Genomic DNA, 247,530 nt, shown 5'->3' with positions numbered 1-247,530 from the left:
AAATGTGATATACTCTATCACACCAGAATTGTGAATATTCTAGTTGAAATAATGAGCGGTATATAACATTCAAACCCGTAACCTCCTGTCAGATCGATTTTTGATATCAACTCAATTAAAAATTTAAACCAATCAGTAACAAAAACCTTGAACAAGGAGCATAGAGGAATAAGGAAGAAATATATGACTTTTTTTCCCTCTCTCTTTATATATATGTTAAATAATTAAGAATACTCAATCAAGTTTAAGATAAATAAAGAGAAAAATAAAGGGTTAGTAGTGGAGGATGAGAGTGGTTGAAAAGTCTTAATCTTTAATTAACTTTTTATTTTAAAATGTAATTAATTAAAATTGTTTGATTAATGCTCTTTCATAACCTAAAAATATGCACACGCAGGGGATGATGAAAGCAAATATTTGCATAATATTATTCCATTTCAAGCTTTTTCTCACTCTCATAATGTTCTAATTATTATCTTTAATAATATAACAACAATAATATAATTTGATATTTTTTATTAATAAATACTAATTCTTGTCTTAACAGCTAATATTTAGGAGTATTACCTTTTAAATTCTGATTATTGGGTGATTAGTATTAAGGTGAGAATCTATGCAACCTGGTTTCAAGGCAGTTTGCACTGATCTGAGAATATTCAAACCTAATGATATATAGCTTTTTAACATGTAAAGTTGGATAATCATTTGATTATATGCTTGCTTTTTTTAATGATTACTTGTTAAAATGCCAATTATTATTATTTATATGTGAGTTGTCTTATATAAAAAAAAAAAAAAAAAAAGTGATATGTCACATTATAAATTTAAGGATTATTATTTAACTCCTATTATCAATTTGTTTTAATTGTGAAACTTCTTTAAGTTTGTACGTGGTCGGATTCTTAGGGAAAGCTAAATTAGAATCAAATTCATGACTTTTCTTGCAAAAAAGTTATTTGCTCCGACTACACGAGGAAACAAAATTTATCCATTTTGTTGGTATATTGTTTATCAAACATCAGTCACAAGAATAAAAGGAAAAGTCTTTAATCATTAGAATATATACATGGAAAATTCTACACTAATTTTTTGTTGAGGTCATCTCACCGTAAGACAACCTCAATTGGGTCATCCCAAATCTTTAAAAAAAAATAAAAAAAATCATCGCTTTTTACTGTTTTTTTACTAATAAGTTATTTGTATGAGCTCGTTTCATGGTGAGACGGTCTCATACATACTTGCTGAAAGTTCTAATACTACATTTGTTCTATGAAATTTTGTCTGACTTTTCTTTATAATCATTCCAACAAATTTATCATATTTCTATTTTGACCATAATCCATACTTTTTCTTTAATTCTTATTCACACATTTAACTTATAATTTTATTTGATCAGCTTTTCTTTTACTTTTTCATAAATTATTATTTAATTATCTATGTTTTAAAAATTTTCTCATTAATTGTCAATGAAGCAATTTTAATTGTATAGATATTTCTATAAAGATTTGATTATCTCGATGTTGTTTGGTCTACCTGCCCTAGTCTGATAGTAGTGGACATTTTGACTGAAATATAATATCATGGCATATATGCTAAGAATTGTCTTAATTTCTTCAATTAACACTGATCGAGCAAACCTAATCTAGTAATATTGTCCTGAAGAAAATACAAGGTAATAATTTAATTTATTGTTTGATTTGTAAAAAATAAATTTATTAGATAAATTTATTTTTTATTTAAATATTCTCAATTATTGCATGTTCACTGAAAGAATACTTAATTTGAATAAGATATATTTAATTTGACGTCATTTCAGTCGTTAAAGCACCTTAAAACTTTTTTTTTCTAGTTTGTTCATCCTTTATAAAATATAATTCGAAGCAATTTTTTATGGTTTTCATTTATCGCAGTTACATTTTGAAGGGAAACAAGCAATAAGTGGGAGAGGAGTATTATTTAAGAATAACATAACGATAAATTTATTTTTAGCAGATTTGTAATGAGTTCAACTATAAGTCATTGTTTGCGTAATTATCTCTCAATTTGTAGTTGCCAGAACACAAGATCATGGGTCGATTATTGATATTACCACAGCGAAAGTAGGAGAAGCTCTCAAAAAAATGGGGGATCAAAGGCAGTTGGACCTGATAACATTCCGATTGAGGTGTGGAGGGGTTTAGGAGAGGAAGGAATTCATTGGCTTACTAACCTCTTTAATGTCATCTTGAGGTCTAGTAAGATGCCAGAAGAATGGAGGGTTAGCAGTGTTAGCATGCTTATCCCACTGTTTAAAAACAAGGGTGATGCATAAGTATGCGGGAACTATAGAGGGATCAAACTTCTAAGACACACTATGAAACTATGAGAATGAGTGATTGAGAAAAGAATTAGACGAGAGACGGTAATTAGAGAGAACCAATTCGGATTTATGCCAGGAAGATCAACCACCGAGGCAATTCCTATTTTGATGAGACTGATGGAAAAGTATAGGGAGCGAAAAAAGGATTTGCATCTGGTGTTCGTTGACCTGGAGAAAGCGTACGATAGCATACCACAAAGCATCATTTGGGATAGCCTCAAGAGTAGAGGTATTTCATGAAGGTACATTGAGGTAATACAAGACATGTATGACAGAGTATCGACTAACATACATACACCGGTGGGTATGACAGAGTTTTGGTCGCAGAAACCAAGAAGGAGGCTAATAGTAAATTTCCATGGGATGAGGGTAAGGGGTTGCGCATAAGTCATACAAAGACAGAATACTTGCGATGCAATTTCCGTGGGACAGAATCGATAGGGGAACCAGAAGTGACCATAAGGGAAGAAGTTGTTGCATGTACGTCCAAGTTCAACTATTTGAGATCGGTGATTCAGAGTAATGGGGAGATTGTTGGAGACGTTACTAATCGTGTAACACCCCAATATTTTCCCGATTTTTTTTTCCCCGATATATTTAATAATTTACTAGTAATATTATATATATATATATATATATATATATATATATATATATATATATATATATATATATATATATATATATATATATATATATATATATATATTATTTATTATTAGGCTTGGTCATGAGATTTACAATCCTTTTTGGCAATTAGAATTATTTGGGCCCAAATTTTTCCTTAACCCATCTTTTATTTTCAAAAAAAAAAAAAAATAGGAGGGACTCTTGATGGAGCTTGTAACTCTCTTAGGGTAATGAAGGATCAAGACATTAATCCCATATAATTAACCCTTCTTAATTCCTTAATTATTTTCATTTTGACATCCTTTCATTTCTAAAGTTTCCAAGGACAAAAAAAAACATATCCTTTCAAAATTCCTCCTAATCCACATTCCTAACTCCATTACACTTGATCATTAGGTGTTTTCCTTTACAATTGTAAGTGTAATTCTTAATCTATGTTGATTCTTAAGTTTTAATTTAAAATTCTATGATTATTATATGTTTTATCTTATAATTCATGTTTAATTTAAGAATTTAAAATTTCGTGTATGATTTTGGGATGTATTTTTCTATCTAAATTGATGAAGAATGTTTCTTTTTAGAGTTTTTAGATATGCATATATGTGAAGAATAGGATTGGTTTGTGTGATGGGTGATTTTGAAATTTATATATAAAAATGAATGTTCATGTAAAAAAAATGTGTGTGGTTAAAGAAATTATTGTTGAACAATGAATTTAATCTCAAAGATGGTTCATAAGAATTATATAAATTTGGTCATTGATATTTAATAGGCAATGTACCATTTGGAATTCATTTGTTGATGAAATTTTGGTGAATCCCGTAGGGTTAGAAAAATGTTTAAAAAATCTGTTTTTGGGACACTTTTTGGCTTGAAAATAGGTTAAAAATACTTAGAGTACATTATGAATTATGAAAATTAGTACCCGGGGGTTTTGACGCCTTCCGGACGCAAAGGTGAAGTCGGATTTTCAGTTTGACAGTTTTAAATTGAGTTTCTGGACAGATTATGTATGCTGTCCTGTTTTGTGCGTTTACCATGTTATAGTATGTGATGGATGTTCATGATGTGTGTAGTATTCTAGGTGTAGTTGTAATTGTATGTGTGTGTTATGGTTGATTTGAGGAAAGTGTGTATGTGTGCTTATTTCCCGAATACGATTGAACCTTGTAGGAAGTCGATTCGTGACCGGGAATTGAATAGGACGCTTGAGAGTTGGTTATCTTACTTAAGGTATGTACACGCAGTGAAGTTCGCATTTAGTCCGATGTATCATATAATAATGGTAAACAAAAGTAAAGTATGGATATATAGTATGAATATTGTTATCTTTCCGAATAAATAATTTTGATACATTGTTTTGATAAGCAGAGGTAGTATGACCTCACTAACCTTAAAGTAGACGTAGTATGACGTCAATTGGTGGAAATGAATTACTCGCGGTATATGGGGGCATTATGAGCCACCGCGGGGTATGCATACTTAACCATAGGCACCGAAGTAAGGCGAGTGTCTATGGTAGAGACTTGCTTAGGGGTTAGCTTCCCCTAATGTAATGTCTCACTTATGGAGATTGGAGTTGTACCGGCAGTATGGCTGGATAGTACAGCAGTATGGCTGACTAACCTTTACATGAAATTGATTATTCTTAGTTAGCGTGATCGAAGCGTATTTTCTGAAATCGACAGCTATTAAATCTTTCTCTTGTTGTATTTAATCAATTGGTATGCGACGTTTGCTGACGTGTAATTTTGGTCTTAACGACCCTGCGATGATGTTGTTTCCTTTCTGGGCAATGACTAGCAGTAAGTTAAGTTGCAGGTTTGGGGAGTGAGGATTGTCCCTTGGAGAAATAAATCGTTAAGGATACAGAAGTCTTGATAAGATGAGGCGATTTCGTTCTCAAGTTGTAATAAGTAGATTTAATTTTTTTCGTTATTGTCCGCTGCTAAGAATTTCTTATATCTAGTAGTTTATAATAACACTAATAGAACTCGATCCGCAAGCTTTCCTTGATTTCAAATCCGTTTTATAACTGCCTTCTAACATCCTGGTTTGACTCGGACTATATTTACCTTTCTTTAAAAAGGCCGTCTTCTCTTTTCAAACGATCCGAGTTATTCTGAGATGTTACAAATCGTATACAAGCGGGTTTGCTTAAGTGGCGAGCAGATGCCCGAGTGATTTGTGATAAAAAGTTCCCAAGGACCTAACCAGCGATAGGGGCAGTTGGCGATGCCTTATCCACTTCCTAGATTACTAAACTTGTCCCTTTTACCCATCGTCTATTATTGCTCATTGCCTTTAATTATCGCTCTTTACTTCCTTCTTTACTTTTATCTTTATATTTAGTTATTTGTACGTATTCTATTTATATTATTTGTAAGTTGCAGGTTTCTCTCTCTTTGAAGACCTTTCTCGAGCCGAGGGACTCTTTGACCGCATTCTCATCTATGGGTATGAGCTGCCGTCTTTCTTCCTTCCCCAAATCCTAACCATAATTTCCTATGAGTGGAATACACTGGATATGATGATGATGATGTTGATGATGACGTTAGTTGTGACGTTAAAATATTGCAAATACACGAAGCAGTACTCCGTTCTTTTGAGTTTGCCTTATTTAATAATTTTATGTCAGATTTCTTTTTTTATTAAATAGAACAAACTCTAAAAGACGGATGGAATGAATATCTGAAAAAATGATAATTAAGCTTTAATTAAAAATTTAGAAAGTTTAAGTTGGATATGTTCCAAGTTGCCAACTAATCCTGCCAACTACCAATAGTCAATTGATATAGTAGACCACTAAGCTATACTCCCATTTTGATGGTAGTTACCTCGTGTACTACATGTACTACCATCATAATTGCATTATTACCTAATCATCAAATATTGATTATTAATAGTTAATTAGTTATACCTAATTAGCTTATACCAATTACTATTATATATATCATAGTGATACTCCATTTGTCAATCTCATTTTGCAACATTTTTTAAAATTTATCCTATTAATTTTTCCAACCTTTTCTTTGTATTGGCCGGTGTCACTCTTTCTCCATCTTAACATCTTATTTTTATCATCGATTTGTTTTTTTTTTATTTTTCAACTCAATTTCACTTTCAACTAAATTTAACTAATTTTACAACTTTGCAAAATGAGAGAAATAGAGGGATAGCCATTACCGGTTCTTAGCCCATTTCGAATAGCTGACCGCCTAGATCTCTCAAAAATAAGGGGCCTTAAATATGGTGTTATCCAAACTCGATTCTGAGCAACACTTTTTATATTATTTGTTTTAAGTTTTTTTTATATTTGAAGTAATTTAAGAATATAATATTACAATATATTTTATTTTTTAATAATTTTTCTTGAAATAGAAAAGAATCTAACTTTTAATATAATAAAGAATCTAATTTTAAAAAATATTGTAAAAATGAATAGACCTTTTAAAATCTTTCCCTGTGCCTATTAGTTAGGTTAAATGACTGGTAGAATAATTATTGGCAAAGCTAGTATTCGAATATTCTTTTTTGATCCTAACACGTATGGATGTTGTCCCTTAGTATTCACTTGTTTCTTTTTGTTTTTCTCAATTTTTTTTTCCTTTACTACATATGTATTTATTGGAAAATAAAAAAAGACAAAAATAAATACCGTAGGATAGTAAGAGATATGCATTGACGAGATAAAAAAGATAAGTTAAATTTATAAAAATTTAAAAAAATTATAAGCATTGCTAAAAATAAAAATAACGTAAATTTAATTGGCCGAACTAAATAGAAAACAAGAGTAAACTTTTCGAGACTATAGGAGTACTTTGTTAAATATTTCAATGCAAACCTAAAACATAAATAATCGTACAACTCATATCTTTGAATTAGCATCAAATAGTCTCTTTAAATTAGCATCAAATAGTCTCTTTGAGTTATCATTAGAGAGAAAATTAATAAGTATTCCGCCCATAAAACTAAGATCATGGTCTGGGGATAGATAAAAGACGATAAATTATACCCATAAGGAAGGATGTGGAGTCCTCCAACAAATTATAAATGATGAGAGAGATTGAATTGTGTGGATTAAATCAAAATAGAACATAATATATCATTACAACATAATTTTCTTTTAGTGGGATATATTTAGCGACATTTAATTTAAATGTCACTACTTTAAATTTCTAATAGTATATAGTAGATTCAGTGACATTTATTAAACTCTTTAGCAGCAAAATAAAAAAGCATACAAAAATTTTTCGCAACATAGAATCTAATGACATTTCTCATAAATGCCACTATAGACTATAGTAACAATTACTTATGCCACTAAAGGCCAAATAAAGTTTTACTAAATCACTTTATAGTGAAACTTAAAATAAAAACCAATAATTATTATACTAAAAATATAAATCAGTGGTATATTTTTAATGCCACTAATTCAATGTCGCGAAAAGTATTGTATGGATGAAGGTAAAAGAAGATGATAGGCCAATTTTCGACTATGGAAAGGATTTAAAGTGAATAAAACAACCCAAAATAGTAAATGATGCAAATTGAGAGGAGAGGAGGAAGTATGTATGTAAAAACTATAAATAGTTGATATATATTTGAAAAATATATATTGAGATTTGAGACCGATGTATCAACTTCACACATGTTATTCTATGTAGATTGAGGATGATTCAAAGTTAAAATTTGGCTATTATCTAAAAATTTTAAATAAGAAAAACAGTATATACTTATCAATTTATTTGAAATTACTACATAATATTTTAAAAGCTACTACTTTGATTTACATACGTTGTGTAGTAAAATCAAAAAAAAAGTTAATATTTTTGTATTAGTAAATCAATGTATTAATTTCAAGAAATTTAAGAATGAAGGTGAAGTAGCTTAGTTATGAAAGTTATGTGGATTACTAATATCTTTAAATTACGAACTAATATCCACAATTAAAAGTAGATTATAATTGTGTTGAATATAAGATATTAAAGTTGTTTCGTATGAAATTAATAAATTAAAATTTATAACAAGGAAAAAAAATTATCTAAGTTGATTGATGGGTGTGGAAAAATCTATTTTAATGAGTTGTAAGAGTCGTTGCGGTAATTTTAGCTGCAAGTATAATTTGTGCACGGCAAAAAAAATAATACTTTTTGAAAAAGTTAAGAGAAATATATGGATGAAATTAAATTTATATGATGGATCGAGACCCATTAAAAATCCTAACTCTTAAGTATGTAGGTTTTAAATAGATAGGATATTGACGAACCCTCTATTTACATAATGGAACCGGTCCAAAATAAGCCCTAAAAGGACTTTGTCCCCATTAAAATTGTGCATATATACTTATTGAGGCTTTAAGCTAAAAAGAAAAAGTTACTCTTGTAAGAGATTGTTTCACGATGAGACGACCTCAAAACAAATAGTTGATATGCTAATATTTTACACCAAAACTTGGCCGAGACCGTCTCAAAATTGAGACCAAGAGTGAGCCGGCACAATTCGCGCGTGTAACAATATTACACGTTTTCCCTTGTATTTTTCATTTTCTGGGCATTTATCAATTTTGATCTTCAAGGTATCAATTTTGACCTTAAAGATATCAATTTCAACGTAAAGTAATACTTAAACATATCAATTAAAGTAAAAAATTTCATTTTGAACCTATAAGTGATCAATTTTGATGTTAAACTAATCAATTTATATGGTTCTGTTTCACAATTTTAGAACGAAGTTATATAAAATGGTATTAATCTATCATTTTATGAATGAATTTCAAACAACAAATGAATGGTAAATTTAACTATCAATAATAGTGTTAAAACTATTAATTTATTAAATTTGAATTAAATGCTATACAATATAACTATATAATTTGAATACTTATTTTTAAAACGATAATTGAAGATTAGAAGTTCAAAATTTAGTTAGATTATAAAACATCATTGTCAAATTATATGTCATAATTTAACTATTAACATATTCAATTTGAACTAAAACTTGTACAATATATTTATAGATTTTGAAAACGATAATTAAAGCTTATACGTTTAAAATTTAGTTAGATCATAAAATATCAATTATCAATTTATGTGTCATAATTTAACTATTAGCATATTCAATTTGAACTATTTACAAATATATATAAACATGTTGAGGAAAGAGTAATATCACTATTATTGATCGATGATTAAAGTGTACAAGTACTCTTATGTTCCATTAGAACCATATGTTGCATTGGATAAAAGTACTTGTATTGTACAATGTTTTAACATTATTATTGATAGGTTATTGATCATTCAATTGTTGTTTAAAATTCATCCATAGAATGATAAAATAATACCATTTTATTAACTTTGTACTCAAATTGTGAAACAGAACTACATTTAGGTTGAAATTAATCAGTTTAACGTCAAAACTGATAAAAAATAGGTCAAAATTGAAATTTTTTATGTTAATTGATCTGTTTAAAGTTTACTTTAAGTTGAAATTGATACCTTCAAAGTCAAAATTGATACATTTAAGATTAAAATTGAAAAATGCCCAGAAAATGGAAAAAACGAGAGAAAGCATGTGAAGTTGATACACGCGCGAATTGGGCCGGTCTAAATTGACAGTCTTATTATGAGGTCATCTCGTTCAAGACCAGTTAAATATTTTATATTAGTTAGGCTATTCAATCCTTATATAAAATACATCTCACGGTAAGACAATTTCATACAAAAATTAATAAATTCTTTTCCACCCACTTAAAATACACCTAACTCCTACATTGGTTAACTCAAAATACATGTGATTATTCTCCATCTATTCAAAATAATTTATTATTATTATTATTATTATTATTATTATTGTTGTTGTTAATTGTAAATGTGGTTTGCACAAAATTAAAAACATATTAAACTCCTAAATTTTAGAGAAAGACAATTCTAGAGAAAGTTGACAACTTATAAGACTTGAGGTGGTGTATTACTCTTTTGTTAATTTAATATTTTTTTCATTTACAATGTTTCATTTTAATAAGATTTTTGATAGATACTTAATTAATATAAAATCTTGTTAAATTATAAAACATCTTTTATAATTTTCAAAGATGTATTGATAAAAATAATTAGAGAAAAAATTGCCTAGAAAATTATGCAAAACTAAATAAAAGGATAAAAAACGAGAAAAAGTATCATACTTGTGATAGTAGTAGTTTGTCAACAAGGTTGGTGGTGAATCATACTCCCTCCAAATCAAAGTAATTGTCCCATTTAATTTTTTAATACTATTAATCATTCACTCTTTATTATACTTTTATAATTAATCAAGATATTTAGGATAGTCAAGTGGAATCTTTTTTATTCGACTTAATGTAAATTTTACAAACATTAATTTTTTATGATATAATAATTTACAATTACATATAATTATAGTTATTTAGAATTAAATTTGTGCATTTGATAGTGTAAAAACCAAATAAAACAATTAGCGTAAATTGAAAGGAGTAATTCATAATCCAATCAAGTGATGGGGTTTTACTATTAGGGCTCCAACTTCATCTTAAAAAAACCTATTAAATACTTTTTATATAATACTAAGAACCAAACGAACCACGTTGGCAACACCATCATAAACTTTTGTTTTATTATATTTGCTATTAACAGTGATATTTTCTCATACAACATATTACATCAAGGTGCAAATATTTTTTTTGATAATAACATCAAATGTATTGTGAAATGTGAATTATTGCCACCATTTAAGAATCAAACAATTTAAATTTGCTCAAAAATTTATTAGAGGACAAACTCAAAGTGACAGAGTAGATGAGTTTTCCTTCATCATATTTCACCATTAATAAAAGAAGCCAAGTTCCTCCTCAACTCCATAGCCTCATCACAATCAGGATCAAATATATGAAAAACATGCCCTTTTCTCTTTGATTCAAACAACTCTACCTTACCTTTCCATCCACTCTTTACTATTCCATCATAATAATACTTCCCTCTTTCTTTAAGAACATCTTCCTCAGCAACAAGAACAATCATCCTCTTTCCTGCAACAGATTCAATTTCTGGAGCTCCATCACTAAACGGGTTTATAAACGGATCATCACACCCTTTATCAGATCTACACACATAATTCCACCACCCATCAACTACCCCTTTTCTCGGGTCATTAATCTCGGATCCAATCGGATCTTTTCCTCTGAAAAACGGGTGGATAAGAATCACCCCTTCAACGGATATTTGTTTACCCAAACCCGAATCGGTTAACTTACAAGCTATATGATGGGTCATTGTTGCACCAGCACTGTCCCCTGCTATGAACAATCGGTGATAGTCAATACCGTCGTGGATCCATTTATCAGGTTTATGGGCAGCGATCCATTCGATCGCCGCCCATGAATCATGGAAGGCGGCGGGAAGTGGGTTTTCGGGGGCCCGTCTGTAATCTAGAGAGATTATTATGATATCAGTAGATTGTACTAATTGGTTGCAGAAATTGTGGTAGTAAGGGAGACCAGGGGAGGCTATTACGAAAGCTCCGCCGTGTAGGTAAAGGAGGATAGGGCGGTTGTGAATGGTGGTTGAAGGGCGGTATATTCTGGCGGAGACGCCGGATTCAGGGATGATGATGATGTCTTCGGAGGTGACGTTGGTTTGTGGGTCGAACCCTGGTGGGACCCACTCGGTTCCGGCGAGTCTTTGAATGGTTCCATCTTTGTATTCGATTAGGTATGGGGAGATGTCATAGGCTATTTCTGAAGTTTTGAATGTTGGTTCCATGACTCAAAAGAGTGAGAGATTTGAGAAATAAAGTGGGAAATACTGAAGCGAGACCTTTTACTTATATTGTTGGCCTAGAATTAAAAACAAACTGATTTTATAATTGAATTCGACCTGACCCGACTTCACATTAAATTTAAAATTATGTACAAATTAATGTGGATATAAGATTTGATTTTGATCCGTCATGAATATGCAATTCAAAATCGACCCGATTACCTAAATGAACACTTCTTGTTGTTTATAAGTAAAAGGCATGAATGGGCCTAGAGCCCTAGACTGTACTTTTCGTTGAGATAATTTTTTGACATGGTATTGGAAATATAAGTGAGAGAATGTTAATAGATTACGAAATACTATTTTTGTTTTTATTTGTTCTTTTAATTTACTTTTAATCAGATCTTAATTCAAACTTAAAATTCAAAAAATTTTAATTGTGAGGTTTTAAAAATTTTTAAAAGTTTATATTTAGAAAATATATATTAAGATGAATTTATCACATTAATATGTTTTTTCATATAAAAATGGATCAGAAATCATTTTCAAAATTCAACATCGGGTCAAGTATGTTTATACTCTATTAGTTGCGAAGTCGGACTCTATGTTTATGACTTAAGTGCCACTCTTAAGAATTACTTAGCGTATAATTACTATACGATTCCTTTTGAAGTGAGCATGTAACTATAATCTAATGTTTCTTTAGTTTGTTGTTTGGTTGGAAGTGGTAATTAGATAAAATATTTAAATGTGCGGACATAATAAAAGAAGATTAAATTTGTTGATGAAAGTTTTTAAGAGTATGAGGTTATTTTTAATAATAAAAATCTAATAAATAGAAAAAGGAATTAAAATGAAAGTTATAGCAATCTTCAGGGAATAGATAATACTCCTTGTATTCACTATTATAACCTATTTGGTTTTTGCTCGTTCGTCAATACACATATTTAATTATAATATTTCAAATTGTATTTAATTAAGAATTATAAAATATTGGTTTTAATAAAAATTACATTTCGAAACGAATAAAAAAATTTTATTTGATTATATTTTAACTTAATAAAATACACTGATAGAATAAAAAATCAAATTGAACAATAATGTTAAATGAGGTACTAGTTTGCAGTGGTTGGTAACTTGGTATCAATCAATTTTTAGTAGTTGTTGGTCAACACAGGTAGAGTCAGCTGTGTCTTTAATTATATCGGTCGTTTTTTTTGTTAAGGGAAATTTCACATGGTAGCATCAAATTTACATGAAATGTCAGTGGTAGCATTTTTATAAGATTTTTCTACATTGTAGCATCCAATTTATGTTTTATCTAACTGCCGTAGCATTTTTCGTTAAATTCTTGTCAATTTCCGTTTAATTCATCATTTTGACGTTTCTACCCTTATTAAATGTTGGTTCTTATCTTTTATAATTTGCCTTAAACATTTGAGAGCGTTGATGAATTAAACGGTGAATTAAACATTTGAGAGCATAAAAATGGTTTACGGCAAATTATAGAGACAACAACCAAAACTTAGTAAGGGTAGAAACGTCAAAATGGTGAATTAAACGGAAATTGACGAAAAAATTTAACGGAAAATGCTACGGCAGTTAGATAAGACATAAACTAGATGCTATCATGTGAAAAAATCTTACAAAAGTGTTATCATTGGTGTTTCATGAAAGTTCAATGCTACCATGTGGAATTTCACTTTTCTTAATGATGATAAATCACTCGATATTGATTTGATCTTATAATCGAATTGAATTTTAATCTGGTTTTAAAATGAATTTATTATATATTATATATGTTCCTGTTTGCTTTTGTGGAACAATTAATTACAAATTTAATCTCTTGATTTTGACTAACCAAAGATTAATGCTGGTGATTTGAAGGTCTATCTTTGCTATCTTGCCAAGTTATTATGCGGTAAGACCACTTCTGAATACACCTGTTCCTATAAGAAGCAACAAAGGGTTAGCAGAGCCCAAAATGTTTTTTCGGGGACCCACTCTGACGCCCAAGTCAGTATCAGTCCAATACAATTTGCCTAATAAGTCCTTTCAGGAGCACAATAGCTACAAGGTGGATTACTACTTAGAACTTATTTTGACGTGAGGTCTTTATGAAAAGATGATTGTTGAACATATTCTAATTTGTATTTGACAAATGTACATGTAGAATGTTTCTTGAGGAGTATTTATAGTCCATCATTGTACATGTAGAATGTTTCTTCTAATTTTTCATCGATCCCGAAAATTCTCTTGCATGTCCTATAGTTGTCTTTTGATGTGTGATTTCCTCTTCATCTTAGTGATTTTTCTTCTGTTTATGGCTCTCCTTACTTCTTCACACGTGTCCCACTATCTTGTATCAACTTCAATAGTGGACAATTCTCCTCATAACCCTACGTGATCATTTCATGCACTAATATTCTTGATGTACGTTCATGTCCTCTTCAATCTTTCCAGATTCCTTATTATTAAGCTCCTAGATTTTCTGATTTAATCCTCCTAGATGATTTTCTGCCTGAATTACTAATGGCTAATATTTTACACATACAATATAAAAATTCACTATAGACGTAAGACTTAATTTTGAACCGACTCGAAACCAACTGGCCAATGTTCCAATGAACACCTTACCTGTAGCTTAGTTCAACCATACCATTTTTCTTTCAACTACTCTTTGGATAAAATATTGAATAATTTATTTATGTATAATATGTTATGACCCTTTAATGTATATTTTTTGTTCTTGTCCATAAATATTGATAAATATTGGAATTTTGGGTTATGACTTATGACAAGTGAAGATAGTGGCTATTTTGATTTAAAATGGTGTTTAAAGGCCATTATGCTATTACAAAACCAACTTTAAGTAATAAACGTACTTCCTTGGGTTTTCTAGTTGCTTCAAAATCAACTTTGGCATTATTCAATCCTCGTGCAATGTTATTTTATTTATTGTCGTTAATATAATATAAGAATAAACGATCATGTAGAATTTTATTTTATACTTCAAAAATTACATATAGGAACATATGTTTTGATATAGGACTCATTTGGTTGACATTGGAATTTAATCGATCAATACAAGTTGTATTTTTCTAGGTTATCACTTACTTTATACAATTCATAAAAAATTGTGTTGGATTAGCACCTTAAAATTTACAATGAATACATAAATCTATACTATATACTAAAGCAAAACACTACTGACATAAGCAACTTAAAAAATTGATGAATTATAATCTTCTCATGAGACTGTTTTCCTCATTTAAGCAAAGATAATGTCATTGAATAAGGATGATTATAGGAATCTTAAATGTTAAGGATGATTATAAAATGATTAATTTGACCATCATTAAAAACTTTAGTTGGGACTATAACATATAATATTAAAATTTGAAAAACAATATAATAAATAGTAGTATGTAATAAAGATGCACAAATTATTATCTTCGATTTTTGATTTACAAAGCACCATTGATCTATATTATTTTAAAAAACATTCATTCATTTACAAATTAATTATATTATTTTTAAATATACTTCTAAAAAAAGTTCACTATAGTGCTAATTATATCATAGATACAATTTATAATGACGCACTGCTTTATCATTATTATGATAACTGTAAAAAAACGTTTGAATTCTAATTTTCATGAATGTAGTAAAATGTGTATTAAGAAATAATTAAAATTAATGTAATATTATACTAGACCTATTCAATTCATTTGTTTTTGACATCAAAATGAAAAAAAACTATGCATCGCACGGAGATTATCTAATTTTCAATAACTAAGGAGAAAGCATGATGATTTAACTCCTTGTAGGTATCAACTCTCCTTGGAAATTTAAACTCCTATGTGGTTGATTTTTTTCAACCAAACATAACTCCTTTTTTTTAAGGCCTTTTAAGTTATCTTTCACATGATATCACGTCTTTTTATCTTCCTTGAGCCAGGGGACTCCTTTGGTCGCGCTCTCTTTATGGGTATGAGTTACCGCCGTCTTTTCCTCCCTAAACCCGGACCTTAGTTTTCCATGATCGGGATATACTGGGTAGGATGATGATGATCAACCAGTTGACTAAATGGTTTCTCTCTACAATTTTTTAATATAGTACGATTTTAATCCTCAACACTTGTAGAAATAATTAATTCAGCTTCTCTCCGGCTCTTACATGTTGAGGATACACATCTCTCCAAAATAAACAAATATTGTAATATGGTACGATTTTAATTCACCGTGAATATGGTTTTTATTGTGCGACTGCGAAAGCAACAATCGATACACAATAATAAAAAAAAATTCAATGCAAACAATAAGAAATGACACCAGATATTTAACGTGGTTCACTACCAATGTGATATCTACATCCACCAGCATCGAGAACGAATAATTTCACTATGAACCTACAAAGAATTACAAGATGAATTTACAATTGCTCTCTTGTGATATCTCTTAATTTTAATGTGTGACTTCAAATTCTAACCCTAAAAGAAAGGGTATTTGTACTAAACTCCCAAAAAGAAGAGGCTTGGACTTCAAAGAACAAAATAACCATCAAAAATCCCGAGCAAAAATAACTTCCCACAAAACCCGCAAGAAGCGATGAGTTATCGCCCATGAGCAGCGACTCGTTGCAAGTCTCTGACCCAAACTTTTCCAAAACTATTTATTGCGACGACTCGTCGTTTTCCATATAAGCCCGAGCGACGACTAATTGCTACTTGCTAGAAATCGACCCCTGCGTATTTAATTTCCAGTCAACGCACCTCTTGGACCTATTCTTGATACTTTATCTTCTTCATATAATGGAAAGACTCAATTTGAGTCACCCATTATCAACAGTTTTAATATGGTGCGGTTCTAATTCGCCACGAGTACGGTTTTAATATGGTACGATTTTAATTCACCATGGGTGCTATAAAAAATAATATTAGAAATAATAATGCGGAACCTTTGCATATGACAATGGACTCCTTACTTTGAATGAACCATGAAATGAACAACACCGTAAAGAAGATTAGTTTGCGACGATGAACGTCACCAGATTTCTTGATATAGATTGAAGGAGACTACGATACTTTCCTTTTGTGATATTTCCCCCACAAAGGTAATTGGGTTATAAGACCGGAAATTCACAACGAGATATAATCAATCATATCAACCGATTAGTACGAACCGATTGAACTAAATAATTATGTGTTTTTGTAAAGATTAAAATCAGAAAACAATAAAAGAGTTAATTACTCTCTTCTATGTTTCAAGAGATTGAGAGAAAGATGATAGAATTAATTTTCAAAGATGTAAATGATTTTCATGCATTCATTCTTATTTATAGAGTTGAAGTGACATATGGATTCATCCAAAACCATACATCAATGATAACTGATGATTATCAGTTTGTTATGATGTAAAACATTCATTTATAACAACACTTTACTCCAAGAAATAAAGTTTCGTTTCACAAATAGAAGCACTGTTCTGAGGTGCTCGAACGAGCACGACCCAAATAACTTTTCAGAAACTTTTTGACGCGAAAATTCCTAAGTGCTCGAATAAGCACCCAAAGTGCTCGAACGAGCAAACGCAAAAACATCAAACAGAAGGTTTTCAAGCAAACTTCCAGGCCAGAGCAGCAATGCTCGAACTAGCAGCATGGGTCAACTTCGCTATTTGGTTTTCGTTGTTACATTTTTGCTTAGTTTTATAGTTTAAGCCTTTGGATAAAGTCCTATGTGCTCTAAATACTCAACAAACAATACATAACATGCAGAAGTTTAACGTGGTAAACTAATAATGTATTAGCTACATCACCAATTAAAGAAAAATCATATTTTTATTAATATGTAAGGAGTGAGAGGAATACATAATAGAATTAGAAGGTTAAGGGAGCTATAGAGCCCCTATAGAAACCTTAATCAGAATAATATAAACCAGGTTTAAACTGATTCTAGACTCAATAACAGAATCAATTCAAACAGATGTTATGATTGTTGGATTCTTTTATGTTCCCTTGTAAAAATGGTTGTTGGATCCATGTATGTTCGTTGATTATATTAATGAGGAACATAAATATGCATTTGCTTAAGAATGTGTTCGAAATTATCAGTAGACTTCTCAATTGGGTGAGTATGCACACCTTCATACGTAGTCACAACCACCTCTTCATCTTTTGTTAGTCTTTGAACTTGCTTCTTTACGTTACATCCTCCATGTGTGCATCTATAGTAGCTTCTGCTAATTATAGTACACATTAATACTCATCAAATCACTTAACATATAAAGTTTGTTTGGTTGTTAGAGTTTATAACACAATTTGGGTCCTTAACCATCAGCTTAAACTTTTAGTTGAATTGAAGCTTTGATATAGTATCAAATGCCAACATGATAAGAGATGACATGTTTGAATCTTAATCACCCATCACTAATACTCATTGCCATGTATGAAAAGGGTATGTGTTGCATCCTAGCTTAAAGGACTCTCATGTGAGGGGTGTGTTACAACATTTAACATATCATGGGTCCTCAATCATCAGATTAAATTTTAAATTGAGTTAGTTCCTTGACAAGACATCAGAACTCAGCGTGACAAGAGGTCATGGGTTTGAATTTCAACCACCTCTTACTTAAATTGGATTATTCAAGGCTCTAGTGTGAGGGATATATTAGAGTATATAATATATTCTGAGTTCTTAACCATCACTAAGTTGTGGTTGACTTTGTTCCTTGATGCCAATATTAAATGATTCGAGTGTAATAAAAAGTTAGTGTGATTTTAGTAGAAAATTTCTTGACAAGTTTAATGATCATGTTATTTGGTCATTCAATTATCTCATTTCTTCACAACATTCTTTTAAATACATTATCATTTGAAATCACGATTTCAAATGTTAAGGTTTTTATTACCTTGAAAATAACATGTTAAATTGTATAAAAATTTATACTACTAATCATTTTATAAATTACCATTGATTTAATACTGACAATCAAATAGGCCAATAACGAAAAGCGCTTGTGATTCAATGGATAGAACATCTGCACGTGGAGCAAAAGGTTTAGAGTTCAACTCCTACTATGCGCAGGTATCAGTTAGGGAAGTTTCTTAACTGCGCGCATTTCTCTTTACTCCTTTTTAAGAAAATAGGTAAAATTTTTTAGAAAAAAAGAAAAACCCCACCCGAACTCTATAGGCGGATAGTGTTCTAAATTCTAATGCATGGGTGACCTAACCAGGCGACTATCATTATTCAAATATAAATTGAGTAGTCTTAATTAATTAGTTCTTGCATTGAATAATTAGGGCATGCATAATAATGAATACGAAGACGTAGCTAATTAATATTACTGTACGTCTTCCTAATCAAACCCATCAGTTATATATGATCACATCACGTGGGATGACTTTGTTGATTATAACAAGTGCTTTGGCGTGCTGCAAACTGCAACAAGCCAACAATATGATTCGAGTTATTAGATTAAAAATCATAATATAATACGAAATTATATAACATAAAATAAAAAATTGTAGCCAAATAAAATTAGTTTGAGCTTTACACTATATTCACAAGTCTTACTTTGATCTTTATTTTCAAATTATTTTTAATATATAATTTCAATACATTCAATTTTTAGAATTTTTACTTATAAATAACCAAAGATATTAAAATTAGAAAATGTGCATTAGCATTCGTTTTTTGAAAAGTGTATGCATTACATAAAATAAAAATCAAATGATTTTGTCTCAGTTAGAGAATAAATACTATTTTTTAGAAAAAAATATAAGTTTTATTCTCACCCAACTCTATCATTTCTTCAGATAATAATGATAAAAAAAAAAGTTTTATAAATATGTAAATTTGAAACAAAAAATAGTAAGATTTAAAACCTTTGTCTTGGGAAAAATCTACTTATTAGATTGGTACAAATAAACACAACTCTTTATAATGCTATGTTGATTTTTTTTGTATAACATATTACATAAGAAAAGTGCATCTATAAAAATATTTAACACCAAAATGTATAAAATGAAATAGATCCTGCTTGTATATTTGTTCACAAACAGCAAGAAAAACATAAAATTCATTTCATATCCAATGATTCTATTAAGAGCAAACAATAAATTATAAACCGCAAAACATAATTATACAAAAAATGCATTTTAAAATTAATTTGGGGCCCTTAGCGGTCGAGCATTCATAATGTGCCTAGAACTAACTACGATGAAGATTATAGTCACGCAATATGTTATATACCTTGTCACACCTCTCACATGCAACATGTAATCTCCTGCTATTTCATTTGAAACTACGAAAAATAAAATTATAACCTGCAATCTTTTATCGTGTTTACTTTTATAACTACTTAATTTGTCATCTAATCAAGTAAATAAAAAATATTAAACAAATATATATTATCCACATAAAATCGTAAATCTTTATGAATAATAATAATAATAATAATAATAATAATAATAATTACCTAGGGAACTTATTGTTCTTGACAGCTTTTTGGCCATATTTCCTCCAACGATAACCATCATCAAGGATATCAACTTGTGTTCTTGTATGAAATGCATATCTATGCCTTTTTATTTTCTTCTCTTTATTATCCTTTTTAATTTCTTTAATGCCACCATTAGAAGGTCCCACTTGAGGAACTAAATCTTTCCCATGAAAGTCATGCAAGAAATGATCCATTTGCATCTCATTATTCATCCCAATAAGCTCATTTTGGTAAACATCAAACAAACATGAAGAGATGGGATTTTGAGGAATATTCATGTTTGATAATGAGAAAGTTTAGTTGTCTAAGGGTGTTGATGAAAATGGAAAATTCATAGATGGGTAATAAATATAGTGTGCTTGAGAGAAAGAGAGAAAATGGAAAGGTACTTGTAGATGGAATAATTTTCTAAGATGTGGAAGAATAATACTTTTTGTTATAGTCATTTAGTTTTATTGGCTTTTGGCATAAAGTTTAAGAGATTGACTATAATGGGTGAAAATAGTTATAGTAAGCAATTTAGTACAGCGCACAAGTCATATTCATTGCCCTTCTTTTTCCGTACCTTGACTTGTGCGAGATATTAAATTGCTGACTATGATTGTTTTCATCTATTATAGTCAAATCAGTGAAATATTTTAAAATTTTAAAAATATAGAGTAAAAATAATATAGTCATATTCCTTACAAAATATAAAGTGAATTTATTTAAATAGATTAAAATAAGATAGAAGCAAATTAAGTGAAAGATAACAATTGACAATACATAGGTAACAAAAGTAGTAGAAGTCAAGAAGTACTGTCATTCATAGTGTCGTAAAAGATGGAATTTGTGGAAAGAGAATTGGCGGCTTGTGAAGGTTCCTACATCATCTGATCTCTTTTCTCTAATTTTTTTTTAAGTTTGATTTTTGGTACTAAATGATATATAATTGAATGAATGGCAATAAAAATGAGTATAAATTTAGTAGAAAAAATACCGACAAATTTAATGGTCATATTGTGTTATTTTAATGATTACCTTTATAAAATTTATTTCAATGCATTTACATTTGCTGATTAGGTAGTAATGCATTGTGTACAAATAAAACTTTATGATTTAAGTTTTATTTATGATTTAAGTTTTATCACCATGAAGATAATATGTCACATTTCTTTGGAAATTTACATCACACTTCATTTTGATTATCGTCATTTGGTACCAATAATCAAATGTGTTGTTAATGTATAAAATGATGGTAATGATAATGAGTTTTATTGCTAATTTTTTTTATAAAGTGTGTTATGTCATTCTCATGAGATTATGAAACTAAAATTTTCCATTCCACATAATACTCAGTGCCACTATCAAGAATCTTTCCTCGCCCACTATTTTGTTTGTGTATAGTCTTATTACTTTAATAATTTGCGAACTACAACTTTCAAGTTAAGTCTTTGGAAAAAATACATTATTGAAGTTTATTTTTTGTAATTTTTTGCCTTTGAGTTATGAAATCCAACATCAACACAACACAAAGGCTATATTGACGTGTCAATGGTCCTAACTGAGTCCTATATGAATCTTGATTTAATTAATCAAATTAAAATTTCATTAGTACTAAAATGAGTCTATATGTGTGTATAAGGCTAAATTAAGTACAAATAAATATAAAAATAGGTTTAGAAAAAATTTAAAATTGATTTTAGATTGAGTAATAGGTCGAGTCTATAGCGAGTCTAGCAGATCTAATAGGCATGGCCATATAGGTCTGAAATGCCTCTGATATAGGATTTGGGTCAAGTTTGAGCATGAACACTCTAACCCAAACCCAATCCCATTTATTTTTTAGATTCAAATTCAATAATTTTTTTTTAAATAATCCAGATCCTCAAAGTAAAAGAAGATATAAAGAGAGTCTAATAAAATCTTAAACTCATGATTATTCAGGTCATCAGCTTGATAGAGTAAGGTGTTTTGAGTCGGTTTAAAATCGAATTTTTGGTGCATATTTTTTTATAATTGTAAATCAACTTTAAAGTTGGGTTAAATCGGGTTCGATTACAATGTTGGGTAAATTTTAAAACTTCAAATATATTTTCAACACATCGACACTTTAGCCGATCTCCTGAGAGACCGTATTTCAGGCCCAACCCATTAAAGCTTAATGCTTACATACTGAGTTCTTCATGTCTATTTACATTATCTTTAATGTCTACTTACCATATCCTTAATACCTAACCTACTTATAATACCCTTAATGCCTACTTCCAAATTCCAATATCTTAAAATGCCTAATTACAATACCAATGCCTATTTATATCATCCTTAATACCTAATTACCGTATTGGCGTATCCTTAATGCCCACCGAGTAAGCGTGGCATTTGCGAGCAAAATGGTGGGAAATTGGGAATAGAAAAGTATATGCCATTCAATAATTCTTAATTAATAACCGTATTTGTAAATCACCACAAAAGGACAAAAATAATAATAATAAAATAAATAAAATTATAAAAGATAAATTAAAATTATAAAATTCTCATCCTGTTAAATCATACCATATAAAAATGATTACATAAAAGTTAATAACTTCACAAATTACCCTATTTACTAAAACCTATGTGATTTGAGCAAAATTTAGAGTACCCAAATTCCAATACCCGCGGAGTGATTTATACGAAATATTTTGACATGAAAATTTGAACCCGCAAATGCAAAAACACAGCCCGCCCTTAGCCAAAAAATTGAGCTCCTAAAAATACCGTTCCCCCCTCAATTCTCACATCGATCCATTCATTTCCCTCTCCAATTTCCCCACCATTTATATATCTTCTCCCAATTTCCTTTCCCCCTAAGATTTCCCACCAAATCACATATCCCTTCTCTCACTTTCCGATCTTTACTGTCACTTTCGCTGATTCTAGGGTTTCATTCTTGCTAAGCTAGGGTTTTGATTAACCTCCATTAATTCAGCTTCATTTTCTTGTGAAATTCGTTCATGGCTACCGAAGTTCAAGACGACAAAAAACCGGATAACGAGGCGGAGAGTGGAGGAGGAAAAGAGGTTGAAGAAAAGGTTGATGACGAAGGGAATGATGAAAAAATGGAAGAGAAGAATGAGGATGAAGAAGGTGGTGAGAAGAATGATGAAGTGAAGGAGGAAGAAGAAGATGAGAAGATGGTTGAGAAAGGGAAGGGAGATCATGAACAAGTAATGAAGGAAGCAGAGGAGAAGGATGATGAGGAGAAACAGGAAGAGGTTGATGAACAAGAAGAGGAGGATGAAGAAGAAGAGGTTGAGAAGAAGGCGAAGGAAAGTCCTCCGTCGAGTCCAAAGGATGTTGCTACTCCGAAATCGGAGAGACCTACTAGAGAGAGAAAAGCTGTTGAGAGGTACTCTATTGCTTCTCCTCCTAGTCGCGCTTCTGGTGGGAAACCATTGTCCATTGCTAAGGTTATTACTTTTTCTTTTTTGATTTTGTAATTTGTAATTTGATTTTAGATTTGTTTTTTTATGGAAGGAGCTATATTTCATTTGTGTAATTTCTGAAACAAATTGTAGGGTAGTGGAATGCGGCTCAAGGATATTCCAAATGGTTTGTACTAATTTGTTCTTTGTAATGATTTTTATTATTTTAATTTTGCCTATTTGTTCATGATTCTTGCAAACAAGAAGTTCTTTTTATTGTTATATGAATTTAGTGATGTGATTATTGATGTTTTGTCTTTAGAAGAGAGCTTACTTTTTAATCTTTCATGTTCAAGTATTTGAATAAAAATGTAGATTGTAGATGTTTATTTTAAAAGGGGGATGTGAAAGAGGCCATGAATCATGATAATGAAGGAAAGCAATCAGGAGTAGCTATTGTGATGAATTTTTAGTTTCAAAGAAGCAATGTATGAGGATGGTGATATGGAATAAATTTACTATGACTCTATTAGTGCTCTTAGGATTGTTAAATCCAACTTTTGTTCTTAAATAATAGGATTAGCTAGTAGAACTTGCTATGCTTGTGTGCTAAGTTAGTTGTATACCTGTCGTTTTGGGTTTTTTTTGGTTTCTTCATTGTTGGGTCGTATGGAATGAATGAATTCAATGCTGTCAAGCTTTTTTTTTTTTTTTTTTTTTTTTTTCTTTTTATTGAATCTAGATATTTTTAGGAAATGCCTTAAGATTCTGTTTTATCGATAGGGTCTAGGATCTATTCACCTGATACATTGTAGTATGTCTTAGTAGTTCTTAATGTCATCAGATCAAACTTTAACTTAATAATTAACTTGTTTATCGGTGATGTTCTGAACCTTTTCAGTGGCTTATAAGCTGTCAAAGAGAAAACCTGATGATAATTTGCAATTACTGCATATGGTTCTTTTTGGAAAGAAAGCAAAGGTGTGGTGGCATTTAATTTACATTTCTTTGATATTTTGCATTGAAACTTTTTAAATGTTAAGTTTCATGTCGTAGAAAGTTAATTAAATGGTTATCTCATTGTGAACCATTTAATAAGCACTTAGAGTTGAGCATTTGCCTATTATTTTTCAGGTACATAATTTGAAGAAAGATATCGGCCAATTTTCTGGCTTTGTGTGGGTTGACAATGAGGTAGGTTCTTTGCTAGATCATATTCATCATTTGTTTGTTTGTTAGGAACTGATAGTGTCATGTACTTGTTTGAGAAGCAACAAGATTGGAAATGTATAGCTCTAAGCACACTCATGATCTTTCGCATTGTCTTAGGTTGAAGTTATACTGTTTTAATAAATTTTAGTGTCATTACGTTCTAGGAATACTAATTTTCATAGTAAAGCAAGCGTTCAAAGTGGATTCTAGAAAAAGTTTTCTTTTATAACTATTATATTTTAGAAAACAATAGTCTTGTTGAACTTGTCTCCACAACATTTTAGTTCAGGCTAGGCTTCACTTTTTCATTTTTTACAAAATAAGTATTAATAATCTTAGTTTTATTGAGTCCAAATAGTTTATTATGCCCTTGTAAGTTTAGATGAATGAGCCTTTAAGCATTGTTGCTATAGTGTCATCATTAATTTGTGAGCGCGGTCAAAAAAGGTGTTATTGTATGTGAATTAATTGTTGAGAGCTTGTTGGTTTAAATTGCTTTCCTTCAACACTTGTGACTCCTTCCAATCGTCTCAATTTATCCCAAGTGTCAAAAGGTGGGTTAATTTGAGTTGCCTCTTTTATTATAATAAGTATAGGAAAGAGAAGACCATTATTCATTCTTCATCTAGAATCATTTTTCTAACTCCAACTCATTCTCCTAATAGGGTAAAATTTAAATAGGGGCATATTCAAGGGGTATGTGAAAGCAATGATGTATTATTTGTCAGGTTTTGTTTAAGTAGGTAAAAGATCTGGTAGTGTATCTTTGATTTTTCTAGATTTACTACCACATATCCAAGTTTCCAAAAGATGTCTTCTTTACAACTATGGGCTTGTGGAAAAATCATTTAATGTCAATATATATGTGCCTTTTTATTTTATGAAGATGAATGAGGCATTAGGCCTTTGGTATGACACTAAACATCTTTCTTGGTTGATAAATGCCATATGTTTTCCATAAATGATTAGGATATCTCTTTATTTCTTGTTTAATCAATGTATCAATTACATAATTTCTTTCTATATAAAATTTTGGTACGTGCATGTGGCAAGAAAGAGCAACCCAAAACTTGTTGCTTACACTTATGTTGTTTTTGTAGTTTTAGTTTGTACAAAGAAGTCCTCATAAATCATTATTTATGATGCTCCTTATCTTGACTCCATTTGTTTGTAAATTTTTTATACCTTTTTTGTCCAATGTTTATTAATTATATTTCTATTGGCAGGAAAAGCAACGTGCCAAAACAAAGGAGAAGCTTGATAAATGTGTAAAAGAAAAACTATTGGACTTTTGTGATGTGCTCAATATTCCTATAAATAGAGCTGCTGTTAGAAAGGTGAATATTAGTACTATCGAACATTTTTGTTTACTTGCTCAAGTTTTCCAATTTATCTTTTTTATCTTTACCAAATTTTAGGAGGACCTCTCTGTGAAACTGTTAGAGTTTTTGGAGTCACCACAAGCTACCACCGATGTTTTGCTTGCCAATAAGGAGCAGGTCTCTATAAGTTTTTCTAATCTTGTTACTTAAGAACTGAGATAATTTTGTGTTTGGCTTTGGTGAGACATACTTGAAATATATTTCCATGGTTTACAGAAAACAAAAAAGCAAAAAGGAAAGGCAAAACCTTTGAAGAGCCGAAGTTCTAAAGCTTCATCTTCTGCTAAGGTTGGCTATGAATTTTTTTGGCTATCTTGTTTTTTTAAGCTTTCTTTGTGGATGTGCACAAAATTCTAGTATTGCTGTAGGATGTTTCATGATTGATTGTTGTAAAATAGAAGGATACGTGTTGTGCTGTTGACATATGGTGTATAATAATAACACTAATATGCTTATGGGCCAAAGTTATCTACTTATACATAAAAGAAACTATGCTTTAGAAATAGATTTTGGTGACAATAAGTCCCACTCCTTCCCACTTACCGAAGTCATTATTTGAAGCTGAGACATAGCATGGGAGAGATAGGGGTCTTTTACTTTTTAGTTTGTCACCATTGGACTAGGAATGGATAAGAAGATTGGATATGAACGATTTTAAGAACCAATAACTTAGAAATAAGCATAGAAAAAGTCAGGGGTATCGTCGTGATTGCAACAATGGTCGTGATGTTGCGGTTGCAGCACCTTAAGGTGTCACGACATGTTTTTTGGACATTGTTATGTGAATTGTAAAGTTGAAAAAGTCTTTTTTATCATGCTAATTTAAGTTTTCTAGAACGTATAATTGAATTAAAGCTTATAATAGACTTGTTAACACCTAATACACTTTAAAAAAAGATAATAATGGCTATTATGTTAGAATAACAATTTATAAGGGTTGTCCATCATGTTTCAAATCACATGTTATGAATGGTTTCGCGGTGCAGTAAGTTCAAAATCTATTATAAAGTGGATGTTATGTAACGTATTGGCCTCATTTTTATGTCATTGAAATACGAGATAGTAGATGCTTAATAGAATTTGTTGGGTTGTGTTGGTTATCGTGTCTGGTTGCCTATTTAAGTAACTCTCCCTATGATTTTTGCAAGATGGCTTAAAGTATGTGATGGAACGGATTTGAGGCCATTACAAGGTTATGAGAATGAGACTTTGTCCCCTATGGGTTGTATGGGCAACTAATGTGGTTTATATGATAGATGAGTTTTCTCACCTATTAGACTAGTTTTTGGGGTGAATTCTCTTGTTTATCCTATAACAATTGCATTAAACCCGACTCGGAGGGGTGGCTTGGGTTAAGCCAGTCGCGACCAAAATAACCTTCATCAATGAGGATCCAAGTTGGAGTGGTGGTCTGAGTTAAGCTAACTGTGACCAACGAGGATGTTGGAACTTATGGGGGTTCGAATGTAATGGAATAGATTTGAGGCCATTACAAGGTTATGCAACTTTGTCCCACACTGATTGTATGGGCAACTAATGTGGGGTTTTTAGAGTAAAGGAGCTCTCTCACCTACTAGGCTAATCTTTTGGGTGAGATTTTTTGTTTATTCTAAAACAAAGTATCACCAAGAAAACAACATATTCATATAAGCAATGTTAGCTGATCAGAAGAATATGCTATTTATTATCGATGAATGTAATCTACTATCCGCTTTTAACTATCAACTTATTACTAAACTAAACACGCTTGTACTTTGTAAGTTAAAACATCTATTTTGGCCTTAAAATCTCTGTTGGAGGAGTTTATATATTGGGAAATGTTAAGGAGCGCACCGCCTTAAATCTATTTTTTTATTTCTATTTTGGCCTTAAATTCTCTTCTCTAGCCACCTTCATAACTCTGTATTTCGATTATGTGCTTGCATGCCGATTTACCATAGTGATCAATGCACAAGTTGTAATGACAAAAATTGGATGCGTATGGTGATGCCTTGTAACCACAATTGACAATTTGCAAGGAGAAAAGCAACAAATATGTGGATATGCCAATTGGAGATAATTATGGCCGGTTCTTAGCATATTTGGGGTAGCCAACTGCCTAAGGCTTCCAAAACTAAGGGGCCTCAAATATTAAATGGTGCTATTCAAGTCCGGTTACAGAGCAACACTTTTCTAGTGATTTGTTTGTTAACTTTTTTTTTAAATTTTTTTTTTATATTTGAAGTAATATTAGAATATAATGTTACTATATATTTTGTCTTGAATTATATTTTCTTGAAGTGGAAATTTTTTTATCTTTTGACATAGTGAATTGCCGCATTTTAAATGATATCGTAAAATTAAAGAGAGTTTCCAAAATCTTCTTGTTTTATATTAATAAAATTCTATGCAACTGTAATGTGTATTTATATACGTCCTTTAATTCTGATGGTGTGTACTGTGTATTAGTTCCTTTGGTCCCATTGCAACTACACTCTAACCTTCTCCAATATTTTTAATAAATACAATGAATTGGTTTCTCAGTTGCAGACTACTATATTTTCTTTCCAGTTTTTTTTATGTAGTTTTAAGATTTAATATGTGGTTATTTCTGTGTCACTCTAACAAATATTTATTTCCATGTGCAAATGCAGAAAACTCAAACCGGGGAAAAACGAAAAAGGTCAGAAAAAGCAGATGAAGAGATTGATGCTGATGACAAGGATGATATTGGGGATACCCAATCTCACTCTTCAGATGAAGAGGAATCTATGCAGAAAGAAGAGAGTGATCAGGACACTGATTCAGAGCAAGAGGAAGAAGGGGCTAGTGAAAAAATGACAACCCCAAAGAGTTCGTCCAAGGATCACTCTGAAGCTAAAAATGGGAAGAAGCCTACACTTAAGAAGTGTAGCTCTGAGAAATCTGCTAAAAGCCCTGCAAAATCTGCCAAGAAAGCCACGGGTACACCTAAAAAGTCTTCGGCTGCTGTGGAAATCTCTGTTTCATCCTCCAAAGCAAAGGGGTCTTCGAGCAAGAGGAAACAAGTAGATAAAGAAACTCAAAAAGAGAAGCCTATTCCTGTCGAACAGAAGCCCCCAAGCAAGAAACAAAGAAGCAAGCCAGCGGCTAAATCTGCTACCAAAGATCAGGGTAAATTACGACCTTCTTATCTTGAATGTTTGCACTTGTGTGTTTTTTGAGCTTTTAGAATGGCGATGGTTAATGCTTATCATGTGTCATAACTTCCGACTTGAATTTTTTTGTTAAATGTTCTTATGTAAGACGAGCATATAATTTCAACTGACCTGATCTAACCTGATCCTTGCTTAAATTGAAATTGACTGATTTGCAAATGATCTGAGTTCTTAGTGCTATCTTTGGATTCAATGGTCAAATAATTACTTAAACATTTTTAATGCCAATTTGAAACAAACATGAGATCAATTAAGACCCAATATGAGAGCTGGAGCTGGTGCCTTAAAATAAAGCTCATTCACATCATGTCATGCTAATTTTTGTTTCAATGTTGATTGGGTTGCTTAAGCTACCATGGGCTTGTTAAAACATTTTAAACTATAGTGGGCATGTGAGTCATGTCAATACTTTTGGTGTTATTGCTCATCAATGTGTTTATCAATCTACTGTGGCAATTTAATGACAATTGTTTTTTGCTTATGCTTTCTACCTACTAGATAAAGGAAAGGCGAAGAAAGAAGAAAAACCAGAGCCAACAAATGATGAATTGCGTGCTCAGGCTGTTAATATTCTGAAAGAAGTGGACTTCAATACTGTATGATATCCTGATTCCTGTGATGCTTTTAGTTTGTTTTCTGGTGGTTTCATTATCACCTTTCTTTTCTATGTGCAGGCAACTCTATCAGATATCCTTCGATTGCTTGGTAAGCTATATTTACTCCTTGCCTTCCTCTCATCTCGTTTCACTTGTTATGCATTATTGTACCCTTGAAGTACTTGGGGTCTAGCTTATGAAGAATGTGCTTGCTATTGCAAATGTCTTTGGATTTAGATAAGTTGCTATGGGAATGATATGAATGAAAAACAATAATTATCATTAGATGCATGATTTAGCAATCTGTAATAGGGCTTCCTATTAAGCTATAACCCATCAATCTTCAATAAATACATACAAGTACAACTTCTTAAAGGACCAAGTTCACATAGGACCAATTTTGCCTTATTTTATAACATGACTTGAGTTTATTTGCTACTAAACCCAAAACTGCAAAATATTCATTTTCTCCTTCTGTTTAGTGGTCTTTCCATTATTGAATCTTTGGAAAAATACAAGGGGAATTTTTTTTAACAGTGTAATTGGGATAGTGAGTATATTATTTAAATGAATGATAAAGTTGGTGGAAAAGATGTGGTGACAAGAAGTATTTATGAAATCTTCAAATAAAGTTGGTGGAAAACATGTGAAAGACCATAAGCATTTAAAAATGGTAAATTGAAGCTTGTGAGAAATATTTGGGAACTATACGCTAAAAAATTTATTTTGGAATGAAAAATATAAATTTTAAAGCTTAGTCTTCAAATATTTCTCACTAATTTCAATGTAGCATTTTTAAATGTTTATGGCACACTTGATTCTCACTAACTATATTTTTAGAATTTAATAAGCACTTGTCCCATATTTTTTCATATAGGAAGAACATTTGAATTGCTAGTTTAAATAATTAGAAAGATCAAAATGGTATGAAGGGACTACAAAGCAACAATAATAAGAGAAATAAAATCAATGTTGCTATGCAAAATAGGTTAGTTCATATACTTTGTGGTCATCCATGATAGGCCATGGTCCTTTCCTTAGCCTTTTATGATAGACGAGTTTAAGAGGAAAAGAAGTGAGTTACAATGAGGTATTGTTTTGACTATGAGGACATGTCTTAATAGTATATACTTTTCTGTCTTGATAGAATTGCATCAAAGAGAAAGAGATTTTTAAGTAAAAAGTTGATATTGGTAATAAAAGGAGAATGAATTATGTGGATGAAATTTAAAGAGTTAAAATGTATGAATTAGATTAAAAAAATGGTGGGCCATTGTCCAAATGAGGATTAATGCGAAATGAGTGAGACGAACTAAAATGATAATGCAAAATTAGTGAAACGAAGAGAGTAAGCCTGTAGTTTCGTTGAGTTTGTTATCACTTGTTGAGGGAAATAAGTCTAATAATCTAAGAAAGGACAACTTAAGAAAGAACATAAGAAATGGATTATTTATTTTTGAGCTTTGTAGCTTTATTCTAAATATTCCTATTTCCTAGTTTGGTGAGATTTGACATAAATGTCATGGGACGTACCCCTTTGATAAGGCATCACAATTATTTGAATGTGGTTTTGATTGTTATCACAATGGTAACAGTTATGGTGATATGGTACAAGAGTGATGTATGTGTCATTTTGGCAAATATCAGTTGAAACCATGAAATATCCTTTGTACAAACCTTTGAATGTTTTTTAAATCGTTACAACTTTGGTATTCATTACTATGGTTGGTAAAATTAAGCATAGACTTCGGCTGTTTTAATTAGAGGAAAAGTGGGCCAACAAGCTGTTAGTCATTACTGACATGTTTTTGGCTTTTTGAGCAATTAGCAAGCTAAAAATCAAAAGCAAACCCTAAAAGCCATTTATGATTTGCCAAACAAGGTCATATCTTGCCACATACATCATCGTTAGTTTCAAAACCTTTTCTTTTTAATTAACATTGGTGCTTGCTAATGCTTTTCGTGGTATGATACAACTAATTTAAAAAGGCTTTATGAGTTGGCTTGGATTATTACATGGTTTGTCTGTGTGATTCAGTCATTTTGTGTTGGAACTTGGCTTGATTAGTACTATAATATAAGCTTGATTTAAACATGAGCTTGGCTCTATAATGGTTTTTATATAATAGGAATAATAATCATGAATGTTGTCAAAACACTATTTTCTAGTAGGAAGTGTTTAATTTGACCAACCATGTCCCTTATTTTGATGGGACCAAAGATTTATAGTTTTTTAGTTTTGGATTATAATAAACTAAAATAAAATGACTACTCAAGTCATGTGTAATTTTATTAATGTGAAGTTACTCATAACATTTGCTACCAATGATCAATTGAAAACAATCTCTTCGTTAGCCTTATTACTAATAAGGGTAAGATTGTGTACACTCGACCCTTGAAACCGTACTCTAATGGGAGACATTTAATAACATTGGGTAATGGAATGTTGTATTTAATTTTACCAATCCATGTTAAGGAATGCTCTCCCTTACTAATGCATGGAAGTATTGGCTAGTGTAGAAAAGAACAATCTCCAAAAAAGGTATTGTTTTCTTAATTGATAAGCTCACTAAGCCTGTGAGTCAAGTTATAGAATTCAGTTAATTTAGCATTCGGTCTTTAATTATGGAGGGGAATAAGTTTATGCCAATAAGAAATAGGTTTAAGGGAGGGAAAAGTTGTAGGTTGTTACAAGGTTGATTGAAGATAGACAACAGGTGGCAGGTGATCTGCATTTTGTCCACCACAAATTAGGCTGCTTCATACTTTGTAGATACTCTCGGTAATCTTAGAGCCCAAATATTTATGTGTAATTCTATCAGAACATAGATGCTCTGCAGATTCATGCCATATTGTACAGGCCTACAGGGGATTGGCGAAGAGTGGTGATCAGGTGTGTTACGAAAGTGTTTAGGATGATAGGTGTAAGAAACTGTTCCGATGAATAGATCTATGCCCCATAAAACTCTTGGAGACAATGTTTTAAAAGGGTAAAACTTCTGAAATACATTTGTTGCAAGATGATTTGATGTATATGCGAACTAATAACGAAGCTATACCCTCAATCAGAAAATAAATCAACATGAGAGATTGTTGTATCACTGCATATAAATAAGGTCGTGATATTTAAGGATATATATATAAACTGACTCCAGGCATTTGATTTACTTCATTACTAGCTGATCGGTGCATGTACAGTCCTTTTTTAGCTAGTACCATTGTATTAGTTATCATCATGGTTTGTAAGATAATATTACCTCCCTCTGTGAGAACTCCAGTATAGTATTTGAGTTGATGCTTTTTATACGAACAAATATGATCTTAGTACTTGGGCTTGAAGTAAGAGGGGTTCAAAATAGACTTGATGGTTCGAAATTTATCCGATCTTGTAACCAAACCCGATTTGACCTAACTTAAAAAATGATCTACAATTATGTAAAAAACCATAGGGATACAAAACTTGGTTTCAAAGCTACCCGAAACAGCCAATCCGAAACAACCCGATGACCCGAATGATCACTTTAAGGGTTGATCCTTCATTAGTGTGCTTTTCTTTTGATGTGAATCAGAACTTGTGCCCTGATTTCTTTGTGATTGTATGCTTGACAACCACCTGTTTGGAAGGTTGTGCAACTAAACATCGAATGTGCTTTGTCGACAGCTGACCTCTGATGTATTTCGTCTTCTATGCTGCTGTTGTGTTTTCAGGTTCTCACTTCGGCGTGGACTTGATGCATAGGAAAGCAGAGGTTAAAGCTATAATCACAGAAGTAATCGAAAACATGTCCAACGATGAAGATGAGGAAGAGGACGATGACGATGATGAGGATACAGACTCGGGGAAGGAATAAAATGTGCTCAGTCGATGTGTAAGTGATGAATCTTTGGCACAATTCTGTTCGTCTGATTGATTAAAAGCATTTTAATTGTGAAGTTCTTGATACCATAGAGGCTTGTAGACTTGTAGATTATAGAGCCTGCAGCTGGGATTATCTGGTCTGTTTAGTATGTACCATAAATTATTTTCTTTTACGTAAAAAAATTGTTAATTAGGTTGGTTTAGATGTTTTTAACTTTTGTATTTCTTATTATATTGAGGAACTTTTAATTTTTCTTGTTGAAAAATCTTGATGGATAAGAGTTTTGTAGGATATATATGCCAATTATCAAGTGACTTATATTTCATGTTGTATTCATGTTAACTACAAAACAACATTTTCTTTATTTCATCTCAAGGTTTTTTTGTCTTGTGATGTATTTTTATTGCTTTTGCTTGGGCATGGTTCTTAATTGGCTTTTTGGTGCCCATTTAAGGATTCGAAAAATATTATAAATATAAGGGATGAAATTTTAGAATTGACAAAATAGTTACTCTACATGTTTATATTGAAAAATATAGATTTTACTAAGCTCCAAATAACTTGATCCTTTCTATACTTTTATATACAAGTTTCATCTTTGTTGTAGGCTTGTAGCTAAGGGTGTGCATTGGTGGGTTATTAGAATTATGTAAATTAAATGAGATGGTCTAATAGAAAGACTATTTTTATTAAATTGATTGCATATATATTTATAGTTTTAAAGTGGTTATCAAGGTTAACGCCCCCCCTTTATTGCATGTCCAATATGGTTATTCATTTGTCTCACATCAACTTTATCATTTCTATGTTTTGCTCGTTTTGTTTTGAGATTTTGACTCTTAATAGTTTTTGCTCTTTTGTTTTTTAGACGAATGTTGGAATCATTATTGAGACATTTTAATACCTAGAAATTCACTTTCATAAATGATTTATTTTTATTTGGAAATTCTCAATGGTACTCCTGAGTTTTTGCACTTTATTGATAGTACTTTTAAGTTTTTTTTTATTATCAATGATACCCTTGTATTATTGAGTGTTTTATAATCGTAACCTTTTTAACTTTTTCCGTTTTAAATCGTTAACTTTCTTTTATGTTTTGAATTGAAAAATAAAAGAAAAATAAAAAAATTAATGGTTTTGGACGATTTTTGACGAAAAATATTTAAAAAAATTACTGTCGTAAAGTTGGTATTATTAATAATTTTCCTTTCTATTCTCATGATGTATGAATGATGTATTAAATCATTTTTAAGAAGTTATTTTTTGTTATGACAACATGGAATGTAGTTTTCCATAAAAAATTGTAAGTTATCGTATTAATTAGTCAAATAAATAAGTAGTTTTCTCTAGAGTTTTCGACTACAAAATTTGCACATAATCCAAAAAATGGATTAAATAAATCCGATTCTTATTTGTCGCCACCATTTTCATTTTATCGTCACCCCCCTCCTAATGAAATTACGAATTTGCCCCTGATCTTTAAAAATTTACAAATTTGCCATTGAGTTAATAACTTTTTCATTTTCATTTTTTTTAATTTTTTTTAATGATTCTTATTTATATTATTATTGTTATTATTATTATCATAGTTATTATTATTATTATTATTATTATTATTATTATTATTATTATTATTATTACGGTTATTATTATTATTATAACGGTTATTATTATTACGATTATTATTAATAATAATAATAATAATACTAATAATAATAATAATAATAATACTAATAATAATAATAATAATACTAATAATAATAATAATAATAAAATTAATAATAAAAATAATAATAATAAAAAAAATTAAAAAAAAAATACCAGTCGCACAAAACGTGCGACTGACAGTCGCACAAAGTAGTCGCACGTTTTGTGCGACTGGTATTTTTTTAAAAAAATTTTTTTTTTATTATTATTATTAATTTTATTATTATTATTATTATTACTATTATTATTATTATTATTATTACGATTATTATTATTATGGTTATTATTATTATTATAACGGTTATTATTATTATTATAACGGTTATTATTATTACGGTTATTAATAATAATAATAATAATAATAAAAATAATAATAATAAAAAAAATTAAAAAAAAAATACCAGTCGCACATTTTGTGCGACTTGTATTTTTTTTTTAAATTTTTTTTTTATTATTATTAATTTTATTATTATTATTAATATTGTGGTTGTTATTATTATTATTATTAAATTATTATTTTTTTTTAATTATTATTGTTATAACTGATGTAAGAAAGAAAGCGTAAAATTTTATTACTAGAGGAAACCCAAAATACAAATATTGGCTAGATTATAGAAATTAGGAGTTTATAAATTACTCCAATACAGAAAAACTTAGCCAAAACAAATTTTTTTGGGATGATGCAAAACTAATGCCCAAGACTCCTTTTATAAGGAGAAGAATAACAAGCCTTTGTTATTCTTCCGATGTGGGATAATGAAAAACATTAATCTTCCAAGGTGGGATAATGAAAAACATTAATATTTCAATGTGGGATAATGACAAACATCAATCTTCCAATGTGGGATTCAAGACATAACCTTACATTGGAAGATTGATGTTTGTCATTATCCCACATTGGAAGATTAATGTTTTTCATTATCACACATTGGAAGATTAATGTTTATCATTATCCCACATCGGAAGAATAACAAAGGCTTGTTATTCTTCCCCTTATAAAAGGAGTCTTGGGCATTAGTTTTGCATCATTCCAAAAAAATCTGTTTTGGCTAAGGTTTTATGTATTAGAGTAATTCATAAACTCTTATTTTTTATAATCTAGCCAATATTTGTATTTTGGGTTTCCTCTAGTAATAAAATTTTTTTCTCTTCTACATGTGGACTTAGTCAACACATTGTTGGTGAACCACGTAAATTCTGTGTGTTTTGTGTTTGTCAATTTTTATGCTTTCTTTCTTACATCAATTATAACAATAATAATTAAAACAAAAATAATAATTTAATAATAATAATAATAACAACAACAATATTAATAATAATAATAATAATAATAATAATAAAATTAATAATAATAACCGTAATAATAATAATAATAATAATAAAATTAATAATAAAAAAAAAAAATACCAGTCGCACAAAACGTGCGACTGCTTTGTGCGACTGTCAGTCGCACGTTTTGTGCAACTGATATTTTTTTAAAATTTTTTTTTTTTTATTATTATTTTTATTATTAATTTTATTATTATTATTATTATTATTAGTATTATTATTATTATTATTATTATTAATAACCGTAATAATAATAACCGTTATAATAATAATAATAACCGTAATAATAATAATAATAATAATAATAATAATAATAATAATAACTATGATAATAATAATAACAATAATAATATAAATAAAAATAATTAAAAAAATTAAAAAAAAATGAAAATGAAAAGTTATTAACTCAATGGCAAATTTGTAAATTTTTAAAAATCAGGGGCAAATTCGTAATTTTACCCCTATTTGTTTGGAAGTAGGTAAGGTTATAAATTTAATTTAAATCTAAAAAACAGAAATAAATTGTACTTTCTTTATTTTATATTTTTGTCATATATTTTAAGTGTAATCATGACTAAATAAGGAAGATAACAATCACATTTTAATATACTAAAATAGATAAAAATATTAGAGGGAGATATGATTTTTTTTATAATTGGAATAAAGTTGAAGAATACCCTACACAAATATTTTGTACTTCTATAACAAACAGCTATATACTTCCTTCGTTCTAATTTACTTGCAATGTTTATTTAAATTTTACTTTTTCATATTGGTTAATGCACTAATCCAATCTTTAATATTTATGTATAATTGAAAATTATAAAAACTTGATATTAGTAATCTTTATAATGAGACGAATCAAATAAGATCTCACTTAACTACGTTTTAACCTATAGACGAAAAACTAATTACAAATTAAGAATGATGAATGAATAATAATACTATTTTGTCTAATATTATAACTAATTTGGAACAGAGAAAATAGTATTAATATTTAAATAAAACTCTCATTATATAAAATTGAAAAGCACTACTATAAAAATAATACTCCTCTTATTTATCTTTAGTGTCTCATTTCCTTATTTGGTCAAGTCACATTAAATGTCTTATTTCTACTTTGGGTATGCTAATTTTACCAATTTATCCTTACTAAACTTAACTTTTTCACATTTTTACACCTACTAACCCCATTTTACCCCTATTAAAACTTAAAAACACTATACTTTTTTCTTTTAAATGTGGTTCCATTTAACCATCAAAAAATAATAAAAAGTCAAATAAAATACATTAGGTGAATAGGAACGAGTACAAGATTACTCCACGTGCAACATTTAATTAATACTCTCTCCTATTCACCTTAGGTGTCCCATTTACTTTTGGGACACTATTTATTTATCACTTTTAAATTGCATTTTATTATTAATCTATAAGTTAAAACATAGTCATATGGAATCTTATTTGATTCGTTTTGATATAAAGATTATTAATATCAACTTTTTATAATTTTTAATTATACATAACTTGATATATTAAGAATTGAATAAGTGCATTGGATAGAGTGTATAAAGTAAATGTACACTTAAACTGAATAGAAGGAGTATGATGAAAATGGAGGGCTAAGGCAAAATGGCGCAATCAACAATCATATCATTTCAGAATCTATCTATTTACCCGATTCTTTCGTTCTTCCGATACTCGTCAATCCGTTTTATATTAGTTGCAGTATTTGACAAAATGACACTATTTATTTAACACTTTAAATTTATAATTAATTTTTAATCTATAAGTTAAAACATGGTCAAGTTAAAACATTTGCAGTATTTGACAAAATGACACTATTTATTTAACACTTTAAATTTATAATTAATTTTTAATCTATAAGTTAAAACATGGTCAAGTTAAAACATAGTCAAGTGAGATCTTGTTTGATTCGTTTCATACAAAGATTATTAATATCAAATTTTCATGATTTTTTATTATATATAATTAGAGATATTAAAAATTGAATTAGTACATTGAACTGTGTGAAAAAGCAAACGTTGCAATTAAATTGAAATGAATGAAGTACTTCCTTTTGTCCCTATTATACAGTACTACATATAATAGAAAATTATGCTATCTAAAACTATATTATATAATTCTTACACCGAAATGAGTTAAACAAAGTTTATATAAATATAATTTAATTTATTTATAAATTAGAAATAACATATAAATTAGACCAATTGATCAAAGCTGTCAAAAAATAAGTGTTGCAAAATATTAGAGAAAGATGTACTTATTATATTTGATATTTTATGCAATTTATAGTGGTATTTTTGTTTTGATCCTTTGAATACTTTATTGAATTAGGCATGATTAAATATTATAAAAATTTAATGTGTAAATTTAATAATATGAAAATATGAGATTAGACAATTTAAAGATCTCAAATGACTATATTTTTTCTTAAATATTAGCCGCTGATCGATATATCTTTTCTTACATACTCCCTCTTTTTCCTAATGTTTTTCCCGTTTAAAATATTCTACTTTGGAGAAAGAAATTTAATTAGGACTTTTAAGACATATAGATGATAAAATATATCCATGTGAGATCTCGTTAGATTCGTTTTAATGTATACTTTTTTATTATATATTTTTTATAATTTTTTATGATGCGAATTTAAAGATATTAAGGTTCAAAATATACTTTGAAAACTGTACAAAAAGTAAATAAGAATAACATTAGAAAATAAACGGTGCATTATTCATATACTATTGATAATCATAATATAGAAATATTCCAAGACGGAGGAAATTCTGTTAGAGTTTTAACAAGAAAAATATAAGATGGGATAAAAATTAAAATTAAATTCAAGACTTTGTATATGCTCTGAATAATCTTAACTATTGATTATTTTAAAATATTCTCACCTTTGTATATTCTTGCTAACAACACATTTTGCCATATTTTAACCGAATATTATAGGCATCAACCATCAAAGATAAGTAACGTACACCAACGAAGAAGCATAAGGAAGAAGAAAAAATAAGTGTAACGGTAGTAGGTATTTATAGTAGCCAGGGTAAAATATGGCAAGAAATAATATTAAATAAATACTTCCTTCGTTCCATAATACTCTCTACATTTTCTATTTTTGGCAATTTCATATTACTTGCTACATTTCCGTTTTTAGTAATAAAACAATCATTTAAAATTCTACCTACCCCTATTTTTATCGTACTCTATACTCTATAAAGTAATCTAATTTTCCTTTTTTTTTTCAATTAACAATAATAAAATACTATACTCTATAAAGTAAACAATCAGCTACAGTCTAGGTCAATCACTTTTCTTAATTTCCATGCCCATACAAATGTAACGACTAAAACGGAACGGAAGAAGTATATTAAAATATATTTAAGAACAATCAATGATAAATATCACTATTATTAATAGAAGATTGATAATAAATTAAATTATTCAGAATAATCTTTCCAAAATTGCTTTCACTACTTAATAATGCAAATTTAGTTAAAGGCGTTTTCATTAATCATTCTGACTCACCCGTGCCACAAATAACATTCCCTCCTTTTCTCTCACTATATATATTTATAAACCCATAAACATACATAACCTCCCTTCATCTCTTCCCACTTTCTATCTCTAAAACAAGCATTAATGGCTTCCTAGAAATTTCTTTCTCAAAAACAAGTGACGAAAAAGAAGAAGAAATCATAGTGCAAAATCAAATTTCTTCCAAGTTTGTCTCTCTCTCTCTCTGCAACACTCTCACCTTTTGCCTTGGATTGTCGCCTGTCGACTGTCGACTGTCGACTGTCGAGTGTGGCTGTGTGGGTATACCTTCTCTTTCTTCTTCTTCGAGCTTTTTCTGATTTAAGCGCGGCAGAATCAAATTACTGTAGCCTAAAATGCTCTTTTTTCCTTTTTTTACTTGTGTTTAAGGACTACTCTCATTTCACTGTTTTTGACTCTTCAATATCTTCATCAAATCCCTTTTTTCTCTCGTCTAGGGGTTCGTGATCTTTCTGTTTTCGTTGATTTGTTGCTGTTTTCTATGCGCTTTAAAACTTGTCTATTACCAAAAATACGCCGGCGATTTTAGATTATTCAGTAAGTCAATTCCTATTCTTCTACAGTAAATTTTACTATTGATGTGATTTCTGAGCTATTTTCTGTACAATTTATTATTATCATTGAAAGTACTTCACTCCTTCTGCTACATTGCTTTTGTTTTCATTTTTTCGAGGTTATATATATGTTTTCATTAATCTCTCTTTTTCGTTGTTTCCTTATTCATCAAGCTTATCTACATTTTTTTGAAGGGTTTTAATGGCGATTTGTACGACGACGACGACGACTACTGTTACGTTTACAGTGTTTTCGGTGCTGGTTCTCATCGTTATTGTTCTACCTCGTATTGGTATTCCCTATGATTTTTAATATATAATTTCACTTCTGAAATTAGTTGCACTTTGTTTAACCACATACGAAATTTCATTTCTGATTATCTTTGGTTTATATGAATTCTACACGATTTATTTCTGCAACATAAAAATGGCAATCCGTTATAAGCATTTTTTATCGTTTTGCAACTTAATTTTTGTCGTTACCTTTTGTTTTTAAGGTTTGCAAACCAAAATTTGTGGTTTTCATTTGGAGAGGTTAATGTCGTCCAACGTTAACGGCGTCCTTCCGTCACCCCATCGCAAGCTTTTAGGTAATTTTCTCCCTTTGTTTGTACCTCTTATGTGACAGTAGTTGTTTTTGATGGTTTAAGGCCTGAAAATGGGGGGTAATGGTGATAGGTAGTGGGAACGCATTTGAGCAGTGGTGTTCAGACCGGGTAAAATGTTTGTCTCTGTTGAATTTTTGTGTGTTTACTACACGTTATGGATTGGGATGGCTATTTCTTAAATTTTTGCTTTTGTAATATAATGTACTAGAGGACTTCATTTCGTAGTAGTATTTTTGAAATGATTTATGAATAAACCACAAAATGAAAAAGAGAATAGGATAATTCTTGACTTACCTTTTAAAAAACGTTTTCCTTTTTAATAATTGTGTAGTTATTTTTTTATTATGGTTAGCAAAAAATTTCTGATTTTAAGTTTTCAAAAAGTTTTCCTTATTTGCGTTTTTAAAAACTGTTTTCAATTATTTTACCATTATGTGTATCAAGTTAAATTAAATTCTTTTTGGGTATTGTTTTAAAAATAAACTTTGAGAAGGGGACCACATGATCTGGCTTTTTTGGGTACTCATTCTGTCATTTGTAGAATCTGTGCTTGTTGTTGCTCAACTACATTTTTCGTGTTTGTTATTGCTTGTTTTCCCATCTATTCACGATTGGTGATTGTGAAAAATGTCTATATACTTGTGAATTGTCTATAGGAATAATGGTTAATTAATGGAGTCGTGGGTAGGAGACTAAGAGTACTTTATTATCTGCTTTTTGGCATCCATCCATCTGTTCTAAAAACTAATGGTGCACTTTTGACTTTGATTAGAATACTATCATAAGAATTTTGTGATAAGCTACGTAAATTCTTGATTATAGCTTTTTTTTTTTTTTTTAATGTTTTCATGTGAAATGATCTCATCATAATAGTCGTGTTTAATAGTAGTATTGATTTTAATATAAGTAAATAGGGATATTTTAAGGGTAAAACTAGGATTTTAAATTAAAGAGATCAAATTGTTATTTAACTAACAAATTATTTATATGAAAACTAGTTGAACTATGAAAAATTTAATAAGATCATGTAGACTGAAATTTGAAATGAACTTATATCAATTATAACAAAAATTATAGTATTATTTAACAATTGGAGTTGAAGCTTCCCCATAATTGTCCATTTTGAAAAAACTAAGTGTTTTTGACTCTACATATATGTCTTATAAATCTAAAAAAACAATATTAAAATCAAGATTGAAATAAACATGCACAATAAAAAAGATAAATATGAAAATATGAAGGATAAAGAGTGATGACATTTTAATATAAATTTATTAGCCTAAAAAAAATAATAGTTTAAATTAGGGTTTGATCCCTAATTTTAATTACAAATGTGTTACTCTATCTCTAACCATTGACCTATATTAATTTTTTATATTTTACACTCTAAGTTATACATCATATTAAAACGGGGAGCCAAAGCCCAAAATACAAAGGATTGCATTTTCGGCAAGGAGGCCGGTCCACTAAGCCCCCAATGTAGCTTCGCCCATGGGTGTACTTGTTACACGTTGTTTGCACAAAACTCTTGATGTGTTGGTGTAATTTGCTTTCACACCTATACATGGTTCTTGAGTAAGCAATTCTATCAGCTCTTGCACCGTTTGCTCGTGCATGAATCAGTTGTTTAAATAATTGCGAAATGCATAAGCATTGTATATGTTGTGAAAGTGAACTTGCTACTTGATGTATGGCCTCACCAATACTCCTATTATTTGATCTTGCTTAAATCACTTAATTATCTACGTGAACAATAATAAAGCATATTACATATCTTAAGGCTTCAATCAGAACAATAAGCTAATGGTTAAAGAGCAAAATATAATATATTCTATTAGTTATAGAGTTGATTTCGTATAATAATTTGTTAACAAGCTGTTATTGAAGCTAGGCTTCAATCACATTGAGTTAGCCTTCGCTCTTTGATATAGGTGAAATTTTTTGTTATAATGGTGATGTAATATATATATATATATATATATATATATATATATATATATATATATATATATATATATATATATATATACACGTTATACTTAATTTGCATCATTTCTATTTTAGGACAATGACCTATCACTTTCTTTTAATCTCATTTATACATTTTAATTCTCTTTTAATTTCATCCGCACAATTTGTTTCCTCTTTTTATTTTTTACTATTTTCTTAAAAATCCACATTTTTTCTTTGATGCAATTTTATCATGATAGATGGGTAAGAATTATGAAGTTACTTTTTCATTTTTCGTTTGAAATCTTGGTTCATGGAATAGCGTTCTTTGCAGTTTTAGGTAGTCTTACTAATTAGCTTAGGGATTTGACCTGAGTTTTCACATCATAGAATTAAACCACGAGAGAACGACTGTAGGTCAAGCAGTGTCTAGATATTGGAGGGAGGGACCTCGTCTTCATGGGACCTTAATGAATCCACGTGGAGTTTTTATCCCCACATTTCGGGGTATTTCCCACCGCTGTATCACGGAATAACGTTATTTTTGTCACCAAATGCCTTTTGTCAACTTGTGATATTATTTGATTTTGTTGTGTAGTAGTACCATTAAGTATTAACTATAAAATATGTAATAAAATTGTTTTTTAAGACAATTTTAACTATTTTGGTGGTATAAATTGATGATTCAATAGTTAAAAAATTTAATATTAAATTAATATTTGGTAAATGAGATGATTGGAACACTTATTATGAATCAATTATATTTGAATCAAATGCTTAATTAGCTATATAAAAGATTTATTAAAATCAACAAGTTAAATCATCATCTTTTCGAAACTTATTTATACACTTAATATTGACGGAGTATTTTCATTTAAGTTTTCTTAATTTTTCCAATAACTTAAAGAATGTAGACTATCAAATCATGCATATATTAAATTTATTGAGACATGAAGTTGTTGTTTGTTAAGAGTGTTTGAATAATGATTGTTATTGGCAATTGAGTATTAGATTTTTAGTTCGCTTATTTGATTAGCTGAAATTATCAATTGTTATTGACTTTTAAGCAAGCTAGTTAAGGGAGATGTTTTGCTAAATTAAATATTAGTTTTTGGTTGTTTATTAGAGAAAAAAATAGACTAACTTTTTTAATTTTAATTTATAAGCCATTTATCAAACTTTTTTATTTTTTTTTATTTTTAAAGTTATATAATTTCATTTGATGAATAACTAGAGGTGTTTATTCGGTTGATCGGGTCGGTTTCGGACGGGTGTCATTCGGTCTCGGGTTGTCATCGATTACTAATTGGTTCGGTTTTTCGGGTACAGATCAGGTTCGGGTTTTCTTTTAAAAAAAAAACAGAATTCGGCTACGTATTACTAATTACTATCGATCGAATTAATATCAGATTAAGTTGTTAGTCATTTTTTAATTGATGACAAGATTCCCTTTAATTAAAGCAAAATAGTTAAAATGCAAATCAATTAGTAATCATTATTACTTTGTTACTTTTACTTAGCAAAATAGTTAAAATGCAAATCAATTAGTAATCATTATTACTTTATTACTTTTACTTGTTTGATCGGAAATTAAAATTATAAAGTTCTATCAATTTTCATCTAATTCGATCAAAAGTAGTTAAATAAATATTGACTATTGATTATTAACTCTAAATATATGAAACCATGTATTTATAAAATTTAATTTATTAAAATATCTTACACTTTATTAGATTAGCTAATAAGATGATTGAATTTGAGTCTATCATACTTCTATGTTAAAAATTAGTTCAGGTTTACAGCAGTTTGATATAAAATTCGTTGGGGTTAAGTCGGTTTTAGTCGGATTGAATTCGTTTTCGAGCATGATTCTGGTCGGATATGACTTAACGGTTATGTGTTGGTTATAAAAATCGGTTACAGCTCGGGTTCAGCTTTCCCATTTTCGGTTGTCATCTGATTCGGGTACTGTCGGTTCGATAAACCTAAAAAAGGAATTTTCGAGTCGGTTTAATTTCGGTTTCGGTTCGAGTTTTTGAGCCGGGTCACTTTTATGTATTAGAAACATGATAATTTTTTTAATTTTTTTTTTAATTTTCTAAATTTGGTTCTTAGGTAAAAAATAAAACTAAAAACTGAAACAAAAATTTAATAATGAACATCCCTTAACTTTCATCGACGGTGTTTATTTACTATGATCTCCTTTATGCAAGTACAGACAGAAGACAATACAGTACGCATATTTGATTCATTCATCTCTTTTCCAGTTTTCCTGTTGTAATGAAACCATTGGATTTAATTAGTTTCTACTTTGAGCAGCACCAAAGAGAATAGACAAACCCACAAGATTCTGGGATGACACCAACCAATGCAGTGAATCGGACATTGAAATAAACCAAGGACCAGGTGCACCTTTAGCTTCGGGTATACCCACCTACACAGTTGAGATCGTGAATGCCTGTATGTCAGGTTGTGACATCACTGGGATTCACCTCCGTTGCGGGTGGTTCAGCTCTGCACACACTGTCGACCCTTTCATCTTCAGGCGTCTCCGTTATGATAACTGCCTTTTCAATAATGGTGGAACTCTGCAGCATGGCAAGTCTATTTCATTCCAGTATGCCAATTCCTACAGTTACCCTCTTTCTGTTTTGTCCATGAGATGTTTATAGAGTTTTTGGTACATAATTAGTGTTGGAATTTTGTGGTCTCATTAGTCTTGAGACTGTCCAATATTTTGGGCTTTTTGCTATTTTTGAGGGGAAATATATTCATATTTCATACGGATGTATATATAGTAATAGTAACACTGGTCACTGGTCACTTCTCAATTGGTAATGGATTTTTTTCGAGCACATACCAAATAAACAAAATGTGCGGTGTTTTTGAGGCAATTCACTTTCTACTATTGAGGAACAATTTGCACATTTTTTTTCATTCAATTAATTTCTTAAATTGATAAGTAAATATTGATAAAAACATATAGATATTGTCATTAGATTGAACATATGATAATAAATAGAAATAAATAGAACATGAGACAGTTTTATGTTGAAATACACACCATACATTAACTAAATAAACTAATTAATACAAATAATGAAGTTGTCTCACAAGAGTAGTTGCAAAAAGGTATGAATTATATCCAAAAGCCTAAAAAAATTTATACTCCTATGATTTTTAAAGAAGAAAGATCTCATTTTTTTTCATTTCTTTTTGTTTGCGCACCCTGTCATTCCAATTTAAAGATGTTATCCATTAGATGAGAATCTTGGGTTAGCCTAGTGTTCAATGTCTTTTCCTTTCACCATTGTGACAGAAATTCGATTCTCATTGCCTACAAAACGAATAACCTCCTCTTCCTCTTTGCACGTAGAGGATCTCTAGACTACCTTAAAAAAAATTGGGATGAAAGATTCTCAAAAAGATGAGGAACTTATTAACCTCATTAAGAGGTAGTTGTTACTCAATTAAGAACTAAGAAGGGCAATACCATGAGTCCATGACTAGCAAGTAGATCGCTTTCATCTCATCTCCTTTGTTCTGACATATTGCCCAGATGCATTACTACTATCTCTGTTATAATCACAATAAAAATGATTCAAGACGAATGATAAAAAATAGAAGGAATTACGAGACCATGATAAACGACAAATCTCAACATACTAACTCATAGCCTTGACGTGAAAGAAATCACTGAAGGTACACCAAAAGCAATGACATACAGAGTGACCATACAAAGAACATGATCACCGATAAATTTAAAACATCACCACAATTATTAGGACTAAAATACAGGCTATAAACTACACGGAGCTACAAAACTCGATAACTTACAGCTGATGATTGTCCATCCTATATCTCCCGCAAAACCTTCTCAGCTGCCGCTATTGTTCGTTGAATGTCTTCGGTAGTATGTGCTAAACCAGTAAATCCAGCTTCAAACTGTGAAGGAGCTAAGTATACACCTTCCTCTAACATTCCCCTATAGAAGCGGCCAAACTTAGCCGTGTCGCTCTTTTTTGCATCCCCAAAGTTGTGCACAGGCCCATCCGTGAAGAAAAAACCGAACATTCCACTGATATAGCCACCACAGATTGCATGCCCAGTCTTCTTTCCGGCAGCAATTATACCTTGAGTAAGTTCGCTTGTAATCTTGTCCAAGTATTCGTAACTTCCTGGCTGCATCAACCGTTTTAGAGTATGTATCCCAGCAGTCATTGCCAATGGGTTTCCACTCAGCGTACCCGCCTGATACATAGGTCCTGCGGGTGCAACCATTTCCATGATATCCCTTCTCCCTCCATAAGCACCGACGGGAAGGCCTCCACCGATGACTTTCCCTAGCGTTGTAAGATCCGGAGTAATCTTGAAATACTCTTGTGCACCACCATAAGCTAAACGGAATCCGGTCATTACTTCATCAAAGATCAAGAGCGTGTCGTTTTCTTTTGTGATTTCACGAAGGAATTCAAGGAAGCCGGGATTCGGAGGAATGAAGCCAGAGTTTCCAACAACTGGTTCAAGAATAACAGCAGCAATTTCCCCTTTGTTGGCCTCAAAAAGACCTTTTATAGTTTCCAAGTCATTGTATGGAGAAGTTAGGGTGTCGGAGGTGGCAGACTTTGGAACACCCGGGGAGTCTGGAAGCCCTAGAGTCGCAACCCCGCTTCCCGCCTTCACGAGAAACGGATCAGCATGGCCATGGTAGCAGCCCTCGAACTTGATAATCTTCTGCTTGCCAGTGAATGCACGGGCAAGACGGAGGACTCCCATACATGCTTCGGTGCCAGAGTTTACAAATCGAACCATTTCAATGCTAGGGACAGCTGATATAACCATCTCAGCAAGAGTGTTTTCAAGAAGACAAGGAGCACCAAAACTTGTCCCTTTCTTCATTGTTTCGGCCAATGCTGCAAGTACCTGCAAGCGATGAGAGGTTAAAGACGACAAAGATTTTTTTTATTCCGGTTTATACATTTTCCTCGAGATTTAGAACTATGGTGCTCGATACCAAACATTAGAATTACAATACAGTTATTTCTGTATGGTTAATGGTATTAAATGGTGATAATAGAAATGATTTTTAGTATTTATTTTGATGTCATTCCCATGGTAATTACAACACGTTTGGTTAGTGGTACTAAATAGTAGTAATAGGAATGACTTATAGTGTAAAATTTCATCAAAAGCTCCATGTCATTCCCATGGTGATGAAACTTTGATCACAAAAAAGTTTTTTGTTTACAAATTTTCATTACCACCTAATACCACCTCTCTCAATGGTGATGCATTGGGATGAATTTTATGAAGAAAATGAGATGTTTAAAGTTGTACAAGTATAGCCAAGGGGTTTTTCAACTAAAATTACACGAGTTTTGATTCCCATTACCACTATTGACTATTTATTACCACCTACCAAACAGGTAGTTAAGATATATCCTCAAATGTGTTTTTTCTTCACAATTTTACACAACTACATGAAATGAATCTCAAACAGGATTGGGAAATGAAAGTACAGAGATAGAAGAAAACCTCGTCGTCAGCATGACCAATAATAGCGGGTCCCCATGAGCCAACATAATCAATATACTCATTTCCATCTATATCCCACATATGAGAACCCTTGACAGAGTCTATCACGATAGGCTGTCCGCCAACTGATTTGAAGGCACGGACAGGAGAGTTTACACCTCCAGGCATCAACTCCTACAAAGTTAACAGAACAATCATCAGCACAGAATACGTGTTAGCATTTGGCTGCAGCTGGACTATCGGGATTTTGTCATGCTAACATCCACAACAACATACAAATTAACAAAATATACACTGAGGGTGTTTGGCAAAATGGTTTATTGAGCAATTTTAGCTTATTTTGAAACAAATAAAGGGTTGAATGTCAAACCAGTCAATGGAAATGTTTGATAAACTAGCTGTTGAAACAGCTTATTAATATGAATAAGTTATTTTTGAACAAGTGAGAACGTTCAAAATCAATTGGTCAAACCAGTTTTGGTCAAATCAGCCACTGTAATCTGCTATCAGCTACCAGCTACCAGCTATGCCTATCAGGTGTTTGCCGAACACCCCCATTAATTATGAGCTGAAATTTAACAACCAACCTAGATTTCCCATCAAGAATAACATTAAATGACAAATTGTTCACATCATAGGTAGAGTTGACAGCTAGTAGTTCGTAACATTTTCGGAACACTTTTTCCGATAGAAAGGACCAGAAGTGTAGTGGGCATAAGTATCCAATACCAAATAGGAGTATCACATTCCTCAAGAGAGTTATTCACATCCAAAATTCAATATAAGGATTCTGATATTAACATTCAGTGGCACAGATGAACAACATGCCAAAACTACAAGAACACTTTAACATGTTCAGATTTTCACATATTCCAGTTTAAAAAACATTTTAGTGTACTGCTATTTCGATTCTTTATATGACAACGAACTAGGAACTTATTTTTGTTTTGATAGGGCACCAAATAAAAGAGACTTGGGTACTTGGTAAGAAGAAAATCGTCAACATAGTTATAGATCCAAAAGAAAAATGCATGGCATGCCTTTGAAGAAGAACCCCCTTGAGAATTTCAAGTGTACTTCTGGAGAAGTATTCAAAATATTAGAACACATATAACCCAGCTGTTGTTCCCCAATACACCAAATCTTTCAAATGAGTTACAATCACATGAACAATGCCAAACTTTTATACCAGCAATATAGGGTCAGCCACGTAAACCAAAATAATTAAAATTTTTCAAGTACAACAACATTCCATTACCCCAACGTCATTAAATAACTCCTAACTTGGCGGTGTTTGGGGGTCGGATATACACAACGTTAGTCTTGTTAGTGTCTTAGTAATAACAACGAAGTTGTTTTCGATTGACCCTTGGTAGCAAACCTCATCCCCAACAGTATAGTACTATACTAACATCAATGCCGTAGCACCTATATTCCTCGGCCAATGGTCCAACATTAGCCTAGGCAATGAAGGTGGTATAAATGATACACCAACTATGACAACAAGGGAGTTTTAGTTAAACCATCAATGAAAATGCACATCCTTGTGAGATAATTAGTGTAGTCTCAATGAGAGCACATTTCAGTTCATGATATGTGTGTCCAAATAGCACCTCAAGGCTGATTGCCCAGGGAATTCACTAGAATTAGAGGATGCCCAAGTACTAAACAAAACCTAAACTTATCTATAATATCACCCAGACCCTACTTTCGAGCGGGATATTGGATATGATGATGATCTATCATTATCAATCATATCATCCCACCTTCAACTTTCCTAATCCAAATGCCAGCTTAACTTCAAGAAGAAAATGTGCATAACCAATCAACTTACACATTGCCAAAATATGCTTCTTTTATAGCATCATCATCATTATACCCATTGTATCCCGCTCATAGAAACCCGCTCATCAGATCAAACTCAAACAGTTAGCAGACTTATATCTAAAACACTTAGAATTCATTGCTCCTTTAATCGAATAACTGAATATATTAATAGCGTAAGTAATTAAACAATGCAATTATGCAGAAAGAATTGGAGTTTTTTTTCACAGAACTGTATGCATTCTAAAACATTTTAATTGTCAAAACAAAGAACACATGAGCTCAACATAGTTCAGAATCATCTAGCCAATCAATACTAACCATCAAAATTTCAAATCAGAAAAGACCCATAAATAAACAAGAATTAATCACAGAAATTCCTAATTGAATATTACAAAAAGAAAGAGAAAGATGGAATTAGAGGACCTTTGCTTTAGTGAAAGCTTCTTCAGATTTTTGAAGGGTGTAAGTTTTATTCTCATCAAAAGAAACAGCCATTTTAACAACAAAAGGGGAATGGGAGCGAGGAAGGTTTTTGTGAGATTTGGAAGAAGGTTTAGGAGAGTAGAGCTTAGATGGGCAAGTAATTCCAACCCCTGCTATGGCTGCCATGGCTGAATCTTCTTTTCTCTTTCTCTCTCTTCGCAATTGCTGGTTAGGGAGAAAGTCAAGATAAGGAAAAGAGATGAGCCACCACCAAATGTATATAGTAAACAAAAAAAATGAGTAACATGTTAAACGACCAAATTTATTGTTTAAGAAATATAAAATTAATTTAATGGATAATAATTTTATTTGAAAATTTAAAATTAATTAAATTTAATGTCATAAATAAAATAATTTAAATTTAGATTTAAGTTAATATTATTATAGTTAAAGTTGAGAATTTTTAAATTTTGTCATTTTCAAATTTAATATTAATGATTTTATGATTAAAATTCACAATTTAAAATGAAAAATTTGTTTATAAACACTCACTACAAATTTTATTAAATACTTCAATGTCAATTTATCGACTACGATTATTTACTTTCCGAAATCAATGTAAGATTGTGATTTATATTATTTTTAATTATTATAATTCATATTTTACATGTAAGATTTTTTCCCAAATTCCATGGTCAAAATGGATTACTGCACAAATAATGATAATACATTCATAATGTGTATAAAGATGGTAATTGTGCATTCATAGCAATTTCGTAATTACGCTAAAAAAGAAGAACTAGATAACTTGAGGGAGTATAAATTTGGTAAATGAAAATATATAAAAATCTGTTCGGCTCATCTTGTACGAAACCGTTTTACTATAAGAGGGGTCATATAATAACACTTTTTTTTTAATTGGTTACTATAAAAATGTAAATAATTATTTAAAGGTTATAAATTATCACTTTAGACAATGAAAAACAATTATTTTAAATTTGTAATTGATAATTTTAAGTTTATAAGTAGTCATAATCTGACATGTAAAGAAAAGTTGATTTTTAAATTCAATTCTATTTTTGTTCTCAGTACTCCCATGTCAAATTATCATTAAATGGAATAGAAGATGTTAGATAGTTTGGTGTAGATGATCCAATTTCCTGTTTTGTTTGCAATAAAAGAAAACAACAAGATTTCAGCCCTCAAATGTAAACATACAATTTTTAGTTTCAAAGCCCTGCAAATCATCTTCATCTTCATCTTCTATACGAACGCTCTATAGATCGAACGAATCCATAAACAATGATTTTCTACTCCCCCGCCCCTGCTCACAATACCCGCAAATCATCTTCTATGCAACACTCTAGATCGAACGAATCCATAAACTATGAATTTTTACGCCCCCACCCCCCGCTCATAATACCCGCAAATCATCTCCATCTTCATCTTCATCTTCATCTTCTATACAACGCTTATAGATCAAATGAATCCACAAACTATGATTTTTTACGCCCCCGGCCCGCTCAAAATAAAAATACAAAGATCACACTGTTTCTATTGGCATCAGTCACACAAAGTGGTTATATATTTTTCACAATTGATTGTGGTTTTCCATTACAGAAAATAGCTCTATACAGCTTCATTTTAATTATACATCCAAAAAAAAGCTTTCAAGAAAATCAGGAAGCCAGCCCAGCAGCCTGTCAATGAGGTACTACAAAACTTGCTGTGACAAAGCTCAATCGGGATTCCAACACAACAGTAGGCAAAACAACGGACGGCTTTTTCGTAAGCTTCAACAACCTCCTGCGTCCAGCTTTAGACGCGAGATATTCGCCTACTTGACGGGACTGGGTTTCCTTCTCCTACATGATGCAGCACGAGCAAGCGAATTTCTTCGACTCTTCAATCTTCTTTTCTGCTCATCACAATGATAGATAAAAAAAATGCATGTGAAAAACATCATTCGGATTACGAGCTCAAAAGATTGATCCAAAGGCCATCCACAAATCGAACAAAGTTCATTAGATAATTACGGCTTGTTTGGTTGTCGGTATCTTATGGAACGATAATGTAAAGTTAATGCAGTTATAGTAAAAAAATTTCTAGAAATTTTAATGGCAATGCTTATTCTACTTCAATCATTTCAATTTCTATAAAAAATTCATTCTTACCCATTATCAGTTGAAAATGTGGTACAAGGTGGTAATGAAAGATTGTGATCTAATATGATCAAAATTGTAATCACCATAGGAAATGTTGTACATTTCATAAAAATTTATGAGATGTGTGGATGGTACCAAAACAAGTACGAAATGTATGGATGCGAATTATACAGGCCCGTCAATTCACCTGTGCAGCCTGGGCTACTGCACAGGGCCTCAACATTTGTTATAGATTAAGGGGTCCATGTATACAATAACATTAGTATGCAAATAGATATAAACGCTAAACACGCTGGCTCGTGGTAATAAAGTGGATTTTGAGCTAAAATGGTTGTGTTCAACTCCTAACACATACAAATAATAGTGTTGAGTTTTATTTGTACAATTTATTTTATTTTACTTTAATTTATATTTTATTTTGAGATAATTTTTTTAAGATCATTCTCACTCTCTTCAATATTAACGTCCCATTTACATATTCATATTTGCCAAGACAATATTTCAATCCTGCGGGATGTATCTAATTGTGCATAATTATAAATTATAAAAAATTAATATTAATAATACTATTTATATTACGACGAATTAAACAAGATCCCACTAAAATATGTTCTAACTAATAGATTGAAAATAAAAATACAAATTAAGAGGAAATATATAAAGTATTCAAATTTAAATGGGACATTAATACAAAATCAGTTGAAGTATTAATTTATATGTCGTTGAATTTAAGAATTCGGTGATCTTAACATACTTTTGATACTAATTTGTGATTTAAATCAATTTATATACATCTTATTATACTATATTTTTGTTATTAATAATTTAATTACCCTAAAATTATGATCTTATATTACAATTTAGTTCTATAGCACATATATATGGACTGAATAATGTAATTTACAAATTTATTGAAATTAATAGGTACTAAAAATTCCATAAATATAAGCTTAAGGGCCCATTTTATATATTTTGTACAGGGCCTTTATTTTCTTCCAGACGGCCCTGGAATTATATAAAAGTTGGTGGTAACATTTCCATAAAAAGAAATGTAGCAGATTAAATAGGACAGAAAATATAGCAAACTCAAGGGGGGCGGAATAAATTTTTCAACACAATTCGCATTCCCTACATTTCCCAAACATGGTTATGCTTGCGTTAGAAATCAAATCATTACAAGAGATAACAAGACATGTCAATAAATATGGAAGTGTAATCCTCTCATTAGAGACCTCAATAGCACAATTTTGGCAGACATATACTCCACTAGAGCACCACAGTAAAACACATAACCACAGAACCACCATCGTTTAACAATGCAGTTAACTAAAGAAAGGGATTCCAGAATACACATCGGAATCCCAAAAACTTAAAGGGAGATTCTATATGGTAGCAACTAGGTTTGGCAAAACGCGAGTAGTTGCACATTTTTATGATTTTTCCACATGATAGCAACAAGATTTCAAGTTTATAAAACCGTCGCAAATTCACTTTAAACTTGAATAATCAGTTAATTTTTTATTAGTTTTGAGATCATTCATTTTTTGTTTTTGTGATTTAAGTTCTTTTTTTTTTTTTTTTTTTTTTTTAAACCCAAGCCTCACCTAACTTCACCTGCCCACTGATGATCACCACCACTATTACCACCCTCACCACAACTGCCACCTACTCACTGGAATCCACCAACCCGCGCCCCACCTTCAACATCACCCTAACCTGGCCAGAATTACAGTTTCTTGCTAATCGTGGGTCATGGTAAGTGCCTGGCAGACTGAAGTCTTGGAACTTCATGGGAAGGAAAGAACTGATACATAAAACCCACTGGCAAGCCTCTAAACCATAAATTCTTCATGCTTATGCATCTTTAGTTCTAGTACTGATCTTTCTGACTGCTATCACACGTATATTAAGGTAGCAAACCTAATTCAATGGCTTTTATTCCAGTGCGTAGGTTGCGATTGTAATGGTGGTGGTCAGTGGGTAGGTGAAGTTAGGGTGAGGTTTGGGGGTTTTTATTTTTATATAAAAAATACTTAAATCACAAAAACCAAAAAATAAAGGAATAATCTAAAAAATAATAAAAGTTAACGGATTATTCAAGTTTTAAACGGAATTTTCTACGGTTTTAATAAACTTGAAACTACGTTGCCACCATGTGAAAGAATCATAAAAAAGTGCTACCACTCACGTTTCTCCAAACTTCGTTGCTACCATATAGAATTTCCCAAATTTAAAATGCAGTCTACATAACAGTCGTATATATGGCAAACAGAGAATAACCATTAGTTGAGAAAATTGTACAAACCTCAACCATGTAGCTGTAAAAAACAATCAATCTCAGGATTACCTATAAAGACTATGAAAGAACATCTATTTTCCATTTCAATAGACTAAAGGAAATTATCTTATATTTCAGATTTTAAAGTATTCTGCAACATCTAAGATTCAAACAATAAGGACTCCAGGAAGTAAGAAAAAGATTCATCATCGGCAAATTGAACTCAACTAAGATTGGAATGAACTTCAACTTATTTCTATGAATCAAACTCGAAAACAAAAAACGAAATTACCTGCTTTAGTTTTTGCTTGAGATGGTTGTACAACAACATGCATAACCATGGCCCCTCCAGCAAGCTCACCGAAAGGTGCTCGACACTGGCCAACAGTTTTATTGTTCTCCAATATCTTACCAAAGTTTATCAATTTGATTTCATTTGCAACTTTTGGTACAACAGTTTTTCCTAAGTAATATTGTAATAGAATCAGAAATATTGCAAGGTTACGCAAAGAAACAGCTACTAGATACACCAACAAAAGAAGAAATTTAATATACACAAACCATAGCCGTACAAGGCTATGGCATATGGCGCTCAACTACATCTAAAGAAGGGACCGAAAAGGAAATGAAAATGTAAATGTACATTGGAATTAATGCCTCTTCGATCCTACAAAATTCCAAATGGAGATAGAAACTTAATTTTAGACAGAAAAGGATGCTTTTCATTTTACAAATATGTCAGATTTTAACAAGGTGCACAAAGAAGGGAAGACTAAAATCTCAAAAGTGCTTACAAACTATAAAACTGGCTGCATTTAGGTCCAACAATGTGAAGTATGAACTACTCTTCCTAGCTGAACTTAAATAAATGCATGTATCCTTCTTTTCACTATCACATCCTATTTGTGCATAGATGACAGAATATATGAATGGAAACTTAGAAAAATTATCAATCAACAATGGACATTTTTGAATTCGTTCGCTCACATATACATGTAAATGAGTTTCTAACTACTGGAATTCTGCTTCTATTCGATGCAAAGCCAACATACAAATGCTAATATAAATAACCAAACAATCAACATTGAGTCACTGACACTATATCTATGATTCTAGAAAGGCACACAAAAGAGGAAGGATAAGAAGCTCAAAAGTGCTAAAGATTTTAAAAACGCCCTGTTTAGTCCCAAACTTTCACCCCCACTTCCTAAGTCCTAACTAAGCTCAAAACGTCGACCCAAAAAATGTGCACCCCTCTTCCTAACTACGTTCAAGATGTCCGAGTTTAGTCCCAAACAGATGTGCACCCCTCTTCCTAACTACGCTCAATAAGTCCGCGTTTAGTCCCAAACAAATGCACACCTCTCTTTCTAACTAAGCTCAAAAAGTCCACGTTTAGTCCGAAAACAAATGAGCACCCTTCTTCCAAACTAAGCTCAAATGTCTGTGTTTAGTCCCAAACAAATATGCACCCCTCTTCCTAACTAAGCTCAAAATGTCTGCATTTAGTCTCGAACAAATATGCACCTCCTCCTAAGTCCTAACTAAGCCCAAAATGTCCTCGATTAGTCCCAAGCAAATGTGCTCCCCCCTTCCTAATTAAGCTCAAAATGTATGCATTTAGTCCCAAACAAATGTGTAACCCCTTTCCGACCTAAGCTCAAAATCTCCGCGTATAGTCCCACAAAAAAATTTGAATGAAAGCTTCTAAGAACAATCATCAATCTAAAATGAAGATTTTCGCAATCGTTTGCTCCCTTATACCCATACACGGGTTGCTAGCTATCAAAATTCTGCTTCTATTCAATACAAATCCACACTATATCTATGATTCTGAAACATAGTTATACAGTTTACAAGCAAAAACAGGCAAACCCAAATACAGTCCACTTTCCCTCATAAACCGGATCAATACAATTTATACTTCTATATAGTAAACAAATCATTCTCTACATCTATAATTCTGAAACATAAACTACTCGAAAGAAATCTTTATATTCAAAATTATGATTAAAATCAGAAAATGAAACAGAAGACAAACCTTTGGGCCATTCAGATACAATTCTCTCTTTCAACATCTCAATAGTGGAGGCAGAGGAGTAACGGAAGGGACCAATATCTGATCCATCATACAACCGGAACTTTATATCCACCAGATCTTCTTCCGGCATTTGAATTGAGATTGACTTCACTCTTAACAATTCTCAAGAATCAATAATTGATGGGTCAAAATTGATTGGACCTAGAATTTACCTAAAATGATAGATGATTTAAACAAATATTTTCATCAAAATTAAAGTGAAAAAATTACAGAAGAAATAAACCTGAATTTGAATTCCCTGGATCTGGGTAAGTGAGCTTCCAAGGAGGTTTGAATTTCTAGAAGGATTAAGGAATTGGGTATTGATATGAAGTAGGGAAATTGATGGCAAGAAGGTTTACAGCAAGAATTGTGGAAGATCTAGGAAGAATTTAGGGGGAAGGAAAAGAGAGATGATTGAAAGAGGAAAGTTTCCAAGTTTGTTCTTGGAGTTAGGGAAAGAAGGGGGATGTGCGGGTGAGTGTAACAGCGTGGTGATGTTATCATCACTGTTTGTTGTTAATCATGGAAAGAATTGTGGGGTCTTGAGTGGGTCATGGTTTTTGGTGGTTTGGTTGCTAGTTGCTCGAGAAAATAGTGTGGAAGCTCTCTTTCAAAGACTATTTTTAGAAAGTTCGGCAAATAACTGATTGGTGATCGATGATAACAGTGTCGTTTTTGACAATTTTTTGGCCCTAGACGAAAAATAAAAATAGGGTCCTTATAAAAGTAAAGTTTTATTTTTTTTCTCTAATTATGTAGTTTAATAGTCATATGTTTAATTGAGAAATCTAATGTTGCAAGTTCGATACATGCTAAATGCTACTTAATTTTTAATTATAAGGATTACATCAATTTAATTTAGGCCTCTTTATGAGCTGAGCCCTGGGCCATGAATGACAGGTTAGTAGATAATTGAAGCGATTGATTTAACCGACTAACATTATTAACTAATTTAACTACTTGATTTTGAACATGTTAGGAACAATTTGATCAAAAATAGTTTATTTAGAACAACAAACTACTATAACTATAATTACCTTAGCATTAAGTGGTTTGATCACCCACTTATCTATTTGTGTGAAAATAAGCAACATAAATGAATAAAGTTTTGATAATGAATAAAATTTTGGATTTAAGTACCATAAAATAAAGTTATAAAGGTAAATGTTAACGAATGCTCTAAGAACGTTTGTTAATAAGAATAATAATATAACTGAAAGAGTAAATTAGAAAAGAAAATAAAAGATTAAAACAAAATAATATGTTTTAATGTGTTCACATTATTAGGATGGTCAAGTTGGAGGGATAAGTGTATTTTTAGTTGATTTTAGATGGTTGATTGCATTAAGCAAGAATAAGAACTAACAAGCAAATGACTAAAATTTAAGGCTTGGTGGTGAACACAATAACAATCTAGAGAGTTCATTGAGCAAATTATACGAAAACTTAAAAAGGGCAATGACTAGCTAAGTGGGAGGCTACTTTCATTTTCTCCGTCTTAAGCTCTTACCATGAACACAAACTCAAAATCAAAAAATTTACAATCAAACATGAACGTGAAGAACATAGCAAAATATAGCTTCAAATTCATCTTCTACGCTTTACAAAAGGCTTCCTAGCTTCCTACGTTGTTTATAGGCTTCTAGGCCTCCAAACAAGTAGTATAGACAATGATTCGGAAACACCGACACATTCAAAAAAGATCAACCAAAGATAGTCAATGGGCTGAATCAAGTCAAAATTTAAATGGGCTGGTTCGAGACGGGTCATGTCAAATGTTAAACGCGCCAGGGTGACTTTGACCTGTTTTTTAAAAGTTCATAAAATAGTTTTTTTTATTATACTTTATGGCCCGTTAGGTCAATTAAACTATGAATATAACAATATCATATAAAAATATTTTAAAAGTGGTTAAAATGTGACCCGATCTTTGACCCGTTAAGTCAACCCGCCCCGTTAAACCCCTGTTCAATACCAAGCTTCTAGGCTCTTAAGTCTTGAAAGTGTTGATCACTATCCGAGGGTCACATATAAGCCACAACATCACTAGTAAGCCCTTAATCCTTTTGACAAGTTAATGGGCCATTAAACCCCTAATGTTAGGAACTAACCACTCATAAAACATGGAGTAAAACAATAAAAAAGCATGAAACTAATAGCTTAATAACACTAAACATGATTAATCAACAACTAATTAAGATTGTTACTAATCAAGTAATTAGATTAACACTAATCAACAAATCAACAAACAAAACATGAAAACTTTTACTAAACAAACAAAAAGATTACAAAAATCATAAAAATCAAGCAAATAAAGTAGTCATAAAAATTGCAAGAAAAATAAACTAAGAAAATACTACCATTCTATTCTGTTGTGGGTGAAGATATCTACTAAGAATATCAACTACCAACATGAAAGTAAAACCAAATCTTGAAGAGCCAATTGCTTGCTTTAATCATTATTATATTCAACTTTAATAATGGAAAAGAACTATAATAGCTAGGTTAGAAATGAGTTAAACATATAAAATGGAAAAGCCATTAGGGCAAATTAAAGAAGAAAAGAGAAAAATTAGAAAGAAGAATAGGACATTTCAGAGGCCCGCCCGATCAAGCTGCACCCTGCCAAACCATTTTGTACATTTCACCATTACACATTTTTAATTTTTTTTTTTTTTTGTTTGTTTGTATTTTAGAGTATATAACACATTCAAAGCCTCAACCATCAACTTAAATTTTTAGTTGAGTTGATTCCTTAAAATGGTATTAGAGCTATGTGACGGAAGGTAACGGGATTGAATCTCATCCACCCCCGGTAAACAGAGCATGTTCTTCGTCTACACTTCTAGCCCAAAGGACTTTTGTGTGACGGGGTGTGTTAGAGCATATAACATGTCCTGGAATCTTAATCATCAACTAGAGCTGTTCATGGCCGGCTACCCGCCAGGCCCGGTCCGCCCGGCTCGAAAAACGGGCGGGCATGGACAGCGGTTTTTAAAAAAAAATTTAAGTTTAGACGGGTAGTACCCGCCCGCCAAGATAAATGGGCGGGTAGCGACACTAAAAAAATACCCGCGGGTATACCCGCCCGCCCGCTTAGTTTAATATATATTAAATTTTTAATAATCAATTATATTAAGTTACCATTGACCAAGTTTTTTGAAACTTTTTATGTATTTTTATATACATGTAATTCGAGTATTTTGAGACTTTTTATGTATTTGGAGTATTTTGGACAATGTATTGTATTTTAATTATTATCAAAACCCAACTTTATATTTTGTGTTATATTTTTGATATTTATGTAATAAATACCCGCCTACCCGCGGGTCCCGCCCGTTTTAAAAATGGGCGGGTAGCGACAAAAAATTATGCCCTCAAATGCGGGCGCGGTTTTGTATATTTGTGCCTGCGGGTAGATTTTATAGCAAATACCCGGTCCGCTACCCGTCCAAGCCCGCCCATGAACAACTCTACCATCAACTTAAACTTTTAATTAAGTTGGTTCCTTTACGATATATCATAGGTTAATTCTAAAATTAAATATTTGTTAAATCTAAGCTAAACTTATTGGGAAATAGTGGGGCTGACCGATTAACTGTTCCTGATTAATCTTTTCTAGTAGAATCAGATCCAGAAAAATAGTGTTAGTTGTTTTAAGAAAAAAGGAAGATAAAAAGTGTAAGATTAGCTAAGCAAAATAGATATGTTTCATGCATGTCTACTAATCAATTTGCATCATTTTTTTTTACAATGACCTACCACTTTTTTTAATCTGATCTATACATTTTAACTCTTTTTTAATTAATTTCATCCATATAATTCATTCTCTCTCTTTATTTATTATCATTATTTACCTCTCTCTTAATAAAAATAATTTTTCTCCTTAAATCAAACTATACAGTACAAATGAGTAATAAAGGCTAACGAGCCTACCTTTGGAATTTAATTGAATTAAATTCAAGATTTCCAAATAAGAAATAATTTTGTAATTTGTTGTTTAAATTAAAGTGGTTTTACACTTGAAAAATAAATTATTAATTACTTGTTCCACATAACCTCTTTATTTTAATCAATTGTCAAAATTTAAGCATATTCACACACTACAACCTAATATATTTTTAGTGTGATATATTAATTAACATTTAATATAAATTTTACTATTTTAAATTTTTAATGACATATATAGTAGGTATAGTGATATTTATAATATTCTTTAGCAGCATAATAAAAAATCATACTAAAACTTTTCGTGATATAGGATTTATTGACATTTCTCATAAATGCCACTTAGACTATATAGTAACAGTTACATATGTCACCAAAGGCCAATAAAGTGTCACTTAATCACTTTAGTGAGGAACGTAAAATAAAAATCAACAGTAATTTCACTAAAAATATATAAATCAGTGACATTTTTAAAATGTAACTAAATCTTATATCGCAAAAAGTTAATTCTACTGTAGTGACAATAATTGTTCAATTTCCTTACCCCGTAACATTTTTTTCTTATTTCTGTCTGAAATTCAATATATTATTAACACAATTTTCGTTGATCTATCATTAAATTTTTTTTTTTCCTTTATTCCTTCTTTTTTTAATTTTAAATTGGTGCCAAATCAAATAAGACATTGATCGATTACAATATGTTAGTGGTTTAATATGGTTAAAACACAACTTTTAAAAATTATTATTATTTGATAAAATAGCATTATAAGGAATGTTTATTGATAAGAGTAAATAGTTGTTTTCATTACATTAGAACATTAATGTTCTAAAATTAAAAGTCATGGCTTAAAATTTTCTCTAAATTTTTAGGAAGAATTATTTCAAAATATTGTTACCATTTATCAATTTTATTAACGCAAAAATTTAAAAATTTGATCCAAATATGTATTAGATTGACATATCTTTAAGACATTATAATTACTATTTTTTAAAGAATTGCAAATATTTATTTTAATCTATTGATTTTTCCACAAAAATAACAAAAGATTTGCTTTATTTATAGACTGAATTCTTGGCTGATTTTTATTGTACCCCGCGTCACCGCCTATAATCTTGTGTTGCAAAATAATGTCAAATTTCAAAATTACACCACATAATCTCATCATCATCTCATCATGCATCTCGCCCATAAGAATTATGATTAGAGTCGAATTTAAGGAGAAAGAAAGACAACAACTCATACCTATAAAGGAGAGTGCAGCCAAAGAGTCCTTCAACACGTACTCTCTTTGTCCTAAATTAATTCTCCCTCCGTTTCGTTCCAAACGTCCCATTTGATTTTTGGACACTATTCATCATTCACTCTTAATTTTTATTTTATTCTTAACCTATAAGTTAACTCATAGTCAAACGAGATCTTATTTGATTCGTCCCAACATATGATTTATTAATATCTAGTTTTTATAAGATTAAGGGTAGTATATATTAATGCGTTGGTAAATATTTATCAAATGGGACAATTGAAAAGAAACGGAGGCAATACTATATTTTTTTCAAATTAAATACAACAATTCCTTTAATAATATAGATTCACTTGTTAAAATTCAACATCTAAGTGATTTAAAAAATAAAAGAAGAAATTCAACATCTAAGCATATAACCAAATATAATCCATATCATCTCACTTAATACATTCACTCATGCATAAATTGCTTAAGTTTCTTTTTTTCATTTTTATAATCCAAAAAAGAAATTGGCCTAAACCCTTAGTAGGAACTAATTTATAATCCAAAAATATAAGAAAATTCAGTTTACCTTAAAATGGAGGAATTGGTTTCAAATATCTGTTTTTTTTTTTTGGATTACAAGGTAGGTTAAGGGAGAGTTTGATAACTTTTGCATTAATTTTTTTTTTTAAAAAATATACTTATTTCAATTGAAATAAGACTTGATTTTCTACGAAAATATCTTAGTTGATACGAGTGAAATAATGTATATTATATTTATATATACAAATATACGTAAGAATGTAATTAAACAACTCCCACCCCATACAAAGAAGTTACTGAAAATAGGCAAAAGAATCTACTCCTTTTAGAACAATGAGGAGGCCCTTGGTAAGCAAGGACAAAGGATGTCCGGCTATATTCTCCAAATTTGCCTCATATATATTCTGTATAAGAATTTAAGAAAAATGGATGAAATAAAACTCTATTTTGTAGGGAAATAAATAAATGTATAAGTAAGATAAAATGTGAATATAAAAAAAAACCTGTAATAATTTATGACAAAAGTAAAAATAAGATAAATTTAATACTCCCTCCGATTTATTTGAGTTGTCCCATTTAGTTTTTTGACACTATTTATCGATCACTCTTAATTTGTATTTTATTCTTGATCTAGACGTCAAAATATAGTCATGTGGGATCATGTTTGATTCGTCTCAATGTAAATTTTATAATATCAAATTTTTATAATTTTTAATTATGTACAATTAGAAATATTTAGAACTAAATTAGTACATTAGATAGTGTGCTAAAACTAAATCCAACAATTCAATTGAAGGGAGTATTAGAATTAAAATTTGAAGTGGAGCAAATAGTTGAAACCTTAAAAGAATTTGGTAGATTCTGTGTGTCTACCCTTATTTCTTAGTGTCATGTGACTAGAAAGTTTGTAGCTGGCTAGCAATTAGCATCCATTTCCTCTCTATACTGGCATTCTCTAAGTAGTACTGCAGTCATTTTTTCTTTGTTACTCCGTACAATTATTCTTTACTAATTATAGATTTATAATGTCCCAAAGAATAGTTTCAATATTATGTTTTCCTCAACAAGTGGATATATTAAATTCAAATTAATTTGCTTGCATAAATGTATTATTATCATCGTATTTAATATATCTTGCTTATAGAAACTGTGATCAGGATTTGGTGAGGATCGAAAGACGGAAACAATGCTTATACTTATATTTAGGTTACTCTATGAATACTTAAATTTATTATTACTTATGAATCAATTTAGTTCATTTTATTATTACTTAAATTTGATATAAGTTATATGAATACTTATACTCATATTTTGTTCGCTCTATGAATTTCCCATTTAGGAAACAATGCTTTAAAACTCCATTCTCATATTAGAGGTAAAGCTATAAAAAGGTGAAAGTATTACTTTGTAAATAATGGTAAAAGAGTCAAGAGAGGATAAAACAGGGTCAAAGTAATATCGGTTAGCTTGGTTGTTGGTATTAAATGGCGGTAATGAGAAAGATTTACATTGCAAATTTTCATATGATGTATCATACTACCATGTCATTTCCATAGTAATGAAAAGTTGATCATGAAAAAGTTTTGTTCACAATTTTTCTTTACCACCTTATTCAACATCTTTAAATGGCCGGTAACGCATTGGAATGAAATTTATGAAAGAAAATATTATATGGATTATATGGTAGGCTGAGAGAATAGAAAGCTTAAGTGAAAATCAATTTTGAAATTTTATATATCTGGAGAAAGTGATCATACTCACTCCAATTGAGATAAAATTTAATTCTCATGAAATGATAATATTAATGACAAGCATCATCATCATCGTATTCAGTGTATTCCGCCTATAGGAAACTATGATTAGGATCTGAGGAAGGAAGGAAAGTGGCAATACATACCAATAAATAAGAATGCAGCCAAAGAGTCAATTGGCTCAAGAAAGATCCTCAAAAACAGAGGTTTTTGCAATGAAAAGAACCAAGTGAAACTGAATCTCTTACCATATAAACTTGACCCTTAATCATAAAATTAAAAATAAATAAAATACATATAAATAAAATAATAATAATAACTAGGTAAAAACAAGTAAAAGAATGATGCGCAAAGGCAAAGGCAAAGAACAAGAACGCCAACACGTAAGCGAGAGAGTATTAGTAATCTAAGACATGGATAACGCGCCTCCAACTACCCCTATCCCAGGTCAGGTTCTCAAAGAGGTGTAAGTATGTAAGTTATTTTTAATTTGTTCCTCTCATGTTTTCCTAGGTTTTTCTCAGCTTTTCATACCTTCCACTATGATGCTTTCGATCCTCTTTACGAGGACATTAAAAGTCTTTATCTATAGATGCCCTAACCATCTCAATTTATTTTCACCCATCTTTACAGAGATAGGGGCAACCCTAATTTCACTCTAAACTCCTTATTTCTGATTCAATAACAATATTAATTAATGACAAGCAATTAGCATAATCTTTAATACACTTTTTTCATCATGGTCTATCTTCATTCATAAGCATTACTTTGCTACAATAAAAAGAGGCGTAGCTTTTTCTCTTTGTTAACTTATCACAACTTATCTTTCTTTAAAGCAAATTTGGGACTCATGCCAAGTTGCCCATTTTTGAGATTAGTATGCCGAAGATGGATCATGGTAGTGTGCCTTAATAGTCTATTTCAGTCATTTTCAATGTGTACGTAATACACCATGCAAACATTTTGCATGTCTAATGATTTGCCATATCATCATCCCAATAAATTAATTATCGATCTAAAGGATATAATTGATATATTAGTTCGTGAAATTTACAATAATCCTTAGAAATTAAAAGATTGACATTGTTTGTTTAACGATCCCGATGAACACGTAAGCAAAATATCGAGTAATTCTACACTCGTTTTTAAAGGCAACCGCCACTATAAGCATAGAAAACATAAATTTTCTAATATGAAAACCGAGCCATTGAAACTTTTTAGTTAATAGATAATTATCTGAAAATAGCAACTAACTTCTACAAATATGTATACTCTAAGGAAAATTTAAAAATAATCTCAAATATGACTTATTCGATTTAAAAGTTCCTTAAATATTGGTTAATTACTTAGAAAAATCTATATTATTGGAGTAACCTTTCTATAATTAATGATTTGAAGTTTTTTTTTCTAAAACATTAGGAGTATTTTGAGAAGATTAACTAAATTTTCTAAAACTTTGAATTATTATGAGAATATTATTCCAATAGTATTAGATATTATTTTCAGCGAATGAATCATAATTGATATTATTTTTTAACAAATAGTCGTTTAACTAAATTTATTCATCGTAATTGACTTTGAGAGCTAACTACTATGTATAGAATTGCTCCAAAAAAGGAAATTAAAACAATCAATTTAACAATAATACAATTGCATTATATTTAATATACTCCAATGATAAGGAAATTACTAAAATTTTATTGACATTTTCCATTTTTCCTTATATGATTGCAACAATTACAAAGATTAAATTATGCTCTAAAAAGTGGAAAATAAAAAAAGAAAAACTTATGGGTAAAAATATTCAAAAAGAAAGGTGATGAGAAATAGTGAATGGGATGAAATACTACACAAGAAGCATAAACTTCATGACAATTACATACAATTACAAACACCCATGTATTGGTTATTTGAAATACGAGATGGAAAAAGTTAGGTGAGCTGCTTAGCCAGCAACTGATATTTGAGGAGTGTGGTCATTATGAGCAATGTTTTTCATTAATTGATCATCATTAAGCATGTTTAGGTTAGGAATTTGAATAGCAAAAACGTTGTCGTTTTGTGTATTCTTTGGTTGAAGCTTGATTGGTTCTTCTATGATGATTTGGTCACATGAAGGTTCCTTAGTTTTGCCCACTTCAATGTCCTTCTCAATTGGCTTTGAGTTACGGTACATCATGTATAGTACCATTTGGACTATCCCAAAGCTGAATCCGAGCACATTTGGCACCTATTATCATTTTTAAAAATTAAATCAAAAATAAATTAATATTATTATTAGGGTTTTAAATTTTCTTTGAAAATGAAATTTTACCGATAAATTAAATGATATTAAAGTAATGAAATGTTTAGAATGATACGTACTGCGATGTAGTAGTCATGCTTGAGGAGACCATAGAAGAACCATACAACAGCACTTATGGTAAGGAAAAATGAGAGGAAGAATGGCATGTACTCCACACTTTTTGTACGTATTACTTTCCTCTGCAATGGTTTTATAATTTCATTAGTCACAAATTTTATATTCCGTGGGACACAGATTTTATAGATTTGTTTTTTTACAGTTAATTATTAATTACAAAAATTTAAATATATTTTGATGAAGATATATTCTACCGTCATCTAACCATGATCCATAGCTTTTATGAGCAGATTACAGATATACTGAGCATGAAAATAATTGATGATGGTGACAAATTAAAAAACTCAAAAATAACAAATGACTTCTCAAAATATTTATGTTGTGACTCAAATAAATAAATATTATAAAAATTTTATAAAAGTATTTTCATTAAGTTTATTATACTATAGAATTATCCTTTTACGAGTATCATTAGGAGAAAATAAAAAAATATGAATTTATTAAGTAATTACCATGACACCAAGAGGCGCGACAAAAACACACAAAGAGAAAACGAGGCAAATCCATCCAAGGATCAACAAGCGAGTACGAGTCGAGTGTGCAATGACCATTGTTATGAAGACAATAACTCCAAACCCGAATACATTAAATAGAGCTAAGTTCTTCACAGTTGACATCTGCAATTTAATATATATTAATTAGTTTCTAATGCCATATTATTGCATGTAAAATATAAGATTATTATTATTAACCAAAATATTATTTAAATATTATATAATATTTTGTCTAATAATTACTAATATGAATTAATTTAAAGATTATTAATTAAGGAATTATATTACCCTAGCTTTCTTGTTGGCATAGATGAGGAAAATAGAGATATAAATGGTTTCAATGAAGACACCAAAAGAGTTAATTGTAACGAGAAAGATAACATCTTTCTTGATGTATGCATAAAATAGCCAAAGGATGGCACTGAAGAATGCCACCACATAAGGAATGCTCTGAAATTCTTCCGTTGATTTCTTCTTATAAATTCGATAAAATGTTGGACTGCAATCACAAATTACATATTTATTAATTTATCTGAGTTGCAGATTATATTTACTGCTAAGAATTAACAAAAATAACTTATTTATTATCATTAATAAAGATAAGATTGTGTACATTCAACTCTAAATTCTATTAATGTTAGGATAATGAAATGTTATTATTGTTTTTATATGTATTTTTTATTTTATTTTAATTAAATCATTAATATTTTAAGATTAAAAAGAGTACTTACATTGGAGAAAGGAAGACCATGAAGGAAATTGTGTTACCTATGAGAGGGCAAAAGTATATAAAAGCAATTCATTAGTGAATGAATTTTAAAACATGTTTTTCATCCAAAGGTGCTTTCTATGTTGTTATCATGTAAACAATGATTGCAAAAGTGTGAGTAAATTATTATGATCATTATTATTGTTATTGTTTAGTGTTAGTGCATGCTATACTTTTTTCCATGCACTAATGTATTGTAATATGAAAGTTCTAAATAGTAAGTATATAACAAAGAATTGCAAAATTCAATAAGTTGAAAAAATAAACTTTTAGTATTATTTTGAAAATTACAATTGAAATTTTTTGAATTTTAAGTTAGAGTTAAAATTTGCGAATTAGTATTCAAATAAAAAGCTAAGAAAAAAAATAATAAAAACAGTATTACATAGATAAAATATGACAAGCGAAAATATTTTATTATTAAAGAGATATATACCTAGGAGACCAAAGATGGTTATCCATGGGAGATGCTCAAAGAAATGGGCAAAAGACATTTTTTTTTGTGGGTTTTGGGTTTTCTTGTTTCACTCTTTTTATTTCTTTTACTTTGTGAGTAAGGATGAAGAGATATATTTTCTTTTAGTGTTTTTCTAAATGCAATTGCTTGTTCTTTGACGAATTTGTAAGGGGCGCAAAGAGTCTCTTTATATAGTGGAGAAAAAGTGTAGAAAAAAAAAGAAAAAACATTTTAAAAACCACAACTTTTGGATGCAATAATGAACATTATGTGAATTAGATGTGATTTGTGGTGATCAATTATCTTTCTATCTTCATCCCTTCTTTTTATTTTAATTTATTTCATTTTTATTTTTCCATTATTATTTCCTCTTACAAGTTGTTTCTCTCTCATTTGCTATTTTTACATTATCCCCTATCTAAAAATTTGTCATCAACAGTAAATTTAAGATACTAGTATAGAGTAGGTCAAACACTATATATGTATCTGTGTATAACTAACTAACTAACTCGAGTCTTATTCCTCTACATTTTGTGTTACACAAGTAAAAATTTGTAGATATTTTAATTAAATGACCTCTGTCATATCTAAACAATAGAAGTAGCGGAAAGCATCGTATCTGTGATTTAGACTTTTAATAGTTTTTGTTATCATGGCTCATTTACTACAGTTTTAATGCGTGTTATAAGTTGCAAGTGTCTTCCCAAGCACGTTATATGTTACTCATCTTTCTCTTTACGAGAAGCTATTTATTTGGAGTAAATTAAATGTGAGCATTTCTCCTTACCCAGAGTGCATATGTATGATTTGTCCGTTACCCTTCAGATTCTTACCTGCCTGGCATGCACCCGGAATTCTTGGTTATTCCTGATCTACTCTTGCTTTTCAATTAGTTCACTTTTTCTTCATGTTTTTATGGTCTTAATTCTACAAATATAATCTATTTTTGGTCATATAACCCATAAACCTTCTAATCTTAATGTCCTAGTTGTTATTACCTATTACTGATTAAGGTAATAAGACTCAAGTATAGAGGGACCCACAGATTAATCTTTCTGATGTGTCACCCACCAAGTGGTTTAAGGCTTACAACTCATACTTTTCAGTTTTTGTAAGGGGTTTCAATCCCCTCACTCTATCTAACTAATATGTCTTTAATTGGTAAACACCCATCCTCAATTTGATGAAGTTGTTGCATAATATATGTTTATTGTTTATCTTACTTCAAACGGTTTTAGTAACGGTGTCTAAGATTTGAGATCCATTTTCTGATACAAGTTCAATTCTCGTTGCCTATACAAAATATTAAAAGAACTAACTATATTAACTAGAGTTTTAGTTAGTAGGGATTTTCATCCCATATATAACAAATTTTGAAGCGTTAACTATTTCATATCCATATTTTCTATATGATAATTAGTTATAGGAAATATTTTCTAGAATGATTCAACTTTTTCATGATTTTCTTTTAATAATTCCACCTATCGATTAATCATGAATAATCATAACTTTAGATGGTATTTGCCTAGAATAATTTGGATAACCCGATGACCTGCTATAGTAGATAATTCACCAAAAAATTAAATTGAAAATTAATATAAAATTAGAGAAAAATTTACATAAAAAATTCTGAATAATAAAAATAATAAGAAAACTTTTTTAGCATTTTTTTTTTGACATTTATTTTAATTTATTTTTTTTTAAATTTAAGTTGCTATAGTAAGTTATTTTGGTTACCAAGTTTACTTTAGGAAAATGCCCCCAAAATTGTGATTATTCATAGTTAATCAATATGTGAGATTATTGTGGAAAAATCATAAAAATGTTAGATTATTCTAGGTAATTTTTCCTTAGTTATATTTATTACTTAATGTTTCGCTATGAAAATCATTGTCCTAAATTGTACTTTCATTTATTTTTTTCGGAGATTCTAAATGCAAACTCAAAATGTCAAAAAATTTTAATTGTGAGCTTTAAAAAATTACAAAAGGTTGATATTTAAAAAATATACATTAAACCGATTCTATTAATTAAGATCACACGTGAATATGATTTTTGGTACAGATTAGAAATTTATAATAAAAAAATATCATTAAAATTCAAAGATTTTACTTCAGAAAAACATGCGAAAACGAAGAAAGTATAGATCTTATTGGATTCTTGTATTTCATAGGTATAAATTTTTACAAAATAGTAGAATGTTATGCGAGAGGGCAAAACCGATAAGTTATTAGTCGTACGAAAACTTTTAAGTGATCATATAGATTGTTGTCGACATTTTATGTTAAATTTCAATATATTGCTAATTTATTTGGTGCAAAATGAAAATTTTCGTTATCTATCAAAATTTTTAAATACCAAATGTAGCAAAAGTAATTTAGGCAAGGATAAATGTTCGTCTAGGTCTTAAAAAAAGGAACTTTATGTCAATCAAGTATTTTCAGCCTTTCAATTAAAAAAAAAGGGTATTTGTTAAATTAGGCTGGACTTATTGTGAATGCCAGCATATTAACGGGGGAACACAAGTGCACACACTTCATAAGCCAAGGAGATATATACCATCCCAAAACCATATGGCAATGGGAAGAAGGTCTCTAATAGCTTATAAAACGTGCACACCATTATCAATTTATCGATGTGGGATAACTCATCCCAACAGTATTTTTAGGCTTTTATAAATATATATATATATATATATATATATATATATATATATATATATATATATATATATATATATATATATATATATATTTGTGCTTCAATTTATGTTACATGAGTTGTTTATTATTTTGTAATTTGCGTTGTTTGTTTTCATTTATTGATCTTTTATAATTATTTTTTAATGGTCTTCGATCTCTGGACTAAGTTATGACATTTATGAAGATGATATATAAAATATGATATAGATATGTTATTGTGATTAATTATTAATTTTACTAAAATATATTGAAAGTACCATACATAGACATGGCGATGATGGCCTTAGAGGTGATAAATGTTTTTAAGAGTTTTTTATAGCGATATTTTTTGTTGAATTTTTTGGGTGAATTTAATCTAAAAAAATTAAGCATACGAATGGTGTAAAAAAATCATGCGCACTTAGTTTTCTTTTATTAAACTATGAGAATGAGAGGAGTAGAGGACCCATATATTAGCATAAGTTTTAAATTTAAAATAAATAACAAATTAATATTAATAATTGCAATATCTATTTTTTTTCTCTATTATTGTAATGTTTATAGAAAATTATATAGATAAAAATATAAAGAAAAATAGTAAATGGTGATAATTTTAAAAAGAGTGGGAAAAGAATATAAAAAGTAAAATTTTACTTATGATACTTAGGAATAAAAAGTGCTATAAATAGGAACAAAGGGCAAGGAAAAGAAATAGTAGGAAAATATTAATTATTGTAATTTTTCAGAACTAAATAAAGTGTGGGTGGTGAATTATTTTGGTCATGTGCAAGGTATTTAATTGCATAGACCTCTATAAATTAAAGATCTCAAATATTAATCGACATTAGCTTATGCTTTATTTAAAATAGAACCAAAATTATGAAAATATTTAAAATAGAGAGGGCTTTAAATTAGAAAATAAAATGCAGATTATGTTGAATCAAATTGAGTCATAATCAATTTTATCAATCAGCTCAATATATATAAGATAGCTTTCATGACAAGAAAGAAAGAACAAAGGAAAGAAAATGTAGCTTCTTAGGAATGTACTCATGAATATGAGTTCCGTTTATTTGTACAATTTTTAAGAAAAAGGATTAATATTTGAGACCGCTTAAATAGAAGAGATATTGATTTTTAATGGAATTTTTTATGAAACATTAATTTAAGTTGATTTAATCAAAATATAACACTTTAAAAAAATAAAAAAAGATTAAAAGTTTTTTTAATCCAAAATAAAATTGAATTATTTAAGGTGAGTATAGATGATAAAAAAGAAAATGAATGAAAATTTGGTCAAAAATTCCTTAACTTTAGTAGTATGCTTGAATAATAAAAGGTGCCTTTAGGATACTTCCTTCAAAGTTCAAACAACTAGAGATACTATTAAGAATTAAGATACTCCCTAGTCTTTTCAAACCATAAATCTATGTTCATTATATATATATATATATATATATATATATATATATATATATATATATATATATATAAGGAGAAGTTCAAGTGAAAACCATCCTTATATGAGAACCGTGAGAACCATAAAAAGGTGTTACTTTTTCCAGAAAAACGTGTTATTTTGGATTTGTATTTTTTTCTGACAGTTACTGTTTTTTGGTAAAAAGTACCAGATTTTTTTGAAAACAAAAGTAGCACAGTTTTTATACAAAACTAGCACCTTTTCTGGAAAAAAGTAACACATTTTTTGGTTCTCACGGTTCGCATAGAACTGTGGTTTGCATCTGAACGCGACCCTATATATATATATATATATGTATATATATATATATGTATATATGTATATGTATATATATATATATATGTATATATATATATGTATATATATATAAATATATATATATATATATATATATATATATATATATATATATATATATATATATATATATATATTCCCCGTACTCTTTTGATAGTTGCTACATATTCTTAATTTTTAAACCAAATTTTGTCTAGAACTAATGATCTTAAAAAGGTTTATTACATCAGAAATTATACTAAAATCCATATTTGTGTTAATCTTTAAAATTACCAAAATAATCATACCTTTAATTTATTTTCCTACAATAATTTCAACTTTTAATTAACTTTATAAATAATCCCAATTTTAGATTGAATTATTTTGGGTAATATTTTCAATCTTGAATGTCAAAAAATACAAATAATAAAACTATTCTAGCATAAATATATAATTTTTTTTAGTGGTAGATGAAATTATGGGCTACTATATATGTTCCAGATTTCCAGCACTAATTTCTTAGCTTGTTATTTAATATAGATAAAATTAGAAAAGTTGTTATTTGAATATAGAACATTTTTAACGTATTTATCGTATATGACGTAAAAAGTAAATTTAATGACATGATTATTTGAAATCTAGTTATATACCTTAAAATACTAATTATCATATATAAATATATTCAAACGTCATGTTTTTATACAAATTAAATATGAACAATTATAAAAATTACTTAATTTAATTTGAAATTAGATGAACATAACTGTAAAAATTACTTAAACACAAAATTTATCAGACACAAAAATTTAAAGTGTAATTTTACTTTGCTCATCTGATTTCACTTAAGCACTTTATAGAATATTTAAAATTAATTCATATAGTCATTAAACTTTTTAATAACCATACATAACACGAATATATATATCTAATCTAGCAAAAAAAAATTAAGGAAAATTCCATGTGGTGACCCTCAATTTTCGACTTTTTCACGTGGTACTCAAATTTTTTTTAATTCACATATAGTAACTTTAAGCTTTCAATTTTTTCCACACGACAGACAAAAAAGAAGTTTTTTGTTAATTTTACTCTACTTTTTCGCAACGTAATGACATTTTTTTTCAAGAAACAAACGTCTTGATCACCTTAATTGACCATATATTAAAATTCAGTCGAAATAAATACTTAATTTACCAAAAACTTAACATTTTGTTTATCACATGAAAAAGTTAAAAACTCAAGACCACCATGTAGATTTCAAAAAACATTTATAAAAAGCCAAAAACTCACGATTAGTACATAAAATTTTCCAAAAATTAAAAAATAAACAACAAGTTGAGGGAGTTCAATCATAGTTAATAATTTCACCATAGTTAAAAATATTTATAGTAAGTTTGGTGAAGGGTGATCATTGATATCCAAGTTGCATCACTATATTATTAGCAATAACCACTCTAAGAAGTTAGTCCTCAACAAATATTCTCCAATATTTATAGAAAGCAAAGCCAACCATTGCAAGATATTCTTGAATCTTGAGTTATGAGTTTTGACCATTTAGTATTAGTTTGGTTACTTTATATATGATCAAGTATAAGCTTAGGATCCATGACGTGTAATCGCAATTAGATGACAATTTAGGCATTTAGTATACTTAGAATCATAAATTTTAGTTCCATCCAAGGGTCAACAAGTAAAGAATAAAGATATTTCCTCTCAAAGAAAGAAATCAATCTATGTATAAATCGAGCGAAAATCAAGAAAAATAAGTAAATATGGCAAAAACATATAGTGTATTTTATGAAAAAGTAAAAGAAATGTATGAAATTGTAGATGAGATGAAAATTAAATAAATTAACCACATTTCTTTTTATGCAGGGCTTTTATTTTTTTGGGGTTAAATTGATAACATTGCTCTGACCTTCCCTTTAAGAGGTGCAAGTATGAATTATTCGTTATTTTTTCTCACTCAAACCCTGTTTTTGAGTGGGATATTAATTAATAATAATGATAATGAAAATTAAAGTTACTGCAAGAATGAAGATTAAAAAAAAAATACAATATGAGGTACTAAAATAAAAATAGTTAATTTCTAGATAGAGGGAGTAAGAAGGCTTTCCCTAATTAGAAAAACACCTAGTGAAATTAAAATTCTTTAGCCGCCAAAATTTGTTAACTTGAAAACGCTCTTTTGGATTCCTTAATTTAACGGCTACCGGTCATATAACACTTTATCCTTATTCTAACTTTAAAAGTAAAAGTTTGAAAATGAAATACTATCAATTTTATTCTTCTTTGTTTACATAAATGTCTCCCTCACACACAATAAATCATAAATGTATTATTTGTGTATGCTAAATGTTTGTTTAATTTATAAATTATGTTTTTTTTTTGGATATCAGAGTCCAACTTAATGACTTTATTACATTTAGTTTAGGTGTGCTAAATGTTTGTTGTCTTATTTGTAGTAAAATTAATGTTCTGTTAAAATTATAACCAAATTAAAATTAGTATAACACTATTAGTTATGCAAAATTATTGTTTTTAAGGGATATTGAAATTCAAATTAAGGTCAGTATTATATACGAAGGTTTAAAGATTAATGATCTTTAATATATTAAGTTTTAAATTTTAATAATGAGAAAATTATAAGAAACTACCTAATTTATACCACATTTTGTAAAAAACTACCTTATGTAAAATTTTTTGCAAAAAACTACCTTATATAACACAATTCTTTGCAAAACACTACCTTTTAATGGATTTTAACAGTTGACCGTTAATTTTAACCTTTGACCGTCACGTGACCCTTAAAAGACACCTCCTTTCTCATTTGATGAAGCTTCCATGGCTGCTATCGATAAACCGCTCACTACCTTCAACAAATTCAATCAATGGAAGATCTATAAACCGGCATACTACTTCATCTTCAACAAATTATGCCTACATTCTCTCAACCCCTCTCCACCAGATCAACATTGAAACCATTACCCATAGTAGGGGTCAATTCAACAACATCACCTTTCTTCAACCCACAAAGAAGTTCAGCAGTGGACCCCGCAGCGGTCTTCACAAGGAATTGTAACTCGCCATGAGCAGCAGCAAGGGACGGAGGCGAAGCAATAGCAAGGAAAGAAGGCTTAGGAGAATCCGGTACTTTAAGTTGCAAGTATTGTCCGGCGCGTGTATGAGAGGATGCAATTTCAGGCGCATCGGAGACGTCGATGGAAACGTGGAAGAGAGATTTAGCAGAAGATTCGATGGGAGAGATAGGAGTTGGAGTTTAAACGGTGGTGTCTTGACTGAATTTGTTGAAGGTAGTGAGCGGATTATCGATGGCAGCCATGGAAGCTTCATCAAATGAGGAAGGAGGTGTCTTTTAAGGGTCACGTGACTGTCACATGACGGTCAAAGGTTATCTTAAACGGTCAAACGGTGAAAACCGTTATAAGGTAGTGTTTTGCAAAAAAATGTATTATATAAGGTATTTTTTTGCAAAAATTTTAGATAAGGTAATTTTTTGCAAAAAGATATAGAATAGGTAGTTTATTATAATTTTCTCTTTAATAATTATTGTATATTGTATATCTCAATGATAGGTAGTTAGTGTTTATTTTTTCAGATGTTGTAAGATATACTTCTATATGTATAATGAGTGTATCTATGCCTTTGTAAAATATAACATTTTCGTAAATTTATTTTTAGTTATCGTTTATGATTTTGATATTAAGACATATGTGGTCTTGTGAGTATTTTTGATTTAAAGTTTATATTTGTTTTAACAAAATTCGCAATTTTAGAAGCGCATCATTTCTATCTATTATTAAAGTATTTTCAATTAGTATGCAAAAATTGTTCTAGTATGTAAATTTCTATTTGTTGCTGTAGTGTAAAAAACCGCTCTTTTCGTTTCGTTTAACTGTACACCGTTACTCGACTTTACTCGTAATTGAACCGACTGAATCCAATTCTTATAACAACTAGTCTCTTGAGAGATCGTCTCTTTAAGAGACGTATTTAAAATCCAGCCTATTAAAGATTAATATCTACTTATCGTATTCTTAATGCCTACTTACATTATCTTTAATGCTTAATTACATTATCCATAATGCCTACTTTCAATATTTTAAATGTCTACTTACATTATTAAATTCTTAATATGTACTTATAATATTTTTAAAAATATATAATGAATCGGCCCACTCATATTTGGTCTCTCAAAAAAACCGTTTCTCATAGGAATTTGTGTTCTTATAATATTAGACATAAGTCAAGCCCTATAAAAATTCTACCCAATAAAACCCGACTGAGTAACCCAAATTATGACCCACTTACAAATTTTATAGTCGGATTTTTTTTTTTTTTGGTCTGAAAAATATAAAAGTGCTCTCTTTATTGATTATAGATTGGATAAACTACAGTCGTGAAGTGGATTGTAGGGTTCGTTGCTCTTGTATTCTAGTAGCCAATATATATATTTGCGAAAACAAGAACATAGCTAGTGTTGTGCTTAATTTTGGGCTAAATATCTATATTATTAACATTTGAATAAATATCTAATTAATAAAACATTAATTTTTATATGAGTTTGTCTTATGGTGAAATATGTTCATAGTGATTCTTTTAAACGCGTGAAGTAGGTTTTTTAATATCCAAACCGATTTTTTTATTTTTTAAATTTGTTTTGAATTACAAGGAAGATTGAGAGACATAAAAAGTTTGATGAGAATTAATCTCGAGACCTTGTCTGAAATAAAATTCAATTTTCAATAATTTGAAAAAATTGTTCTGAATAATTCCACCTATTTGTCATCTGTTGTGTAAATAATCTTTACTATTGATTATTTCTAAATGATCCAACGTCTGTATATTTTTTGTTGACAACACCCATTTTCACATTTTAATTGGCTACTGTAGGTACCTACTAGCCATTAAACTCGCTTCTTATTTCTCCTTATGCTTCTTTAGGTTGAACCGTACTCCTCTTTGGTGGTAGGTATCTATAATAGCCGATTAAAATGTGGCAAGGGGTGCTGTGAGCAAAAAATATGAAATACAAAGGTTGAATTATTTAGAAATAATCAATAATTAGGATTATTCACAACATATAGACAATAAATAGAATTATTCAGGATAATTTTTCCTTATTGATTTAACTCTATTTTGGCGATATTACAATAACCAGACTCCAAAACCGTCTTAAAAGAGAATTTATTTATGGTTATAAATTTGCAAAGTTTATGAAATCTTTATAGTAGGGTCCAAAGTCTAATTGAGAAAATCAAATGATCGGATCGATACTGGCTAAAAAGCCATGCCCATTTAAATCTAGATAACGTTTTCAAAAGTAAATTAAAATTGTCTCTGCTCTATTTCTTTAGTGCTGTTTCAATTTTGTGGGAGTCATTTAAGTACACAAGATTATCACTATGTGTTAATTAAGTATATTGGTTTCACTTATTTTACATTATTTTTATATTATATTATAAATTATGTAAAATAGTTAAATATTTATTAACATAAATTATTATATAAAATGGTCTTAATGAAAAATGCGCTATTTCATATTAAATATTATAATAATATAAATTTATTATTTAAAATCTGTATCACCAAAAAATAATCACTTACAAGAGCAGTTCATTTATTAAAAGAGATTCTTATATCTAATTATAATAATATGATTACTACCCATTAATTTGAGAAAAGTTTGGGTAGTCTATGCGATTATTTGTTAATCACCTATTAATTTGTTTTGTTTTGAAGAGTTAGGTGGGCAATGGAAGAAACCCTATCCTTATCTATTACATCATCTTATTAATAAAGGAAAAGGAAATTGTCCAATCAAATTTCTAATAGTTATTTTAATTGACTCCTAATCAATATATGAATAATAGTATATATTGTCCTTGTTTGTAAGTGTGTGTATAAAGAAAAAAGAGTAAGATTATCTTAAGTTGCTTACATCGTAATTACGATAATTTTGAAAGATTATCTTAAGTTGCTTACTTCGTAATTACGATAATTTTGAAAGATTATCTTAAGTTGCTTACCTCGTAATTACGATAATTTCCTAATCAAAATTAGAAAATTATCATTCAAAAATATGCGTTAGCGAAAGAATTAATTCTCTCTTCCTTCTGTCTATAGAGATACTCCAATCTATCCTCAAATTTAAGAAAAAAAATAGTAAATATATTTCAAGGATCCATTCACTCTAAATTATAAAGGTACTCCTTATCTAATGCAATTTCTATCTATTTATCTATCTATCTACACAATATACTAATAAAGAATTAAAAAATTCGTAACAAATGACGACACAACAATAAAAAAAATTTTGCTCTTTTTATTTTCTAATTAACCAATATTTATTAGCCTAAAATAAAATATCTTTTTAATATTTGTTACCCTATGATAAAAATTCTCCCTGTATAATATTAATTTGATTGATTTATGAAGTATTATAAAATTATACCTTACTTAATTCTCTACCATATGAAATTAAAATACCATTAAATTTTAAGTATTGGATGATAGTACTTTAATCATTTAGGTAAAAAAAAATATTTTCATTTATGTATCATTCATAAACTATCAAAAAATATATTATTCTAATGAATTAAGACTAGAAAGTATTATTGAAACAATATTTTTCATAAATAGTTGATTACTTACATGACTATACATTCAACAAATTACTTACAAGAAAGTATGATTGAAACAACATTAGTAGGATTTAGTGATGATACCAACAACATAAGAAATATGATTGATAATGATATATACATATATATATATATATGAAAGAGAATAGTTCGGACCCAATAAGGCAATAATGATAGAACTATGAGTAGAAGATGAGTAGAAAAAATAGAGAATAAACAAGAGACAACAACAACAATCAACACAATGTGTTTATGAGATATCTAATGATACCTCCCTCTCAAATAAAGTATCATATTATTAATATAATCACAATTACACTAATGACTCAACTTACAATATTCAAGAGCTCACTCTTAACCCATAAAGGTTTCACCTTTAATGGTGAAACTCTACAAATGGCATTAATACAAAGAAAACACTCTAATGGCCAATGCCCTAGCTTCTCTAATGTATTTCCCTCTCCTCTTGCTTGTAGTAATATTCTAAAACTCTCTTATATAGCCTAGCACATATTAGAAGCCCTAGGACCAAACCCTTGAAGCCCAAGGAAATCCCGTAACAAAACACAATAGGCGTTAGTTTTGGGGCTTAATGTTTGCTCGACCGAGCGCCCTTTGCTCGACCAGTCGAGCGTCAAATCAGAATCTGATGGACTTCACTGATGCACCCCTCAACTCATTGTTCAACCTATCCATACTCGTTCGACCAGTCGAGCGCCTTTTCAGTAGCTTTTGGTTGCTGCTTTGTGTTGAGTCCATCAAGCCAACATCTTCACTTAAGGTTGATTTGACACTTGCTCTAACAATGTATGTCAACTCTTTATTATTCTAACTCCACAATTTTCCCTTATTTTATTGTTGTATATTATTATATGATAAAAATATGAAGTGATCTTTCTCAATTAAGTTGTGGCAACTCTTATGTCCACACTATATCAATATATAAACTCGAAGGGTAAATTTGTCTACAATTTATAAGCAAATGATCTATAGTGTTGTCCAAATGTATATATTTTAAACAAAATAAATAATTTTTTATATATATGATAGGACAAACAAATAAAAATTGGGACGAACAAATAAAAATTGGACGAAATTCTCATGAACTTTGAAATTTATGAGTTGCTCTTCTGTGGTGAGACCTCTTAATATGGAGCTTATATACTCATAATTCTATTAGTTGAGTTATTTAACTTATGTGTCACTAGTACAAAAAAGCTTATATGCTGCGGTTTTATCCCCATAATATGTTGTGGTTTTGACCCGCAACACTTGTGATAGCAACAGATGACACAATATCATATATTGCGGTTCCGTAGGTTGAAGGTGAAATGAAAATGGAAATTTTAGAGGGATTTTTTGCTTTACATAAGGGCGAAATTTAAAAAAAATATATAATGGTATATGCTGTGATTCTTGAAGAACCGCAACATATACTATATATTTTTGTTTTTCCAACTACTTATATGCTGCGTCTTTAAAAAACTGCAACATATATGATGCAACATATAAGCTTTTTTCCAGTATTTCATAGTGGTAGCACCACTCCATGCAACAATTTGTAGACATTTAAAATTTGTATATATGCCCATGAAGCCATGATGTCCTTTGCATTTGCAAAATCTCACTTTCAGCAGCAAATTAAAGTAAAAGTCTAATATAAACTTGGTCCACACAGTTTTTATTATGTATTCTTTCTTAATCTTCAATTCACAAGCGCATATTGGTTTTTCAGTCTCTACTTTATTTAGTCATACTCCATAATTTACGCTCACCAAACCTAATTTAATATATACCATATAGATTAAGTTCATATAAAACCTATTCGAAATACAAAAGGACAAAGGGAATAGTGAGTAGTATCACTCATTGTATAGATAGTGCCCCAAATCCTTAAAGCATAACGCCAAAACAGAGGAAAATTATTAGAGCAAGTGTACATGTTTTAATTCACTTTGTTTTATACACCAAATATTGTATTTGTGGTTTCTTTTTCTTTATCTTTTTCTCTTTTCAGTGTGACAACTATTAGTGGCATGCAAAATACCCAATACCTGTAGACGAAGTCTCTCAACTATCTGCTTTTCTTCCAAATTTCTATATTTTTATTTATTTGGATTTCGTTTAGTTTATTTTATTTTACTTATTAAATTGATTTTTATTGATTAAAATTAATTTTTACTGTTTTAAATTGAATTTTATTGATTGAAATCAATTTTTTATCAAATATATTTTTTTATAAGTGAATTTCACTAATCGTTCATTGATTATAGTTGAATGAAGCTAATTTTTGATATTTTTTTCGAATACAACTACTATAATAATTCACAACTACAACCACAACCATCACCGCAACTACAACCACAATCACAATATTTTATATTCCTGAAATATTTATTTTTTATTTTTTTAAAATAAACAACTATAACAAGAAAGGAGATCGGTATGTCTTTTAGATAAAAATAGCATTTTATATTCTTGAGATATTTATTTCTTCTATCTTTGTTTTTTTTTTTTTAAATTTTAGTTTAATTATCTACCAATAGTTTTACCTCTAGATTATATAATTTAATCTTAATTTTTTTTTCATGATGTTAGTTGTTTTCATGTTGATTATCAGTTTTTTTTATCATGCTTAATGAGTAAATTCTTTTGGCTTAGCTAATCACATGGAAGTTTCTTATTAAATGTTAATTTTTATAGTTCGATTGATAGAGGTTATAATAATAAAAATTTTAATGTGTAACTAAATTTCTAGATTATAGATTAATAGTGTCGAACAACGTTAAAGATTTAGTATTGTTTTTAAATATTAAGTTGCCTTTATTTATAATATTAAATTAAATATTATTTTATCTTTAAAATTGTAATAAAAAGTGTGCTACATAATTAATTTGATTAGATAACTTATCCTTAATTGTTCAAAGTTTGATTGTGTTGAAACTTTGATACATGTTCAGCTTTTAACCATAAATTTTTATAGAAAAATCATATGGAGCGAAAAATGACGACTGTTTAAAGTTTGCAGTGTTGAACCGCAGTATAGTCGCGTAAAACAAGCGATCGGACCGCAGTATAGTCGCGTAAAACACGCAATTGGACCCGATATAATCGCATAAAACACGCGACCGGACTGAGGTTGAGTCGCATAAAACACGCGACCGGATCGCGGTGAATCTCAAAATCCCTACTTTGGTTAAAACCCATATTTTGTATATTAAAACACTTTTTTAAAAATGTTAAAACCTCTACTTTGAATCTTAAAATATCTACTTTAGATATTAAAACATTTATAATTTGTAACTTAAAATGTCTATTTTGTATCCAAAAAACACCAATGTTAAACTTAAAACTCCTACTCGGATCTCAAAATCCCACAATTGGGTTTTAGATCTCCTACATATGAAGAATTTTCCTCCAAGATTCATCTCCTAGAATGCAGCAAAAACTACCCAACTCAAATTGCAACAACCTAACCTCTTTGAAAGAATTACTGACCTTCTTGCTTCAAAGGAGGTTAATCATAAAAAAAACTATCTCCAATTATGCATTACTACTTACTAATTACTATAATCCTATATATTAATCCTATAATGAAAATGCACATTAGAAGGAGTATACATTAATAATATATTAATGATGAAAGTGAAATGAAAATAAAAATATTGGTCACTTTTAGAAAAAATTATTTTTAACCAAACAAATGGTTGAAAATTTTGAAAAGAGCTAAAATTCAATTAATATAATGAAAAGGGACAGAAAATAGTACAATATATACATAATTAAGGGTTGGAACAAATATAAGAGAGTACATACTTCTAAGTTCTATATCATACGATCATATCATATCATATATTTCTTCAAAACTTATCAGCAAAATGAACTTTCAAAAAAAAAAAACCATTCCAAATTTACATCAATTGTATAACAAATCTACAAGAAAAATTACCCTTTTTTATTGTGAAGCAAATAACAAAAAATATAATTAATTAATTAAATAAAATGATAAACAAACCCAAAACTATTGGGCTACACGAATCCCCCACGTGTAACATGATTTGTCAACTAATTCGCATCATGAATTCACAATTTGTTCAAAATAACCTGAAAACAACGAAAATCGTTCATAATAGTATTTTCCCGACTCACATTCACAAGCAAATTAGCAAATCATATGACACAGTAATCACCCAGTTCAAACTTCACACTGAACTAATTGTACAGAAGTTGGGCCAGTAGGTCCACCAACAATGTTCTCAGCATCCACATCACATCTCAATGGGCCTTGGGGAGGCCCATATAACTTATCATCATGGCCCATATTACCATTTTCTTCATCATCCAAATTATCATTTGTAGCAATAACAACCTCAATTTCCTTATTTTCTTCTTCAAGTGGTTGTGGAATAATACTATCCACATCCTGCTTTTGTTTGACAGGACTTACTATTTCTGGTAACTTCTGTTTTTGGGCTGCTCTATCATATTTCCTGTAAATTGCGTAGAGTACCATTTGTGCTACACCAAACATGAACCCCACAACATTTGGAAGCTGCCAATTTATATTATTGCCAAATATATTAATTTATATGTTTATAATAAAAATGCATTAATTATAATAAATAAAATATGATTGGATGTTTACCGTAATATAGAGATCTTTCTGGACGAATCCATATAAGAACCATATTGTAGCTGTTAATGTGAGACATAGGGACAAGTTTATTGGCATGTATTCCACGCTCTTTGTTTGGATCACCGTTCTCTGCAACGTGGAAGGATTAGGTGAGATTCGATTTCAAAATTTTATTTGATAAAAACGGTAGTTGTTTTAACTGAGATTAGACCCGATACTATTTCTTATAATAATATTGAACATAAATGTTTGAGGTTTTTAAAAAAATTTCAAGTGATTTTAAAGTTAAGAATTATAAAAACATACTCCCTCTATTTTATTGAAAATGTCTCCTTTACTTTTTGACACTATTTACTTATTACTCTTAATTTGTATTTTATTTTTAATCTATAAATTAAAACATAGTCCAATAAAATCTTTTTTTATTCATCTCAATGCAAAGATTATTAACATCTACTTTTTATAATATTTCTTTATGTATAATACTCTCTCTAATTCGTTAGTAATGTCTCATTTGCTTTTTAGACACTATTTATCTCTTAAGCGTTGAATAAAGGCATTGAATAGCGTAAAAAATTAAATGAAACATTTTTAGTGGAATGGAGGTAGTATTAATCAAAAGATCTTCTCCTTTGTTACTGAAATTGCAATGTTACCCAAATCTCTGTAAAAACATTTAAAAGAAAATGTTGTAATCTCAATGAATTTGGGACTGCCCATGACCATACCTCTCCATTGTTTTTTCCGTTAGGTTATGTCTAATTATTATAATTAATTATGAACTATAAGGATTAGTCATAGTTAAAATTTTCATATAAATTAATTTTCAAGCTATTTTATTAATTGATATTCCATATACGTATACGAAATATTTTTTTAATTCAATAAGTATTATTTAGATGGATTTAATATAAGTTGCAAAAGACTTACCATTACACTCAAGGGTGCTGCAAAGACACTAATAGAGAAGGCGACGCATATCCACCCAAAAACTTGAACTCTTGCGTCGGCTTTGATTAAGTAATGGCAAAATAAAACAATCGAACAAAACCCGCAAAAGTTCATCGCTATTAGTAGTTTCAGAGTCGAAATCTGCCAATATAAATTATCACACATAAATTAAAAAACATTTACAATAAAATTAAACAAGATTTACGTAATGCGAAAATATTTACAATAAAATTAGCTTTATTTAAATATTTTTATTTAGTTTCAAAAAATTATTCATTATTAAAAATAAGGATTAAAAATCTACTCATTTTTACTCAACATGACTATCCTTAAAAAAAAAAAAAGGACTCAACATGACTATAATTATAAGGGTAAATTTATAATAATTTGCTTTTAATTTATCCATAATTAATCGTTGATTATTATATTATAAATTATAAGCCAATAATTTTGTTTATCAATTAAGAAATAATTGAAAATAATATAAAATCTAAATATTAGCATAATCTTGGACCACAACCAGCCATTAGCTTAAGCTTTTATTTTAGTTAGATTTCTTATCAAGATATCAGAAGCCAGAGATACAAGATCAAATCATGTATTCGAATCTCAATCACCTTTCATTTAAAGTAGACTATTCAGCGTCAGGTATGATAGAGCTTAAAAAGGACTTTTATATGAGGGAGCATATTAGAATACATAATATATCATGGACCTCAACCATAAAGAGAAATTTTAGTTGATTTAGTTTTGGCATAAATTCTAAAAATATTTATATTTTAACACAAACTTTCTTAGTATATATAATTGTGTAAGATGATGATACATACCCTAGCTTGGGTAGGAGCATAGGTAAGATAAATGACAATGTAAATGGTCTCAATAATGACTCCAGCAACATTAATGGTGATTAAGAGTATAGAATTTCCTTTGATTAATGCATAGTAAATCCATAACATGGCACTAAATATTGCTACTACATATGGAACTGATTGGAACCCTTCTGTTGATTTTTTCTTGTAAACCCTTATAAATGTTGGCCTGCAATAACAAAATTATAAGAAATATCATTAGTACTGTATGTAGAATATAATTCGTTAGCTAATTTTTTTTTCTAATAAAAATACGAAAATAATTTATTTTTTTAATTACTTGTGGTTCGTGAGAAGATTAACAAATTATGTGACTTTTATGTTGATAAATGTTCAGAAAAAATAAAATTGATTAATTATAATAGTAATTATTCAACTTACAGTGGTGCTAGAAATACCATAAAAGAGATTATGTTGCCTGCAAGAAAGTAGATCACAAGGTAGAAAAATTGATTAGTTTTTGTTCTTGGCTTAAAAACATTAATTAAACTTTTAAATATAATATTTATATTAAAACATGAAAATTAGAGATTAGCTAATAAATAATAATGCTGCTAACCTAATTTTAAGATCTATATAATACTCCCTCTGTTTTTTTTGTTCTTCTCATTTGCTTTTTGCACAATTTTCAATATAAATTTTAAACCTTAATATCTATAAATATACATAATAAAAAAATTATAAAAAATACACAATTAAAATGTATACATTAGGACGAATCTAACGAAATCTCACATGGTTATATTTTATCTTCTAAATATGTATCAAAAACATTAATTAAATTTCTCTCTCCTTAAGGTGGAATATTCTAAATAGTATCTAATAATAAAAAGTAAGTAGTATGATTTATTTATTTAGCATGGAATTTTTTTTAAAATACCCTAATTACTAACTAGGAGAACTTTTATTCTTACCATTAATTAATAGCATAATATAGTGTCTAGTAACTAGTAAGTAGTCTGGTTCATTTATTTAGCATGGTATTATCTGAATGAATATAAAAAAAATTAAAATGTATGGAAAATATTAAAAAATTAAAGTAGATGATTTATTTTCGAATATGAAAATAATACAAAATAAATGAGAACAACTCAAAATAAAAAAAAATGAGGCAAATTGAAAGGACAGAGATCTAGAGTTAACTTTTGTGTTATTTGAAGAGTCTAGTAAAAAAAAAAAAAAAAAAAAAAACATAAAAAATAAGTGAAGTGTGCATGGTGTATACCTAGTAGGCCAAAGGCAAAAACCCAAGGGTGATGAATTGTAATCATGGCTCTAAAATGAATTATGAAAAAATGTTGCAATGAAATTCTCTTGCTTGATTTAATTAAACTTGTTTTATTAAGTCTATGATTATATGTGAAATTGCTAGAATGAATTAATATGTGTTGATGAAGGAAAGCTAAGAAGAAATAGAGGGTTTAATTTTGATGTTTGTATTGTTTGAGTGATCAACAAGGAAATATGGATGGTGTATATATAGGAAGAGAAAAGACCCATCATCAAATAATTTATGTTTTGTTTGTATTTGTGCACCACCATCACTGTGGCTTGCAACTCTTTGATGGATTGAACCATGGGATGATTTTTATTAGCTTGTCAATGTCATCTTTTAAACACCTCATTCTTCCAAATTTTATTAAAACTAACTACAACCTCATGGGTAGGATAGAGAATTTCTATATAAATAAAGAGAAAAAATTAATCATTTTTATAGGCAGTGATCAAACTCCTATCAACAAAGGTAAAAGAGAAAATTCTCAACCATTTAAACTAACCTAAGATTAATTGAGCAACCTTTTTTCGACAATTATTTCATTATTTGTGATTCTAGTTATTAATAGGGAAATAATTAATATGAAATGGATAATTAAGAAAATAAGCAAGTATATAGGGATAATTGAATGGGCAAGTGAATGCGGATATTCCTCCCCATACCCAACTATAATATTTTTATACTCACACCTGCCCACGTGAATATATAGTTCCAAATTCATCCCCATCTTAATTTTCATTATGGTTATTCTTATTCCCACCTTATGTAAATATCTCATATGTCCCATATTTGTGTTATAATTTATATGTTTTTCATATAAGGCTTTTATAAATTTGAATATTTATCTTTACTAAACTTTAAAATGCTACATCGACAACAACAATAACAACAATATCAAATCATATTTAAAAGGCAGGACGAATAATGTCTTCAACAAATTTACGAAATTCATCGTACGAGCCCTTACTAGGGTTGGTAGTTCTTTTATTCTTGACCATGGGGAATAGCCTAATATCAAGCCACGAGCCATCTCATGCTTCTAAGAGGTACTCCAAATGATAGAGTCAAAAACTTAGCTAAAATAGGCCAAATCAATATTTTGGTAAACCCAAGTCATCATTCTCAACAATTTAGCCAATTAGGTGTATTGTCTCAATTGGAAAATAATGACCTACGTAAACTTTAGATATTGAAAATTGTTAAAATTTTAGGATAAAAATTTATAGAAGTGATACTTATCTTTTAAAGAATTGAAATTTGCCTCAGTTAATTAGAAAGTAATATCTGTCAAAGAATTAACTTAATCAAAAGCTTAAATTGATCATTAAAACCAAAAATATGTATATTATATACTCTAACGATATCACTTTGCAATCCAAACATTGCATCTCTGACAGGTTCTCGAAATAATTAGATAGAAAATAATCGTTGGTGGATAACTTGAGGCAATCTTGGTGGACAATATTTTTACAGATTGATATTTTGTCTCTTGTCGTTGGGTAGAACTTGCCTTAGAGTCAAGGGCATTATATCCACAATAGGCTGGTCCAAACATCTGCGAGACCTTCCATTCTTACTAGAACTTTCCAGATACCACCCTTTTTCTATAACTAATTAAAGCTTCCTCATATATACATATTTTAATAAGTAAAGCCGACATAGATTTAAAATATACTCTATACAGTGTACTTGAGTTTACACCATATAACTAAAAATTTTCATAGTGCTTTTTCATGGAAAGAGAGGTTAGAAATTCGAACTCTAGATTTTTCTTTCTAACTATTTAACTACTCGACTTAAGTATTATTTGAGTTAAGTAAGACTGACTGATTGAATAACCAACTTATATTAATATTATAATCATATTAACTGAATATGAAAAATCAAAAAATGAGACATGATCTATTTTTAAATTCACTGCAAATAAATTAAAGGGATTGCGATAAAATAAAATAATAACCGAAAATTTAACCCTAATTTAAAATAAATGAATTAAATACATTTTCTTATTATAAACGATCATTTTGTAGTTGTCACATCGAGTACTATATTGTTACATATAGCAAAGGTTAGCCGCTCAGGTTCTTTTCCAACTAGTCTGCATTAATATTCTCTGCTAGTTGGAGTTTGCTTTTTGATAATAATATTTTGGAAAATGATAGAAAAAATCTTATATTTAATTTATTTAATTTAATATTAATTTTGCTTTGAAAGTATAAGCATTTAATTATACTTTATTATTTTATTATTTATTATTTTTTGGAAAGTTAAAAATCATTATATAAAATATTAATTGTTTTTCAAATTTTAGATTAAATTCTCTTAAAAATTTAAAATTATTAATAATAAAGAAAATTTATTAATTTTTATATACAACCCTTAAATATCATAACCCTAATATTTTTAGGTAAAATAATTAAGAGGCAAATTAAAAGAAACTAAATAGCATTTATTAAGCAATATGGGGCGATCATATCCACAATGACAAGTTGTAAGTGTAATTTGTGCACAAAAGCTAATAATCCCTTTTGACTTCAAACTATAACAATGATCTAATGACCAAAATTGTCTATTATGATTTTCCCCTTCTGTTATGCAAGTATTACACCTACCTATTTCTTACGGTTTTGGTGTATGAATTAATGTTCTAATAGCATTGGAGAAAGAAAAAATATATGTCACTTATAAATTTGATGAGTAATTTCTTTTATTAATTGATTTTTACATATTTTATTATGGTATCAAAATTTAATTTGTTGTAAAATCTTTATAACTGGATATTTAATTAAAAAACACTGGTTAAGAGGCATTTAATTGGATGTTTATTTTTAATGATGTTTGCCATCTTTTGGGTAAGCTAAAATTCCACAAAAACAGTATCAAAGTGTCCATTATTACATACATATAAATTGCCTCATGCTTACATATTAGACATACTTCATGTTAATTAAGAGTAATTTTAGAATATGGATGTAGGTTTAAAGGATAGACTAGATTAAATGTGATGTGATGTATATACATTTTACCTAAATCTATACATCGCATTTAACCAATATCTATCTTTTTATGTAGCTATATTTTCAAACTACCCTTATTTAATATTCTAATAAAGTATAATATTATCAGAAAAATATATATATATATATATACTACTTTATAAATTTAAAGTACTACTATCAATTAATTTTAATAGTGAATTTTTTTAAATTTATAATCAGTTTTCTCTTCTTCTCTTTGTTGGAATTGCAATACAAAGTAGGCAAAGTGAAGATGCACTATAGTTTTGTTGAAGACTATTAGATGGTAGACGTAAGATGTCGGATAATTAACACGTGGAAATATTTACATGAAGTAGAAATGCAAAAATCCAAAAAAAAAAAAAAGATAAAATCATGTATGAATGATGATGAGAATGATTGTCTTAGTTGTTAAGATTAGCTCATTATAAATGTGTCAATGTTGAGGAACAAATGTCGTTCTGATAAACTTTAAATTGCTCACGACTCAACATTATCGTTTTGGTCGTTTGAATATGTGAATTAAGGAATGAAGAGACTAATTTTTTTCAGCATTCATGCTTAATATTTTGATCAAGTCTCCAATTATGCTAGACATTGCTGGGCCCATAACTGGGCAATGCGTGCACACGTGTGGTCACATTATTTCAGAATGAAATTATTGTTAAGTCCATCTATTTATAACTAAATATGAAAAAAAAAATTATCTAGAATAATTTAATATTTTTATGATTTTTCTATGATAATTCCACCTATTGATTAACCATGAATAATTTTAACTTTGGAGTGTATTTTCTTAGAGTAAACTCGGTAACCCGATGACTTGCTATAGCAAGCTTAATTTGTTTAAAAAAAGATAAACTAAAATAAAATGTCAAAAAAAAGTTAAAAAGAAGTTGAAAAAAAATTCTGATTTTTTTATTATTCAGAATTTTTTATGTAAATATTCAAAACTATTCTGTAATTTTACATTAATTTTCAATTTTCGTTTTTGGTGAATTACTACCTAAAGCAGGTCATCAAGTTACTCAAATTTACTCTAAGCAAATACCCTTAAAGTTGAAATTATTATAGAAAAATCATGAAAAAATTAAATTATTATAAATATATTTTCAAAAAAATATTATTATGGTGAACGTAAGCGACACGACCATTTACTATTGGTGTCCTAGCCACCATGGCATAGCTGTTTAAGCATGAGGCCCGCTATAATACATATAGTATACAACACAACACAAATACTCATGTCTATAGTTTAATCCTTTAAGTTTTAATGTAGTGAATTAGCCGGTCTGTTTGAGTCAATATTTATTTATTGACTAAAAAAATTGTCAACTTTATTTTTTTTTCAAATTAAAGAAAAATATTTAAAGTGTAAAACATAACAGGTCGATTTTCTTTTGTACCTTTAGACTCAATATATCTTGCCGATCCAATTCTATCCACCATATCGATTCCGAGTAAGATTCTGATCGATTAAATAATGACCAATAGTTCAACAGCAGTCATTAATTTAATTCGAAAAGATAACTGAACTGAAACCTATAAACATTCCCTTGCTATGGAAAATTTAAGAAAAATATTAAGTTGGTGACATACAATTTAGGATTAGTGGCATCCAAATTTTATAATTGAGAAAAATAATTTGTTCTTTTGAATGAATAGTTAATCAAGTGCAATATTATTTAAAATATTAAGTGGCGTATTTAAAATTTATATTATGTGAATTAAAAAGGTTGAAATTAGAGTCGATTTTAAAGTTAATATTATATAAATTAAAATTTTCTAAAATAAAAAAATCTAACACATTTAAATTTTGTAAGCTTAGTTAGTAGCCCGATGAAAATTTTGGAAAATCATGTGAGAGACTCAATTTTTGTAAAATTGCGTCGGCGTTGTATTCAGTCACAGGCTCACAGCCAAGGGATTGTATGAAATCATATAAAATAATAAAAATATTGAAAAATTAAAAAATTAAAAAATAACAAATAACAAATGAGTAACAAATTATTAAAGTTGGTCTTGCCAAATGGATTAATTTAATAGATTTATATTGATTATGTAACCTTTTATCCTCTTAATTAATTTAATTTGAAGCTAAATTAGGTTAGGTATTTAAAGTTGTATTTCTTCAACTTTTTAAACCTAAATAACAATCTGCAATAAAGTAATACAAATGGATATCTTTAGTGTGATTGTATGAATGGTAATTAAATTTATACCATTCATAATTTATGCAATTGATTAACAAAAATAAGAAAAAAAATTAAATAATATTTTATGTTCACACATGTCAATTTACTAGTATATAATATAGTATATCAAATTATGATGTTTAATTATATACACTAAAGGCGTGGATTTAGACGATGATATTGTACATACATACGATAAAGAAATTAAAGGCAACATAAATGTTGTATTCAGTTAGAAAAATTATAAATATTACAATACATTCGATAAACATAAGTAACTGTAACGTGTATTATGTTTACTAGTTAAAAATTAGCGAGCTCAACATAAATAATTGCACAAATATGGATACTAGTTAAAGATTAAATGTAGTAGTGAAACAAATTCAATATTTATTCCAATTTCCAACAAAAGTAACAAGATTGCCAATTTAGTTTAGTTAGATATAATTCTAGAGACTACGAGAATACATGGAGCATGGACCCTTTGTGTGAACAAATAATTGGTAAAATCTTTCATATCTTTAAATGCCAACAATGCACACCTCTAAATTAATTATTTCTTTAATTTCCACCATTTAAACCACTCTCATTTATACTGAAAATGAAATGTCGATTATTGTCACGATCATATATACTGAATAATATATGTTCCTCATTAGAGGACGATAAATTGCTGAATGAGGCGATTTTAGTGTGAGATGTATCTCATATATGAATTAAATAGCTCAATTAATACAAAATATAAGTATAAAAACTTTTTATTTTGAGATGTATCGAAAAATGGTCTTTCACATATCAGCTTATATGTATTAATAATAGGTGTTATTTATCAAGGAGTAGAACTCATCAACAAATATTCCAATCCATGTCCACAAATTTGGTATGATACATGAGAGTAGGACCTAACAAAAAAAATTGATAAATTATGTGATGATAATTCAAGATAGTAGGGGATCTTGAATTTGTTGGCCGGATAGAATAATTTTATTTGGTAAATAAATAGACTCCTACGATCATATGAAGTATATAGACCAAACCAATTGATTTTACAACCAAGTGTCTAGGGGATATGGCTAGGAAGACAAACCTTCTAGAAATGCCCCTTTTCCTTGGCCTAGACTTAAAAAAGCATAGGAGGTTAAGAGGTAGTAGCTCTTACTATAAATTAAAAAAATTATATTTCCTCATTTCATGATCATCTATCCGTATTATTCTTTATTGTATATTCAATATGATAATAATGATAATTGAAAATAAAATTAGATCTATATAAAAGACAAAATTTAGAAATATTTCACTAAATATGATAAATTCGTATGTATGATTTTAAAGGTCTTTATATGTTGAAGTTGGTGACTTACTTGAGTGCATGAGGGTGAATACATGTTGGTGTATGGATACATGGGACATTTGTATAATGAAGAGGCATAGGGCCGGGTGATGAGCATCTTAGGGTTGCCTACACACTATGCTCGTTCAAGGCGATAAGTGCCTTGTACAAGGCAATGTATCGGAAATATAGCGGAAAGTTTTTGTTTCATCGGGTGCAAAATGCTTGAGCGAGCAGCATAAACACTTGAACGAGCACTTGTTCTAAATACCCTCATGTTTCTACGTTAGTTTTTATTTTCGCGGGTTTTATGCTTTTGTAACGGTGGTTTTCTCCCAAATCATTAGCAATTATTTCTACTTTGAAAAGAGTGCTACAATTACCTATCATTCTAGTGTAATTGTTGGAAATACTTCACATGTGAGACAAGATCCCACATCGATAAAATAGTGGGTTGTTGACATGCATATATAGTGGGTGAGCTAATCTTCCTACTACCATATGGTTTTGGGAAACAATGAAACTCACCAAGTGTATGTGCAAGTCAACGCTCTTGACTCGTGGGTTTGTGGGCCCAAGTCCACGGGTGTCCCGCGTCCACACAAGTGGACCACGGTGAAATTATGTGACGAATTGTCACGGCTTGATAGTAATCCTCCATATAATCTAAATCTACTTTCTTCTTCTCCCTAATTTCTTGTGTAATCCTCCATCATATTGAGTTCCTTGAGTTCCATTCTATACTATTAATAAGGAGAAGCTACCATCGAGGACATAAATTATGTTTTCATTTATTATTGCACTTAATTTCTATTATTTTCATTTCTAGTCCATTAATTAAGTAATTCATTTCAAAGTTTTATAAATAGTGTAATATTCGTATAAAAGAAAATACATCAACTAATTTAAAATATATGTAACAATTAATTTAAGATTGAATTATTAGTAATTTAATAAGAAGAGTAGCATCACTAGAATGCATGCATGTGTCACTTGTTTTATTAATAGCTTAGTCATTCTCTACATGGACTTCTCATACATTGATTGGTCGTCAATCTCGGCCCATTCGATGTAAATAGCTTTGTACGTACACTTGACTCATGTTATTCCTCTGTCTTTTTCTTTGCTATTATTGCATTCAGTATTTTCTCTATGTCTTTTTGAAATTGCAATTGTTAATGACATGTTGTATAAAAAAAAAATTAATTTTAGTCTTAAAGGGAAAAAGTAGTGAAATTTAAATTGATTTTTTTTAGCTTATCCAATTAAATTCACTTCATTTCTATTTACAATAAGAACTTATTTTTTTTTTTTTTCATTAACATGTTTAACTAATATTTTTATCTCATCCATATATTTCTCACCTTTTCTCGTAAAATACCAATTTACTTATTTTTTTGGTTTCAACCAAATGTCCGTCGGAAAATTTAAGAGGACAGAAGGAGTACTTCCTCCGAAATTTGAAGCATTTTTCATTTTGATCCATCCCACTTAATTTGCATTATTTCTAATTTTGGACAATGGTCAACTACTTTCTTGTGATCTCATCTATATATTTTAACTCTTTTTTAGTTTCATCCATATAATTTATTTTCTCTCTTTATTTATTACCACTTTTTAAAAAATTCTCCTCTTTCTTTTTGATTTAATCTATCAAGACAGATAAATATTTGCTCACTTCCACGATTTAATATTAGAAGAAAATCCTCACCACAACCAAGCTAACAATTATGCATTTCCATTTTGTCTCTTTTGCTTATCATTAGTCAATCAATCGTTCGAATTGTATATTTTAATAACAAAATGTGACTCTTTATATTTGTAAGTGGACCATGCCTTAGGGTTAGCCATCTTTCAATCAAACACTCAAATTTTGCAAGGATGGGTTTCAAGGCAAAGTTAAATATAATGAACCGTTTGATTTGTGATACTAAATGGTGGTAATGAGAATAATTTATAATATAAAGTTTCATATCATTCTCATGGTAATAGAACTTTGATCACAAAAAAAAAATTTATGTACAAATTTTCATTACCACCTAATACTACATCTCCCAATGGTAATGCCTTGGAATGAATTTTATGAAGAAAATGAGATAATTGAAATTGGATAAGCATGACCATCAAGGTAGCCAAGAGAATTTTCAACCAAAATTACACTAGTTTTTTATTTTCATTACCATCGTTTATTACCACCTATCAAACGGGCAGTAAGATCATTACAAAAGTTACAATTGATGGGTTTAATAACAAAATGGGAGAAATTTGGAAATCAAATGTAAGAAAAACACAATGACAAGGACTAAGGATTTATTAAAATAATTTAGTAATTGTAGGTTATGCTCTTCTCTAGGCTAACACTTATATTTGATGACTCTCAAGAGGAACTCAACATTTTTTTCAAATCAAACCTCATATATAGTCATAATTTTCAGATGCATATACAACACTTACATTTTGTTTGATAAAAATTTATTTTTTCTACGCACATCAATGTAAATTTAAAAGTCAAATAAGGTTAATTGTGTGTTTTTAAAATTCTAAAAATTTAATATTTAGAAAGTATATATTGAGATGAATCTATTAAAATTTCAAATAAATATGTTTTTTTATATAAATCGATGAGAAATCATAGTTAAAGTTTGACATTAAAATTTATACTTTTATTTGAAAAGACTATATGAAAATAAAGGGAGCAAAAGAGAACGAAAAAGACCAGAAGGAAATATTTGGTGAAGCTAAGTCTCCCTTGTTTTCAATTTTTTTTAATTTATAAACTCTCCCTTGCTTGATAATTAAGAGGAAAAAGAAGAAAAAGGGAGAAAATTAAATAGCATTTTTAATCGTTACCACATTTGGAGAGATTTTCTATTGATTAACAAAATTCGGGATCTTTTTAGAGTATACTAGTATAAAATTTCGTGATATGCACGAAATTCTTAGCATGAAAAAATATATAATTCTTATTTTCAAAAACATGTATGATAAATATACTGTATATTAAAGATGAAGTAATAAATAATAATTGTTAAAAAGGGATGATATGACATTTTTATATGTGTAATAAATTTAAATAGTTTGTAAATGAGTAAAATAAATAACAGGTTGATTAACTTTATTTGCCACTTAAATCAATATGAACCAATAAAACTCTTTCATCTAGCGTGACTCCAAAAGATTGACACATGTGATTTTTCAGTCTTTTTATTAAATTGTATAATGATTAGTTGAAATAATTTCTATAATTAAATCAGTCCAAATCTTAATAAATTATTTAATGTCATCTAAATATTTCTTACTTTATTTTATTTTCAAATTTCTCTAGCAGTAATTTATTAAAAGATATATGATTAATATATTATTTTCTAATTTATAATTATACATATTAATATCACCTAAATGATTCTTAATTTATTGTTTCTATTCTCTTAGTCATTTTATAGATTAGAGTATTTGATTAGTTGAAATTATTTCTATAACTAAATCAGTAAATTTAACAGGTTTAATATTAATTGATTGTCAAATATTTGATTCTGTGAGCTGGTCAACTATTTAATTCAGTTAGTTTAAATACTCTAATAGAAAAATTACATATGACAAGGGCTCTAAAAATATGACACTTGATTTTTCACAATTTTTTTAATAGATGTTATAATGTTAGAATAAGATATTATGATTACACCTTTGTGACCTTTAGAAGAGAAATATGCTACTGTAACTTGTTACTATGAATGCAAAGGATACAAGTCTAATATATAGAGGAAAAGAAAACAAGAAGCTGAGTTGGCAAGGACCTAACTAACAAACTATCTGAGACAAGATAACTATTTTATTAGAGCATGTTTAATGGTATATAATATATTATGCACTCTTAATCGTTAATTTAAACTTTTAGTTGAGTTGATTATTCATTATAATAGGCTCCTCAAAATTTACATTTCGTTAAGACGTATAACACTGTCTGTTTTTCCTGAAATTATGTCTTTAACGTTTAATTTGTAATGGTTAAACTATTTTATCCTTCTATCCCATACAATAATTTCTGAAATAAATAACCACGTCAATAATAATTAACTGATAATACATGATATAATAATTTATGAAGCGTAACAGAATTGTAAGCGGTTCTATGGTGTAGTGGTTAGCACTCTGGACTTTGAATCCAGCGACCTGGGTTCGACTCCCGGTAGGACCTTTTTTTTTTTTTTGTTTCTTTTTTTTTTTTTTTTTAATTGTATTTTAAAGTTTTAATTACTCAAATAATGTCCCAAAGTAAGAATGTCAATGGGGCATGCAACGACTACTTGTTCTCACTATTGTTATATATAAAGAATAAAATTGAAGGACAATTACTACTTGTTTTTGTATATTTTCATTTAAATACGAATAAAGAAAAGAAAAAGGAAAAAAATTAGAAAAAATAACTTTTTTGCATTTTAATTAAAACAAATCCTCCCAAAATCAAAAATATTTGAAAGAAAAACACATTAATATCCTCTACTTCTTCCCTCTCCTTCCCTTCCCTTTTTTCTTCCAAATATGATATCTAAACATAGTATTAGCATTGATATCGATTAAATAAATAAAAACAATAGTTTACTTCAATAGATCCATAGGCCATAAAAAATAAGCTACTTTCTTTTGTTTCTTATTATTTGCAATATTGTCAGTTTTATTTATTTATAAATATTGCTTAGATGTAAAAGACTCATTAAAAATTATATCAAACAATAATGTGAAAGAACATATGCAAAAGTGTCATATATGTACCAAAATCGCGATTTTACTATTTTAGATTGTTACTTAATCTCAAACTTTATGTATTTGCTTGTTAATTTTAATACAGATGTGTAATTTTTTTTATCGATAAATCAATTTTAGTTTAAAAAAATACATTAACATGCGCGCTTTGAAAAGGAATGCAAATATAAAACGAAGAAAAGTATTTAATACAACCAAGCTATGATTGTAAATAATAAGTTCTCTTCAAAAAAGATGATTTTAGTTATAAGATTCAGATTGTTCAAACTTCTAACTATTAAAAACCATACATGTATCATCAAATGCATAGGGGCATTATGAATGTTCACAAGAAACATCACCAAATAAGCTTAAAATAACAGCACAAATAACCTCTGGAAGGAAATTATTGCATATGGGCAACCAATAGCCTATTCTAAGACATCGATTGGAATCGCTTCATAACCAAAATACTCATGTCAAGATATCGGCCAGCGCAATTCTGAAGACAGGATGTTTCACTGGAACTGAACTTGCTCCCGGGTGTACCAGTAATACATTTATCCCAACAAGCGCTCGTCAATTTTGATACCATCTCATTCACCAATGCTCTCTGCTTCTCTTGCTGAAAATTACTCGAAACCATGAATATAAAATCAGTATATTTCTAAATCATACAGGCTACAACATAGAAAATTCCAGAACATGCACTTGTGCTCGAATAAAAAGAGCGATTGCAAAATGTCTGAATTCTGAACTAGTAAATGAACAAGTAAAAGCATGGATAAAGGCTAAACAATTGAGGAAATTTTACTTGAAGACTTGTGATTCTATAATGAATTGAGGAGGCTCTTGAAAAGATCATGCTAACAATCTTAAAGGAAAAAGAGTTGGCTTCTAAGAAGACAGACATTGCTCCCGAAATGAAGTATAACTTCTTGAATGAGACATACCTAAGGGTTGTATGCTTTCAAGTTTTTGATAAATAAACCTTTTTTAAGTGGGAGTTGTATCAACTTAAAAAATAATTATACAAGCATGCAAAATCACATAAATAAATTCAACAAATTGATATCCTAAATTGAAAAAGCCCAAGAGAAGTTGTCTGATGAGGAACAAGTTTTGTTAGTATTGGTTTCTCTTCCTATAAAACATAGAACAATAATACATGGGAAAGAACGAGATCACTCTTGATCAAGCACTGGTGGCATTTTAAGAGAGAATGATCGATTCATGGTGAACACTAAAAAGGAAAAGAAGAGAACTGAGTTATTGATTGGTGAGAGTTCTTAATAGAGGAAGATAAAAGAAATAAAAGCCATCATGTGCATGCAGGCACATTCTCAAGGGTGGAAGAAACTATAGTGGCAAAAAATGCAACTAATGTAACAACTAAGAAGGGCACATACAAATGATGTGCAAAAAGAGCAAGGAAAACCTCAAACAGTGAGGTTAATAAAAAAATGGAGGCAAAGCATGTCGATGAAAAAGGAGAGGTGGAACTAGGTTATTTGAAGGAAGATGATTATGGAGTACTCCTTGATGAAAGAAAGTCTAATATCAAGAAATGGATAATTGACACAGCTTGCTCATCCATATTTGTGAGAGAGAAGTTCACAAAGTTCAAAAATTGTGAAAAAAAAAGCCTTATAAGCCAAATGATAAAAGGGTGAAAGTCAAAAGTATTGGTTAAGTACTTACTGTGAAAAATGATGGTGCCAAAATGAATCTAGGTGAAGCTAGATGATGCTCGCCTGTTAGGCAGCGTGCCCATAAAATGTAGATGAATGAGAACCGAGTGGAACCTAATGACTAATGGACACCATGTTTAGACCAGCAATCTTCCAAACCCTTTTAGAGTCATGGGGTTAAAAAAGCCAGCAACAAGTTGGCAAAAGGCTTGAGTATCCTTACCATGAAGAACATGGATTGCTATTTACTATGAGCTATGACGAGCAAAGCATGACCTTTGTAGAAGATGCTCAGACAAGCTAAGTAAGTGTTCAGGCGAACAACTCACATGTCGGGACTCTATATAGAAACAAAAACGAGGGATATGGAGATTTGAGGGAAGCATGAGGTGTAGAGTAAAACCATCATTCTGGAGTAGCATAACCAAAAGAAAAAGAAATCATTTGACATGTATCAAAGACAAATATAAATCACTTGTGTTTAAGTCTGTTCTTGCTCTATCTGTTCTGTTTTCTTGCTGGCTTCTTTTGTAAGCAATGCTATTTCCTCTTCTTCTTCATTGTTATTGAGCAATTTCAGAGCAGTTACAATACGTGCATTTCAATTCAATAGACTGGAATAAGTCAATTCAGTTCGTTTGGAACAAGTTCAATTCAATCAATTTGTAATAACTTCAATTCCATTCGACTTCAACCCTAACTAGTTTCAAAGAAAGAGTTTTAATAAACCAAAATCCTTATTTCAGCCATAAAATACCCAATCCAAAACATTCCACGTTAATACTAATAATAATCAATTCAATCCATCTAAGATCTAACTAAATACAGTAGCCTAAAACAAAGCTTTAATGTCATCAAAACAATCTGCAAAGGACCAAAATCAATAATCAAAATGAAAAATAAACAAAAATCAATAGACAAAGAGGAACATACTTCAAGCAGATTTTGCAACTCAGGGGAATTGAATGAACTGTCCATGATATGCTAACTGATTATAAAAATCCTTTGGATTTTCGCAGAAATGGCTCTTTAAAACCTCGAAGATTTGCCGATTGTAAAACCCTAAGGCATATGAACAAAGCAACCCTCAGAATACTGCTCGTTGAACAAAGAAGCCTATGGGCTTTGTGTCGACTCTTGGCGCTTGGGCTATCCGGGCCAATTTACTTTCGTAGCCTCGTAGGCACCAACTGTCGATCCTTAGACATGAGATTAAGAAAACTTTTCGGTGAATCTTTTTTTTTTTTTCTCTGACAAATTCTGACATCAAACTTAGACATGTTTATTTTGGAAATTAAAATTTTTTAAAATATATTTTAAATTTTCTTACAAAAAGATCATTTTATTCAACTTTTCACTAATATATAAAATTTATTTTTTAATTTTTTTCAGAAATAATTTACATTAAAAAATTAGAGTTATCATTATAAAGTTTGGAATTGGCCTTTCTAAAGTGATAGACTACATAGGAATACCTTGATTGTTTAGATCACATATCAATGATTCGACTATAATTTTTTGATAGTGTATTGGTTATTTATATCCTTAAATTTAAATTTCTAATTTTCCCCTTTCTTTTATCATTAACACAATTACATTAATAAAATATCTATATGCAAAAAATGTAACAATTGTAATGGGACAGACTTTTCATAATAATAGCAAGATAAACTCTTATATATTAGAAATTAAAAGCATGCATTCATCTTACAATTACATTAATAAAAATGTAACACAAAATGAACATCAAACCATACATATAAGAGCACAAAATAAAAGATGATGCATGAGTAGATTAAAGTACTACATTACTAATTTACTACTACTTATTTGAACAACTCCATTCTGATTAATTATCCATGTTCCTGAAAGACATGTCCAAACTTAGTTAGTCCAAAAAAAAATTAAAATATTATAAAAAAAAATTAAATGCTCCCTCTGTTCCGTCCCAAAGATATGTTCGTATTTGTTTAAAACAATAGACTCGTTAATAAATTTATAGAATATAACTTTGGAATAGAGGTGGCAGGTTCACGCTAATCTCCTTGTGAATTAGCAAAATGTAAATTGTAAAATACAAATCATCATATCGGCTTTGTGAGCAAATTGCGAATTCAAAACAGATATTAGCCGATTACATTACTATAACAAGTAGTATCTGATTTGTTGCAGCAGAATCAGCAATCCTTTACACAAACCAGAAAAAGGGAAACATGTACCTCATTGAAACTTGCTCTATCTTGGTATTTGATGGGACATGGCTAGGGGTGTTCAATGGCCGCAACCCCATTTTAAACCCGTTTGCAAAGGGTTTTCTAAGGGCCGAGTTGAAAATGAACCGGGTCAAAAACAGGCTCTATTATTATTAAAATGAAGCGGGCTATTTATTAAAACCGAAAGCAGGCCTTGGTAAATTGCAAGAAAAGGCGGGAAATGATGATTGTACCAGCGTACAACAACCTCCAGCAAGTTTTCTTCCCCTCATGGAAATATGTTTTATAGCACATGTCATCCTATTTAGCAGAAGTTTTCTCATTTTGATAATCAATTATTTATTTTTTTATAAAAATGGATTAGGTTGGGTTGGGTTGGGTTTTCAAGCCCGTTTCATGTAAAGCCCAAACTAAATTTAAAGGGCCCTTATCCAACCTGACCCATATTTACTTAGGCTCGATCCGGATTCGACCCATTGAACACCTTTAATTATGGCCAAAAAAAAGTGGGTCATGGCCAATTGCCAAAGATAGAAATAGAGCATATTTGGTTGTACAGACTAAAAAGAAAAGTGAGATAAATTTCACAGGACGGAAAGAGTAATACACTCTATAAAAACAGTATATATATGCAGAAAGATCTTACCATTACTATGTTGCAAGTAGAATATAGTTATGTAAACTTCCTTCCCTTCATGCCAATCTCCCCATCATCCTACACACCTACAGAAAGTGAGTATATAACATATCACGCGGCTATAACTAAAGAAAAAATTGTCAGGTGTCACAAATTAGACAACTAAACCCAGGAACGATCACAGATAAATAATGTCAGTAGTGCTGCATTCCTATGAAACTACAACTAAGAAAAAATTATCGGGTGTCATGAACGACTGAACCATGGAACGATCACAGATTAATAATGCCAATAGTTTTGCATTCCTATCTGACAGAGTATATAACATATCATAAAACTACGTACAACTAAGAAAAAATTGTCGAGTGTCATGAATTAGACAACTAAACCCATGAACGATCACATATTAAGAATGTCGATAGTGCTGCATTCCTATGAACAAACTTAAGGGAAACAAGTTATAGTACCAGTTGCATTAAGGCTCAGAAGAAGGAAAGGCAGAGGATAAAAACTCCTCATCTTCCAAAAAGAGCTGTAAGTTCTTCGACTTCATGAGATAAGTAACAGCATTCTCATCAAATTCGACCAAAAACCCGAGTTTTATAAGCTCAGAAAGGGTATAAATTTGATCCTCTTCCAGCCAAAGCAGTCCTTGGGATACAACTTCTGAGAATTTTGTTGCGTATTCCACCACATTCTTCCACCCTTTAGTCCTGTCGAGTTTCTGATAAAAAAACTCCGATTTTTCTCTTTCCCATCGAACAATCTGGCTCGTTTTTGTTGTGATCATCTCACCAGAACTCATCGTTAAGCTGTAGGACATCGATACAGGATCTGGTGTCTCGAATACACTCACATTCATAAGTGTTTTTAGCGAATCATATCTTTGTTTTGTGTCAATATTCATCGACTGATCAGCGAGAAATCCCAAAATGAGTGTTATTAGCCCTTTTACTATAAATGCATCCTTTAAAATTCCTTTCTTCATTTCTCGATAATCCAATTTAGAATCAGAAATAGTGACGGAATCAGAAATTGTTCTTACTCCGATCTTGGAATATACATCGAGAAGTTTGGTTCGAGGAATTGAGGGAATGTTCTTCATGGGATACCAAACGAAGAACGATTTTTCGAAAAGATCCCTTAGTAAAAGATCATCAGGGATGAAAATGTTCTGTTTTTCAACCAATATCAGATCGTTCGAGCCATCAGAAATTGCAGGAATTTTCGTGACTCGTTCTACCACAACTTTCTCAGTGCACCGGGAACTAACAACATGCTTCCAAAAAGCACAACACTCGCTGTCTGATATCTCGCGTCCTGAATCTTCCCACTCCTTCCAAACCTTACAGTATACATCGGTTGATGGCCTGTTTGGAACCCCAAACGCTTTCGAGAAGAAAACAAGCAAATCTGGCTTGTAACTCTGATCCAAAACATGCAACATTGAGCTGAAAATGTTCTCATCGTCGTGCAGTACACATTCGTCTGGGCGTGCCCACGAACCATAAGCAGCACCTGTTGGTACCCAAATCTGACAGTAGGACCCATCATCAGGTCGCCAGTCGGTTTGGCTCAGGAAGTTGTATAAACGCTCAATCTTAGCAAATTCGGAAAGGCACTTGATGTAAGTTGATAGAAGCGATTTGGCATCAGGACAACACATATCGACTACAACTCCTACTGCACCAAGCTCACTTTTGTAGGAAAATATGCCTGGCCCGTAAAATGTTTCATCGATGAAAGGCGCATCACATGGTTGTAACCGAGATTTTACCTTGGGATCAAAGAGCAAGCTCTCCTTCGGAGACATATAGCCAGCAGTAGTCTTCACCCACTTTTTTCGACTAATATTTTCCAAAAAAGCATTAGGAAGCGAGCCTGAGCTTTGTTTGTTGAACGTTCTAACACTTTGAAGCAACGAAACAACACTTTCAGCAGTTATGTGACTACTACATTGGGGGAAAGAGATATTCGAGAGAACGAATTTGGAGCCATTCTCGAGATCAGTCACCACACCCATTCTCTTGAGCTCGTCTTTGTACTCGTGTATGCTTTTCCCGTAGCAATTCGCACTGTCATCAATAAACGGAAGCTGTGTGATCTTCTCAATGGCATCCCATTCGGGATTGTACAAAATACATTCCTTAGGCGACAGGAAGTTGTCAAGACGGGTTTTTAACCACTTGGCATCCCGAATGCAATCTTTTAGACTCGTAGGAAAACTCGAAGAAGAAAACTTTTTATAGCAAGAAATTATTGAAAGAGCAATTCCGTGGCTTATGGAATGTGTGGACGCTAGTTGCTTAAACGTATTTGACACTGCCTCGGCTGCAACGGATAAATCCACGACCACACCAATTTTTTTCAACTCTTTGGTGTACTCGAATATTTTGCTTCCATAAACAATGCTATCGATGTAGGGGAAACCATCGAAAATCTGCAATATGCACCCCCAATCAGGATCAAGCAAGTAACAACCATTAGGAGACATGAACCCGACTTTTGTTTGTAAGCATCTAGCGCCATTCATTGCACGAACAAGATTGTCTGAAGAACAGGAGCTACGAATGCACTCGAGGGCAAAAATGAAAGTTTCCGGGTTTAGATTGTAAAAGCTTGGTGAAGGTTTCAGATTGTCGAGCACAATCTGATAATTTTGCTGAAAACCCGTGATTATACCAAGCAGAACAAGCTCAGTTTTGTATTCGAGAATATCATCTCCATAGTAAACTAGATCCAAGAAAGGAATATTACTGATAGTTGAAGGAGATTTCCAAGTTTCATCAAAGACAATAGTTTCACCAGGAAATCGATCACCACACGATGTCTTCACCCATTTCACCTTTTTGACGGTATTCACAATCTCATCTACTGAAAGACATTCTCCTCTCAAGTATCGAATAAAACCGAGCATTCCAATAACCTTGGTTTTCGTCAAACTAAACTGCGCAGCTAAATCCATGAGATGTTTCCCTATGAATTTGCACGCTTCACTATATTCAAGCATCACCCCAATCACTTTTAGGTCTTCGGTATAATCACTTAACACACTGCCATAGAATCCCTGATCAATTAACGGAATATCAACCATCTGAGACCCAATTTGCAGCAAACTTCCCCAGGATGAACTTGGATAAAAAGATTGACTTGGCGGCCTATAACCAGAACAGCCGCTCAATGTCACTCTTAACCAGCTTCCTTTAGCTATACAACTTTTGAACTCGTGGGGCATTACAATTCCCTTAGATCTTAGCCTTTTAACCCAACTTAGAAGCAAGATAACATTTTCCCTCGTCAAGGGCGCATACACAGTAGGGAAAGAAGCATTTGGAGGTTGTATGTCAGGAATATCGGAAGCACCAGCATGCACCTTAAGGAAATCAACCAGTTCGTTTTGTTTCGTATAACAACCAGCATAACATCCCGAATGCAAATATTCATCGGATAATACCACATAATCCTTGTGTTTCCAAGGATTGGCGCTACCCAATAACTCCACCCATTTACTCCCATTGGCAGGAACCAGGACTCCATTTCTTTTCGTAGATACACCGCCACAACTGTCAACTAACGGCATTTCAGCACACAAATTGGCTACCTCGGGCAAAATCAAGAAACTGTTATTAAACGAGTGAAGAACAAAATGAGCAAATTCAATTACTCTTTTGCAGTTATACTTCACTGAATCTCGAAGTATCAATGCATAATCATATACATTGAGGGCCTTAACATTGGCGTAATCTCTAAACCATGCCAGTACGCCATCCATCCTATAACATTTCTTCTGAACCTCATCGGCTAAGAAAACTACGTTTCCAGCTAAACCCGATTGTTTGCTCCATTCAATCATCCATCGGGATGATTTACATCGTGGGTCCTTGGACCGACACAAGGAAAATGAATTCTTTACACTTAAAAGCGACACATCTCCTGATGAACTTACATACTTCAAAAGGGGCACACTTCTCATACCGGTTTTTTCAAAGAGAGATGTCCAATTTTCTGCGACAAAACGTAGAATCTCAACATAACTATCTTCCCCAACACCCAAAACAAGATTACAACTCTGAATACACTTCGAATACCACTCATCAGCGACAGGTTTTACACCGAGAAACTCAAGTACATTGTCGTATTCAGATACATCAAACGAAGAGTGCAGAATGTGTTGTCCATTCGACGAAAGATTATGCAATTTCATTCCTTCCTTCTTTGCCTTAAGCAATATCTCCCAAAAAGCACGCCTCACACGCCCAATTTCTTGAGGCTTATGGAAAATCCTTTGACTCGAAAAATTTTCAGATGGGATTATATTTTCTTGCAACAATTTTTCCCTTATAGACTCCCGGATTACATTCAACTTCCAATGTGATGATTTAGCAATAGGCAAGAAACTGAACATGGATGCAAGAGTCGATATAGGTGCGTTTTCTTGTGTTTTAAGAACATACACAAATGCATTGATAAATGCACTAGGAACACAATCAAGAATCCCTTGGTTCCATACATTATCCCACAAAATAGTCTCGCGTGATGATGGGAGAAGAAAATCCGCCTGAATAATGAACGGAAAGCCAGTTACCGTCTCAGTAGGAAGAAAAGCATAAAGACCAGGAGAACTCGTTCCCCTATTCAAACACTCGCCATAAGGAAAGGCTAAAGTTATAGACCATTCTTCGAGATCCATTCGTTTTTCGACCATATTTTCCTTCACCACAGGAAATCTCTGCCTCCACATATAGTAGCGGCACTCGTCTTCAGCAGCTAAACAAACATGATACGATTCAGCATCGATATTCTTTTTCGACACAAAATCTCGTTCAGCAGAGATAGAAATAGTCCGGATTGTGTTCTGTGATGGATCGTCGTTTAGTTCCTTGACTGACAGTCGCTTGATTTTCGACAGAAACAGGAGCAGTTCCGGATGCAGACTTGACAGTTGCTCCTTTACTGGTGTAACTTTTTCAGGCTTAAGGGGCAAGATTAGAGTTGTATTTGGAAGACGTTTTTTAAGCCCATATAACTTATGAATGTCTGATACAGATGGGTTTTTGTGCACCCATTCTGGAACAATGTAGGCTATATCACATTCAGGACATGGGGTTTCACTGAATCGGATTTGATACCCATTACTGAAAATATAGGGATGTGTTGTTAATAGAAACACACTTTTGAACCCAATTCCTGTGATCAAAAAACAATGAATTGAATGATGTTACTAAATGGAAAATATAGGGCATGAATGCATGATAGTTCGTCACATATTGACTTTGCGGGCCCAATGCTATGGACACGACCATGGGTCACCCACACCCATGGGCTTGGGCCCACAAACCCACGAGTAATGATCATTAACTTGCATACAACACATGATGAGTTTAATTCTTTTCCAAAATCATATGGTACTAGAAGGATTAGACATCAAGCGTTAGATAACTATTTTAGCGAGGTGGGGTCTATTTCACATGTAAAGTATTTCCAACAATTACAATGATTATGATATGAATACACTAATGTACAAGAATACACATAGAAAGTACGGGTATAATAAATTAACAACAGAGCAACATATGTGAACTTATCTATGCAAAACAATAAATAACAAAAGGAAATATTAGAACTTAGGTGTTATGTAAATGGACCTTACTATTCAAGGCTATCACTAAAGCATAACATATTTATTATTTATGTAAAGTTGCAGGTAAAGTTTATTAACAAGAGTGAGTGTGAAACGCAAATAAAAATAATCATTATTATTGAAAATAAGAATAAGATTGCGTACATCTGACCATCCAAAAACAATGCATCGTGGGAATTATAGGTATTATGATGATGATGTGAACACACTAATGTACAAGAATACACATAGAAAGTAAGATTCAAGACTATCAATATCATTAAGTTCTTGGTGACGTTTGATAACAAGGATTAAACATTAAAAAAAATTATTAATAACGAGAACAAAGGCTGCATACATCTGATCACCCAACGTTTTGGTGGGACCACAAAGCGACATTTGAGTAGATAAATAAGATGTACCTTTTTCTCCAATATAGCCACGTTTACGATTGCCAGCCTTTGTTGAATCACAAACATCACAAATAGACTCCATATTTATCTGAGAAAATCCCTTCTCATTGTTGAATACCAATAATGTAGCAGTAGCCCCAGTGGCTGTTATATCTTGAGATGTAATAAGGAACTCTAAGGAAGGTTCAACACCATCTGGATACTCATTATCTTCAGCATTCTGCATTACAAATATTAATACATACCCTCTGTAAGTTCTCTTCCAAATTGACAATTGTAGGAGTTCACACTAAAAATAGTCAAATTTTCAGATTATGACACTTTATACAAAGCTAAATGTTATTTTTTCTTCTATCAGACCGTCTTTCGATGAGACGATCTCAGAACAAATACCCCATAAATTAAAAGTTTCGATGTTCATGTATAAATAATAAATTTAACCCAAATGTGAGACACATCTCACGATGAAATTATCTTGTGATATCATAAATGTTCATGTAAAAGTAATATATTTATTTTATCACAAACTTTTAAATAAAACGGTATTATAGTGAGATTATTTTAGATTGATCTATGTATGTTTAGTGAGTTAAAGTGGTATACGTCATATAGTGAGAAAGTCTCACAAATGATTTATTTTCTTTATGCTTAAAACATGCCAATGTTCGGCAGAGTTTATAGGTGATTTAAGTAGCCTGTTTTATTTTATCGGGTGGTAATTAATTTGAGGCCCTGTTTATTTTAAATGTTTTTATAATATTGGGTCTAAAACTTTAAATACAAGTTAATTTAAGTCAAATATAACATAAATTAATGTTGATTAATATTTGAGATCTTTAATTTATGGAGCTCTATATAATTAAATACCTTGCACATGACCAAAAATAATCCACCACCCACATTTTATTTAGTTCTGAAAATTAACAATAATTAATATTTTCCTACTATTTCTTTTCCTTGCCCTTTGTTCCTATTTATAGCATTTTTTATTCCTAAGTATCATAGTAAAATTTTACTTTTTATATTCTTTTCCCACTCTTTTTAAAATTATCACCATTTACTTTTTTTCTTTATATTTTTATCTATATAATTTTCTATTAACATTGCAATAATAGAGAAAAAAATAGATATTACAATTATTAATATTAGTTAGTTATTTAATTTAAATTTAAAACTTATGCTAATATATGGGTCCTCTACTCCTCTCATTCTCATTACTCCTCTCATTCGTACGACTAATAACTTATCGGTTTTGCCCTCTCGCATAACGTTCTACTATTTTGTAAAATTTTATACCTATGAAATACAATTTTTTTCGTTTTCGCATGTTTTTCTAAAGTAAAATCTTTAAATTTTGATGATAATTTTTTATTATAAATTTCTAATCTGTATCAAAAATCATATTTACATGTGATCTTAATTGATAGAATCGGTTTAATATATATTTTTTAAATATCAACTTTTTAAAATTTTTAAAAGCTCAAAATTAAAATTTTTTGACATTTTAAGTTTGCATTAGAATCTCTAAAAAAATAAATGAAAGTACATTTTAGGACAATGATTTTCATAGCAAAACATTAAGTAATAAATATAACTATAAAAAAATTACCTAGAATAATCTAACCTTTTTATGTTTTTTCTATGTATGTTACCTTCAATATTGTTAGAGTATATAACATATCCTGGGGCCTCAACCATAAGCTTAAGCTTATGGATATGTTATATACTCTAACACGTGATCTCTCACATTGGCTTCTGATACCATGTCAAGGAACCAACTCAACCAAAATCTTAAGCTTATGATTGAGGCTCCAAGATATATTATATACTCTAACAAATATATTTTAGTAAAAATATCGCTATTAAAAACTCTTAAAAACGTTTATCACCTCTAAGGCCATCATCACCATGTCTATGTATGGTACTTTAAATATATTTTAGTAAAATTAATAATTAATGACAATAACATATCTATATCATATTTTATATATCATCTTCATAAAAGTTCAGAGACCGGAGACCATTAAAAAATTTATTATAAAAGATCAATAAATAAAAACATAAATAATAAATAACAACACAAGTATAAACTCATATATATATATATATATATATATATATATATATATATATATATATATATATATATATGAAAAAAAACCTGAATGAGCTCCATAAGAAAATGAACATCCTTGGAGTAAAGTTCAGTGGAGAGTAATTTAACAGCCATCCTCAAGGATCTACTCAATGGATTTTGACCAACTCCTATCCAAAACTTTTCCTTCCTTATTTTCTCTATGTGTAATTTTTTTTCTTCCATTTTTTTAATTTAATACTAATATGAGTGTTTTATTTTGATTTGTAAGACTAAGAGTAAAGCGAAGGAGTACATATATAAAGAAAAGAGTAAGAACTTATTAGGCTATTTATTTTTAATTTTACTAATATACAACTTTTCATTACAACAAAAACTTTTGATTTTCTCTATGATCATTAATTAGTTCCCTACTAAATTGGGTTTTTGTGGGTTAAATATACCCAACTTTAGTCAAATTTATAAAGATATTGTTTCTGATTTATTTTTTATAGTAAACATCATGTAAAATTAATTACCTGAATAAAAAATGTGTATGATTTATCAATTAGAATTCGAAATAAAAGAGATTGATAACACAAATTATCAAATAAGACGATTTAACGGTGTGACTACCATTAGACAATTTTTATTGGAATTGCCCAATGTACACTTATTGTTTTACAGTGATTTTTTATGATGTTAAAATGATCAATTATAAAAATAACTCGATTAATTATATAAATACGTTTTAAAGTGAGACGATTTCATACGAGAATTGTCGGAGACATGGGAATTAAATGGAGTACAAGAAGACAATGTTTTTGCATGTGATTGGTGAAAATGGTGGACAAATTACTACTCACTTTTGGTCTTTGTTTTAATCTTCCAATTTACTTCATTGATTTATCTTTCTTTTCCAAAGTGAATATTAAAAGACTATGGACAGCGTACGGTTGCCTAAGCCTTTAGTTTTCTTCTTTAATTTGATGATGACGCCTCCTTTCATTTTACGTCTTTAGGTTTAAACATCTCTAACTAAATTCATTTGTTAATTTGACTGACTGAAAATATTACTGATAAATTGAATATTTAATAATTAACAAGAAAAAATATAATTAAGTATGCATTTGTTTTAATCATTTAATTGCATATTTTTATAATATTAATAACTTTATAAAGTTTTTATCTATGCATAATTTTATAAAAAATTGTCAAAATAATGCATTAGTTGCGAAAATAATCAAATGTAGCAAGCATAAATGGTGTAATTAGAAAAGAATAAACTTAAATAAAACAAACTAAAACATACCCATCATTATCATTCTTCTTCTATAACTTTTGTGTCCTCAGATCATCTTCGAAACTTGATGCATATTAAATAGGGTTTGTTTTAATATCTATAAATTTTAAATAATTAGATAAGATTAATAAATAATATAACTATATAATGTCTTAAATGTACATACTAAAGAAAAATAAATTAAATAACTTAGAATTTCATACACCTCCAACTTTAAAGACACATTAAAGCTTTGATAGTGTTAAGAGGAAGACTACTATGATGGGGTTCAATAACTTTACCACCAGGGCTAAAGCACTCTCAAAATAAACGATTGACTCAGAATCAATGATTGATACAGGCACTGCAAGTACGTCTTTAGCGCTCTTTAGAAAGAGTATAAAACTTGCTTGATTTCGTATTTCACCATGTCAATAAATTAAATTTGTTTTCATCCACCAGAAGTCTTTACTCTTCTAAATATATCTCTTTTATTTAGTTGACTAAAAACATGTTTTCCCACAAGCCCTGAACATCGCTCGAATCATGAATAATCCTCTTATTTTTATTGTTTGTTTTGACGAGGGTGAAAAAGAGAAAAAATTTTGTTTCATATTTATCAACCAAATCCTTCACAATCCTTCCTATTCTTTCACATTTAAACTTAGCATTCTCTTTAAAAATTTCAAAATAAAAAGACACACATTAAAATTTCTCTTCTTGGACCCAATATTGAAGCTAAAGACAACATGCATAAACTACTTCCAATACTTGTTATCAAACTTTAAAATCATTACTTTAGTCATTCACTCAATTCGTGTATTTCCACAACACAATCATCTTGTAAAGTTGAGTCTTATTTCACAAAGTTTTTTAAAATAATATTACATTTACCAGAAAAAATCTTAATTGTTCTACACTCCTACTAAATAATGTCAATTTTTCACACATATCGCTTTCCACTGTTCTTTACTACGTAACTTAAACTATTTTTTTGCACCTTTGTCGACCTTAAATCCCAACCTAGTAAATTAACTTCTATATAAAATAGCAACGTACAACATATCAAAATATGAATCTCCATCTAGTCTTATAATATAGTTTTTGTTTGTTTAGTTTTATGAATTATACAATAATTACAAATATCTTCAAACTTTTCATACAAATCTGGCGATGAATTGCAAAAGAAAACTACACTTTAAAATTTTTCAATTCACCAATAATTATTTCCAAATCACCTTGAACAAGTTTAGTAAATGATACTTACAAACGCAAAAGACAATTACAACTCGGATTTGTATAAACATATATTAACGCAAATTGATAAACGATAGTTATAAGTATTATATTTTTTCTCTGTTCTAAAATACTTGTTAAATTGCGGTTATTAAACTATTCATCATTTGAGCTTATTGATACTATTTTATGTGTAAGAAAAAAAAATAATAAAATAGTATATTGTTAAAATCGTCTAATTGCATACTTTCAAAATTATTAATTTTTTAGAGTTTTTAGTTATGCATAACAACAATATAAACTGACGGTTGAGGCGCCGTGATATGTTATATATATTTTAATAGGTATGCTCCCTTACACAAAAGCCCCATGGCTAGGCTTCAGAAGTGTGGATGCAATACATGTTCTCTTTATACCTGACGCTAAATAATCCACTTTTAAATGATGGGTGGTTGAGATTATATTAGAACCCGTTACCTCTTGTTACACTAATTCTAATACCATGCTAAGAAACCAACTCAAATAAAAACTTGAACCGATGATTGTCATGATATGTTATGTACTCTAACAAGATTGTATGATATTAATAGTCAACGACTCAAATTTGGATAAGTTTGTCTATGAAAATCAAAATAATAAAAAACCAAAAACATTGCATTTAAAACGTTAGATTTTATATTATTAACTGATATTAAAACATAAGTCTTGTGAGCTTATGAAACATAATTCGAGCTTAGACTTTTGACTTAAATTTGACATTTAATTTATGACTCAAATGTCAAGTTCACAAATTTGTTTTGAATAGACTTATTTTAAGTATATTTTTGATAAAAAATTCAAATTTATTCAAAATAAAAAATAAATTAAATTCAAATTCAGAATCAGATATGAGGTCTGTTCGAGTCGAAGTATTAGATTTCTATGTGGTTCAACTTCAATACATTTATGAATTAGACTCAGACTATATAATCAGATTTGAAGCCAAATATTTTTTTCTATCAGATTAAATTTCTGAAATTAGGTCGGATTCGAACCCGTCTTAAATGATGCATATGGGTCATAACTCATAACGACTTTCCGACAATAAAGTTTACAAAATATTCAAATTTGAAGCAATATCAGGCAGGCAAGCCTTAAAATCAAAATCTTGAAATTCAAATTGCCCGTTTTATTTTCTCTTCAGCCGGATTTTTGACGCCTCACTGACCGCCGAACCAGGCAACTACTCAACGATTCACCGCCACGCCGCTCATTAGCCACCGTACCATAGCTCGCTGCTCTTCGCTGTGCTTGTCTTCTCTCTACATACCCGCCTTTTTCTCTTTCTCTGGTATATACAAGTATGTGCTTGTAATTATCACTCTCGAACACTTTTTCTTAAATCTGACTTCTTATCCTTGATAATGTTAGGTTTGCAGTCTCAAATTTTAGTACTATATGAATTTTTTTGATTGAAGTTAGTTGACATCTAATTTTATTTTAAAATGGTTCAAATTAAATTAGGGTAACATTTTTGGATAAAAATATATCTGGGTACTTAAGAATGTTTGTTGATTTGATTTGTTTGTTTGTTTCCAATGTTGAGCGGAGAAGGTATGGAAGGTATACTTGTCGAATCAGTTCAGAATAGTTTGCGGCAATTCATTTACCCTAATGCCATTTTCATATGTGAACGTCTTTGTGCTGAGTTCCCTTCTGAGGTATGTGCTTCATTATGCCTTTCTTTTTTTATTTTTCCATTGTTAAGCAAAAGCAATATGTATGTGACAAAATTAAGCTTTGGTTATCAATGAAAAAGAAAGGAGAATAAGTATGATGTTTTTTGAAAAGGAGGGGGGATTGAAAGAAGCTCTAATGGGTTTTCGAGTGCAATTAAAGCATTGGTGGCATCCTTTGAAATGAGATGCTGTTCTGACATGGTGGATGTGTGTAGTGACATAACTTTTTTTTTATTACAATGTAGGCACCGGGAAGGGAGTGCTAGAGGTGAATTGAACCCAGGACCTTTCCTTAGAAAATGATACTTGCTCTCCAACGTGACAAGACCCAATGCTCTGAGTAGTCATGAAACTTGGTTAAAAGGATCGAGGGGTCAAAACTTAAAACTTGGGGAAAATGAAAGTCAAGAGTTAGAATTTTGTCTTTTAGTTATACAAATGTTAACTCTATCACGAATTCTTCCATTTTTATAAAATTTTTAAAGGTTCAGTAAAATTCATTTTACATTTTGAAAAGTTTCTGGGGCCAAGACCTCCTCCTGATCTTTAAAAGATCCGCCTTTTGATGTATGCCAGTGCTAGTTTTGTCTCTGTTTTTTCTTTGATATAATGTGTCATTACTTTCATGTTACTTTTCCAGCTAATTGATCCTTGATCAAGATCACAGTGAGAAAGTTTTAAAGTGTAATTGGATTTCTAGTATCACTCAAGGAAATGCAACGAGTTTCTGAATGTGTTAGCTTTTGATGCTTATCTAATTAATTTTTCCCTTGGATGTAGGAGCACTTTCAATTGTTGGCTAGTTGTTATTTGCGCAATAATCAAGCTTATGCTGCCTATCATATACTGAAAGGTCTGTGAAACTTTTAACTTGGCAGTTCTGCATTGCATTATATCAGTTTGTGCTATTTATTTTTCTGCTTCCGCCTTTTAACAGCTCTTTGTGTTCTGTATTCTGTGAAGGCACACAGATGGCTCAATCCCGATACTTGTTTGCTTTATCATGCTTTCAGATGGATCTTTTAAATGAAGCAGAGAAAGCATTGACCCCAACTAATGAGTCTGGTCTTGAGGTAATTCCGGCTTCCGTGCTCAAATAAAGTATTGCAGTCCTGTGAATATTCATTACTTTATGTGTGTGTTTTTTCTGAAAGCATGACTTGTGGTTCATAAGGTTTTTATTGTATGGTAATTTTGTATCTGATTATGTTTTTAATGATTCCTTTGACGGCCTGGCATTCCATGCTTGCCTAAAGCTCTAAACATAACTGCATTTGAAGGATTTTGTTTCATGATCTGTTTTCTTGGAGCAGGTACCGAATGGTGCAGCTGGCCATTATCTTCTTGGACTCATCTACAGGTTATTATTTGTTTTTATTACTTCAATTTCATCAGTACCATCAGAGATGACTCAGAAGTGAAACAATGGTGCACTAAAACTAATCTTATGTTACACATCATGCCCTGGTGTGAGTAACTCATCTCATGCATGGAGCAGAGAATGTGCTGTCTGCAGCACTCATGGCTGTACCCTCCTTTGAGTATGCTCGGGGGTACACTAGAATTAGGGGGTATTGTTTCCTGTGCAGGAGATGTAACTGTATGGTTAAAACATCTAATTCATGTGGTAGAACTTAGAAGTTTGATTTATTTTGATAGTTGGGAGCTAGAGTAACCTGCTTCGGTACCTGTTGACTCACCATTAATGAAAGCAATTATTTCTGTGAACATTTGATGAGTCAGTAAAGCACTACCATGTTTTGAGAAAGTGCTGATAAAAATTGAACTTCTTTACTGTTTGATGGGTTCTTTACTAAGAATTTGCTTAAATGACAATTTATGTGCTAGATATCGTTTTATGATGGAAAACGGGTCTTCATTCTGTGCTCATTGAATTTTGACTTTCTTTTTTGATCAAATGACTTTAGTCACTACTTACTACTCCTGGTTTCGGGGGTATTAAAATTTGAGACCTATCATTTCATCTTTTGGTACCCCATATTGTTGGAATAAAGGCTTTGGCAATCAACATTGTTATTGTTGGGTATTTCATTTTCTGTTAGTATTTAGAAGCTATTAAAGCACATTCTTTCATGCTTGTGTATTCTGACTTCAGTCTACATTGACGTTATGTGGCTCAATCTACTGTATAGTTTAGTAAACATGCATTTGATTAAGGCTTATCGGTTTTGTTTCTTGTTCTAAATAGGAAACTGAACATGATATGTTCTGTGCTGATTGCTTCTTTTAAATTAGCTGCTGCTTCTTAATGCTCTTTAATTATTCATATTGGCTGGTAGAGATCCGGAAATTCCCAAAACATATTCCACCGTGTTGTAAAATTGATTGATAACGGAGCTATTGAGTGCTATCTTTAAGTTAAAAACTTCTAACTTGTTTTGGAAAGCAAAAATTTTTCTAGAACATAATCTAGGAATATATTTCTGCCTATTGGATGATACATATTGCAAAATTTATTGGGAGCAAAAATTTACGTTTTCTCCAATAAATATTGGACATAGATGTCTAAAGTAAGGTGGCTGTGAAGACACAAACACTTTCATTGACTTTTTGTCAACACTTGTTAAAAGTATGGTGATAAATTGTCTGAACTTGACCTATTCTTTTCAGGTATACTGACCGAAGAAAGACTGCTGTTCATCATTTTAAGCAAGCACTGTCGATTGATCCATTGTTTTGGGCTGCATATGAAGAACTCTGTATATTGGGTATGCCGTTTTTTTCATACTTGATTTTCCAGTTCCATCTTATTATCTTTTAGTGTACAGTGTACTGGACTATTAGGTTTTGAACTCTATGTTGTCTCTGTTACCTATAGCATTGGTGAATCTTGAGTGGTTGTATGGAATTAAATTTCACAATTTTTTTCTGAGATCTCTACTGTCATCTGTTTAATTTTCATTTATTTTAATTTATTTTATACATGTTATTGATAATTGCAAGCATGTCAATTAATTAATTTTGTTGGAGAGAGTGAGTACCTAGTATTATTGTACTCTCACTTTGACGGTTTGATCATTCAATTTATTTTTTGGTAAATGTTTCAAATATATAGTTAGTACTTAGATTGCTATGCTACTTGTTATTGTATTCACATTTAACAGAAAGCCTTGAAAAACTGTCAACCTAATTAGTGGCAGTGAGATTATGAAATGTTGTTGTAGGCAACGCTTCATTTTTTTGGTTTTGGATTACTGGGTAGGCTAAGGGAAGGGAAGAGTTAGGTGAGATTCAATCCTAAGACCTTGTTCGGAAAAGGTGGTACTTGCTCCAACCGAGATCATTCTCAACACATCACTTCTCTTGATTGTGTTGTCCCTTAATATTGTTACTGTTTGGAGAACAATGTTATTCTTGTAGATCAGTATAGCTGCATAGCCTGCATATTCAATTTTAAGGCTTTATTATTTCATTTTATGGTTTGTTTTGGAATTAAACTTTGGCTGCTAATGACACATATCAACAAAATGTATTTTATTGAATTTTATATACCTTCTAAAATTACTTTGGGATGGGGCTTCTTATATCTAGATTCTAGATTTTCTCAAGCAGGTAGGATGCTCTTGGTTGCATAAATCGTAAATGTTGGTTTGACATGCCTGGGTGTGCAATGATAATATTACAAAGTTGTAATCTTCTTAAAATCTGAAATGACCTTGTGCGATTTTTAGGTTCTGCTGAAGAAGCGTCCACATTTTTTGATGAATCAGCGGTTCTTACCATACAGAAGCAGCAGCAACAGCAATCACAAAATGCTAGTACTTCTCAGAACTTTGGTAATTTTACTGAGGAACGTAATCAAGTTTCTACCAAGAGCTTGGGAGATGCTAGTCCGAGGCAGCTGAAAAGTATTCATAGTAGTAGTGCTAAGGATGTTTCCGGTAGTTATCAAGGAGCTATTGCATCTTCAGGAGCTGTCAACCAACCCATTAATTGTGCACCTTCTAGCTTGTCATTTTACAACACACCTTCTCCAATGGCTTCACAGGTAAGGTATGTTCTTCTCTTGTGTTTTCCTTTTAGGGGTTTGTTTTTCGATGGGAGTGGGTGTAGTTTGGACAGTTGGATGCACATGTGATCCTCTCCATTTCACTCAAGACATCTATCAAACTGCAGAAAATAAATTTGTTGTAAAATTGTCTTTGCTTAATAGTGTAGCACTTTTTGTTTTTGGTTGATGTTAATAAGGTTCTTTTTTTTTTTTTTTTTTTTTTTTTGCTATGGATATACAGTTTAATGCTGTTGCTTAAAAGTAATGGTATATGCTGTTGTCATTGACTCCACTTCTCAATTGCCCCTTATACAGCGTACGGAGCTACGGATTTAAGATATTTACTTCTGGGGTGAAGGGGATTAAAATTTGAACTATAAGTCAAGATGCAATTCCTCATAATGTTATATATTATCTACAGAGAGCTTTGGAGGATAATTTTCACTATTTACTTTCTTGATTTACACTCTTGATATAACTTATTTTTACTCCCTAACCTTAGAGCATTGGCTAGCAAATTATTGTAGATGCGAGGTTGTGGTTGATTTGGATCTCCGGGTGTGCATTGACCATAACCACTCTTTCTGTTATCTTCCGCTAGACATTCTATCCTAATTGTGTGCAGCAGCCCTTCTCTCCTTATCTGAAGCTATTAAAGAAAGTATTGAAAGACATTTTTCTGCCTTTATATGTATATGCAGTTTATTCTGTCACGAGCTACTGAATTATTGCCTGTTGCTAGTAGCCAGCTTATATGGAAAGGGCTAAATACCTTGTAAATTGTAAAACTTATATTTTATCTTTCTCTTTGATTTTGCTACACTTAACATTTGAGATGGTTCCTTTAATTTTCTTACATTTCTATTTTTGGTTGTGCTTCTCCTAATTCATCCACAAACTTACCCTCTCTTTTCATCTCATTCACATATTCCTTCCATCAAATTGTTTTTGTCTCATTATCCCACTAAAAGTTAGTACAACAAATTTTTCTTTAAACAAAATCAAAGTGACAAAAGGAGTAGTTTGTAAATTACCTCTTTGTACATATCAACAAATACCTGTTTTGACATTCCTGCTATCCTTCAGTTTGTGCTCTGCATTTCTAAATTTTCTCGGACTCTGATAATTGTTATGAAATCTGAGTATCTCCACTTCTCATTATATGGATCATTTACACCTCTGGATGTCTTTTTTTCTCTTTTTATGCTCTATTAAATGATCTTCAGAAAGTTTATTGGCTCATCAAAAATCTGGGAATATGAGAAGCTAGAGTAGGACAGTACTCTGGGTATTTGTTTATTGAGCTTTTGATCTGAATTTTTTTGATATTTGAATCTTGTTTTCCATGTACTAGTGAGAGCCAACGCGTTCTTTCTCAAAAGTCAGCCCTTGGTTGAGAAATCAGAAGGAACAAAAGGTTGTTGAATTGATTGTTAATTGATTAATGATGCAACAAATGTACGCAACTTTGTAAAAACAAAGAGGTTATATTTGATTGACCAAGATAGAATATAATCGGCAAGCTGCAACTGATTAATAAATAAGAAGTGCACATAATTTAATGAGCATTTTGGTTTAAATCTGAAGCTTATTGTCCAAAGTAGAGAATATGTAGTTAGGTGGCTCTAGTTCCTTTCTTAAGCAATTGTTTTTTGGGTGGGAAGGTGAAAATTTTTTAACTATGAATTTCGTGCTTGTTGGAGGGAAATTGTTAAAACATTCTTAGTTCATCCTTTATCTCCTATTTTGTTTAGTAACGTAGGGTACTTTTGGAAGGTGTGCATCATTCGTTGTTATTAGCAGACATAATACTATAAACTAAATCTTTTTGGAAGGAACATTCTTGAGTGTTTTATGATCTAGAACTGTATCAACGATTATTTTTCTCAAAACATTATCTAGGAGTGATTCTAATTTGTTCTGTCTGTACAATATTACTAGTAGTTTATCGCCTCTTACCTTTTTTGTCTCTACTGCAGATGTCTGCCATTGCTCCTCCACCTGTTTTTAGGCATTTACAGCAAAGTACTACCTCAGCAAGTACTGAAAACTCACACAGGTCAACAGTGAATTCGACTCTTCAAGCCCCTCGAAGGAAGTTTATGGATGAAGGAAAATTGAGGAAGGTTCTGATCTATCCTATGAAATTTTTTTATGATTTATTTTTTTCTTTTAGTATTTTCCTTTTGCTAACGAAGCAACATTTAAAAATTTTGTTTGAGTTTGGTGAGGTTGGGATCATTACTAAGTTGGATAGACGAGATTGCAATTGGACAATATGTGAATTGCTCCATATGGATAGATTTTTATATTGTGAAATTGTAATTGCGAAACTATTTTTCAGTTATTTGATACTCAGTAGATTTATGCCAGTTAAATTTTGTTGGTTGAAGAAAAAACAAGATTTTGTGAATCGATCATTATGAGGCTGAGCAGCTTGAAGAAGAAACAAATGATTTTAAATTTTTTGGCTTTTTACAATTTAATATCTCAAGGAATAGAGATCTTAACCTGCTTTGCTTTGCTGCTGGTTCCTAAAGTAATTTTGCTAATTTTTTATACAATGAAATCCGTGACAACTTCAGCTTTTTGTGTTCTAACTTCTGAAAGACTGGTGTTTAGGGTCTATTATGATTTAACAGTTTTTGATTCTTAATAACATGGTGCCTCCTTTTAGTTGGAACTTTTCCTTTTTTTACATTCTCCCATGCTCTTTTCATCATTGATATTAAAAAGTATGTGCTGTAGAAGTTTTCTAAAAAGTTGGTAATATAAATATGCACATTTCAAGTTTGAACAATAAGAGGAATTCCTATGTGCTATCTTTTATTGATTACATTGGTAAAAGATACTGCTGAAGCATACAAACTTTTACCTTGGAAAAACAATACTTATGACAAGTTGCAAATGTAGGGAGTAGCCACTAACTGTTAACCCACTCTGAACATGACCTGGTAAATAGTTCAGTTAACAATTTAAAAATTCAATCTGCGATGCTCAATCCATGATAGAGGATCATATAGTTCTATCTGATGATCTATTCAGTACTTCACTGTGGTATCTTGGATTAATTTCATTTTCTATTATGTTTATTTTCAGATATCTGGAAGGTTATTCCCTGATTCTGGTCCCAGACGAAGCACACGCCTTGCGGGGGAAACAGGAGGAAGCTTCAGCACAGCAGCAACATCATCAACTGGGAATGGAACAAATCAGTCCAGCAAACATATTGGAAATTCTAGGTTGAGCAATGTAGGATTACGCTCTGTGACAATTCGTAAAGGACAGGCATGGGCAAGTGATAACTTTGAAGAAGGTAATAATCTTGTAATCTTTGTAATACTGTATATTCTAAATTCTCAACTTGCAAATGCCATTTCCGTTGGTTCTTGTTAGCTTGTTAGATTTTGGTTTACTAATTCATTTCACTTGAACTTGTGTGTAAAATTAAGATTGGCTCTTCCATTGACAGCTTTGTTAGGGTCTTTTGAATTATCAGTTGATAAAAAAAAAAGTGATCAATTTTCTTCTCTCATGATCAACCCTTGTGATTTTGACTTTTATGGTGAGAAGTAGTGCTAATCTAAAAGCTAGATTTTCACTAATTGATATTAGAAGCATATCGCAATCTAACTTCAGGACCTGATGCACATAATCTACTTTTCTTTTTATATTTCTTTGGTTGATTTCTATCTTCTATAAAGTTTCATTCTTTCTAGTACTTTTCTTCCTTGTTCTACTAATTGTTCTGAAATGCCCTCCTTTTGGAAAGGAGGGTCTTAACCTGAGTATGTTTCACTTTGATTTGATAATTGTTTCTTGAATAGAAGAAAGGACACTGAAGTTGCTACAATTATGGTCCTATCTAGGTATTCGCCATGATGGCTTCGATGACTCTCGTTTACATTCACAAGTGGGTATTAGTACATCTTCCTCTTGTGATGCTGGATCTACTGAGCAGGATGGTGGATCAATAAATTTATGCCAGACTACTTGTGATGATTCTAGAGTCCATAATGGAGCTCGTGAAATTTTAGGTCTTTGGAGACTCCTAGGGGAGGGCTATAGACTTTCTTGCCTGTACAAGTGCCAGGTAATAACAAAGTATGCTTAAGCAACTGAGGTCTTCTACTTATAGGCCTCTTTCAGAACATTATTTAGTGTTTTTAAATGAGTTCCTCTTCTAATGGTATTTTAGGATGCATTAGACGTCTATCAGAAGCTCCCAACCAAACATTATCATACTTCGTGGGTGCTTTCCCAGGTAATTTCTCGTCAATATTTTGTGTTTGCTAATGTTCCGGAGCTCCTATTTTTTTGCTTTCCCTATTTTCCTGAATGTTTTTCCATTTCCTCTAGAAGTGTGCTTTTACAAGGGTTTGTTTGGTGGGTTAATGGGAGAGTGAAAGGTGAACTTGTTTTGAAAAGGTGAAGGAGGGAGTATTTGTTGTGACATTCTTTATCAGTCTTATAATGTAAATCTGGCTGAGACTGACTGGACAACAGCTATCATGTTGTCAATTATAATTAACTTAAGGATTTCAAGGTTCTTTGGGGGAAATTTTTCTAATTTTCGTAGAAATAATTCAATTCAGATTGGTGAGAACGGAAGACCCATTGATTGTATCTGATCTTTTGTTGTGTTGTAACTGTTTGTGACTGATCTGGATCTTTTTAACATGAATGAAGGATTTTCGGTTGTATTTTTGAACAAATTTGGGATTTTGAACGATCTTCTACTTGAATTAGCATTTGTGTTTGTAGAATGTTTTATTTGTGTATGTAGAATCTCTTATTTGGTGGACTTTGTTCAGGAGTCAGGACAGATTTGAATTGGCGGAGGAGCTTGTCATTTGAATATCTTTAGGATAAAATTAGTATCTTCATCAACCTGGTCGAGAGATTTCTAAAAGAAATACGCTACTTAAATTATTGTTATGAGCCCTGCTGTCCTGGATAGAATAGAGATATAGATGGCCTTTTGGAATTGGGAGCATAGATTAATGTGAGAGTCTTACTTGTTCCTCAACGTCCTTAATACATGTTACCTTTTTTCTTCTCATTGTCTTCAAGTTGATTCTCTTATTATATTTAAATGATCCAGCTCACTCAAAAATCCTATATCTGTATACTATTTGAATAATTCCATGTTCTATTTTTCTGTAGCACTCGGTCTATTTCATGTACTCTATTCTACTACCCTTGTTCTTTTTTTGTTTTTCCACCTATCTATTTTTGTTTGAAATCTTTTTGGTTTGTTTAATTTAAATACTCAATAATTTTAGCCCAAGTGTCTATTCTACCATTACTTTGCCACCTTTTGCTCTCACTATTCTTCATTTTCACGCTTTGAACCAAATTACTATAATTATTGGTTGTGACATGAAGATGAAACTGTCTTCATTTGTTTCTGTTGCAACAATACGTGGGATGACAAAAAACAGTGGTATTGGTTGAGTGCTTGTACTATAATTATCACATTATTACTGGCTATAATCATCTGCATATGTCTTTAAATATTCTTATTATTCTTTTGGCACAAAATTTATGTGAATCCAAGATAGGTTTTTACTACTTAGATTTGTGTAATTGTAAACAGTGTTTCATGTCATTTTCCCAAATTGTCTTCTAATTCGCAGTTGTTATTCACATCCTATATTAGGTTGGGAGAGCATACTTTGAATTGGTTGATTATTTAGAAGCTGATCGTGCCTTTAGTCTTGCTCGACGCCTGTGTCCTTGCAGCTTAGATGGAATGGATATCTACTCCACTGTTCTCTATGTGAGTTATTTTTAGTGTAATGTCTTTTATTGGAACTCTAGACATTTATTTAAGCTTGCATTTTTGCTTAGTGTACTTTCTCTCCTAGCTTTCTTTGATTACATTGGAAACTACTCCCTCCCATTCACTATTATTGTCTCATTTGGTTTTTGCATGTTTGCCAATGCACGTATTCAATCATAAATGTCTCGAATAGTATTTAGTTAAGAATTGTAAAATGTTGATGTTAATAAAATTTACACCGATACGAATCAAACAAGATACTATTTGACTATGTTTTAACTTTTAGATTAAAAGTAAAATATAAATTAAGAGTGTTCAATAAATAGTATGAAAAAACCAAATGGGACAATAGTGAATTGGAGGTAGTATTAGTTTGTGCATTGTAAATTCTCTCATGCCTCACAACTGAATCTACTCTTTTCTTTTAATTGTTGCTCCTTTTTTGTAAGTTCTTGTTTCTTTATGAGATTTTTCTGAACTAGAGCATCATTACATTTTGGCCAAATTTTTAGCTTGAAATATTAAACTACCTTTAATCTCATCCTCCCACCAAACTCTTAACTTTCACTTTTCACCCTTATAGTTGGCCTGGCTATGGCATTTTAGCCTTTATACTTCATTTGTAGTTGTGTGCATAAGAGAAAAGATGTATAAAATCTAATGAAGTATATGAATAGAGAAGGCGGGATAGTAATTTTTTTTGATGTGACTTAGAAGTGGAATTTGTATCCTGCAGCATCTGAAGGAAGAAATGAAACTGAGTTACCTGGCTCAAGAGTTGCTATCAGTTGATCGTTTGTCTCCTCAAACATGGTATTGTATGCTGGAACCTGTAATTGTGACTTGGCTTTTTGTTTGATTGTCATATAAAAATTTTTTGATGCAATTATTTGTCTATCATTTTCTATTTTTGAAGCAAGATGAGCCTAAAATTTTTGAACTTTTGAAGTCTAGAAGATGGAATGAAAAATATAATTGTTAATTCCCCAAATTATCCATATTATCATCTTATTTTCTTGAAGTTGAATAGAGAACCATTTTCTTTAAATCTGTTGTATGAGTTCTAGTTCTTATCTTCTATATAGAGTAGACTAAAACATATTCTTATTAGGCATAAAAACATGTAGGAGATGCTAGTTGATAGAAAAACATTACATTACCCTTATTCCATTATTGTGGTTTCCTCTAAGGCAAGATAAGGGGGGTCAAATGTATGCAATCTTACCCTTGTAATATAAGGAGCAAATTAAATGTATTTTCCCTTGAATGACGACGTTGATTGAACTATGAAATCATGTGCATAATATTTTTGGCATCCCTTCTATGTAATTTAAAAAAATTCAAGTTGAAATTGGAATAATGTTGAGCTATTAAATAGAAAAAGTTCTTCAAGCCAAAATTGAAAGAAATAATTAAAAATATTTAAGGAGCATATCAAAAGAGAAGAACACCATAAAAAGTTTGAAGCGCAGAGGTGTTATTTTTTAATCATGTTTCATTATTCTATTTGGTTTTAACTTCTAATATAGAAGTGTTAATTTTGGAACTTTTTTGGACCTTGTTTCATTACTCTTCATAATATTTGAAGAGACATGTCGAAGATGCATGTGCATATACAAAAGCCAATTGGGTTTTATAAACGATGTAATATAGAAACTGACAAATGGGTTGCTATAGTGTCAAGAAAAGGGAGCTGCACATGATTCTGTACTGATTAAAAGAAGACTTTTGACAAAGTATTGAAAAAGATATGGTTCGTAAGTGTAGAAGCACAAACTAATGTTAGGACATGGGGAGCCACTTAAGTTTTTCCAATCACAATTAGTCTATATTAAGTGTAGTGGTGGTGTTAAAAAGTTAGATACAAAAGAGCTCCCCCCTAGTGAGTGCTTCAAATACCCTTGATGAATTTATCTTGATAATAGAGATATTGATCAAGAAATAAAGTTTGAGATTTTGTTTAGGTGGCTCAAGTGGAGCTGTTATGTTGAAGAGAAAAATCTACTGCACTTATATAGACCATTACTACTATATGAGACATGAGTTGAGGTCATTTTAGAAGATATAGATAAAACTATATTTTGAAAGAAATAAGACGCCCTAAGGCGCTAAGGGTCCTTTGAGTTCACATGCGTACAATTTGGTTTGACTTTTGTGGTTTCATCTATTTTGCATGTTCTGTTCAACCTTTAATTTACTCTTTTTGTCACTTGGATGTGCAGGTGTGCTATGGGAAATTGCTATAGTTTGCAAAAAGATCATGATACGGCTTTGAAAAATTTCCAGCGAGCTGTGCAACTGAATTCAAAGTTTGCGTATGCTCATACTCTCTGTGGCCATGAGCATGTTGCTTTGGACGACTTTGAAAATGCAATTAGAAGCTTTCAAAATGCTCTTCGTGTTGATTCACGACATTATAATGCATGGTATGGTCTCGGAATGGTTTACCTTCGCCAAGAGAAGTTTGAATTTGCTGAGCATCATTTTCGAATGGCATTCCAGATAAATCCTCAATCTTCAGTGATCATGTCTTATCTTGGAACTTCTCTTCACACTTTAAAGGTATTATGTCTATGGTGTGGATTTGGTTTTTAGTATAGCGGTGTTAATTTTTATTTTTCTGATCCTGGTTTCTGATGTTGCTTAATAGAGAAATGAGGAAGCTTTAATGATGATGGAGAAGGCTATTTTAGCTGATAAAAAAAATCCTCTTCCCATGTATCAAAAGGCTATTGTCTTGTCTAGCATGGATAACTATGATGAAGCTCTGGAGGTCCTAGAAGAGCTTAAGGAATACGCACCTCGTGAATGCAGCATTTATGCATTGATGGGTAAGATCTATAAGAGAAAGAACATGTATGATAAGGCAATGTTACATTTTGGACTTGCCTTGGACATGAAGCCTTCAGCAACAGATGTTGCCACCATCAAGGTAAATAGAATTGACTTGTTTTACAATTTACATGCTAAAGTTCCTTTAGAACACTGGCCTATGATTTGGTATTTTCAAGTTTCAGTTTCACTGTAGCACTTCTCATTGAAACAAGTAAAGATTAAGGAGCGGAGGGAGTAATCTATTCAAGAATCTGTGAATTTATCTTTGAAGAAAAATTTAATATAATCCTTCTGTCCCAGAATAGTTTGAACACATTCTTATTTTCTTTTTTCCGAATCAGTATGAACACCTTTATCAAGATTCAAATTTTAATAAAATATACATTCCTGACCTTTTGGATCATCTATCTATCTCCTTGCTCACTCGCTCAATGAAAACATTACCCTTTTATCTCGTATGCATATGCTTTTCCAATAAAATAAAAATTAGTAACACATTAATAACTTTTGTCCTAAACCTTTGTATCTTGATGAGTGTTTGAACTATTACCGGAGGAGTGATGACACATTAATAAAAATTAGTAACACATTAATGAAATAAAAATTAGTAACACATTAATAATTTTAATAAAAATTAGTAACACATTAATAACTTTTGTTTTTGTCCTTCGGGAAACTTACATAAATTGTGAGTTATGACTATGACCTATTTATTTAGGAATTTTTCAAAAAAATTCAGAAATCCTGCATTTGTTTGGTTGATTCTTGTCCTTATTTCGTGTTATTGGTTAAAACTACTATGATCTTGCTCAATTACATATTCTTATCAAGATGGAAACCATTTTACTCATTGAAGCTACGTCGGGTTTAATTCAACGGTACTTGGGTTATGTCATCTTGGTCGACTAGTCTCAATTTTTGAACAAGATTGTTAATTTTTTGATGCGATAGCAAGTAGCAACTAAATCCAACTTTCCCTTGTAAAATAATTTTGGTTGTGTACTTCCAGGCAGCCATAGAGAAGTTGCACGTACCAGACGACTTAGATGATGGTTTATAGATGGATACTCAGAGAGAAGACACCAAAAACAACTGGATAATTATAATAGACATCAAGTGCGCCATCCGTTTTCCCAGATAGATTCGCCAAAGAAAGAGGCTGAATTATATCGAGCTACATTATGAAGTTGATGAGGGTTTCAACTAGGAAATATGTAAAATAACAGTTTTGCTGATATTCGCACAAGCCAAATATGAGAAAGTATTTTACGCTAGGCAACAAAAGCATCCATGAATTTCGATATCTACGATCGCTTCATGCTGGGAAAAGGTGTTTATCAGATGTAGTTCAGTAGTTTTGTGTATATCCTTGATGGGAATTTCGGATTGATTTTAGATCACCTGTACTCTTTTAGTTTAAACCTTTAGATAATTTATCTATTTGTACTCGACTTTCCGAAAATAAATGCCAACTTTTATTGTTTGAGATGTTAGATTAATGTGTAAACTGTAAAGCCAGATTAATGATGATTGTTGCCTGTCCTACATATGTGACTTTTTTCTGAAGCAGGTTGGAGAATCTGGATTACTAGTAGGATTGTTTGGGTCATTTTGCTTTAAGATAGATTTTATGGGCAATCAATAGTGGTCCTCTTAGTTTGTTACTATCACTCTATTGGCAATCCCACTTATTCTTGGTCAATGACGGCTCTTAGATTTGGAAACAATGCACATTTTAGATCTAAACTATTACAAAGCTAACTACTGTCTTTCCCTCTTAATTTTTGAAATTTTGTAAAAAAAGAAATTGTGTTAGAGAATGAAACAAAAAAAAATTAATGGAGAATAGAATTGAGTGATTAAAATGAAAAAATTATACTCCTTTTCTTATTCTCTTTACTTGTCCCATTTGGTTTTGATACATTTGACAATACATATTTTCAATCTTAAATACCTCTAATTCCGCTTGAGTAAATATTATAAAAAGTTGATATTGATAAAATATACAATAAGACGAATTAAACAAGACTCCACATGACTGTGTTGTAACTTATAGATTAAGAACAAATCACATAATAAGAGTGATAAATGAATAGTGTTGAAAAATCAAATGGGCCAAGTAAAGTGAATAGGAGGGAATATAAGTTTGTGAATGAGATTAAAAAAATAGGAGTGAAATCATTGTTGAAAATGAAAAGTGTACAAAATTTATTGGACAAATAAAAATGCAAAATAGTGCAAAATGAAAGAGACAAAAAAATAACAACTATGATCTTGGTTTTCTATCATTAACTATGAAGTAACAAGTATATGATATATCATATGTGAAGTATATATGATATATTATATGATTTATTATGATATCTTAACAAAATTTTAAGTTTAATAATGAGTTTTAAATATAATTAATTTTATAAATTTTTATTTTATATTTTATTAATGTAAATGATCTCTACATATTTCTACTAATTTTATTTGTCTTTGTATTTTTTTTTTACAAACTCTATTTTAATATTTTTTATGCTGGTTTTTAGTTTTTCTCAATTGAATTTATTATTTAATAAAATAATAAATTTATCATCAAAAAATTTATTTTATTTAATTCTTGTGATCCAACTTAAAAAAGTATAAATATAAAGTTAAATGTCATCTTAACCGTCACTCAAAGCGATAAAAATATATGCTAATACTACTCCCTTCGTTCTTTTTTGATATTTCATTTTGGGTTTTTTACACATATTAGAAAGATAGAATCTTTGGGTTGTAGTGGGTATTATTTTAATTAAATAGTAGTGTGAAGTAATAATTGTATTTGAAGTATGAGGTTGTAGTGGGTATTATTTTAATTAAATAATAGTGTGAAGTAATGATTGTATTGAAAGTATAAGAGAGAAAATAATTATAAATAAAAGAAAAAGGAAGGTTTTAAGGGGTAAAAGTGGGATAAAAACTTTTCAAAAATAGAAAGTATTCTAAAGTGAAAGAACTTATGAAACTACCCATTATAATAAGGTAGAAGAACGTAAAAGAACGTGGGGAATATTTTTAGTGTACAATAAATCTTCAGAAAAAAAAAAAAAAAAACACTAGTAGAAATCATTTCCTCGTGCCACAGCAAGGACTGCTTAACTCACCTACTACTTTCCAGTTACCAGTTACCTCCATTTATGGACCATTCTACATTCTTTTTCTCTTCTATCCATTCCTGAATCCTCTTTTGACTTTTATCGATTTCCTTTTTGCTTCTTATTTTCCAGATTTACTCCTTTTCTTCCATTGATTTTCGATCTGTTTTTGCTTCTTCATCCATTTTTGTTCTTGTAAATATCTTATGCTTCAGATTGAAGAATTAGGTTATCTGTAATTATAGCAATGTCGTGGCTTCTTAAGCATGTCGTTCGAACTGGATGTCTTCAATCTTCTTCGGTACGCTTTTTCATTTGCTATAATGATTTACTAAGTTGTTTTGTTAAGCAATGGATGTTTGGATTTTGTTGTTGTACATTTACTGTGTTTGAATGATGATAAATTCAATTCATTTGCAGAGATTTCGAGCTTTACAACATGTCGCTAGAGCTTATGCAACTTCTGGGAAAGAGGTTTTTTTTTTTTTTTTTTTTTCTTTTTCCTTTTTTAGGTTTTCATTTCGGTGTTGGTTTTTAATATTTTTTGTATGTATTGGAAAATTATCCAAAACGCCTTCATTGGCAGATGGCAGTTGCACCCGCTTAATTTTATTTTGTTTGATGTGGGTAATTACTAATTAGCTTATGTACTTTTGCAAGTGCTGTTTTTTAGATGAATAGGTAGATAATCCTTAAAATAGTTGGATTTAGTCATCTTTGAGATGCGCTTTGTTTGTTCATCTTGGATTTGATTTGATTGGTTTTGCGTTAGCATATATTGACAGGTTTTGGGTAACATTTGAGGTAGGAAAGCAAAGGGAGGAAAGAGTGATGAATTCACTTACAAGTTTTTTTTGGTGTTGGGGAGATTAGTTTTATTACCAGTTTTGAAGTAACTTATCCTTCAATCCCATCCCTCCCCGCTTGCTATCTAAGTGAAGGATACCTTATCCTACCATTTCTTTCAATTCAAATGTGCACTAGTGTTTCAACATTTGGAGATCTAATGTGTATGTTTATCAACTTTTTGCATATTTTCCTATTCCATTATACATTGAGGTCTTTCCCTCATTAATCTTTTGGTTTGGCGCTATGATTTGTTTACGTTAGGGATTTGACTTTCTTTTCTTATTTTTTCATATCTTTTGATTGCTATTGGGGATGTTGAGTGTTCAGCTTGCTTAGTAATGCCTCAATTTTGTGCCTGATATTCTCATGATTATGCACATTCGCTTTTCTATTTAGTACCCTTAGTTCTTTTGGGTTTTTATGATGGCACATTGTTTTGGATTTTCCAGATTACTGTGCGGGAAGCTCTAAATTCTGCACTAGATGAAGAAATGGCTGCAGATTCTAAAGTTTTTTTGATGGGTGAAGAGGTACAATGAGGAAACTTAAAATGTACTTTTATTTTGCTTTTTCCCCCTGTAAGTTTCTGCTGCAATTTTAGCACTGACCTTGTATCTTTTTAACATCAACAGGTTGGTGAATATCAAGGAGCCTACAAGGTGAGAATCCATTAATTTGGGTTAAGCTTTTGTTGAGATGTAGTATTTACCAATCAAACTGTGCTCCTAAGTTGCATGTTTTTTTTGTTATCTATTTTGTATCAGATCTCCAAAGGGCTTTTGGAGAAGTATGGTCCTGAAAGGGTTATTGATACTCCTATAACAGAGGTTTTTTTCTTGAACTGAATACAAGCTCTTCGTGTTGGTGTAATCTGCTACATATTGTTTACGTCATCTTATTTATATCTTATTTAAATGTTTCAATCAATTTGGAATGTATCTTTTTCTCGCAGGCTGGTTTCACTGGTATTGGAGTTGGCGCTGCATACAAAGATCTCAGACCTATTGTAGAATTTATGACATTCAATTTCTCAATGCAGGTTAACATATTCGTGTGTTTCCTTTTTTGTTGGCTGTGGGGTGGGCTAAGAATAATTTCAGGAATGATGAACTTTTGCTCATTCTCCTAATTTCATTGATTTTCAATTTTGCGTTTCTATGTGATGTCTACCACAAGTCCTAGTCTCAACTTCCTATTTTTGGCTAGAGAGACTGTACTTCTAGATTTTGATCCTAGTAATTAGGACATTCAACAGAATATAAATCTGGGTTGTTAGAAGTGAGTCTTAGATCTTTAGGGCTTGTCTGGTTAGTCAAGACAGAGAGGAAAGGGAAGGTGAAAGAGAGTTGGGGAGAAAAGAAATAAGAAATGGAACCTGTTAATATTGTTTGGTAGTTGGTACAATCAAAGAAGTAACCAATGAGAATTTGGAAAAATGAATCAACATGTGACTATCACCTTCCATGACAAATAAGCATTAATATCAACATATTCAACAAGTTCCATTCAGATAATCCCACCCTCCCACCACGGCTTAGATTTCTTCCACTACCATTTTTGCATCACCAGTCACACATCCATCAAAATGCACGACTTCTAATAGTTGGTGAATGATGTTGATGGGAATTGGGAGGGTATCTTCAATAGTGATGTGGTGAGTGCAGCGAGTTTAATAGGGAAAATGAGTTTTTAAAAATAATTCTCTTTATTGCTTATATATTTATGTATTTGATTGCCAATTGATGACCCCCTATTTATAGTAGAGAATCCTAACTAATTTAGGAAACATATATACTTAGCAAACTAAAACTAAAAGATAAGAAACCTAACAAAATTCCTATAAATAAGGAAAATATATATCTTAACTAAAAGATATCATAAAAGATATATTAAATTTAAGAAAATAATTAACTCAAGTAATTTTATTCCTATTTTATCTTATTTTCTAACACTCCCTCTCAAGTTGAATCATCAGTTCATTAACGACTCAACTTGCATAGAGTATCTTCAACTTATTGAGACACCTCATCAACATCCATCTATTTCAATACCACGTCCAATGGTCTTCCCCGATCGAACATCTTATATAAAACAACTGTTATGACTTATTAGCACAATTAGTTCTTTGGTAAGTTCGCTAATTGATATGAGTTTGTGAGACAAATTTGGAACAAAAAGACAATAATTTAGGTGGGTTGTGAAGGAATTTAGATAGTTTCCGTTCGCTTAACATCCATATATTCCCTATTGGCCATTTTAATTGAACTTTCTTGTGGTTTTTGTGGAGTTAATCATAAGACAGTGTCAATAGTCCCACAATTAAAAATCCATCTTTTATGGGAAATTTGAGTTCTCTTCTTTTTTTTTTTATCCCCTGAGTTTGTTTCTTCAATGAAGGCCGAAATTGAAGTTGTTTGATGAGGTATTTTGGTTTTCTCTCTTTAGATTTTGCTTTTCAATGAATGTCATACCTTGTGTTTCTTCTAGCTCTTTGTTTGACTCGTAATTGTTTTTTTGTAACACTGATGTGTTGCCGATTTTGTCAATAATTTTACTTGATTTGCGATTGTGATGTGTTTTGCTTTTCAGTTTGCTACTCTCTTTTATGTAATCTGGCTACCAAGCCAGATAACCCACAAGTTTAAAATAACCCTCTTTTTTGTGGCATGTTCCTCATAGAGGGTACACCAGAGATAGCTCTTGTCATCAGATCTCCAGTTGAATGACTTTGTTGCTAGTCCTTGTCTAATATCATGGATTCATTATTCAAGGAGGGCTCCTTTTTCATTATGTTCCGTTGTGCAATATCTCTTCTAATAGTTGCATATGTTGTTTCAATTTTGGGAAGTGGATCTTGATTAAATAAGTCCGTTCGATCTATGTCAAGCGTATTTTCTTATATGTAAACTGTTGTGTTGATCATATGTGATTTATACTGTCATTGTCCATCCCTACATACTGCAGGCAATTGATCACATCATTAATTCTGCTGCAAAATCAAACTACATGTCTGCTGGCCAGATATCCGTTCCCATTGTTTTTAGAGGTCCAAATGGTGCTGCTGCTGGAGTTGGCGCTCAACATTCCCAGGTCCGACTCTAATCGCGTTAGTCCTTCTCTAATGTATGCTTCGACATCAGGCATCACAAGCACATGGTTCTTGGATTATTGACTTTTGCTCGACCTTGTTGCAGCTCTGCATGCTCACGATTTCGAAAAAGGGGGATGTCGGGGGGGCTGGTTTAGTTCTATCCTTTAATGTTTAACATGGAGATGAAATGAAATTAATTGAACATCTATTTGTCTCTGAAATATTGAATATTAATCAAGTTTGCTGTTCTTAATCATATCAATTAAATTTTTGTAAAGTAATCCCACATATCTTCTTGTTGAATGTGACAACTCTTTAGGCTGGTCTGGAAAAAATCCACCCTTGACCTTGTTTTTATGAAATTTCATTAGAACAAGTGGCAGTATGTGCTGTGGCAATTAATCAGCCTTCTTGCATTTAAATATAGCTAACTTTGTTTGATCACTACTTTTTTGAATCTTTAATTTATCAAGGGTTGACACTGTTATCATATGACATTCTTAGTTTCCACTGTTATCTGAGAAATTATTTCAATAACTACCTCTGTATTTTGTTCATTTCTTCATGAACTTCCCTGGACTTCTTGTTTGAACTAGATGAATAGGGATGATAATTGCTCAACCAATCATTTAAATCTTCATTTAATTCTATAATAGTAATGGCTCAAACGGTTTGTCTTTGCAGTGTTTTGCAGCATGGTATGGTTCATGCCCTGGTTTGAAGGTACTCTCTCCTTATTCAGCAGAGGATGCACGGGGCTTGCTTAAAGCTGCCATCAGAGATCCAGACCCTGTTGTTTTTCTGGAAAATGAGCTGCTGTAAGTCACTAATTATGTTACTATTTCACAATAATTTACTCACTGTTCTATTTATGAATCTTTAATATGTGTTTCTCTGTAGCTATGGGGAATCTTTTTCTGTTTCAGAAGAAGTTCTTGACCCCAATTTCACCCTTCCAATTGGCAAAGCAAAGGTATCTCAAATTATAATTTCTTTGATAACTTTTCGCATAATATTATGAATTGTTGAACATTGATTGCAAATTTGTACAAGTGATTTATCATTGTGGCCATATAATACAGATAGAACGACAAGGAAAGGATGTCACTATCACTGCGTTCTCTAAGATGGTGGGATATGCTCTCAAGGTTTGTCAATTTAATTAATATATTCGCTTCAGTGCACAATTTTCCTTCATATTTTACTATTTTGGTGGATAAAGATGTGTCTGAATTTCTATCCTATAGGCAGCAGAAATTTTGGCCGAAGAAGGAATTAGTGCTGAGGTATCCTTTTAGTTTTCTTGCATGATATTATAGTTTGCTTCTGATTGCTTTGGACATTATTGTTTAGTTTTTGGGATATTTATTGATGTCATTATTGCTCAGGTGATAAACCTTCGCTCAATTCGCCCCCTTGACAGAGGGACAATCAATGGATCTGTCCGTAAAACGAGTAGGCTGGTAACTGTTGAAGAGGGATTCCCACAACATGGAGTTGGTGCAGAAATATGGTAATAATTATTTTGAATTTTCTTGGTTTGTTTGCCGTTGTAGTTTCCCTTAGCTAGAATTCCCCTTTAAGTTCAGGATGAATCCCGAAGTTAAATTGCAGCAAATATTATTGCCAACTAATATTTTTCATTTCTTCCTCTGCAGTGCATCAGTGGTTGAAGATAGCTTTGATTATCTCGATGCACCGGTTGAGAGGATCACTGGTGCTGACATTCCCATGCCTTATGCCGCAAATTTTGAAAGGATGGCTGTACCACAGGTCTGAATTATATTATTCTTATTGGTCGAAATAATTTCATAACATTTAGGGAAAATTCTACATGGTAACCTTGAGGATTGTACGAATAGTGCCATGTGAGTTGTGACCTTTAATGCCAAAAAAACGCAAGTGACTGCTAATGATGTAATTAAAAAAAACAGCCACTTCATTTCGATAGATAGTAGGCATTAAACTGTCATTTGAAGTGGTCGTTCATGCTAAAATACGTTAAATGGTCATTTTAACAGTCGCTTTTTTACCATGCTGAAAAGTCAAGAATTAGGGGTTATCATATAAAACATCCCTAACATTAATTCTTGGGAACTTGGAAGTTGGAACTATCAATCATTTCCTCAGGATTTCATGGCTGTGCTTGATCAATTTCTACTATCATTTTAGGCAAAGTAGAAAGAAAAAATATTTTTATGAAAATGTCAATATAGATCTGTTTTATAGTTGTTCAAACAAGCAATTTGAATGCTCTACATTTGTGAATTCGCCAACAAATTGCATTAATCGGGACTACACTAGCAGTTGAGCATTTTCAAAAGAAAATGATAATACTAGTTTGATCGTTCCCATGACCATTTAATATTCAGAATAGGAAATGCTGGTCACTCCTGTATCTCGACTTTGAATGGTATCGTGTTAAATGTCGTTCCTTTATCCCGACTTTGAATGGTATTCTGTTGAATGTATTCAAAGGTATATTAGTCTATTAGAGATGTGAAAAGCAAAATGTACATATTATGACGAGTCCTACATATTCCCTTGCGTATTGCAGATTGAGGACATCGTTCGAGCTGCCAAACGGGCATGTTACAAATCATAGCCATCTGCTTAGTACATTTCAGGTGAAGCGATCAATTATTTTTTCTAATTTCACACATCGATCATGTATTTTTATTATTCATGAAATCATGCCACAAACCGTGTATGGCTGCTTTTTATCAAAATGTTGAGGGACAGTCGCCTTTTTGTTTTTGGTCTTAAGATTTTGTAGCATTGCTATGTCTTGAATTCCTTGAGCGACTGATAATTGATTATAAAATGCAAAAAAGGGGGTTTTATTTTAGTTAAATCTCCTTACTTCTGTGCTCAAATTTGCGTAATTTTGATTTTTGTTAGAGGAATTAATCCTTTTTTCTTTGCTACTATTTCGGTTTTTCTTGCAATTAAATAATATTCAATAAAATTGCCAACAATCCTACACAAAACGCGTACATTTTTCTTTCATTTATTATCAAATATGTACATTTTTCTTAAAAAAACACTTCAATTTTCCTTGATACTAATTCAAAGAGACATGAGTTGTATAACTTACTTTGCTTGAGCATGTTAAAACAAGATGCAAGTCGAGTCAGAAACTAGTATTTATTTTATTTCATGGCATTCAAGTTTGTTGAAACAAACTACCCTAAAAAATTTCTTTTGTTGCACATGCGTTGTTATATAATTATGAACTAAGTTTTTTTTTCCATCCATACTCACTTTAATATGTGTAACGTAACAAATTTAAAAGATCATTGCTAATGAAAATGATGTGTAGTTTAAATTTTGATCATATCATGTACTTCACTATTTTCCGTCGCCATCAATATTATATCCTAAAAAAATTTCTTATGTTGCACATGCGTTGTTATATAATTATGAACTAAGCTTTTTTTTTCCATCCATACTCACTTTAATATGTGTAACGTAATAAATTTAAAAGATCATTGCTAATGAAAATGATATGTAGTTTAAATTTTGATCATATCATGTACTTCACTATTTTCCGTCGCCATTAATATTATATCCTAAAAAATTTCTTTTGTTGCACATGCATTGTTATATAATTATGAACTAAGCTTTTTTTTTTTCCATCCATACTCACTTTAATATGTGTAACGTAATAAATTTAAAAGATCATTGCTAATGAAAATGATATGTAGTTTAAATTTTGATCATATCATGTACTTCACTATTTTCCGTCGCCATTAATATTATATCTTTTAATGGTAATGTATTGGAATGAATTTTATGATGAAAATGAGATAAATGAAGTAAAAAAGCAATGATCATCAGTTTTGTGAAGATATTTTCCCATTAAATAGGACAAGTCTCACTTCAATTTGCTTAATATAACAAATTTGAAGGGTTAAGTTAAACTTGGAAGTATCCTTTTCAATTGGAACTATCTTATTGATATCTAGCTTGGGACTGTGACTATTCATATGATCTAACCACCCTAACTTCTGTTGAGAATTTGAGTATTTATGCATACTATTATTTTTACCATTATTAGACTAGAATTTATATTGTTCAACAAGAATACAAATATTATGTTGAAGATGACCCTACAAAGTCTCATTCATTGATAGCTGTATAACATGTATTTGCATGAATAAATGTTACAAAGCTATACCACTTCATTTATGTATAAGCAACTCGAAAAACTGTCTCTCGATGAGTCAACTTCAAATAATTAAGGAATTCATATTTTCATATTATATATTAGATGAGATATTTTCCCTTGAATGAGGTGTGTCTTCAATAAGACCGTCTCACATTCTCATTCAACAAGTTATGTTTATGTATAATCTACTAATTTAAATGTTGTGTTGAAGTTATGGTGAGTCGTGTAAATGACTCGAATATGCAATAGGTTATGTGTTTGAGGCGAAAAGGATTGAAGAGCCAAGCTCGGACACGACTCAGACAAGCAAGTTTAGCTAAAGGTGATTGGAAGCTTCAGCTTTGAAGGTGCTCGGCCAGCTCGGGCGAGCACTTCATGTTTGAGCAGGCAACTAAGCTATTTTGAAAACAAAATGTTATAGACTCTGGGTGCTCAAATGTATGGCCCACATCTCGAGCAAGTAGCTTGGCACGAATTATAATTTTAATCTTTTAGGATTCTTTTAGCTTTATCTTATTTAAATTAATAAGAAGACATCTAAAACGAATACCTTTGGTGTTTGTGAAGTTTTAATAAATAACCAAAGTGTTTACCTACCCAAAAATAATTCACTTACTCTCTTCGCATTTAAAATGATGAGAAAATGGTGAATGGATTTAAAACTAAGTACTAACTTCCATAACCAAACCTTTCAAGTTCAAAGGTTTCATGATGGCAAAAATGGTGAATGGAAGAAGAAGATAAAATGATGAGAAAATAATATTTTGATGTTTTTAAGTGTTAGTGACTAGAAGTCTAGAACTTGAAGTGAGAAATTTATATCAAAAAATATTATCCAAATACTTATTTTTTTTCCTTCAAGCATTAGAAAGATTTGAAATTATTTACTATTTTAAACAAAATAAATCTTTTAATCATTAAAAAGATTTAAAAGAAAAACACACCCATCTCTCCTTCCCTTTTTCTTTTCCTTTTTTTATTTCAAAAATATTATCGAATGTCAATTCAAACATAGCGTGCATATTTCATATTTTATAAACTCTAACTAAGAAACATGATATACTAAAACTATACATATAATTTTGACGCATCGCCCATCCACACATCAACGAAATCTTATTTTAAGAATTTGACCATGTGAAGTTTCATCATTTGAAATTGAAAAGGTAAATTTAAACGTTTTAAAAACTATAGAGATATTTGCTTTTTTTTTTGAACCTTGAGCCTAACCTTGAGCTTCTTATCATCATTATCATACTCAGTGTATCACGCTTATAGAATACTATGGTCTAGGTCTGGGGAGGAAAGAAAGACGGCAACTCATACTCATAGAGATGAGTGCGGTCAAAGAGTTGCTCACCTCGAGAAGGGTCTTCAAAAAAAAAACATTCAAATATCCAGAAGCCTCTTAAAAGGTTGAAAATGCCACCTCCTAATCATTTGGGCCGAGTTAGTCAACTCTCAGCTTATTTAACCATTCATTATTCTTTACCAGCTAAAATCAAAAACCGAAATTTATCCAGTGCACAATCCAAAACGCTAAAAATACCAAAAGATATTCTAACAACTATATAGTTTTACAACACTTTAGCTCTTAATGCTTATTTCCTTTCCCTCGATTCCCTACCTTTAACTTAACTTCCAAGTTCCAAAAAAAAAACAAAAAACTAATTTCCTTTTTTCTTTTAAAAAAAAAACCAAAATTTCATCTACATAAACACACAACTCCCTCACAAACTACACACTCTTTTCTCACTTTCTATCTCCCTCATATTAAACATAACACGAAAACTCTCTATATAAATTTCCCAAGTAAAGTTAAAAATGCACACAAATGGAGAAGCCAAACAAGAGGAAAACCTCTTAAAAAAGAAAGGGCAAAAATGGGTTAATTCCCTTGAAATTGGGTTAAGACTATCAGCATTTGTAACTTCCATTTCTGCTACTTGTATTGCATTTACTTCCAACCAATCTGCCCTTATTTTTGGTATTCAAATGGAAGCCAAATACAGCTACTCTTCTGCTTTCAAGTGAGTTCATTTTTCCCTTTTTTTTTCTTTTTTTTTGTTGTTATAATAATTTAGAAATACATGAATGATAAATTAAATGCTGTAAAAATTCTTGCATGAAATATGGTAAATTTGTTTTTTTGGGCAGGTTTTATGCATTTGCAACTGCAATAGCAAGTGTGAGTTGTGTTTTATCATTGGGTTTCATCTTCTTTCTCAACTGCAGAACTGCTCCTTCAAACTATAATTGGTTCATTTTCATGCATGATCTGGTAATTTATAATTATTTTTTATATTTTTTATTTAAATATATGTAAACAAAAAGAAATTCTTTGTGTTGGCTTAATGTATGCTATGATAGTGTAGTGTACACCAACAAGAGTCGTCCAAAATTGACCTGAATTATTGAAACTGAGTATGACTCAAGACTTCATGCAATTCAAAATAACTTGCATTTAAAAATCTAATTAAATTGTCCTGATAATTAATCCGACTCAAGATATTATATTCAAAATCTACTCAAATACTCGAATTTACACCTGTAACACCAGCCTCACGTGTTTATGTGATAGTAGAATGGAGAGCAATGAATGTGGGTTAGTGAAGGTAGTGAAGAGTGTACACAATAAGATTAGTGAACACTATTTACATTTAGGGCTTGTTTGGTATCCAATTTTTTGAAGGTCACTAATGGAAACGCCTAACTCAAACCGTTACATATTATTTGTTTCAACTCTAAAGTAATCGTTTACGTTACTTTCAGAAAATGGAATCCTCTAATTTTTTACCGCTCGTAATAGTGGTGTAACGAATTCCCTTACCTTATTCCCTTTGCTCTCTTCATACCAAACAAATAATAACAACACCACTTACCATTACCTTACCTCTATTTATACATTCCCTTTCCATTACATTACATTTTAAGTTGTCATACCAAACACCCCCTAGAGTTTACCTTAAATAAATAACCAAATTTTTAACAATAAATTAATTTTTTTCAATTTGTTGAAAATAAATTTATGTATTATTTTTTAAAAAATAAATTCATATATAAGACATATTTACTGAAAATATAAAAGTTGGTTTCTTATCAAAAATTTTGCCTAAATAAATTGATAGGGAATGAAAGTAGTTGTATATTCACACTTGAATTCCCAAACTGCATCTATATTTGGAAAGTTGTCCATTTACAGGACTTTCTTGTCCCAAAATAAGTTCATACATCAAAATGAACCTCCTCTTTAACCCTTTTTAGTTGCTTCATTGTGATCTTTCAACCATCAATATTATTGTCTTTAAATAAATTTCAGTGTAAGAAAATAATTGTAATGATAGTTTGTATTTGTCCCACAAGTTCTTCATTCAAGTGATCAAGTTAATTTTAAGTCAACTATTTCAAATCAATTTAGAATCAAATTTGAGTACACATTAGTTTTTAAATAAGTTTAAATTCATTTTGAAGTGATATTATTTTGAAGTGAGATTTGGTTACATGGTCGAATAAATGTCATATCTTCAGGTCTATAACACCTCTACATAAATGTATTCAATATAGATCTGACGAATCGATACTTACCTAACCTTGAAACCGCATCTGACTTGACCCGATTTCAATATAAATTTAAAATTATATAAAATTAATATGGAAGAAGACTCGGTTTTAAACCAACCAGAAACAATTAACTCGAAATCAACATGATAATTTGAGTGAACACCCTAACCTTTATTTGAGAGAGAATCAACTTCAGCTTTTCCACCCAAGAAAAAGTAATCAAATTCATCTTTACATTTTTTACCTTAATTTGTTATCTTGACAACAATTTTAATGGGTTGTATGGGTTAGAAGTGACTAGTGTTTTTTCCAAGCATGCCCTTCTCCTGCATGAACCTATTCTTTTGGGAGACAAATTCAATGCACATTTCTCCGTGGCCTCTTCTTAGAGGAGGCATGGATATGATATGTTCGCTATTCTCCCCCCAAAACCCCGACTTGTGCATATTGGGTTGTTGACTATTACCGTAACACTCCTAGAATCAAATGTTAAAAAGAAACGAAAGATAAAAATACGAAGTATTAGACAACGACAAATTAAAAACTAACCATTTGTTACACTACAAGAATATTTTGAAATTGTATAAAAAAAATTAGAAATAAATTAGATGGAAAAATGCAGGTGATAATGTGTGTGTTGGTGTCCGGATGTGCGGCAGCAACATCAATAGGATATGTGGGACAATATGGAAACGAACATGCTGGGTGGATGCCAATTTGTGATCATTTTCATGCCTTTTGCCACAAAATTACTACTGCTGTTGCACTTGGTTACATCTCTTGCATCTTCTTCTTCTTCCTCACCATCATCTCCACCACCACCGTTGCTCCGACTTTACACCTTTGATTACAAATATTATTATTATTATTACTGATCGTAATCTAAAACGACTAATATTGTATTCACGGTACAAGTATTATCGTCTATTTCATCAATATCAACTTCCCCGATTCCTTGTGTTGTTGCTTTTTTAGTATGTTTTTGTGACTTCCTTTCTTTTGTTCGGGTAAGATTGGAGAATTCTGATGATTTTTACTCAAATCACAATTCGAGAACAATAGACTGTTTCAGCTGCATAGTAATTTTGATTGTTTATATACTCCTATGTTATAGTAGTGCTTACTATTATTCTAGCAACTAAAATCTATATTTGATTCCAAAATATTCATCGGATTTACATCTGGGTAGGCATGGGTATAGAAACTTTACAATATGGTCTATGGGCAGTGGGTATGTTGGTAGTTTAGGAGATTTTAGGAGGGTATGGCCGTTAAGGGTTAAGGAAGGAGGTACCCGCTCCAATCTGCCCATTTTATCATCCCTAGAACGTCCGATCAAGCACAAGACATGACAACACAAAGAAAGGTACTGTTATTGATGATGAAATACTGCTACTGATTGCTATTATTAGTTACATACACCCTCTATTTCTCTGTGTCCCATTTGGTTTTTATCACTGTCCGTCAAACCTTAAGACGCTAGAGCATAGCAACGGAAAAACTCAAAGCTCGTCAAATGAAACTCAACTGTAAAAAATGACCCAACTCCAACCCAATTTGCCTAACAAATTTCGGCTTCATTTTCTACACCATCACAAAAGCATACCAACATCATTCTTAAAAAAGCATCAAATTATATTTGTAGAGGATGATTCATAATAGACATTATCAGTCACTACTCAGTAACATATCCATTGCCAAAGCTCCAACACTCTAGGGTAGCAATTTATCAAAAATGAAAACTTATCTCTTAAAACCTGGCTAATATAACAACAATGAATAGATAATGAGTTACTCTTTTCTAATTGGAGGACATATCAAACACACTCTTTGCCCTAACTAAATAGAATTCAACTGAACTCAACTTGAACTGGAACTTGATGAGTAATGAATGAGTGAAAATAATGGGGAATACCGAACATAACTTACTAGATACTAAATTGTAAGCAAGCGGGGGGGGGGGGGGGGGGGGCGTGGCTCTCAATCCTCATAATGACAAGTTGTGTTGTGGCTCTTTATGGTCTGTTTGATTGTTCGTATTAAAAGGAATTAGCTAGTAAAACTCCATGACAAGTTGTGTTGTGATGTTTGTCTAATACGGTAATGATCGCGATAGCGGCAACAGTGCGGAGTGATACGATTATCATATCGCCTAAATATCAGTCGAAACCGTAAGATATCCCTTGATGCGGCCCAAGACACGGTTTTTTATACCTTCACAATGGGTGAAAAATTAGTTTGTTTATTTTGAAAAAACCAGGCTTTTTCTCCTATTGCAATCATTTTTCTTTTTCACAAAAGTTCAATCCTCAGAAGTGTTATTAGGAGATAATGAAAAATTATAAGAAAAAACACATGTTTGAGATTGAGAGCTTCCTTACCTAGAATTCAAAAACATGAACCCAAGATTTACTACATTTAATTATCAACATAAAATAAACAGAAGATTTACACATTAATATCATCCAAACTAACAAGCACTAAATCACAAAACCAAAATTGTGCATATTTATATAAAGATGAAAAGTCTGAATTTTTACCAATAGTAGAAACCACTTCTAGCATGCCGTCTTCAGCACACAAATAAAGAAGAAAACCCTAAAAATTAATTCTAAAGAACAAGAAACCCATTCAAGAAATCTCTTGATTAAGCTTCTGAATTGCACAATACATTTTTCTTCTTGAACCCACAGCATGAATCCCCATATCTTTAAGATCCTCTAATGTTAACAATGGCAGAACCTCTTCATCCACTTCATGAATCTCAAAAAGGGGCCAATACTTACCTAATTTTAACTCATCTAACCAAACCCTAACACCATTTTCATCCTCTCTTCCCCATCCTCTTGCACTATGCCCTCCATTATCAAAAGCCCCATCTAAATCAATCCCATGATCCCCAAATCTTGTCATATTAATATGATTTGCTCTGAATTGCAAATCTTTTTCATTATCCAAAGAATGATGAACTGGGTTCTTTTCATTCAATGGACTTTCAGAACCATCCAATTCAAAATCCCTAGAAAACCCATCTACTCCCCCAACTTTATCATCATTTCTTTTCGATACCCAATTGGTTCGAGGTCGTTTAGATTCCCTTTTAGGCTTAGAACCCTTATATTTCCAACTCCCAATTGCAATATTATCACGAATAAAATCACCCCTTTCTCCCTCCTCCCCTAATTGTTCGTCTTCATTACCTTCTTCCAATCCATCCAAATTAGTTAAAGAACAAGGTTTGGAAACTCTATCAATCGATTTCCACTGTTTCGTTAAAGCTGCAGCAGGTTGATCCCCAATTTCCACCAAACGAACACTTGGTCGACGCTGCCGTTTCGTAGTTTTATTTATCTTTTCTTCCATTGTTGATGAAATTGAAGGTTGATTACTTCTTCCGCCATTGATGTGAGGCTCGTGTGGTTGATTTTCTTGAGCTACGGCCATAGCAGTTGCAGATCAAGAGTTAGATTGAAGCGGGTATGCAACTCTTAGAAGATTGAAGAGAAAATATAAGTAAAGTATGAATATTAAATTCAAAGATTAGGGCTTATTACTTTCCCTGATTTGGGCATGGAATTATGTTGGTGATTTCTGGACTTCTTGAATAGACGAGTGAATGAAGAATTTGCTGGGGCATTGGATTTGGCTTCTCCAGGAGGGAGACTAAAAGGCGTAGAGCAAAAAAAAAAAAAAAAAAAAACCGAAGAGGTTCCCAAAGTTCTAGGGAATTGACGTGTGGAGTGGCAAGTATGCAATTTAGCTTAACTTTTGAGTTTTTGACTTCACTCCCACCTTACTACTTATATAAGAAATGGTTACTCTGATAAATAACTTTAATTGTACAAACTAAAACAAAATTCACTCACTCTTATAGGCGTTTAAAATATGCAAAGTATGTGATTATAGTATGTGAAATAGATGATTATGATATATAAAGTAGGTGATTAAGGTACGTAAAATATGTGTTTATATGTGAGAGACTAATTGTTTTAAGATTTGTGATTAGGGGTTTATGGTATGTCAAACAAGAGTTTATCTCTTTCCGTAAATATCTATTTCAGATATTATAAAAACCTACTTGATAGAAGTATATATAGTAAGTGTTTATGATGTGTCAAGTAGGTATTTGTTATTTTTTATGTAATTACAACGACGTTCTTTTAGAACAAAAGATTTAATTACTTTATTGAAAAATGGTTGAAATAAAGATTTATCATCCATGAGAAATTTGATAAATTGTTTATACATCATATCATAATGAACTTTAAAAAGAATTAAAAACAAATGTCATAATCAGTCTTTATGACCACATTTCTTGCTAATCCCAACAAAATGAATACTTATTGTTTTTTGTCTTTGAATATAGTTTTTTCACCATTGGTCACCACATATGTGAATTTAATATGAGAAGGAACCTCAATTGACGACTCACAAACAGTAGAGTATGATTTATTTTGGTAAGATAACACAGACAAGGTTTTTTACATTTTATTGTTTCAATTTTTGATAAATAATATGACACACAAATAATATGATTTATTTTGAGAAGATGACACACAAGTAGTTTTTTTTTTACATTTTTTCTCTCAATTTCCCCTAATATTAGTGAATAATAAATAAATAAATAAATGAATTAGATCACACAACTAATGTAGAATTTCATGATTAATAGCATCTACACCTCTTTGAACTAAAAAATTTGCTCCAACATGTATTCTTTGTATATGAATTAAGTGTTTGATGACGAATGTAATAATACAGAAGAAAAGCTTATAAGAGAAGGCGATTGATGATTTGTGTGAAAAGATAGAAATAAAGTGCTGTTTATAGGAAAAATATAGTCAGATTTGAGTATCAATTAGTTGCCGGACAACGAACCACAACAGGGTCGGATTAGACCGCATGCCTGGTTCATGTCGTGATCGTGCCAAACTTCCCAATCAATGTCCCCGTCACAGCATCAGCCCACTGCTTTACTCTTTCTGCCGAGTCACACCAGCGGCGGGCTTGCGTTGTGCCGGGCCATCTGCTTATCAGCCCCTCTCTAGTTAGAGATCATTTACCACGGAAGAACAAATCTGAAATAAATACTCCTACAAAAGAAGTAACTTCAGAACCGACAGCATTTAGTATCTACAGAAGCAACCTCCAGACAGGAGGCAGGAGCCTTTTTCTAGTTACATAACTATGAAAGATGGAGTAGATAAGATTACAGACAGTAAAATACAGTTAAATGAAGAAAACACATGGACAAAACAATTAAATTTTTTCTTTAACATGGGCATCAGAAGCTCCACTTCTAGAAGCCCAAAAAATTTGTCACTAATACTTTGCACACTAACATGTAACCTAACCTCACGGCGTTCTACTGACACAAAATCAAAGAACCTTATTCCAGCTTCATTTGTGCCATCTTCTCGACCCTCTTTGGCTCTGCTGGGAAGTACTTTATCCCAATCAGATCTCCTACGTTGCTAATAACCTAAATTTCAACAAGAATGACTCGTAAGCTAACAAACTGCTCAAATTTTGCACTGTTTGCATGTGGCGAGTTTTTAGATAAAATGCAATGAACCCTGAAAAATTAGACAAAAGAAGATAAAACACCAACCTCAAGAGCTTTAACAATGATCAAGGCGATTATGCTCACATTTTGTTTGAGGCACTCCCTAGAAAATGCAGGAATTTTTGAGGGATTGTAGAGCATTATGGGCATCACTGGGGAATCATTATCCCCAAGGACCTCAAAACCCATTTTCTGCAGTTCAGACCGGAAGAAGTTACTGTTTTCACGTATCCTGGTAAGCTTCCGTGCACCTAATATGCGTAAATTGTAGTGTCATACTGAAGTATTAGACGCAAATCACTTAAAACAATGGGAAAAACTACACCTTAAGGCAGTAAAATATCTGACCTCTACTGGAACCATCCTCTCCAAGAAGAACCTTTATTGCAGATATAATCTGTTGTGCAGCTGGTGGTGATATTGATGTCCCATAGAGATGAGCAGGACATGTGTACTTCAGATATTGAATAAGATCCTACATCAAATGGATCATAAATTATAAGACATGAAAGATTCATTTATATGGAAAATTCTAGTTTCAGCTCAATAAGCTCATGATGGTCTAGTCACCTAAAATGACATGCATGAAGTAAAAAAACAAATGGAAATAAACCTTTGAGCCAGCAATATAACCACCACAAGATCCAAATGATTTTGTGAAAGTTCCCATCATAATATCTATTTCAGAAGTATCAACTCCTAAGAGCTCACAGACGCCTCTACCCGTTTGTCCTACAGCTTCAATGCTGTGTGCCTCATCCAGGTAAACATATGCCTAAAAAGAGGAAACACGAACACTGATGAGAATAGAAAATCATGAAATGCAGGTGAAGGCAAGCTTCAAAGATATTTCAAGAAAATTAGGATTTATTATGAAAATCAGGATCTATTTCAGACTTTGCAAAGCAGAAATAAGGAACCAAATTGTTAAATATGTCACCAGAACTTGCATACGATCCCACAAGGATTGCTCACGGGAAAGGAGGGTGTGCGTTCATATAGTTCATCTTGTATAAGCACATCAACACAAGATACAATCTTTACTCCAACTACCCAAAGGGAGAATGCGGATAAGGAGACAACTCCTGCCTAATTTCTTTAGATGTGTCATTAGTCCATTGATAATTTTGAGCAGAAAATGTAAGAGTTTATTTTACATAAATATCGACAGTTCAAAATCTGCAAAATTAACAATGCTCAGGTTTGTTACGATGATATATTAGGTAATTTAGGATCTTCTCTACAACAATAAGGATCAATGAAAACATGTAAATACACTTAGCTGTTAAATCCTTGCCATGGCACTTGAATATTAATATCATATTTCGACCAAGGACTTTGCATAAATTTCACCATTAAACCCCGTTGACAGATTCTAGTACCAGTATAAGAAAAGTATTGTTAACACTAATAGCAGAAGGTTCATTGTCAGATTTACTTATCACACTGCTTTTTCATCCAGCAAGGAGCTCAGCAATTCTACCCACATGTGGACCATAATGATACATCAATAAATGGATATACAGGACTAGTTACGATTTACAACATCTCACCAAGCCATTAATCCCTTTCCAAGAATGCTACTGTAACTAGAGGTGTTCATAACCGGGTACCCGGCATTTCGGGTACCCGAAAAGCCGGTTACCCGGTTAGTCGAGTACCTATTTTAACAGCCCGTGTCCCGGCCCAATTTATCTGGGTACCTGATTTTTTTTGGCAAAGTTTATCAGCCATTTTTCTACAGAAGTTGTGGTATTGATACAGAAGTTTTTAACAGTTTTATTGGAAATTTGGAACAATAACTGAAACAAAAACAAAAAGGTAAAGGAAGAAATAACAATAAGAAAAGGCAGAGAACAACGGGAACTATTAAAATTTTTTTTAAAAAATGAGACTAAAAAATGAAAAAACAAATTAAAAGAATTAGATAAAAAAATGAATGAAAGAACAGTCTAGAACAATAAGAGTGAAAAAACAAGATCAATATAAAAATAAGAAGAAAGACAATGTAATTCTGTAGAAAAATTTAAGAACAACCAAAAACAATAATCCAAACTAACGAAATGATGAGAAATTAAGAAATCACAACAAAAAAAAAAAAAATTAAATCCAAGAACAATAATCCAGATCAAACTCAAAAAATCCAAAAAGAAAAAATACAGTGATTAGAAACGAAGTGAAGAACAGAAGATGTGATGATGTCGAATAGAAGAGGGACACTGAAAGTATCAGAAATGACAAGTTTGCAAATTGCAACTGGGTCAGTATGTTTTTAAGTGAAAACCTAAAAAAAATTCTTCTACACTAATGGGTCAGCGGGTACCCGTTGTGAAAAAATTAGCGGCCCATGACCCGACCCGCAACATACAATTTTTTTAAAAAATGACTCGCCCGTTTTAGATGCGGGTCGGCGGGTCGATTTTTTTAACACCCTAACTGTAACACCAGATTAAAAAAATTGTGAATGTCGTCGCGAGTTTGGTGACGGTTGAGATGTTTCCAACGTGGAACCTCACGGAGTCACGGTGTTACGATTTGTTTCACGGACATTGCATGCAAATTATTAACTGAAAAAAATCCATTTTAACATAGTAATTCACGTTGTCTAAAATATATCCATAAATTAAAGCTTATAATGCATTTTTAAAAAAAGATAATAATGGATAATATGCTAGAATAATAGCTTATAATGGTTGTTACTTTGTAATTTTAAAACGCATGTAAAGCAATGGGGTATTGCAGTTCGGTAAGCTCTAAATTCGCTAGGATATTGATTGTTTTTCTGGTTATCAATTGGTGGGAGGTTAATATTTTTTTGAATAAGAACTGAAGAACTATATAAACCATCAAAACAAAATATACTATAAAAGAGAGTTGGGCAAAAAAATTTACAAACCCAATATAGAAATATCTATTGACTCAGAAACTGTGCATGAGATATGGAAATAAAAATATGATAAGGTCTTTAGGGGTGTATAATGTTCTGGTTCACAGGTTGCTAGAGGTATTTACATTTGGATGGCAGTTAGAGGGTCTAAATTCTGAAAAGTTATGACACGTAATGCTAGATGTATGTTTGTAGAGTTGCAACTCCTTCCACAAGTACATTAAGAATGTATTAATGCAGCCCTTCCTGGGTGGTGGGTTAGTCTACATACTGATCTTATTTTGATGAGGAGTATATGGTGACATACAAATGTGTGTTGGGTGCGCTTGCACAGATAATTAATTGCCAAAAAAATTAATCTTCGGAAATTTTTGTGAGAACTTCATACTATTAATGAAGCAAATGGGATGGACTGTGGAAACAAGTAGGTGACTTGGTATCCACAACCATGCAAATTGTGTACGCGTCTCCAAGGTGGAATCATTATGTAAATTCAAGAGACATGGGAAAGTTGAGGGGACCTTGATATTCCAAGGTGGAATCATTATATAAAGCGGAGAAAAGTTATTTAAAAGTTATACAAGGGACAAGGCTCATTTGCTTGATATTCCATGTAAATGTGTTCTACCTTATTAAAATTCGAAACTCACAATGTCGTGATCAAAAGACGAACAGTAAAAACAAAGGAGGGAGAATAAGAAACATAAGGAGGTTCTTTGACTTGTGAATAGTCACCTTGTCCTTAACCAATTATCAAGAGCCGAAGGTCCCCTTCCAATTGGTGCAAACTACAAATTCATCAGGAGACACATGGATTTCTTCACAAATACGAGTGCAGGTGTCTTAGAAACTCTTCTTGCTCCCCGCCCTGCTCAAGTCTCCTTTATTTGAAAAAGTGAATCCCAATGGACAACCCATGGATTGGGAAAGCCTAAGAACATGTCATGAACTTGGTTTAAACGTTGGGCACTTACTTATAGGTAAAATGGTGTTCCCCAACCTAAGGAAAGCACAAATACGCTTAATTTTTAATTCAGTCAAGCTTAAAGGAGCTCTTAAGCATGGCTTCCAAGAAGGTCGTTCAAAGTTTTCTCAAACTCGAGTTCAGCAAAATATTGATTGTTGAATGGATACTTTGCAGCTCTTGGCTAACTTATACGATTCTTACACCCACGTCCTACCAATAGTACATTCAGCACAATAAGATGCGAACAGAAGTTCTAGCATCAACTTTCAATGCAACTCTAACCAAGCAAGTGAACTTGTCTTCAGTAGATTTAAAATTCTTGATAAATGATCGAAACAATAATCGCTTGACCAAGAAAAAAAAAAGATTTGTTGCACATTTGATTCACGTTCTGTGATTACTAACCAAAAATTAGCTAATCCATTGATTGCCTTATCGAAATTAACGTGAGAAGAAGCGAAATAAATGGTTCAAGATACAAGATATATGTAGGCATGTGGGTAGGAAATTTGGTTTGTAAACTTGGGTTGAGATAGAGAAAATTTATACATGCCTGACTCCCATTTGAAATTTGAACTGGACTTAAGGTGTGGATAATAAAATGGGTGGAATGGAAATGAATGTGTGTACTCAACCTTATTACATCAATAAGAACTTTCATTACTTAGCTCTGAATCCATGCTGCTGCCATATAAAAAAAGTTTGTGGAATCCTAACTTGTTAAGTGAGGATTAAGAGAATGCGTTCACTTTGAGGATGTTACAAAGATTGACTGTTTGGTACTGTTTTAGACTTATCATTCTTAGAAGTATGAATATGGTGGTTTGGTCCTCTTTTATGTTTTAGGAATTTGCAGTTCAAATCATGAAATTTAACACTGCAATGTTCTAATAAAATACCAAAATGGTTAAATGTGTTTCTAGGTTCCGTACCCGTATCTTGTAGATTGGAATTTTCCGACCCTTCATATACTAGTATACTCGAACAAACAAAAAAAATTGAGTAGTGATAATAAACAAGAACTTTAAAGCAATACTTTTAAGTTTTAAGCATAAACTCTTAGTCCAAGCTTGCCATTTGAATCTCAAAATAAGAGCATATGTAATTTCTATTTGAGATTCTTTTACCCAAGTACTTGCTGAAGATATTCAAAAAATAAAAAGCCATATAAGTAGGCAATTCAGATTGATCTATCAGATCTCAAGTCTTTATATATGCCAAAAGATGGTTAAAGAAATGTAGCAAACACCAAAATCACATCTTTATACAGCGGTATTTAAAAATTTAGAAGAAGTTCAATATCAATTAATACATGATTCTTTGTGGCACGTTGTCATCATTCTGTATCTAGGCAAGTTCAATTAAATTCAAACTGAAAAACAACTGCCACATTGCACATGGTATTAAAAAATTTCATAAATATATGAAGTTTTTTTCTCAAATTTCACTTTTCATACCTTGTATTTTTTGCATATTGCAACTATCTCAGGAAGGTTGCAGAGCTCCCCTCCATACTATATATGCCCTCCACAACAACGATTTTCTTCCATGGTCTGTGTGTCCTAGGTTGACCATCAGCAATTTGTTCTCTAAGTACGTTCTCCAAGTGAGAAGGGGCTACATAGAAGAAAAAAGAAGTGAAAGGAGACAACAACCACAAGATCTTTACAACATACTAACAACATCCATTACACCAATGCCAAGTAACTCTCGCCTAGGCGGGTTGGGTTAGATTTACACTACCTTACTCTTGTAATAACAAAGAGGTTTTGCCAAATTGCAAACATCATCAGTAAATTCACATTAATAAGACAAGCAATTAATTTAATGAGTCATTTTACAATTATCTATTTTTATTCGAAACAGATGGCTAAAAACCTTTGAAACTTCAAAAATTGAGCAACTAAAAAATCAAGTTTATGAAGAGAGCAAGTAATAATTTTGCATGTGAACTAAGCTAATTACTAAAAATAACTCACTGTTATGTAGGAAAACACGAATGGTGGCCCCTGATCCGCGAGCACCATTGACTATAGAGCTGTGATTCAAAGAATCACTAATGATCAGCCCACCCTATTGTTAGAGTACAAACGCTTTAGGTTCCTTAATAAGTCAAGAAAAATCCACAATATTCAACAAACTTCATATATTATTTAATAGCTCCAAATACCTTCCCAATCAAGACAGGGATAATAGCAGAATTGGTAACATATCCCATTCCAAACACTAAAGCAGACGGCTTGCCAACAAATTTTGCAACACATTCCTCTAACTCAGCATGTAGTACAGTAGTGCCTGTATGAATCACATTGCCAATGTAAGCTAGTATAAACGATATAGGCCAAAGGGAAAAAAATTCCACACAGAAAAGGGAAGTAAATCTTAAGAGCAGTAAGGTTACCTCCATCAACGTGAGGGCTACATGTGCTAGCAGAAAGCTGCTTTAGTGTTTTAATCACACGAGGTGTGCAATACTCATCAGCTGCTGCAAATCCAAGATAATTGTACGAGCCCAGGTTAAGACAATGCATAACATTGTCTGTACGTCTGCAGGAACATATCTTGAATTGATTGGCAATAAAAAATTAAAAAATAAAATAACCACAACTAACAACTAGCATTATAGCTGATAACAAGGATGTTGAAAGTAATATCTTCAGCAGAAAATAACAGAAACTTACTTTAAAGTCTTGTTACGATCATTAGAATAGCGCTCCACCATATCAAACCAAGCGTCAGGAGCACTTGCAATTGGCCGTTCAAAGCAGTCCTGCAAATAGTTTTGGCTTACTTTGGACATCTCATGCTAAGTTCTCGGTCATTAATAAACTTACACCTAGCAGCATATAAGTTAACTTAGTAGTATCAATTTTTGATGGCTTGTTTATGATCTTCAAATAAATCACTCATGAAATCAAACAATTAAAAAAAAGATGATGTACAGCTTTGACTACCAAGCAATAGAAATTGAATGTAATTATAAACTCGAAAGTACCTGAATACGTAGGTAAAGACGACGAATATAGAAATCTTCAAGTCCTAAGCATATCGGAGAATAACCCTAAAACCGAAAGAAACCAAAATTAGACGTTTATGAGGAAAATTAATAGCTAAAAATGCAAAATAGAGAGAAAAACGAAACCTGTGAAGTGCTAGAACTCCACCAATCGATGATTTTACGGAAAAAATCACGTAATTGACCAAAACAAAACAGCAATCCATAGCTAATGTAGGTGGTTAATACAGTCAGATATGGAATGGTAATCATGTTGTGATCTGGAAGTAAACCAGATCTCTATTGAAAAAATTTGTAGAAAAAAGAGATATGAGGAAAAGAAAAAGGTTCAACAATGGCGATGAAGGGAAGAGGGAAAAAAAAGAGAGGACGATGAGCGGGAGAAGGATGGTGAGCGAGGCAGAGAATGTTGGTTCAGCAGACTGCAATGGCTGTCGAGCTTGCTGGCAGACTTGCAGGCTGGCTGGCTAAATCCAAACGAGAAGGATGATAAGCCGATGAGCGATGGCTAATCCAAATCAAATCAAATTTGGCGTCAAGCCGTCAATATAATTAAAACAGCTGGTGAGAGACCGTTTTACTATGAGACGGATAATCTAATCAGCCTAAAAATAATTTTTCTCTATTTGAATTCATAATTGATACCTATAGATTAAAATTGATTTTTCAATTGATTATTTTAAGGTCTAAATTAATCATTTTTAGATCAAAATTGAAATTTTTTATAACAAAGCATCCATGAATTTTTAATCATTTCAAAAAAGCATTCATTTAATGAATCATTTTAAGGTCTGAATTGATCATTTTTAGATTAAAATTGAAATTGTTATAACAAAGTAGCTATGAACTCTTGATCAGTTACAAAAGCATTCATTGAATCATTTTCGCAAAACACAACTCGAGATCGACACTTTCTCCAACTTCACATCAAGAGTGAGCAAACTCTACACTTGCAACTTTTATTTTCAATTCCATTGTGAACAGAAATTAATGAGTAAAGAGCAATATCACTATTATTGATCGATGATTAAATACTACAACTGTACAAGTACTCTTAAGTTTTATGTTCCATTAGAACCATATGTTGCATTGAATAAGAATACTTGTATTGTATAATGCATTAACACTATTATTCATAGTGTTATTGGCTATTCATTTGTTGTTTGTTCTTCATCCATAGAATGATAGAATAATACCATTTTATTAACTCCATTGTGAAATTGTGAAAACAGAACCATATTAAGGTAGAGATTGATCAGTTAACATCAATATTGATCACTTATACGTTAAATTTGAAATGTTTTATTTTAATTGATCTGTTTAAGGTTTATTTTAAATTGAAATTGATACCTTTAAAGTCAAAATTAATAAATGCTCAAAAATGAAAAAACGAGGAAAAACATGTGAGGTTGTTACATGCGTGAATTGGGCCCGCCCAAATTAACGGTCTCATAATAGAACCGTTTCGGCCAAGTTTTTGTATAAATAAAAACCAAACTAATTCGATTTAGACTTTTTCAATCAAAACAAAACAAATTTCTTATGTGAAAACAAAATCTATGCTATAAATTGAATTAGAAAATTAAAATTGTAAACCCAAAAAAAAAAGTTAAAATCACAAAAGTAAAAATGGGGATGGCAAAATGAAAAAGACGAGTCCATTATGCTAATATGCTTTATTATTGGACTATGTAACCCAAATGTAAGACACGTCTCACAGTTAGACCGTCTCATACAAGAACTTGTGTAATTTATTTAATTAAGGCAAGTTTTTTTTTCCATGTGGGATTTTACAAGATTTATTCAACTAGTATTTTAGTTCAATGTAAAAAGTAATCTCCAATTTATTTCGGTTAAGAATTTCGATTTTCGGTTTTTAGTTAGCTCAAACCTAATCCAAACCAAAACATTTGGGTTTGGAAATTTCCAAACTAAAACCAAACCAATTTATAAAAATACCAAATCATATTTTTTATTCGATTTGGATTAATTTAATTACAGTTTTTATCTATATAACTTTCACTCCTACTTGACTATTTGATTTAAATTACTATGCAATCCAAATTTTAAAAAAAAATTGTTTTAAAAAATATTGTGTATTTTGCACATTAAGTTAAATATAGCAGTAATCATTTGCATATATGATTTTGGCGGGGCATGGTTTTGAGGATATTTACAATTTATGTACTTTTTTTTTCGATATTGATTAGTTTAAAAGATATATATAATCATAAGATAAAAATAGTAGAGATGTAAATATTAAAGTAGATGTCTTGAAAAGAAAAATATTAACGTAGATTTGTGAACATAACATGATGAATACATTATGAACTATGTTTTAAGAAAATAGCTTAGGCGCACCAGCCATCTTTGCAAAGATTCATGAAAGTAGTATTAGATGGTTTTGGTATGTGCAAAGGAAGATAATACATGCATGTGAGAATGGTCTCACAGGCGATGGACTGAGAAGTCGTGGTTGGCACAAGAAAATGTGGAAGGAGAAAATTAAGAACGACATGAGCGAATTGCACACCTCAGTGATGACTTAAGTAGGGATAAAAAAAAAGTTGGAGATGCAAAGTTTCTCTCAATAATATCGAAAGAATTGGTCAAAGTCGACTGTATATTAAGTCCACCGTTGTAACTCGTTTTCTTAATTTTGTCAATTTTTTAGTTTTATTTAATCTTTTTTTAGTCGGGACTCACAATATTTCCAACAACATTTTATTTTTTATTACTAATTTTTTTTGTCAAAACTTAAATTAGTAATTGGTCATCTCTTATATGAAAATATTTTCCATAAAAAAGGACAAATTAAGAGTAATTGATTAATTATATCAATATAAATGTAAATTACTTTAAAAAAATCTGAATCTAAAAATGGAAAAAAAGTAGGAATGCTAGAGGCCGAGAGGTTTTTTTCGTACAAAGATACTCCCTCCGATCCTTTAATTTAGTCTCATTTCCTTGGGCACGCATATTAAGGATTGTGTGGGGTCCATGTAAAAGGTGGTAGTTGGGTATTTTTAAGTAAGGGTATTTAAGGGTTTGTGGGGGTAAATTCGTAATTACGTATGTGAACTAAGGGTATTTAAGTAAAAAAGGATTGCCAAAAATAGAAATGGGATTAATTCAAAGGTTTTGCCAAATAAGGAAATGGGACTAAATTAAAAGATCGAAGGGAGTATTTGACTAGTACTTCATTCGTTGCTGGAGTTTTCATTTATCATTTTGAAATGTTCTATTTGTTGTTCTCATTAGGAATTTTTTTATTTATATCATAAATTTTGAACAATGATAATCTTGTTTATCTTCATTTTAATATTTTTAGTAACATTTATGATCATACATAATCTTCCATTAACTTCATTTTAACATTTTTATATTCTTTATGTTCTCCGCAAGTTTGTCAGTAACTTTATAAAAACATTTTTTATCAGTTATGGTTCCCATTTTTTTTTTCGTTAATTTTCTTTTAATATTTTTTTAATGTTTATGGTCTCCATTTTTCCTCCATAAAATTTATTAGGGATATTTTACATGGTAAGCACTAACTATAGCGAAAGGCGAGTGGTAGCAATTCTTAAATTTTTTTTCCACAAAATAGCACTCAACTCTTGAACTCTTGGAAAAGTTACTTCAGTAACATTATGACGCTAAAAACATTAAGTTTTCATTAACTGTTGAAATGACACAAATACCCTTGTTTAATTTTAGTTAACTTTTCCAAGAGTTGAGTGCTATTTTGTGGAAAAAAAATTTAGAAATTGCTACCACTTACCTTTTGCCATAGTTGGTGCTTACCATGTAGAATAACCCTATTGAAATTAAACAAGGGTATTTGTGTCATTTGAACAGTTAACAAAAACTTAACGTTTTTAGCGTCATAATGTTACTGCAGTGACTTTTCCAAGAGTTGAGTGCTATTTTGTGAAAAAAAAATTTAAAAATTGCTACCACTCGCCTTTCGCCATAGTTGGTGCGTAGAATATTCCATTATTTAATAAAATAAAATATATTTATCATCTAAAATTTTTTTAAAAAAAAATTTCCATGAATATTTTTTGTGAAAACTTGAATAAGGAACGGAAAGAGTAGTTTATTATTAAACGACTCCATTTGCAAAAAATAAAATGAGAAGCAAGGGCACAAATGCTGTCCACATTTTATTTAAATAGTATTTCTAATATAAATCTTAAAATTACTCCCTCCGTCTTATTAAATTTGAAGCATATTTTATTTTTATCCGTCTCACTTAATTTGCATTATTTTTATTTTTAGACAATGGCTCATCATTTTCTTTTAATTTCATCCATATATTTTAACTCTCTTTTAATTTTTAATTTCATTCACACAATTCATTTTCCTTTTTCATTTATTACTACTGTCTTAACAAAAATCCTTTTTTTAATTCAATTCTATCAAACAGATAAGTAAGTAACTAAACAAATGATTACTTAGTCCAGGCCTTGCCTTATAAACAGAGCTATCTAAAGTCCAAACTGTCAAAAAATAAAATAAAAAGAAAACAGCTTTCGGAAAATCACAGATTCTTCCCTTTCTCCTTCTACAGTTTTTCCTTTCCACCGGCCACCACTAAGCACTTTTTGTACAGTGCTTTTGACGCTTTTTATACCCGCTAAAAATTTTTACTACACACATCTACTTTCTCCTTTTTTTAGTTGATCTCATGCACTAATTTGTGCAAATATGACTATTTCTTGTATCGTTAATAACTGAAGTTATACATAATAAAAAATTATAAAAAATTTATATTATGAAAATATTCTGCAAAATGAATAAAATAAAATCTCACGTGTTTAAATATTTTCTTGTATACTAGTCGTAATATGTCAAATGACATACTTTCTCCGTTTCAAATTAGTGGTAACATTATTAAAATGACATTATTCATTCATTACTCTTAATTTGTGATTAGTTGTTAATCTTGTTTGATTCGTCTCACTGCAAAGATTATTAATATCAAATTTTTATTATTTTTTATTATATATAATATATTAAGGATTGAATTAGTGCATTGAATCACCTGAAAAAATAAACGCTACAAATAAATTGGAACGGAGTAAGTATAGATTAATGAATAGAGTAATGTCCGTCAACTTCTTAATTATCACCTTTTCACTTAATATTTTTTTTCAGGTCATTTTTGTCACTCTACAACAACCGCAATTGAAGTACAACCTATTACTACCACAGTACCATGTCAATGGCTGATATTTTTTCTATTTTTTTTGTTTGTTATTCTTCCATAAAATTTCATTTTTAATAGCAAACTAAAATGGACAGAATAAGAAATTTTAGTGTATAGATTACTAAATTAATACGTTTGTGTGTTGCATGATCAACTATAACATGTTTTGAATACTTATTCGTGTATTTTTAATTTATTTATTAAAATATCCGCAGGTATACCCGCCCGCCCGCTTAGTTTAATATATTAATTATTAAATAATAATTCTATTATTTGTTTTATGTTTCCTCTACATATCCAACTTACTTCAACACTCTAATTTTCCAATAATTTCTATTTTCCCATTTTCATATACTCTCTATAACTCCTAATTCCCGCCATCCAATTTCCATTTTTCAATTCTCTACTTTTATATTTATGTAATTTGAGTATGTTGAGATTTTATTTATTTAAAGTATTTTGGACAATGTATTGTACTCCCTCCTATGCAGCCTAATTGTCCCATGTGACTTTTCACGGATTTTAAGGTGGGTCAAAATAGGACCCTTAGGGTAGGAGAAAGAGTAATATTATGGGTTTTTAATGAATTGATTAAGGGATTAATGATTCCCTCCAAATTTAAACATACTTGTGTGCATTTAAAAATGGTGAATCTTTTTCACCTTCAAAAATGGTTAATTTTTTTTAATAACCGAAAATTACATAGTTCTGGTTAATAATCTAAAATACATACGTCCTACAAATAGGTCCTACAATTGCATTACATACTTAGTCCGGAAAATTAAAAAAAATACATAGTTCAATTACTTAATTTCGGACAGCCTTCTCAAATTTTCAACAGATTCAGTGTTGTTCAAATCTTTCTTGATCATGTGGGTGTGAATTTTTTTTCCGATCATCGACTTCAAATTTTTCACATTAACAACAAAAATGATGCATTAAAATTCTCTTAAATTGCCATGGTATTGTAAACAACCAATAATTCTTTTTTTTTTTTTAAAAAAAAAAAAGCATCCTTTTACCATCCTATCTTTATTCAAAAATCCAAATCAAATGTCCAAAAAAATACAGAAAGCAGAAACCAAACAGCAAACTGAATTTAGCTGAACAGGCGCCAACTAAAAAATAGAAACCTAAACTGCAAACAGAAGTGGAGAACAGGCGCCAACATCAATTCATCAATGGCGCCATAAATGAAAACAGAACACAGAAACAAAGTCCCATAAATATCAAGGTCATCTATCACATTAATTACACCTACAAGTGAAACAAAAATGGCTCCAAATAAGAATTTGTCCCCAAACAAAAAACTTAAACAATGCAAAATTTATTATGCAAATTAAAGAAGGGAAACCGATGCTAGGTACAATTAATGAACTTGCAACAGAGTACGAAGTGTGTAGGAAAACAATCACGAGACTATGGAAAGAAGTTCAAAAGTAAAGGGAAAACAACAACACAGCCATCAACCATAACAACAAGAAAGTTGGAGACAAGCACCAAAAAAAATTCAATTTGATGAGGAGAAGTTCAAGTCCATCAAATTTGAACTAAAAGGCACTCAACATTTAGTGGCAAAGTAAATGAAAGTATCACAGTCAACAGTGTGTAGGTGGAAGAAGGGCAGAGTAATTAGAAAGCATATAAACGCAATCAAACCCACACTGAATGATAACAACAAACTACACAGGTTAAGTTTTACATTATCTAAGTTGCAATATGATGAACACACTGATTCTTTCAAGTTTAAGTCACATAATAACATTATTCATATTGATAAAAAGCATTTTTATCTAACTCGGGAATCACATACTTACTACCTAGCACTGAGTTAAGTAGAACCACATAGGGAATGTCAGTCCAAAAGATTCATCCCAAAAATAATGTTCATGTGTGTTGTTGCAAATCCAATTTTACGTAATGGTGATGTATTTTTTGATGGTAAGATAGGGATATGGCCTTTTATTACTCAAGAGCCTGCAAAAAGGAGCTCAAAGAACAGAAAGAGGAGGGAATTGGAGACCAAACCAATACAATCAATAACCAAATAGCACATGAGATCAATGCTCATCACTAATGTCCTACCCACCATAAGAGCTAAGTGGCTACACGGAAAGTCAAAGCACATTTTTATTCAACAGGATAATGCAAAGTCGCACATAGCACACAATGACAATGAGTTTATGGAGGAGGCACTGAAAGATGATTTTTTTATACAACTTTGCACAACAACCACCAATTCTCCTGACATGAATGTACTAGACCTAGGTTTTTTTAGGTCAATTCAGACTTTGCAATATCAGAAAGCAGCCTACAATGTACCACAATTACTAAGTGTTGTGAATAATGCATTTGACTATTTAAGTCCACAATGTTTAAGATTGATGTTCATAACACTACAAGCATGCATGATTGAGACCATGAAAAGGTAGGGGGTATTGACTATCATATCCCACATATGAACAAAACCAAAGCTGCTAGGGAGGGGACATTGCCTAACTATCTAAGTGTGGACAAACAATTAATGGTTGAATCTCTTCAACATTTATTCACAAGAATCAGTTCAGAGACAATGAATCAATTGGTGGACATGATAGGTGTAACACCCGAATTTACGATCCATGCTTGGCATGTTGATTTGAGAAGCCGGCGACGAATCATTCCGCCGTGACATAGTTTTGATAGGCCGTTGATGCCTTTACTTTATTAGCTTCTAAATAACTTTTATTTTTCTACAAAGGCACACAGTTTTAAGGCAGATGCTGCCGAAATTTCCACTAACTTTTTTTTAAAGTTAATATTTAACATTTATCCAAATTCTTTTCCTTTTCTTGTTTTTGTAACACCCGAATTTCCTCCCGTCCTTTACGGTTTTGGTTTCGTTAAGGGGTCGAAAATTCTGGAGTGTTACAATAGGGTACCAGCAAGACAACATCACCATCATAGAAAGCCAAAATAATGAACAACAGAACCACCAGCAAGACAACATCACCATCACAGCATAAAACAATGAACAACTAGCAAGACAACATCACCATCACAGCAAGCCAAAACACTGAAGAACAGAACCAACAACAAGTACGCCGGTAGGTTAGAATCATTTCAGGAGCAACAACAATGAACAAAACATCCAACAAATAAAACGAAGACCTATTTTGGGAAGAACAGAACAGGAAGCACAAACATGAACAACAACCTCAGTCAACATAATTTTGAGAAGAATAGAATAGGAAGTACAAACCCAACACAGCAGCTTGAACAACAAGAATGAACACTAACCACTTACCATGTGAAGCTTAAAAATCATGCATTTTTTGAAAAATTTTTGAGATCTTGAAAATGGGATGTTTTAGATCTAAATAACAAGTATAAAATGAAACGTTTGTACTCATGCTTACACTAATGGAAAAGGGGGTTGTTTTTACAAAACTCTCAGATTGTTGTCATTTTTAGTGTGAAATCATTGAGCAAAAAACGAACATGTTTGCACTTGAAGTTAGGAAAACAATCCAAACCCCTAATTTTTGTTCATTTTTTTTAATGGCAAAAAAAGTTACTCTCACTTGAAGATCATTGAGCAACTGAAAATAATGCATCGAAAAATCCTAAAACACAAAAATCATCATCAGCCAGAACGCAACCACAAGAACGGAAACATACTCGAAAATGACCCAAGTTTGTCAAGCCAATCTTCATCCTCACAATCAGTGTTAGAGAAAACAGTATCAATAGAAGAATAGTCACGATCAGGATAAAGATCAGGCTCAGGAGTGTAAATGGTTTCACCTTCAGAGTCTAGTTCTCTACCCCACTTTGGATCTATCTCAACTGAAGAGCATTCATCCTCATATGAGTCAAAAGACTCATCATCTTAATACTTAGGGTTTGATAGAGGCGATTTGGGGATTTTGAGAGGGGAAACATCAGGGGAGTTAGACTCTTCAGAGGTGAGTTAATGGTGGATTTAGGGTTCTTGAGAGGGGAGGTTGTTGGAGATTTAGAGTTTTCCATGAACACAGCAAAGAGAATAACGCAAGAGAGAGAAGTAGGAGAAAAACAACAATCCAAAAACACAAAGAAGAAACCAAATACCTAGATATAAGGTTTGAAGAACAATGAAGGAAAAGTTAAGAGTGAAGAAAACGAAGAACAGGAAGGGAAAGGGGAATACACAGTGGGGTGGGTAACTTAGGGTTTAAATTGGAGGGAGGGATTAGTTTATGTTTAGATTAGGATTGTGTAATTGATTGTTTAGGAAAAAAAAAGAGTAAATTAGTTGAGTTTAATAAGGGTATAAAAGTAAATAAGTTAAGTGAAGTAAGAGTATAAGGGTAAACATTGCATACCAAAAATGGAAACGGGACATTTAGGGTGACATGACCCTAAATGGAAATGGGACGGTTAGGCTGAATAGGAGGGAGTATTATTTTAATTGTTATTAAGACTTAACTTTATGATTTGTATTGGATTTTAATTTTTATATAAAAATACCCGCTTACCCGTGGGTCCCGCCCACTAAGAAAACAGGTGGGTAGTGACAAAAAATTATGCCCGCAAATGCGGGCAGATTTTTGAATATTTGGCATGCGGGTAGATTTTTAAGGCATTATCCAGTCCGCTACCCGCCGAAGCTCGCCCATGATCAGCTATCTATCAAGGGTGTAAAAAAGACTTGGGAAATTTGCTCACTATTTTAATAAAGAAAATAGAATAATTTATTACTTTTATAAAAATAGGAAGGATCAGCTCGTCTTGTATGAGATCGTCTCATTGTAAGACGGATTCATATAAGCAACTCATTAGTAAAAAACATTTAAAAATAATAAAATTTGAATTTACATATGTACAGAAAATAATTTTTTTTAAAATGTAGTTTGGGCTGATCCAATCAAAATCATTTCATAATAAGACGACCTTAATAAATAACACAAAAACTTAGACAAGACGGTCTCATAATGAGACCGTTGATTTGGGTCGGCCCAATTCGCGCGTGTAATAACATTTTAATTTTCTGTGCATTTATCAATTTTGACCTTAAAGACATCAATTTTGAAATTTGATACCTTTAAGGTCAAAATTAATACCTTTTAAAATCAAAATTGAAAAATATAAAAAAAAAAGCTCAAATTGTTACACGTGCGAACTGAACCGGCACAAATTCACTATCTTATAATAAGGTCTTTTCACCCAAGACCAAGTTGAATAAATAATTAGCGTTAAGAATTTGTGTAGCTCTCATTGGAGAGTTTTTGACCCATATGAATTTATCCCCGCGTAAATTGCTTGTCTAAAGTCTAAACTCACCTACCTGACTTACACGCGCTATTATCATGGTATATACGGATTAGTGCCTTTAGTAAAATTAAATCTCTATTTTGGCATCTATAAAAATAAAAACAATATTAATTATATGACATAACAAATAAATTTTTTACCGATTTTTCTTTAGTAATCTCAATTATAGAAGGATTTTGCTAAGAATGCACTGTTGCAACCTATGAACAATTAAACAAATTATTTTGCATAAAAAAATAACAAAATTAAAATTTTTTCTTAACTTTTAAATTTTATTTGTTTTTTTTAATAATTAACCTGTAAAAATCGGTCTCCAATTGAGCAACAACATTTTGGGATAAATGACCTTTTTTAGAATTAATAACAGTTAATCAAAAATTAAAATTATTGTAGAAAAATCAACAAAAAACTTAAATTATTCCAAATAATTTCCTTTAAAATTATCACCTTTAAAAAACTCAAAGTAAAATCTCACTTTATGACAATTTTTTTTAAGGATAAAGGTGTTTTAACATAAATTAAAATAACATCTTTTCAGATATTAAAATTTACTAACATATTCAAAACAACATAATACCATATCTATCTATCGAGCAGATTCCCACGTAAAATAACAAATGATAATTAATTGATAAACAATAAATATGTTTTTGACATTAGTCAATAAATAATAAATTTATATATCTATTATATTCTCAATAGTCAATACTACCTTAGTTATGTTTGTAGTTTATCCACCAAATCAACAAAGTTTTTTCCGACTAGAGTTTGACTGCGCGTGGAAAACACACGTAAGTACCGCGAATAGCGAACTGAAAAAGTAAAACACAATTTGTTAACTAAGTAACTATCAATAATTTCGCTCCTTATTTCCTCTTTCCTTCCCTTACTCGTCTTTCTCCTTCAGTCATGCCTCTCTTCCTTTACCTGCAACTTCTCTACTACTCTCCACTCTATTTCTCTCTCCTCAAGTACTAACCGTTTTCTCTCTACATCCGCCATGGACGAACCTTCACCATCTCCAGAAAACCAAGACCTACTCAACCTCTCTACACAACGTTTAACTTCTCTCCTCGAAAATCACCTCCCTCAAATCCACCATTTCAAGACTAAATGGTCTTTGATAAGATCAAAACTCATTTCAATCCAATCTCATCTTGCTGACCTTTCTGATTCCACTTCTTCTCGATGTCTATCTTCGAATTCTATTGCAATTTCTGTTCTTTCGTCGCTTTCATCAACTCTCGCTGACGGAATATTTATTGTCGGGAAATGCTCCGACTCTGATTCACTACCTGACGGGAAGCTACGTACTCAAAGCGATATTGATTCTTTGTCTTCTAAACTTGACCGGCTCAATAAAGATTGTGAGATCTTGCTTCGCAGTGGAGTTCTTGTTGGAGATGGAGCTGTTGTTGTTGTTTCTTCTGCTAATCCTCCGGCGAAAGAGATGGTTAGGATAGAAGTTAGAAATTTATTGACTCGGCTTCAGATCGGTACTACCGAGTCTAAGAACTCGTCGATGGACTCGCTTTTAGGGTTACTTAGTGAAGATGATAAAAATGTGTTGATTGCTGTTGACCAAGGGATTGTTCCTGTTCTTTTGCGATTACTTGATTCTACTTCACCGGAAATGAGAGAGAAAATCGTTGCGGCGATTGCTAGGATTTCGGCTGTTGATAGTAGCAAAAATGTATTGATTGCTGAAGGTTTATTGTTGTTGAATCAATTAATTAGAGTGATTGAAACAGGAAGCGGTTTTGCTAAAGAGAGAGCTTGTGTTGCACTTCAAGCGTTAAGCTTTTCCAAGGAAAATGCCAGAGCAATTGGTTCTAGAGGTGGAATTTCTGCGTTGTTGGAAATTTGTCATGGCGGAACACCTAGTTCTCAAGCTATGGCGGCGGGAGTGTTGAGGAATTTAGCTCAATTTGAAGAAATTAAGGAGAATTTTGTGGAAGAAAATGCAATTCCGGTGTTGATTGCGTTAGCAGACACTGGAACAACACTGGCTCGAGAGAATGCTATTGGATGTTTGTCGAATTTAGTTTATAATGATGAACCGTTAAAGGTGTTGGTTGCTAGAGAAGGTGGAGTTGAGAGTTTGAAGAATTGTTGGGATTCAACTCCAATAGGCAAGGGTTTTGAGCCTGCTGTTGAGTTTTTAACGAATTTAGCATCTTATCATCCAATTGGGGAAGTCTTGATTTTCCAAGGATTTCCTTTAAGGTTATTGCCATTGTTAAATTGCGGGGTTTTAGCAGTGAGAATTGCAGCTGCTGAAGCAGTTTATGAAATTGGATTTTGCTCAAAAGCCAGGAGAGAAATGGGTGAATGTGGCTGTATCTCAGCTCTTGTGAAGATGTTGGATGGAAAAGCCATTGAAGAGAGAGAAGCTTCTGCAAAGGCACTGTCAAATCTATTGGCATGTACCTGTAATAGGAAGATATTCCGGAAGGAAGAAAGAGGGATAGTGGGTACAGTTCAGCTATTGGATCCATTGTCAAAGAATTTTGATAAGAAATGGCCAATTGCAGTTTTGCTTACTTTGGTGAGCTCTAAGAAGTGCAGGAAACAAATGGTTGGTGCTGGAGCTTGTGTCTACTTGCAGAAGCTTGTTGAGCTTGAAGTCGAAGGGGCGAAGAAGCTTCTAGATAGTCTTGGCCGGGGTAAACTATGGGGCGTTTTCACCAGGCCTTGATGCTATGAATGAATCAGAGATGATGATGATTTCTTGTTTACTGTATGTATAATTCTTTTGAACTTCCTTTTTTTACTAAGTTCTTGTTCATATATGTGGTTAGAGAATTTGTGACATGAGAAACGGCAAATGAGAGTAATAGTAATAGTAGGCTGTCTAATTGTTTGGATGATGACATCTTTGCTTGTAGACTTTTGATAGTAACACGATCCAGGATTGATTTTGTATCTTTTCAATCTCTAAATAAAGAAATAATCTGTTTCTTCAATTTATGAATTGCACAATGAATTCTATCATATAACATGTGATCTTACATCGAAGAACATGTGATCTTACATAGAAGAACTAAGGAACAACAATTGCTCCTCTTGCCGATTAGTTTTAGGATCAAGGATAATGAATTTGTGCTTTCTTGAAGATAAAAAATAGATTCAATTGAAATCCAAAACTAAATCCTACAAAATTTATAATTTTATTCATGTATGAATTCTGTTGTATGTCTTCATTTGTGTTCTTGATATGAAGCTCAAATTCTTACCCTGTAATCAACACAACCACAAACTTCTAACGATATTTAGCGGTTAACATTGACTGATAGATGAGCTACTCTTATGAGAGACTGTCTGTCGGTGATACGATCTCAAACAAGGAACTTATACTCTCATAGCATGTATTAGTTGGACTATTTAACTTATCTATGAGACACGTCTCTCGGAGAGACCGTCTCATACAACAATGTGCTCATAGACTATGCATTATTCTCTTAAATCTTTGGTAGCAAATTCAGAAGGACAAATGAGTATATCTTGAGTCCAACAGGAAAATTTTACCTTGAACTAAACTAGTGGTCTAGGATTAATCTATCAAGGATAATTTGCAATTGAAAATGACTGGCATTTTCTGTAAAGTTTGCAAAGAACTTGTTGATGTACATCTGTCATTTATGGACTCAAAAAGCTCTATTAAGAAGGATAAGGGGGTACTTCATCAAGCAATAACCTTTTTCTTCGGCTGGAGTAAGCTAGTGCTGCATCCTGTGACTTTTTCCTTTTATAGTTGCACATTTTAACTTCTGTCTTTTTTGTTTAGTCTTTTACATGGACTATGATACATCATCATCAACCATGATTATCTTTTTAGCCTTCTGATAACACTCATAGTCAACCCAACTTTTCATCTAATAGTCTGTTTGAGGTGTTTGGCAATTTGTTGTTGGTTGTTTATGGTTGATTTTTGAGTTAGCTTGTTTGACTCGAAAACGTTGCATGTTTTGTTGGCTTTTAAGCTAGCTGAAAAAGTCAGCTGCTTGTGGAGATGTTTGGTAAATTTGATTATTGGTTATTGGCTGTTTATTGGAGAAAAATTGGCCTAACAAGTTACACACCAAAAATCAACCAAAAAAGCTAGCTGGAGCAACTATTTCATTTTGGCTTAAAAGTTAGTTTTTCAGCTAATTTAAACTATTTGACCAACCAGCAAGCTAAAAGCCAAAAGCTAACCAAAAAGCTAAGTCAAAAGTCATGAACCAAACACCCCGTTGTGTTTATATAGTTGGCTTTTGTATTGTTTTTTTGTTTGATTTTAGCTTGTTGGTAAAAAAAGTCTTAAAAAATTCAAACTAAAATGACTGGTTGATTATTTTATTGTCTTTTGGCTTATTGACTCATTTTTTTATTAGCAAATAGTCGACAACTACTAATTTTATCAAACATCTCTCTAATTAATTAGTTACCTTAAAAGTCAATCAAAATCAGTTAACTAAAAAGCCAACAATCAATAACCATACGCTGAAACAGGTCTATATCCTTATTCTTGGGCATAATTATATAGCAGTAAAGTAATTATGATCATGGACATTATTAGTATTATCACTCTTAATGCAGAGGATTATTATTATCCAATAGCTTATGAGGCTGCTGAATAATTATGTGTCGGTATGATAATTGAATGGAGTATAATTTTGATATTCTTGTAGTATAAGTTTAAGCAGCAATGGTGGACCAGAATCATGTGCAATTGTCCTTGTTAAAGGGCATGTGCAGCTAAATTCCATGCGACTTCCAACACTTTGGTTTTCTTGTCATTTGTAAGCTACTCTATTATTTGCCTAATATAGGATTACCCAAGTATGGAGAAACCTTTTGAGTTTTGGATATGGCAAAAGTCTTCTATAGACTTGATATACGCTGTATTTTCGTTTTTTAATCTTTTTTTTCGTTCAAGCTAATAATAGTAAGTATTTTTAAATGATTGTACCTATCAAGTAAAATTACTTACTATTTTAGTACTTTATTCATTCGGAAATACTTGGTACATTACAGTTATTTACATTATTTATTGTTCAAACTTATTTTATATATAGTGTCTAATATGTAAGAAAAAATATAGTCAAGTAAAATCTTGTTTGAATCAATTAATTGTATACTTTTACAATTTTAATTTTTTTATAATTTTTAGATGTGTATATATATGAATGATTAAAATAACACATTAAATTGGGTAAAAAAGTCAAATATAGCAAGTATAATGGAACGAATAAAGTACTTTATAAGGTTGGTACACACTAAAATAGTTTGAACCAAGTCTATACAAGACTTTCTTACGGATGTATGCCATGTTAATTTAATCTTTCTAGCATAGTGTTTGCTGCAAAAATAACATTTGAGCAAATCAAAAAAAGAAATAAAAACGAGTAAAAAGTGTGATTTACGAAAAAATTAAAAATTATATGGATAAAATAAAAAATAAATTAAATATAAAAATACTAATTAAAAAAATAAGTGATCACTAAAAATAAAAACATAACCAATTTTATGGAATAGACTGAAAAAAAAAAAGTTATTTAAGTATGACCAAATCTTACCTGTTAAAACTACCCCTTGCCAACCCTGTTGAAGAATAAGCGTGGGTTTGGTTTATCGAAAACAAGAAAGCAAATGCCGCGTGGGCTTGCCGCAATCCGAGTTAATCTAGTTGTATCCTTTGACAATCATGATGTGATCATAGAGTTGACAGAAAAGAAGCTACCATGTTGTAGACCTTGCAAAATAAAAATTTCTAATTAATAATCGTAATTTGTAAAATAATTATAAAAAGACAAAAAAAAATAACACTAAAATGAACAAAATAAAAAAATAAATTAAAACAACAAAATTCTCACCCTATCACATTCTACCACATAAAAGTGATTTATTAACCTCACAAATGACCGTTATTTATTAAGACTTTCTCCTTGCAAAAGAGTCACCTTAATTGGATTTGGATTGGCTCTTTTTGTTTCAACATTTTATCGATTATTTTGGGATCGGGTGATTTTCAAATCGAATTGTTTTCAGTTACCATCGGTTTGCTTCTTCTGGATTAAGGGCTTAAAATAATACTTACTTTGTTCTTATTTACTTGCACCAAAACTAATATTTGCACTATTCGTTATTTGAAGTGTTTTGCATATTGCGGCTATCATACGAGAAAAAAAAAATAGTAATGTGAGATCTTATTTTATTCATCTCGTCGCATATCTACATAATATCATTTTTTAATTTTTAATTACTTATAACTCTATGTATAAATAATTCGACAAACACATTGTAATGTGCAAAAAGTGTTAGGGTGCAAATAAATAAAAACGCAGAAAATATCTTTTTTATCACTTATTTTTTTCATAAAGAATATTTTTTTTGTTTTTATAAATCATTTTCTTAAAAAGGATCATATACCTCTAAGATTTTAACACATAAATACAAACTTAAAATACAAAAATCAACTAGAATTATAGTGTATTCTGTCCAAATGATAACGTGAAAATAAAACAGAAAAATTAAAAAAATGGGTTAAAACGGTCGACTTCATACTACAATTAGGTTTGACCCAATTCATGAGTCATGAACCGATTTTTAATTGGGTTTAAGAACAATTTCAAATCAGAAAAACTGTCAGATTTACCTTTAAGTCAGGTCATATTATTTTAGATATGGGGTAAAACTCATAGGAATGACACAACTGTTTTATATGATGTATTTATTATTTCATGTGTTTTAATTTTGATGCTAACACTATATCTACCTAAGAATTTAGATAGGAAATGAAAGAAAGGAAATTAATTCCTTTCCGATCATTAATTCAATTCATTCAAGATTGCTTAAGTGTGAATGTGCATATAGAAAAGAAAAAACTCCTATTTTTGGAATTTAATTATTCAATTCATCAAGAATTTAATCTAAAACATCTTTAAAAATGGAATTTACTAGCGTTGACCATTGTCATTTTTGGTAATGATTTTGACCTTTTGGTATGCTTAATCAATAGAAAATTTTTTAGGGTGGTAAAGCCTTCACAGATAACACATGCTGCACAACAATCTTGTTTAACCAGCAAGTTTGCATGCTAACTAAATGTTTAGTATTATGACCAAATAAAATGTAACTACAATAAACATAAAGATGTAGATATTCGGATTTTCAATTAAGATGTAAAACTGTAATAAAAAAGTCAATCAAATGTCTGAAATAATCGATAACAACTTTTTAAGTCTATCCCAAGGAAAACATAACATTTATTAACAATTGTCCAACAAATTCAAGTTTTGTTGTTTGAGTGTCATTAGTCGTAATGTAACTTGAGTCACTATGAACGATTAATTAAAAAGGATTGTTTCAAGGTTTAGTCAACATCTAGTATAGACATTAGACAATATCGTATTAGGTATCCAAATTTCAAAAATTAATAGTGGTAAAGGTTTATAAGAGCATATTGATAATTTAATTTACTTATATCATAGTAATGCCCATAATCATGAATTTCATGATCGAACCAAACACATAGGCATAGACTATCATTTCATCTGTGAAAATGTCATAAAAGGCCTTATTGAATTGACTTATTCAACCAAAACAACAACTTGCTCACTTATGTCCTCATAAATTCCCATCCAGTTAGTTCACGTCTTTACCAATTACCGTCCAAGTTTCACATACTCCCAAGCTTGAGGGGCATGTTTGTACCATTTTATGTAGTTCCGTCAAACAAATCAGTTCGGGTCGGATTTGAGTTTGAGTCATACATAAACGGATCAGAAAACTCTTGACCTGAGCTTAACCCATTTGGTTAATTGGGTCAAAAAATCAAAATCCCGAAATGATTCGTAACATTTACAAATCAAATCAACTTGATTTCGACCACTTAATCTGTCCCGAATTTTTTATTTTTCATTTTAGGTTGTAACATTGACTCCATCTTAGCTTATGATTATAAAATTTTAGGCCTTGATTTTAGGTTGTAACATCGACTTGATTCGTAACATTTTAGGCCTTGATTATAAAATTTTAGCTTATGAATTACTTCCTCCGTTCTGATATACTCGCTATATAAGTGTTTTTGAAACTATTCATCGTTCAAGTTTATTTTATATATTGCGGCTAATGTGTAAGAAAAATATAGTCAAGTGGAATCTTGTTTGAATTGTCTAATCGCATATTTTCATAATATTAAGTTTTTATAATTTTTTAATGTGTATAGTTCAATATGTAAAGGATTGAAATAACACATTAGATTACGTAAAACGTCAAATGTAGCAAGTATAGTGGAACGGAGAAAGTATTTATTTTGCATTTACCATGAAAAATAGGAAAACATAAAATGAGTGTAATTCATGTTCTATTGATTAATTTGACTTTAAATTACTTGTTTGTAAATTACAACCTTTATAATTATGCTCTTTTGCAAATTACAACCTTTATAAGTTATGGTCTTTTGCAAATTCCAAGCTTAATTTTTTTTGTTGCGAATTACAACTACCAAAATATCAATGTTGACAACATTAAGGCCAATCACAGGAGTTCGACCATTTTAGTTGTTGGAATTTTAGATTAAATAGTCGGAACTCTGCAATTTGACCTAAACACTATAGACATTAATACAAATGTGATTATAATTCATAAAAAAATTATTATGGTTATATTTTGCAAAAAATCTTAATTTTAAAACTATAATTTGCAAATTATTTAATAACAAGGAAAAATTAATATTAATAATCCAACCTTTCACCTATCCGCTGTGAATAATTTCATCTTTAAATTATTTTAATAATTCAATCTTTGTCCTTCGTTTGCTAGCAGTATAACTTTTTTTTTTTATAATAATTTAACCATTGCCTCTAATATGTTATCAGCATACCCTATTAGTTTGCTGATAGTAAACTAAGTGCAAAAATTGAATTATCAAAAAATAATCTAAAGATAAAAGTATTCACAACGAATGAGTAAAAAATTAAATTATTAATAACAATTTTTTCTAAAATATAATAAAAGTAAATATCTTTGAAATTGACAAAAAGGAAGCAAGAATAAAAGGGAAAAAAAGAGTGACATGGTGTTGGTTGAAATCCACGTCACGTGCAATCGCAGCACACCAAGCTTGTATTCATCTTCGTCGGCCAAAATCTCTCAATTTCAGACATCTACGGTTTCTATTTTGTCAACCGTTCCGAAATTCTCTCCGTCAGCCATTGTTCTTCTTCTCCGACCTCCATTTTCTCTCTCCTCTCCCTTGATTCTACAGAAAACCAACGGATCTTTCTCTATTCTCTTCAGTCCAACACAAAACCCTAAATCTTCGGAGTATAGTTGAAATCAAATTCAATTTTGATCATAGAAAGGAAGAGATGGATAGAAGAAGAGCATTAAGTCCAGTATATACAAGGCAATGGAGTAGCAATTCCACTAATTCAAGCAGTAATGATTCTATTTCACCTTCTATGTCACCAGCTCACCCTAGTTCTCGGCTCGGCTCCGGCTACTCAACAGTTAAGCGTACTCAAAATGTTGCAGCTAAAGCCGCTGCTCGCCGTTTGGCTCAGGTTATGGCTACTCAAACTGCTACGCTTGACGATGATGATAATGATGACAATGATGTTGATCTTGGATTTCGATTTGGTCCTCCTCCTTCTCTTGTTCCTCCTTCAAAGACTTTTGCTAATGGGTTTCAATCTAATCTCCCTGCTGCTCGTTCTACTAATCGTGCTCCCTCTCCTGCTGTAATTTTATCAATTTGGTTTCATGTTTTGATCCTCTTTTTTTGTCGTTGTAATTGGGTTATGTTAGAATTTGCGGGTTGTTAATGGCTATAGTCTTTGTTTTGATTCTTTGGAGAGAAATGGAATATAATGTTGGAGTTACAATTTTTTGAATTTTTTGCCAAACAAATAATTGAACAAAAAGAATAAAATGAAATAATATTAATTAATATTTGAGGCCTTTAATTCAGAGTGCTATGCCATTGGGCATCCTGTACCTTGCACCTTGCCCATACCACCCCTAGGAGTAAGAAATTGAAGGAATGAGGTGTTGATATTTTTTATGAAGTAAAATGCGGTAATGCCAAAAGATTGTTAACTAATTGTCGAGAATTGATTATTTTGTTAATTTGGTAGATTTATTGTGATGTGATTATGTGAACTGATGATATTTTTCATATTTGAATTAGTTAGGTAGGAACTACGTAGATCACAACGCACATTCTGTACGCTCAACATCAGCTGGAAGACCGACTACATTTCGACAAGCTACTGCAGTGCCGCAACCTACTAGGGCGGTGTTGAAAACCCCTGCTGCAATCTCACATGTAGAGCTTCCCACTTCAAAAGCTAGAGATAGAAGGTAAGAGGACATCATACATTCATACCCTTGGCGTTCTTATTCATATCTGCATATTAAGTGTTTGTGCTTATAGTTGTTGTATGGACTTTTTATCATGTTGGAAAAAGGACAATGTGTCATTGTGTCATCTTTTATCGAATTATTATTTTTCTTGAAACCATATAGATAATTGAACAGTTTGTCCCCTTGTAATGCTTATCATTTGAAAGTGAAAGGCTATAAAAAAATCTTGAAGTGTCAAGGGGGCAATAACATACCATGGAATATTTTACCTGTATTCTGAATAGGTCTCGTTACTGTTGTAGACATGAAAGGTTTCAAAGTTGAACTTTGATGTCTACATCCAAGTTCAACTTTAAGCCCTCTTTGGTCTCCAATGGTATTAGATGAGATAACAAGAGCTATCCAGGGACAATATTCCTTTGTGCATAATACTAGTGGACACAACTAGAGATGATAACAATCCTATGCTAGAGATGAGAAGAGAAACATTACAATCAAAATGGTTTAAATTAATCAAAATGACAAAGTATATATAATGTCTTTTTGGCATGAAGGATCGAAGTGGAGGTTTTGTGAAGTTAGATTCTAAGAGCTTCCTCCAAATGATTGTTTTAAGCGGTACGCCGGTAACTACCTTCTTAATTTCCAAAAAGATTTGTTGATTAAGATGTTAAGCATAGGATATGTAGGTGACTCAAATGGAGTTGCAATTGAAATATTTTGCATTTAAGGTGTGTCACTAAGGTTGAAGAGAAAATTCTAATGGACTACTATTAGACCAATATTACTATGAGTTACAATATTAAACTTTATGGTTTAATCATTATAGGAAGATAAGGGTAATTAAGATGTGTAGGATATGATGGATGAGTGGACATACAATAAATGGTAAAATTTGAATTGAAGACAATCAAACATAGTAAGACCTTTGTGTCACAAATATTATAGACAATATGAGAGGAAATTGTTTATGTTAATTTGATCATGTGCAAAGAAGATTGAAAAATACTACCATTAGAACAGTAAGAGGTTGAAATTTTGAAGAGCTTAAAAGAGAAGGAGATAGGTGGAAGATGACCTGTCAACCTTAATAATTTGAAACTTTCAATATTTTCTTTGCTAAGCTAAGTTTGAGCTCAACTTGAACTCGTTACAATCTTACCTAATCAAGCACAAACCTAAGTTTTGAGTTCGGGATGACTTCCTGTTTCAATACAGACAATCACGACATCTTTAAGTGACCAAGTGTGCTATAGAACTGATGGAACCTCTATTGTTCACTGGTGACAAGAAGTGAAAGGTGGAAATGTTTTTTGGAAAGTGTGTGCCAAAGGACGTGCCTGTGAATTTCGGGCATATTTTATATGCCGTGAAATATTTAATGCGTGGGAGTTCTTAAAAAAGAGAGTAGTATTAGATTAAAGGCATAGTAGTAAAACAACTTTGTTAACTTCCTCACACTGATTAGAAGAATTAATAGTTGGAATGCTGGACTGGCTATGAGCTCTGAGTTGACATATAAGTAATGAAAGCGGAGAATCATGGGTTAGCCTAATACTTGAGGGTTTTTCCTTTTACTCTCTTGACACTGGTGATATTCACAACCTACAAAACAAATTAATTCCTTCTCCTCCTAGTAGGGTTTCTCTAGCCTACCCCTGTATTTTAAAAAAGGTGATGAAAGAGGTTTGGGGGTATTAGTTTTGGGGTTTCTGCCACTACTTGTCATGCTGTTTCTGCTCTAAAAGTTCCTCTATTTTTTTTTCATTTGTACCTCGTACCTAGGGATATTATGTAGGGCCTGTTTTTCCCAACTTCTTCGGGCTGTAATAACTCAATTGAGTGAAAAATTGAGAGTGAAAGTGATGGTTAGTGATGAAAGCAAAGTTAGAGGGCATTAGTTTTGAATTTGGGGTGTCCAGGTCCGGCCATTGAGGGGATCCGGAGCCAACTTATTAGTTTTGAATCAGATTTGTTAGGCCTTTATAGGAGTGGTATATGGTAATGTTTGTTGGTGTTTATTTTTCCCATACTCTGTTCTTCTCTTTAATATGCTTATAGAAGTTAAATTGCTCAAATTATCTGGTTTTGTTATAATCAGGTTTCCAGATTTAGGTCCCAGCTTGGAAGATTCAAGTAATGGGCCAGAGGATGCTGCCCTTCTTGATGAAGTATGTGACCCTTACTATTGGTCTTTCATCCAGTCTTCTCTTTTCAAGTATATGTTTATGTGCTGTTTGCATGCTTTAGTCCAATAGTCAATAAATGCATTATTTAAGATGTATCCTGTTATTGCAGCTGGATGTGCTACAACAAGAGAATGAGAATGTCCTTGAACAGGTGATTTCCCCTCCCTCTGAAAAAAAAATCCTTTAGGTTGTTACCTTATTGTTGCTGATCGAATATACCTGGTCTAGTTTCGAGAAGCCGAGAGAAAACGTGAAGAGGCAGAGGCCAGGGCTAAAGAACTTGAAAGACAGGTCCGTATCTTTGTTTAGGTATAGTTGTGCTTGCGCTGCTTGCTTTAGGAAGATTAAGTTGCGTTGTAATCTTCATTGGACTTTGTTTTTGGTGGTTTTTACATCGTGAACTTTTGCTCCACAAAATTGTCAATCTTAAAACAACTTCAGAAAATAATAGCCAGCTTTTGTGTTTTTTATCAGTAAAAGTCACTTCTAACATGATATCCATATTGATCTAAGAAAATCAGTTTTGATGAGTAGAAGTCAGTAAGCATTAGTGAACTATGAGTTGAATTGTGGAACATTAAGGAATCAGCAAAATTCAGTTTTTAATCAAAGGAATTAATTTTGATCAGTAAATTAGTTGTGATCAGAAAATTTTAGTCATTCAATAAGGATATTTCAGTTCACTAAAAAAGGTAAAACCTGGTGTTGTATTTCATCACTGTAATCATGATCGAGTCATCTTTTATAGTGTAATCCTTGGTTTACTGTGAATATGTGACTGCTATTTTATCTATGGACGTAGGCTTTTTGCTATGGTTCCCCCAAGGCCCCAATTTTTTTTCTTAAACACCTTAAAAATCATACAATAATGGTTGACTTAGATGTGAAGTTAATAACTTTTTTGTAATTAAGAGGTCAAGAGTTCAAACCTTTTCCCCTCACTTTTTAACCCAAGCTAATTGTTGAACCTCAAACTTTTGTCTCCTAAACTTTTCACCCAGATTTCGCCACTTTTTATAATTTATTTATGTAATGGAAAATTTTAGTTGGAAGTCTGGAACTATGTTATCTACGAATATTTCTTAAATATGTTTTCGAGGACAATGTTGTGGGACATATTTTGATGAACTTTTTAGTACTGGCTACCAACAGGTTGCATCTATGGGAGAAGGTTTATCTTTGGAAGCTAAATTGTTGAGCAGGTAACTTCACTCCTAATTATTTGTTCTTCTCCTAAATCATATTGTGTAACTCTTTTTGTGATTTTAACAGGAAGGAAGCAGCATTACGTCAAAGGGAGGTGTGTATCCTGTGTAGGGCACATATATTATATCATATTTTCTGTATCTATCTTTTGAGTTCTTCCATTTTTTCTTGCTTGGAAACTTCCTTCAAAACGGGAAAGAAGACGACACAACTTTATCAGTTCAGAAAATATGAAGGGAGAATCAATAGCCATTAGTCTTTTTGTAGGAATTGAAAATATAGTAGAGGAGTTTCAATCACTGTGTATATTAACACTGACGTATGTTAAAAAGTGTCGAGTTTAATAGATGTTAGTCTTGGACTTTGGATAAGTTGCATAGAATAGAGAAACAATATTGAATTACAGAGGTTTATTCTCTTTCTATCTCTCTAGACAGTATCCAGACATACTCCATAAACATATAGGAAAATATGTGTGAAGCTATATCATAGAATGCAAGAGTTACTTGAAAGATTTTCTACTGATCTGATGAAACTTCCATTTGTGAAAGAGTCTTATATGAGAGCTTCTGTTTTGTAGGCTGCACTCGCAGCTGCAAAACAACGTAGGGAAGGTAAAGAGGAAATGGAGACCCTACATTCAGAAATTGAGGTAAACGTACTAAGCAGACTTTCAATTAGATCTCTTGCTAAATATAGTGCTCTTGAGATATGCTTACATGTTAATATATCTGCATTATCATGCTTGCTGCTGTTAGAACCTAAGGATGGAGGCTGCAGCAACTATGGAGAAACTTGAAGAGGCTGAGTCTGAGGCACAGGCTATGCGCACTATGACTAAAAGAATGGTTTTGACTCAGGAAGAAATGGTGTGTTTTCTTCGTTATTTTTGATATTTGATTCAATACATGTTGACAAGATGGCAAAACTGACAAGCTGTTGGTGTCATGTAGGAGGAAGTAGTTCTTAAGAGGTGCTGGCTTGCCCGCTATTGGGGCTTGGCTATACAGTACGGTATGGTTCCCCCCCTCTCCCCGATTATATGTAGAGGTGGTTTGTAATAGTTTTGGACAGAATCATCACATCCAAGCATGCAGTTTTACTTGTTTACTGAACATGAGGGATGTGTTCTTTATTGAGTGTTGACAGAGATATTTATTTCTGCACACAGGTATTTGTGCAGACATAGCAGGGCCCAAGTATGAACATTGGTCTAGATTTGCTCCTCTTCCATTTGAAATTGTCATATCTGCAGGGCAAAAAGCAAAGGAGGATTATTTGAGCAAAGGCTAGTTTATAGTCCTCTGCTTCGTTAAATTTGTTTGCTAGTTTTAGCATAGTTAATCGAGAAAAAGTTTATCATTTCATGAAGCAGATGATAAATCGAGTAAAAGCAAGTCTGGTCGGGAGCCCAGTGATCTTACCGGGGAGGGAAACATTGAAACTATGCTTTCTGTGGAGATGGGCTTAAGGGAGATGGCCTCCTTAAAGGTGTGTCTAATTGTCTTCAAGTATGATGGGCTATTGATATGGGTTTTCAGTTCTCTTTTACGCGATCATGTGTATGGTTGATGTGTGAAACAAAAGTGACATCTTTCTTCAGATTGAGGATGCAGTTGCTCTGTCAATGGCACAAAAGAGGCGCCCAAATTTTGTCCGAGGTTTGTTCAGTATTATATTCACTGTGTTTACGAATATGTTAAGTTGGATTTGTAAGAATGTGTAGCTTACTTAAGTACATTGGTTTATAAACCCTATATTTTAAACCTTACCGCATTCCCATCCTTTACTTTATTAAGACGAGTAAAGTTATCGGTGGGTTAAGTTGTCAAACTAGAGATGGGATTACCATTTGGATACAACCAAAAACGTTAACGCTCAAACATTTGACGATAGAGAAATTATTTATAATTCGAGTCTGCTTCTCTTCCTTCCTCCCTCCCCTCTCATTCGCTCAACATTAATCTTGTGTTTTCTTGAATGTATATTTTCCAGATTTCAAAGTGGCGGGTGATCCCAAGTTTATGGAGTCATGTGGTAAAGGAATTTATGTCAATCATTAATTCTGTATTTTGGTTGTGAAAAATCAATGTGGCTAAGTTAGATTGTATAATGATTTATGCCTAAAATTCTTGGTTTTAGATTGAGTGGATGATGTTATATTTCCAACATCTTGGCCTTTATGTACTGAAGTAAAATTTGTATTCCTTGCAGAATTGAGTCAAGAGGAGTTGGATGATGTTCTTTTCAAAGAGGTATGCTGTAATGGGTAACACTATGGTGACCTTTATTTGAAAAATACAAATATTGGGTACTTGCTCTTTGCCGTTTTTATGAGCTCACCATACTGAACTATGATGCTGAGATCATTTCCAATATTTTATTTAAATCTTGATTGTATCACGATTTCTCTTGACATTAATTTGTGACCTTCAATCGCATTACGATGGCTGGATATTCCATCATAGTCAATAGTTCGGAAGGATTTGTGTTGAGGTATCTAGACTAAATGTGGTTTGCTGTAACCATAGAATAATTGACTATGCTATCACAAAATCTTTTCACTTTCAGATTTGGGTTATGCTTTCGATGTGCTGGTAATGTTGCCACATGCTTGAAATTAAATCTCTGAATGGCTGCTGAAACGCGTAGAGTATCCTAAACCAGCCACAGCTCACCAAATTTGATTTGTGGGAGTCAGGGGGAGAGAACATGGCTAAGGATAGTGGATTTTTTGTTGGTTTAAAAGTAGAAGGCAATGTGAATTTCCTATGCAAAAGCCGTTTGATTGAAGATTATGGTAAGGAAAGACACATAACAAGTGGAACGAACGGGGATAGATTAAAAATTTAATGTGTTTGGTTTATTCCTGTTATAATTGGCTCTTGAAGAGGAGAGGGATTGGGGGGAGTTATGATCTGTTGCTACTTACTTCACAATTCCTAATTTTGAAGGCCAGTGCACCAATAGCTAACTTCACCCTTTTTCACATCTTCCACATATTCAAGATTCCAACTCCTCATGAACTACTTCGGTTGTAGATACAAGAGTGCTTCAAGCTACATAACCAGATTGTGGTGAACTGGTGAAGTGAGATGTAGTTGCCAAGCATGATAGTGTGGCAAGAGAACTGACTGCCAGGATGAGGGAGGGAGGAGGCTTATACAGCGTCATTGATATGTTGGACCAAGAGCTAGCTAGGTCTGTGTTAGCAATTAAGATATTCCTTTCAAAGAATACAGTGTCATAATAGCTCCCTCTTGATCTATATTATTTTTAACTATAAATGTAAGTAGATCTGATGTTGGCAAACAGCTTCTAACAACGCTCTTGCTTGTGAGAAATAGATTTCAACTAGTTGTGTTGTATTTGTCACTTGTGAGCTCTAATGTCTGGTTGGCTGTTCATTTGGTTAGATTTTCCTGACTTCGAAATGATATGGGAGCCTGCAGAATAGGATGGACTTGCCACTCTGCCAAATTATAATTCCTTATGATTAGGATTTAGCAGCACATCCATGCATGGTATTAAAATGAGGCCATTTAATTGTGTGATGACCTTTTGGTAACGGGTTTTGAACTTGGTATTTAGTTATGTGTATCAAATGTCATGTGATGACTAAGGTTCTAAAAGGTATGTACAGTAACCTAAATTCTAAGGATGTGTTCAAAAAATCTTGAATTGCATAATTAGATGGATCTTTATTAAGCTCAGGATTCCTGTTGTGATGGCTTTGAATCACATGTAATATAATGTGATGCTGCTTCCATGACACGGCTGCAGTAATTATAGTCACCTGAGCAATTGAGCATGCTGTGGATGTTTGGTGAAAGTTTTTGCAAGAGACATGGCTGGGGATAAATCAGCAATAAGATAGGTGCTGCTTCTCAAAGCAATGGTGGTAGTTCTTTCATTTACACTTTGTTTATTAGCAACTTGGGATAGAAAGAAAGAGAAGAAAGGGAGAGGGAAGGGGGAGAAAGGGAGAGTAAGGGAAAAGAAATTATATATAATGGTGATATAAAGAGGAAGGAAAGATAAAGGTCCACTCTACATCATTTTGATAAAATTGGTTTGGGAAGGAAAGAGAGTGGGGATTAGAAAGGAATTGTGTCCCTTTATTGTGTTAAAAATCCTTTCAAAGTTGAAAAGATTTGGAATGGGTCTTCTTTACCCCCATCCCCCAGTGTTCTGTTCTTACGATTATTGTAGCATTATAACTTTTGGAGAGCTGCAACAAACAACAATAACAGTCATCCACCCGATGTCAAAGTGGCTCTCGTCTAGGTGGGGTTTGGGGTCCGTGTACACAACCTTACCCTTCTAATAGGAAAGAGGTTGTTTCTGATTGACTTGAATGCAAACATCATTCGCAGCTTCACATAAAAAGCTCAAATGATTCAATGAACCATTCTACTATTGTCTAATATGAAAAAAAAGAAAAATAAAAGTTTGGCTCCTGCGAGAATGCATGACTTTTGGTGAGATGAACAAAATAAATGAAGATTTTAAACCTGGAAACACTCCAATTGTATGATACATGACTTGAGGCAACAATGCCAAAGCCTCCATACCAACAATGTGGTTGGCTGCTTGACGTGAAGATAGATTTTAAATTACCAAATACTACAAAAAATACAAAAAAACATCTCTCTTTAGGTCTCAGGAAGCAGTTAAATAGGAATCAAATAAGCTTGGCAGATAGCAGCTTGGGAACACACCACAGCACGAAATCACTCACAACTCTACAGTATTGTTCAGGAAGGAGTTAAATAAGGAAATCAATTATCAGTATCTCCATGTATTATCCTCCAGATTTCTCTCCTTCCCATTTTCTACTGAAGGAAAGTAGATTGTGTTTCCTTTCCTTCTTTTCCACCTATTTCCTCTTATTGAAACAAACGGTTAAGGAGGAAATATGACAAGAGGTACTAAGACTGGAAATTTTGGGGTCAGGTAGTAACAAAATCTAAAGATTTAAAATTTTGCTTGGGTATCTAGATCCTTGAGGGGGAAGTCCTGTACATTCTGTTGATGTGTGCTGCAGACCTCTAGACAAGGTAGGTTATAGATGGAAAACATCAAACTAAGTAACCCTTGTACTTGAACATCTGGTTTTATTTAAGCTGCTCCTTTATTTAGGCTATTGTTTTTTGTACATATGTCAACGAATACAACTTTCACTACCCCTCCCCGTTCCTTTACCCCCAATGTCTTTAAGTAGCTCTCACCTAAGCGTGTTTGTGGGGTCGGTTGCATGCAACCTTACCCTTGTTAGTGATAATGAATAGGTTGCTTCCAATTAGCACCCCCATAAAAAACAATTACAGCCGACTGATAACTTTATATGGATTTGGGATTAAAATACAATTTGATCTTTGTTCTGCAGGCTTGGCTTACATATTTTTGGAAAAGAGCAAGAGATCATCGGGTTGAGGAGGACATTGCTGAAGAAAGACTTCAATTGTGGACCAGTCGAAGTGGGCAAACTTCAACATTGCAGGATGCAGTTGATGGTATATGCTCACATCAAATCTTTGAAACTGTATATGCCAAATAATTTAATTTATTGTGGATGATGGTTTTTGTTTTTAACGTTGTAGATGTGGTAGTAAGAAATATAATGTAATCAGGTGGGTGAGTAGTTAAGTACAAAGGATATGTTCCAAAAGTATAGAAATAACATGGCTGGCATTTTACTTGAGGTTGCTTTTGTATTGATCTCCCCAAATTAGACCTATTCTGTTTTTAATTGATGGTTGGAGGATAATCAGTACTAAGTGAAACTTTAAGTTATCATTTGGTTCGGCCATTTAGGTATTCGGGATCATTCTCCGGGACAATTGAGTTAGGTGATCTCAGTTGCGCTATCCGTTTTAGCCGTCTCTAATGAAGTTTTATTGATGATTTGCTGAAGCTGTAGGAAATTTTGAATTGGAGAACAATATTTTAGTCAATTACATTCTTGAACAAATCAGTTTTATAAATTAAAATTCAATTATCTTAAACTTTGTACTGTCCATATTACTCAATTGATCAATAGATGTGTGCAACCTAGGTTAAATGTGATTGCATTCATTTGAACAGAAATTTATATTGAATCCTTTTTTCGGCAAAACATTATCTTTCTTTTAAGATATGTAAATGTCTTGATGTGATTACCTGTTTGTCAGTTGAACGTGCTGTGATTGAGTTGCGGAAACTTGGACTAGAGCAGCAACTATGGGAAACATCTCGCAAAGAGATTGAATACCATTCCCCGTCTGAGGAGAATGCAAACCGCAAACAAGATGTCGAATCGGAGAATTCTACATGATGAACTTTCGGGTAGTATAGTGTGTTTTTCGCTAAAATATAATACCTGGTGTTTTTGTTCGGTTAACCGAGTTTATACCATTGAGAATCAAATGTAGAAAGGTTTCCGGTTGGGGGTGTTATGTATGCTGTTAGTCTCTCGATATACAAAAACTAAAGAATTCTTGTAAAGTCGGCGTGTAATTAAGTTGCTTGTATAAAAGCTAGAAGACACAGAAAGTTTTGAAGTCAATAGAAATTGTTACGAGTACTTCGTATCGCAGATCTTGGACCGACTGGTTCTTCAAGAGTAAAGAGTCGGTGTTCATGGCGCCATGCTTTTGCCTTTTCGGGATACGCACAATGCGTACTTCCTAAGCGGTACAATAATCTATGTAGAATAATGCATTGTACGCCCATTCACATGAACTTTGTACTACGTCTACAAATGCAAACCCAAATAGGCAACATAGTTTAACAATACCAATGACTGTCTCAGAGTGTAAATTCCGCTTGAAACTTGACGTTTCAACAATCTTGAATCGTTTATAATCGGCTGCACAACTTAGGGCCCGTTTGGTATTTTTTTGATTTTTTTATTATCAAAGTCATGAGATTTTTTTTTCCACATTTTTTGTTCAGATTTTCAATGTTGAAATTGAGTTGATATAATTTATTTTAGAGAGAAGTTCGAAAAAATGCATAAAGAAATAAGCTAGGGACAATTTAGAAATTTCATTAGAAAAGTTGATGATGCAATAAAAAAGGTGATGAAGAATATCAATGCTCATAATTGATGGCTTAGACTCTTGACTGATGTTCTTGGGCTTGAATGATCTATGAGAAACATGTGAATTTAGCCTTATAAAAATCAGTGTCTAAAATGAGCTGGTCTTGTTCGAGACCGTCTCAAATTGGGATCAAGAGTGGGCCGGCTTCACGTGTATCGACCTCACTTGCTTTCTCTCGTTTTTTTTTTCTATTTTATGGACATTTTTTAATTTAAGGTATCAATTTTGACCTTAAAGGGTATCAAATTCAACTTAAAGGAAACTTTAAATAAATCAATTAACATAAAAAATTTCAAATTTGACCTATTTGTGATCAATTTTGACGTTAAACTGATCAATTTCTACTTAAATATGGTTCTGTTTCCCAATTTGAGAACAAAGTTAATAAAATGATATTACTTTATCATTCTATGGATGAATTTAAACAACAAAGGAATGGTCAATAACACTATCAATAATAGTGTTAAAACATTGTACAATACAAGTACTTTTATTCAATGCAACATGATGGTTCTAATGGAATATAAGAGTACCTGTACTCTTTAATCATCGATCAATAATAGTGATATTACTTTTTCCTCAACACGTTTATATATATTTGCATATAGTTCAAATTGAATATGTTAATAGTTGAATTATGACACATAAATTGACAATTGATGTTTTATGATCTAACTCAATTTTGAACGTATAAGCTTCAATTATCATTTTCAAAATAAGTATTTCAAAGTTTATAAAGATATCGTATAGGTTTTAGTTCAAATTGAATATGTTAATTGTTAAATTATGACATATAATTTGACAATAATATTTTATAATCTAACTCAATTTTGAACTTTTAATCTTCAATTATCGTTTTAAAAATAAGTATTCAAATTGTATTGATATATTGTACAGCATTTAGTTCAAATTTAATATGTTAATAGTTTTAACACTATTATTGATAGCTTTGTTGATCATTCATTTGATGTTTGAAATTAATGTATAGAATGATAGAATAATAACATTTTATATAATTTCGTTTTAAAATTGTGAAATAGAACTATATTTAGGTAGAAATTGATCAGGTTAACGTCAAAATTGATTACTTATAGGTTCAAATCGAAATTTTTTACCTTAATTGATATGTTTAAGTATTATTTTACGTTGAAATTGAAACCTTTCCTTTAAGGTCAAAATTGAAAAATGCCCAAAAAAATGGAAAAAACAAAAAATATTATTACATGTGCGAATTGGATTGACCCACTCTTGGTCTCAATTTGAGACGATCTCGACCAAGTTTTGGTGGTCTAAAATAGTTAGTTCAAACAAAAAAAACTTGATTTATTAAATTCTTATAGCTCGTCTGTTAGACATAGAAATTAAATTCCTACACTCGTAGGAATTTAAAGTTTCAAGGAAATTTGTACATCCAATGCTTGATTAGATATTTCATGGGAATTAACATGGAACTAAGCACCCTCTTAAGTGAAAAACTTAAATTTTGAGTTATTGTAAAAAAACCTTTAAAATTCAAAAAAAATTCTAAGACGGTCCTTAAATATATACTACCTCTATTCTATAATACTCATATGAATATCATTTCGATTTGGTTCAAATATTAAGGAAATTATATGTTGATAGTCCTTAAATAATGACAAAAATGTAATAATAAAGTGAGATATGAAACAAGAATGAACTAGAGGCAACTAAGATAACTTATAAATTATTTTATGATATATTATACAAAAAATAATATAGCAAGTATTTTAAAAGAAACGAAAATAAAATGGAAATTCATGATATACCACTGAGTTTCTCCAAAATTTACCATATACCACACAAAATTTTTTAATTCACCATATACCATTGAGTTTTCGTACATTAGCATAGAATACCATTAATGACAACTGCCGTCAGTGTGTCGTTTGTGGTAAATTATTAATTCACCATATACCATTACTTTTATTTTTTTGCGTCAAATACCATTTTTTTAAAAATATAGCTGTTGGAAGAGTGTAAGGGCTAGTTTGTGCATATATATGTGATTTTTGAGGGAATCACGTAACAAGGCACACCTTTAACCTCTGAAAGCATTTGCAAAAATGTCCACAAACTCATGATCATCATCATCACCATTTTCTTTTAGTTCTTCGTATGTAAGGGTGCCGAACAAAGCATGTTGTTGTGGTAGGAAGTTTGCAATAAGAAGCTTCGATTCGGCAAAAAATCCACAAAGGTTGTACTAAAAGTGTGATGTATGTGATACATTCAAATGGTGCAAGGGCAATGTTGATAAGAATGTTTCATGGGGTTATGAAAAATCAAAGAAAAGAGTAGCAAAACAACAAAAGATAGTGAATGGAGCAGTAAAAATAGGAGCTATTTTGTTTGTGTTTATTGTATTTCTTGCCTTGAAATGAAAAACGTAAGACAAAATATTTCGCTGCTTAAATAAGTTGTATTGAAATTAGCAACATTGTTTGTCAAAAAAATATGCCTACATAATTGGTGAGTACTTACATTACATACATTGGAATTGTGATAATAAGAAGTGCCATACAAACCAAGTAGTTAACATTTTGTTCAAAAGCAACTTGACACTAGACACTGTCACCAAAAAATGATACTAAATCTTTTGTTCTGCCTTCTTTGCTGATGCCTTTATTGCCTTGTATGTCACTGCATTGTGGCCTAATTCTTTGCATAGGCTGCATTTGTTGTTCTTGTGCCTCTTTCCTTTTTTTGCTTCATGAGCAGCTCTTCTCCTTTACTTAGGTGGTCTGCATTTGCATACGAAGAACTAAAAGAAGACGATGGTGATGATGATCTTGAGTTTGTGGACATCTTTGCAAATGCTTTTAGAGGTTAGAGGTGTGCCTTGTTACGTGACTCCCTCAAAAATTACATATATATGCACAAACTAGCCCTTATACTCTTCCAACGGCTATATTTTAAAAAAAAAATGGTATTTGACGAAAAAAATAATGGTATATGCTGAATTAATAATTTACAACAAACGACACACTAACGGCAGTTGTCATTAATGATATTTTGTACTAACATACGAAAATTCAATAATATATGGTGAATTAAAAAATTTTCTGTGGTTAGGTATATCATGAAATTTACGAAAATAAAAATATGTAAGAGTTTTCTTTAAAAAGTGCAAAATCCAAGGGAAAAGTAGTTTTCTAATATATTCCATCGGAAGTGTTCCCCGCCAATTTATTATACTAGTAAGCTCATTCCCATTTCCCTGTATATACTCGATCATGGATCATGTTAGAGATCTGGAAATACTTCTTTATTATATCCATATCTCCCACCCACAAAGCCATCAACACCAAGCTTGTAGGAGTATTCCGTACTCCCTAGATCATCCTTTTTTCCCTACATAAGCGGGAATTACTGCTTTCATTTCAAATAATTTAAAAATCGTTGGAGAATTTACTGACATTTGTCTGATTTCAGTTGCCCAATTTAATTTAAATCCATCGATAAAAATTAAAAATCCCCAAAAAATGACGGTTGAAGAGCAAAAGCAAGAGCCAATCATCATTCCGATGCTCCAGGTAACGTTTCTTTTTCTATTAAATATTAAAATTCATTTGTTTTTCCCCTTTTTTCGCATAAAATAATTAGCAGCAATGAGTTCTCCCTGGTTTGTGTTTTTGAAAATTTGATGGAATTAAGACTTTGGTTTTTATCAGATTTGTTTGGGTTTTTGTTATTTGAGTCGTTATATGCGGAAATTGCAGGAGAAAGAAGCGGAAGATCAGATTTTAAACAAGGAATTGACCCCTCAATCTGATGAGCCTGAAACGCCTTTGCCACTTACTGTTACTTCTAGGGTTTGCTTCTATGATTTCTTATTTTGTTTGTTTTTTTTTTTTTTTAATTTGCGAATTGTTTTGATATGTTAATTGGGTAACTGAGAAACGTGAATGGCTAAATTGAGATAATTGGTTGAATTAATGAAATGCAGGTACTATATATGCTGGGTGACTTGACAGCAGGTCCGGCTTACAGGTTTACGCAATGGTTGGAATTGGTTCGTAAGCGAACTGTTCAGTATCGGCCCTCTGGCTTCCCTCATCGCCCCACAAGAATTAGTCTTGATATGCCCTTGAGGTACTTCCTTTTTTCCTATGTCATATTCCCATTTTTGTACTGAACTTATTAGACAAGGGTCAAGTGGAAATACCCTTTTTGTTTTTAAAAAAGGCAAGGTGGTGTGCCGGTGTACATATGATCCCTCACTTTGTCTAAATGGAAGTTACTTAAGTGGCATCGGAACTGTAATGTAATATTTCAATGATATTGTTTGCTGTAAAATAATCGCATTTTATCTTTATTTAGAACAATTTCTTAGATGATGATGATGATGATGGAGCAATTATCGTTTGTCTCTAGTTTTAATGATAGCGGTCTATAAATTATGTTAGGAGAAAAAGTATGCTGAAAGTGAATGAGATAAAGTAAAAAGTTGTCTTTGAAAATGTGCAAAATGTATAACACAATCTAGAGTTGTTGACCTTCAACCATTTTTATAGGAATTATCGTATCTGTTGACAATTTCGAGGTTCAGCAAATTAAAGTTTGATAGGGTACTCGGTAGAAGTGTATTTATCATTTCGAATAATTTTTCAAATTTGGTGAGAGGAGTTCGAAAGATGTTTATATGGGATTGTATTTTTCTCCCTCGCAAAGTTTGAGAAAGAATCATTTAGAATGTGAACGATGGATATAAATGGTTGTTTTCTATATTTTCAACGTTGGAGCCAAAGTTGATACAAGGAAAAATATTGCATGGAGAAATATTACAATGGGGTACTCTACATAAGCTTTTTAGGGCTAAGTTTAAACCTAGATGAGGTCAAATCAAACCCTTTAAATTTTTTTGAAAGCTTACATGTAGTTTACTTGGGAGTTGGTAGTTGGGAGCTATTGCTACATATCTTTTGACCTTTAAAACAGGACTATTGTAATTATCTCTTTTTATGACATTTTGTAGGTTTAACTATTTTTGATAAGTTTTCAGTAAAGAACTACCATAAGCGTGTTGAATCAGAAGGTCTTACGTCCAAAAAGGGTTATCCTACCAATTTATTTGCATGGCTTCTATGCCCCTCTTGTTTTCTAACATTTCTCACGCCTTTTGCCTCCTTAACCTTTGTCCCTCATTCATTTCCCTTATTTTGTGCTTTATTACCCCATTCCCATTAAATGCAAACCGTCACCCCTTTCCCTTAAAGTTTCTCATTTTCCTTCACCTCTTTCAGCCGATTTCTCTCTCCCTCTCTCCCTCTCTCTCTCTCTCTCATTTTCTATCTTTTTTTAACCCACATCAGAGAAATGTGGGTTTTGGGACAATTATGTATGTACGTAACTATATATTGCCTCAAACAAGTCAGGACAAGGTGATTGGGGCATAAGCAACTATGTAGTTTTCCACAAAATCATTTTTGAATATTAACTTTCTTGTGCATGTTGTGTGCCTGAGCATCGCGCAGCTTGTGTGCCTTTGTACACTTCGCGCAGTTACAGTTATGGGGAAAACTTGTCCTTTCAAAGGGAAAATGAAAATCTCGGCCAAAAGGACAGATGGCTACTGAAAGTTATAAATGATTGACTTGGGACTAGTCTAAAGCAATCATCCTTGGGAAATGATCACCAAGAAAATAGTAATTTGATTCATCAAATCATGTGTATTTCTTATTTATGTGAAATTGCTGATGGTGTTTACGGGTCAATCGGGAACAACCTCTTTATTATCACTAACAAGTATTTAACAACGGTAAGGTTGTGTACCTTCGACTTCAAACCCCACTCTAGGTGGCTTCCACCTAATGGCATTAGGGCAATAAAACGTTGTTGTTGTATATTAGTATATTACTACATTGTGCTATCTCTGTTACCCTGCTTTTGGAAGCATCAAGTAACATGATTTTTGATTGACTATTTTGGAAGCATCAAGTAGATTGACTAATAGCTTCCTGCAGCGAACTAGCAAAAGAAAATTATATTTCTTTTCTTGTAATGGTAAACGTGGTATTGTGTGTCCCATTGAGGGGTGAGCAAAGTTGGATATGTGATAATTGTAAATATCTCTATCCGATATCCTAAAATATTTGGATTGGATATCTGATATTCGATGCCCCTGAAGAAAAGCTGAAAGTTTTGAATCGGATGTCCGAAATATCCGATATTCAACATCCAAATTCTATCAAAATAATTTAAAAATTTTTTTTATGCTTGTCAATATCGAATATTCGGATTCACTTAAAATGTGCGGATATCCGATATCCAACTTAAAAATGTCGGATATTTGGATATCCGAATCTCACAGTAACAAATCTGATATCCGTATCTGATATTTGAATTTTCGGATCAAATATATGATAAGAACTAGAATTTTGAATCGGGTATCCTAATATTCAAATCAGATATCGAATCAAATCATCAGAGTTTTGGATTATCAAATAGTTTTGCTTAACCCTTTTGACTGTATAGTTTTCGGGTGATCATGTTATAGAAATGTGTAGACAATGATCTTTTTCAAGAAATGTGTTGTGACAGGCTGAAAATTGAATGTTATTGCTGTGCTGACATTCTGATTGAAACCTTATTCTCCACCCTTTGCTGTATTGACAGGCTGAAAATTGGCTTTGTTTTTTGGGAACTTTCTAACTGACATCTAAAATTGAGTTTAGTCCATTTTCCCATGTAGATTTGTCTTTGATTCATGTACCCAACCCCATATTGTTGGGATAAAAGCTTGGGCATTGTTGTGTTGTTTTGTCATCTTGATCTGATGACTTGCTTATGTAATGTTCTGTGTATGATTACACAGTACAGGGGAATCAGATACTGACCTAAAAGATTCTTCACCCTCTGAACAAGCTACTGGGATCAATCTGTGGGAACGACTTGGTAAATCTGCTATGTTGGACATTGAATCAAGCTCCTTTTGCTGGGAAAACCTCTCTTCACTTCACCACACAGAGCACAGTGGCAGTACTGAACAATCTGACGAGGATATGTATAAAACAATTGAGGTATGAATTTCTAATAGAGGAAACAATGGTGATTCATTGTTTCAATGAAATCAAATAATCTTTTCAGTGAAACTGTGAAAGCATGTAAAAAATTGTTTTTCTTTTTTTTCTGCTCTCATAACCAACTTTAGTCTATGGAAATTCTTATCCCCTCCCATGGGAAAAAACCATGGTCATGCATGCATTTTTTGAAATGGTTGTGATGTTGCGAAAAACAGCTATGACATAGTAATAACACGTATGCAGCCAATGGATGCAAATTTTCTAAAAAAAAAAAAATCATATAAGGGGAGTTTTGAACTTATAATTGCATTTTTGTTCTTGAACTACTATTATTATGCAATAACAACTAATATTATGAGTATCTATAATTTAAGTGATCTTAATAATTTAAGTTTATAGGTATTAATGAAGTTTTAACGGAGACAAACAACATTGTAACTGTAAAATATCGTTGTAACGGTAAAATAACGGGCCTTACATATTACGTAACGGAAAATTTATGCACCGTTATATGATGGGATTTAATGTCGCGACATCTCTCAAACATTTTACATAACTGGCGTTATGTGATGTAATGGGGTAGATTTATGCCATGTCGCCTCCTATTCAGGCGAAATCTGATAAATTGACTGCCAAATTATTCTTATATTTGTAACAACTCTCATATGTGTTGTAAATAATTCTAACTCCTTTTTATTAGAAAAATTATTGCCAAATTTTGAAACTTGGTGCTCTACAAGTTTTGCTTGGGTGAATAATTTGCAGAATAAATTTTTATCTTCTCATTGTGAATACTTGCTCTTTTGCATTATCTGCATTTGTTTTAACTGATTAAAAAGGGTTGGTGTTACTCTCTTTTTTGCTTTTACTCTTCCCCTTTGTCCTTGCTCAATTTGGGGATGGTGAGTAACAGGAGTGTTTATTACCATACATATTAAATTCATCCTTATATTGGGGAAACAGGAAACTGATGAAGCTTTGCCTGCTTCTATCTTTTTGTCATTATTTTTTAACCCATAATTTTTTATGTTAAAGGTGACTGTCAATTCTGGTGGAGTTGTCTTCTTTGCGCTGTTCAAACCTGTCAGTGATGATTGTAAACTAAGAGAATGTGCTGCTGTGATCAAGTTTTCATCTTCAAGAATGGCCACACAATCAGAACGCCTTGGCTATGAATTTGCAAAGTGGTTAGGAGTTCGTATTCCTCAGGTTGTTTTCGAGTTGCATTTGATTATGTTGGTAACTGTAGGAATTTGTTTTGAATTTGTTTTATGTATATATTTTTTGTTTGTTCTAGGCCAGAGTTATTCATAATACAAGTTCAGAGTGGCTTCGGATAAAGGAGGCTGCCCAAAAAGCCAAAAGTGTAGCTGCATCAGAAAGAGATGAAGTTGGAGAAATAACGTGTTCTGAACTTCTTGAAGCTCTTGAACTAAGTCGATGCCTTTTCCTAATGAAGTATGTCTCCTGTTTGTGTGTGTGATGTGTCCGTGTTTAGCTCTTTATTACTAAAACACCCCTGTTAAGAAAGAATAAAGGAGAAGAGAATAAATGCGAAATTATTTATAAATGGGTATGATTGGAAGTTTGACAACTTGAAATGTCCATGAGTGGTATCAGATGGAATGTTCATGCAAATTGTCTTTTAAATTAAGAATACCTGATGTGAATGTTGAGTATCTAAGCCTATCTAAAATTCAGGATAGCACCTCAATGCCTGAAATTTTTATTCTTAACAAGTCTTGAGTCTTGACATATGGAAATGTAGCCATACCTGACATCTTTGCATGTTTCTGAGTAAATCAGACCTGAAGATACTAGTCTTGGCAAGTATAATTACTTGCAAATTTTGCCATCTTGACATCTGTACGTAGAGTAACCTAGGTTTTTGGTCCTAGTTTGTAATGCTGCAAGATACTTCCAATCCCTCAAAGGACTCCTTGTGACATTTGTACGAGTCAATTTACTTTTAAGAAAAAGGGTGTAGAGTACTAGAGAGTGCTGGTCTTTTCTATTGTTGCTGGTAGCTATTGGACTCAGCTCATTTTTGGGGCATAATTAAACATGAAGTTATCTTTTACTCAAGATGTAGTCTTTAGAGACTTTAATTGGTCGAGGAAATAACAGAATATATTATATGATTCAAAATTTATTTGTTTGTACCTTCAGATCATAAGAAACTAAATTTCACTTTTGCAGTTATGTACATGGTTCTCCGTTGTTGGAGAACCAAAATGCATTCAGAAATCGAGATGCTGCAGAAAAGGTAGCATCAGCTCTTGGAAGGATTTTGATGCTAGACCTTGTTATCAGAAATGAAGATAGATTACCTTGTAAGCAGCTGGGATGGCGTGGCAATTCTGCTAACTTATTGTTTGCTTACAAAAATGCCACTGCTAATAGGGACTTATTGGAGGATGCATATGATTCTGCAATGAAGCGATACAGACCAAGAGTGGTCAGGGCTTTACAAAAGGAGAGAAGGGCAAATTCTGTTGATAGCAGATTGGACCCCCAGAATAACGTCATAAACTCACAGAAATCAGATCTTTCTGTTGTTATGGAATTACCAATAGCCAGTAGACTACCCGTAGCTGATTCAGATTTGAATGAAATGGGTGATAGTGATTTTAATATTGTAGCAATTGACTCCGGTGTTCCTCGCCGACCTCCAGTTGGGAAACGTGTAAACGACCAGACTAATTATCCAAGACTGGTGGAGCTGCTGTTGAATAGCTCTGCGTATTCTTCAGTTCTACTTTATGATATAAGTGGAGGAAAATTAGGGTATTCTGAAGGTGATAATATAAATGATTCTTGTTCTCCTGACTCGATCTCCATTGTCCAGTCATTCCGAAATGGGTTTCGTGGTGCTCTGAGAGACCTGCAGGGTTTTCATATGTTCCTTCTTACACTGAATCAAAAACTGGATTCGGTTTTGAGATCTTTTATGATGATAATTAACCGAACTTCTTCAGGGGAATTAGATAAAGAGGATTTCATAGTCCCTGAATCACCTATGTCTGCTGGAGTTTCTTGGTTGTCTCCTGCTTCACAAACAAAGGAACACTTGGCAAATGATTTTAATTCAGTGTCAATTGACTCTGGAACTGCATCAAAGCAATCATCTTCAGGATCCAAGGATTGTTCTGATTCTGTTTCACCCAACGCACGAGAAACCCCCCAGGGAAAGTATTCTAGATGGAGTGGGGAGCATGCACGTTGCTTGCGTTTGACTACAAAACTCCGGGACTTCCATAAGTATGCCAAGGTATGTGCCACCCTTTTTATTGAGGATGACTGCTCAGTAAACTTCATGTTGGCTCAGAAGAATCAGCAGCCAGTTCAAGAGATTTATGAATTTACCCAGATAACTGAAGTGGTAGGCATTTAATTTCTAGAAAGGCATTCTTGTTTAAACAGAGTCAATTCATCTGTGAACAGAGTGTTCTTCTGTCATAATAGCTGAATAGGTAAACCATATTTGTTGATGACTTGTTTCAGTATAGTAATACAGCTATATGCATACACCCTTTGCAAGTTTTAAGTTATCCATATGGAAGTTTCTTTTTGAGATGCCAATTGCAACATAGAATATATGAAATCCAGAGAGTTTCTTGACATGCTTAATTTTGAGTCCCTAATATAAAATATGAGTGCTGCGGTGAGGTTATAGGAGTACATCCTGCTGAAAGATTTTGATCTGATGATTCTTTTGAAAGTTACTGCTTAAAATGCTATCATTGCAAGAATAGAAGGATATTCAGTAGCATTGTTTAGGTCTGACTTTATTGCAAATTGTGACCAATAAAAATTGATTTTCTTTTATTGTAAATTAGTATTAGGTAGGGCTGAATTATGTAAAATCTTTTTTTACCAAAGATCTCTTATTTTAAATTATTTGCTTCATATAGCCGATCCTATATATTGGGATTAAGGCTTTGGCATTGTTCTGTCTATTCATCTTTTTCCCTAAGTGTATGTGAAATCCTTGAGGAAGTTTATTCTTGAAACTCAAGTTTTTTTAGGTTAGAGCTTCTGTAAAGAGTACTCTTATACATGTTATTTTGATAGTTTTCTATGACAATTTTTAGGTTGATGCTGAATTGAGCAAAGAATTAGATCAATGGAACGAAACACTCCGAAATGATGTAGTCAAATTGTGCCAGGAAAACAATTTCAATACTGGTTTCTTTGAGGGGAGTGATAATAATACTGTGGTTGATGCATATGAGTTGAAGGTGTGAACCTCTAGCATTTGTTGGAGCATCTACTTGGGTTTATTACAATTATCCTTGTCAATATCATTTGTTTGTATTTTGTGAACTTTTAGGTGAGGCTGGAGCATATACTTGAGAGGATATCACTGATATCTGATGCTGCTAACACAGAGAAGCCATCTTTAGTTACTAATAGTTTGTTCATAAGTGGAGCGTTGGCTGCAAGATCCATCTACACACTTCAACATCTTGGAATCACACATGTACTCTGCCTTTGCTCAAATGAACTTGGACAGTCGGACTCACAGTTTCCTGAATTGTTTGAATATCGAAATTTTTCTGTAAGTGACCTATGCTCCTTAGTCCTTACCAGCAACTTCTAATCTTCTGTAAAGAGTCTCCTTTGTGTTATGCACTTAGCAAAAAGTTTCCTTTTGATGTGATTACTTTCTCTTAATATCTTATTCTAATCTTGTGAAGCAGATTCTCATGGTTTAGAATACATTTGAAATATGATCTTAGTTATAAACCAAGCGTCTTACTGCAATCCTTGTTTCTTTACTTGATTTCCAGATTGTTTATTCTTAATTTTGAGGATATGATTTATCAATAGGATATACTGGGTATGATGATTATGATTATGAGCATATGATGTTAGTTTTTCATGTTAGCTAAGTGTTGAAACTAATAAAATCCAATTCCTTAACTAATTACATTTTAATTCTAATACTGTTAAGGTTTCGTAGTTTGATGCATTGATGCAAATTTATAATGAACAGCAAAATTTTAAGAGATATAAAATACGGAAGATGAGGAATTGAGGATAAGTGGAGGAGAAGATTTTGATTTAAAATTTGGAAAATCCCAGAAAATTAATGATAATTCCCCAGCTAGAACAAAACTGAACATCCAATTAAAGTCAGAAATCCATCTTTTGCTATTCTCTCTTTATATATACACTGATATAGGTCTCTCTCTCTCTCTCTCTCTCTCTCTCTCTCGATCCACTTTATAACCTTCTTACTCAAAGCTACTCCGTACAGAATCAAATGACATTTTCTCAAGTTTAGGGTGTGAATATCCCCAATCTCTAACTCAAATCTTCAGACTCTGCCATATTATATTTCCACTAACTTTTATCCACTTTTTTATCATTCGGACTCATAAAAGACTATAGTTTTATTACACATTATCCTCAAACTTGCTTCAAACTCACTTTCAACTTTATTCCAATGTGAGTTAGCATGTCATTAGACCAAGGAAAATAAGTGATGACATTGTCCCTCTAAGTCTTGGGATGAGTCTTCAACTTTCAAGACTCACTTTAAAACTCAAATTTTTTTAACTTCACCATAGCTTAGTCTTGGACTTGCAAGACTCTCTCCAAGACTGGTATTGTTCTTACTCTTAGTCTTCTAGTAGCTTATAGCTAAACGATTAAACATATGAAATCAGTTATCAGTTTTTACACTTCTATTATTATTTGAACTTGAAAAGATAGGAATGTTATGGATGTTTTCTGACAAGTCACAGCTTAGTTGATTAAAAAATAAATCAGGTATGACCATGTTTACTGATGTGGGAATTAACAGTGAATTTCATTCTGAAATAGTAACTGACTTCTCTGTAACGTGGTGCTTGGATACTATTGATGAGGCAAAACGCTGCTAAAATGAATTATATTATAGTCAATGGTTAAGTAAACTTTACAGTGGTTCTGGCTTGACGATGCTCCTTTTATCATGTTGTATTACTTATTGCACAGATTAGTGACGAGGAAGATTCAAACATCAGTAGTATTTTCACGGAAGCCTGTGACTTTATCGACAATGTCGAGAGAGCAAGTGGGAAAGTTTTGGTTCATTGCTTTGAAGGAAGAAGTAGGAGTGCAACAACGGTTCTTGCTTATCTCATGCTAAGGAAGTAAGTCGAGTAACCTTGTGCTTTAATAATATATAATTCATTATTAAACAGATAATATATGATTCACAACAAAGTGGAAACGAGTTTTAATTGAATCCTTTTACTCAGCTTTAGGGCTGGCAATTCGCTTCTGTGGGTAGGGTTCTACTTGATGTTTTGTCCAAGATAATTTGACATACTTTCTCCGTTCCAAAATACTTCCAACATTTGACTTTTCACGCAGTTTAATATACTAATTTAACCTTTAATATCTCTAATTATGTAATTATAAAAAATTTGAAATTAATATCACAAATTAAGGTGATAAATGAATAATGCTATATTTGCAATGTTGCAAGTACTTTGGAACGGAGAAAGTATCCGAAATATTTAAAAAGTGGGTGACCGGAAAATCACGTAGAATTCGGGTTTCTCTAGTTCAGTTTAGGTCAGAGTTCTCTCATTTACTGTGGATTGGGTTGTTAGATCATGTCAGGGACTGCGAAGTGCCAACCCTACTCAGCTTGACTCAGATGTATTTCTTTTGTTTATGTGATGTGATAGTTATATTTGATGCCTCTGCACTCTGCACTAAACTTGACAATTTTTTACCCAACGAGAAATCCAACCGGAAATTAGTGGATTTTAACAAGGAAGATTTGTTACAGGAAGTATACTTTGTTGGAGGCTTGGAATACGCTGAAGAAAGTTCATCGTCGAGCCCAACCAAATGATGGGTTTGCTAAAATTTTACAAGATCTCGACAAAACGTTGCACGGGAAGGTTTCAATGGAGTGGCAACAAAGGAAACCGACCATAAAAGCTTGCCCTATTTGTGGGAAGAATGTTGGGTTGAGTAGTAGCTCACTGAAACTTCATTTGCAAAAATCTCACAAAAAGCTATCATCAGGTAGTGTAGACAGTGCAATGACAATGGAAATACAAAAGGCAATAAGTGCTTTCAAGATCAGCCGAGGAGGTAGCGTTAGTCCAACGCAAAGAGAGTCGCCTTCGTTGTTGGATTAGTAGAATTCGAGTTCTGTATGATTAGCGAGCAAATGTGCGTTTACATTTGTACCATGCCTTTATTTGGGGGAAAATTTAGGTTTTTATTTCTGTTTATAGAACTGTATGAAGTTGTAACATGAGAATGTGAATATCTGGTTGTCATGTCCATTTTTTGGCGCCACCAATTTGAGCATTGATGTAACACGAGCAAGAGATTGATGTAGGGGGTGTTTGGTGTTTTTGTTGGCTTTTGGCTTATTGGTTGGTCAAACAGCCAAAAAAAATATTTGGTGAATGGCTTTTAATAGCAACTAAAAAGCTGTCTTTTAAGCCAAAATGAAAAAGCTGTTTCTGGTAAATGGTTTTTAATAGCAACTAAAAAGCTGTCTTTTAAGCCAAAATGAAAAAGCTGCTCCAGCTAGCTTTTTTGGTTGGCTTTTGGCTTGTTAGCCCACTTTTTCTCTAGTAAACAACCAACAACTAATACTCAAATTTACCAAACATCACTACAAATAGTTGATTTTTTCAACTAACTTAAAAGCCAACAAAAACAACTAACAATTCTAGCCGATCAAACAAGTTAACTAAAAAAGCCAACCACCAACAGCCAATTGCCAAACACCCTCGTAATCTATTTACCAAGTTTGGGATGTTTAGTATTTCCCTTGTAGATTTGTCAAACAAATCGGCTTTTTGTTGAATGATTTTGTATATACTCCATATCCAATATTGATAATTGATACTTGATACCAAGTATAAATAAGTATTTGGGGAAATTTATTGTCAAAATTAGCATATCTGCATCTAAGCTTGTGTTTAGGTATTGTTCACTTTTGATAATAACGAAGATTCGTTATTAATAACAGCAAACAAATGAGTGCTACATAGTAAAAAATAACTTGAATGCTCTTATACGCCTTAAACCTATCTACTCTCTTGAACATTCAATGTCATGAAGAATACATCACTCACTAGTCATTAAAAAAATGTTCTATATATATAGAACATGACTGAAGTGAAATCCCACATAAATAAAAGAAATTTCTTTAAAAAAAATCATAACAGAAAACAAATAAAAACTACTTAAAGCAGAAATAAATGAATCCAAGACATGAAAAACAAGAATATCAATGTCCTTGAACTATATAAGATTTCCTAATTTCTGTCAGAACCAAAAAGTTCACCTACAACTATACTTACTGGAGAGAAATGATACTACAGCTTTCTGAAACTGTTGTAATTACTGTCGCAATGGCCACTATAAACCATTAGTCCTGTTTCTAATTTCTACATTTTTTATAAAGGCCATATCTATATGGGAATTCAGAAAGAAAATCCAAAGTACAAACATACTATGAAAATCAAACCATCAGACACCGTATTCGCCTAAACAGTGATAGGCTCGGGAAGGCTCTCAGGAGGTGCACCGCTGCTACCATTGAGAACAATGACATTTCCGTCAGAATCGACATCCACAATTACTGAATCACCGTCTTTGATTTCCCCGGCAAGCATTCTCTCGGCCATGCTGTCCTCGAGAAGTCGCATGATGGCTCTTCTTAAAGGCCTAGCACCGTAACTTGGGTTGTAACCTTCCTCGACAACCCTATCTCTGAACCTTTCGGTTACTTGAAGTTCAATATCTTTGTTTTTCAACCTCTCGAACACCTCCTTCAACATAATATCGGCAATTTCCTTGACCTCGAGCTTTGTGAGTTGCCTGAACACAATCATCTCATCTAATCTGTTTAAGAACTCAGGCCTAAAGTACTGCTTGAGTTCTTCGGTCACTAGGCTCTTGATTCGGTTGTAACTGCTATCCTTCTCGTCATAGTCAAGGTCAAACCCTATCCTACGACCACCTTTCTCGATGACACTGCTACCAACGTTTGAGGTCATAATAAGAAGCGTGTTTTTGAAATCAACGGTCCTTCCCTTGCTGTCGGTCAGCCTTCCATCTTCAAGAATTTGAAGCATCATGTTGAAGACATCAGGATGAGCTTTCTCGATTTCATCAAAAAGTACCACCGTGTAAGGGCGACGTCTAACTGCCTCGGTAAGCTGGCCACCCTCGGTGTAACCCACATAACCTGGAGGTGAACCAATAAGCTTTGATACAGTGTGCCTTTCCATGAACTCACTCATATCAAGCCGTATCATGGCTTCTTCGGATCCAAAGTAGTACGCAGCCAAAGATTTTGCAAGTTCCGACTTTCCAACACCAGTTGGACCTGAGAAAATGAAGCTAGCAATGGGACGATTGGGGTTCTTAAGGCCTACACGAGCACGACGGATGGCACGACTAATGGCTTTAACAGCTTCATCTTGTCCAATAACTCTTGTATGGAGAGTGTCCTCCATTTTGAGAAGTCGGTCAGATTCATCGGTAGATACTTTCTCAACTGGAATACCAGTCCAGGAAGACACAATGTGCTGAATATCTGATTCTGTGACGATAGGACCGACATCCCCAGCTTCTGTTTCTGCCTTACTCATTTCCTTGTTCTTTTCTACAAGAGCGGTAATTTGGGCCTTAAGGTCCATTTCTCTGTCACGCAACTCACCAGCCTGCGCATCATCATCATCATCATCAACTTACCCAATGTATCCCCTTCATAGAAACTATGGTCTGGAGAGGGAAGGAAGGCAGGCAGCAACTCATACCCGTAAAGGAGAGTGTGGCCAAAGAGTCCCTCGGCTCGGGACAGATCCAGAATAATCCTCAGAGAAAAACGTCAGAAAATGGGAGAGCAAAAATAAAAACCATAAAGCTTGACATTGAATAACCAACTTCCATTACTGGTTCCGTAGTCATATTAATTACCATTTATTTATCTACATATTACACCAAAAGAACGAATTATGAACCTACAACATCAAATCCAAAAAACCCTAAAATCTTATTAATAGGAAAAATGCTCAAAGCTCATTAATGTAGTATACCTTTTCAAAGTCTTGACCACGAACAGCTTCATTCTTCTCTTTTGTGATCTGCCTAAGTTCTTTCTCAAGCTCTCTAGCTTCTTCAGGGAGCTGCAGAAATAAAAAGCATACGTATTGAATAATGTCTATTAATCAGGGTGCATCAAAATTCAGATCATAATGTTCCTACCTGAGCATGGCGCAAGCGAACCCTGGAACCAGCTTCATCAATAAGATCAATAGCTTTATCGGGCAGGAAACGGTCACTGCAACATATTGATCCATATAAGTACCAGCAAGTTCAACGCATTTCATTTCAAGTAATATTGTGTCATAAATATGCAAATTGCAACCTAAATGCTGCTGAGCAGGATGAAAGGCTTAAAAAAACGAGAATTTTTCATAAGATCTACCTTATGTATGTTGTATACAATATTACAAAAAAGAAAACAAGGAAAATCTAGCAAAACATCATAACTATCATTGTATCAAATATTTGTAGCAGAACAGAAGAATAACCTGATATACTGGTACGATAGTTCTGCTGCAGCAACTAGTGCTTCATCCGTGTAACGAAGTTTGTGATGAATTTCGTAACGTTCACGGAGCCCTTTCAAAATCTGTATCGTTTCATCTACGGTAGGTTCAGGCACTTTGACAGGCTGAAACCTTCTCTCAAGTGCTGGATCTTTCTCGATATGCTTTCTGTATTCATCAAGAGTGGTGGCTCCAATACACTAGAGTGAAAAAAAACCTGTAAATCGATTGCTTCTGCATATTTGTGTGATTGTGTATGCATGAAAACTTTACAAGCAATTACGTAATAGCAAAACCGAAAGGTCATCGCTATGGAAGTGGTCAATTACCTGTAATTCACCCCTAGCAAGAGCTGGTTTTAAGATGTTTGCAGCATCGATGGCTCCCTCTGCTGCTCCTGCCCCAATCAAAGTATGTACTTCATCAATGAATAGAATAATCTCATCACTCTGTTTAATTTCCTCCATCAACTTCTTTAATCTCTCTTCAAATTCTCCACGATATTTCGTTCCAGCAACCAGTAAACCCATATCAAGAGTTATAACCTGAAATCCATTGTGTAAAACAAGATTTGTAAAAGGAAACTGTACTAGACATGCAAACATGTAGAGAATGATGCAAATATGCCATACCTTCTTCCCTTCAATTGTTTCGGGAACATCACCATTAGCTATTCTTTGAGCAAGGCCCTCTGCAATTGCTGTTTTACCAACACCGGGCTCTCCAATTAGACATGGGTTATTTTTTGTTCTCCTACCAAGAATTTGGGTAACACGCTCTATTTGCGGCTGCCTTCCAACAACAGGATCCAATTTTCCCTATAAAAATATAAATAGATAAATTCAGGTCAATGCTTACCGGAAAACACTAATGGAGATCATAAACATGTTCGTACTAAAAAATAGAACATAATTTGGTAAGAAAAGTGTATCATTTGTGACGTACCTCTTCCGCCAATTTTGTCAAATTTGTTCCATACTCCTCCAAGGTTGGCATCTTAGTCCCTGTAGTGCCCCCTCCAACACCAGCACCAACAGCTTCTGTGTTTTCACCCACCATACGTATAACCTATGAAGTCCAAGCACAAAATTTCCGTTGAAAAAAGCAAGTATGGGTAGCAAAAACACCAGATCCAAATGAAAAAAAAAACCAAATCTGTCGTATTCACCTGGGTACGAATGTTACTAGGATCAGCACCCAAGTTTTCCAAAACACGAGCAGCTACACCCTCACCCTCACGAAGAAGACCCAAAAGTAAGTGCTCGGACCCAATGTAGTTATGGCCTACAGAAGTTACACAATCGTTAAAAGAATTAACATCTCATGTCTGATACTAAGGGGGTGTTTGGTTCATGGCTTTTTTCTTAGTTTTTATTGGTTTTTGGCTTGTTGGTTGGTCAAACAGCCAAAAAAAGTGTTCGGTAAATGGCTTTTAAGCCGGCTTGTAAGCCAAAATAAAAAAGCTACTCCGGTTAACTTTTTTGGTTGACTTTGGCTTATCTCGGAGAACAGCCAATACTTAAATTAAACAAACATCTCCCTAAACAGTGGCTTTTTCAACTAGCAAGCACAAAAACAACCAACATTTTCAGCTGGTCAAACAAGTAACTAAAAAAGCCAATAGCCAACAACTAATTACCAAACACCCGATAAGACAAAAATCATTGGCAATGCCCAAAAAATGTACATTGTTGACAACAGGCTTGAAAAGTGACATTCAAAATGTTAAACCACTCGACAATCGAAGCATTTTGCAGGTTGTCAAGTTAATATCAAACTAGCCCAGATTAAATCAATAACAAAATCACTTCATTGCAATCATTGTGAATCGTAAGAATGAGTTACTTGCAAAAATATAAACCCTACATAAAAAAAATATGATTCTATCTATGGTGATAAAAGTAAGAAAAGGAAACACACAAAGCAAACCAAGGCTATGTTACTCGTACTCTTCATTTTGCCTCACGTACCCGTATCCGATCCTTGATCCTCGGACATTGGTACGGCACTTAGACACTTCATTTTAGGTATAAGATTGAATATTTAGACATATCCAACACTTGAACACGTACCAGTATCCAACATCAGCATCCGAGTCGTCCAAGTAACATAGGTGAACAAGATAACAAGCTTAACATCAACATACTCTTTTCACTTACCAAGTTGACGAGCTTCCTCCAATGACAATTCTAAAACCCGCTTAGCACGAGGAGTAAATGGAATTTCAACAGCAACAAATCCACTGCCCCTTCCAATAATCTTCTCAACTTCAACTCGAGCATCTTTCAAATTAATCCCCATGGATTTCAAAACCTTAGCAGCAATTCCAGTACCTTCCCCAATAAGACCCAGAAGAATTTGCTCCGTGCCCACAAAATTGTGACCCAGCCGTCTGGCCTCTTCTTGAGCAAGCATTATAACTTTAATGGCTTTCTCCGTAAATCGTTCGAACATTGCTCTTACTACACCCCTACTGGCTGTCCCTTTACGCCCAGAAAGCACAGCCCTCATCTTGGCATAAAAACATTCACTGGTAGATCCCAAGGTATCCAGAGTATTACCACCACGCAAACCCGAGAAACTTCTAATTCTATATCCGGGTGCTTGAACACTAGCCATCATCTTTACAGCCTTCTTTCCCTTGGCAGATCTTTGATATTGCCCATTTACTTGACAACCAAATGATGCAGGGATGTTTATGGACTGAATTAATGCTCCTGCCATGACTCACCGGAAAATCTGCATAATTGATGAATATGATTAAGGTTAATCAGATATGCTGCAACATTTTTAAAGGTTTCATGAGATTTCATCAGCAAAGAATCATCATAGTAACTTCAAATCTATCCTAAAGATTTATTTACATGTTCTGTAATGTCTCATAACCATTCACAATCCTTTCTATTCAACAAAAATCTCCATGCCCAGATTAAACCAGAATTTGACTAGTTTTCAACAAAAATTTGGCACAGACAACACTATAATGGGGAATCAAAACATCAAATAACAAGCTCTTCTATGAAGAAACCCAATCAAAATGGACTCCAACACACCCAGATAGAAACAAAACAAAGCAAGAAATACCCACACCCATAATTACCCAAAAAAAAGACCCAACAATCATAGGAAAGATCCCATCAAGAAATGAGCAGAAAAACGATAACAACAACAATAATTTGAATAACCCAGTAAATTTAGCAAGAACAGAAAGAAAACCCTAAGTAAAAAGCTGAAGTAACCAAGCAAAAACAGAATATGTAATTAAAGCAAGAAAGCTGAAGTAACTTTGGAAATAGCAGTGACTTTACCAGAAGAGATAGGAAGTTAGGAAACTGGAGGAGATAGAAAAGAAGAAGAAGGGTGGGTGAGAAGAAAGAAATTAAAAAGAAAAAATGGTGTTCCTTCAAGCTGAAAGGACGGAACGGCTTAGATGAGATGCGATTGAACAAGTAAATGGAAATGAAGTCCAAAGTGGATAATATATTGTGGTCTATGATTATTGGGCTCGTGTGAACTCATAAATATTGAACATATCTGAGTTCACCTGTATTTTTAAATTAATTTTTAGTTTTAATTGATTAAAAAATATTTTTATTAATAGTAATTAACTTTTACCAATTAAAATTAATTTTATTGTTTGTAATTGATTAACACAAATAAAAACCGATTTTTGATGATAATTTAAAAAAATTATCAGAAATCATACAATCGTTTGCTTATTTGTCTATAATAATATTAACTTTTAATTAACCATGAAAAAAGTGTTTTCTTAACTATAGGAGATTATATGACAAAAAAGTTGGTAAATTAGTTAGTAAAGTTGGTATTATCCTTGGAAAAAAAAACTTAAATTGGTGTTATTCATAATTAATCAAAAGTTAATATTATTGTAAAGAAATTAACAAAAAGTTGTATTTTAGATAAATTAAACAAGTTCGTAGTGCACAATAATTTATTATACACCACTCTTCACTTTCTATTGTACTAACTTACACTTGTCACTTTTCAATTCATCAAGTCACGCACTCGCACCCTTTACTATCTGGTTTACTAATCTACTAGCAACTAACATAATAAAATGGATGAGTGTTTTATGTTTTTATCTGATCAAGTTATGTTTCATTTCTATTTTAAGTATGTTAACTTTACTAATTTTACTAAACTTAACATTTTTTACGTTTATATTTACAGATCTCAATTTATCCCAATTAAAATTTAAAAACACTATACTTTTTTTTCACATGTGATTTTATTTGACTATTTTAAAATAATAAAAAATCATATAAGACACTTCAAATAAATAAGAGGAAGTATTTCACTTTAACAATAACTCAAATATGATATGAAACACATATTCTAAAATCTAAACATAACATTACACTCAACCAACCTTGCTTTGCTTGATTTACTTGTACAACTTTTAGTTGGTTGTTCATAATTTTAGTTTGATTTTTCTTTTTCTTTTTCTTTTTCCTTTTTGTTTGGATATGACTACTTTTTGTCTTTTGTTTGGATATGACAATTAGTCATATGGTTTTATAGCTAAATCTTTCTCCATTTTTTCTAGTAGTGGACCTCTTTAATAGGTTTAGATTTTTGTTGCTTTTAAGGGTTATATTAAAAGTTGAAAAAAAAAAATTGAATTTATTGGAATGATATTGAGTAACACTAGGTGTTAACAAATTTTGTGTAGTGAAAATGAAAAAAAGTAGAATCTACATTTTATTATTATTGTTATATTTTTTTGTTTAATCTATTTTAAATTATTTGCCATATTACAAATTTTGACAAAAAAAATATCAATATAAATATCTACTTTAACTCTACTTTCTACATTACTTTCCCCAATTAAATTTATCAAATTTATTTTACTAAATTCCACCCAATTAAGTATATGTATCATCACCTACAATTTCAAAACTGATAAAGTATATTTTTAGGGATTACTTTTAGATTATAATTTTTTTTCTAAAAAGAAAAAATTGATTTTGATTTTAACTTAAATTTAAATTTTCTGATTTTTGAATTTAATATTCTATTTTCTCAAATCTTTCCGTCTTGATCACTAACTTTCAAATCTTATGCTAAACACAAATTTTCAATATATTTTAGTATGGATATTTTCTTTGCTTTTTTTAGGAAAAACTATTTTGGTTAGGCAGTACTTTGGTCGGTCTACCACCCAAGAGCATTAATAATAGTGACCCTTTTAGAGGTTATATGACCAAATCATGGCAAAAATGATTATAATGGTGACCTAATATTAGGTAGGTTAAGGAAAAGGTTGGACAAATGGGTCAATAGGTGACCCATTCATGTGAACGGTCACCCCTTTTTTAAAAAAATAAATTGCCACGTGTCGCTGTGTGATTGGGCGGTGGAAAACTGCCTGCTGCTGATGCCACTTGTCGGCTTTTGATTCGGTGCAAAAAAATACCCGTTTTTTGCCTTTAACTGCTATTTTCGTATTTAAATAATTTTTTTTTAAAAAAATTATACCAACGGTCATATTTTTTCAGAGATCTATAAAATGAGACCCATATTGATATTTTTTGACATAATTTTATATTTACATATTTTCTTCTTAGTTTCCTACTTTTTTGTTAAAAAATACCAAATTAATCATTTCAAAAATCCCAAAAAAAATATGGATTCAAATAACCCAAATTATGAAAGAAACCCATGTAAAAAAAACCAAGAAAAAAATCTTCTAACAATCAAGGTGCTCAAATTTTTCTTAATTATTATTAATGTCTATATTTATATTTATTGAAAAATATTAGTTTTATTAAAATAATAAGTTTTTTAATTATAAAATAGTAGATCTATTTTAATCAAATAAAAAATTATATTAACTTTGTCCTTTTAAAAGAGGTCATTATTAATAAAATTAGATTAAAAGATGAACTTTTAGGAGAGAAAAATTGTGAAATAGTAAGATGACCTTTTTTTTGGGTCATGAGTAAGGATGCTCTGACCATGAGCTAAAGTCACGTATTGCAAACATTGGATATACTTATGGTATTATAAACACACTTAAGAACATTTTAATTTAAATTATATTAAAAGGTGATACAAATTATATAGAGAAAGGCTATTAGCCATTAGGATACATAAGGTTTACTTCACATCTTACATTAAAATAGTTCTTAAAATGAAGAAAATAAGCAATTTTAGAAATCATCCAAGCTCTATATCATCTCCTTGCATGCAATGTGCTTCACATATTGCAATTATTTGCTAGGGTCGAGCCATGAAAGGTAGCTAAATCCAACAGCAACGCTTTGATTTGGTCTGGGTGTAGGTCTTGCCCGTCCTTGCTTTGCTGAAAAATAACCGATAAGCCAACCCATGATTTAGATTGTTACAAGATTAACATCATATGATGCAATGTAATGCTCCTCTTGCTTTCCTCGATAAACGTTAATAAACGATATCATAAACTTCTTTTTCAAAGATCTATCGAAGCGAAAAGAAGGAAAATTACCTCAGCGCGGAAAATATCCATAGCGAACCCATTGAAGCAACTGATGACTGCCTGTTGGACGTCCAAACCAAGACCGTCTAAAGTCCTCATAGTAGAGAGTAAGAGGCCTGGTCGACGACCACAAAACATGTGGATGTTAACGGCTCTTCCCTCCCTTAACCTTACCTCAATCTGTGAAACGAATAAATAAATAAAAATTAGAATCTTGTATATATAATCATTCTGAATAAACTATCTTCCATCATCATCATCGTACTCAGTATATCTCGTCCATAGAAACTATAATCAGGGTTTGGCAAAAGTTCCTATAATTGAAAGTCAAAATTGGAAAATGAAAGGAAGGAAGTAACTGATTATAAGGACAGCGAATACCAAAACCCGCAGACAAAGTTAAAAATTGTCGATTTTGAACCTTTCGGTTTCTAGACAATCATTTGAATGAATACCTTATATTGAAGAAGATAGTTCTTCCTTGATTCGATGGATAAACAGAAGAGCGAAACGAAACATCAAAAACACAAAACATAAACTCACTTTTGCTGGCTGACCATTAGGACTTGGCAACGAGCTAGAGCAAAGTTCTTCCTTGATTCGAGATGGAAAGTTTGGTAAAGTTGGAGTTAAAGGATGACAATTTGTTGTCTGATTCAACGATGAAGGAGGGGTCGACTCGAGTTCATTGTGGAGATCATTTATCTTTTGCAACAGCTCTTTCAAATATTCGATTGCATCCCCAAGTATCGATGCCCGATCCATCTGTAAATGCATTAGAAAGAGCACATGTCGATAACTATTAGTGCTTCTGTTGGTGAATCGAAGCGACAAACCAGCTAAAGTTCATTATTATGAGCAAGCAAAAATGGAATTTTACTACATTTTTCATAGCTTTAGGGGCTAATTCTTACAGGAGAGTTAACAGTTACTGTTCTTTTTGTTCAATACATGCACACATTTTCTTTGAGTTACAGCACTGAACAAGGGGCAGAAAACATAAATGTCACAGCAAAAAATGTCTTCTCATCAATAAGTACAATACAATCTACCATTCCCCCTCACCCAAATAAGCATAACTTCTCCGTCCCTTGATAAAGGTTTTGATAAATTTGGGCTTGTAGACAGGACCCGTGTAAGAAGAGAGTTGATTGCACACAAACCCGATGAGGTTCCATCCTAAAACCAATTGGTATTAGAAGGAATAGTTCATCAGGCCATCAGGTATATATGTTAGTCAGTTTCTCTCTAATTCTTCGATGTGGAATCAGGTTATTTTTCAACACGTTTGCTACTAAGTACTGTGACATGAAAGGACTGTTCGAGTTTTAAAGTTTGTTAGTCTTGAGATGATACAATTAAATCCCAAGACTTTGGAGAGAATTTATTATTCAAGTTATATGTATTGATTAAAATTTGAATTAAATCTCCAACGCCTTTCTAGATTATATCCCTTATTTTGACAGGCCAAAGATTTATAGTTAATTAGTTTCGGGTTACAATGGATTATCTTAAAAAAGTCCATTAAATCATGTTCACTTCTTATTTATGTGAAGCTGTAAAATGATCAATCAGAAACAACAATTTTGTTATCAAAGATAAGATTGTGTATATCTGACCATCTAAACACGTCTTGGTGGGATCCACTTAATGGCATTACAGTAATGAAATGTATGCATACATCGCCTACTATGTTAAATCAAACATTATGAAACGAGACAAGTACGTAAGCAAGGAAAAGGCAAGGTTGTACGGGCGAGTAGATGCACAAATGTGAACATCACCAAAGCTTAATGGGGAAATACTAGCAAGTAGAAGATTATAAACCAAAAAAACTTCCCTTGAAGATAAGGAATCCAGTTTAAGTAAAGCAAATCAAGGTTAGTAGAGAAGACCAATATTAGATCTAAGATCATTATCCTTTTTAGACAAAAGACACAAACATTAAGAAGAGACTGATGCAGATGCATATGTAGATGTGCTTCTACTGTAACTTAAGTTGTAGGACAGTGGTCCATTTGTTAAAGTACATCAATAAGTAGCCACCAGATTCATGTGAGTTAATTTAATGCTAACTTTCTTATATTCATTAACACCAATAGGAACGTTGCAACCAATGGTTCGAAGTACAAAGAATTAGATATCTATCTATTTTACTCGGACTCTTCATTCTGCTTAACGTATCTGTGTCCGATCCTTGATCCTCGGACATTGGTGTGGCACTTAGACACTTTATTTTAGGAGTAAAATTGAATATTTAGATGTATTCGACACTTGGACACGTACCAGTATTCAACATCAGTACCCGAGTCCAAGTAACATGAGATATCATGATACACCACAAAAAAGATTTGCTCAATGGTAGTATAATCATAGGAGGTTCTGAGCATGTTCAACATGTTCGACCACACAGGGCCCCGAAAATTTAGGGGCCTCAATATTGAATTACTTTGTATATGTTAGGTGTTTAAAGATACAAAATTATTAGAAAAATATCATAATTTTTAAAATTACTCAGGGCCTTCATAGAATTTGTCAATTTTTACTCCGCCCCTAAGTATAATACTAAACTTACTAACTTATGTCTACTCACTAAACTCAGGAGATGATAACACACAGCAAAATTTTAAGTTCTAGCAACATTTAGGCCTTTCAATACAACAACAAATCATTAACTCAATGTTATTTATGGGATATTTGGTTGTTGGTATTAAATGATGGTAATGAAAATGAAAATTAATATAAATTTTGAAAAAATATATTCTGTCATTCCCATAATAATAAAACTCTCACACTCAAACAGAATTATGTGTCTTATTCTAAGTTTCCATTACCACGCACCCGATATCATCTTCCAAATTGGCAATAGATGGAAATCAATATTGTGAACAAGGACAAACATGATCGTAAATCTAATCAGGTAGTTTTTGCAACATTACATCAAATTTTTATGGTCGTTACCCGTTAATGCTCCCACCTAGGCGGTGTTTGCTGAGCAACCAACTCAACCAAAAGCTTAAGCTGAGGTTGAGGCCCTAAAATATGTGATATACTCTAACACGCCTCCTTACACAAGAGCCTTTTCTGCTAAAAGTGTGGATGCAACATGAACCCTCCTTATACCTAGCGTAGAATATTCCATTTCATATGAGAGAACGTTGAGATTCGAATCTGCAACCTCTTGTCACGCTGGCTCTGATACCATATTAATAAATCAATTCAATCATAACACCTTAACCTTATGGTTAATCTCCAAAATATATTATATACTCTAACAGATTTTAAAGGGTCACATCACATGTATGGTAGCTTATCAACAAAGAGCTTATTTTCGATTAATTATAATAACAAACATCGTCTAACAACTCCTCCTCAACGTTAAGGTCTCTCAATGAATTTTTTAAGATAAATTAAAGAACAAATTCACGAGAAAATAATTAAAAGTAAAGAGAAAGAAATTCCTTCACCTTGCTAATCTTAGGAACAACGGATCGCAACATGTATAACCTATCATTGAGCTTCTTCCTACGCCGTCTTTCAGCCATCAAGTTCTTAGCTGGTAATCCTTTCTTCTTCCCCTTGGAATCAACACCAGTAACAGTACTATTATTATTAGAATTAGCTCCGCCATTTTTGGCACCATCATTGAAGTTATTATTCTCAGTAAAATCATCAGAATCATAATTAAAACCAGACCCATCTATACTAACACTATCTAAAACACCCACATTACAGATTTTCCTCTTTTTTCCATTTTCTTCACTAGAATTCAATTTTGAACAGTCTCCTTCATCTCCATTTGAAATCAACCCAGAATCTGCTCCAGAATCCAGCAAACTACCACCAAAAGAATTCTTTCTAAGGGCAGCTCTTTTCTGAAAAAGGGTAGGTTGTGCACCAATCGGAGGAGAATTATCAAGGGGTTTTAACAACTTTGAAGTTCTATTAACAAACATTGAATTGCCTAATCCTTCTTCAAAAGCTTTGAATCGAAAACCGGAACTAAAACCCTCATTTTCACCCAATTGAACCAAATGGGTAGCTGAAAATTGAGGATTATGACCTAAATTAGGACTACCCATATCATTTTGAGAGCTAAATTCAGTAAACCCAGTAAAAACTCCATTATTGTGTCTGTTTACTAAATCAGAAATCTGGTGGTGGTAAAAGGTTTCTTGGAAAAACCCATTACTGGGCCCACATCCAATACCAAAGTTTTGATTCAAAGGGCTGTTAAAAATGGTGGGTTTTGAAGAAAATAAACAGGAAAGTTGAGATGGGTCAAGGGTATTTGAGTTAAAAACAGAGGGAGAAGCAGAACAAGAAGAAGATGAATCCAATGGGTTTAAAAGTAAGTTATCAGTACCCTCATTTGCGGTAGAAAAATTGATTGAATTAGGATTAGCCATGCTAGAATACCATTCATTTTCAACTTCAATCATTGATTTGAAAGAAGAAAGAGAAGTAACATCAACATTATCAACAATATCTTGTGTATTTTCACCACCATTATTAACAACTAAATCACAAGGATTTCTGCTCCAAGTAACAGATGAATCTTCTTCCTCTCCTCTTTCACCCATCCAAACAACACTATTGGTTCTTGATAACATTTTTTGTTTTGTCTTAGATTGTTTAAGAAAGGGAAATGGTGAAGAATGCAAGGAATTGTAGAGAAGAAGAAATATGTGAGGATTTCGAAGATTTTGAGGTAAATAAAGTTGTCTGTTAGTGAGAAGAAGGGGAGGATGTGAGGGTGACAGCAGTGTTGAGTAGAGAAGCTACTGTATAGTGTCTACTGCCTTAATCCTGCTTGTTTAACAACACTATTGATCTTGATAATGATAACATATTTTCACCCCTAAAGAAAGCGAAAAGGTGAATTGGGTTCAAAAATAAAGGTGAATTGAGTTCAAAAATAATACGAAAAATAAGTGGATGATGAAAATATAGTTAAAACGAATAGATAATAAGTTTATGAATGAAATTAAATGAAATAAAATGAAGTCAATGTCAAAAAGAGAAAGAATGCAAAATGTATAAAACAAACTAAAATAAAATGGTGCAAATTGAGACTAATAAAGGGAGTAATCATCAGAAGAAGAGTGAAAATGGAGTGACAAAATGATAAAAAGTGGTGAAACTTGAGGTGGGAACTTAGTTCGACTTGGTCTAATCTAACACTAAAATCTAACTAGATTAGAAAATTTGGTTTGAAAAATTTCCAAAATTAAGTAGATTGGACCAAATTGTTTGACAATGTATAGTCTAGTTTGATTTACAGTTTTTTTCTTTCTAATTTTTTTCTAAATCAAAATTTTTGTTTATGTGTATATTTTGCACTTAGAATCATGTAATATAACAATTGGTAATTAGTTGATTGCTTCAATATAATTCACTCACTTATTACCATATAAAACTACATCTCAAGATTTTTTATCTTTGTACGGTTTTCAGTGTTGACTAGTCTGATTTAAGAAATAAATAATCAAAAACAGACCCAAATCCGTAATTTTTATATAAAAGCCTAAAACATGCTGTTTAGACAATAAACTATAACAAACTAAAATTACAATTTGATACGATTTGGTATGCGGTTTAGACCAAACTTTGTTCAACTCGGTGGATACCAACTTTCATTCACCTCATATGGTGATACCCACTAGACATGCTCTAATACTCTCTTTTCTTAAGTATATGTTGCAGGAATAAAAACAAAAAAAGGTAATTAAACTTCATAGGAAAGTGAAAGAAATAGTAGAATGAGACGATTTCTTTAAGGTTTTTTTCTTTTTTCTTTTGCTATTTATTGTCATTTGATGCTGAAATTAATCATTTTAATTTGTAGCAAGCCATTTCTAAGGTTGAAATGGTGTATTATTCTATGGTGTTATTAATTATTTTTACATTTTTAAATTTTAATTAATCTACAAATTACTTAATTAGGATTTTGTTTGGCATTTTTGAATTCGGTAATTTTATTGGCATGAAGTAACTATACATTGATGAATTTGATGTTGTAATTAGAATTATTAAATTGAATAAATTAATTAACGTCACTCATTTTTTTCTGGTCTACCATTGCTTTGAATATGAAAGCAGTACAAATATAGTATACATACTTGGTGAAGGGCTTTGATAAAAGTAATTATGTTGAATCAGATGAAGAATTTTTAAATTGCAAAAGAAATCTGCAATTAGGATTTTTTTGAATTTTAAAAAATTAATAACTTTTGGGAATTAAAAAGTAATAAATTTATTTTTTATTACAGAGTAAGCTGAAGGGGGAGAAATTTAGCTTTTAAACAGTGATACTTACTCTAATAAATACTTGCTCCGTTTCAAATTATTTGTAATACTTTTCTCTTTTGGATGTTTCAGAATACTAGCAATATTACCCTTTTTGGCTAGAAATAATTAAATAATTTTTTATTTTGCCCCTACTTTATTCTCACTTTATACATTGTTAACTTTATAGCTACTATTATTTGGGATAATATAGACATTATACACTTGGTGATGACATTTCTTAATATTTGTGCCAAAAAACAATGTTGCAATAATAATAACGAAGCAAGTAAAAAATACTTCCTCCGTCTCATTAAATTTGCATCATTTTTCATTTTGATCCATCATACTTAATTTGCATCATTTTTATTTTTAAACAATAATTCACCAGTTTCTTTTAATCTCATTCATACATTTTAACTCTTTTTTAATTACATCTACACAATTTATTCTCTCTGCTCATTTATTACCACCCTCTTAAAAATACACCATGCAATTCAAAGAGTACTAAAACCCAAATCTACCCGCTTAAAACCGGACAGTGAGAGCCCAGAAAATTAAATATAAAGGGAATGTGTTCAGTGAATCCAAGATTCTCGTGAGTGATTTATACAAATTGTACTCCAGTTTCCTGCTGCCTGCTACTAATAGTAGTAGGCACTTAGCCCATTACAATTGAATTTGGGAATTATTATTTGTCGCCACCTTTTCCATTTTATCGCCACCCCCCTTCTAACAAAATTACCATATTACCTCTAGATTAAAAAAAATTACAAAAATGCCACTTAAGTTAAAAACTGTTTAAGAAATGTAAATGGCACTTAATAACATTGTTATCGCTTAATAACATTATTATCGGAATTATATATATATTGAATTTTCAGAGTCTTTATGGTAGTATATTCGAATTCAAACACGATACCTTCTCTCTAAAAACTCTCTAAAAACAATACGTAAAGTTAAACAAGCTAGAACTCTAGATCGAACATCAATGGCATACCAAGACGTGCATGATAACGATCCGGTAATTAATTAATCGGTTCGATTTTTGCAAAAAAAAAAAAAAATAGGAACAAAGTCGCACAAACCAGTCGCACAAAACTTGCGACTGGGAGTCGCACGTTTTGTGCGACTGGCTTGTGCGACTGCTTCAAATTTTTTTTTTTTTTATTTTTTTTTTGTATTTGAATATAATAAAAAAAAATAAATAGAAGTCGCACAAAACGTGCGACTGTGCGTCGCACGTTTTGTGCGACTTCTATTTATTTATTTTTTTTTTTTAACTTCGAATTATAAAATTTATTTTGTTTAATTAAATTATTTTATTTTAATCTATTGTTGTGCTATAATAATGGCATTTTATTATAATTATTTTGTAGAAATAATTATTTTTTAAGTTATTATTATTTTGATATATTATGATAATGTTATTATAATTATTATTTGCAGGACTTTGAAAATTTAGGAGATAATATAGATTATTCTGATAGATTTGTTACCGATAGAGAATTTGATTCTGTAGATGATTTACATACTTGGGCTAATGAGATAGCACTAACAATTGGATTTCAATTTACACGTGCTTCATATAAAAAAAAAGAAGGGCGTTCTAGAGTGAGTCTGTACTTAAGATGTCACCGTTACGATAAAAGAAGTGTTGATTTGCATAACTTAGACAATGCTCCCCGACCAGGTTCCAAAAGTAGGGGTTGTGGGTGTAAATTTATGATTTTAGGAACTAGTCGTAACCCAAAGGAAAGACCTTGGACGGTTAGAGTGTTTCCTGGTGAAAAAGGAATACATAACCACCCGTTCTTCATGTACATAGATGGTCAAATAAGAATAAATAGGATGACTGTGGATATCAGGCAGCACATACGAGATCTAAGTGCAACTGGCATGCAACCAGCATTTATAATGTCTTCAATTAGAAGAAATTTTCCTCGTTTTTATGCTAGTATGAATCAAATTTACAATGAGAGACAATCAATCAGGAGAGAAGAGATGGATGGTAGGACTCCTCTTCAACACTGTCTGTATATGGCCACGGAGCATAATTATGTAGTTTGGAGGGACTTGGATAGTGAGGATCAGTTGACTAGATTATTGATTGCGAATCCAACTTCTATCCAGATGCTACGTTCGTGGCCCCATGTTGTGTTGATAGACACAACGTACAAAACGAATAAGCAAAAGTGGCCCCTTTGCGAAATCATTGGAATGACGCCAACGAATCATAATTTCTTGGTTGCATTATGTTTGATGCGAGATGAGGCGGCTGTGTCTTATTCTTGGGTGTTGGAGAGGTTGAGGGATATTTACGGGACAGTCCAGACGCCGGATGTAATCGTAACGGATCGGGATGAGGGTTTGTCTGCAGCTATTCATGCTGTCTTTCCAGGTAAACATGTTTTAATTATTAATTATCGTCGATCTATGTATTATATATTTCTGAATTAATTTTAAATTTATGTTTAATGCAGATGTACGACATCTATTATGCGTATGGCATATTGGCAATGACGTGGAGAACATGGTCGATAAATTGTGTGGCGGCAAGAAAAATCAACAGGGCCAGTTATTCAGGCAAACAAAATGGAACCCCTTGGTTAACAGTATGACGATCGCCGATTTTGAAAACAGATGGGAAGGGATTGTGTCCACTTGGTCGACTAGGAACCGGAGAGTCGTGCGATATTTGGCAGGAACATGGATTCCTCACAAAGAGAAATTTGTGCGTGCGTGGACGAATGATTGTTTGCACTTGGGTAACCAGACTACCAGTAGAGTTGAAAGTCAACACTCTCTTCCTTCAAGTACTACTTGGGTAGCGGTAATAGCTCATTCGATACGCTGTTTAAAAGGGCGCACGCACAAATTACGAATCAACAATCAAAAATAAGACAAGCTCTTGAGGAATCTAAGAATTCCATTTCAAGGACGTCGCGACTAAATTTTCTACGACCGTTGTATCGTCATGTTTCTATATTTGCCTTGGAACTATTGATGATGGAGCACAACCGGATGTTAACCCTGGGCAGTTGTCTTTTAGAAAAATGCGGTTGTGTCATTCAAAAAACCCACGGATTACCATGCGCGTGTTACTGTTACTTGTCTATCAGGTCTAATGGTGCTTTGTACTTGGACGATATACATCCGTTTTGGAAAACGTTAAAGTATTTAGATGCAGAAGAAGACGCCAACGAAGAAGTACGGCACGCAAACGCCGATGATAAAGAGTACTTTCAATCGTTGGTGGATGAAGTTTTAAAATCCGACCCCTCAGTACTACGACGCGTCTCTCAGGTACTTGAACATGAGCTACACCCCGATGGTGACGACATACCTGAGCCCGAAGCAAGTCCACCGAGGAAAGGAAGACCAATGACAAGCAGAACCTTGAGGAGAAACAAAAGTGCGTTTGAGTACAATAGATCGTACTCAAGGGGTCGCGGATCAAGATCATCATCACGCGGGAGATCCAGTGGTAGATCAAGCAGCCGGTCGTATCAATCGTCAGTTGGAATTAACTTCAGTTTCAACTTATCAGGTACCCTTATTTCTTTTCATTTAATCTTATATGTTTTATATCAATATTGGCGTAATGATATATTGTTATTTTTTCAGATGGTGCAGCAGGACGTGATTTTTCACTTTTTCCGTGGCCAGATCACATTCCATTTATTCTTCCGCCATATCTGTTTGATTGGATTGATGTTATAGGTGATGGTAATTGTGGATTTAGAGCTATTGCCGCCACAGAGTTAGGGGGTGAGGAAGCATGGCCTCTGTTACGACGTGCAATGAGTTTGGAAATGGAAACGCATAGAGAACAATATGCACGCTTATATTTATCAGCTGATTCGGTGGAGGATGCTATATTCAGAGTTGGTGCCCACAATAAAGGACCTGCTCCGTACGCTCACTGGTTGGAAGTGACAACACTGTATTCTGCAGCAACATTTTTAAACATAGCAATTGCGTATTATGGCTCTGCGGATGGTCATCCAATGTACAATTGTTTAGTGCTTCCTTTAAGAAGAACAGGGGGAATGCATGGCGTAAATAAACTTATACATATTCTTTGGGTAAACGGGAATCATTATGTTCAGCTTTTAATGAACGATGATTCATCTCCACTGCCGCCAGTCCAACAAAATTGGAGAGCAGCTAACAATTCATGTGCAGATTTAGAAAGACAATATCGTAATAGGATATCACTTTGGAGTAGAATGTGCAACATACAACGACAACAGCATAATAACACCGCCGGAGACGCGGTGAATTTAGATTCTCCATAGTGTTTAGATCCGCCGGAGTCCACTCCACCTGCTCACAATGAATATAATACATAATCAACATAACATCTCTGCCCTTGACAAGTTAAACAATTAAGTTTGAAGTCATGTACAAAACCTGTGCCTCTGTCATGGCATCCAGTGTGCTCCTACAGTCTATCAGTCTGCTCAGCTCGCGGATTGGCTTCGGCGGGGACCACATCTCTGCCCTTGTCTTGTTCGGCATGTCAGCTTGACGCGGATGGGGGCGGAAGGCTGGGAAGTACTCGTAAATCCATGTCTGCAACAGTGTCAGGCAACCAGCAATAGTCTTGCACCCAGTCCTTGTCGCCATACCCAGTTGGCGATACATGAGAGCAAGCGTCACTGCACCCCAAGCAATATCAGCCTAATCAGCGGTAACAGTAACAATAGGGTGAGGACGCATCCCGACTCTAGTCTTATCCACGAGCAACGTGGAACCTACTATAGCCATGTAGTAGGCGGTACGTTGAGTATCCATAGACTGAGAACGGTGGCATAGCTGCAACAGTGCACCAACATTAATGCTGCCGCTTGTGAAGTGCCCCTTCGCACGCAGCTCCGACAATGGCATACCAAAAAGGCCGGCCAGGCCAAGCTGCCATTCATTATCAGACGGTTGCACGGGAAGTGAACCGTCAATGCCAATTCCCAAGATGCGTTGCACGTCTTGCAACATTATGGTCATCTCCCCCCACGGCATGTGGAAGGTGTTGGTGTCAGGCTGCCACCTTTCCACAAATGCCGTAATGAGAGCACTGTCGATGTGCTGGTGCATTATATACGGCAGACGACCAAGGGGAGTACCAGGTAACACCCTGTACAATTCATCAGACATGTCCTGAAGTCTAATGATTGAATCCAACGTTTTCTTCCGAGCACGACATTCCAAAATCGGAGGGGTGCGCTCCGATCCCTCAAATATAGCCTTTGCTACGTGCCCACCGTAGCTGGGTATTAAAGTAGTATCAACAGGGCCCCCGGGCTGGGCTGATGTGATTAACCAGTCCGTGTCCGCGGACTGCGATCGCCTCCTCCCCCGTGGAGCCGCATCCTCAGCCTGGCTTACTCCTGCCTGATCAGAAGTGCCACTCGAGCCCTGCCCTCTGATCTTGAACTTAACAGCATGGCCTCTTACGATCGTCCAATCAATAGGATGACATGCAGACTCATCCTGACCAAGAGACTCTTCCCGACTAAGAGACTCGTCGTAATCAGTATCATCGTCACCTGAGCCGACCGTATGACTATGTAGGCTACTTTGGCGCTCAAAGCGACTACGCACTTGCTCTAGGGTACTTGAACGTTGGGCCTGACTATGTATGGCCGCTTGTTCTTGCCTTGCTCGCCTTGCAGATCCCGTAACCCCCCTCTCATGGGGATCACCTCTCAGTAAAGTAGGCCTAGATCTATTGCCGCTTAATAAACCTCTAAAAAACCCTTTTCCTTTACCTTGATTTCCAGCCATTTACTAGAATTTTCATAATTTAAATTAAGACAACATTTTAAATTACTTAAAATCAAATAAATTAAAAACAAGCAACACGTAAAATATTTCACATTTACAAACAATTAAACAATTATTATATTCATAAATATTTAAACAACTCAAATTTAATAAATTAATTACACTAAACAAATTCATTACAATAAAAAAAAAAAAAAATTTGAAAAACCGGTCGTACAGTCGCACATTTTGTGCGACCGGTTCGTGCGACCGGTTTCAATTATTATTTTTTTTTTCTTTTTCGAATACGTAAATCAATAACTACTTCTTACAATAACATTATCATAATACATATTATTACAACATTTACTAAATAACATTAACTAACAACAAACTCTTTCAAAAATTAAAAAAAAAAAAAAAAAAAAAAAGGATTCGGCACAGTCGCACAAAACGTGCGACTGTACAGTCGCACGTTTTGTGCGACTGTGCCGAATCCATTTCTTTTTTTTTTTCCTTCGATTGATTTAAAAAAAAAACTTACCTCGAATTTTTGTTGACGATTTCGATTCCAAAGTTTTAGCTCCGCTTAATTTTATGTGAAGAATTTGATTTTATCGAAGTGATGAAAGTGTTATTGAGTGGATTTGAAGTGTTTTTATAGAAGTTATAAGCTTAGTGGCATTTTCGTAATTTTTAAAATTTCAGGGGTAAAGTCGTAATTTCATTTGAGGGGGGGTGGCGATAAAATGAAAATGGTGACGACAAATAAGAAATGGGTTGAATTTTATTATTCAATGGCATCTCATCCTCTTATTGTACTTCTCTACATAGATTTAACTATAGATCATCATTCTTAACTCATATATAGGCACACTAAGATATTATTTTAAGTCAAAAAAATTCTTTCAAAAAAAAATTTAAATAAATAAAGTTGTCTAAAATTGACCTAATCAACCAAAATCGAATACAATTCGACTCGATCAGGGTTAATTCACATACAAGTCGAATCAAATTGTCAAGATAATTATATACATATATAAAAACAATAATAACACCAAAACCTACTCGAAAGCCCGAATATACACTTCTACTTGTGATTATCTTGCCCTTAAGAGCTCAATCTTTATGTCCTTATCTACGTAATGTAGTATCATAATTTTATTTATTGCTTTAGTAACAACTTACATGTCTTCACTTGACCTTGTAATTTTAATAAATCAATGTTAAATAAGTGTACAATAATGCATTATGAAAATTCAATATACACCAACTTACAATCTATTTTAAAAACAATAGATTCTAAATAGCAAATATGAAAAAAAAATAATAAAAAAAAAAATCAATACACATTTTCCTGAATTTAAAAGAATTAACAAACCTAAATGATGCTAAAGTTACCAATAAATGTAGTTTCTTTATATACCACAATAAATTTTAAATTTAAGAGATTTGAAAATATAAAGAAATACAATTTTTATTTTTATACATAAAATTTAACTCAAATGGATTTTAAATCATTATTTTATATTGAATTTAAATTTAACTTTACACCCATCCTAAAAAAATAACTAAAGACATCTTATTTATGTTTTAGAGAACTAATATTTTCTGACTTACCTAATGATGACATGACTAGTTATTGGACTTCATTGGATTTTGACTGAAATCCTTTGATAAGTTGGCGGCTTAGCGTAAAAAAAGAGTTTCTCACAACCTCTCTAAGGAACCATTGACACTATTTTTTTTTTTAGCAATTTTTATTGTTACTTTTGACATTCGATTTAATTAGTGTAGTTGTATTTTGTCATCATGTGATTGTTTTCATCATGTTATATTCATTCAAAGAAAAAAAAATAGCTAAAAAATTTCTAGAAAAAATCATAAAAATTAAAAAATAATTTAATCTTTTATAAAAATAAAAAAGAAAAGAATATTAGTTGGTGTTCTTGTTTTTGCCTTTGTTTTTTTACCTAGTTATTTTTATTTTATTTATATATATATTTTTTTATTTTTTATTTTATGTTTAAGGTAACATTGTATAGTAGTATGTAAGTTGGCGGCTTTAGTTTTAGTTACGTCTTTTTGTTGTAGGAACCTATCATTCCAAAGAACAATTTTAGAGTCGGGGGACTGGTGCGTCATCTCTTATGGATATGAGTTGTCGCTTTCTTTTTCTTCTCAGATCTCGATCACAATTTTCTATGAGCAAAATACACTATTTTCGATGACAATGAATCTTTTTAAAAAAGAACTTGATCAGATCAAGTGTGGATCAATAATTTTTATTTAAAAAGTTATAGAACACTCTTTCCAACTAAGTTTTCAATTTTATTTTACTTTCTTGTGAAACTAAACAATAAGAAATTCGAATAATATCTTTTTCTAAAATCAAACACATCTTTAATTTAAACTCAACTTTCTTAATGTTAAACTCTTATTGCACAAATTATTGAAATTAGGGACGAATGCAAAATAAAATCAAATAATATCTTAGAAAGTATTGTTAAAGAATATTGATAGTAAGACTCAAACCAGAGACAATACTATCACACACTAATATTTTAAATAACTCAATCAATACACTTAGGGGCCGTTTGGTTCGCACAAGGAAATCGGAATGGAATGAGGAAAAGGAATGAAGGAGAAAGGAATAAATTCCCCTAATTTGGCCTAGTCGTTTGGCTGTGTTCAAGAAACGAAATGAAATGCTTATTGATTCCCTTTGTGACTGTTTGGTTCAAGTTAAGGAATCAAATTATAAGTTTTTAAATTTTTTTATATTTTTTCCAAAAATAACTAGTTATTATATGATAAACTTGAAAAACTTATTTTTCAAAAAAATATCATTAACATGTATCATCTTTTCCTGTAATATGAAGAAAAAAAAACATAACTCTAAATAATATCTTTCTAGCTCCATTGATTACAAATAATAATAATAATAATAACAACAACAACAACAACAACAATAATAATAATAATAATAGCAATAATAATATAAATAAAATTAATAACAATTTTAAAAAAAAGAAAAAAATAATCAGTCGTACAAAAAGTGCGACTGTACCTAGGTCGAGTCGCACTTTTTGTGCGACTGGTTTTTTTTATTTTTTTATTTTTTTTTAGTTTCGAATTATGAAATTTTTTTGTGTAATTAATTTATTTTTTAAGTTGTTGTTATTTAAATAAATGTTGTAATAAATTATTTTACTTTAATATAATATTATATTATGATAATGTTATAATAATAATTAGTTTTGAATTTAAATAATTTATATGAATGTTTAATTATTTTTTAATATAATAATAATATATTAATTAAAATTTAGTTGTTAATTAATTTTTAATTTTTTATTAATAATTTTTTTATTAATTTAGTTGATAATAGTGTTATTAAGTCCAATGGCAAATTCGTATTTTTAAAGTCCAAAGGCAAATTCGTAATTTAGTTAGGGAATGGCGATAAAATGAAAAAAGTGGCGAATTATAACAATACCCATAAATCAAAGTTCAAATGTTAAGTGATGGGTAATGAAGTGGGGAATGAGAATGAAAAAGTCTTGAGAAGGGTGGGAAATGAGTGGAATACTTTTGAATAAACACAAAAATAAAAAAGGGGAAAGAAAATGATAGAAAGTGGCAAACAAACAACAACAAAGAGAATTAAGTCTGTCCATTTCCTTTCCCTTTGATTATTACACCCAACCAAATAGCCCCTTATTAACAATTTTTAAAAATATAACTTGCATTGAACCAAGATGAATACACCTGTGTAAGAATTCATTTAGATAAAAGAAAATGAAAGTGGGGTGATTAAATAGTACGTGTAAAAAAATAGACTTGTTTGTTAAAAAGGACCGCCTTTAGTTACTTGTTCAACTGACTAATAATTTCCTTCATAGTAGAGACGATGAATTTAGACATGTAAGAAAAACGCAACTATACGTCATGTATTCAAACAGTCTTGCTCTTGCGTTTTACATGATTATTTATTTTTTTGATTGTTTTCAAATTAATAAATTAAAAGATTGCACAAAACACGTTTTATGGTAGTGCATCCAGGACCAGCTCCAAACATCATTTTTGTAGTTGACAGCAAAATCATGCTAAATCAGTAAGAACCAACCAACCTACATACATAATACAAGTTTAATTGGTAATTACTTACATAAATTAACTGTACAATACTACCACAACCCTAGGTAAAATCCGCGTCTAAACACCGAGAATGTTGTACTCAAATTACGCCCCATCCACCGCTATCTTTCATACGACAGGGCAAGCAAATGGAATTTACTCAACAGCTAAGTCATACGATACGCAAGCACTTACATTAAAAAGCTGGTCAGGGATAAAAGGGCTATTTACAAGATTGTTACCGGCTGCACGGCCAATATAATGCCTACTTGCAGTTCAGGTATACAGATATTAATTATGTATATATGGCTTGAAGCCTAAAAGACTCCAGAATATGGCCAAAATTGGGAGTAAACAGTCTTGAAGACGGTTTCATTGCAAAGCCTCCCCCCCAGTCACAACAATATACCAGAGAATTGCAGATATGAGATACGCCTATATGGATGTCGGCTCAGGAAACCTGCCAGAATATGGTAATGGCACGGAAATTAAACACATTCCATCAGCGGAAAAAAGAGTGGTCAGCGTCTAGCAAAAATGTCGACTGACTCACCTAATACAGCAATGCAGGTCATATTCTAATGGCTTTCGGCATTAGATGCTGAGGAAGGTATTGATTGTTTCGCTTCTTTTGAATCTGAACCTCCTGTAGCTGGAGTGTTATCTTCACTCCGGAAGTTCAACGTCCTAGGCGCCATCTTTTGTACTTCCTCCTTGGTGTAGATAAAAATCTTGCGCACCATGCCACAGAATTCCCTGTCAATATGAAAACAAGGATTTAGTATTGAACTTGTTAAACAGACTTGAGAAATGCTTTACGTGAGAAGAAAGCAACACATACTGCCATGGATCATCACCAACCAGCATCATATCACCCTCATCATCAGTGTAAACGATAAGCCAATTCTTCTCAGAGGTCTTGAGTGCACCATTAAAATCAAACAAGCGATCCAATTCTTCAACCAACTGATCATAGTTATTAAACTTTGAAAGGTCCACTGATCTCCCAAGGGCAATTCCCTGCTTATGTACCTGAAAAGGGAAAAATACATCATTTGTGTTGAAGATAGCAAGAGATACAAGCCAATAAAAAGGGGAACGGAAGAAAAACAGAGGGAACCTCAATCAGTATAAAACTGAAAGTACCTTAGTACAGCTTCGGCAGGATCCAGATCCACCCTGACCTTTCGATTGTGAATCCCTCAAAAGTGATTGGAAATTCGGCATTTTCTTTTCCTGCTCACTGCTAGCTGGCATGTTTTCCATTTGTTTGGAGCCTTTGAAATGTTCTGAAATAAGATCAGACTCACTGTTGTGCAAATGATGCGACGAGGGAGACGGAAGAGTTGCAGACTCCTCAACACTTCTGCTCAAAGCACAAGGGTCTTGTGTTGAAGGGCTACTAATGAGGGGAATGCCAAATAATTTACAGCTCCAATCCTTTGGTTTCATAGGTTCCTGCTCAATCTGACGTGTTGCAACATCTCTGGAATGAGCATGATTATCGAAACAGGATGACGGCGGAGGCATCATCCAGCTTACATTCTGATGATCAATTCTCTGACCACGAAACATGGGCATTTCATCAAAACCTCCACACCTCGCAATTTCTTGGTCTTGATATGAAACATTTCCACTTGGTGAATGGATCTTCATAGTAGATTCTGACAAATTTAACGAGAGGTTGGCAGGCATTGTGGACCAGGAACATCCCGGCATGCTAAACTTCCCATCTTGATTATGTAAATGCTTTTTCATTGGTGAACTTACAGCAGTTTGATAAGGTGAGGGGAAACAAGAAGCTATTTCTTTTTGGACACCAAAGCTCGATAGCAGATCAGCAAATGCTGGTTCAGGCCTAATGGAAGACATCCAATTTTCTGACAGATATTTCCGTGAAGCATTGGGGTTATTGACTTTTTCTTCATCAACTGAATTGGTCCACCCATTTGGTTTCTCAACAGTTTCAGACTCGCTGCTGTTTGCAAGGCTGGGTTTCAAGGTCGAATACTCCTGACTTTGCAAGACCCTTGAAAACCTGCCTCCATGTGAAGTGTCTGCTGCCACTTTAGAAAAACCTGGATAGCCACAAAGCAATTGGTCAACACTGAGTGACCCCTAATATTCAATGTTATGCATCAAGCAGTGAAATAAGACAAAAGATTACCTTCTCGTGTAAGAACAGAAGAATCAGAAGATTGAGTCACCAGATTTGCACGAGGCCTCTTAGCTCTAGTCACTGGAAGGGGATTTATTGTCGGAGGAGTCAGAGCAGGTTCAATTTGCCAGGGAGAGACCCTGTCTGGACGAGGTATAGTGGAAGTTTCATCCCAGCGAACCTTTCCAAAAACAAAACAAAGAAGTTTCTTAACTACTTGTAAAGTAATTGACACAGAAGGCTTGGATCATAGAAAATTGCTCACCTTCAAAAACCTCCATTTCGAGTCTCGCCACCTATTGGGATCAGCATCTTCAAGGCCAACAATTGTGCCTGTAAACCTACAAGAGCACACACGAATAAAAGTCCAATGCAATCTTCAACATATTACACAACTTTAAAAAGAGCAGATTGCAAAAATATGTACAAAAAGGTCACGACACATCATATATTATGACCTCCCATGTCTACTATAAAGAGGGAGTAGGGTTACATACATTACATTTATGACTAAATATCGATAGCTACGAGAAAAGTACCTTTGTTCCGGAGCCTCTTCCCCTTCAAACCTCATCTTAAATCTCATCCCTATGGAATACTGGTTTTTCACAGATTCCATGTACTGATTATATGGAACAATGAATTGAGCAGGACTTGTCCTGCAAGAAATACAAGTTTCACTCGGTTTGTAATAGCAAGTACAAAATTCTGAAAGCATTTCTAAAGGAAGTAAATAAATGAAATTTATCAGAAGAGCAGTAGCATTAACATGAGTACTTGACAAATGAACACACCTAGGTTTGTAGTAAACAGTAAACATGGTCCCAGAGTTGTAAGCATGCCAAGCTGTAGCCAAAACACCAAGATGCATGCTGTGACTTGATATAACAGAAGAAGGCACAACACCCTGTTGCCTCATAGCACGTCTCACTCCAACACGAAGTTCATTATTCTCGCCTCTGGAACATTCAAATTTAAAAATTAATAAACCCAACTTTGAACAATAGCATGTTTGAGCAGTTTGAAAGAGGAAGAGGTAGGACAAATGTAACTTGGATAACAGGAGTGTGGAAGGATATAAAGAATTGTGATGGGCATGAGCAAACAACACCGAATGGAGGATAATATACGAAAGATGGCCATTGAAATAGATTTTCCAGTTGTAGATAAGTATTAGATAGGGCCGAATCATCATCTTTGCTAGCAAACATTTCCCCACGTTGATTTATTTTGGATCATGTAGCCACTCTTCTTTTGTTGAAAATAAGGTTTTAGCATTGAATCGTAAAGAAAAGATAGCAAACCTGAGAAAAATAAATGCATCACCAGCAACAAGTCGTTTTGAGCTAACAAACACACTCCAACCACTTTGAAGCAGATGCCTCCTTGGTTGACCTGACATACAAAAAATTAAACAAAAAAGTTTTAAGATACCCACTAAAAGTTAGGCCAAAAAAAAAATAATTAACAAGTTAGAATTGCTGAGAAAAAGAAAACAGATTGCAAACCCAAAAACCTCACACCAAAAAACATCATCAGTCTGCTAGGTACCAACACCGAAGACTCTAAGCAATAAAAAACATCAGTGAATAGATCATTTACCCCGGAAAATATGCCTGAAACACCATTTATTTCCATGTAGATCCTTGGCTTCCAATTCTTGCGTTGGTGGTTGTCGGGACATATCCTACAATATGCAAAAAACATTCAATCACCAACAAATCTCTAAGAGAACAATCAACATCCATAAGAACAGGTGAGCAATTGAATCTCACCAAGGGAGGAAGACATTCATCAGCATGTCGTCTAAGCACAGAGAACCCTCCATGAGTACTCGTATCAGAAGCAGTCAATGTCTTACAAAACGAATGGACATGAAAATGCGGCTGAGGAGGCAAGGGAGGCTCGTTCTCCACCAAATTCTCTTCACGCTAATGTCAACAAAAAAATCACATTAGTACCACGTATAACAATTACTTCCACAAAATTTTACGCAATTTTACACAAATAACAGTTGGCTTACTTGAGGCAATAGCATCACTTGAGCATAAACCTCGTCTGTATCCGGTTCAGCCTGCATTTTTTTACATCACAAAAAAAAAACAGATTTTCATTAAACCTCAATATATACTTACTATGTAACAATAAATATCCGAAATCAAATTCACAAACCTTCAATTGTACATCAATAACACGGCAGAGGATCTTCGAAGGAAGATTATACATAGGCATTTGCTGATCAGCACCTTGATTAGTAGATGCTTCTACCTAATTAAACCCCATAAACATCAAGAAAATTGTTTTTTTTAATGATACCTCCAAAATTGACTAAGTAAACAACAGTAGCTACACAAATTGACCAAGAAAAAATCCACAAACAGCTACAATTTCTTTGTGAAAATGAAGGAGAAATTCTAAACATCGATCCATAAGAAGCAATAACTTGAAAATAATCTCCAACTATTTTGGGAAATTTCAAATAACTTTAGTTTTGTTTAGAGAATTATAAAATTGAGAATCCAAACCTGTTCTATATGTCCTTGAGGAAAGTAATAAACAAGTTCATTTAGACGAGGCACTGTCACCAAAGGTCCAGCACAAGCATGCCACAACGCCTTATACAGCGCTGTTTCCGGATCCACTGCAAAAGCCAAATTATTCTTTTATTAATTTAAACCCTAAAAATAAATTAAACACATGATAATTTAAACTAATCCCTAAAAAATTAAATCATAATTTATAAATAAATAGTCATTTTAAACAAAAATAATAATAATAATAATAATAATAATAATAATAATAATAATAATAATAATAATAATAATAATAATAATAATTAAAAAAAAAAAAAAAATTATCCACCGAAATTTACCTTTTCCGACGACATTAGATTGTTGGTGGTGTTGCTGTCCACCATCTTTAATGGCGGAACCTTCATCTGTAGCTTTGATCAATACTTCCGATGAACTCATTTTTTCCGATGAACTAAGAGAATTAAATTGTACAGAAAAAAGATTAATTCAAGACAGATCTACCATCTGACACCTGTATATCTTCTGGTAAGCTCAAAAAGACGAAGAGCAAACGCTTATCCTCTACAGAATCCAATAACAAACAGAGGAAATTTCTACTGAAGGTCTTGTGAAACGATATGAGTATGAAAGACAAAGCAGATGTTGAGAAGTCGTATTCTTCCTCCTTGGTTTCTCTGTGTACTTCAAGTATAAGAAGATAGAAGAGATAATAGAGGAGAGAGGAGAGAGGAGAGGATTGTCTGTCTGGTTGTTAATGGCGGAATTGAACTGAAAATGGGGGATGGGATGGGTGGAGTGTCTGAGAGTAGGAGAAAAAGAGGAGAGAGAAAAATGGAGGAAAAGGAAAAAAGGAGGGTTATGTTGTGAGTTTGTGAAGGGGAGAGAGTTGCAATTATTACTAACCATGGTCAAGAGAAACGGGTGAAACCCGCTGAATCTTGAATTTAACCGGAGCAACCGGTGATTATTTTAATACGAGCAAAGGTTTAATGAGAATCGAACTCAAGACCTGAATAGTTGTACCAAGATAAAATCGATTCTTGAATAGTCAATTAAATTTTTTGAGAGAAGAAGAGGGTTATATGAATCGAACTCGTAATGTTTTCTTTAAAATTATACTGATTTTTAACTAAAGACAAAACCTAGTTGTACGGTGTGATGTATTCCCTCTTTTTCACTAATTTTGCTTAAAATACCTAGAGTGATACTATTTTATACTCATTAGATTTGCATCAAAGAGAAACAGAAAGAGAGTAATTTTTAAAAAGTGGTAATAAATAAAAAGATAAAATGAATTATATGAATGAAATTATAAGTGAATTAATAATGTAAGAATGAGATTAAAAGAAAGTGGTAAACTATTGTCCAAACGTAAAATAATGAAAATTACGTGGGACAAAACAAAATAAAAATGCTGCAAATTCAATAAAGCAAATGGAAGTATAAAAATAAAAAAAATATTTATATGAAATAAAAAAATAAATTAAATAAATAAAAATTAATAACTAAAGTTCGACATAGTTAAAAATAGAAATAAAGCAAATAAAATGGAACACGTAAAAATGTAAATATGAAAAATTTTGTGAGTGGGATAGAATACAAATACACGCCCCTTTTCCATTGGTTGGGAAATGGGGGGTCTTTCTTTTCTTTCAGACAACAATTTATTACTGTTCGGCTGTTCCTCTTTAGTCTTTGCCGCTGTCTTCAGATATGGGTCTGTCTTATTGAAGTATTTTAAGTATTTTGTCCCACCATATACACTTAAATTGACCAATAGATGCGTAGGTAAAATTTAAAAAATTAGATAAAAATAAATTTACCGAGGTAGTGGGAGGATATTGTTAAATGACATAGAAAATCACTAGGGGGTATTTGATCATAGGTTTTTACTTTAACTTTTTTTTGTTTTTGCCTTTTATTTTTTTTATTGGTCAAATAGCTTAAAAAAATATTTGGTCGATGACTTTTACATCAATCAAAAAATTTGCTTTTTAGTTAAAATAAATAAGCTACTTCAGTTAGTTTTTTTGTGTTTTTAGCTCGTGGACCATTTTTGCTATAATAAACAGGCAATACCCAAAATTTACTATTACCAAAAATCTCCATAAATAGTGGGTTTTTTTAGCCAGCTTAAAAGCCAACAAAAACAACCAATATTTCCACTTAGTCAAACAAGCCAATTAAAAAAAGACAACAACCAACAATTAATTGTTAAACACCCATAGATTTTGTATGAATTTAGTCTATACAAAAATAATATATACTAACTTAAATTTAAGAAGTGTGAGTAATTAATTAGCAGATGAAAGACTAAGTAATATGAATTTGTAAATGTAAGATTAGGAACTGGTGCACAATAAATATAGCGTGGATCAAATTGAAATTAGAATTTTATTAAAAAGATAAGTTTAATGCATGTAATTAAACTAAAGAAAAAATGTTAATCATAATTAAAAAAAATTATGTAAATTAAAAATAGATTAGTGCTTATGTATTGAACGGTTATTATAATTTTTTGACATATTTGTTAAAATACGAAAATTATGCTTTATTTAATTGTTGTTCTATAAATTTAATTACTAATTTAGTGGCGTATGGGCCCTAGGTACTTATAAAATAAGGTAGTAATTATCATTATTAACACTTTGACTTAGTGAAATTGCACAATTTAATTACACAACCAAATTCAATGCATATGAAGGAAAAAATTGTCTATTTTTTCGTGGGCCCTAGGTACAGGTAGAGGTGAACACGGTCCGGTTTTGTCTGGTCTGACACTAAAATCAGACCAAACAAAAAATTCCGGTCTGAAAATTTTTCGGACCAGACCTGACAGAACCAAACCGTTTTACAACGGTCCGGTCTGGTATGGTCTATGGTTTTTTATTTTTATATTTTCATCCAAATTAATACATGTATTTATGCAAATATTTCATACTTACAATTAATAAATATAATAATTTGTAATTAGTTGATAACATCAACATCATTAAGTATATATTGCTATATAAAAATAACTACATCTTAAAATATCTAGGTAGCAACTTAATTTTTTAAATTCAAAATTATAATTTTTGACCATAGTACGGTTTGCGATCCGGTCTAGTCTAAAAAATCGAGATCAGACCGTAAACCGTAATTTAATTTGAAAAAAAAACAGGCCAGACCATTTAAACCGTAGAGCAGACCAAATACTAAAATTTTGGTTTGGTCCGATTTGATTTACGGTTTAGACCAAACTTTGTTCAGTCCTAGGCACATGCCCTTCTTGCCTTTGCCTAGGGCCAACCCAACGTATTTTAAGTTACGTAAAATGTTTTATTAATTTTTTTAATAATAAATCATTTTTATAAATAATAATGAATATCATTTTTTTTTGAAAGAACGCGAGGAGTTTTATATAAAAATATTGAAAAAAAAAATGAATGATCAATATTTACTATTCCCTCTATTTCAAAGAATTAGCCCAATTTTCTTATATACAAAAATGAAAAATAAAAAGTTACACATTTGATTGCATAAAATGTAAAACATTATTAGTATAATAAAACGAATAAAGTACTAGTCACAATCTTAACAGATCGATTTTAAAAAATCATAGTTAAAATCAACAATAAAATTATTGTCATACGATTTAAAAAATTTGCATTTTAACATTTAATTGAAATGAAAGTAAATTGATTTTATTAAAATAAATTTATATTAATGCAATTTTTTTATTAAATTTCTAAAAAAAATCTCACATAAATATATTTTATCTTTAATATGTACTTCAAAATCTAATTTAAACTTTTTTTTAAAATGGACAAATTTAAAGTGGACAAATAAAAAGAAATTGAGGGAGTAAATTAAAATAGGTACCCCTAGGCCCTAGTAGATTGTACAGCAAATCATGTTGAATCCACAAGCCACGTTAAGTTTAATCTTTAGTATAAAAACGCCATATTTGAGCAAACATAGGCTTGTGGAGCTTTAAGTTCTACAAACTTTTCCCCACCTTACTAGGACCACCAACTACTCCCAACTCCCAAGTCTTATTCACAATGTCCTTGTAAAATATTTTGGGCTCTGATATTTAAGAGGTTTGAGACAAAATATTAATTATAAAATTATAATTATTAAATATATTATTACAGGTCTATAATTATTAAATAAACAATAAATTTTGGAGATGACATTCACGCATCACCCTCGAGGTGAACATGCCTATATCCCAATCGAACAGCGAGTTTGACTCCTAATTTTGCAGCATATGCTTCAGCAATATCCATGTTCCAGAGGCTTTTTGATCGCCTAACACAAACAGCTAGAAGTGCACCAGATGCATCACGAATCACCACACCAAGACCGCGATCCCATTGTCCCATGTGAGCATCAAAATTAACTTTAACCCAGCCATTAGCCTGGGGAGTCCAAGCTTGAAAGGAGGACCAGCAGGGTGGACGGTTTGTAATGGACAACTTGCTTCGATACATGTTGAACTCCTGTATAAGCTAGTGAAATTGAATCATACATTCTACCTCATCAATGGTAGTTTGTTGGAAGATGAACTTATTCCGAACATACCATGCCGCCCAAACAGTAGCAAACACCAAAGCTTGTTCTTCCCATGTTGTGTGATCAAGTGTCCAAAGACAAAAATCAAGGAGAGAAGTCCGGGGAGCATCACTTATAAAGGAGGAGCAAGGATAAGAAAGCCACATATTCTCGATCTTTGAACAGTCCACAAGCGCATGAAGGGTTGATTCATGAGTAGCATCACATCTGGAACACATCGGGGAGGTATTGCAGAACCAATTATAGCGACAAGGTTAACAACCAAATAGCCTTTGCATGCCCTCCATAAGAAGTGTCGTAGCTTTGGTGGTCCCGAGAAATTCCATATTTTGTCCCATCATTGTGGCAGGCTAGCATTCAGTACTTAGGGAGCGGTATAGCTTGTTTTGACAAAATACAAGCCATTTTTTTAAGGCCACCAGTACATGGAGTCGTTTGGGAAATTATTAACTAGTGGGATGGAAAGGATTGCATCAACAATCTCCCTGTCAAAAAGATCTTCAAGCATATCGATCCGCCATTCGCCTACGTCACGATCAATGAGATTCGAGACATATGTGGGTCCTTCGGGGTTGAGGGAGCAAAAACCACTACAACATTATTTTCCATGGGCACCTATTTATCTCCGAATATTTGGATAGAACAACCATTACCAACACGCCACGCTAGTCTCTCCTTCAAAAGAGCTTTTGACCCCCAGATGCTTCTCCACGTAAAACTTGGATCAAATCCCCGAAACGAGCCTAGGAAATGTGAGTTTTTGTAGTAATGAGCTTTGAAGACCTGGGAAACCATTGTGTTGGAGTCATCCATTAGCCGCTAGGCTTGCTTAGCTAGAAGAGCATCATTGAAGATTTTTAGATCACAAAAGCCCAAGCTGCCATGACATTTAGGCATGCACAAATTGGACCAACTGTGCCATTGGATCTTACGTTCATTCTTATTCGACCCCCACCAAAATTTCGCTATCAGGGATTATATATCATAAAGGAGACCATCTGGAATTCTGAATAAGCTCATCATATAAGTTGGTATGGGTTAGACCACAACCTTTAATAATACCTCCTTACCAGTTTTCGAGAGGAATTTTTCCTTCCAACCTTGTAATTTCTTCCAAATGCGTTCTTTAAGGCAGGAAAAGATGGATTTCTTAGATCTTCTAATGATAGTAGGGAGACCAAGATACTTAGCATGTCTATCCACTTCCGTCACACCTAGTTTAGTGAGGATCATCTGTCGAGAATCACGAGATACTCCTTTGCTAAACGAGATTTCAGACTCGTTGGCCCGATGCTCTTTCGTAAATACTAATAATATTACTACCTTCGAGCATTCCTGAAATAAAGCTTTTGTAAAGAGAATACTATCATCAACGAAAAAAAGATGTGAAAGCTTAGGATCTCCCCTGTAGATGCTAACACCATTAATACAACCCTCCTGGACCCTTCGTAACAGCAAGGATGAGAAAGCCTCTGCACAAAGAATGAAGAGATATGGGGAAATAGGATCCCCTTGTCGCAGACCCCTAATAGGAACAACATTACCATAGATTCGCCCATTAATCTTGAAGGAGAAAGAGACACTGGATAGGCAACTGAGAATTCTTCGAATCCATGCATCACTAAAACCCATACGTATTATCACCCGCTCTAGAAAAGACCACTCAAAGAGATCATACGCCTTACTCATATCGAGCTTAAGAGCAAAGGCATTTGACCTACCATTCACTCTTCTTTTCATAGCATGAAAGGCTTCAAAGGCTAATAGGGAATTGTCTGTAATAAGGCGACCCGGGATGAAAGCACTCGGATTTAGGGAAATCAATTTATGAAGAAATGGCTTGAGTTTGTTTGCCATCACTTTTGAAATGATTTTATAAATAACATTGCAGCAACTAATCGGCCTAAAGTTAGAAATATTTTTGGGGTCGTGACATTTGGATATTAGAGCAACATAGGTCTTGTTAACATCTTTGAGATCAATGTAGCCATTCCACCAATTACAAACAAAAGAACAAACATCTCCACCTATAATGTCCTAGAATTTCTTAAAGAAAAGAGCGTGGAAACCATCTATACCTGGGGCTTTCGTCGGGTGCATTTGGAAGAGGGCCTTATGAATCTCCTTGGTGCTAGGCTTTGCATCAAGACTTTGCTTCATGTCATCAGATACATGGCTAGTCAAACCGGCTAGGGCTTTTGCAAACCCCACTAGATTAGATGAACTAAATAGATTGGCGTAGTATCCAGTAACTATGCTTTCCATATCATTGATCGTGGTCTTCCAGTTCCCATCACTGTCATTGAGACCCTTGATGGCGTTCCGACATTTCCGAGAAGAGGCTTTATAATGGAAGTATTTGGAGTTGCAATCACCATTCTTGAGCTCATTTACCCGTGAACGCATGTGCCAATATGATTCTTCTAATCTATGAAGGTCATCGAGCTCGAGAGTCAAAGATCTACAAGTTGCGAGCATGTGAGCGTCAGGGAACATACGCTGGGCTTTTTCCAATCCCTTCTCGGCTTTTTTTATTCTCTTGTGAAGCATACCAAATTTCTTAGAGGCCCAAGTTTGTAGCTTTTGGGCACATTCATTGAGTCTAAACTCCACACCTGCGCTAGTTTTTTCGCTCTAAGCGCCTTGAACCACATTACGACATTCATCATTTGAAAGCCAAAGGGACTCAAATTTAAACAGTTTCTGATCACAAGACACAACCTTTTTAACTTCAGTGTTTAAGACAATAAGAGCGTGATCTGAGTTATAGATGTTGAGATGCCTTACTTCATGCCAAGGGAACAAATTAATCCATAAATCAGAAGCTAGGAATCTTTCAAGAAGTTCACGTACAAATGAGCTAACAGTCTTACCCCTACGCCATGTGAAAGCACTACCACGAACATCCAAACCAATCAAGCCACAATCATCCAAACGATCACGAAAGCCCACCATTTCATTCTCCTGTCTCACACTACCACCTTCCTTCTCATGAGTAAACAGAATTTCATTGAAGTCTCCAAAGAAGATGCAAGGACCATCAACCGCATTCCTTACTAACCTAATCAAATCCCAAGTTTTTGATTTTTGAGAGCGATCAGGCCAGCCGTATGTACCGCACGCAAATCAGGATGTGTGATCATTTTTAGCATGTATCCTTAGAAGGGTATGGTGATCAGAGTATAAAATAGTATCAACCTCCACGTCCTCCACCACAGACCCATCCCACCAGATAAGCCAATGCTACTTAAACAAATACCTGAGCTAAAGCTACATTTATTACGAACCATTTCTAACCTATTGTTGTCTATTTTAGACTCCATAACAAAAACGATCTCCGGACGTTCTCTCCAACACTAATTTTTCAAAGTACGAACGATCAAGGGATTGGCTAACCCTTGACAGTTCCAACTCAAGATTTTCATTGTTCTTAGCTGTGTTGATCTCCGTCGATCACCGCTACTTCATGAAGGTTATTAAGAGAGTTTTCCATACCTGAATTCCGCCTTTTTTTTTATTAATGGTCACATCTGCCATAATCACATCATCATCATTGCATTTTCTTTTCTGAGAATAATTTTCTTCCGTGTTATTAAAGGTAGGAGAAGATTGAGCCTTTCTTTGATACCGAGACATGCTTCTTTCATGGACCTCACGTCGTTTTATTTTGACAGTCCTAAAGGTTTGGAGGGGACTGTACCAATATTGAATGTAGTGCCTTCACTCTTCCCTGATAGTTCAACACTGATCAATGGGAGATGCTCCACTATATTATCAAGAAATGAAACACCAACGTCTTGTGTAACAGCAGCAAGGTTGGTCTCCAGTGGGGTAGTTGGTGTTTCCTTCAGTTCAATACCAGACCTGGAGTGGATAATTGTTGGGTTGGTTTCCACTACACTCACTGTCAATGTGTCATCAGGAGGGCCATAATCAGAGAAAACCCCCCTTACAGCTAGGGTAACAGCAGCAGATATGATAGGAGGATTATCATCTTTGGCCTTCTCACAACTGGGTGGTGTATCCTCCTTGGGTTTCGGCACAAATAGCTTTTTCTTGAGTTTGAGGAGATCAAATTCCTCTTTGTTTTTGTTATAGCCTCATCAAGGCGAAGCTTTAATATCTAGGCCCCATGTGCAACCCTTTTCTTTATCTTCATCATTCGTCACCAAGCAGACACGATCTGTATGGCTCATCATCCCACACATGAAGCAAAAGTGAGGGAGACGCTCGTATTTGAACGCGACATTCACCACATAACCACCTTGAACACGAACTTTCTGCATTTTCTTCAACGGCTTTGTAATATCCAGCATGACCCGAACCCGACGGCTTTGTTCGATTTCGAGAAAGTGGTCTTCCACCTCCATCACATCTCCAACTATGCTTGAAATGGCCCTAATTTTCTCATTTGAGCGGTCCCCAAATGGTAGATTATACAATCTAATCCAAAAGGGGGAGCGTTTTAGGGTAACCTCAGACGGTTGAGCGTTTTTCTCCATTTCTTACAACTCAAGTAACTTCTGATCAAAGCACCATGATCGTCTCTTTAAGACTTTCTCCTTATCTTTCCAGTCTAGGAATTGAAACAGGAATAAATTTGCACCCATTGAACGAATAATGACACCTTCTTAAAGATTCTAGACTTGTTGGAATGTTCTTTTGAGGGCTTCAGAGTTAAACGATTTGTGGGTTAAAAGCTTCCTGACAAGTCTCAAAGAGAGTTTGTCATCCTCTCCATCAGGAATGCTATCATTGAGATCAAGAATATCATTATCTCCAGGAACAATACTTAAGTGAGCACATTTCTCAGCAATCTCGTTCGCCATAGAGAAAGTGTAACCGTTTTCTCAAAATGGAAACGGTAGGGAACCCTAGTTTCAAGAGAGAAAACCCAACAGTAGTGGGTAGTTTGGCGGCTTATTATTATTCCTATCAACTTTATATGATAGGGGTACTTTGTAGAATCAAAAGGGGTCAAGTTATTCGAATAAATAATACCCCTACTTATATAACTTTAGGAATATAACTAGTTTAGGTTTTGGCCATTTACATTTATTTTTATTTTTTTTATTAAAGGGTCAGTTAAGGGAAGAGGGAGTTAGACGAATATTAAATCTAAAACCTTGCCTGAAAAAGATAATATTTATTCTATAATAATATAAACTTTTCTTTTAAAGTGTAAAATCAAATCACTTATGACTTACGTAGAAAATGAGGGATAATATAATTGTTGTGGACTTATTTAAAGTGGACTAAATTCACAAAAAAAACTTACTCATTGCTTTGTAACATCCCGGCTCAACAGATCAATAGTGACTATTCATGGAAGTTATAGACTGACTCTATAGATCAACACAAGTTATTTTCAGTGCAATTTGGCATCACTCGTGCGTACCTAAGAAAATTTACTAGGAGTTCACCCATCCTAAGATTGCTCATCATCAAACATGCTTAATTGTGGAGTTTTTAATAAATAGACTTTTTAAAAAAGCATATGCACCTTGTTAATATGGATTGTTTATCAATCATTTGTAAAACTTATTTCGAAATATCATAAAAGACTTGTTCATTGCTTAGAGTCGTTTCAATGACAACTGACAAATATAGTTGAAAAGACCTTAATCGTTAAAAGCCTCTTTTATTTAGTTTAAAAGTGATTAAAATTAAATTGTATTAATTGTCATTTGACTGGTTTTTCCTAACCTAAGTTTTACGGGTTAATCAATTACAATCATTAATAATTCAAATTCTAATTAGTTTCATGCTAAAAATCAATTTGGTATAGGTTATTTAGTAAAAATAAATTATCAATTTGTTATACTTACTAACAGATAGATGATACCATTTTCAATGCTATTAGTTTTGATAATTATTATAAAAAATTAATAATTATAGGACTTACTGATTATACATGCATAAAAAAAACCAACTTTGTTAAAAATAGTGTTAGATATAATAAAAATTACATTTATAACTTTAGTTATTATTATAATTTTTTACTAATACTATTATTATTATTTTTATAATGATCATCAATTCATCATCATCGTTATTATATTGTATGTATGAGAATGTTTGATCAGATTGTAATTGAAAGCGACATCATGAAATAATAAAGTAAATACAAATTCATTTAATTTTTTGGATTTCTATCCCTCTTCTAAATTTTTAGATTTGAAACTATTTCTAGTCTTTTTTTGATTAAAATTTTTTATATAGATTTAATAAATTATTTTACTGATAATTAAGAGTAATTACTAAATTTTCATGAAATTAATTTTTTATTACCATTTTTTACTATCAAATATATACTATTAAACAGATTGTCAAATCATCAATAATAATTTTCTATATAAATTTAACAAGTTATTTTACTGTCGTAAACTAAAACGATGATAGGATTCCATTAAAAAAATGGTATATAGATAATTAATTATTATTGGTCCATGAGATAAGCCGATAAATTATTTATTTTTTTTTATTTTGAGTTGTTAGTAAGGTTAAAGGTATGCATCTTTTTCTTCTTACCCCAAAATAAAAAGTGATCCAAGAACTAAATATTACACGTGTGTAAGTGAATGTCAAATTTAAAATGGATGTATTATTGAGAGCATGACCAACTTTTGAGGTTACTTTGTCAATTGGTCGCATCAAAACAAAAATATAAATAGGTATTTGCCTATTTGGCTTGATAAGTGATTGAATAATTTTATTAATTTATTTGATTAGCTAATTTTAAATATGCATTATTTTAGTCAACTAATTTATCAAATATTATCATCAAATAGTTTGATCGTTTAATCATCTATGTATAATTGAATGAGCTAAATTGTCCAACAAACAATATTTTCCACACCATCAAAATAATTTTTAAGACCCTATTTATTTTAGAGGTGTTTGGTTCATAGCTTTATAGCTTTTGTTTAGTTTTTTTATTGGCTTATAGCTTGTTGGTAGGTCAAACAACCAAAAAATGTGTTTGGTAAATGATTTTTAAGTTAGCTGAAAAACTGACTTTTAAGCCAAATAAAAAACTACTTTAGTTAGCTTTTTCGCTTGACTTTTTGGCATATTGATCATCTTTTTTTCTAATAAACATCCAACTACTGATACCTAAATTTACCAAATATCTCCATAAACATTTGATTTTTTCAACTAGCTTAAAAGCCAATAAAAGCAACGAATATTTTCAACTGGTCAAACAAGCCAACTAAAAAGACCAACAACTAATTGCCAAATATCCCTTAATATTTTTCAAATTTTAATGACTGAAAAGCAAAAAAATTAAGCCAAATTAAAACTAACATAAACTAATATCTGATCATATCCTTTCAATTTTGAAGATTTTATACGATCAGATACCTTGCACAGGAGAAGTTCACCTATTAGTAATAATCTTATTTATTTAGTTTAAACTGGCGGTATTTTAGCATGACAAACAATAGTTTATATTTTTAATTACAAAATAAACCGAGTGAATTTTTTTGAAAAATAATGTTTGTTAATTAACCGAAACAAAACTTAATTATCAATTAATATATTATAATCATGTTATTAAAAGATAATCACAAACACAGTTTGGGTTGGTAAAGGGAGAAAAAGTGAGATGTGGGGTGGTGGGTCTCAGGAAGCAACCTTGTCGGTGTTGGATCAATACCAACAGAAAAAACGTTTTTTTTTAATCTTTTTGATTTTTCTTTTAAATACCCTTCAATCATCTAACTTATTGACACCTGGACTTTTAGCTAATCTTAAATTCTAGGTTAGGAATTGCTTTATTTTGATTCTTAATCTTATCAAACAATAAATAAATAAATAAATAAAATAAAATGTTTTAATTGATATTACCATTTATTTTTTTCACAGTTTTCAAAATATGTATTTGTGATTATATATCTATTAATTTGTATATATTAAAATAAATTTAATAAGATTTTACATTAATATATTTTAACTTGTTAATATCCATAAAAATTTATATATAAATTTCTCTTTTTAAATATAATATTTCTTATGAAAACATCAAATAAAAATATTAAGAGTATTTTATTTTTGTTGTTTGCTTTCTTAGATACCAAAACCAATCATGTACATGCTTTTTGGTTGATGCTTGTCACTTTGTAAAGAAAATATACATAATTAAGGTCAACGATTAAAAGCTCCTTTATGGTCTAATGTTGGTTTAATTTAGACATAAACAACATTTGTGTTTACCAAAGACAAAAAAAAAGGTAGATCATAGATTTATTAGATCATTTAGTTAAATATTACCCATGATAATCTCTTTTAAGTTTAAAGTATTCAATAAATTGATGATTGATTTTTTGAAGTACTATAAAATGGGAGGTCTATGGTGGGAATGACAAAATGAAAAGGTGGATATGGATATTTCTTTTTATTTTTATATCCGCTTAAAATTTTTATATTTAATATCTGCTGTCACCAGCTATGATGGATAAATTTTTCATACCTTCATATATTCAAAAGGGTTTTTACTCAACACCATCCCCACCCACTTTACTGACGTCATCCCTGCTCACCTTCCTGGTCTCATCCCCGCTCACATTATCCACTCCATCCACTTCTTATGCGCAATAATACTTGCCCAATACCCGTCTTATACCCACTTGAGTTTTATTGAGAAAAAATAAAAATATACAATTTAGATACTCAAAAATCAATAACTCCATACTCCACCAAAATTATAAAGTTAAAGTCTTTCGAAAAAATGCCTCATCATATATATTTTCTATCAAATATAGTCAATAAACTAACTAAATATAACATACTAGATCATAGTATTAAAAACAAAGGCCATGATTCATAGTACAATATACAAGTAAAGTTTTTTTTTTTTTTTTTTTTTTTTTTTTTTTTTTTTTTTTTAAATTAGTACTCTTTAATGCAATTATGGTATGTGGCGAAGCGTGTGATTCTCCATCCACTTACTATTCATAGCAGAAATGACTTTTCATACTAACTCCTTCCTCCGTTTCATAATATTCGCTACATTTTTTACTTTTGGCAATTTCATATTACTTGTTATATTTCCGTTTTTAGTAATAAAACAATCATTTAAAGTTCTACCTATCCCTATTTTTATCTTACTCTATATTCTATAATAAAACACTATACTACACCCTATAAAATAAAGTAACCTAACACCTATTTTTCCTTTTTCTTTTTCAATTAACAATAATAAAATACTGTACTCTATAAAGTAAACAATCAGCTACAGTGTTGATCAATCACTTTTCTTAATTTTCATACCCATGCAAATATAGCAACTAAAACGAAACGGAGAAAGTATATACGTATATTACCCACCAAACTCAACTACAAAATCTTACCTGCTTGCCATTCCCGACTAACAGGTTTGCTCAACTCTAGACTCTTCAGAAAATATGCCTTCAATTATTTAAATTAAAAAACAATTATTTTCAATAAAATGAAGCTTTCCCTTCATAGATTAAATATAATACAAATTTGTTTACTTGACATCATAAAGTGTAAGTTTGCATGACAAACAATAATCGACGGCTAAGTGAATATGAACTTGTGATTAATTAAATCAAAATTCTATTTGCAACAAAATCAAAATTTTATCTCAGTTACAATTTATTGAATTAATTCATAAAATTTTATTAATTTCTTATATAAATTTTTAGGTTCAATTCTCTCTACTTTTCTTCTCTTGTAATTATGTTTTCTTATATTACCAGACTATTATATACTTTCAGAAATTAATATTCTTATTCATATCTTTTCTTTTTTTTTTTTCTCACCTTTTAATCCTATCCATATATACAATTTAATTATTTCCGTCATTTTTTATGATCGTGCAATAGCGTGTTGTTGTAAATTTTTAGTTAAGAGTGAGTAAGCATAGATAAGCATGTGAAGTACTATATTTTGTACATTGCAAAGATTAGACAATGCATGGCTCTATCACATGTGTAGATAGTTGTTATGATTGTATATAAAGATATAATGCTGCCATCAATTGAAATGGAAATGGGCTAGCACCTGATTTGTCTAATTGGGGTCGAAAAATAAAAAGAATTTTAACTTTGGTGTTTTATAAAATTTAATTTTCAAAATGGTATTCTTATAGTTAAATAGTTTTACTAAGCTACATTTTTTGTATAGGATAATGTTATTTTGTTAAGCAAATATATGCGTTAAACAAAATCAAAAAAGATCCCACAAGTCTTACAGAAAGAGTAGAATATCCA

General features: G+C 31.9%; 22 protein-coding genes, 1 non-coding gene and 1 pseudogene across 28 annotated transcripts; 10 read left to right on the top strand and 14 right to left on the bottom strand.

Moving 5' to 3' along the window:
* Positions 1–10,815: 10,815 nt before the first annotated feature.
* LOC130799214 (probable carboxylesterase 2) lies at positions 10,816–11,763 on the bottom strand. The gene has a single exon (XM_057662322.1). It carries the CDS (start codon positions 11,761–11,763, stop codon positions 10,816–10,818), a length of 948 nt encoding a protein of 315 aa, XP_057518305.1.
* A 5,862-nt stretch (positions 11,764–17,625) lies between these two features.
* Positions 17,626–20,560, bottom strand: LOC130799937 (probable WRKY transcription factor 75). The gene is made up of 2 exons (XM_057663236.1): positions 20,245–20,560; positions 17,626–18,000 (listed from the first exon to the last, which is right to left on the bottom strand). The coding sequence occupies exons 1-2, from the start codon at positions 20,544–20,546 to the stop codon at positions 17,823–17,825; spliced, it is 480 nt and encodes a 159-aa protein (XP_057519219.1). The 5' UTR covers positions 20,547–20,560; the 3' UTR covers positions 17,626–17,822.
* Positions 20,561–22,944: 2,384 nt separating this feature from the next.
* LOC130799936 (DEK domain-containing chromatin-associated protein 1) lies at positions 22,945–34,200 on the top strand. Its single transcript, XM_057663235.1, has 11 exons — positions 22,945–23,699; positions 23,808–23,841; positions 24,556–24,635; positions 24,789–24,848; positions 26,093–26,203; positions 26,285–26,365; positions 26,465–26,536; positions 28,882–29,380; positions 29,923–30,020; positions 30,099–30,129; positions 33,729–34,200. Exons 1-11 carry the CDS (start codon positions 23,244–23,246, stop codon positions 33,869–33,871), a joined length of 1,665 nt encoding a protein of 554 aa, XP_057519218.1. The 5' UTR covers positions 22,945–23,243; the 3' UTR covers positions 33,872–34,200.
* Positions 34,201–40,553: 6,353 nt separating this feature from the next.
* On the top strand, positions 40,554–46,391 carry LOC130799935 (TPD1 protein homolog 1). Its single transcript, XM_057663234.1, has 5 exons — positions 40,554–40,759; positions 40,936–41,035; positions 41,248–41,345; positions 41,550–41,642; positions 45,930–46,391. Exons 3-5 carry the CDS (start codon positions 41,255–41,257, stop codon positions 46,280–46,282), a joined length of 537 nt encoding a protein of 178 aa, XP_057519217.1. The 5' UTR covers positions 40,554–40,759; positions 40,936–41,035; positions 41,248–41,254; the 3' UTR covers positions 46,283–46,391.
* Positions 46,392–46,653: 262 nt separating this feature from the next.
* On the bottom strand, positions 46,654–51,661 carry LOC130799934 (glutamate-1-semialdehyde 2,1-aminomutase, chloroplastic-like). Of its 2 annotated transcripts, XM_057663233.1 has the most exons (4): positions 51,396–51,661; positions 49,146–49,319; positions 47,448–48,533; positions 46,654–47,186 (listed from the first exon to the last, which is right to left on the bottom strand). In XM_057663233.1, exons 1-3 carry the CDS (start codon positions 51,579–51,581, stop codon positions 47,466–47,468), a joined length of 1,428 nt encoding a protein of 475 aa, XP_057519216.1. In that variant the 5' UTR covers positions 51,582–51,661; the 3' UTR covers positions 46,654–47,186; positions 47,448–47,465. The 2 variants fall into 2 exon arrangements, with proteins under 2 accessions (XP_057519216.1, XP_057519215.1); XM_057663232.1 differs by lacking the exon at positions 46,654–47,186 and having other exon boundaries at positions 47,255–48,533.
* Positions 51,662–52,770: 1,109 nt separating this feature from the next.
* On the bottom strand, positions 52,771–58,500 carry LOC130799876 (membrane-anchored ubiquitin-fold protein 3). 2 transcript variants are annotated; one of them, XM_057663151.1, is made up of 4 exons: positions 58,163–58,500; positions 57,880–58,091; positions 56,131–56,301; positions 52,771–53,313 (listed from the first exon to the last, which is right to left on the bottom strand). In XM_057663151.1, the coding sequence occupies exons 2-4, from the start codon at positions 58,007–58,009 to the stop codon at positions 53,261–53,263; spliced, it is 354 nt and encodes a 117-aa protein (XP_057519134.1). In that variant the 5' UTR covers positions 58,010–58,091; positions 58,163–58,500; the 3' UTR covers positions 52,771–53,260. The 2 variants fall into 2 exon arrangements, with proteins under 2 accessions (XP_057519134.1, XP_057519135.1); XM_057663152.1 differs by having other exon boundaries at positions 52,902–53,313; positions 57,880–58,080; positions 58,163–58,419.
* Positions 58,501–67,067: 8,567 nt separating this feature from the next.
* Positions 67,068–69,690, bottom strand: LOC130800088 (bidirectional sugar transporter SWEET12-like). The gene is made up of 6 exons (XM_057663439.1): positions 69,511–69,690; positions 69,037–69,073; positions 68,594–68,804; positions 68,264–68,428; positions 67,754–67,873; positions 67,068–67,619 (listed from the first exon to the last, which is right to left on the bottom strand). The coding sequence occupies exons 1-6, from the start codon at positions 69,566–69,568 to the stop codon at positions 67,335–67,337; spliced, it is 876 nt and encodes a 291-aa protein (XP_057519422.1). The 5' UTR covers positions 69,569–69,690; the 3' UTR covers positions 67,068–67,334.
* A 14,797-nt stretch (positions 69,691–84,487) lies between these two features.
* LOC130799741 (bidirectional sugar transporter N3-like) lies at positions 84,488–88,529 on the bottom strand. Its single transcript, XM_057662951.1, has 6 exons — positions 88,315–88,529; positions 87,471–87,507; positions 87,048–87,258; positions 86,197–86,358; positions 85,276–85,395; positions 84,488–85,182 (listed from the first exon to the last, which is right to left on the bottom strand). Exons 1-6 carry the CDS (start codon positions 88,358–88,360, stop codon positions 84,826–84,828), a joined length of 933 nt encoding a protein of 310 aa, XP_057518934.1. The 5' UTR covers positions 88,361–88,529; the 3' UTR covers positions 84,488–84,825.
* A 10,501-nt stretch (positions 88,530–99,030) lies between these two features.
* TRNAQ-UUG (transfer RNA glutamine (anticodon UUG)) lies at positions 99,031–99,102 on the top strand. The gene has a single exon. It is a non-coding gene; the product is annotated as a tRNA-Gln (tRNA).
* A 768-nt stretch (positions 99,103–99,870) lies between these two features.
* On the bottom strand, positions 99,871–102,605 carry LOC130799870 (mitochondrial import inner membrane translocase subunit TIM8-like). Its single transcript, XM_057663143.1, has 2 exons — positions 102,272–102,605; positions 99,871–100,272 (listed from the first exon to the last, which is right to left on the bottom strand). The coding sequence occupies exons 1-2, from the start codon at positions 102,314–102,316 to the stop codon at positions 100,084–100,086; spliced, it is 234 nt and encodes a 77-aa protein (XP_057519126.1). The 5' UTR covers positions 102,317–102,605; the 3' UTR covers positions 99,871–100,083.
* A 386-nt stretch (positions 102,606–102,991) lies between these two features.
* Positions 102,992–112,575, bottom strand: LOC130799868 (uncharacterized). Of its 3 annotated transcripts, none has more exons than XR_009039348.1 (5): positions 112,383–112,575; positions 110,231–110,441; positions 104,656–109,375; positions 104,198–104,274; positions 102,992–103,203 (listed from the first exon to the last, which is right to left on the bottom strand). XR_009039348.1 is itself a non-coding variant. In XM_057663142.1 (4 exons), the coding sequence occupies exons 1-3, from the start codon at positions 112,539–112,541 to the stop codon at positions 104,664–104,666; spliced, it is 5,082 nt and encodes a 1,693-aa protein (XP_057519125.1). In that variant the 5' UTR covers positions 112,542–112,569; the 3' UTR covers positions 103,239–104,266; positions 104,656–104,663. The 3 variants fall into 3 exon arrangements, 1 of the variants encoding a protein (XP_057519125.1); XR_009039347.1 differs by having other exon boundaries at positions 104,198–104,266; positions 112,383–112,569; XM_057663142.1 differs by lacking the exon at positions 102,992–103,203 and having other exon boundaries at positions 103,239–104,266; positions 112,383–112,569.
* Positions 112,576–115,832: 3,257 nt separating this feature from the next.
* Positions 115,833–130,656, top strand: LOC130799818 (cell division cycle protein 27 homolog B). The gene is made up of 16 exons (XM_057663063.1): positions 115,833–116,153; positions 116,407–116,513; positions 117,312–117,384; positions 117,495–117,604; positions 117,845–117,891; positions 119,163–119,260; positions 120,224–120,540; positions 122,523–122,669; positions 123,643–123,859; positions 124,413–124,636; positions 124,742–124,807; positions 126,206–126,325; positions 127,065–127,141; positions 128,551–128,890; positions 128,979–129,260; positions 130,173–130,656. The coding sequence occupies exons 2-16, from the start codon at positions 116,409–116,411 to the stop codon at positions 130,221–130,223; spliced, it is 2,274 nt and encodes a 757-aa protein (XP_057519046.1). The 5' UTR covers positions 115,833–116,153; positions 116,407–116,408; the 3' UTR covers positions 130,224–130,656.
* Positions 130,657–132,249: 1,593 nt separating this feature from the next.
* Positions 132,250–140,984, top strand: LOC130800293 (pyruvate dehydrogenase E1 component subunit beta-1, mitochondrial-like). 2 transcript variants are annotated; one of them, XM_057663746.1, is made up of 15 exons: positions 132,250–132,589; positions 132,709–132,762; positions 133,587–133,667; positions 133,770–133,796; positions 133,902–133,964; positions 134,090–134,176; positions 136,102–136,227; positions 136,913–137,046; positions 137,129–137,201; positions 137,311–137,376; positions 137,476–137,514; positions 137,617–137,741; positions 137,887–138,001; positions 138,786–138,855; positions 140,611–140,984. In XM_057663746.1, exons 1-14 carry the CDS (start codon positions 132,536–132,538, stop codon positions 138,831–138,833), a joined length of 1,092 nt encoding a protein of 363 aa, XP_057519729.1. In that variant the 5' UTR covers positions 132,250–132,535; the 3' UTR covers positions 138,834–138,855; positions 140,611–140,984. The 2 variants fall into 2 exon arrangements, with proteins under 2 accessions (XP_057519729.1, XP_057519730.1); XM_057663747.1 differs by having other exon boundaries at positions 132,268–132,589; positions 140,649–140,984.
* A 765-nt stretch (positions 140,985–141,749) lies between these two features.
* LOC130800295 (CASP-like protein 1F1) lies at positions 141,750–145,907 on the top strand. The gene is made up of 3 exons (XM_057663750.1): positions 141,750–142,429; positions 142,557–142,680; positions 144,583–145,907. Exons 1-3 carry the CDS (start codon positions 142,224–142,226, stop codon positions 144,805–144,807), a joined length of 555 nt encoding a protein of 184 aa, XP_057519733.1. The 5' UTR covers positions 141,750–142,223; the 3' UTR covers positions 144,808–145,907.
* Positions 144,663–147,776, bottom strand: LOC130800294 (uncharacterized). The gene is made up of 2 exons (XM_057663749.1): positions 146,501–147,776; positions 144,663–144,801 (listed from the first exon to the last, which is right to left on the bottom strand). Exon 1 carries the CDS (start codon positions 147,402–147,404, stop codon positions 146,592–146,594), a length of 813 nt encoding a protein of 270 aa, XP_057519732.1. The 5' UTR covers positions 147,405–147,776; the 3' UTR covers positions 144,663–144,801; positions 146,501–146,591.
* An 868-nt stretch (positions 147,777–148,644) lies between these two features.
* Positions 148,645–156,900, bottom strand: LOC130800292 (long chain base biosynthesis protein 2a-like; annotated as a pseudogene).
* Positions 156,901–167,683: 10,783 nt separating this feature from the next.
* Positions 167,684–169,776, top strand: LOC130799850 (uncharacterized). Its single transcript, XM_057663111.1, has one exon. The coding sequence runs from the start codon at positions 167,904–167,906 to the stop codon at positions 169,599–169,601; it is 1,698 nt and encodes a 565-aa protein (XP_057519094.1). The 5' UTR covers positions 167,684–167,903; the 3' UTR covers positions 169,602–169,776.
* Positions 169,777–175,971: 6,195 nt separating this feature from the next.
* Positions 175,972–187,228, top strand: LOC130799442 (coiled-coil domain-containing protein SCD2-like). The gene is made up of 17 exons (XM_057662533.1): positions 175,972–176,631; positions 177,081–177,253; positions 179,358–179,427; positions 179,555–179,596; positions 179,674–179,736; positions 180,598–180,647; positions 180,718–180,745; positions 181,232–181,303; positions 181,410–181,520; positions 181,605–181,665; positions 181,823–181,939; positions 182,027–182,142; positions 182,255–182,312; positions 182,647–182,688; positions 182,866–182,906; positions 186,041–186,167; positions 186,825–187,228. Exons 1-17 carry the CDS (start codon positions 176,260–176,262, stop codon positions 186,965–186,967), a joined length of 1,686 nt encoding a protein of 561 aa, XP_057518516.1. The 5' UTR covers positions 175,972–176,259; the 3' UTR covers positions 186,968–187,228.
* Positions 187,229–190,937: 3,709 nt separating this feature from the next.
* On the top strand, positions 190,938–202,620 carry LOC130800543 (dual specificity protein phosphatase PHS1). The gene is made up of 11 exons (XM_057664140.1): positions 190,938–191,290; positions 191,477–191,569; positions 191,704–191,849; positions 194,572–194,776; positions 195,815–195,988; positions 196,077–196,237; positions 196,979–198,050; positions 198,874–199,020; positions 199,113–199,340; positions 200,765–200,922; positions 201,570–202,620. Exons 1-11 carry the CDS (start codon positions 191,240–191,242, stop codon positions 201,925–201,927), a joined length of 2,793 nt encoding a protein of 930 aa, XP_057520123.1. The 5' UTR covers positions 190,938–191,239; the 3' UTR covers positions 201,928–202,620.
* Positions 202,621–203,021: 401 nt separating this feature from the next.
* LOC130800544 (ATP-dependent Clp protease ATP-binding subunit ClpA homolog CD4B, chloroplastic-like) lies at positions 203,022–208,840 on the bottom strand. Its single transcript, XM_057664141.1, has 10 exons — positions 208,677–208,840; positions 207,528–208,107; positions 206,537–206,652; positions 206,314–206,436; positions 206,001–206,186; positions 205,698–205,913; positions 205,351–205,568; positions 205,022–205,097; positions 204,853–204,942; positions 203,022–204,477 (listed from the first exon to the last, which is right to left on the bottom strand). Exons 2-10 carry the CDS (start codon positions 208,090–208,092, stop codon positions 203,296–203,298), a joined length of 2,772 nt encoding a protein of 923 aa, XP_057520124.1. The 5' UTR covers positions 208,093–208,107; positions 208,677–208,840; the 3' UTR covers positions 203,022–203,295.
* A 2,550-nt stretch (positions 208,841–211,390) lies between these two features.
* On the bottom strand, positions 211,391–216,805 carry LOC130799111 (transcription factor ICE1-like). Its single transcript, XM_057662183.1, has 4 exons — positions 215,314–216,805; positions 212,390–212,611; positions 211,856–212,026; positions 211,391–211,693 (listed from the first exon to the last, which is right to left on the bottom strand). The coding sequence occupies exons 1-4, from the start codon at positions 216,457–216,459 to the stop codon at positions 211,589–211,591; spliced, it is 1,644 nt and encodes a 547-aa protein (XP_057518166.1). The 5' UTR covers positions 216,460–216,805; the 3' UTR covers positions 211,391–211,588.
* Positions 216,806–220,093: 3,288 nt separating this feature from the next.
* On the top strand, positions 220,094–221,857 carry LOC130799213 (protein FAR1-RELATED SEQUENCE 2-like). Its single transcript, XM_057662320.1, has 3 exons — positions 220,094–220,535; positions 220,618–220,823; positions 221,762–221,857. Exons 1-3 carry the CDS (start codon positions 220,094–220,096, stop codon positions 221,855–221,857), a joined length of 744 nt encoding a protein of 247 aa, XP_057518303.1.
* Positions 221,858–222,897: 1,040 nt separating this feature from the next.
* On the bottom strand, positions 222,898–224,518 carry LOC130799212 (uncharacterized). The gene is made up of 3 exons (XM_057662319.1): positions 224,445–224,518; positions 223,239–223,924; positions 222,898–223,051 (listed from the first exon to the last, which is right to left on the bottom strand). Exons 2-3 carry the CDS (start codon positions 223,919–223,921, stop codon positions 222,898–222,900), a joined length of 837 nt encoding a protein of 278 aa, XP_057518302.1. The 5' UTR covers positions 223,922–223,924; positions 224,445–224,518.
* Positions 224,519–227,983: 3,465 nt separating this feature from the next.
* LOC130799110 (auxin response factor 2B-like) lies at positions 227,984–233,615 on the bottom strand. The gene is made up of 15 exons (XM_057662182.1): positions 233,071–233,615; positions 232,724–232,839; positions 232,371–232,466; positions 232,222–232,272; positions 231,974–232,129; positions 231,801–231,885; positions 231,503–231,593; positions 230,993–231,157; positions 230,738–230,857; positions 230,464–230,539; positions 230,208–230,379; positions 229,187–230,118; positions 228,882–229,072; positions 228,594–228,796; positions 227,984–228,500 (listed from the first exon to the last, which is right to left on the bottom strand). Exons 1-14 carry the CDS (start codon positions 233,168–233,170, stop codon positions 228,619–228,621), a joined length of 2,529 nt encoding a protein of 842 aa, XP_057518165.1. The 5' UTR covers positions 233,171–233,615; the 3' UTR covers positions 227,984–228,500; positions 228,594–228,618.
* Positions 233,616–247,530: the final 13,915 nt, after the last annotated feature.

This window comes from Amaranthus tricolor, chromosome 14 (assembly GCF_026212465.1).
Source record: "Amaranthus tricolor cultivar Red isolate AtriRed21 chromosome 14, ASM2621246v1, whole genome shotgun sequence".
NCBI lineage: Eukaryota > Viridiplantae > Streptophyta > Magnoliopsida > Caryophyllales > Amaranthaceae > Amaranthus > Amaranthus tricolor.
Note: the sequence above shows the minus strand (reverse complement) of the source record. Positions and strands in the feature narration are given on the sequence as shown.

What these genes read in the sequence shown, in the direction of transcription:
- LOC130799214 (XM_057662322.1), bottom strand. Translation starts at nt 11,763, where the DNA reads ATGGAACCAACATTCAAAACTTCAGAAATAGCCTATGACATCTCCCCA.
- LOC130799937 (XM_057663236.1), bottom strand. Translation starts at nt 20,546, where the DNA reads ATGAATATTCCTCAAAATCCCATCTCTTCATGTTTGTTTGATGTTTAC. An exon ending in AAGAACAATAAGTTCCCTAG is followed by an intron (nt 18,001 to 20,244) that starts GTAATTATTATT and finishes TATAATTAGCAG; the next exon opens with AAGCTACTATAGATGCACAC.
- LOC130799936 (XM_057663235.1), top strand. Translation starts at nt 23,244, where the DNA reads ATGGCTACCGAAGTTCAAGACGACAAAAAACCGGATAACGAGGCGGAG. An exon ending in TTTTTGGAAAGAAAGCAAAG is followed by an intron (nt 24,636 to 24,788) that starts GTGTGGTGGCAT and finishes ATTATTTTTCAG; the next exon opens with GTACATAATTTGAAGAAAGA. An exon ending in TTGTGTGGGTTGACAATGAG is followed by an intron (nt 24,849 to 26,092) that starts GTAGGTTCTTTG and finishes TTCTATTGGCAG; the next exon opens with GAAAAGCAACGTGCCAAAAC.
- LOC130799935 (XM_057663234.1), top strand. Translation starts at nt 41,255, where the DNA reads ATGGCGATTTGTACGACGACGACGACGACTACTGTTACGTTTACAGTG. An exon ending in TATTGTTCTACCTCGTATTG is followed by an intron (nt 41,346 to 41,549) that starts GTATTCCCTATG and finishes TTTGTTTTTAAG; the next exon opens with GTTTGCAAACCAAAATTTGT. An exon ending in ACCCCATCGCAAGCTTTTAG is followed by an intron (nt 41,643 to 45,929) that starts GTAATTTTCTCC and finishes TACTTTGAGCAG; the next exon opens with CACCAAAGAGAATAGACAAA.
- LOC130799934 (XM_057663233.1), bottom strand. Translation starts at nt 51,581, where the DNA reads ATGGCAGCCATAGCAGGGGTTGGAATTACTTGCCCATCTAAGCTCTAC. An exon ending in AAGCTTTCACTAAAGCAAAG is followed by an intron (nt 49,320 to 51,395) that starts GTCCTCTAATTC and finishes TTAACTTTGTAG; the next exon opens with GAGTTGATGCCTGGAGGTGT. An exon ending in TTGGTCATGCTGACGACGAG is followed by an intron (nt 48,534 to 49,145) that starts GTTTTCTTCTAT and finishes CATCGCTTGCAG; the next exon opens with GTACTTGCAGCATTGGCCGA.
- LOC130799876 (XM_057663151.1), bottom strand. Translation starts at nt 58,009, where the DNA reads ATGCCGGAAGAAGATCTGGTGGATATAAAGTTCCGGTTGTATGATGGA. An exon ending in TGTATCTGAATGGCCCAAAG is followed by an intron (nt 56,302 to 57,879) that starts GTTTGTCTTCTG and finishes AATATTACTTAG; the next exon opens with GAAAAACTGTTGTACCAAAA. An exon ending in TCAAGCAAAAACTAAAGCAG is followed by an intron (nt 53,314 to 56,130) that starts GTAATTTCGTTT and finishes TGTGATGAGCAG; the next exon opens with AAAAGAAGATTGAAGAGTCG.
- LOC130800088 (XM_057663439.1), bottom strand. Translation starts at nt 69,568, where the DNA reads ATGTCTTTTGCCCATTTCTTTGAGCATCTCCCATGGATAACCATCTTT. An exon ending in ATGGTCTTCCTTTCTCCAAT is followed by an intron (nt 68,805 to 69,036) that starts GTAAGTACTCTT and finishes TTGTGATTGCAG; the next exon opens with TCCAACATTTTATCGAATTT. An exon ending in TCGCGCCTCTTGGTGTCATG is followed by an intron (nt 67,874 to 68,263) that starts GTAATTACTTAA and finishes AAACCATTGCAG; the next exon opens with AGGAAAGTAATACGTACAAA.
- LOC130799741 (XM_057662951.1), bottom strand. Translation starts at nt 88,360, where the DNA reads ATGATTACAATTCATCACCCTTGGGTTTTTGCCTTTGGCCTACTAG. An exon ending in ATGCTCCTACCCAAGCTAGG is followed by an intron (nt 86,359 to 87,047) that starts GTATGTATCATC and finishes TTATATTGGCAG; the next exon opens with ATTTCGACTCTGAAACTACT. An exon ending in AGAAAGATCTCTATATTACG is followed by an intron (nt 85,183 to 85,275) that starts GTAAACATCCAA and finishes ATAAATTGGCAG; the next exon opens with CTTCCAAATGTTGTGGGGTT.
- LOC130799870 (XM_057663143.1), bottom strand. Translation starts at nt 102,316, where the DNA reads ATGGACAGTTCATTCAATTCCCCTGAGTTGCAAAATCTGCTTGAA. An exon ending in AGTTGCAAAATCTGCTTGAA is followed by an intron (nt 100,273 to 102,271) that starts GTATGTTCCTCT and finishes AGTAATTTTCAG; the next exon opens with CAAGAGAAGCAGAGAGCATT.
- LOC130799868 (XM_057663142.1), bottom strand. Translation starts at nt 112,541, where the DNA reads ATGGAAGAAAAAAAATTACACATAGAGAAAATAAGGAAGGAAAAGTTT. An exon ending in TTCTTATGGAGCTCATTCAG is followed by an intron (nt 110,442 to 112,382) that starts GTTTTTTTTCAT and finishes TTTGTAATGCAG; the next exon opens with AATGCTGAAGATAATGAGTA. An exon ending in TGGCTATATTGGAGAAAAAG is followed by an intron (nt 109,376 to 110,230) that starts GTACATCTTATT and finishes TTTTGATCACAG; the next exon opens with GAATTGGGTTCAAAAGTGTG.
- LOC130799818 (XM_057663063.1), top strand. Translation starts at nt 116,409, where the DNA reads ATGGAAGGTATACTTGTCGAATCAGTTCAGAATAGTTTGCGGCAATTC. An exon ending in TGCCTATCATATACTGAAAG is followed by an intron (nt 117,385 to 117,494) that starts GTCTGTGAAACT and finishes TATTCTGTGAAG; the next exon opens with GCACACAGATGGCTCAATCC. An exon ending in CTTCTCCAATGGCTTCACAG is followed by an intron (nt 120,541 to 122,522) that starts GTAAGGTATGTT and finishes TCTCTACTGCAG; the next exon opens with ATGTCTGCCATTGCTCCTCC.
- LOC130800293 (XM_057663746.1), top strand. Translation starts at nt 132,536, where the DNA reads ATGTCGTGGCTTCTTAAGCATGTCGTTCGAACTGGATGTCTTCAATCT. An exon ending in CATTCAATTTCTCAATGCAG is followed by an intron (nt 134,177 to 136,101) that starts GTTAACATATTC and finishes TACATACTGCAG; the next exon opens with GCAATTGATCACATCATTAA. An exon ending in TTGGCGCTCAACATTCCCAG is followed by an intron (nt 136,228 to 136,912) that starts GTCCGACTCTAA and finishes TTGTCTTTGCAG; the next exon opens with TGTTTTGCAGCATGGTATGG.
- LOC130800295 (XM_057663750.1), top strand. Translation starts at nt 142,224, where the DNA reads ATGCACACAAATGGAGAAGCCAAACAAGAGGAAAACCTCTTAAAAAAG. An exon ending in AGCTACTCTTCTGCTTTCAA is followed by an intron (nt 142,430 to 142,556) that starts GTGAGTTCATTT and finishes TTTTTTGGGCAG; the next exon opens with GTTTTATGCATTTGCAACTG. An exon ending in TCATTTTCATGCATGATCTG is followed by an intron (nt 142,681 to 144,582) that starts GTAATTTATAAT and finishes GGAAAAATGCAG; the next exon opens with GTGATAATGTGTGTGTTGGT.
- LOC130800294 (XM_057663749.1), bottom strand. Translation starts at nt 147,404, where the DNA reads ATGGCCGTAGCTCAAGAAAATCAACCACACGAGCCTCACATCAATGGC.
- LOC130799850 (XM_057663111.1), top strand. Translation starts at nt 167,904, where the DNA reads ATGGACGAACCTTCACCATCTCCAGAAAACCAAGACCTACTCAACCTC.
- LOC130799442 (XM_057662533.1), top strand. Translation starts at nt 176,260, where the DNA reads ATGGATAGAAGAAGAGCATTAAGTCCAGTATATACAAGGCAATGGAGT. An exon ending in TCAAAAGCTAGAGATAGAAG is followed by an intron (nt 177,254 to 179,357) that starts GTAAGAGGACAT and finishes TGTTATAATCAG; the next exon opens with GTTTCCAGATTTAGGTCCCA. An exon ending in CCCTACATTCAGAAATTGAG is followed by an intron (nt 181,304 to 181,409) that starts GTAAACGTACTA and finishes TGCTGCTGTTAG; the next exon opens with AACCTAAGGATGGAGGCTGC.
- LOC130800543 (XM_057664140.1), top strand. Translation starts at nt 191,240, where the DNA reads ATGACGGTTGAAGAGCAAAAGCAAGAGCCAATCATCATTCCGATGCTC. An exon ending in CACTTACTGTTACTTCTAGG is followed by an intron (nt 191,570 to 191,703) that starts GTTTGCTTCTAT and finishes AATGAAATGCAG; the next exon opens with GTACTATATATGCTGGGTGA. An exon ending in TAGGAGTTCGTATTCCTCAG is followed by an intron (nt 195,989 to 196,076) that starts GTTGTTTTCGAG and finishes TGTTTGTTCTAG; the next exon opens with GCCAGAGTTATTCATAATAC.
- LOC130800544 (XM_057664141.1), bottom strand. Translation starts at nt 208,092, where the DNA reads ATGGCAGGAGCATTAATTCAGTCCATAAACATCCCTGCATCATTTGGT. An exon ending in AAACAATTGAAGGGAAGAAG is followed by an intron (nt 205,914 to 206,000) that starts GTATGGCATATT and finishes AATGGATTTCAG; the next exon opens with GTTATAACTCTTGATATGGG. An exon ending in TTGCTAGGGGTGAATTACAG is followed by an intron (nt 205,569 to 205,697) that starts GTAATTGACCAC and finishes TTTTCACTCTAG; the next exon opens with TGTATTGGAGCCACCACTCT.
- LOC130799111 (XM_057662183.1), bottom strand. Translation starts at nt 216,459, where the DNA reads ATGTTATCAAGAACCAATAGTGTTGTTTGGATGGGTGAAAGAGGAGAG. An exon ending in TTGTTCCTAAGATTAGCAAG is followed by an intron (nt 212,612 to 215,313) that starts GTGAAGGAATTT and finishes ATGCATTTACAG; the next exon opens with ATGGATCGGGCATCGATACT. An exon ending in TGGATATTTTCCGCGCTGAG is followed by an intron (nt 211,694 to 211,855) that starts GTAATTTTCCTT and finishes GTTATTTTTCAG; the next exon opens with CAAAGCAAGGACGGGCAAGA.
- LOC130799213 (XM_057662320.1), top strand. Translation starts at nt 220,094, where the DNA reads ATGAATCAAATTTACAATGAGAGACAATCAATCAGGAGAGAAGAGATG. An exon ending in TATTCATGCTGTCTTTCCAG is followed by an intron (nt 220,536 to 220,617) that starts GTAAACATGTTT and finishes TGTTTAATGCAG; the next exon opens with ATGTACGACATCTATTATGC. An exon ending in CGACTAGGAACCGGAGAGTC is followed by an intron (nt 220,824 to 221,761) that starts GTGCGATATTTG and finishes TTATTTTTTCAG; the next exon opens with ATGGTGCAGCAGGACGTGAT.
- LOC130799212 (XM_057662319.1), bottom strand. Translation starts at nt 223,921, where the DNA reads ATGGCTGGAAATCAAGGTAAAGGAAAAGGGTTTTTTAGAGGTTTATTA. An exon ending in ACTCCCCTTGGTCGTCTGCC is followed by an intron (nt 223,052 to 223,238) that starts GTATATAATGCA and finishes AATGAATGGCAG; the next exon opens with CTTGGCCTGGCCGGCCTTTT.
- LOC130799110 (XM_057662182.1), bottom strand. Translation starts at nt 233,170, where the DNA reads ATGAGTTCATCGGAAGTATTGATCAAAGCTACAGATGAAGGTTCCGCC. An exon ending in CTCAAGGACATATAGAACAG is followed by an intron (nt 232,467 to 232,723) that starts GTTTGGATTCTC and finishes GGGTTTAATTAG; the next exon opens with GTAGAAGCATCTACTAATCA. An exon ending in GAAGAGGCTCCGGAACAAAG is followed by an intron (nt 230,540 to 230,737) that starts GTACTTTTCTCG and finishes GTGCTCTTGTAG; the next exon opens with GTTTACAGGCACAATTGTTG.